Below are 288,358 nucleotides of genomic sequence, written 5' to 3'. Positions count from 1 at the left end.
AAATACGAAAGAGAAACTTGCATTGAGATGTTGGCATGGAATCAGAATTGCAGCTCACTCAGTATTGAGTTTAAATCAGACAGTTAAGGCCAAACACCCACCAGATATATATTGAACGACAGTCTGAAGAAAAGTCCATGATATTTATTGTTCTACTCCGAAATATTGCCTGCTTTTTTAGGGAAAAAAAAAAAAAATCTTTCAATAGGATTATAGTGGACTAGAACGTGGACTATCATAAAGAAAGTAAAAAAAAAAACAAACCCAAACAAAAAACCCCCCAAAAAACCAAAATCAAAAACAAAACAAACCCCACACCGATTTTCCTTTCGTTATTTAACATTTGTTGGCTCTGTAAAAAGAGGCAGGGGCAGAACTTCCCAGCAGGTGACACTATGGCACCACTTTATTCGAGAGCAGCCTCTAACAGCCAGCAAACACGTTGTGCAGACACCTGAGAAAGTACCAGAGGGCTCCCAAGAAAAAGAAAAGAAACGGAGACGTTCGTGTGAGCGACCCCTGAAGCCGCTCTGTGCTAATAGAGACCTCTGGGGGAAAGGAGGGAGCTGCTTGGCTCCTTTTATAGGACCTTCAGTTTGTGACTGTTGAATGAATGTCCAGGAATGCTCTCTAATGGGATGATGGAATCCTACGTGTTCACGAATCAGGGTCGTTTCATGTGGGATTATGAAATAATTAGTCCTTTACAAAAGCTGTTTTTTTCTGTTAGAAGTTGTTACACAACGTTCCAAGGACTTTATGAGTAGAAAGTCTTGGATAAATGGTATCATTTGGTCCGGTTTACTCATTAACTTAGAAATCAGAGCACATCTGTTTGAATACCTTAATTCCTAGACTTCATGACCTGTGTGGTTTTGGGTTATATTTTTTATAGTTTATCTTTTTTTGAATTTATTTTATTTATTTTTACTTTTTTATTCTTCCTACTATTGAATGCAGACAGTTTTGTATCAAGTACAGTTTTGAAGGTTTTATAAAAGTGCTGTAAATTGATAAATGTGATTACAGGCTGAATCCTAGTGAGATTTGAATGCAATATTTTTGAAATGTGCTGACATTTTTTTTACTTAATGCAGTTTTCAACTAACACACATAAGAATACTTATATGTGACTTAATTAGCTGAAGAAATGGGCTCATATCCTTCTATTAGTGTAACAGAAATTATGCAAATTGCAGAAGAAAATGTTGTTAGCTATTATATCAACCAATGAAATACATTATATATCCCCCAGACAAGTTTAAGAAATCACCTTTATGGTATGAAAAACCACTATTAGTAATTTTAATCACCTGTTTCAAAAGCAAATATTGAAAGTTCATAGAAAATATTTCATCCGTTACCGATAAACTAAAGAAGGTTTAGGTGCTCGCATGCAGCTCTGGTGACACTGCACTCGTGCACTTGAGGGCGCAATGTGCCAAAAACTGCCTCAGGATTCCCCACAAAGAATTGAGGTCTTATGGCTGCGTCCTCTTTAAGGTGCAGGACAAAAAGAGTTGGAAAAGATTGCAACAAGTAGTGTGAGAAATGCAGTTCCCGACTTTTCTGCTGCCTTTGATTTCTCATTTTCTGATTTCTCTATGAGTGACACTGCATACTAATTAGTAAGATATTTAGAGAGCTTAAACCGAAAGCAAAGTCAATAAATCTTTAGCTAGTGTTTTCTTTGTTTTAAATAGAAACAGTATCTTCTCTCTCTTTTTTCCCTTCCTTCCTCAAAGTGTTTTTCCTTGCAGAGCTGTAACTTAAATTTGGTATACCACACTAAGGGGTAATTCCCAGACCCTTTGATTCAATAGGAATTTTATAGGGTGAAAAAGAGAAGAAATTTTTTACAGATGTATAAAAGCACCTAAGTTATTGAGAGAATCAAAGGGAAACCTGAACTTTTGGTTAATGCAGGTGTTCAGCTCAGCTTCACTGTGTCTCTGTTATCAGGTCCCCTCATATTACAGCTTAGGTTAATTTCTTGGCAGGCCTTTCCATACTTGATGGAAGCTTGAATGGGCAGGTTAGATGTTAACAGCAAGATTGCTTAGTGATCTCTGACTAGAAATCCTTTGAAATATCTTCACTAATCCATCTGAGGGAATTAATAATATGTAAGCATGTCACCTTTGGAAACAGAATTGAAAAACCTAGGGCTCTAGTCACTCGAGTGGTTTAAACTAGTTTAAAGGGCCACTGGAGTGCTGCTGTTCTCCTTTTCCAGCAGCTGTGTTCTCATTTCCCTGCACAGCACTGCTCCCCATCTGACTCCTGACAAGCCAGTGGCAGGTGAAAGCAGCAGGAAATATCAGCTGGGGCTGCGTAGCACCCCAAAGCCATCTGACTGCTGGCTGCCTTCTTGTCACTCCTTGCCTCTGGCCAAACCCCCTCCTCAGCTCCCTTCACCATCGGCTTGCTGAGCCATTTCAGTGCACTGATGGCAGAAAACTAATGCAACAAAAGTGAATAGTTGTTCTACTGATCTAATGCACTGAAACAGCTCATATTTTCCAAATTGTGTATTGGAAGAATCACTTCCTGTATGGGTCCTGTCCAGTCCCCAGTTTTCTGCCCTGAGTCCTTCACAGACACTCCACATGGCAGATTATCAAAACAGATGACAGAGTTACTACTGGAGTGTTTTATCTTAAATATTCTTCTTCCCATCTTTTCTCAATCATAGGGACTCCTGGCACCATACCAGCATAGGGGGAAAAAAGGACCAGAAATAGAAAGACGAATCATTGCTCTGGTAAATCCCAAAAGCTTCTAGTAACCAGTGGATCAGAGAATGTGATTAGGAGTTTTATCTGAAGTAGCCGTCTTTAGATAAAGAGAATATAAAGAAAACAAGATGTGGGTATAGACTGAAGGCTCGTATGTGCAACAGCAGAACCTTCCCAGAAACCACCAAATTATTATTCTTTCAATTTTTTTTCTGTTTAGATCCTCAGTTTATACTGTTCCTGACTCACATATTAACCTTAAATGCTGATGATATTGTCATATAGGCAGATGTAACTTCCTTGCTCAAATACTGAGAAACAGAGCAACCAAGGAACCATGACAAAATATTCAGCTAGGGGGAAAAAAATAGAAGGGTCTAATAAAGCCAATTGCATTTAGTGTACTACAGGTGGCATTGTTAGAAGTGCTTACAATGGCTAATTTGTATTGACATCTCACCTGATATAATACAGATCTCTTTAAACTATCTCACATAATCAAGAGAATTCCTTTTTCTACAGCAGGCCTCCTTCTTAGGGATGAACCTTAAAAGCACACAAAGATGAAAGTTACAGAATTATGAAAGAGCCGTAATTTATAATAACTTGGGTGGCAATAAAGAAGTGTAATGATGGCTTCAATGGAATAAAGTGGAGATCGTTAATCTTTTTCAGTGAAACTTGTTTAAAATTTCTGGCACTGTTAAAGAAAGAGACCTCTAATTTAATTGCCACTTTGTGCAAGTGGGGAGGCAAAGACACATCTGGTAGATGGCTGTGTTTTGTTAACAGAGAGTGGTAATTGGCATCCCACTGTTAAGACACAGTGTCTTGCCATCTTTCCTTTTCCTCTTTGGTCTAATAATTTCAGAAGATTTTACACATTGCCCTGACTGCTGTTGGAAATTGTTTTAGTATTAGTAACTATTAGTATTAGAAATAGTGTTAGTAACTGTAACAAAAATTTCAGGACCTTTTTAAAAAGTAAAAAAAAATCCCCACACCCTCATCTGAAAATGGCTCTATTGACTGAAGTGAGGAAAGAAAAATGTGAAGCCCAAATGTCATAATAAAGGCTTAAGCTGAGGAGCTCTGTTGTTTTTCCAGTAAACATAAATCAAATATTTTTCGTTTTTAACTACAATAAGACCAATTTAAAAAAATAAATCCCATCATTCTCTGCCAGCTATCACTTCAGGCTGTGATCTTATCAGAATTCATAAGCTCCCAGGTCAGTATCCAGTACTGCCAGGATATGCTGCTGTTGATCTCCCCTGAGTCAATGCTTTATAATGGTTGAGGGCACAAGGCCACCCAAGGCACTGTGACATAGTGCTGAGGCTCTGCTTTGGTGTCTACCTGTGTCAGGATTCCCATATGCAGTCTGTAAACACAGAAGGAAAAGATCTTTTCTTTCCCTGTATTATATTGGTGGGTAACCACTGCTGTCTTGGAACTCTCACAACAGGCCGACATTTCAGGTCTATCTCCAGAAGTTCCAATTATGATGGTTCTTGCCACTCAGGCATCCCCTCCCAGGACTTCTGTGGTACTATTAGTGTTTTGCTTCTCAAAAATCCACCACCACTTTCAGATAAAGGAGAAAATCTGGAGATGCTGTGGAAGAAGATGAGCAAATGAGATTTAAAGGCAGTTCCATTCGTTGTATTCTATTTGCAACTTGAGAAGTCATTGGGGAGTTGCATGGTGTCAGAGAAATAGTTGGCCTCGATTTTTGAAGAAAATGTTATATTTATATGTAACAGAAAAACTGCTTGATTAAAAAACTTCACAGTTTACTATTAAGTGATAATGCCTTTTACTCATAAGGAGAAGTTTTATGGCTGAGACACTGCATGAAAATTTAGATATTTGTTTTATATCCAGATCTTGGGTAGTTTATTTATGTCGTGACACGTTGTTTATGAATCCAAACTTTGCCTTAGTATTCTTTTTACAGAATGGTCACTATCTTCCTTAATTTTTTCTATGCAGGCTGCAGGCTGTTTGGAGCAGAGACTTCTCACTGAATTACTAAATGCATGTATCATGCCTGGCACAATGAGAGCTAATGTGGTTTGGGTAAGTAGATATATATTTAATGCTACTGTTTTAAAAAAATTAATGTAAAGTGCTGCTGTTGAATTGGAGTGCTTCCAGTTAAAGTTACTTCTATGTCTGGTTGTAGAGAAAATGTTTCACAGTGAAAGCTATAAATTTTCATTAACCAAAACCAACTAAATTTGCCACAGGCTTCTAACTTCAGCTCATTATGTGTCTTTGAAAGTAAAGTATTTCTGCTATTTGTTGTTCATAGAGACTGAGCTGCAAAATCCATAGCTGCTTGAGAAATTATGTAGATTTGATGGATCCCAGAATAAGAAAGATGGAGGGAAGGAAAGAGCAAAATTTTGTCCTGAATAAACAGAATGTGAGAGAAGATTTTGAACTATTTTAAGACTGTAGGATAATAGAGGAAAGTTCTATTTTTTCCCTTCTATAATTGACTTATGATTTCTCACCATTGTGCTTATATTTTATAAAACCCAATTAAGGAAAAAAATCAGTTAATATAAGCATGGCCACTATTTTATCATAAATCCAGCTCTTTGTCAAGCTAACCTCCGGGTAGTGCAGATACAAAAAATAATGCAACTTTGGATCTAGGTGCAAGTTAATTTTTTCAAAATAATTTCTGATACATATCTATTTTCATTTGACTATGACATTCTGTAGAGATTCCTAATTAGCTGAACTTCTTTTTAAATTCAATTTGAGATCAGAATCAGAACAGTCAGTTGTTTGATTTCCCACTGGTGGGGAAATGAGAGAGCAGCTCCATGGTGCTTAGTTGCCAGCTGGGGTTGAACCATGACAACTCATTATGTAAAGTTTTACTTCTAGAACAGCTCTCAGATGCACTGAGCACAGAGTCCAAAGGGAAATATTTACTTTATGTTTTGTGATAGTTTGGAGGTAGTGCCTAGATCTGAACTTTGGGCCTTAATCCTCAATTCTGCCTTTTATATTTATCTTCCTCCTTTATGTTCCCTAAGTGGGCAGAGATGATGGTGTCATGATCACATTGCTGTCTTAACTAAAATTTATATTGCTTTATGAAAAGGAACTGTGCTGGCATTAATTAAAGATATGATCCCTGCTTGTTGAGAAGGAAAAAAAAAAAGCCAAGTGATTTTAGATCCTGCTAATCAAAATTTCAATCTCTGCAGTGAATAATTGACATGAGATCCAAATCTCTATAAAGTAACTTTAATTTATACTCATGAACAGGAAAGAAGCCACGGAAACTGGTAAGAATTTGCTTTGAGAAGTTTCCTCAGGGTAGGGGGCTTCTTTATGATAATAGTAGTCGTGAGGTTTATTGTTACTTTAATTTAATATTCCAGAAAACCTTTATATTTCAGGACAATCAAATGTAACATGCATTGTCCTTAGGGACCATAGGAAGAAGAGATTGAATTGGGGCTTATAACAAATTGTAAGAAACAAACAAACAAACCCTCAGGCGTTTTCCTACACATGTTAATAGATGTTCATCTTTGGTATTAAATCTTGTATTATGTCTGAGCCAGGGCAGGAGCTCATGTGTTGCAAAAGAATGTAACTTTTTACTTCTTTTTTCTGTTAGATTGTCACCAGCATGTTCCTTCCTTCATCTTCTTCCCTTGGCTCAGGAGCTTATCTGACACTTACCATGAGCTGATTCAGCTAAATCTGACTAAATGAGCACAAAACTACAGGCCTCTAAAAAAAACCCCTCCACAAAAAACCCCAACAAACCAACAAACCAACCAACCACAACAAACACTGCCCCCCTGCCAAACCCTCAGTATTTTTCTGCTTAGTTGGAGAGTTGAATGAACTCACTAAAAGTCAAGTGGCAGTGCAAGGATGAAAGCACATAATTGGAAGAGGGACTTATTTGGTCCATGGGAAATTATATCTCATTTCAGTTACAGAGAACTTCTGTTATTAAATTGAAAATCTAGGTGCAATCCTTTTTATTTTCTAGTAAGTCTCTCCCCCTCGCAATTTAAAAATTTTTAAAATGTTACAAGATGCATTTTCAAAAAAAATGTCAAATGTTAATTTGGAATGTTACTTTTTTTCTCTTTTTAGAAGACCATCACTACAAAAATTTAATCTTTGTGAATCATGCAAGCTGGCATGGACATCTTTGGTGTCTGCTGCAGTCTGAGAAATGTGTTCTATAGGTGGCACTTAACAATCTACTTTTCTTTAGCATATACCTAATTTTTCTGATTTGAGTGTTCTTGCTTATGAATAAAATAGTCAGAATTTGAGCCTTGTCAACACAAAAAAATTAGGCATCTCAAGAAAGGCCATGTTCCCTTTTTTTGATTAGTTGTCCTTCTACTGGTTTGACCTGTGTAATGACCAGTTATGGTCATAGACCAGTCTAATTTCCATATCACTGTCTGCACACACTTGACTTTTTCATTTGTGGTAGTTTCCTACCTGCTATACTGCAGTCTGATGAAAATTCAGCTGCTGTGAGAAACATGTGGCACCAACACTCTGTGATGACTCAAGAGCTGGCAGAGAGCCCTACAGTTTTGCTGAGTAAGTTGTTATTCCTGAGTTTGCAATTTAATGGCTTGTATTTTTGCTGGAAAAATTTATATTATGATGTGAGAGTTATTATGGCTTGTTTTTAACTTTTACATTCTCCTACCTATGACTTTTTCTGTTGTTTTATAGTATCAGTCTGAAATAAGAGTTTAAAAACAGTGGTCTCCTTTTCAGAACCAAGAATCTTTTACATACCCCTTTCTCTGAGTTATTTCTGACTAATTCATTGAATTGTAAAGCATGAAAGAAAGAACTTGATGTTATGGGTTTTTTTATGATGATAATAGAAAATATTATGAAATAAGAGCTATGCCTTGATATAAGTAGCAATTTTTGCTGGACTGAATTTCTGTCTCAAAATTCCCAGGCCTTTCAATCTTAAAAAAGGCAATTTTTTTGGTACTATTTGTGGAAACACTGCATTGTACAATAGGAAATAAAAACCAGATTTCACAAGGTTTTACATTTTTCTTTGCAGAGATACACTGAATTTTTATCTTAATCTTGAAATATTGTAACAACTCATGGGATTAACTTAAAAAGACTTCAGTGTGCTGCTACCTCCATTTGCAAATGAAACTTAGGAAACCCAACCTGGGAAAAATTTTTTTAATATAGTTCTGACTATACAGTTCATTACTGTCACTAAAACACTCAGATTTAGCTTGACTTAAATGTCAGAAAATATTATTCAGGTGTAGAAGACACCAAAGATCACATCTAACTGTTATATTGAATCTTAATTAGCAGGGGGACCATATAAAGCTCAGAAGCTTCTATGAACTAAGAAAACAACCCTGACATTCTCTGCTCAGTTCTGGATATTTGTTACTGACTTTGATCTCCAGTGATAATCTCCAAAGACCCAGGATTCTGGCTCACTTAAAAATTGGGTTTACTTTCAAACTTTGCTGTTCAGTCATTATTACCAAATAACTGTAGGGACTAGAACCTCATAAAAAGCATTTTATTTCCCATTACAAGAGTTAGAGTTCAGGCAACAACATTACATAAAGCAAAGCTTGTTTCTTCTCTGCATCTCAGTTTACTTAGTGTTAAATATATTCTGTGCATTGACACTGTGTCCTGTTTGGATTTTATAACAATCATCAGGTTTTGCCCAGGTTCCATTATTTTTAGAAAATATCACAATATTTTTAAAAGATGTAATAACCAAATAGCTGTGAAATGGCATCTAACGCATCTTTGCTTAAGATAAGGCCGCAGTCCACATCATGGTTAATGGACTCATCTGGCAAATATAGAAAAAAAATCTGTTTTTTCTTCTAGATTTTCTTCTTTGATATTTGTTCTTGGCAGGATTATTTCTAATTAGATTGTTCTTTTTCCCAGTCTCATAAGGGACACGTACAGTGAGTGAACAAGCAGACTTTGTAGCTCATGCATCTGAACTGCAGCTAATAAAGTGCACCGACACTGCAGCTAAATTTGCATTTTTAAGAAGTCAATTGTCAGGACTAATTACATAATTTCCCTTTGTTATGTGAGAATGGTATGGGAGCAATCTGTGAAAGGCTCTGGATCAAGCTTTAGATCATTTGGACTTTTATGATGGTTAAGTTTACGAATTTGCAGTGTGATCTTTAAAAATACTTCAGGTGCTCAGAAGCCTGAGGTGAGGTTTATTTGAGAGGGCCATGTTAAATATTCTCTCAAACACTGATTGTGTTAAATCTTACCTAGACTTACAGGTTATCAGTTTCTGTCTGGGCAAAACCTTCTGCAAAACCTGCTGAAAACTGCTGTCCCCAGTATTTCTGTTCCATTGTCAGGTGCAGCTCTTCAGTGACATGGATGTGTCTAGAAGCTCAAACTTAGGAGCTTACTTAGCTGAAAATGATTTTTTTAAAATAAAAAAAATTATTTTCTTAGTAATAAGAATAACTGATAAGAATAACATATTTTCCTTTATAAGTAGATAATGTGACTTATTTTAATGTTGGGAAATAGAAAAAAAATAATAAGAAGCTGGGTGTACTGACTTCTATGAAATTTGTGCTCTTAAGGCAATGATTCAAAGAACTTAAAATACTGTTACTTTTTTTAATCAATAAAAATAATTTAAATAGTTTTTACATATTTTTTTGTGGCGCTATGCAGTATAGACTTTAATTCCTCTGGCAGTCACTGTTAATGCAACTGTACATTAATTCAGCCATACTCCACAGGTGTTGATGAGAGCAGTGTTGTGTGCACGGTGATTTTCCCAATCCTGTTGGCACATCCACTCCCTGATCTGTTCCTCACCCTCTCACAGGGTGCCATAGGAGTAAATGTCTAGGAGATGTTGATGGATGTTCCTCAGTTGTCATGATGACCGTGGAGACAGACAATTATCTATGTTGTGGACTTCAGATTGCACCCATCACTGGTTACCACACTCAGGTGTTAGGGCTGAAGAGCCATAGTATTTGCCATCTAGTTGGGCTAGAATTTAAACATGGAAAATGTTTAGAGTCTTGAGGAACTTTTCAATGACTATTTTTAGTGGCAGGGTGGGTTTTCAATCAATTTGGGTTTTTTGAGACTGTTGATTATCTTCTGGTTCTCATTGATAAATACTAAGGGAAAGGAAATATTATTTGTTCATCTGGTGTGCTGGAAGTGTGGTTTGACACAACCAAGTGGCTTTTAGGTGGTAGATCCTTATACATAATTACAATGAAGTTACTTAATTTTACTTTATTTAAGAAAGAGTGCAAAATGTAGGAACTTAGTCAATTGGCTTCCAAGAAAGAGGAAATGTAGGACATATAAAAATCTGTTATATTTAGAAATCCATAGAAACATGACTTTTCATTGCATTCATTGTTTTCCTACTATTGCATATATTAATTTTTTATTTTCTAATTTCTACCTTTTACATTGCCTCTAGACAAAGTCACTCTCTTGTAGTCTGTTGCTGTCGAATCTTTCCTTCAAGAACAGATTATTCACCATTTTTTGAGTTTACTGTTTGTAAAGAAGCCATTTAAAATAATTTTAGTAGGGTTGGCTAAAGTCCATAAGTCTCATGCTATTTGAGCTTTTTATCTTATCGAATTCAGGAGCTGAAAGTGACATAGTAATGAAAAGTCAGAAGGGGGAGGAGTGGATCAATATATTGCTAAACTCTTATTGAAATTCTCATGCTTAGACTGTTCTGGGCGGTTTTATTTCTGCTTAACATTTGCTGAGTAAAAGTCATTGCCCTAGAGATGCAAGATTTATTGACACACAGAGATGAAAATGATTAGCTAAAAGGTTTCTGCACAAAGAGAATCCGAATCAGCTGAAGCACTACAGGGTGGCTCATATACACAAGGCTGAGCTATTTCAAATAAGTTATTAATGTTCAAAGCTGAAAGCCAAGGTTGTTAATATTAAACCAATTGCTTATTCTTTGCTTCCTTTGTAGGGGCCGTAAAATTCTGAAATGTTTCAGCTATATATATAGGTTATATATTCTATACACACAAGTTTTGCTTTTTAGAGTTCATGAAGGCTTTATTATATTTCCATAGATTTATTTTCTAATTAAGCACATTGTTGTTTATGTATAGATATCAGCTTTTGAAGAATTGACCTTATGGAATGTTTCTGCAGTCCTGACAAATGTAAAGCTCTATGACAATATATTCTGGTTCATTAGGAATCATGCACACTCATTTTTTATTTGATTTCATATGCCACATGCTCAGCATCTTGGTACACCCTATTTAGCTTTTCAAACATCTGAAAGATGTCAGCATGATTTGGCTTACAATGCATATGATCCTGCCAGGAACACAAGGCAGAACCTCTGCTCTTTGGCCTAATGAAGAGCAGGTTTTGCACTCAGATTTGACTTTCTCTTGACTTTGTACAGTCAGAGCATAGTAAAGTCTGGAAAGTTTAATTGTCAGACAGATCAAATTGAATTACAATGTGGTTCAGTGGTCTCAGAAGTCAAACACAGGGAAAAATTAATCTTCTAACTAGGTGGCATTCAAAAAAGTTTACTAATCTTACTTAAAATGGCAGTGTCACCACATTTGTAGTGATGATCTTGAGTGGGCCACGTTCTTCTTCCTTCATCTAGTAGCTGGATGGGCAGTTGCCCACAGGAAATTTGTGGTACTCTGTAAAAACCTGCTGTGTCCTGCCCTGGCTGCCAGCACAAGTGCTGGAGGGTGGTGCCTCCAGTCACAGGGGCTGGGGTAAACAGAGAAGATGCTGGAAGCTGTGCCCTGGTGCCCTGAGTCAGAGCTGGGGTTGAGGAAGCAGACATCTCACTGTTGAATCTTGACCAAAAGACAGGGCTTTATCTATCTTGATGTTTCTCCTTATTAAAGCTGGAATATTCTAAGCAAAAAGTGCTAAATAAAAAAGATTATATACAACTCCAATTCAGAGAAAATGAGATGAGAGATTACTGAACACCAGACAAACCTGGAAGTATTGAATAATTATATATACTGTTGCAGGCAATGTTGTATGAAATTTAATTCTAGGTTTCTCACAGGTTTTAAAGCTCTGAGCAGGTTTTATTTTGAAATAGAAATGATTAAATGTAATTTTTCAATAGTTTTATATGATTAATGTAACAGGCTGATTTTCCTTTGAGTACATCATAAATACCATTCACATTTGTGTGCTATATATGGAAAGTTTTATTGCTGCAGCACTTTATGAAATTATTCTTTGGGAAATTATAGATATCCAATGAATAATTCAAGGGAAAGAATAAAACAAAATCTAATAAACTCTGCGTATGACTGAACTTTGACATTATTACAGTAAATGTGCATACACAAGCCTTGCTATTATTGTGGAAAAATGGTCCAAGTACAGACTGACTTTTGTAAGAAGAGATATTTCCACACTTTAATTGCCATAGTAGAAAAGTGACAGTTATTAACTAATTGATAACCTGAACACCAATCACACTTTCTTCTCTTTCCAGAGAAGTGAAGAGTAAAGATATAAAACATATACAATTGAGGAAATACTAGAATTTTGCCTGGGATTCCAACCATTATAACATTTTCTGTAAGTCTAAAGTAAAGTCTAAATAAGTCTCTTGTAAATCAGAAAATTAAAAACCTTGCAGAAAGTCACATCTTAGAGGCTTATACCAAAATGTGCCTGTACCCTTTCCTCCCTTCACTACATTGGGGAGACCTCAGGGGTGAGGCAGAGGTGGTTACAACAGGTAGGGAATAGAAATGAGAAGAATGGTCTGATTTTGACTAAGCTGGGAAAAACTGGGGAGAGTAATGAGAGAGACTGAGCAGGTACCACCTTGGTGCTTTTTTTGTGTACAGCTGTAACCCTATTTCCTGCCCATACTTAATTACTGGGCTATGGAAAATAGTTCATAAGGTCTTTAATGCATGCTTTAGACAGGTATGAAATGTCCCAGCCATTAATATCTTGTTTAACTCCTTACAGGAGCCTTGAGTAACTAGAAAGTGTACAGAAGGATACACCCAAAAAGTTTCTCACATGTTTTTACAGTCTCACCATCCAAAAGGACAATGAAATAGGACAAGAGAGGGGCATTTCCTTCTCAAATCAGTTAAAGCTGATTTCACACCATACTCCTGCTCTTATCTGCCCTCAGGATTTTGTGCTCTCTCCCTCCTCACTTCACAGGTGTCCTGCAGAGCGTGACCTCCTGGCTTAGCATCAAGGGGCTATGAATGCCTGTGTTAGCTTCATGTTAGAAGCTACTGACTTTAGAGACAGTGTTAGACAACACCCCCCCCCAATAATTTCAATAGTCCTTGAGCCTGGGAAAAGGACAGAGCCAAAATCAAGCCCACCCTGTATTTCAAACAGATAGAGCAGTTTCAGACATTTGTTAAGAAAATGAAGTCCTGTAGCTCCACTCCCAGAAATTTCCTATAAATATGTCAAATTTTCCTATTTTATTTGGTATATAATGTGGCAGCACTTCTTTAGTGACTGTAAATCAAAGTAACACCGTGGATTTTAAGAGCAGTATATGAATTTATTCCAACTGGTGGGCTTGTGGGTAACTTCAGTGGTCCCAGGGAGATTTATGTAAACTGGAGGATTTAATCTACTGATTTCAGTGGACTTGTCCAGCTCACTCCAGGTGGAGAGCTGCCTACATCCTACCACTATTTCTTTCAAATTTGTTGAACTATAAAAAGTGATCACAAGACACAGAAAAAAAATAAATTATGAGCTTGGCATGTTGATGACTGTCATGGAGTTTCCTTGAGCTGAATGGATCTTCAGGTATGGAACTGAGTCTTGCTTTCTCCCTGCTGTAGATTCCCAGCTCTTCACTTTGTCCCTAACTTGAATCACAGGAACAATCTGACTGCAGCTGCACCAGACATATACCATGGGACTGTGATGCTGCTGAAGTCCCTCCACTGAAAACAGACAAAGTTCTCTTAAACTAACATAAATGAGAGTAGGATCAAGTCTTTTTTCTGGTAGTGTTTGTTTGCATTAGAAAAGGCAAAAAAAGAGCAAAAGGTGAAAAAGCAGTTAACAAATGTTCTCATTTGCCTGGAAAAGGCACTAGTGTTTTTTTGGAATTGCCTCCTGATTTGTTATGAAACTCTAAAATTTTTATTTTTAGTTCAGTTTCATGACTAATCACAGTTTGACAAATATGGAAATTTGTAAGTGTGGGGGAATTGATGTGCAGTTGTTTTTGTTCTTTCTCCTGTTCAGTTTGAGGATCTGCATGTTGATGTATTTATTTTGAATTAATGTTTATTTCAGTAAGCTGAGGGAATTGTTGTGATTATTATGAAAGGGCCTGGTATATATGTAAATGAACTGCAGAGAAGTAGGAGAGAGGGACTGTTTTTCCAATTTGCTGTTGGAATTTGAGGATAAGTTATCTTGGTCAAAGCTTCTAGATAAATATTAGTCCACATAGCAAACCTGTTTCTTCCTTCACTTAATGAATTCTTGTATTGTAAATTTGTGTAAGGGAAATTGATTTGGAACACCAACATTAGTTTAGCCAGTCAGTTTATATGTTACTGGAGTATTTTCAGTTACAAGCAGGGCAACCAACATATGTGCACCTTATTTTTAAGGAATTTAGTATACAGTATTCTTGTCAATGCGTGATGACTGGGTGAAGATCTAGTGCAACTAATTTTTATTTCAATTTATTTTGCTTGCAAGGATTTTACTTAGCCAAACTGCACAGAAATGTGGTTTTAGGAAACTTGGTTCTTTAGATATAATACAGGGAAAGTGCTTTTTTTTTGTTTGAAGAAAACTTGTTTTAATGTGAATTACTTTGATACTTGCAGTGTAAACAACACACAGTGGGATCAGTTATCAAAAAAGGTGACTTTCTAATGCAAGTTAAAGGCTGAAATGATGAATTTCACATCTGTTAAATAGACTAAATTTCTGGTGACATTATAAACTGAAAAGGGCAACAAGCTCCTTCTTCATCACACGCAGATCTCTCCAAACAGATAACAATTTAGAATGTGTTCAGAATTCAAGGTAAAACTGCTGAATGCTCTGAAGAATGTAAGTTACCCTGCTGGGGGAATATTTGCTGTCTTTTTAGGATTTTGGTGCATTTTCTTGACAGATATTGATGGATGCAGTTTTACAGTTGTGGAGATGGGCTCTTGGAGCAGATACTTGGTATCAGTAACTATCTACAGTAACTTTCATTATATGACACCCGGCAAGAGTCAGTCGTATGTTCTGATATGTTAATCCACTGTGTGGTCAAAGGATATGACCATGAAAAACATACATTAATCGTAATTTATGATTAATATGTCCTCTGAAAGACCTAGTCAAGTTTCTTACGTCAGGATGGGCTGTGGAATTATTGCCAGTGGACACTCTGAAGGAAGCATTGACAAGTTATAGCTGAATCTATTACATCTACACATCTGTGTCCAAGGTGCAAGAAAAAAACTGCAGAATCAAGTTTGTAATGCAGCTTTGCTGGGGATGCTGCACGATGAAATACCTGGAGGTTTGATGCATTCTGTAACACATACTTTGCAACAGGACTTCCTGGTGCTGTATGGTTTCTTTTCATGGTAATCTGCCCCATCTGTTTCACAAGTACATTTTTAGTCCATTTCCCTCCAAACCCCTTTCCCCGCTTCAAGGCAGTGGTCACAGATCTACTATTTGTACTTATCTGATGAATCTATTAGAGTATTCACCTAATCATTTCCCTTTCTTTTTATTGCTTGTGAATGATGAGATATATTCTAGCTTTCCAGCTAAAATTAATTTGAGATTGTTTTTATGGCTGATTATTTTTATATTCATTTCTGAACTATAATTAATGTGCTACTAGTTAAAATACTTCGTTATGGATACACTTCCAAGTCTTTAATTTAGTGATATTTTCAAAGATATTACAATTGTTCCAAAGCTTTCTAGCAGAAAAATTCACTTATGGAATAGGCCTAGGCCATTTGTTTATCTTATGGTTTTCATAATCTGTACCAGCATTTTCAGAGAAGTTTTTTCTCTTCCAAAAAGACACTGTCTAGCCAGCTCTAGACTCTGAACCACTGCAAATTAGCAAGGTGGCATATGTGGAACAACCACACATCCTCCTCAGTGCATTCGTCTCATCTCTTACCATTTCTCTGAACCTGAGGACACAGAGGTCAGGAAAAACATGGCTATAAAGGCACCACACCTTGACCCTTCCAGAACTGCATACCTGAGAAGCATAACAAGAATTTATAGAATAAATGTTCTTTGTAAAACATTTCTACTAAATAAAAATACACTGCAAAGTCAGAGCTAAGAAAAAGACAGAAAGAACTTTACTTACAGAGGCTGACTTGTTTTCCAGCATTATTTAGTAGTCCTTCCACTTCACCCTGAAAATTTTCTTCTGAGTTTGCACTCCCCATCCTCACAATTCCTTTTGTAAATACCATCACTGACTACCATTCAGAAAAGTGTGATTTCTTCTTGACTTTATGTACTAAAGGGCTCAATCATGGGCCTTGCTCTGATACAAAACTGGCTTCAAGTTGCTTTGAAGATTGCAGCACAATCCCAACACATTCCAACGTTTTGAAAACAAGGATTCAACAATATTCTAATATCACTTACAAGAGTCTATTATCACTTACAGTGCTGAGATCTCTGTACCTCTTGAGAGAGGGAATGTCAGCAATGGGAAAATGTGAGGGGTCAAATATTTAGCATGGTAATACGTTGATAATTTCTTCCTTCCTTTCTTTCCTCTTCTCCTGAGGTTATTAGTTCTGTCTTTTACCTTACACTTGTGCCCTGTACAATTTAATTAAAATCCTTTTCCCAGAAGAGAAGGGAAATGATAAGTATGAATTTTTAATGAAATGCTTATTTTTATGAAATATTTATACTTTTTCATTCTAGTAAACATTTTTCATTGTCATTTTGGGACAGCAGGTGCTTGAAGGGCTTTTGTTTTGTATTTTCAATGAAAGTTGGATATTATTTGATGTAAATATCTTCTGACAAGCTAAAGGTATGGCTGGGTCATAGCAAAGGTAGTCACCCAGAGGACAGATTCACTGAGGTGTGCTGTCAGACTCATTTTCCATGCAGCCAATCATTTAATAGGAAAGATGGTATCACTCCTGTTTAATAAAATGAGTTTTACATTGGAGAACCAACAAAGAACCTTTCAGAGTTTGACATTTACTGTTAGACAGAGAGAAGAGTGATGCAGTTGCTAATGACTGTGTTGTCACCAGGTGTCTAAGAATCAAACATTATAGCAACAGTTCTTTTTCTCAGTCCTAATGATTCTGTTTTAACAGAGAATCGATGAGGAAAACAGAAGCTAATGTCCTGTTAATGTGTACCTTTAGTCTTACAGAGCTTATTTCTGAGAAAATCTCAGTTTTCTGAGTAAGTTGATAAAATTTCAGCCAGTTAGGACTTTATAGCCCATTTTGAGTATCCACCTATATGCCTATGAGGAGCAAGAGGGTTTTAATGCAGAGTGCAATGTGGCAAATGATTACAGAGGGCCATCTGATGGGAAGACTGAGATCTGGTAGCCAGTCCCCCACCTTGAGTTCCATCCTCATGGTTTATGAGTAGAAGGACCTTCACACTGTTTGTCCTGTACATTACCATTAAAAAAAAAAAAAAAAAAAAAAGTTAAAATTGACCAAGGCAGAGAATATCTGCCCCCATTGTGCTGGATTCCAAGCAGTGTGTTTTGTGTTTTGAGTTGGTGATATGCATGGTGATGCACTGGAGTCTGTCACACATGGGGACTGCGGCATGTGTCTGTAGTAACAGACCTTCAGAGCTGCTGAGACAGAATCTGTTCTGTATAAGCAGCCCTGCTAGTGAGGTTTAGCACGTGGCTGCTCTCTCCTTTAGACAGGTCTGTCTATTCAGTTCCCTAAGCACTGTGTGATTCTATCATTTACTCCTTCCTGGCTCTTGGACCCTGCCATGGCTTCTACCACCTCAGCAGCCTCAGCCCTCCTTGCAGTTGTTTGCATTTGCACCCAACAGTAATAGAAGGGTTGGCTGAGTAAAGACAGATGGAAAATTAATCTTCTGTGGGATTTTTTATGTTCAGTAAGAAAGAAGACTATGGAACACTGAGCCAGTGTGGCTCCAAAATGGAAAGTCACAGAGTACTATGACCAAAAGAAGGGTTGCTACTCTGATCAGGAATAAACAAATAAATGGGGGAGATGCTTCTGTGGGACCAAAACAGAGATAAGACCTGTATCATCTAGGACATTTTCTCCTTGAAAGCATTGGATTTCTTCTGATCCAGGACAAAGTGTGAAGTTCTGGGTTCTTACTCAGTCCTCACTTTAGCAAATACTCATCCAAGCTAGTGCCAGAACTGAAGTCTTCAGCCATATGATACTCCCAAATTCTCATAAAATGTGTTGCTTTTTCTTCCTCATCATATCATGTCATATCATATCAAGACACTGCAAACATCAGTGCCATTTAATGAACTGTAATGACAGCTCATTGGTTCTAGGCAATAACTTTTTATTTAGCTATATTATGCAAAGATTAATATTAGAATGAAAACTTCATCTGATTATTATTTTTAAGCTGTCCCAATTTTATGGACATTGTATGATTAAATTGTATTTGTTCTTCTTCCCCTTGCAAGCACAGTTTCCCTAATATTAAATCTTCCAACATCCTGCATCCTTTCTATCAGGGTGTGCTGTTGCTGAGCAACACCAGATTTGCTCTTTAAAATTATCCAGGTTTCTTTAGCCAGCTTTGTGAGTTGGTGCAGCAGGGAAGCAGTAATATGTCTAAACGCTTTAAAAATATACATACTTTTAATTCAAACTATTTATTAATGTTTCTTGTCTTTGGGCCATCATACATGGCTATGTGTCTATACATTTAAAAAGAGTACAGTTTCACATAATTTTTAATTCTGCTATGAGGATTTTTGTAATTATATAACTGTACTTGCATAAAATACATTAACTCTTTATACATAGGTGTGAGAAGAGAAAAAATTAACACATACATATGCTTAGGAAACTTTTTATCAGAGAGTATTAATTGATTTTCCCCCGAAGGCATATATAGCTTAACTGTCTAGATGGTCATAAAAGTTGACAAAATGTTTCTTTTGACCTTATAATTGAGTGTTGGAGGAGTTATTTTCCTGTAGATTAAGTGGTATTAACTATTTCAACGCAGACCCTGAGGTAGGATCATGTATTTTCCAAATGTTTTATTCTTTACTGTCAATTTTTATTGAGAATAGCAAAAAACTTTCATTACTTATTTTGCTGGACTGTTTCTGTGAATATGACCATTACCAGCAAGGTTATAAAACATGTCTGTAATATTTGTACCTATGGGCAATGTCTGATTAATGGGGTCACAAAGCAGGAGAGAGGCTGAGGTCTTGCTTACCTGGTACAAGCTCAGACTCCTAAGAACCCTTGTGAAAACTGGAAACCTCAGCCTCAGCAGAGGATTTTCAGTTCTTTCCTGCTCCTGTGCCATAGCCCAGGAATACTTTGGGAAAGAGAAACCTTGAGCATCTGAGCTGTTTACCAGGAGCTGAGTCTGTTTGAAGCGTGTTCAGCAGAAAGTAATGTTAGCGTGAGTTCAGACTGTTAGAACAAGGCACTGAGAGAACAGACCAGTGGCAATAAGTTTGGAAACAGTTGCACTTTCAGGCACAGAAAGGAGGAGACCGGGCTGCAGCTTCACACCTGCTTTCAGTTGATTTTCAGATCCTCTTACTAAACACAACAATATCTTCAGTCCCTGCCCTTCATCCTCAGCAGCATATGTTCACTGTTCTCCAGAGCTGGTGCTTGTAGAGTTTTGCAATGAGTTATGTCAGGGAGCTTATTTGACTAAAAATGAATATTTGAGGGGGTCTTGCTGGTTTGGTTTGCAGCTGCATCAGTTTTTTTGTCAGACTTGATGTGCAGCCATGGGAGAGCTAAAGTCAGGGTTAGTGAGGGAATGAGAAGGAGTAGTTTCAAAGAGGGGAATTTAGAAGTCCCCCATTTCCCTGGCAGACTGGCTTTATGCTGGATTAAAGCAGCTGTGTAACCATGGCCACAGATCTCCTAGGATAGCTAAAGGGTTTTACAGGTGCACTCTGTGTTCTTCTGTGAAACTTGTAAATACCTGCTTTGCAGAGGAATAGTGCTGCAGGAACCTCATGTGTGAACACACAAAGGTTTATGGGACTTCTTTGCTGTTTGTGTGATATAAGAAGAGGAAGTTCTGGGAAGATACTTTTGCATAAACCAACAGTGTAACCATCAGCTGAATGTCTAAGTGAGAGAATCTTGCCTATTCTCCATCATAGCTTCCTTCTTATTGACTCTCTTCTCGTGTACTCAAGTCAGTTTAACGATTAGAGACCAATTTTAAATTAAAAGCAGAGAATATCCAACCCTTGGAAGATGGAAAGAAGGAGGCAGTTGAATAAACATGCAGAACACAGACAGCTAGAACAAATCCTTTGGCAGCCATTGCAGAGGAGGCAAGGAAGAAAAACACAGCAAATAATGATCTGAAAATGTTGATTACCACATTTTTAAAGATGTGAGAGCTCCTTGAAAATGTTGACCCAAGCAATGATTACACCTAAGAGAAACAAAAGGTAATTACTTAGGAGATAATAAATCCAAGAAGGAAGGCAAAAATAGTATCAGGGGAAAGTGTTAAAATGTTGTGCAAAGGATGAAAGGATATTTTAAGTCCAGATGTTCTTTTATGAATTTATGGGAAATGAGCCTGCATTTAAATAGTACTTTGAAAGCTCTCCAAGGAGGGAAAAAAAAAAAAAAAAAGGCATTTTTAAATTCTGTAATTTTAATACAGCTGGAGGAAGCCTTTTTATTAATCAGCTCTCAGAAGGATGTTCTCAGATACAACTTTGTATTTCTCTTTAAGAATTTCATTTTCAGCAATGTTTGTAAAAAGAATTGGCTGCACTTAAATTGTTGATGTACTTGCATCACAATTTATGACACTAACAGGCAATATCTGTATGTGCTTGTTTCATGTGCTCTCCATGTGGTTTCTCACCTGTCTCCTGTCTCTTTGCATGGATGATAAGCTCTCTCTGGACAGAGATAATTTTTGATTCTATGTTGCTGCACACATTGTGTGCTTGGGTCCCAGCCCTTGGCTACGAATCTTGCTTCATGTCACAACAAGGATAATACCATTCAAATACCACTAAACTTTGCCATGCTTCAAAGTCTTTTGGCCTCTAACCTGTGCCCATAACAGTGAATTTCTGCTGCCATTTCTGAAGTAACTTTGGCTGCAGTAACTCCTGACCCTCCCTGACCCAATTTATCAAACTGAGTGACAGTAATTCCATTAAGTTGAACAGCTAGTTGGAGAAGAGAAATAGACTAAGAAGCGAACCACATGGGCTCAAAAAGTATTGAAACAAAGAAAATAGCTCAATGTTTGTCACTAAAGAAAACCCCAAACCCTAAGATTTTTTAGTTAATTTCTTTTTGAGGTATTAAAAAAACAGATGCTATATGCTTTGCTGAATCATAGCAGCATGAAAGGAAAATAATAAAAAAAAGACGTAAATCAGTGCAGTGGACATGAGAAGTGATATTGAGCATGTTCCTCAGGATGAAAGACAAAGTTAAGTATGCTATCTAGGAAACTGAAATATACCTAAATTGAAACTAAATTGAATTTAGTTTCCTTCTTGGTAGAACATTGAAGATATTTGCATGTGGCCAAAGTCTCTGACAGCACCTTTCAAAAACTGACAATTTTCTTGCTGCCATTGGTTTACATTTTCACATTACCAGCATACAAAGTCTTGAAGAAGGACCATGGCCAGTTTATTAACTGGAAGAGTTAGCTGAAGGTGGAGGAAAAGTGGGTTTGATAAATGAAGCTGTTGTTGTTTACTCAGTAGCTGAAAGGATTAGAAGCTTCTGGCACCCTGACGCACATCCCTGTGCAGGTCAGAGAGCAGCTCACCAGTTTGGTGCAGTACTTCAGCTCTTATGAAATCAAATGATATCCACTCAGATCAGTGAATTTATGCTCAACTTAAATCATATTGCAAAGCGTTCAAGAAAACATTCTCTCTCAATTACAGGAAAATGAAGCTAGCAAAAGTCTTGAGAGATGAAGGATGTTTTAATGATATGCTTGATATTTCAAGATCTTTAATTTCAGTTTTTCAAAGTCACAAGTAGTCATGAATGCTGCACATCATTATCTAAAACAAACACTTCATGATTTCCCTAAGCACATCCTGGAAATAATGATCAGTTACCGCCCACAGAAGATAACAAACAACAAATACTGCACTGTAAAAAGAATGAAATTTTGCATTGAAGCACTTACCCTACGCCTCTTTAAATTTGCACATTATTCAGATGGTATCTAACAGAGTATTTATTTATACACCAAGAGTTAAACTCATTAAAAAGCGCCACCACACAGGCAACTCAAGATGTATATTTATTTTCCAAAATCTCATTAAACTCAGGTACTTCTTCTACATTTCCTTTCATAATAATGAAGCACATACAGCATTTCTGCTAACACTGAACAAGGAATTTTTTAAAACAAGGCGTACAATTCTTAGAGACAAATCTGTTAGGACAAATGTTTGTTTTCTGCCTCCCTTCCTACTTTTGACTTAGTGATCTGCCAAGGCCTTCCTTCAACACCCTGCCTGGTCCCCTTCTTCAGGTACCTTTTACTACTACTGCTTAACTTCAAGTACTCTAGCTATAATAAAACTGTATATTATTAGTAACTGGAAGGGAGCATGAGAAACAATAAGAAAGGCTTCCAAATAAAAAGTTTCCTCTCAATGTGGAGTATTTTGAGGGTTTATATAATTAAAATCTGCACTAGATCACAGAAAGGCAGTTTGGAATTTGTCAGTCAAATTATTACCTCAGCAACATCATCATTTTATTGCCCTGCCAGGAATGTGTGTGTTTGTCCACACATGTCAGTAACTCCTTGGCAGTAAACCTGTACTCGCTGGTATATTTGCAGAATATATAAATGTAGAAAAATAGATAACACTTAAAATAGATATATATGAATATATCTGTATTTATTATAGAAACATGAAAATATTTATATAAATACTAAAATATTAAAATATGAAAACCCCAGACACCCCTCTATCTATTAGTGATTGAAAAAAATGTATGAACTTTACATAACTGACTTATCTAAATGCTTTGGCCTATCCTCAAAAGTTTCTCATTTTTCAAAATTGTTTTCAACTGGAATGACATTTTGAATTCCTCCTAGTATGAGTAATTGGACTAAAGCCTAGCAAGTATTTGTTACATTGAAAAAATGATTAAAAAGAGGTGCAACTTTCAGTGTTTTTTTTCTTTTTTTCACCCCTCTTTTTCCTGAAAGGTTCTGTAATTTAATACAAAGAGCAACATCAAAAGAAAAAAGTTAAATCTATCTTCTCTCCTCATTTTTAGGGACTTGTTAATGTGACAGTGATATTTATTTTTGGCTTTTTGAATTCTCTGCAGATTTGCCTTATGTTCATTTATGAAATAGTCTTTTGAAGAAATGTTTAAAATTGAGATGTTTAATGGAAATATGTGATTAACACCCAAGCCTACTCAGATTGTCCTGGGAAAAAATCTATTGTCTGTACTGTGATTAAAGTATCTCTGTAAGTTCTATAGCCAAGTTTTCCAACTTCTTTATGGCTCAGTCTCCATTGCAGGGGATTAAGGAGTGGGAGTTACACTTCTTTATTTTCATTATTGTAATAAAAGATAAGTATTGTTTAATAAGTATGTGAGGATGAATTCAGCAGTAGGGCTTGAAGACTAATGAAAACATTAACTTTATAATCTTCCTAGAATTGCTATTTCCATAATCCAAGAATATTCCACTTAATCAGAACCATTATGGCAGTTCCTGATTTTCCCAGGGGAAGTAGACATCACTTCCTGAAAAGTCATGGAAAAAGTTGTCATTGTGTAACATGAACGTCCCTTCTCATGCCCAGCCCAGCATCTGTGCAGATGTGATGGAAGTGAATTATGCAGAACATGATGAGGCATCAGGATATTAACTGAGGAGGGGCCTGTTGCAGCCAGAGATGTCTCTGCTCCTTGAGATTTTTCTCTGTGCCAGAATAAGGGTGACTTAATTTTAAGAAGATCAGCCTGTGATAAGGGCTTGATGTGCAGTGCTTGTAACCTTTGTTTAAAACCTGATATTGAGTTTCTTTCTAGTGATGAAGTATTCACTGCTGAGAAACAATCCTGAGCATGATGATAAAACATTGCAGATGCCTAGCTGGGGATGTTCATCTGTAAAGGTGGTGTTTTTTACAGCTGAAATATGTTATGCTAAAATACTCCCAGTAGGCCTAATTAAAACTGGGAAGCAAGTGAATGCCATGTTTGCCATCTTTATGTTTTGATGCTCTTAACCTATAGTACATGCATTTATGCTTCAATAAAATTCATCAAGAACCACATAAATTAGAGATAAATGGCAGGAATTGTAATCATTGCATTATAAACCCATGACAGTATTTTACAGTAGTTATAGTGAATTTCAGAAAACTCCTTCCAGTAACTTCGGGTTTAATCCAAAGAGTATCATAAGGCAATGAATGGTCCTTTATATGAACAAATATTGAGTTTTCTTCATGTTGTTGTGCCAGTGAAGTACTGGCATACAAACCACGGTAACTAGAGAATCTTTTTCTCAAGGCATTAGGGTGAACTAAAAAAGAATTTCCAGAAGGGAAATGTTCTTGTCTCTCTGCCTTTAGTGTGAACGACTGAATGTAATCATTGCTCTCCTGTTTGGTTTGATATTGGCTTTCAGATTTCCAGTTTCACTTTAGATCTTACTGGACTGGGACATAAAACTTTAAGTCATCATCTTTTTTTTTGCTGTATCCTCTGTACTCACTTGAGGCACTGCATTCAGATTCAGATCTCTTGCTGAAAGTACATAATGATTAATAATTACTCAAGAGTTAGAACTCTATGTTAAAAAGAGAAGCATTTTAAAGACAGTATTCCTTTGGTTAAATAACTTTCTTAATTATTATAAGACCATCTCCTCAATACCTTATTGACCTTCAAGCACATATAATTATCATGTTCTAATAGAAAGTCTTTATTTTCTTAATTTTTTTTTTCAGTTTTCCACAAGACTTGTGTATCAACAAGCTCTTTTTAATGTTATTTAAATAGTAGCTTGTGTTTTCGGTGTTTATTATGCTTTCAAACGCCTCTCTCGTGTGTCCATGTGACCCGAAGCTAATGGCTGGGTCCTAGGCAGGACAGTGACCTCTAATGGTAAACGAGCAGCTCACACTGAATCGCAGCGACTTTTCTCACTGTACTCGGACTGAAACTGCCTTTTCTGTGCCTTTCTTCGGGGCCACAGGAGACACAGGCAGAGCAGTGGTCTCTCAAGGCAGCCAGAGAATCTGGGGTGGCAACCAAGAGCCCCGAGCCACGGCCAGAGCACCGGCAGGTTCTTGCTGCTGCCTCTGGAGAAGCCGGGATGTGTAACACGCTCACCGCAGGTGCTACAGCAGAAAGTCCTCTTTGCAAACCTGTCACCCCGTGTTACATCACCTCATCCCTTTGAACAGTGCCAGAAGAAGCCAAATTCTGCTCCCTTTCCGGAGCTCTGTCTGGTTTTCCCCTCTACTCCCCTTCCTGGGAAAGGTGTGCCTGGTCACTCCTAGCAGATCCCAGAGTAGTTTGGCTGTACTGCAGTGTTGAGAAACCCTGGGCCAGTTTTATTGCTCTTAAAAAGGCACTGGAAGCTTTTTATAGGAGAAAGTAAAGTCTAAATACAACAGAGGTCTGCTTGAACCCATAGAGTTGAGTTGGGAAGTAATGCAATAGTATCTCTTTTTTTTTTTTTTTTTTTTTTCCTGGTTAAATGTGGCAAAACTTCTACCATTCTGTATGCAAAAATCACGACTAACACAAACCCAGTGTATCTAATGCATAGAAATCATAGCTTTTTGATTTTTTTGAACCTTTTAATGGCATTTCCCTTTTGTCTTCATAACACTAGATCTCATTACAAAATTACCTATTTCTGCTGGAATTAGGATGATGCTGTGGTGGTAGGTCACGCACAGATGTGCTGCACATGGATCTTTTAGCACCAATCCCAAGCTGGAGCCAACAGTATCCAGCAGTGGCAGCACTAACACATTGCTTGCTTTGCACTGGTGGGTGTAATCATCAGGTCAAGATGAGAAACATTTGTCAACATCTGATCAAAGCAGATGAGCACATTTCTCCCCCGATGTAATCCTGAGCTTCCTGGGTTGCAGAGTTTGATTTGTTCACTTTTAGCTGTGTGGGAAACTGGAGATGGTTGAGGCAGGAAATGTCCCAGAACCTCGAACAGGAACTGCTTTGCAACTGCTTTGGCTGAACTTACCCTGCATCTCAGGAATGTCATCTTTTATTTTTTGCTGAAATTCACATCTTGATTTTTCTAGCAGTTGGCAGAGATTTTATTTTACCACGTGGTGTATTACACACATATAGGCTGCAGATATAGGCTGCAGTTCCCAGGAACTCAAGGTTTTTCCACACTTATTTCTAATATTTCTGTAATTTTGTGTGTTTCAGGTTTTGATATTCTTTTTTTCTCCTGACAGCATTATGATCTGGTTTGTTTTTAGCAGTTGTAACAACAATATCAGTGTTGACACCTTCTGGTTTCATCAGTGAGATTGTCAAAATTAAACCGAAATCTCAAATCTGTCCCTGACTGCTTCCGTGCTGAAATCAGAAGGGGTTTATTTTTCTAAATTTTTTTTGCAATACTTCATCTTGAATACTTCTAGCACTCTGGGTAAAAATTTTGTGAAAAAAATATGTGATTTGAGCCTTAATTTAAAAATGGATTTCAAAGAACAGACTGTTCCTGGACACATCAGATAGATACACCATTGAGAACATATCAAATTCTTGTACTAACATTTAAGGCTCCTATTTTAAATATAAATAAATAAATCGAGATTCATTGGGAACTGGTAATCAGTAGACTGAAGGACTTCTCCAAAATAGCCAAATTTCCATTTTTTTTTTCCTGAAATAAGAGTAATAATGTTGCAGACTTACTAAAACAGCCAAAGGAGAAGGTAACAGAGTTTGTAACTTTAAAAATCTATTCTTTGGTGAAGTCAGAAAGTATAATATTTTAAGACTTGTATGATGGCAGAAGGTAGATTAAAAGTGTGCAGAGAGATCATGAAAAATGCAAACTTCAGGTTAATGTTATAAACTGAGATTTAAGGAAGAACACGCAGTGCTATATGGGCCTTCCTCAGGCTCAGTATAAGCATATTAAACTACAGTGATTATCTTGCAGTTTTCTAATCTACACTAACTGGATCATTTGGGGATAGACTTAAAATTATTTGATATTATAATTAACTCTCCCAAATATATTTTTTCCTGAGAACTACTGGAAGATTTAATTTAACAAATAAATACTTTGTGACAATTCCTCATTTTTTATATATAAAAAGTCGAATTACTACTTCATAATCCTGTAAAAAATTGCAAGAGGTTAAGTAGTCAGGAAACTTTAGTGGCGTTTCAACTTTGATGTGAGCAGTTAAATTGAGTGCTCTTGTATAGTCAGTAAAAGAAGATACAAATATTTACTGGTGCTGAGTTGCTGTAAAGCAGCTATTTATAATTTACTATTTTTTTGCCTGCATGTTTCCATTTTTTTATATAGTATAGGTGTGTATTAGCTATAAGGATATAGAGGGTATAGGTAATACATGTATATCTGTGGTGCTGTTTCCACCAGTTCATATGTAATATTTCCTGCTTTCTAGTCTATATACCTGATGGACTTTAGAAGTGCTTTCTGGAATGAACTATTTATACTTTGCCTTTAAAATCCAGTGTGATACACAGTGATATGGAGAATAATAACTCAGTTTAATTTTAAAAATTTGATTCATAGTCTTTTGTAGATGTGACAAACATATATATATGTGTGTGTATATATATATATATATATATATTTTCCAGATTTGTGTATTCACGTCTGTGCAAATTAGGAGTGATTATGTTTTAACAAGGCACAAACAGCTAATAATATAATGACAACATATTTCATCTGTGTTCTGAAATGACAAATCAATGAACAATCTGAAGCTAATGACTGTGTGGTGTATTTGGAACTTCATAATGATTTGGGCTTCTCTGCAGTTTTTCTGGGGACACCTGTGTGTTCAGCAGTGGCAGAATGAAAACATAAAAGAGTGCTAAGGATTAAACTCTACAAACTGATAAACAGGAATAATAAAAATATTGTACGTGACCTGACCTTTGAGGTGTAATTACACACTAACTGTGGTGGATTATTAAAATTTCCTGTATGATTCTATCAATCCAGCTTAAAAATGGGCCCTGGAGAGAGCAACCAGAAAAACATTGCCATGCATGGAAGTAGGTACAGGTGCAGCAGTGTTTGAAAGGCACACAGAAATAGCTGCCTGTGGGGCCACAAGCCTTGTTCTGTGGGAGCTCAGAACCTGAAAAACAAAAACCTCACCCAGATAACAAAAAATACTTTTCCAAAGCCGTCTTCAGGAGCTGCCACCCATCACAGTGAGGTGGAAACAGAGTCTATGTGATAACTGCAGTGGCCCATCCAGGGATCCAGGTAAAACCCTGGTGCACTGCAGGACCCAGCTGAATCCCTGTCCCAGGTGTGAGGTGCTGTGTAGAATGCTGGAGCACAGCCTCAGTGTTAAGAATGTCTCCTGTATCTGTTCTCTAAATCCTACAAGAACATGTAACCCTGATTTTATGATAGTTTATGATCTCCTGTTAAGGTTTTATTGTGTGGAACTTGAATTTTCACAGAACGTGTCTTCCGAAAGAAAGCTTTAAAAATGACTAAGAAATGTTGTGACTTGAAAAGTGTGTGTGCAGTCATTGAATTATACAGCACCCAGAGACACAAATCAGTCACACAAGATTATTTAGGCAACATGACTTAAGTTTTTAAGTTCTTGGATTTTAAAGTCTATATCGCAAGCATGAATATGCACTATTTAAAAGAGAGGGAAAATCTGTGATAAAGTGTTTTTTGTGGCTTGTACCTTGAACCACAGATTTTGTGGAGAAAACATACTTTTTATATGAAACGAAACAGTTCAAATTTAGGACAACAACCACTTGGAGGCTTAAGGAGTCTAGATACAATGAAATTCTACAATTAACCTTAAAATCTTCCTCTGTAGAACTGCAGATTAATCGGTCTTATATCTCAATCAACCATGAACAAGCAATACAGTAGATTGAACAAAAGAATAGCAGATTTCAGCATAGCAATAAATTGGATTCTTAGTGTATCTGTAATAGGAAATTTAATCCTGTAATTCCTCTGTGTCACTAACTTGACTCTAGGTCATGGTAAATGATCCCCCAAAAATTCTTAATCTGTTCAAAACCTGTATCAGATAAGATGGATGTATGTGTCTTGTTTGACAAATGTCAAGAGACAGATTTTTAAGTTTGTTTTAATTTGTACACCTTTCAGAATTCCAGTTGGAACTTGAAAAAAAGCTTGATTTGCTGTATTGTGGGAACAGAACACCTAGTAATCCAAGTAGACTAAAACCTACAGTGACGAAACAGGGAAAAGATTTTTTTGAAAAGTAATTTCTAGGAAACTATTGAGGATGTGAAGTTTAAAATATATGTGGTCAACAACTGCATTTTTTTATAACATAGCTGTGAAATTTTATTGAGTTTGGATGGGACTCATTTAAGGGTTAACACTGTTCAGCACATGATGTCCACTGTGGCTCTGAAGTCAATCAAGTATGAATTTGTACATCTCATGCTGCAGGATAAGTGCGATGTGATGTGACGGGTTTTCTGCCTTTCTTCTTGAAGCAACCAGATTTATATGAAATGGGTGAGTTGTTGTTCTCAATCTGTTCACAGTAGCTCCCTTCCTATCTTCTTAGCTGCCATTAACATTAACTGCAGGTATGCACAGAGAGAGGAAATTAAATGTCTTAATTTTCTTGCATCTGGTAGTCAGCTGTACTTTAAAAGCACACCATAGACGAGAGTGGGGAGAGAACAGCACTTCCTTTTGTCTGCTGATCCCTGCTGTAATGAATACAGGGTAGGAAATGAAGTATTACAATATCCAACTACTGCTGAAGATTTTATAACTAAACCCCTGGACAGCATGCTTGAAAGGAATTAGCAAATTTCTGTTCAAAACTCACTTTTGACAAATTCAAATCGTACATGGCAGCTTGAGAACATCCCAGCCGTACAATTGGGACAGAATTAATGTGGGAAAAGATGTTATTTTTCCAGTCAGTGCATATTTATGGTGAATCTATGGCATTCCTATTTTTTTTTCTGAAAGTGAGACAGCAGCATCATTTTCCTCAACCACCTCTGTACCCAAGAATCTAAAATTAGCTCAGTGTTATTAAGCATTGTCTGTGACAGGATCAGACTCACAGCACCCGAGATCAGGGCTGCTGGCTCACAGAGAAAACCAGGTTAAGGAGAGAGCTGCTGATGGTACAAACTGTGACTGAGCTGCCCACAGCTGGCTCAGACACCATCTGTGTGTGTAGCCACACAAACACATGTTCAGTGACCAAACACAATACAATGAGTTGTCGGGACCCACTCAAGTTAGTGTTTACTGCTCTGTGGTGGGTGCAGTGTTTTACCTCGGATGCATTTTCGTGATCAGACTGGGGTGATTTATGATGAATGGCCACTGATCTCCTGTTCTACAGCCTGCCCAGGGCAGAAGGTGGGACAGCCCATTTTAGTGACAATGCAGTTTTAGATTGGATTAAACTGATTATGAAACCACATCCTTACACAGCAATGTCAGTGTAATAGGAATGTGGAAAACAATTGCATTGTCATATGAATGAGCAAATTATTTTCTTCAATAAAAATACTAAATTTTTTATCCTAACATGTGTCTTTCCATGTCCTGGAATTTGCCAGTCACCATAGTGCAACTGCAGCAATATTCCTAACATCCTGACATCCGTTATACATGGATGTATAGAAAAACTTGTCTTTTACCCAAAAGACCTGATCTGATCAGGGAAAAATAAGCTCTAACCTCAACTAATCCTTTTCTTTCATCCCCTCATTCAGATTAATATGTGCAAATTCCCTCACAGAATCCCTAATTGCTTCTAAATTTCTCCACCTGTGGATACAATTTTCTTTTATTTTTGTTTGCAGTGGAGAGCTTATCTTGATGTATGCATTTTCAGCACATCCAAACAATCATCTTAGTTTTTCAGTTTCTGTATAGTTTTGAAGAATTGCCAATTTACAAGTGGTCAGTCAGATAGTACTCACTGTGCTCTCCAGTAGACTGTGATAATTTTTTTTGCAAATTTTAGGATGTGAAGATTATTCTAAAAGGGAAAGTGGGCACTGACAATTCCTCAGAGTGGTATGTGGTTATTTTTGCTTTGGACTCAAATAGGCCGGTCCCTAGCCACAGTGGCAGATATATCATCCGAGTTATGTAATAAATTTGTCACTTTAAATTCTATTTGGGAAGATTTAAAGAATTTAGGGCTTTATGATTTGGGACTCAGTCAGTACATAGTGTTCTTTCTGCACCGAGGGAGGAATAAAAGGTCTTGTTTTATGACTTGGCTGGTCGTCCTGCCTGTGACAGTTTTCTCCAGTGTGCGTGTTTTCTTTTGGTAGAATTATGGATGACAAAAGAGAACCAGAAGTAGCAAATTGCCAAATGACAACTTGACTTTAAAGACCAGAACTGACCATGAATGAAGTGAAAACTCTTTCAAACAAGTGCAAACACATAATTCTTTTCTCACATGAGTGTCAATCAGAACAACTCCTGTGAGCCTGCAGTAATTCAGCTCAAAATAAAAGATGTGCAGCAGCACCATTGTCACTGTTTCCAATATGATGCTGTGTTTGATGGGACATGGTAAGTGATGTCAGAATTAAGACATTCAATGTAACAGCGGGGGGTAATCTCAAGAACTAAATTTAAACAGAAGTACAGCCCAGACATGTCTTGTTCCATTTGAAAGATGGGATTCTTAGTGCATTTAAGCTGGCTGTGCAAAATCCAATTACTATTAAATAAATGTTTAAGGTAACAATTTTGCTGAAGCCAGTTTGAGCATCCTTGAAGCAGATCTCAGCTAACTTCTCTCTCTTTCCCTTGTTTGCATTTTATTGTCCCATCTTGTGCTCTGCATAGCTTGAGAATCACAGTCAGCTGACAAAAATTCCTGCTATAAACAGAAAACCTTTTTTCACTCAGTTTCCAGACAGTATAGTGCTTCAGTGAAGCAAGGGAGACCTTCCCAAAGAACAGGGCACTGCAGAGATCAAGACTATAATTGCTTGGCTGCTGAGCACCTGAAAGTTTCTACAGGGCTTTTGAATGCCTTGGCATAAGGTGGGGTAAAACGTAGGTCATGTTTATAGGGTGTTATTATTCCTCTGTAATGATGCCAGTATGCCTCTGCTTTCCTGTGAGAATGCTCTGTTCCAGAACAATCCTTTAAATCCTTTATTTGAAAATAGAATGCCTATAGAAAGGAGAAACATGACAATACTTTGGGTCTGATAGGTGTTCATCTGCAGTTCTTCTGGGTCAATATAACCATGCAGGCAAGATTTTATCATAGTGTGGAAAAACCAGAAGGGTTTCTCTATTTTGAACTGATGTATCTGAATCTTATAAAGATTTCCTCCCTATGTTAGAGGATGTGATGTAGGCAATGCTCTTGTAAAAACATTCTCTCACATGCCTAATGTTATTTAAAAAAGAATCTTATTTACAAAACAAAGATAAACCATTACAGCTGCTGTCTTATCTCCTTTATATCTCTCAAAAATCCTTTTCAGCCTTGATGCATCTTCTGGGTATCCAGATCCAGCTGGTGAGCTTTGACTGTCCTATTCATTCTTTACCTTCTTTTACCTCATATGATCACCTAATTCTCAGTGACAGCTATTTGTAATCCACCCTTCAAAAGAAACAAAGCCTAACAGAACAAGAAGCATCTTCTAACAAAAGTATCCAACTTTTTCATGCTGTTCACTTGCCTGCATCTGATCACCTTGGACCTGTTTCTCTGTTCACACCTTGTTTGACACTAAAACCTTCTGAGGCAAGACTGGGTTTTATTCTGTGTTTGCATAGCAAAGGGGTGATTTTTCCTTGTGCTCCAACTACTGCTAACATATGTATTTTCACAATAGTAATGAAGAAAGGTTCTATTACTCTAGAGAACAAAGAAAGAAAAAAAATATAGTTAAAAGGAATGGTGGTAGAGATGCAGGATTCAGACAGAATGAAAGTAGAAAGATGGAAGAATATGCTGGACTTCTCAAAACTCCTCAGTTATATAATTTCATATAAATTTCAGAGAAGTGTGAATTTATGTCCATATCATTATCAGATCATTCTACTTTATTATTCATTTTTAATTAAAAAAAAAAAAAAAAGCTCCTGAAGAGTGTGTTTATCCCTGCAGAGTTCTTTCAATAAAATAAAATGAAAGGCAACAGCTAAGTCAGTATTCTGCATCTCTCAGGTCTACACAGGTAAGAAAAAAAAAAAAAAAAGAAAAAGGGGATGGAATAAAACTGTCTGATCTCATTTTACACTCAGACCTGATTAGGGTTTTACATAAGATGATCAGTAGCAGTAATCCTACACAAATATAATAAAGACTTTAAAAAGCATAATAAACTGAATTTTTAATTTATATTTGTCAAATAGCAACTCTCACTTACTAAAAACACTCCTCTGACTGAGATTCACTAAAACCAGATTAAAATCTGAAGTAAAGCAAGTAGAAACTAAAACAAAAATATTGATTATTGCAGTGGGTTGGGACAAAACACAGTTATTTGAAACAGATCAAAGCTGCTGTAAGGATGTGACTTGCTCTGGCCAAAAAGAGGTGAGCGATTTTAATTTTCGTTTGGCTTAACAAAACACATTGGGCAGATCATTTAAATCAGATGAATTCATCTGATCCCAGCACTCCTTGTTATCCCTTATGAAATCAGTGAAAGAAGTGAAAGAATAATGGACCGAAATCAAACATTTTCAGTACATTTGCCAGTGTGATTCACACCCTCTCCAGGAGGGAAGTGCCACAGAAATCAGGAAGCTCTTCTGCTGATCCCATCACTCTCGGGAAGCTGGAAGTAAAAGTCACTGGCCATGGTAGGCAAGATTCCCAGAAACTTCACTGAGTAATCAAAGGGATTTAGAAAGAAAAAAGAGGATAAAACTAATTCCATAAGAATTCTCCACCATTCACTAAACCAAGCAATTAACAGCAGTCTTTCAGTTGAATTTCATTAAATTTTGGATGTGGCCTTGATAAAACATGGTGCTTCACGGGGCCATCACAAAGCACTTAACTAGATCTGTCTTTGCGAGGGTGTTTATACTGCTTAAATACACTACTGACAGAAATACTGACTGAATTATAGCTGGCTTAAAGGAAAAAAATCTGCCTCATCTCTTTCCTTATGGAATAATTTTACAACCTTCAGTGAAAAGCTAATCTCTGTAAGATTTTTGAAACTTCTTATAAATTTTAGTGAGGAATTGTATCCCTATTGAATTCCATTGAGAATTTGAAAGGCCCATTACAAATGTGGAATTCTTTGGCAAAATCAGTACTTCTCCAAATGCGTTCTACAGAGTCCAATGATATTTCAATGAAAGCTTTTTTCATTTTACTTGGAAATCTTTGGTTACTCAATTAATGGAGCAAAAATATTTTTCAGCACTCATTGTCTCTCTCTGGTAGCTGCAGCCATGACAGAAACCACCAAGGCAGGAATAATGGCATGAAATTCCATTGAATTCTATGAAATTCTCTTGTGTTGGCTCTCCAACCACAGGCCTTGGGTAGCTGTGAAAGCCACTACGGCTCTTAAAGCTCTTTCTTGCATAGGTGCCAGGTCCTACTCCTGCCAAATCTAACTTAAGTTCTTTTACATGTTCCTCTGAAATATTTCACTGGACATTTCAGATCAGTTCTTCTGGATGCTAGGTTCTGAACCAGCTACTTAAATCCTTATATTTTTCTTATGTAAAATTTATTTCTTTTTATGTAACTTTCCATTGTTATGGCTGGAGATGTCAGCAGGGAAGTAGAATTTTGCAATAGTTCTTAAGATTTCACAGGTGTTGATTTGCCTAGAACTGAAGCAATGAAGAGCATCTGCAGAATCAGATGTCCTAGCTGAAAAGGAATACAATAGAACATAAAATATAGAAAGTTCATCTCTGTTACACTGCATCTTGGAAAAGCGGGCAGTAAAAACTATTCTAAGAGACATTTAGAAAAAGTGATTGTAAGTTATTTCGTTTATTTAATCTTCATCCAGAGACAAAATACAGTTATACCCAAGTGTGACTGCCTCTGCTGTGATACTTCCTGTAAAAATAGTCATGGATCAACTTGATCCCTGGTATAATTATATGGTATTAAACTGTCAAATATGCTTAGCACACACACACAAAGACAGGAGAGGTCATTTGTGGCAGCAAAGCTTTAGAACATGGAGTCTTCTGCAAGTGGTTGTTGTTTCATAAGTGATAGTTGTCACTTCAATAGCTCTTCTGTTGTCAAGACTTTTGGTTGAAGCAATGTGAAGCAATTCCTCGCTGGGCTCAGTGCTGTTATTGACTGGGGGATGGAGTGAACGTGCTGTTGCTGGGAAACTGAGAGGGAGAGGCAGAAGTAAAACATGGCAGGTGGAAGCAGCATGTGGAAATGTGGAAATGATGGTGTTCCCTTTCAGTCTGAACAAGATGTCCTTGGTTTTCTTTATTAACATGTACCTGTTGTAGGAGTTTATGCTGAGGTTGAAAAAGGAGGTGCTTGCCTGTCATTGGGAAGTTATGGTGTGGTCAAAGCACAATGAGGTGTGATTTCAAGTAAAATGTTACATTACTGGCAGAATGTCAGGGGAGAAAATGTTATACATGTTTCAAGAGCAGAAACTATCTAAATAGTGATTTTATATTTTCTCTGCTTATTTTTGGGTAAAGATGTACCCATTTAGTGGGCTGTGGGGTAGTAGAAGAACCAAAAATCCCCAAAAAGCCAAAATAGAGCAGAACAACTTGGGGTGAAGTATCTCAGTTTTTAATTAGAGGATTATCAAGAAAATACCATGGCTATCAGTCCAGACAGAGGTCTGCAGACACTACTAATGCATAAATAAAAAATAACGGAAAGATAAAGAAGAGGGACAGAAAATATAGTGGAAATTATCTATGTTTTCAAGAGCAGGGAATAGTGTTGGTGCATCATGCTTGTCCTGATGGAGCAAACATTTTTTAAAAGGAGATGGTAGGAGATAAAAATGACAAGGATTTTTACTTAGAATAAATGTGTACATGATGGCTTGCGTCTTGGTGTGAACTAAATCACGTTGTCCAGAATGAAAAAAATTTAGATAAATTTGCCTAAGAGACTAAAATACCCTGAGTGAGGTTGTAGGACTTATGTCCTCTACAAATTGGACACTAAGGGAAACTTTTAACCTGTATTCCTCAATGGCAGATCCCAACAGAATGACAAAACATTTTTGGATTAGAGCCAGCTGAGTTTTCCTCTCATGCCCCAACTAATGTAGGATCTACAGGGAGTATGTTAAACCTAGAAGTCAATAAATTTCTTACTTGATTTGGAATAAAACTGGCAGGGAACCGTAGGAAGTATGAACTTTAATTTTAGACATCCATTCCAAAGATAAAAAGGGTTTTTGTTTTCCAGGGGACAAACTGACCTAGGATGTTACAGAAATCTGGTTTTTTTTAGAACTCATATAATGGGAAATGAAAAGTTCCTTTTTTCAGTGGTGGAGATTACAGAAAAAGAGCTAAGAACCTTCGCATGGGAAGGAATATGTTAGAGCAATTTAAATATAGAATGACTTCCTTCATGTGCTGTCAAGGAGGCAGGCTGTTGTTTTTTGTCTTCTGAGAATGAAGAGGTAGTAGGGTGTAATCTGGCTGCTGTAGCTCATGGCTACAGTCAGATGATCTGAGACAGTGTGTATGCCAACATGTAAAAATATAGTAGTATACAAGGGCTATACATTGAACCACACAATTAATACTGGAAATCAAAGATGTGACACTGAAACTGCTGAAAAATAGTTTCCCAAATTATTATGTGCATCAGATAATGAAGAGTATACTTCTAGGTACAGTTTTAGGTAATATTGGAGGTACAATTGACTATATAATAAAGCAAGGATCATAGCCTAAATAGATTTGGGATTAAAACAAAAATGAAAGTGAGGAGAGTGCTGCCAAGAAGTTAAACATGGAAAAGGAGAAATGTGTTTGGAAACATGCTGTGTTTTATACTGCAGAGCTTTATTAGAAGGAAATATTTCATTAATCAAGTCCAGGGTAAAGAAATAGTGAAATATGCCAAAGATGACTATAGCATGTAAATAACACCCAGAGAATAAGGGCATAACCCTGCCTCACAGAAACCAAATGAGCTTTTTGCCTTTGATTGAGTAGAATCAACATCTTCCAAAAGAAGCCAGTGGGAAATCACTATGAGAAATGTCCAGATTAAATGCACTGAGGACATTTTCATTTGGATACCAAAACTTCTTAAAAAATTTAATTGTTAAACCTGACCCACTGAATATAAATTAAGAAAGGCATCACTGTCCCTCCCAAGTTTCTCAGTCCTCATTCTGCCAACCTTACTCTGAAGTAAAATCAATAGGACTCTTCAAAGGGCAAGGTGCTGCTCACTGTAATGCAGTGACTTGCTAAAATACATTAGAAACAATTTCTGGGGGCTCTTTAATTTGTGCAAATGTTGATGACAAATAACTTAGTGAATAAAGTGTTATTTTACATATGTTTACTTGAATTCATTCTAGTTTCCAAGCTTTGCTTGTGATGTAGATTTTCTATGATCCCTTGGCACATCACAACTCTGACTACAGCTCAGCCAGTGTAGGTACTCTCATTCCAACCTTCCATCCACTAAGAATAACTGCAAAACAAGTTAATGTCCAAAATTCATGAAAACTTTCAGGGTCATATGTATTTGGAGTGATGCCCGGCATATGTATTGCTTTCAGCATGTTGGAAATGCTAATACATTTTAAATATATTCCATCAGATTCAGCCAAGACATGCTTATGAGCACAGAGTGATGCAAAAGGAAGGATGTGCCAATTAAAGCTAGTAGCAAGTCACTTCAGTGTAGGCAGAGTGCTGCTTTCTTCCAGGTGAAAATCCAGCTGAATGACATATCCACAAGTCATCTGCTCGTTAGAGAGCGTGGCAGGAGGAAATCTGGCTTGGGTTACACTTTATTGGCAAAATGTCTGCAGAAAGTGGATCAAAGCAGGATAGGCAAGAATTAACGGAAAATTTTTGAGTTTGCTTTGCTTTGGTGTCTGGAACAGGCCAGCCTTGAGCCATGTCAAGGGAAGCACATCAGAAATTTTTGTGACACATGAGGGGACATAATGCTGTGGTACAACCTTTTGGTGCCATCCAGCACACCAAAAGGAGAAAGAAATTTAAGGAAATTCTTCCAGTAGGAGCTACAGTGCCAGGTTCATTGATGTGTTGTTCCCCCCTCCAGTACCCTGTGGTGCTGGACACAAATGTGGCTGGCAGATAAAGGACACATGGGAGCAGAGAGTAGGAGAGAGGCAGTAGAGCTGGAACCTGGAATTGCCCTAGCTAATGGAGAACTTAGGTGTGAGGCTCCCACTCAGGTTAGCTGGCAGGTCTTGAAGGATAAATTTTAATTTTAAGTTTAAATGGACAGGTATTAGAATTGCAGATATTGCCACTCTATTTTGGGGATTGAAAAAACTAGTATATAACTGCAACTAACTAAACTAACTAAACTAACTAAATAGCTAAACAATTAGTATATAACATTAGTATATGACTGGTTAGTGATGGCTGTTGTTCTTTTCAGATGGACAGAAAGCAGTTGTTAAGAACATTACACTATTCAGCTATAAGGAATCAGAAAAATTGTCCCCAGAACCCTCCAAAAAAAGGGTTAGAGAAATTCTTAATCTTTTAGAGAGTATCTGTAAGCAGTGAATTTTTTTTATTATGGTGCATAGTCTCTCTTACATTATCCTTTTAGCAGAGAATTCCACCTGGAAGCTGTTGTAGGTAGAAGGTGAAAGAGGAAATAACACTGTCTACATTTTGCAAATGGAAAATTAAGGAATAGTGCTCAATGGCTAGATTTGCAAAGTTTTTATTAAAAATCCCCTGGAGTCGGATGTCCAGATGCCCATAAAACCCTTGCTCTGAGCGACATGCCTAAGGTCACAGGGGAAGTCTGTGGCAGAACAGGAATTTAAATCAGCTCTCCTTACTCTCGTAAACAACATTGTATTTCCTTTGAATTAAGCCATGCTTTTCCAGCCACAGATTGCTGAGCTTTTCTGGTTTTATGAAGACCCCAATTCTACAGTAAAATCCACGTCTCCCTCAGCTTCCTTTATGGTGAAAGCAAGACACTAAAGTTAACATATACCATCCAAATTTAGATATTTAATTCAGCTGCCTGCAATAGGGCCTCTGAGTTTGCACATAATCAGGGAAATATACTGTTAACAGAGTTAAGTAGTGAGGATGCTCTGAATTGCTCTCTCCAGACTCCATTGACTGTATTGGGTGTCCATTCTACTACAGTTTAATGTTAGATACTTGTCTAAAATGAAGAGCCATTGGAAATAGGGGAGTTCTTACTTATCTCTAAAGGAAAGTGAGGCAGAAGGGAAAAGAGACAAAGTCCCTAAATAGTTTTTTACTTAATGTGTTTTGGAGCACCTGCCTTATCTGCCACACTCACTATTCAAACAGAAGAGAAAAGAGTGAATAATTTTTAAGGACTAAAAGTCACTTTGTGAAGTCAGTCTAAAAATTAATTAAACGTAAGAGCCTTGTTTATTAAATAGCTGTTCTTTTATACTGTTCTTAATACTGATCAGAGAATGGTTAATTTTGAAATAAATGCAATTACCATGGTTAATTAATGAATAGAAATGATGGGGAAAACCTCAGGGAACCCCCTTTAATACTACAAAGGTATTTATTTTAATATATAAATATATACATTTTGACAGATGAATCATTTTAGGAATTGAGCTCTATTCACCACCTTTATGTACAGTATGGTTTTTACACCATGTAATCTACTCTAATTAGGGTAGGTGATTCAGTTAAGTGATCAGTCAGATAATTTATTTATAAGGCTGTTATCCAAACTGTGAAAAAACAAAGACATGAACAATTAGACCTTTTTTAAAGCTATTCCTTAAATGCTCTATTTTTCAATGAGGACTCTGTCAAGGGAATGGTATAATTTCCTCTATTTTGTCATTGAAAGGGGCATTTTACACATAATTCTTAGTTTTTAATACACTGATCCTAAGCTTATTGTTATCAATACATTGACATCTTTGACAATTTACTCAGCCCATAATTACAATGTGAAGAAGGGAGTGGCCCTGAATGCTCATTGCAGGGCAGGAGGAGGGCAGGGCACAGGCTTGTCCCTCACAATTACATGTTCCCAAAAAAGTTTCTAACAGGAATTACTCCCAGCAAATTCCTACACTGAAGTTTGCTTTTTAGAAATCTGAAGTTCTACTACTGAAGAGACAGCAGAAGAAATTACAATCAATTAGAAAACGGATTCAATAACTCATATTTCTGTGGGATTAGCAAGAGACAGAAAAAGTAGCAAAATACCCCAAATGAACATTCTTTAAATAAAACAGATAAAAGTAAATTTTTGGGGAGATATTTGTCCATGGCAGTAGCATGGATTGCCACTGAAAAGACACATCTCTTCAGAGAGAACTAATGTCCCTGTTCTAAACTGTCTGACTTTCCTCAAGGGTAAGAAACATCCCTGCCCAGGTGGGCTGTGCTCGCAGCTGGTTAGATAAAGTACCCAGTTAGTCACACGTATCCAAAGCCAGTGCTCCCTGGAGGTAGCTGTCAGTATTATAATCACCCTGGGATCTGCCTTGGGAAATAATAAGACATGAGGAGAATAGTTAATTCTATGGAAAGTGTCGCAGAAGAACCGAACATCAAGCTCCTCCTAAAAATTTACCTAGTGAAAGGAATGTCTGTATTCAGTGTGAACAAAATCTCCCAAACTTTTAATCCTTGTGCTTCCATTTCAGAGTTAAATAATACTAGAATTCTTAATATCAGTACCAAACTTACAGGCTGTTCCATCATTTTTTAGTCTTAAATATCCCCAAATATATGTTTTAATGTCTACAGTGAAAAAAAACCAAAAAAACCCCAACCAAACAAACCAGTTATGCTTGAAATATGGCCATTGTCTTGTACTTAACTGCTCCCCACAGAGAAAGCAGTGGGAGGATGCAGAGGCACAACTCTGTTATGGGCATGTGCCAGTGCCTGGAAGATTCATTCCCTGGGTCATGAAGAGCCTTTGGATCCCCCATGCCCAGGTAAAACCACACTCAGCCAACAGCAGCCACTTGAGATAAAATGATGGCAACAGACTCTGTTGTTCTGAAGCAGCATTGTGCTCCCTGCATCTGCAGGCACATTGTCTTAGGCACCTGTTCCCAATGTTTCCTCTCTGCCCTGGGTAAATTTCCAGAAGTTTAAGACCCAATATTGCTTGGAGTTTCTCTGGGGCTTTGCTCTGCAGCTGCCCTGCTTTCTAATGGTACAATCATACCCTAAACTGACAGGTGTTGCAAGCGTAAGCGAGCAAGGAGAGATAATAAAAAGGGATCTAAAGAGCTCAGAAATATGTGCAGGAAGCAAAATGAGATTCAAGCTGGAGAACTGCAAGGTGATATATCTGCAGGAATTGATAAATTCAGTTCTGGCCAGTTCAATAGCAGAAATGTGCAAGGAATTTAAGAGACGACCAACAGAAATGATTAAGAGGCAGGACAGTGTAACTTCTGCAGATCATGAACAGCAGAAACTGGGCAGTCCCGAAGCCCTTACTCAGCACATGTAAGGTGACCATGGCCTTCCAGAATCCAGTCTTATTCTCAGCCCAATAGATGACAGAATTAATGTTCAGATGAAAGGTAATGAGGGCAAGCCAAAGGGAAAGAAGGACTGAGGGATAGGAACTGACCCAACTAAAGTGCAGGAAGCCACAGGAGACAAAATGTCTCCTGTAGGTCAAATCTGCATCAGCATCAGGACAGACTTGAAAGAAAACTGGAACATTTTATCTCTGATTTCATATTCCATAGGTTTTTGGGCTGCCTGTGTGCTTATTACCTAGATGTGACTTTGTTTCTAGTGGCTGCAGAAGATAAAGGATGATAAGTGCTCAAGTAAAAATGTGAGGGAAGTGTGGGGTTTTGAAACAGAAGCTAGAAGGTTATCTTGCACGTGTTTAAAATGGCATGTGTGTGTTTAGCTTTGATTCTAAAGTATTACTTGTCTGTGAAATGGTCAAAAGAGATTACAGTTGCACTTGATCTCAGATTAAAATTTACATCAACTAATTCCAATTTGTCATATTATAGTTACACTATATTTTAAAATAGTTTCATAAAACTGAGCACAATAGACAATTCTAAAATATTGTATAGTTAGTAATTCCCTATACTTAAAAATTTCATATGGGCAGTAAAAAAAGTTCAGCTGCCATAGTCATTGTGTAATTTAAAACAAAACCTTGGTGAATTGAAAGATAACATTTTCCAGGACACCTGAGCCTCACAAGGTATTGCACTTTGAAAATTCATTTATAGCTGGTATTTTCAGTGTATATTTTCGCATCAAGTGCATTTACTTCGGAATAATTTTTTTACTATTACTTTATCCTTTATTCTTGACATTTGTTTTTGTCCCTTATCATTAAAAACCTCATCAATTCAATATACTTTTCAACAATTCCTTTCCTAAGCACAGTAATACAGAAAACCCAAGTGCTGTCTTGTGTGCTGCGAACTATTTGAATACATCCATGATTCCACTGTATACAGACAATGTTTTAGACACAGGCAGCTCCATATAAATCATGCAGTCCTGGAGGATGATTTTAGGTGACTAGGAAGCTGAACATCTGTTCTGTAGGTGAACAGAATGGCAGCTAATCTCATATTGTCAGTGTGTTTATTCCCAGCCTTTTTTTTTTTTGTTTGATGCTTGGCTGTGCCTCAGCGTGGATGATGCAAATGGCATCTCTTGAGAAGTAAGAGCACACAAGTATTTGAAACACGGGCAGGGCTGATTTAAAATCTTTTGCCACAAGTTGATCATGCCAGCTGTTGGGAAGTGCTCACCAGCAACCATATGTTGTGAACGAGATAAGCAATTACTGTGCACCATCCAGGCTTTATCTTGAACATGGGAAGATTGTGCTTTTAAGGTAGAACTCCTTAGGAAAAGTACTCCCCCACTCCCTCTCTCTGTAACCACTTATTAGAGGGCATTGTTTTACTATACTACGTTTTGCTAATAAATACCAGCAGTAATACTTAGTGAGAGATCGCTGAGCCAAATCCTAAAGTCACTGCATACCCTTGGGTTACAATTCCATGTCTCTGCAGGAATAATTTACCCCAGCAAGAACTGGATGGGGCTGTGTTTGTGTTATTGTTACTTCTTCCTCACAATTGTTGTTCATTGTGTCTGAGCCCTCAACCATTTGTTAACAATTTGGGGTTTTGTCCGAGGTGTGGCAGACAATGTGAGTTGTTTCAGAAAAAAGCAGTTGGAAGAAGTTACTTTGACTACTCTATAGAGTTAAGATGAAAAAAAAAGCAGGAGTGCAGCTCCAGTCTGTCCCTACAACAGCGAGAGATAGGACCAGATAACATTTCTCCATGTTGTACCAGGGAGCTGGTGAGAGCTGTGTCCCCTCAGCTGTTGTTTCCCCAGCCTGCAGCAACACGGACTTGCTGAACAGCTTTCTCCTGCTCTTTATGGCCCCAAGCAGACACTTGCAGGTGAGAAAATATGAGAAAATTAATATTCTGTTTGCTTTTACTAAGGATTTGGGATCATAATGTGGGATGTTCTGTATTAGTGGATATCTAGCAACCTTCCCAGTATCATAATTTTTACAATAGCTTTCAACTATGTAGAGGCTCTATGAACCTTTTTTTCTGTTAATACTGCAGTAGGGCAAATACAGAGACTGAAGAACTAGCTCTCAGCTGAATGCCACTGCTAACAATTGCTGGTGACAGTGCCTTTTTCTATTCTTCACCCATGTTTTTGTCTCCCTTGAGCTACAGGAGAACTTTCTCTAGTTAATATGTAAAAGCAGATGCTCTACTGAGTTGCCTTTTATCTGTCTCATGCAAGGCCATGCATCCTGAAGAGGATCAGCGCAGCCATAGAGTGTCTTCAAAGAGCTGACTGACCATAGAACATAGTTTCAGATACTAAATTACTCTCAGAAAATGCATAGAAGGTCTTCTAATTTGTGTGCTTTCTGAAAAGAGATGTACAAAATTATCTTATATGGAATACTAGATATTGATGTGGCCTTGCAGCCCATAAAGAAAACTATGAAACCTCATCTCTTTTTATTTTCATAAGTGGAGAATTCTCCCTGCTCCAATAACTATTCTTTGCATTTGGTGTAAATTTGAGACTTGCTTGATAAACAGCTCACTGAGCTGTTGAATTTTGTACTTGGCATTCTTAGCATTTCTTCCTAATTTGGGGCTAATCACCTTAGATATTCAAATGGATTAGAGAGGAAATGGCTTTTCATACAATCAAATCCTTTGAATGGGTATTTTTACTGGAAGGGGTTGTTTTGGGGGCTGTAGTCAGACAGCAAAGCCTGGATTTGTTGTATTTTGGTGAGGAGGAATTAGGTTATGAAGCAGCTTGCCATTGCCTTGGAGAAGCTGAGAACACTGCAGCACTGGACTCTCAGGAAATGTGGCTTTACTCCTGAGACCCTGAAACAGGACCTGAGAGAAGCTGAAAATCAACCTCTCCATGTAGGTGCTGTGCACTCCTAGAAACCAGTGCCAAAAAAAGTCCCCAGGGAGGGACACATTCTAATGACATCACACTGAACCCTAGCCATGAGCAAATAATGTCCTTTTCAACTGTTATGTGCCATCCTGTGCTGCTCCATCTCATTACACTTTATTTTGAGGCTTCACTTACACAGATGCTGAACAGTTCAGAATAAGAAGCTAAAAAGGCTTGTATTAGGGGTAGCTCAAGAATTTTTTATATAGTTACAGAAGAAATTCCTCTCCCACCCTCCTGAAATGTGATCATTATAATAACATATATTCCTAAAGAAAGCATCTGTATCAACACCTCCTGACATAAATGAATGGAAATACTGACTTTGCCTATTATTATTATAAAGGTTGTTAGTTCTGCTAATAAAATGTTTCTTAAGCTCCACAGCTAGATGGGTTTCCTGTGGAATTGTCTAAACCCTTCCAATGCTAACTGCTTGCAATATTCAGAAAAGTATTTGCAGAACTGCTGTACCAGAATAAGGCCACCTTTCCCAGGAAATACAGCTCCAGTTACAGTTGTATTGAAAAGAGGCCAAAGAGGCCAGAGCATAGCACTTATAGACACATTTCCTCGTCATACATGGAATGCTGAATTATTGCTGCCCTGCAGTGCTTGGGTTTAGAACTGAATTAGCAAGGGGAAGCTGACTGCAGTAGGACCAAAGGGCATGGAGACAGTCCTGGACACTTTTACCACTCCAAACCTTTCTGTCCCACACATACAGTGCACTTTAACTGCTCGTGGGTTCTTGTCTCTTTTCCAAAGCCCACAGGCTGCCTCGCCCTTCATCTTCCTGAATTCTTTACCATTTTCTGGCAGCCATCTGCTGTGTCTCAGTCGGAAATGTCTGCTCCTCTGTCTTAATTTAAAAAAAAGAAAAAAAACCCAAAACCCCACAACATTTTCTTCCAGTTCTTTTGGAGAGCAGTGCACACCCTGGGCTGCTGCTCACAGTGAGCTATACCTTTGTCTCCTTAGCTGTAACTTTGCACAGAGAGAAAATGGGCAGATGTAAGATCAGCTTGCAGAGTAAAAAGTAGATGAGCCTCCAAACAATCTTGTATTCAAACCCAAATTGACTGCTGAACTTTCAGCTCAATTTTAATTTCCCTTGATGCCTTATTTTTAAAATAAATATGCAGGGCTTTTTTTCCATTGGTATTATCCAGCCTCCTATTGCAGCTGTTGCCAGGATGTTCCAAGCAGCCACACGGGGTGGATGAGAGGTCTCAATATCTGCAGATTGGTTACAATAACAATCTCTCTTGTCCCTCAGTTCAAACAATTTAAAATGTCATGTCAGGAGTGGAAGGATATTAATCACTGCACAGCTAGAGAGAGTTCCTAGGAAGAAGTCTGAAACTGGGGATTCAGAAGCTTGTTGAATGAGATGAGGAGAACCTTTGCCTCGGAAACTCGATTCAGCAGATGTGAGATCCTGTGGGTTCTGAGTGCAGGTCCATGGAGCTCAGCTTCTCTCCTGCTTCAGAGAAACACCATGTTATGTGCAGGAGCATTGGCACGTGAAGGGTAATATTTAGGTACTTAGAGATAATTGGAATGTAAAACGAAACAAAATAGTTTATTTTCGTTGTGACATAAGTAGCATTTTGTTTAAGCAGCATTTAATGATTATAACAGCAGAAACCAATGCTTTTCTTTCATAATTAGCCCTATTAGAGTGAAGACATGCACATGGTTGACCTTGAAACAAGAATCAATGTATTTTTTTTCTTTTGTGCATGTTTTCCCTTTTTCATTTCTTTAGTCATTTAATACACTCTTTGACCAATATCTAATGTGATGTAGTATCTAAGAAAGGACTGAATGCAGATGTTTAACATAAGTTGTGTGTTATTTCACTGTTCTGATATATCAAATTACCAAACCTTGTAAGAGTGAACAAATGTTTATCCAAGTGTAATGCAGATTCATTATGGTGATGTTAGATTATGTTCTGAGGTAATGATTACATGATCCATTGAGACATGTTCTTGATTTTTTTTAGCTGATCTCTTGTATGATTTTAGGCAAGTTATAAGCTTACTCCCTGCCAGTCATTTTCTCACCATGTTTATCCTGTCTTGTTTATGTAAATAGTAAGATATTTACAAAAGAGTGAGTCATTGACTGTATTTAATAGGATTTACCACAATATGTTCTGGTCTTGTTTGAATCTGCTTTGCATTAAATAATTGCTTATAATCATGGCTCTTAATCCACTGCAGTCACCAATGGCACATTTTCTTTAGGGAATCTGTACATTAATCCTCTCTTATACTGATATTGTTGTAATGATATTAAAGTTGTAAGTGGTTGAACTGCAAAATTCAAATCAAGTAATTTAATAGCCTCAGAGAGCTTTGAGAATTACTTGGTTTAGTAAAAATCAGAGTAATAGGAGTATCAGTTTGTGTAATAACACTGGTCACCAGTAGCTCAGGTTGTTCTTTGCTTCTCCCTTAAGTTTGAGGGTAGAAGTTTTAAGAACTTGCCAGATATTGCTCACTCTTTTGTTTCCATAAGACTGAAATTCTGCTTCGAAGATTATTTCCCTTTTGCTCTCCTGCTTGCAATATTCAGTTAAATATAGGAGAGCATCAGCTTCATGAGAAGCTTCAAGTTTTTATGATATCATAGGAAGGGCTGAGCTAAAATTGCAATTAAAGACTGAAGCCAGATGGAACACCATCAGTAAGATGGGGCTAAGATTGTAAAGAAACTCAGAAATGAATAAAACAACTCTTTGTCTTAGAAACTTGGATAACCTTGGAAAAACCCAGCATTTTAGAAATTCTTAGTCTGGTCACAAAAACATTTGCTCCTCTTTCTTCTCCCATGGAACATGACAGGTACTAGTTAAAATACAAGGCCAGCTGGAGGAAGAGTACAGCAGATTTCTTGAAGACACTTAAAAAACAACTGTTTTTCCCTTGTCCCTCAAAACCAGAATCTCTGATGTTTTGATACATACATATTCAGTAGCAAATAATGTTTGACTAACCACTTAGAGTGAAGGGGTGAAAAAGCTATGGAACTGGTATTTGAAACTCTATAGGAAGAGATTCCTTTTCCATGTGGACAAGGATTTTTCTAGATTTGTTTACCAATTGTGCTCCAGCTGCATTTCCCCTTTTACTCTTGATGTAACTTATTTCATAATTTGTGAGTCAGACCTATGTCATGGGAGATCCTACATACATTTTAGCATTCTATATGTGTATGAGAAACCCCATTATTACTATCATGATAAATTATTAATTTAACTACTGACATGATAAGCGTGACATTGCTATAGAATATTTCAAGCATATTTCTAAGAGATGATACAATTCAGAAGAAAATTTGGCTCTGGTTAAAATATTTAACTGGAGTCACTTTTAGAACCAAAGTAGTTGATGTCTGTTCCTTAGTTTGTGCATCTGTGTTTGTGTGTACACAGCCACAGGGAAGGCAGGTTTTACAAAGGGAAGAGATGAAAAACTGATTAGTTTTAAGAATCTTCCCCAGAATCATGCACATGGGTATATGCATATTGTACAGAACATGTACATCTTGCAAAACCTGCCAGGCACAGAATAAAATCCCTTTTATGAGGACAGCTGGAGAGTTATGCAACTTCAGGAGGATTATGCAGATGTGTATACGCCGTGAAGTTGCCTGATGGATTATGAGCCTGTGTAGGTTTGATTTAAAAAGAAAAACTACTTAATTCTCTTCTGTAGTGAATGGAATGTTTCCAGAGAGGGCCAGAAGCCTGGAATCTTCAGAACTGAGAGAGTCTGATGAATACACAGGCCTATTCTGGTGTATTCAGTTTGACCAGTGATGAGAATTGACCAAGTTTAGGCAGGACCTGTGTTAATCTGTACACCCTATAATGGAAATTATGTTCTCAGTCTCTATAGAACATGCCCGAAGCTCAGTGTAGACAGTCTAGTTGTAAATTGGCCCTATTGAAATATTTTTGTAATATGCCACCCAATGAAGATGGGTATTTTACACAGTCTCATTAAACTGTAAACATCAAGTAGACATGTTCTATCAAGAATTGCATCAGTCATAATTAGGAGGCAGATGTAATTTTACCTACTGATTCACTGGAAGAGTTTGATCCTGTTTGTACTCAGGCATTGCCCTGGCAGAACTGAGTGCCACCATCTTCAGCATTTGCAAACAGGAATGCTGGAAGCAAATATGCAAAGGGAAAGGCACAGCTATTTCTGGTGGCTGAGGGCTCTGTCCACTCAACCACAACATGCCTTCGAGCTGGAGAAAGCTGCAGGGAGTCCTGCAGGCCCATCATGCTGTTCCCACAAATGCTTTGGAGAAATGAAAGGCCTTGCACTCATCAACACAGATCAGAAACTGGAGCTGTTCCTGCTTTTGAAGAACTCATCTCTGACAAAGACAAGATACACTGACCACTTTTGAAGTTCAGCAATCCATATACAGCAGTGCCTAAAGAAGACAGAATCCAGAATTTATTTCAGGTGGAAAAAGTTGTCAGGGAATGCAAAGCACATGCACTTTGATCATTGATGCAGTATCCCTTATGTGGATGTGATGTAATCACATCATTATTGTAAGCATAAAAACAGATCAATAAAATAGTCCACTGCAGTTAGTTAACTGTTCTGAAACTCAAGCAGCCCCAAACCCCCTAAACTGCCCCATGATTCCTGAGGAAATAAATTGTAGGGTATCACATTTAGTAGATACACTTCATGTTTTTCACTTGCTTATGTGTTTAGGGATTCTTTCCTGTCTGAATATAAAATTCACCTTAAATAATTGCCCAAAACTACAAGTTAGAGGCAGGGATGCTGTAAGCACAGCAGGCTGAAATGATTCAAAACCACGTCGTCAGTAGGTGATCCTGATTGTATTAACATCCATTTCACATGAGGGTCACAGCTTTTAGTTCAGTGAATCTACTCTTCATTTATATGTCTATAAAGGACAGGAACAATCATAAGATACTCCCTGTGATACTCTGAAATCAATACAAAGGACCAAAGAACAAGGAAGGCTGCTAACAAGCTTTCAGGTCATGGACTGAGTGCTGCAGTCTATTTGTTAACCATTGGTTGAAAGTGGAGCAAAAAGCCAGTTATAAATTTGCTAAACATAAGATATCCATTTGAAAGTGATTTTATTACGTTTGTGAAATGAAGAAGGTCATTAGAAACATCAAGATTTTCTCTTTGTTGCTTTGGGGCTCTGAAATACCTAATGTGTGATTTGCACCTACTGCACCAAGCCAGCTTTCTGCAGCTTTGAATTTTCAGGTGAAAATTATTCCTTATTATGCTTTCTGAATGTGTTTCCTTAAATTTCCATTTCTGTGAGCTTGCTCTATTATTTCCACTAAACTAGACTTTCTGAAGCTGCAACAATTCTTTTTGTGTAACATAGAGCAGGCTTACCCAAGTTAAAGCTCCCATATTGGGCTCGACCCTGACATGTCATTCGAAGAATAAGCTGAAGAACAGCCAGAAACATTTGGTTGTTTTACTGCTTGTGTTTCAGTAATAGCCCTGGGCTTACTAGGGATTTTCCATGCTATTTTCCTTTGATGCTAGTGTGACACAATTTATAGCTCACTCTTAGGAGTACCAGCTCACACTCAAGTAAGTTCTGCTCAAGAATTAAATAGAAGACAGAGACGGGATTAAATTCCTGCATGATAAAGGTGAATAGAAATTATTCTATTCTTAGTCCTTGTCTCAAATTTTTCTTAGTGACAAATGATGCAAGTGGCTTGCTTTTAAATGTTCCCAAAGAATTCCTGCCCTCATTTCCTCATGTGAATGAGTGGAGGATTAGGTAGAGCTTCCACATCATTTGGCAGGCTTGGAGACTGGAGTTAAAGGAAGTGCAAAATTCACAATCTTAACATAACTCTCTTCTTGTAAGGTAGAAAATGCACACTCCCAAAAGCTTCCCATTTTCCAACAGCCTGAGAATTGTTTGCCTTTATCCTTCAGGCACTGTAATTGTGACCTTCCCCCTGAGTTGGCAGTTCTCACTGAGTCAAATTCCATGAACCTTCTGAGCTTGTTTGACTAGAGGCTGCAGATATTCCATATTGGATAAGATCCCAGTAATCTGCTGTGCTTTTCCTTCTGTGTTACTTACATACTGAAACACCAGCTACAGAAATTCTATCATTTCTGTGACTGATGAAAAAAACTTAAAATACAGGGTCCTGGGCACTTGTAAGTTTCCCTTACCCTAATTTGTAAGGCCTTCTCTGATGAAGTGTGGTGGAGCATATGAATTCAGTATTTCTGCTACTGCTTAAAGCTTAAAGTCATCTCTGAAGATGCAATTATTTACGGTTTTCTCCCTTTCAGCTTTATGGCTCCCAGCAAGCATGATTAAGGGGGAAAAAAATAAAAAAGGCTAAGTTGCAAACGCGCGGCATCTCTTGAGGAGATGGAGTAGGCGGTGAGAAGGGAATTAGCTTAAGACTTCTGTTGTTAAAGGATAAAATTATTCAGATAAACTGTTTGTAAATGTAAAGAATAAATACTATTTGAAAAGTGTGCCTACGAATAATAGATAGGGACTGCAGAGATGATTTTTTTTAAAATATTATCCAACCTGTTAGGATCTTGAGATGGAAATCCTTATTTTTGTATTTGTTTCACTAAACTGCTATATTGAATTTTGTACTTAGGGAGGTCACTTTCTTCACTGTCTTACTAACTCAATAGACCTCAGTCTCAACTGGGCCTTCTAGGCATTACTGCAATACAAATGTATAAAAATCCTTCTGAAACTGGAAAATCTCCTCGTCTATTTTAAATGGGTGTTTGTTTTTAGTGAAGATATCAATTACTAAGATGTCCTATTATCAGAGTTGCAGCTGTGAAGCAGGCAACAGGAAAGTAAAAATTTGTTTCATTTGAAGAGAAAACTGAATCTGAAGATCTTGATACATCTTAATTTTCAAAATTTCTCTGTTTTAGGAATAATCTTGCTTTTTGGTTGTACTTGGATTTACTAATACATATTTCAGAGGCATTTTGCTCCTAGTTATTAGGAATATTTTTGCTTTATTTCTTAACATATACTCTTTATGTGTATCTTTACTCACTAGAACAATGCTTAAACTGAACAAATGACTGATTAATATCAGCAGTAGGTGAATCAGTGAGAATGAGTGGTGTGGTTTTTCTGGAGAGAGAAGAAATCTACATGGCTGAAATGCTTCTGAAATGATTTCTTTCTAGCAGAAAAATTTATAAGTATGGTTGGTTGAAACTGCTCCACCGAAACTGTTTCTCAACAATAAGTTAGGAAGTTGACTAGAAACATGTTTTTCCTCCAGAAATGTTTCTTGTGGAAGATGATGATCCTTCTCCTTTTAAAAAGCCTTGGTGCACAAAGCCCAAGGCTTTTTAAATTTAAATATTTTACCCAAACTTGCTAAATGTTTTTCAGGGAAAATTATATATGGCTAGATTTGCACTGGGAAAAAATCCCAAACCCTTGTTTGGGATCTAAACTTTCTTTGTAGGTAAAGGTGACAGGGAAAGTAACAGATCTGTGGGCCATCAAACTTTCTTATATTTCCCAGATCTTGCACAAATCTGAACCTAGTGACTTGTCTCAATTTGTGGCATAATAAGATGTTAAATAAGGCCTGTCTTTCTGTGAGGTTGGAAGCATATTGATAGGCAGGATAAGAATGCTTTATTTTCACTGCCTGTGTACTTGATGTTTTTGTGATTTCTGACCTAGGAGAGTTATTTTGGCATCAGATTGACATGAACAATATGAAGAAGGGTAGAACAGTATAGAAAAAGTGTTTGGTTCATTCTGTGACCGTATTGTCTCCCCTCAAAACAGGTGTCTCTTATACTGGAAAGAAACTGGTTAGTAGCAAATGAGAATTCTTCAAGAGGGAAATCAAATGTCCCAGTACTAATTAGCTGAAATTAAGATCATTCAAATATTTATATAGAGAAGGCAAGTATTCCAGGAACATGCTGGGATAAATCACATGGCTGGAATATTAATAGTGAGGCAATAGATCTGAACAGAAAGAATCAAGGTGAAAACATAGGGGAGGGACTGTACTATTTATCAAAAGACAATTACACTAGCTGGTAAATACAGATGGTTAGTGGAAGAAGTGGTAACAATGAAATTTTGCATTTTCTCTGTCAGTGTAATGCATAAAGGGGAATTAGGATGGAACATCTACCATGGGCCACAAAATCAGGACAAAGTGACTGAACCAAATACTGAAGGTGTTGAAGGAAACTTGGATCCATCCCTGCAGTTCTATTACTTCCTTCCCTGGATCTGAGTGCAAACTTGTGTATGTGGACAGTTCAGGTGCAAATTCAGGTCCTGTGATCAGGCAGGAGTTCTGGGCTAGCTCAGAAGGAATTGGAAACTGTGTTATCAATGAGCACAGACCTGAGAAGGTACCCACAGCAGGCCCCTGTGTCAGCAGCATCTTACAGGTTAATCTCTTGGCCCGAGTGAATTGCAGGCAACATGACCTTTTTACTGTCCCAGGCTGCAGGTGTCCCAGCAGTGACACACAGAACAGGGCTGGGAAGAGTGGAGGCTGCTCTGTTCTGTCTTGGAAGAATGAACACTTGAATCTTCGACAATTAAAGTGAGAACTAAGTCCCATTGTCCAACAGTAGCAGGCTTCAAAATGTAAAACTGCCTAAGTTTTCCAAGTAAAGCCCCTGAGTTCTGGGGTGTGTCGCATGCTGCTCCTGGCTCAGCAGAATCTCCAGGTCTCCTGAGGAGCCTGGGGACACTGAGCATGACTGGGAAGGGCTTAGGAGCTGGTTCTCAGGATGAACAGGCAGAGGGGATGCCTTGCTTTTATCCCTTCAGTCACTAGTTTTCTGTTGAAGGCAGGATTTTATTAGCTAAATATGTTAATATATTTTGTAATATTACCTGATTTCTTATTCCAAGAATCTAAGGGATTGGCCTGGGTATTACTACTTTAATTTGGTTAATTTTTACTTCACTTATCTTAGAACATTTCTTTGGCACTTTCTTAAAAAAAGAAGTGGAAGTGAAATCATTAGCAAGAGCTGAATAATTTGATAATTTATTAATAGTTCCATTGGTCTATTTTTTGTGCAATGGACTGTTTTGTTACTCTGCTAAAATAAAAGAGAGGAAGATAGGACTGTTCTAATTTTAATTATTCCTCTTTAGCTTGTGCTGCTTCAAAATCAGCATTTAATACATGCTTTTTTTCCTAGGTAGTACATCATAGTGCCACATAATGGCAAAAGGGTTCAAACAATGTGAAGCCTGGAAATGTCAAGTGTGAAAGAAATGAACTGGCACACTGTTTTAATTTTTCTTCCTTTTTATTAAGCTTTATAATGTTGCATAGCCACAAAGTGTGCACGGCAGTCAAGGGTGAGAGCAAAGACAATCACTTACATGAGAAACACAGGCAAAATGCAATTCTTGTGCAGACAGGTACCATCTTCCCCATCAGGAGATAGGAATGAGAATCCCCAGAAGGGAAACTTCTCAGCTGAGAGCTTGGACTGCTTTGAGCCATAAGCAGACTCAAAAGTTCCCTGCTCAGGTGTTGGTATGCCCTTTGCAGAAGGCACAGTGCTGCAGTCACCATCTCTCCTCACAGCCCCACTAATAAAAGAGTGCTTTTTCCCTTGAAAACAGCAAGAGATCTTAGAAATTCCAGATACAGTAAATTTCTCATTGCAAGATGCAGTTATATGTGTTTAAAACACCTTCAGAGCAGTATTGGTGATTAAGCTTAGTATCTATTCATTTTCCTAAGCAAAATTAAATGTTGTGAGAACATCTCCAAGGGAAGGTCTGGCTGCAGTTTATGCAGATGTACCCTAGCCAGAACAGGAACAGATAGCACAAACTTGGTGTGGACTATAAAATCTGTAAATCCAATAAATACTCCACAGTCTGTGCTGAGCCCCGTATCAGTTCCGTTACAGGGCTGTTCATAACTCGGCTGGCTCGTTTAAAACTAATTCAGGTATTTCAGCTGCTAGAACACCTTTCCTTCAGTCTGGGCATTCATTCAGGACACAGAGAACATAATTTTCTCCTTTCTGTGTGCCTGTATCTAGTGAAGGCAAACATCTGTGTGACTAGTCATGGCTGGCAGCAGCACAGCCATACTTTCATATTGAACTATCCAAGCACAGTTGCAGTATCTCGTCCCTGTCTCTTCATTCCAGTGAAATAAATATGGTGTGACTTCATTCACACCAATTAATTTAGAGGGTTGTGGACTATAATTAATGCAGAAGTCCATACATTCCACACTGACTTTTTTTCTAGTTGATTCTAAAATGTATAGAAGCATCGTTCTACAGACAGCCATGGCAATGCCCCACTAAGGAAACCCAGCCCACAACCTCATCTGTCTGTGACAAGAATCACAGTTTAGGAAATGGAGAACTAGTTTTGAGGAGGATATTTCCCTGAATTTCTCTGATACAGTGGTGTAATAGCAGGGACATAAGTACTGTTCTTGAGTTTCACTCCTCTGGGCTCTGTGGTGGTTGGCATGTTTTGGACCACCTTCTCAGGGTGAAACATGCATCCATGTTTCCTGTGGAAGGATAACGGGCCCATTGCTGTGCCATAGGGAACATCCTCAGTTGGTCTAAATCCCACTGAGAATCTACTGCAGGAAGTCAATGGCAAAACTCTGACTGACTTCAGTGGGGATCAGGATTTATTCCAGTGAGTGCAGCGGAAGCACAGTTTTTACCAACTGCAGATCTGGCTCCATTGTTTGACACTGGCTCTCAGTTTGGTTTTGTTTAAAATTTTAAAGGAGGTTGTAAAACAGTCCCCCCAAGCCCTGGAGCCCATGGAGCTTTAGTCTCCATGTGATAAGGTAACAACATGTGCACATAGAACTTGGTTTCTGTATAGAAATAAACTGCATGAAGTCAGTTACTGGTTCTTTTTGTTTATATCATTACTCTGCAGTACAGCTGTTATCCATATTAAGGCATATTTTCTAACCTCCAGTTTTTTTAAGAGTAAAAATCCATCTTAATTAGTAGAACTAATGGCTGGGTTGTTTTGTATTTGTATAATCTACTCTGTCTCTTTTTTTTTTTTTTTTTTTTTATGAATCATAAACAAATAAGGACTTTGATTTCAAATGTAGAGGGCCAACCCCTCTCCCTTTCAAGTTTATGTGCAGAAGTTATTTCAATTTGAGCAGGATGGGATGGATGAAACATAAAAAAGCCACATCATCAGCTTAAAATACAAGTCCAATAAAAATGAAGTTGGAACTTTCCCAGCTGTGTACTGATGAAAGCATCTGAGATTTTAAGTAAGAGAAGCTGCTCAATATGGACCAAAACCCAAACCAAAACAACAACAAAAAAAATGAACCAACATAAAACCAAACCAAAAGGAAGAACTGGGAGAAGCCTGGTGCAGACAACAATTCCAATAGGGATCATTTGAAAAGATAAGAAAAGGGATGTTTGAATGCAATGTACAAGTTGATTTACCTCATCACTCAGAATAATCTTTCCCTTTTGATCCTTAACCTAAAAAATGGGAAAGCCAAACCAGAACATCAAACCAAGCAAGCAGAAATCATATACTGCCATAGCTGACCAGGGCTGGGGTCCATAAAACCTCATCATGGGCAGGGAGCAGGACTGGCTTGCTGTTATTTTTCTTCCATACCCTCCACTGTATCCATAAGACAGGGGTGGAAGGTAATAGCTGGACCCTTAGTCATAAAGGAGCAAGAATAGTCAAGGATACCCAGGAAAATTCCTTGGCAGAAGACCAGCTTCCTGCAGGAAGCCATTGCCTGCAGCTTTCCAGAGAGGTCTAACACATGCAGATACAGTGAGAATCTGCCTGGGGGGAGGTAGGGCTGTGGGCTGGCAGGGCCAGCAGGAGCACAAGAAGGGCTAATAGGATTCTGCAAGGTTAAAGAGTAAAGCGGTGAAAACAGCAGATGATCCCAGTAATGTAAAAGCTGAGTAAATATATACATTATTTGAAGGGAATAAGCAGTATGGCATTTATCCTGGCCATATGGAAACAAATATAACTTGTTTTTTACCATAAAGGCCACTTTTGATTATTTAATTATTTAAAAATCCTTCTTCTATATTGTATTTATAGTATTCCTAAAGACTTTCAGGATCTATCTCTCCAATTGCAGATATTTAATATAAGATTGCAGGAAGCACTTTCAGTCTTATTAGCAAATAGTCTAAAGAATTTTTTCCTGTGAAATGGCTGCTTAGAGTAATTTATTGGATCAGATGAAGATCTCTGACCGTGATTTGCCTCTGCTGGTGGCACTTTTTCCATTCGGGTCCCTGCTGTCAATTTGAAACCAAGACTGCCACACAACTCATGCCGAGGTGCCTTAAGCTTGCCAGCCTCGTCTGTCCCTGGTCGGTTCCATATGGATGCGCGGCCGGGACGGCGCAGCCCGCGGCTCTCGGTAGCGGGACGCTGCCCCAGCGCCGGGGGCTCCCGAGCCGGACTCGGGGCGTTTCTCTTCGCCTCCACACGCGTCCTGCCAACTCCCGTCCTGGCCGGCGGGCCGGTCCCGGAGCGGGGCGCGGCGCGGGGCGGGCGCTGCCGGCCGAGGCTGCCCGGGGCGCGGCGGGGGCGGCGCGGGGGCTGCCCGGCGGGGCGGGCGGTCCCGTCCCCGCTGCCCGCGGCCCGTCCCCGCTCCCCGCGGCCCGGCTGCGCCGTGTGGCAGCGCCTCTGTCAATCAGCCTGACTTCACTCCGCACGCCCTGTGCTTCCAGTACTATACCCCCGCCGCCTCCTGGTGTCTCTGCTTCGCTGCGAGCCGGGAGCGCGGCCGCCACTGCCGCTGCGGCTGCGGCTGGGCGAATGCGCGGGCGGCGGGGCGCGGGGCAGCGCTGAGCGGCGCGGAGCGGCGCGGAGCGGGGCTGCCGCCTGGCCCGCCCCGGCTGCGGGCAGCCCGGGCGCCGGCCCCCGCGTCTGGCCGGGGCCGCCGCGATGGACCCTCCCGCGGGCATCGCCTGCCTCCTGCTCTGCTGCGCGCTCGTCCTGCCGGCCGGCGCCCTGCGGCGCCCCGGGGACAGAGGTAGGTCTCCGCCGGGACGCCTTCGGGGCTGCTCGCCCTGCCCTCCGCCGGCGGCCGGTGCCCGCTGCCCGCCCGTCCCAAGCAGCGGCTCGTCGCCTCGCGGCTTTCGGCTCCCCTTGAACTTCTTCTGCGGCTACTTTTGCCGGGTTTCCAGTTGTTTCCTGCGAGCGGCAGGCGGGGACGGGGACCGGGCAGCCGCGCCGCCGGCGGGGAAGGGACTCGGGAGCGCCCGGCGGTGACAGCGCTGCGCCGCTGCCCGCAGCCCCGGCCGCCCGCTGCCTGCCCCGGCGGGCAGGGAGCGCTGCCTGGGGCTCTCCGTACGGGCTGAAACACATGGCAGCTCGTCTGCCTCCTCCTCCTGCCCGGGCCATCGGCTCCGTCCAAAACTCCCGGGCTCCCCACTCAGACAGCTCCCGATCGCCGCCCGCGGCGTCCCCATCACCGCTCGACTCAGACCCGCCGCACCGGGGGTAGTTTGAGGGACGTGCCTTTGCCTTGCAGGCTTACCACCTGCAAACCCAGCCCCTACCCCTGCCCCTGCGAGCGCTCCCAAAGTGAATCAACGCCCTGTCTTCAACGCTGGCCACCCGGGAAACCCCCAAAGTGCCCGAGGCGACCGGGTCACTGAGTGGGTGTGCGGGGTCCCGGCTGGGTGGGCAAAGGGAACGGGACCTCGCTGCACACGGCAAGAGTGCAGGGTCCTGGCAGGGTGGGGAGGCTCACCCTGCCGTCTGGTATTTTGGGGAAGAAAAGGCAAGTTTGAGTGAACTCTGCACACTTCATGCAGGTGAACCAAGTGCCTGCAAACAGTGCAGTGTCCATCTGCCTTATGTAAGTGTCTGCTGTGCTAATGAATAATGGAATAAAAATCCCGCGGCATCAGGATATGTTTAGTTCTAGTATCTCTGTCCTCTCTTGTTTTCTCCCTGTAAAGATTCAATCCTGAGGAATATAGAGGAGTACAGCCTTGTCATCCCCACAAGCACCGATTCAGAGGGCAGGTTCCTATCCCACTTGGTGTCTGGACCGCCAAAAGCGCGCTTCAGGAGAGCTGTGGAGGACTTGCAACATGAAGCAGCAAATGAGCAGATATTTTACAATGTCACTGTTTTTGGAAGAGAGTTTCACTTCAGGTTGCGGCCAAACTCCAGGCTCGTGGCCCCTGGAGCAACAGTTGAGTGGCAGGAGGACTTTGAGGAGACTCATATTGAACCTCTCTATGGGAATTGCCTCTATGTTGGGGATATCACTGATCTGCCAAATGCTTCAGTCGCTATCAGCAATTGCGATGGACTGGTAAGTTACTTTTGTTATTATATCAAAGATAATTATTTTAATTTCCTACAGTCTTTAAATATAAAATGTGTGGACTGTCAGAAACTCACACCTCATATGGTAACTGTGAATGCAAATTAACTAATGTTCCCTTGTGTGGGAATAGCTGCGCTGCACCAGGAGCTGCTTTACAGACAGTGGCACTAGAAGTTTGAGCACACACTCTGAGGTAGCTGCTCTGGAACAGAACAGCTGAAATCAGCGTTTATGTTGATTTGTGGTAAAGTTACTTAAGGTGGCTGATGCTCTAAACCAGAAGGTTGAGTGGCAAGTTCTCAGCATCATCTTCCACTTCTCACTTTCAGCCTGCAAGGACAAATGTTGGAAAGAGTTAATCCCAAATAATGGGCTGGACTACTCTGGAAACAAATTTGATAGGTAAAATATGGTTTTGTCCTGGAAAATTTTAATTTATTCAGAGTCTGTTTTCTTGGATATTTCACTTGGTGAGTTTCATTGCCTAATCAAGTGATTGATGAAAAGTTGCAGAAGACTTTAAGTTTTATGAGCAAAACAGCTCCCTGTGATACATTTGTCAAAGCTGTGTGTTTTAAAACTGGCTGCAGCTTTCTGTTCTGGAGTGCATGTTCAGCACTCAGATTATCACTGCTTGTCCCTGACATCCTAAACTCTCACACTGTCATTTGAGCAGTAATTACTGCACAGTGATTTGTTTAGTGAGAAAAGGGCTATATTTTTAATAATGACCAGTTTATCTAGCTTGTACTTCCTTGTTATAGCCTTTAGAGTTTGTAATTTTGAGATTGCTTAATTGTAATGCATTCTGCCTCTGCATAACGAGCCAGTAGGAGTCAGTTGTATTTCTATTTATTTAGTCATAGGAAGTTGTTCATTTGCTGTGCCAAGAAGATGACATGTATGGAGATAGTATGTTGGCTATCTAAGAATGGAAGGGAATCAAATACTTTTCCCCTTAGTCTTTCCTTTCCTGCGGTTTCTCCTAGCCATGTGCATTCCTGTTTTGAGAAGCAGGTTTTAATGTTGCAGTTGTTTGATGTGGACAGCTGGCTGAGGGTAAGGGAAGCACCAGGACTGAGCAAGAGGAGCCTCTCAGAGAGCAGAGTGTGAGCCTGCAGTTCTGCCTCGGGGGGGAAGCAAAAGTTCTGTGCTCTCCCTGTATCTAGCACAGATCGTTTTGTGTAAGGCACATTTACTTGCTCAAGATTTACTTGCTCTTTACTTTTAGAACTGGGGCAGAGCCAAAGCTCTTCTTCCTTGTTCATGTGTACTGAAAGATGGAGGAAGATCCTGTTGATGGCTACTCCTTGCCTTGTGCTCTTCTCCTCAGCACAGATGTTGCCTGTAAGGGCAGGGGGGGAGCTTCCTTCCAGTGTTTGAGTGTGGGCTCCTTATATTTAGAAAAAAGAGTTATGATAAAATAGGAGTTAAAGCCAAACTTTGGACAAGACTCTGAAAGTCCAAAGCCTCATGCTGCATGTACAAATGACAAATGGTTTATAAAATGCAGTGAAAATAAAAATGAAAAGACTTTATAAATTACCGCTCTTTTCACATTTGTAATTTCTCAAATGCAAAAGCGTGAAGCCAGGCCTCAATGCAATAATAAATGCGCTCATAAATGACTGGAATCCAGAAAGCTACCAAAGGAATTGTAGTTGTCAACCTGTATGCCCAGCCCACGTGCCTGCCTTTTTCAGTGTTCTTGTTTTCATTAGAAGAAGCTGGAAAGTTGATCTGGGCTGGGAGGTGCCGCATTCTAATCTGGATGATTTTCACATAGAATTACAGCTTCTGTGGTTCTGCTAATACATTTGGAAATGGATTACTGCTTCCTCCAGGGGGCATCTACATGGTAGATGTTGCAGGGCAGGGATGTATTTTTTTTGCCCAGGTCACTGAAGCCTTCCTAGAGGAAGCATTGCCTCAATACCTTTAGGCTGTAAAGATTTCGCTGAGATTGTGCAGTAAATCTGTTTTGGAACAACAAATTGAACTCCAGTCCCTTGGGTACCATGTTCCATCTCTACCCTTTCCCTCCATCTCAGTTTCTTTCTTTTTTGTGGGGTGAGTGTATAAAACAGATTATCAATAGAATTACACAAACTCAAAGGAACTATACCAATGTTTCTCCAAAAGGCACTGCTCTTTCTATTCTGTGGGCAGAAATAATAAGCAAGTAACCACAGAAGTTAATACTACTTGTAATTATCTCTCCCTTTACCTTTTATTTCTTGTTTTTTGCAAGGAGTATTGAAGAGTCCTTGGAGCAATGTGTTGCCAGCAAGACATACTTAGACACTACTGGGGGCTGTGCTCTCCTTGGGTTTATTGACATGTGGATGTGAATAAAGACGTGGATAAAGCTATTCTCAACTGTTTTTCTATGTCCATTCTTTACTTCACACCTAGTTTTCTTCAGTGGGCCCAAGTATTTCCACCACCTTTTCTAGGTTATTCTGGAGACAGGGATGATGTACCTCTCTTACAAGTGTCAAGTGTTAGAATTTTACATTATAAGCTTGATTAATTTAATTCCTATTTATTTTTGAAGTGTAGGTGATTTGACATCTGTCTATGCTTCTCATGGTCTTCTGTCTTTTGCATCAGCCATCAGTGCTGAAACAATACTGGACTTGAACTGTCCTACTTTCATGTTTTACATTTCAAACTTTTGTTAACTGAATCTGGTTTAATTCAGCAAATACATCTACCACCTTACCAACTTCTGATGTTATTTCCTTTGAACATCCCTTTTGGTTTGCACTGCGCTGCCAACTGTGTCTTATTTCCCAGTTCTTGTCTTATAGAGTCTGGCTGCTGGAGTTGGTATTGCCAAATGAGAAGTTGTTAGAAGGCATTTACATGAAAACAGTAGATCTGTGAAGGGACTTTTGAACTGTACTATAAATGATGAAGATCTGCTGCCCTGGCTGAGGAGATCCGCATTAGTTTGCGTACTCACGGTTTTCAGTATCAGAAGTCAACGAAAATTTATTGACCTAAAAATCAGATCTGAGGCAGATGGAGAGAACTTCTGAAGTATGCAATCTAGGTGTGTTGTCAGAGCTGGAGTGGGTCATTAAAAATTGTGGGTGAAGAATCAAAGTTAAAAGTAATCAATAGATTTTTAACATCTTTCTGAATTATAAATGTGATTTATACCATGTTTAAAAAAAAAAAAAGTACTGTCAAAGCTTTCCCACTTAAGATGGAAACACTCTGGACAACTTGTTAATCATCTTGGTTGGCTTGATAGCATTCAAACTAATTCTCCACTGAGTGGGCAGAACAAGCATGGTCAGCTCTTGATGGCCTGCACACTGTGGTGGAAAGTGTTGTGCTTTGAGTATGTTCTTGGTCCTTGGCCAAATTCTTACTTGGGGATACAGTTGGAGGATGAGGGAGCTGACTGTCCTCTCCAAGGGTTGTGGAGAAGTGGTTGGAGGCTGAAAAAATTACTATAAAACAACAAAAAAAGTTAGGATTATGTTAATCCTTTCAGATTATTGCCTAACTGTGGAAACTTTCTTCACTTCAGCAGATGGACCTGCCATTGTAGAAGAAATCTTTACACGTCTAGATTTTTGATAAATACTTCTGCAGTGCTCGAGGATGTTATGCCAAAAATGTCTTCTTCAGGTTGACAGGATGGCACTATTTGGTTGAGGAAATTCAGAAGCATGAACTCCCTCCCTGTCTCCTCCTGACATTTGTAGTTTGTGAGCTAGAATGTGTACTTAGACAGGAAAAACACAGTATCAACACCACATCTGAAGTGGATAACGAACACATGATTAACTTAGGCTGCAGTGCAGAGTCAGATATACTGACAGGACTGAGAAGACTGAGGATCACTACTCCGTGATGAACAGTCAATGTGATTCGAAGCAAAAGAAGGAATATCAATTTCAGTAACATATCATGATGTCCTAGTTTGGCTCCATTAGTAAAATTCTCTTCCTTTTTTAAAGCTAAAAGATCAGCTCTCCAAAAAGTTCATAGTATTTTCATTTAAATGAAAAGTTATTAGAAGAAGATATGTAGAAACTGAGCTTTTCAAGCCATGTCTGATTGATTGTTTTGTAAATGAGCTGTAAGCATTATGTGGCTGAGGGTACCAAGACAGACACTTTACTAATGCAGTGGACTTGTTTCTTCTTGAGATGAACCAGGCAGGGTTTGCTCTACAACATTTCAGTCTTTCCTGTGCTCTGTGCTAACCCTCCCAAACTGTTTGCTCGCAGCCTGCTGGCTGGCTGGCTGCTTGCCCAGACTCTGTTTCTTCTAGAAATGCTTGGGACACTGGCAGTGCTTTTTCAGCTCATGCCCAATGCTACAGTATCTGCAGCCCTGGGCTCACCTGGGTGGGTTTGTGGTGATCCATTTCCCTTTCCTAACCAGTCATGGATCCCCAGGAACTGGCTGGTGCTTTGGCTGCTGTCAATACAAATGTACATCTGTCAGGTGTCCCAAGGTGCTGTTAGGTATTATTTATATTACGAGTATTTTCTTCCTGTTTTAAATCAGAGAACAAAACTCTTTTTCCTCAGTTTTTTATTTTACAGGCCTGTATTCATATTATCTAATTTCTAAAGTGTAGATGTAGAATCTCATGTTCAGATCCAGTCAATGGTTTTTCCTAAGAGCAATTCCGGCTACCCATGTGAAATGCTCACCTTTCTCCCCTTTCTCCTGCCACCTTCCCTGTATTCCTAAAGGTGTTTAGACACCTTGTGAAGTCTAGCCTTGTTTAGTACAGTTCTTCTTCACTTTGAGCATGAGCTTGATCTCTTTCAAGTCAGTAAATTTTAAGGTTATATTGTTATATACTCTTCTGACAGAGGTGTTTTCTTGGAACTGCCCCCAGAGTTGAAGGTGAATCTAGCTCACCTTAGGTGGAACTTGTAACTTACCTGGATAAGAGGGTGAAGGAACTGCTCCCAATGAATATACCAGGAGAAGGCAGACATGCTTATGTAACCATGTTGTTTTTCCTTTTAGACATCCATCTCCTGCTTTCATATGGATTTACAATTTAGTCGTGTTTCTTTTTGATCTGGTTTTTGGATTACACTGGTTTGTGGTGTAGAAAAAAAGCAGAACTCAAGGTAGCAAAATATTATCTTCAAAGTCTGGTCAGGTCAGTGCCTGACAGTTAAAACAGATGCCTGCTACAAGTAATTCCAGTAATTCCTTTTCTGTATGTTAAATTCTTAGCATTTACATTATGATGTTGCATTCATTTTAAGGAGATCAAAATTTGGCATATATAATCTTTTCATTTGGGAGCATTTTCTCATTAAATTAAACCAAAGTCAAACCAAAGTTGCCATCTGTGTTTTTTTTCTTTTCTTCATTTTTTTAATGTAATGGCAAAATTCACTGTGAGCCTTTTTGCTAAGTAGAACTGTAATAGAGTGGCAGAAGAAGTGCAAATAATTTCTGTGACGCAGTATAGAGCAAAATGTAAAAGCCATTGTCATTAAGGAAACAGCAGCCCTTCCTCTGCAGACGATCAGTGGGATCACCATTAACCCTTTTTCAGGGGCATTTTCAATTCAGTTGGGGTTTCCACGTGGGTAAGCCAAGCACATATGTGAATTGTAGAACAGTCAGAGCCTGACTGCACATCCCCATCTACACGCATCATTTAAAAGACCTGTGTTGCCTGGCAAAGCAATGGAGCTCTTTTGATGCCTAACACTCCAGCATGTCCCTGTTTTCACAGGATAGAGACTTTGCTTTGGAACCCATTCTCTGGGTTTCTGCTGTTCATTTCCCTGGCCAATATGAGCCTGGTTGGATGGTCCCTTCTGCTTTATAAATTGCAGAGGCTTTCCCTTTTAAAAGTTATGGTGTAATACACAAAGAGTGTAAACACTATGATTCAGCCTCCGACTGGAGTAAATTATCCTCTGCTGTCCTTAAAAGAGACTCTGTCATCAGTAAATACTATTTTTTTTCCTTTGCATCTTCTGTGCATGGATCATCTACCTACATTTTATCTGAGAGCAGAGCAAGTAATTTCCTACATCATACAGGTGGACACCATCTGGACAGAGTATCCTCAGGCAGTCAAAACTGGCATCTTTTGGTATGTTGTAGGCCTTTGGATAAAATGTAAGTATTTTTTTATGTCCTATTTGACTTTTTGCTGCACTGTCCTCATTGTAGTAGTGTCTCAGCTGTACTATACTGTTTGACCACACAAAAACTAATTTTCCAGCCAGAATATTAAACTCTCTACACCCAAGGAAAGGTGCCTAGTGTCTCCTGCTTGCCATCTTGAAAGACCCAGATATAGGAACTAATTTTGAAAAGGTCATAATTAATTTCTGGGGTAAGCAGAACATCTATTTTGAGAAGTCTGTCCCTCCTCAGCTTCCAAAGGTGTGTCCCTCAAAAAGTGCTCACTTACCTGCCAGCTCGCTGCTTCCTCCTGGTGTGGAGAGGGTGTTCCCTGAGAATTCAAGACTCCTGCAAATTGCAAGGCATTGCCACATTTCAGGTTAGTTACATGTTTGCTTTTTCCCTACAGAAAGTCAAAAGATATTTTTTTGGATCAACCAGAATTCCAGCTGTTGGATGGACCTTTTCTCCAGAGATCAGTTTTATTCGACCTACTTCTGAGTACTTTTTATTTATGGTGACTGTTGCTTTGTAAGCAGGTCATGCCATTACTTAATGGCACACTAGGACATTTCTCATACTGGGTCTGATTAAAACTGGACCAGGGAGCAGGTCTTGAGTGTCTTGCAGGGGGTTGCACAACCTTGCTCTGATGTGCACACCCTCCTTTTCGGATCACCTTGTCCCTTTATTGCCTTCTTTCTTCCAAAGTTTCAGTAAGTTCTCTAACACATCACATCTGGTTCCTTTAGCCCCTTTATCTGAGTGTGTTTTAAATTCATCTTTGTTTGCAGAGTCTTGACACAGCGGGTTCCCAGTTTTAATAGTCTGCAAATGAAAGGCCCACATTTCACACGCTATTTTCAGCACTGTTCTATTAAACTGTAACATTGAAAAGAAGAGTGTCCTCTTCAAGTGCAGAAGAGCACGTTGCTTCCTCATATCTAAATCACAGCTTCTCTTATAGATCTTCTCAGTTATTCCCAGGTCTCAAAACGTCTGGTACTTTCTTTAGATCTGGAGTTCTTGGAGTTGTAAGTGTGAATCTCAGCATTAATGTTACTGCTTTTTCTTCTAAGTAACTGTTTTTTGTTTAAAGAAAGAATTTTAAAGTAAGTGTTTCCCTCAAGGAAAAGACAGAGATGCCAGTTCTCTTTCTTGAAGTCTCAAAAATCACCGGGCCAGTGAAAATCATCCCAAGTATGTTGTTTTGAAGGTGTCATTTTACAGTACAGATGAGTTTCTCTTTACACCTTGTGCATTTTTTCTTGTGTGTGGTTCTGTGAGACTTTGTGCACTGGTGTGGGTTCCGTGGGCTGGCTGCCCCCCAAGTAGGGGAGGTTCATTTACTGAACATGGTAACTTCAGTATAATTTCATTCTCTCTAGTGCCACAGAGAGAACTTGCCCTCACCACTAATTTATATACTCGCTTTTCCCCCTCCCCTTCATGCCCCTTGTAGGACTGCATCTACTGATCTGTTTGTTTTCCAAATCTTTGCCTTGCTGAAATGGAAATCCCATTTGTACAACTTGCTGTTGCTTTTTGGTCTTGGCATCCCACGTGCGGCCAAGTTTTTCAGCGTTAGTCATCAAGTTTATAGATTCTTTAATTCCATTTAAATTTGTTTATGTAGAGTTTGGTATTTTTCACCTTGACTGCTTCATTTGTGACCCTTATCTTCAAAATAAAGACACTATTAATTCTTCACTTATGCAGCTCTCTGTGGAGAATTCAGTGGTTGGAGTTGCCCAGCGTCCCTCATACTTTCTGACTCTTCCACCTGCAAAGTACAGTGTTACCAGTTTTCTTTTGATGTGGTGAGCTATAAATACAGCTACTTTAACTTCTTTCCTGCTGTCATTCCCTTAAACTTTTCCTGTAGTTGCCACCTCTGCGTTTGAATTTCATTATATGGTCAGACTGCTTTTTCCCAGCATTTAACCTCTAGCCTGGTGGACCTCAGGGGACAAATTACAATCTATTTTCCACTGAAATTAAGTGTGAAGCCTACTAATCCTGTAATGAGAAAGTCAGTGGACTTCACTGGTATCTGTGGATAAGAGGAGCTCCTTCTACCTGTAAATAGATACAGCTAATTTATGCATGTAAGTTATTTCTCTTCACTAAGTCTGTGGAGTACAGGTTGCTGTTATTGTCCTATAATGAAGGCAAATGATTTTTAGTTTTCTGAGGCAAGAAAACTGGAAGGAAATACCTGGCATATGGTGAACATTTAAGCTGTGTTTTGAAAAACGTGAAATCAAAATATCTACCTGAGATTTAGGGTGGCACAGAGCCACACCTTGAGTCTTTAAGCCTTTATTAGTGTGTTTTCTGATTTACTGTCACTGTAAGAATAATGAAGTGTGGAGAAGAACCTGCATGGCTAATGAGCAGGCTGGCTAATGAGCAGGCTGGCCAGCAGCTCTTTTCCTGTGCTGCATCACTTACAATCCTGACAAGAAGCAGTCCATGAAATGGCAGGGAGCATTGAATTTTTGTGAATGATACAGCAAATTTCTACAGGAGCCCTGAGTGCAGCTCTCTCAGGCTGCTGCTTCCCAAGGTTGTGGGCAGTCCCTCTTTCACCTCTGCCCCCTCCCTCTGTGCCCTGGGGGCTGCTGGGCTGCAGAAGCAGCTTCCAGCATGTCCAGTGGAGCTCTGGACGTGCATCAGCCCCCTCAGGCAAACCCATCCAAAGGCACCTTCACACCACACACCCAGGAGGGGCACTGCAGACTCAGGGCTACTCTTGCACAATTTGGTCCGTGGGAGGGATTTCTCTTTTAAGTTTTGTTTCTGAACATGTGCTTTTTTGGCATGATTTAATGAGTATTGTAGATTATGGAACGGAGAAAATCAAAATAATACTTCGAGTCCAACAGGAAAGAAAGGCTTACTTTCTTGGGAGTAAAACTATTTCAAGAGCTAAGCATAGTAGTGCACCATTTACATTTTAATTCAACTACAGTAAAATGATAGAATTTAGAAAGGAGGAGGGGAAAGCACAGATTTTACTCCAAGCACTTGCTGAATTTTTTAATTAGATGTTAAGAAAAGCTTCTTTGCCAAAATGGCTGTCAAACTTTGGAAGAGGCTGCTCAGGGAAATACAGATGTGGCACCTGGGGCCGTGGTTTAGTGTGGACTTGACAGTCCTATGTTAATGGTTGGACTTAAAGATCTTCCAAGTCTCTTCCAACCTAAATGAGTCTGTGGTTCTGTGATTCTCATTTCTGTGCTCTTTCCCCCATATGCAAAAGGCAGAACTAACATCCAGTACCTGCCCTAAGCAGCTGCACCTTGCATTTCTCCCGTGGTGAAGTGTGTGACTCCCAAGGCTTGTGCAAGGGCTGGTGCCCATGACCACCACATCATCTGCAGGGAATTCCCATTCCCAGGACAGAGCCTATGCTTTGGAAAAAGAGCCTACAGAAAACAGAGATTAACCAAGGGTAGGTGGCAGCACAGGCTGTGGTTACTGTTTTAGTGGTGGGTTTATTTGTTTTAAATCATGCCTTTTGGGTAAATCATGTTCTTCCAACTCATATGCAGAAGAATATACTTCTTCATTTTTTAGAGTGCTAAAATTGTGAGGCTTTTCTTTCTCCTGGGAGAGAAGCTGTTGAAGGAATGTGAGAGATGCTGCTCAGAAAGCATTCTGCTAACCAGAATGTATTTAAGAAACAGTCTTTGAGAAATAAATCTCTACCTGATGATGAAGACAGCTGAGCTGGGCCAAGGGTCTTCCACGTGCCAACACTCTCACGTGACAGGAGTTATATCGGAAGATGACGGGCTTTGAAGCTTGCAAGACTGAAAATGTCAAAAAAATTTTATATACCTAAAGTAATGTCTGGATAAAATGGTGTCTTTCAGACTTCAAAATGCTCTCTGTAGAGCACCGTGAACGTACATAAGGTCACAATCTTTTACCTGTTATGAACAACAAAACAAACCCCACCCCAGAACCCAGAAGCAGAAATTTTACACCACTTCTGTTCAATACCACTAAGGACGTCAGAGATAGGGAAGTTTTAGAGATGAATTTGGATTGATTTCAGATTTATAACCAAGCTTGAAATCGGAGTTTTCTAATAGTTTTAGGTTTCATTGTAAAAATGGCAAATCCACCATTCATCAGTAAACCAAAATATTTAATTCCCAAATAAGTGCTAAGAGGTGTCTGTCAATATTAAATTTGTTTGCAAAGTTACAGCACATTAAGGCTGACATAAGCAGCAAGTGTAAAAATGGGATTAATCAAAGGACGATTTAGTACTCTGAAAGAAGAATATGAAATTCAGTCTGGATAAGTAATAGACAAGCAAAGAAAGACAAGACCATTTACAAGATGTTTTGAATTAATTTAAACTCCTCAGTAGGAGAGTGTAATGAATTTCTGTGAAAATAAAGTGCTTAGTTCACTGCCAGCAAATTAAGCCCAACAATAATCATACGCATCTTATAAAATAGAATAAAAATGCTGAACCTGTGAAAATACAGTGTAATCTTCAATTTATCTAAACAGAAAATCACACAGAAAAAAAACCAGATCTCTGTCAATGTTTGTGTCATGATCCAGCATCATTTTACATAAGGGCCAGGGAGGTCTCACGGCAAGTAGCTGATTTTTGGGTCTGTTCCAATGCTGCTGAAGTGAATGTGTTTAGTTTCACTGGCTCCATTTGGCTTTGTGTGGACAGGCTGATTAGCAGAGTATTTGGGACAAAAAGCAGGCCACGGAGTATTCCACATCACAACCTTGTCTTTCACCTTGTTCTCTGTCCCCTGATGCAGTGGTGGTGGGGAGGGAGGTGAGTATGAGAAGCTCAAGTGCAGCTTTTCCCATGGCTGTTTATATCCCGTGTGCTGGATGGAACAGGACAGAACTGTGTGCCTCTAAACCTGAAATAGCTCTGCTAAACCTTCTTCCCTTTCTGCCTCACACCACATCCCCACCACAGAAGAGGTGATGCATTAAGTAAGGGGGAGGGATCAGGAGAAACCCTCCAGCCCATGCCAGGAGGATGAGGCAATTCCAGCTGCCTTGAATTTGCAGGCTCATTCTGACAGCTTTTCTGTCTCCATCTTCCTATGAAGAGAAAGGAGAAAGATTTTCCTGCTGAGACTGCCGCTCTTTGCTTCTGCACTGCTGGAGGCGTGGTGGTGGGAAAAGCTTTTTCTGCCTAACATGTTAGCTTTGACCTCAATAAAACTAGCATCACTTGCAGAAAACCCCACCCAAACGCCAAATACAATCCCCCAACAAAAAAAGCCAACCCAAGTCGCAAGAGAGAACAACATGAGAAAAACTCTAATTGCACATCTGTTCAACAGACTTTTGTGATAACTCAGCAACAGCTAATTGAAACTCCTGGATCATAAATATGCTTTCAGCCAAACTGGAGTTTACTTTCCCTGATGCTATCTCCTTTCAACTCCCCACTGCACTCTGAGGTTCTGGTGGTCAGGATTCCAACAATCTGTCACTAGATGGGAAAATTAGAAGTTGGGTCCATTCAATTATAATCAGCCAAACCTCTGTTAATCTGCATCATCGTGTCTCCACAGATTTCTGGGAGCTCTGTCACTTTGCATTAGCTGAGGACCTGGCCTTATGTAATTAGATGTTTTCACACTCGTGTGGAGATATGCCCTCCTCCAGCAGTCTGGGTTACAGGCTCCCATGGTTTGAAAAGAGACACACTCCTTGGGAGGCAGCGGGACACACAAGATCTGTGAATGTGTATATGTTTTCATGAGATTTCACTAAGTAACATATTTAGGGTTTGCTTTTTGGAAATGGCAAAGTGGCACTGAAATGGCGCTGAAAAGGGAGACTGGGAATCCCAGGATCTTTGAAGGGTCCTTGGTCTCGAATGGGCAGGCTGGTTAAAGACACAGCTCCAGGCACTGCTGTTTGTCATACAAAGCTCACTGAGGGCCTCGTGGCTCCCTGCCTCTGGATTTCCATTCTCACGTAATTTTTGTGACATTTTCATGTTATTATGCAAGCCTGTAGAAATCATGACAAGACTAGGAAAACTGTGGAATAAATGCGATGCTGGTAACGTGAAATTCATCCGTGATAGATATACTTAGGTCTTTGAAGGATTTAGCTGCTTCTGGCAATTTTGTGCTCCTTTTGGGTGATTTGAAGAGGTGTTTGCTTTGACTTGTGGGTTTAAGAAATATTTGTACTTAGGTAACGCTTTTATAGTGCACTTCCAGAATGAACTCCATGCAATCTTTAATCCAAGGATATAATTTTTGGACCACTGAATCACTGCTTGCAAGTTCTGCAATAGATTCTAGCTATCCCACTGTGGGAAAGCATTGGTTTTTTTTTCTCTTTTCATTTTATATTTGTTTATATTAAGACCACTTTTCACTGACGTCAGAGACCTATCAGGTCAGATCTAATCCTCTATATCTCATGGTGCGCTGGCTAGATTAGCCCTAATACTTGTGTTTTCTAGTCTGTGTGGAGGCAGCTTTCACCTTGGAATGATGTCCTCCCTGGAGCTGGTTCTAGGGGATGATTGAGCCTGTAGGTTCTCACTCCTCACCTTCACAGAGCCAGGGACCTTGTCAGCATCCCTCCTTTGCCGAGGAATGTGGAGCAAATGGCCATCTTTGAAATTGTTGCCAAGAGCTGGTGAACTTGCTCCACCACAGCAAATGGATTTGAATTCCAAAGCTGCACAGATTGTTTGGAAATCTACCTCCCTCCCCTCTGGCTGCTGCTGGGCTGCTGGGCAGTTCTGTTCTCCTTCTCATGAGCTGGAAAGTCTGCCTTCACTGGGGAAAAATGCACTGTGGTTCCTGTGGAGAAGTGTAGTGCTCAGAGCAGTGAGATGACTGTCTCTGTTTGGGATTTGGGGGAGAGAAAGGGATGTGTCAGAATGAAGGCCAAAAGAAAGAGCAGTTGGGGACCTCAGTGTCAGCAGGGCAAGATGCTGAGCACTGGCACTGGAGTGCTGAGGTGGTGAGAATATCTTAGGAGTGGCCCATGCAGCAGGAAGGAGCAGAAAACACTGTGTTTCCTGGCAATTCACAACAGAATCCTTGCTTAGTGAATGTTCTCCTTTAATGAGTAGCTCCAGAAGGGAGAATGAAGCAAGAAGTGATGCTCCCAATTATTCTCAGTGCAAGTTTGCAGGGAAAGGCTGGAATCTGACTCTGTGGGAGAGCAAACAGAGGTTTCTGCACCTCCCAACCCAGTGCACGTGTCAGTACAAGGTGAGTCAGGGCTGCCCAGAGGCACTGGGCAGATGGGAGCAGGGAGCTGGAGACACGTGCCCACATCACCAACATGTCCTGGTGTGCTGCAGGACAGGCCCCTCCAGAGCTGCTGTGATGGATTCCATGGGAAGGGTCACAGCTACAGCCCAGAAGGCAAGCATCTCTAAAGCACCTCTAAACCTTGCCCTGAATTCTCTTCTTTCTCTATTAACATTCTGTCAAAGTTGTTTTCAAGGAAATTTGTCCCCCAGCCTACTGTGCTGCCAGGCTGGAGTAGTGGGAAATGAAAAAAAACCCCACATTGAAAGCAACACCACAAATCTGGGTTTTTTGTTTGGGCTTTTGAGAATTTAAAAAAAGAATCCTGTGCCGCTGCTGCTGAGTCAGCACTGGTTAGATGTGATTTCTGAACGTGATTTCTGTGGTCAAACTTTACACAGAACTTTGATGTTTAATGTGCCAGTCAATTAAACCATGCTGCTATGCTAGAAATGATGTGGTGGCTTTGTGTGGCTTGCTTGGTATTGCCAAAATGGGTCAAAAGTATCAGGAGGAGGTTTAATCTCCCTGTTTACATAGTGTCATTTTGCTTGCTTTGTGGTTCATTGCTTTCTGCAGCGGCTGGGGTATAGTCTAAGAGCAGGAAGCCTCTCTCTTCCGTGTGACAAAAATAGCCGGTGCTCTCTCCTGCTGGTTTGATTAAAGTCTTTCTGGAGGTTCAGCTGTGCTGTACTAGGGCTGACTGCTCTGCTGAACAGAGCTCTCCTCAGCCAGGCCCTGGCTGTCCTGGTGCCACCTGGTCAGGTGTGGGTGTCTCTGGCCAAACAGCCTTAGTGGCTGAGTGACATTGGTGAAGTTTTCTGCAGAGCAGCCCAACAGACCCAGAGTTGGCACAACTGTGGTGGTGCCAGACAAAGAAAAAGGACCTTTTAAACAGTTCTGTTGCCAGGTCTGTCCTCTCAGGGTGAACCCTCCTGTCCTTGCACAGCAGAGGAGCCCCAGGAAAAGCTTCAGGAAGGTGTCACCCTCTGCCGTGGGAAGGTTTCTCACAGCGAAGCTCTGCACACATTTAGATGCCTTCTGACACTTTAATCGGACTGGCAAAAAAAGAGCTGTCCAGCTGTTTTTGTGAGATGTTCAATAATGAGATTTACTTTAAAGTGGGTAAAAACCTTAGGAAGGTTTTAAGATTGTACTTTAAAGTGTAAGCTTGGTATATCTGTTCTTTTCCTAGGGGTGTTTTATTTGATTCTGGTATTAAACCAGGAGTTGGTCCAAAACCCGTTAACATAAATGAAAAGAGTTTTATTGACTTTGATGGGATTTGGATCATGCTGCACTAATTAAATAGTAAAGTATCCATTAGTAGTGAAGAAAACAGAAGAGAGGAGAGCCAAATTCTGTTGTGATGAACCCTGTGAAGCTGAGTGAAGTGCAGCCAAAGTCTCAGCATCTTTACAGATGAGCTTTCCCATATTTCTCTGCCTCAGTCCTTCTGACACAGATACATGATGGATTTTTGAGCGAACTGAATTTATAAAAAATCCTTACATTTATCCTGCCTATTTACAAGTTTTCACAGACACATTTAGTCAATAAGTATTACCTTATTCAAGGAAATAATAAGAAAAAAGTGGAAAGTGAGATGTGACAGAAGAAAAAGTTATGCTTTAAACAGCATTGAAATCAGGTACTAATAATTTGCACTTACTTTGCCTAAGTATTCTTGTAACATTCTTAAGGAACACAGATCTAATAGATTCCAAAGGAAAGAGAAACAGCTTTTCACTGTTACTGATGTAGTTAGTAGAAGGTAAAGTAAAAGTTAATATCTTATGTGTCTGGAAGATCTGCATAAAAAGTGGGTTTTATTTAAAAAATAAAATTTAAAAAAGGCTGTTCTGGAACTGGCCAAAACCCAACTATGTACAGACAGCTTAAAAATACAGTAATAAATTAATTTATATGGGCTGCTGGCTGGATGTTAAAAGGATCTGACATTAAAAACTCAGAAATGCTGTTCCTCATTCCTCTTTCTGTGACCCACTTTGCCTGGGTGGCAGCAGTGGCCCTTGAATTCAGTAGCCTACAGCCCTGCTGAGACAGGAGATCTACACTCCCAAAAGGCATTTATGGGAATTTCCCTAAGACAGTGGGATGGTTGGAAAACACGTCTCATTTGAAACAAGTTGGATGTGTTGGGATTCGACTGTAACCATGTAAGCTGAGGTTTGGAGGACATGAGGAGCCCATCTGTGTTTGGCTGTCAGCTCTCTTTAGGCGCCTTTGACAACACAACCCCAAATGAGATGTTTTCTGAAAACAACTTGCTGCCATTGTTTGCCTGCTGTGCATTTGCTGAAGGACAGTGCTCTCAAGCCAGTTCACAAGGTTTTTCCCATTTCAGATATTTGTCATCAGGTTTCCTAGCACCCTCTCAAACTTAGCAAAAAAGAGGTTTCCCCACCTTCACTGCTCAGGTATTAATGAAGAAATGTTGTCTGCAATTTGGTTTAGGTTTTAACTAAAGTTATCAGACAAAGATGTTAATCATGCCACGGTGATCCCATGACCCCATCTTCTGTGTTTACAAGTGTATCTTGGCCTTCTACTTGCAAAAATCATGAGGTCTTGTCAGCTGCAACTGCAGATTGGAGAGTAATTATTTAAGTTGAATTGTAGATTAGTACATTTTTCAATTCTGTGATGGCCCAAATTTCCTCCCTCAAAATATATCTATATCTATATCTATATCTATATCTATATCTATATCTATATCTATATCTATATCTTATCTATATTCTAGTAGACTGAAATTTTCTAGAATACTCAAAATAAGAAAAGATGAAAGGAAAGAACCAGTCTGAGGCCCAGCAGCTCAAATTCGCTTCTGTACTTCCAAAAATAAAGTGTCAGAAGCAGAACCCTGTGTCCTCTTTTTATAAATCATCTCTTTTAAATCCGGTGGATAACTAATAGAAAGTTTTCAGAAGAAAAAACAAAAGGCTTTATGCTTTATATAAGAAAGATTAAGTGCTGAGTTTTTTTTTTTCCTTGAATACATGGGTGTGTAGGAATTGTGTTTTAGAATCAGGCTTTTCATGAGGCCTGCTGAGTAAAACTGTTGTTTGAGGAGGTCAGAATTGTTCTTGTGCTTGTTGGGAGGGCAGAGAATGAAGCAGAAGAGATTGGCATTGAGAGATGCCACTGCAAAGCAACACCCCAGAAGGGCAGGTGTCACCTTGCAATGGTGACAGGTTGCAAACAGGGTTATAAAACAGGGCTTAGGATGCAACTGAGAACTGCCAGACTGCACAAGGATGCAATTCTGCTGTTTTCTGATCAGCTCTACTCCTACATTTGTTCTGTTGGCCAATGTGGGTTCACAGGGAAGTAAGGTTATATAAAAGTTAAAGGTTTAACCCTTCAAAGAGCATAACTATTCACTAAAGTAATTTTATTAATTATAAAAAGAAAATTAGAAGGAGACTCCAGCACAGGGGAATATAGAGATGGATTTGCTTCAAAAGAAACTCTTTCAATATAAAATTACTTTTTGCTCTGAGACAAGGAAAATAATCCAATATATAATGCAAATGCTCTCATTACATTTAGCTTTGTTGTTCCTAAACAGAAACATTTCTGTCTGAGAACAAATAACAAACCAATTTTTCCCCATCCTAAACCTAATTTGGCAACCAACTAATTTGTTGGCCCAATGTTGGTTTTTTAAGAAATTCCCAACATAAAATGTTGCCTTATGTTCCAGGCAATATTGCATATGTTTCCATAGCAACCTCTTCTCATGTCTTGAACTTGTCAGCATCAACATATGACATTTTAAACTATAAAGCATTTGCATGTACTGCTGCCTCTTTGGACATGAATGAGATTTGCCAAAAACTGGGGTTTTTTTGAGACAGTTGAAGTTAGGTAAAGGTGATGGACTCAGATATTCTTTGTACCTCCTGCTTTTTTACAAAGAATAAGGAAGTTCTTTGATTTCTCACTGAACTCAGGCAATGGGACACAGATTCCTGCTCCAGCTCCAAGGTCAACAATGAACTCGAAGTCTGTTTTTTTTCCCTTAGGACTGTTTGTCAGTGGGTTCTGTGTCTGATTCTCTGCACTGTGTGTTTTTGGGCTGTCTGACTTTTCTCAGGTGCACCTGCTCCTCTGTTCTGTGTTCAGCAGAGTTGTTCTTGACCCTGGACATGCAGGCTTTGGACAGTGATGTACACCAGATCTCTCTCTGTTCATCTGATGCTTTTAATTTTAAACGCAGAGAATGGTGAACCCTTTTCAGTTTAAGTGCAGCCTAATCCAAGAGAGAGTGTATTTGCAAAACATTTGTGAAATAAAAGAACTGAAGAAGGGGAACAGAAAAGTCCTAGTCAACTTGGAGGAAATAGAAGAGATGGTGTTCCAGTGAGCAGTAAAGAGAAATTGGTGTGACTAGACAGACATAACTGTAAAACATTCTCTAGGAGGGAGCACTAATATAATTGTATGATATGTGCTTTTACTGTCTTCCTTTTTCTGTCTGTACCATGGGTTGGCTGCTGATTTGATCTTCTAAAATATATATTTGCTGATATGGACAAGCTGCCAAAAATGTGACTAGTACAAAAATGCCCATTGATCTCTTTTTAAGGCCTGTATTAACACTGCTCTCTGGAAGACAATAATCACTTCTCGGTCTTTGTAGTATTTATACAGACACCTTCCTAAAGGATAGCTCTACTTTTCCAAACAGAGAGGAACATTTTTATCAGGTTTGTGAGGCCAAGTTTTGACATTCTGTGTGTGGAGTGGCTTCTGGGGGCAGCTGCTGAAATTTCCCCCCATGTCCACCAGTGCCAGTGGCTCCAGAAGGGACTCGCTGCTGGCCAAGGCTGTGATGGTGGTAGTGGCCCTGGGATAGCATGTTTTAAAAGAAGGGGAAAGAACTCGCAGCTTTGGTCAGAGGAGTGAGAATATTTGAGAGCAGCAGCTCTGCAGACCCCGAGGTGGAGGTGCTGCAGGTGCTGGAGCAGAAATTCCCTGAGATGAGGCCAGATGTCCCCATGCAGCCCATGGAGGAACACGGGAGAGCAGAGATCCACCTGCAGCCCAAGGAGTGGAACTGGGCAAGAGTGTGAGGAGTCCTCCCCCTGAGGAGGAAGGAGCAGCACAGACAGTGTGTGAGGAGCTGACTACAGCCCCCATTCCCCATCCCACTGCACCATTGTGGGGAAGGAGGCAGAGAATTCAGCAGTGAATTTGAGCTTGGGGAGAACAGAGAGATGAGGTGGAAGGTGTTTTTAGGGTTTGGTTTTATTTCTCATTACTGTACTGTCATTTGATTGGTAATAAATTAAATTAATTTTCCCAAAGTCAAGTTTTGCCTGTGGCAGTCATTGGTGAGTGATCTCTCCCTGTCCTTATGTCAAACTAGAGTATTTTGTTGTATTTTATCTCCTCTGTCCATCTGAAGAGGATGGCTTTGGTGGGCATCTGGCACCCAGCCAGTGGCCCCCTACTACAATACCACTCTCCTGTTTTGGCTGTCAGTGTGTATTTGGATTTATCCTTCATACCATTACGTGTGAGAGAGCTGATTTATGCAGCAGGACTTGTCATGGCCTTAAACCCTTACTGCAGTGGTGTATTTCCACATAAGAATAAAAACAGGTCAATGGCTTGTTTTGCCTTGATTTATGAGTTTATGGCTTGGAGCAGGAGACTCCTTTTATTGATGACTCTGTGCATTCAGAAGATGTGGGTGTAGATTCTTTTCTCTGTCTTCACTGAAAATAGATATCACAGTGGTGTTTAACTCTTAGGAACCATGCTGAAGTGTCCCCCATGCACTGCTCCTTACAAGGTGTCCCTGTGCCAGTCACTGGCCCCACAGGCACTCACAACTCCTGGGGGAGCTGCGGCCCTCTGGTCATTCATCTGAGGGGAAGGTTTTTCCAGGTAGGGAATAAACTTTTCTCTGTGAGACCTGGCAAGAGAAGTGATAGTGGAATGAACTTCAGTGATTTGTCTAGGACTGGGCATGAACTCTGCTCTCAAAGCAGAGCAGATACTGTTTGTGCTAAAGCAATAACTGCAACAAAAAAGTTATAAAATCTGGGCATGTATCTGTGACTATGGGCATGAAGAGCCCATGTTTATATTCTGGGGTAATATTTATCAGGAGATAAACTTTATCAGGAGAGATGAGGAGCAGATGCTCGAATTTCTTGTGGACTTTCTTCCTAACTAGCCTGGTACAGTATGTTCTTGGGCCAGTGCATTGATCTAGCTGGAATATAGCCAAGGAGAAAACAATTTCATAATTTTAGTTTGCTAATCAGGAAATGAGATAATTCATATTAAAGAAAATCTCTTTTTGGAAAAAAACCTGAAGCCTTCTGGTCACTTTGCAGGCATTAATTTTCAGATAAAGAATTTTTATTTTGCTTCTGAACCAGCCAAATCTTTAATACAAATAGCATAAAGCTTGGTGTTTTCTGTGTTCCTTAAATCCAGCTTCAGAAAAGAAAGTGGCCTTTCCTTCCTTTCAAAATACAGCTGCTCCTTTTGAAATTCTAGCTGTGTAAATACACTTGTTGCTCTCTTCTGTTAGTTTTCTGCATCTTTTGCTCACTGGAGTGTAAAACAATAAGTGTCATCTTCAAACCCTCTTTGGAAGACTGGGAAGGTTCTGTTGTTGCAGAGGGAATTACTGAGTTTCAGTACTGGCTTTTTTTTGCCCCTGCTTTCTAAGGAATGCTACCATTTTCCAGAGTTGTTCTTACACGAACAGTTCTAAAGTGCTTGTCTCTTTCTTTATATTTCCTCTGATTTCATTCTCTTCTGCATGTTGAGGCCCTAACTGAATGCAGCATCACCCTCTGCTTCTGAGAAAAGGAAATTGGGGACTTCAGTGTCCCAGCATTTGTGTCTGTTGCCCTTCTCTCCTGCTGGAACTGTCACCCTCTGAGCTGATGAGCTGCAGTCCCCTGGGTTCCTTCTGCCTGGCAGCTCCTTGGAGGGTGCTGGTTCATCTCCCCACAAAAGGGGGTAAATTTGGGGGTGGTTGGAGAAACAATTTTTGGATCATAAAGAGAAAGTGGACCAAAAGTGTCATATGAAGCCTCCTGCCTCTGTGGCTCTTTGACCTCCCTCTTTTAATCTCCCCCAGGCCACAGACATGAGCCATGTGAGGAAGTGCTCACTCACTAAAGTGAGTAAAGCATCCCTCTTTTTCCCGTTTGTTTGAAATCAGTGGAAGTAGCAATGCTGTGGTGGCTTGAGAGAGGTCAGCTCAGCTGAGTTCAGCAAAAAGTGACTGTAATATTACTTTACTTTCATACTGAAGTGGTCGCACCAATTTTGAAATTGAGAATTATTTAATTATTTGAGGCAGCACAATTAAAAGCCAACAGATGAAAGTTGATTTAACAATAATTTTCTTTTTATCAGGCTTCAGGGTCATGATTTTCTTTTTATATAACCTTTATTTTAATCTTCTGCGTAGACTTTACCAAGTACATATTGCTCTTTCCTTTAGAAAAAAAATCTTTTCAGTTTCTGGGTTAAGATTTATGGAAAATACTGGAAAAGGAAGGTTTCTTGGAGTACTCTGTGTATATCATTATATTTCAGTGTGCTTGAAACATTATATTGTATATTGGTCCAAATACCACCTTCTAGAAAAGACAATTGACTCTTTTTGTGGAACAGAAGAGTCACAGAAAACGAACATAAAACATTAATGAAATAAAAATTGGGCTGAATAATTTAGAGTACTGTACATTCAAAATCCCTTAAATACTTATAAAATGGAATAAATCACCAAATAATGCTAGTGCACCTCTAGAACATATGGGAAAAATGGGTAAAATAAGTAAATCTCTGCTACTTTCAGTACTTACAGGGAGCATAATGTCATTAAGAAAGGAAAATGCAAAACATGTGATAGCAGATGCCAGACAAACCACAGTGCTCTAGCTCTCACAAGAAGCCCCCTTTTCATGCTGTACGTGGCCCTGGCCAAAGCATTCTTTTTGGGCTGAGTTTTTCCTTCCTGGTTTTAGGCCAAAGGTAAATTCTCCTCTGTGTGGAAACTTTGAATAAAACCAATTCAATCATTTTTTGGGTTCTCTCTCATCAGGGTTCCTGTCCTTTTCCCATTGCTGTGCCAGAGCTGCAGCAGCTGTGGGGGCCCTGCCTTAAGCTTCTTTTGGAGTGCTTTTGCACATGTTCACAAAACTATTGCTATGATCCTTTGCCTTTTATATCTAATATCACAAAGAATGTTTGTGGTGCTGCTGATAGATCTCTTGGACAACGCAAACCACAAAATCACCTGAAGTTGTGCTGCAGCCAGCCTAAGAAAGTACCTGAGGCCCAAATTAACTCTCTCAGAAAAGCAGGAGTTTGAAACTTCCACTAGTAAAGGTTATGGTGGATTTTGAGTTTTTGTAGAGTTATATTGGGAACTGAGAAAGATACGTGGTACCTAGTGACACTTCCACTTTCACCTGAGCTGTGGTCTTAATTCTTCTGACCTCAAGGGGTTTAAGCATCTAACTCACTGGGGCTGGGGCTTTGCAGATCCCACCTGCCTCTTTGGTGGGTGAAACACCTTTGGATATGTAACCCCACACATCTGAGTTTCTGAACTGTTGGCTTTTGTAAGATCTCCTTCATAGGCTCCAGAGGAAATGAAGTGTGCTGGGCTTCATTGTCTTCTGAATTTGGCACCAACTCCTTTTGAAATGATTTGTTTTGGGTTTGTTTTTAATGCTTTTTAAAAAAAGAAATATATATAAATAGATATGTTTAAATTATCTGTTATCTGTCCTCTGCAATAGCAGAGGTGAGCATCACTGTACTTAACAAAGAAAGAAAAGTGGAACCGAGGAGTTTGAAATTGCTAGAGCTCTTGGAAGATGCAACGTGAACATGTCAGGCAAGAGAAAGAGGAGCAAAAGCACATTTCTACTGTTACTTGAAGGTAATTTTCAGTTTCCTTTGGTCTGGCTGGTGGAAAGACATTCACTCATGAGCTTGCTTGATTTTAGAGATTTCAGAGCTCTTTTCATTTGAGGGACTTCATACCTTGGTGTTGTCATTCTCTTATATGGACCCTCCTCTGCTTGCTTCTGGCTTTGTGCACCTGGATTTTTCTAATCAGGCAAGAATGGTGGATGCAGAATGGGTCAGTTTGGGATCCCTGACAGGCTTAAGTGTGTATGAAGCTGAATCTAAATAGCCAATTACTTGCTGTGGCTTATTTAATTTTACTCATTTTTTTTCCCCGTGATTGTTTATAGAGTATTCATACCACGTTTTCCCTAATTGACTTAAGTTAGCTCTTCCTTTTCCCAAAGGAGATATGCCAAACAAAAAGCTTTCAAATGAAGACTGTGGCCACGTTGTCATTTTTTCGTCATCTTGACTACAATATTTAGTAGTGGAAAAAAGTTCTGATAAAATTATATGGTAAAGTGCTATCACACATTTAAGGAAGACAAAAGCCAAATGGAACTAACTGTCAGGAGACAAATCTGGCCACTATAGCAGTTATATCTCATGCAAGTCTCAGCTCTAATCTGGGTTTCCATTCATTGAATAGCAGATAAGGAATAATTTCTTCTTAATGTAATAGTGTGGGCATTTGTGTCTTTTTGAGAATGAAGATTCATGTTCTGAAGAAACAAATGCTTTATTTCAATTTGGCTGGATATTCCGAAGCTTTTAATTAAGAAAAAAAGAGAGCCTTTTAATCTAAAGAAATAAGTGTTGAGTTTCTACTTGAATGCAGAGAAACTTTTACTTTGTTTGTTTAGTTTAAGTTTTTTGGTTTTGTTTTTTTTTTTTTTTTTAAGTGCTTGTGCGTCGAAGGCTGTAATTGGCTCTGGAGAAGGCCTTTTACTTGTGTTTCCCAGTCATGGATGTCTGCACTTATCTCATTCTTGGCATCCTCCCATTTCAAAGTAAGACGTGGCAGTAAAGTATTCTGAGGCAGTGCCAGAGAGCAGATTGTTGTAGGGAAAAAATTTGTTCCTTATATCTTGTGCTGAACTCTTAAAGCTTTTAAGGAATTGAACTTTCCTATTTTCCCTATAACATTACAGGAGAGGTTAGTTGCCAGCCAGATAACAAGCTGCTCATGGGTGGTTTTGTGCACAGCTCATATATTTGGGTGAGGATTAACGCTGGTCTGTGTCCCTTTACCTGTTCCAGTCCTGAGCACGGTTCAGCAGAGCTGGAAGCTGCAGGATGCAGGGAGGTGTCAGGCATCACCCATATGTGGGCTGCTCTGCTCAGACTCCGAGGCAGCTGCTGGGGTGAGGAAGGTGGTCATGATGTAAGGAACCCCGTGCAAGTCAGATTTGCTGTGTTTTTATTAATCTGATGTTTTTGGGGGGGTTTTGGAAGTGATTTTTATGAGTGAAATGAAGAGAAAATGAATGAGAGTTAATGAAGAAGGAAAAGCTGCTGATTTTAAACATGTGGTAAGTGTAGATCAGCCTTCCTTATAGCAGGGTTTTGCAGAAAATAAATCTTCTGCTGGTTCCCTGTGGGATGGATGAAGCCATTAATTACTGATTTTGGATATAACTCCATTCAAATGTAGTTCCTGTAGCTGAGAATACGGAATGTGGTTACAGAAAGGGATGAACTTCTCATGCTAAACCTGCTATGTGTTGATTTGTGAATCCATGTGTATTAATGTGTGGGAATCCACTTTGGAAATGGAAGGGATCACACCCTATTTTGGTGAAGTGATAAATCTGGGTTGGAACAGGAGAAAGTGGTGGAAAGTCTGTAGCTGGGAAGAGGAGATTGCTTTGCTTCAGTGTCACGAGGACCATCAGCAGTGCTGGGTGAAATGGTGCAAGAGGGCAAAGTGGGACTGTCTACAAAGAATTAAAACAGGAGATGAAGGAGAACAGTATTTTTAATTATGCTTCATCTGAGGCACATGTTCATTGTCTCAAGACAGATTTTGAGATTTTGTCCATATTTGAACTGGAACAAGAGAACCGTTTTTCTCCAGTCCTGCATCTGACTTGCATCCAAAGCAGATTTGGATGGGTGCCCCACCTGAATTGTTAAGGACTTGGAAGAATCTTTTAGTCTTGGCCTATTTCTGGTTAAAATACATTCTTCTGCAATGGAGCAAAAGTATTTTTTTTTTAGTAAATGAAACAGACGGGAGGCGGATATAATCTCAAAAGATGAGGTTAAGATTTCAAACATCTTTTAAACTGATGTATTTTTGATAGGCAGATTACTAAGACTTTACTGTTGGGCAGGTTTATTTAAACTTTCACTGGTGTGTGGGTATTGAGAAAACTGCACCATCAATGCAGGGAAATTTGAGTTTGGGCGCAGCATTTGCCTTATTTACTTGAAAAATCTCACAGTGCACCCACTACACAAAACTGTTCTCCTGCTGATTATGTGTTTCCTGTTCTGTTAATTAGGATGTCACTGCTCTTCCATATCTCATTTCTTACAGTAATTTCTTAATGAGTCATTTGAAGTTTTTTGGGCATGGGAAATCTGGTGAACTGGCTAACGTTTTCCTCTGATATCTGTTTTGATATCAATTATGCTTCAGCTTCCAATTAAGCAGGTCAGGGTACATTAGCAAGTCTCCAGTTCATGGCAAAATACTGCAGAGAGATGGCATAAGACTAAATTCAAGATTATCCAAAGTAATTGGGACAGAAAATTATTTAGTTTGCCTTGTTGGAATTAGTCTGACTTATTGTTGAAATGCTGCCCGCCTTAGTTCAGTTCTCTCTGTATTTCCAGGCAGAAGAAAGCCATTTGCAGCAGACTGTAATCTTTAATAAGGTTGTATTATGCAACTAAGTAAACCGGGGTGAGGAAAGACTGGAGCTGAACTCCCTGGAAAAGTATGGACTGAAAGTGCAAAAGAGATGAACTTGCAATTAAAAGGCAAAAATTACACATGATCTGTTGGACGATAGGGTCTGATATTAAAGAAAGGTGACTGAGAGTATAATTTGGAAGAAGAAAAATAGACAAGTCCTATACCACTGAGTTATTCATGTCCATGTTTTGTACCTTATTTTCTAAATATTTCTAATAGCATCATAGGCAACATTCATCCTTTTCATATTGGCTTGCAGGACAAGTGAAAATGATATCTGCTAAGCTTTATTAGAATATGTTAATTTGGCCAGGCTGTGTAGGATGTGCTTGGAATGTAGCAATTTGTACACCAAGGAAAACGAGAATTTTTTCAAATTACGTGATAAAATTTGGCAGCATTTCTTAACACAAAATGTATGTTGAGTTGTAACTGGAATGAAAACATGACTTTTAATTTGAGTAAATTGCTTTGCGCTTATCAGAGATTCTTCATACATCTGGTCATGATCAGAAATGATCAGGGAAAAAAGTCTGAAAAGCAGTATTTACCTTATACTGTAAAGTTCCAGAGTCTCCACTGGGTTTTTTTGGGTTTGGTTTTTTTGTTTTGTTTTGGTTATTTTTTGTGATTACTAGAATTCTACAGGATCAATCAAGTGCACTAGTATAACTCTTAATAACAGTGTATATCTTTGGCTCAGGTTCTTCCAAAGTGAGAGAGCTCCTTCCCTTCCTCCCATATGAGAAATGAAATTTAATCTGTGTATATGAAAAATTGCTCTATGCAGAGTTCCTGTTCTTCTCTCACTATAGTGCAGCTCTTCAGACCTTGATCACTGATGTGGAGTGAGGCATTCCACAGTTGTCTCTGGGCTATGGACTGGATCCAAGAACAAGACAGTGAATTTTTTAACTGCTAAAAAAGAAGTTTTATATGTATTAATATCTTTTTTTGTGCACTTTTGAAACCTGCCTTTTAAAACCTTGTTTTGCCTTATTATGCCCTAGGAAATCACGGGATGCTGTTCTACCAGATGTGCGTGCATCAATTTCTCCTCTTTAGGATTCTGCCTTCCGTCACATCTGACAAAAAAAATCTCTGGATCACAGCTGTCATTTAGCACTTTGAAATCAAACTGTCTTTCATTACAGTTGGTATTTCTGACCTTCAAGACTGAAATTCTGAACGTGCCCCCTTGTTGGCATTGGGTTTTATGCTGTGCTCTAGGCAGTAATTTGCTGAACCACTCCTGTGCCTTCCAAAAGCCATGTTGTAATTAAAAAAGTGTTCAACAGAGATAGCTGCAAGGAAAGTAGAGTATATAGCAGACTCCTAAGGCTTCTGGCTTTTTTTTCTGTATCAGGGAAAGGTTTTGGAAAAACTTTGATTCTAAAGGCTTAAACAAGAGCAGTAAAAAGTGAGATAAAATTTGATGAAAAACTGATATAACTCCTGAGAGCTGAGGCGTTATCCTCCATAAAGGGAACACTTCCTATAGATAGCACAACTTGACACTGTGTAAAGTTCTGGTTACATTACATACATATCGAAGTGCTGCTCAATTTTCTTAAATGATGATGGGATAGACTCTTCCCAATGTTCCTATTTAGCAGATAGACTCATGTAGGGCATTCTGATAACTGGTTTTGCTTGGTGTATCCTTTCTGTGTAAATCAGGATGGTGTTATTTTACTCAGGGATAAAGTACCTAAGGTGTTCTTAACACCTTCTTTAATTGTCTTTGTGTTAGAAGTGCTGCTTCAGATGTGATATCATTGCTGTAGTTTCCTTGGGTTGATGATACAGGCAGCTGCAGTCAATATTATGGCTAGTCCAGCTCTGCAATTTAAATGGAATGAAAAGAAGTGTTTAGTTAGGGATTTGAAGAGCCAAACTTACACACAGAGCTCAGTGTTCCAGTTTTAGTTTAACTAGTGGTGATAGTGTTTGTTTTGTTTTGTTTTCCTCACAAGATGCAAGAGGATTTAAAACCATTGCTACTTTTGTGAAGAGAGGAGAAAGGGGTGCTCAGGACACAGCATGCAGGCAGAAAAGAGAGCAGGGATGTGTACAAGAGTAAAAGTTGTTATTTTCTCTAAGGATGAGCCATTCTGAACTTAAAAAGCTTCTTTTCATTTTTTAAGGCAAATCTTTGCTCAGATGGCAATGTTAAATTTCTTGTGCTAATCTAAATCTTCTATGTGGTTTCTTTTCCCTGGACTTTTTATGGCCCTCTAACTAAAAGGAGAAATTAAAAAGCATCTACTTGTTTACTCTGGTCCTGTCAGCTGAAATAAATGTCCCAATTTATCCCAAGCCCTGCTTACACTAAGGAAGTCCAGTTAGCTGATGGTAAATGAACCTGGGTCATCGTTCATTAGTCTCTGTAGCTGGACAGGGTTTTGTTTTCTTTGCTACCATTTTCCCCTCCTCATACTTTTACATTTAAATGCTCTTGTTCAGGGTGGGTGTACTTCCTCTGTCCCCTGAGGCACTTTATGAAAATGAGATGATGCATCTCAGCCTATTCTGTTGAGCAAAGCTGTGAATAAAACACAGATCCATGTCTGACTGCCATGGTGGGGGCCACAGGTCCCTCAGGACTCACATGCTCCTTTACCTTCTCTTCTGATCTTGATGAAACAGATGAAAACTTCCTTTTATTTTTAATTATCTATCCCTTACTCTGCCATAATCTGAAAGGAGATATTAAAAAGACCACCATGAAGCACTGCCAAATCCCTGTGTCCCTCCCCTTGCCAGGGGCCACATGGAGCATCTGTGCCAGTGGAGAAGGAGCTGGACAGTCCCAGCTCAGAGACCTGCACGAGGGCTCCAGCAGCAGAGCATTGCTGCAGATCGGTGCTGGAATTTCTTCTCCTCTCTCCTCTTGGCATATTTTGCTCTTTGGCTCCCAGAGGCAAGGTCTACATCTTCTGTGATGATGATGCTTTACATTATGTTAAGACTAATTTATGGTCAGGCCAGGGAGTTCTGGTAGCAGGCTTAGGCAGTGGGTTTGCTGTCCCAGCTAATGCATTTGTGCCTAGAGCTGTTTTGATATATTCCCTTGCTTCCATCATGATTACAAATGCCCCATCTCTTTTTCACCGCCCCCAGCCTACAATTTAAGAGAAATTCTGCCTGAAACTTAGGAGAAGATGATGAAAGAGGGAGGGATTAGTTTCTTTCCAGTTATCCATTTGTTACTTGGCTTTGTGTGAGTTTTTTCTTCTTTCTTTCCTGTTGTACTGAGATTTGCAGGCAGTTTCTCATCCTGGTCATCCTCCTTTGATCCTCCTCCAAAACAAAAAATAATAACCCCCCTTCCCCTCAAAGACATGCTTTTGTAAATGCATATTTGTAATCCAGTCATAAGAACTTGATCTATTTGTAAGATTCACGAACTGAGATTTCACAACCTATTTTATTTATCTATTTTATTGTACCTGCCAAGATTTTCATCTCAAGATGTTTTCCTTTGCTCCTGAATTTTGAAATAACTGCTGTCATGGCCAAATCACATATCCCAGTGCTGACATCCACTCTGTCCAGATTACCTGCCCTGCACAGAGTGTACTCTTGTGTTTGGTGTCATCCTCAGGCGTGACATTGCTCTTTGCAATGGAAGTTTCCTTGTAAACTGCAACAGCTTCTGCAATTGAATTGATCAAAACTGAAGATGAGCCTGGATTTTATAGGAGAGCACCTGAAGCATAATATTTACTACTTTTTTTGATTTGTAACTTCTCTGTGTAGCTCAGCTTACTGTGATGGAGCTTCAGTGGATGCTACTGCTGTTGGGGAGGGCTTGTGAACAGGCTGGAAGTTGTGTCTGGACTAATGGTAGACTGCAGATATGGACAGATCCATCTTGGATTTGGGGTTCGATTTATTTTTAGAACTTAAGTTACAGTTTCTTTTGTATGCCTACACTTTTCCACTGCAGTGGGATACATCTTTTATTCGTCTGCTTTGAACAAGGTAATTCTGGATAAAGTTAGAATAGTAAAAATGTTGGTCAGATTATATTCCAAGTATTTCCAAAAATTATTTCCTCCCCCTTTACACCCCATAGGGAACTGATGCAAAGTGCCCTATGAAAAGAATCTCCATTATCTAAAGACCTCAAAGAACTTTATGTAAATGATGAATTTTTAAGAGCATGGAGTGGGAGAAACCTCCTGAGCTGCCGTGTGCCTTCTGCCGCTGGTGCGGGTGCCGCACGCGTGCGGGGTTGTCCCTTCCTCATCTCCATTTCACAAACCAGCAATCTGTGACAATTACACAGATGGGTCAGTGGCAGGGCTAGGACAAAGCCAGGGTTTTGTCTTGCAGTTACACTAGGCTGCCCTCTAAACAGAATATTCACCAAGTGTTGAAGTCTCCATAGCAGTTCTGCCAGTTTCTATGATCACTGTGTGTTATGACCGTGAAGATTACAAATAGCGTGGGAAAATGCCAATAATTTTTTTTACTGTAGATTTCTGAAGCAAATGGAATAATTCAACTGGAATTAATTTTGTGATACATATATTAAACAATTTTATTCTGAAAACGGTCTTCGGTGTTTTATGATGGAGATATTGGAAGGTACAACTCTTGCTGTGCGCTGATGGGAACAGGCACTAACTCTTGTGATCAATGAAATTCTTACATGAACAAAAAGGAGCTTAAGGGCCCGTTTTACAGTCTGGTGTCTGTTTAGGAAGCTGGTTGAGCTAGAGGATAGAGTTCTGTCTCATGGATGTGTAGCCACAAGTCATTATGAGCTTCCTTGCTAATTCAGAAACTGCAGAAACTGAATTGCGCTGCTCCCAGTGCTGTGTTGATTTTGCAGCCACTGTGCATTGCAGGAGTCTACGAGGAAGAGAGGTTTCCCTACATGTTAGGGAAATAGCAAGGAATAGCAATATCCAAAGGCAAAGAAATCTTTGACAAACATAATGGAAAGTTGCAGATGATGGAAGTGAAGATGCAGTAGTAGTTACTGGCTGGTGGCCTTTGCAGCCAAGAGTGTACTTAGTTAGGAGGCTGCCTCATGGGCTGGGGATAATTAGTAAGTTTAAATGCAAAAGAAGGAAGACATGAGAATCTGTTGTTCATTACTAGAGTTTCTAGAAAACAGCTGAAAATATTAAAAATTTTTTGCAAAGCATTTTGTAAGTAATTTTTCTGATTAACTTCTTTTTTGCACCTAGTTTATCAGCAAACACTATTTTAACAGCAATCCAAACTATTAGCATTCCTGAAGGGTTCTCACCCTAATTTGTGGCTTCAAGTGGATTGCTAACCTCTCAGCACAACACTTGAATAGCATGGATCAGGCCACAGGAATTTCCTTAGTCTCCAAAGGTATGAATGTTGACATTGGATCTGATTTTAGGAAGCGTGAAACACCCCAAAATCCCAAAGATCATAATAGAAAATATATGGAACAAAATTCCTTTTTTGTTAGAGGTGTGTGGAGCTGATTGGCAAAGGGGCTGGGAAGCAGAGGGCAGGATTTTCAGTTCAGATCTTAAAATACCTTTGAATAAGATGGAAATGGTACTGAGGAATGAAAATGTTTGGTGTAGTCAGCATGTAGAAAGATTTGAGGAGAATTAAAAACTCTGCAGGGTGTCTGCCCTTTACTTTGTGGAAGGGTTATGCAGCTAATTTTACAGAGTGGTTTGAAACTGTAGTGGTTTCATTCATGAGTTCTAGAGATGATGTGGGGAAAAGGAGTCAAAATTGTTGGCCCATAGAAACACAGGAAAAACTGTCTTCTCAATATAAAGATGTTTATTGATTTAAAGTGTTTGTGAAGTGCATGTGTCAGAATCATGATGTGTAGTGTAACTGCTAATGCATACATATCAATACTAGAGTGAGCAAATGGCATTATAAATTCTAGGGCACATAACAATGAATTATCCCAGTGACCTAAATAATTTTCTGTCAGAATGTTTTTTTCTCTTTTACATTTTCAAATTGTCTGTACTAAGTCTTCCATGTGTTTCACTGAGATTTATTCTTAAATCCTCGTGCTATTTACCCCTTAAGGTTGAAAGCTTGAATTTAAGATAAGCAGCCGTGGAAAAAGGCATGTTTCCCTTCCAGACAAACTACTACTAGCACTTACCTGACTTTACAGAGAAGGATGTGGGAGACATGAGGCTTTGCCATTTAGGCTCCATTGAACATATACATTTAGTGCTATAAACCAGATATTTAATGTTGTTCTCACTGCTTGCAGTTGTTGTGATTTGGCAGGTGTATTTGATGGAGTCCTTGGAGCTGCAGCCTTGTCACCAAGCATGTGTGAAAAATAACTCACTGGAATTGCAATATAAACGGGGGTTGTGAAATAAATGAATTGTGGTATGCTGGAATTACTGGCCTATAATTAAATATTCTATTAAAATATGCTCTTTACATGGGGTAGCAGGGGTCACAGACAGGTACAAATATCATGTGCATAAAATATTCCATTACTTGAGCAAAGCTTATAGGAATAAGAACTGTTATTAGACAGTCATTATTTGGTTGCAAAACAAAGGAGAATATTAAGATTTATCTGCTTTTCTGGCAAGCGTGAAATTCACTAATCCCTTTGAAGAACTCAAAAACCTGCCGTATTGCTGCCTTGTGAACACAGTTTATAGATATCATTACTGCTAGCAGTGATTTTGCAGAGAATTTGGGAAGAACTTGCTCTGGGAGAGGTCCTGTGTGTCAAAGTACAAATGCTTATGTGGCTTTATGATTTCTTCTGTAACCTTTGATCCAGACAGCTCCTGGGCTGAACACCAAGGCTTCTGCTCTCATTTTCTGGGTTTAAATCCTCCTGGGGATGTGTTGCAGTAAAGCTAATTTAAAGCATTCTGGCTCAATTCTGCTGTTCCACCCCCAAGTACAGAATAATGTAAAAAAAAAAAAAAAATTTTTTTTTAGTTTTTCACATTTTCTTTTTGTCTCTTGATGCTGAGCATACGTTTTTGGATGTACTATGGTTTTGTTTACAAGTTATGATTGCTTTTTTTATTTACTTTTGTTTCTAAAAGCACACTATATGAATATGAACATATAAGTTTAAAGACAGGAACTGAAACTTGATCATGTGGAGCTTTGGATAAAACCAGGAGAGTGAATTTACAGTTGCTTACAATTAAAAAGGCAACAGATCTCAAAAACGTCAATAATTGATTTTAAGTCTGGGAGTCTATTAGATACCTTCTGTACCACATCCTGGACCCCCTGGGAGCTGGAGGAGCAAGCACTCTGGTTGATCCTCAGTTCCTCAAAGTGCTGCTGTAATTTGAATAATCAGTAAGGGCTGTAGAAGTCCTTCAGTGTGATCTCCAGTGTCTGCTCCCACCACGGCTCTGTGCTCGACCCTGCAGGCAGAGTCCTTCCAGTGGGAGTTTCTCCCTAACACAGCAATGGGTCAAAAGTCTCAGAGCTCTGCTTTTTTAAGAGCCCATCGATGGACAGTGGCACTTCTCAGTTGCCAGCAAATATTTAGAATGTGTCATGATTTTCCCCTGAGTTCTCATTTGCTTGCTGTGGATGGACAAGGCACAAAACATCGCACCATAATATGTGATTTAAATATTTAATGAGGTAGAGAAAACCATCTGTCTTTGAGTAAGGGTTTCAGTTCTCATTGTGAGCTCAAGGTGACAATCCAGTCTGACAGAGTTTTGGTTGCTTTCAGAATCTGGAGTTTGGGGGTTTGTGATTCTAATCTGTCCTGTTTTAAGCCTAAGATTTCCTTGTTAAATTTTGAGAAATAGTGGTGTGTTAACCAGCAAAATCTAACTTAAGAGTGAAAAAGTGGAATGGCTTTCTGCTTGGATATATCCCACAAAAGACTACTAAGCTCTGTGTCTAGGATTGTGTGGTTTGGTGAATGCACTGGAAGTGTCTTTTTCTCTCTGCTGTCCATCATCCATTAGGATCTGTGATATGTTTTGAAGAGGGTCACAATAGCATTAAACCCACCAAACCTATAGAAAGATAATTTCTGCCTTATCTGATGCCCTGCTTCCCTGGAAATTTTTAGGTGTATGCATTGGTAAATATATTGATAATAATGGTAAAGCAAAAATTAATAACCACCTCAGCTTTCAACAAAATACTAAAATAAGTATTCTGTGCTTTCCACAGTCTTTGCTCATTGGAATTGATTTTCTGCTGGAGTGTGCCTGCTGTGCAGCACTGGAATGAATTCCTGTAGTTTTACAAATTGGCTAGATTAGAAGGTCCGCCTTTACATGTCAGGAGTGGTTGTCAGATTCTCCAGATAAATGGGGTACTGCTTGTCTCAGGGTTTTGGCTGGCTCTTAAGGCATGAGTGTATGGGGTTTTGGAGCTTTTTTCTTTCTTTTACTTTCAGACTTCCATGGAAATGACTAGAAACTGTCAGGGATCACAGGTGGTAGCTGGACACTCAGAGGCTGGGACTGCTTTGGCTGCAGCTTGTGCAGCTACTGAGAGTTTCCAGGTGATGGGATGTTGAGACTTAAATCAAAGCAGAAACTTGCAGGAATGTCAGTGCTGACTTTTCTCCAAGATGTGTGGGAGAATTCTTCCTCTTGTACCCACAGAAGGGCACATCACAAGGTCCTCATGGAACAGCATTCCCATCCTTATCCTCTCCTACCTGGTAACCATGAATATGACATTCTCCTTCAGAAGGACCAGACAAGCTTAAAAGTGGTAAAAATGTAGAGTAGACCTCCTTTTCCAAATACCAATTTCCCTTTGGCATCCCATGGAAGCTCTTCCATGTGAACTCTGGGCTCTTGGAATAGATGGAGAGACATGCTTGAAGCCTGTGGTTCCCTCATAGATTTCTGGAGTCTGAGCTGCCTGGTCATTGAGAGGGCACAGATGTGTTTTCAAACACACAATGTTTAAAGTGAGGGGGGAAAAAAAGCACCTTTGTGTTTAGAGGAACATCTGGAATATAAAAGCCTGGTGTGAGAATAGGAGCTGGGTGGAGTTGTCTTCTGCCAATTCGGTGAAGCTACAAAAGGGAGACAACTAAAATAAGCAATGTGGGAGCAACTTAATGTGGTCTATATTAAAAAATAGAAAGGGGAAAATAGAAAACAAGTAATTTGCAGTCTCACAGCTGGAATATTTCCTCAGAGAGTTACCTGGAACCTTCTGAGAGTATTTCCCAGTAGTGTCTGGGGATGTGTTCAGACATTGTTGGAAACCAGAGGCTTGAGTGTTGGGCCAAGGGAAGCACATCAGTGCTCTTGGAAGTACAGACAGGCTCAGAGTTGACCAAGGCCACAAACAAATTTAAAGGGGATGGGAAGGATCAGGTCCCAGAGCTGGACACAAAATGCAGCTAGTGAACCTCCACTGATCATGCCTAGAACAATTGTAGAACAGTTTTATAATGTTCAGTGTTTGAAGCGCTCTATCTTCAAACTCCCCATTTTTCTCATTTGCTGTAAATAAGCTTTGTACATGCCGAGACTGTCAGATAAATGCCTGCTTGTTTCAGCCAAACATGTATTTAGCTGACTTCTAAGCAATTTTGTTCAAATGAGGGCACATTCATGGAATGAATCATAGAATGGTTTGGGTTGGAAGGGACTTTAGAGATCATCTAGTGCCATGGCAAGGACAATTGCCATTTATATTTATACTTATAAACATTGCCATTTATATTCTCAAATTGAGAAGATGATTGTGAAATCTGACTCCAGTTTAACTCAGTCCATTATTAAGTTTTCAGGAGAGAGAATGTTCTTCATATTATGTGTAAAATGATCTGTATGTTTTCAGTGTCATATAAAAGCTGCTTATAATAATTCAGAGAAGCTTTTGAAAAAAAATTCTGAATCAAGTGTAAACAAACTGTAAGTGAGTACCGATTTCCTGGAGCAGCTTTTACCATTTTTAGGTTCCCATGTTATGTAAAGACTTAAAATATGCAATGATTTCATATAAACAGACATAAATACATGGAAGTTGGATACAAACTGTAACATGAATTTGGAGTATGTGAGTATTATTTTGTAACTTAGTGTGTTGTGCAGAATGAAAAAGATGTTTCAGTTGTACTCCGAACTGTGGAAAGCAGCAGAGTGAAGCTATGAGCTGCTAAATCCAACTTGGAGTCCTTCTGAACTCAATTTAGGCCTGTGGCTCTCGGGTCAAAGGTGTGATTGCAGCTCGTGTAGACCACATGCAGTTGCTGAGACACCAAGAGCTTGAAGGCGAGGCTACAACCCCTCCAAAACAACCCATAACTGCAGCCTCCCTCATCCCAAAGAGACTGATGAGCCTGAGCTGAACTTCACGGTGAAATGAATACCCAAGGAACCTGTTTTGAACTTGCATGAGCTGCAGGCATGGCATTAGAAACCAGATGGATAATCCACAGAGTGTAGAGGGAGTTTCATACACCAAATCAAATTGCTCAGAAAATGAGATTTGGTGAAAAATCCTCAGATTTGTTGTTTAATTTCTCATCATGTTTGGGTTTATATCTGCTGTCTCCCCTGAGCTTTTAAGATTGTGTTAAAGTTCAAATGTTTCTTTGCAACCACAACAGCTTGAGCTGTTTTGTTTTAAATGCAGGGAGAGAATTGAAGGGAGTTATGCTCTTGCCAGAGCAGGCTTTAAAAGAAACCCCTGCTGGTATCATAACAACAGTGATAAAATTGTGAAATGAGTTCTTTCCTCTAAGCATGAATTGCTTGAACTTTACAGTGGTAGAAAACAGACTTCACTGGGATAGCAGAAGCTGTGGTTGTGTAAGGATAAACCACTAATTTTGCTGTCTGTTGCTTTTCATCAACAATAGTGTTCTGTTACCTTGAATTATAACTTACAAATCTTACAGTCAGATTGGAGCTTAACCTTGAATTGAGACTAAACCTTTAGATGGGACCTGTGTGACAAGTTTGCAGGAGGTATGATGTGTAATTCCAAAATAATATAAAACAAAGCTATGGAATATGGTACTATTACAGAATTGAGGATGTAGAGAAGAACAGTCAGTGAATTGGAGTGATAATATTTAGCATTTCCATAAAACTCTTCCTCGCCTGAGTCTCTGGAAGACTAGATTGTTTGTATGGCAGTGTGGGAAACAAACAAAACTGGGCCCTGAGAGTAGGACAGGGACTGTGATGGACCTGTCTCCAAGGGCAGTTTAGAGAGTGTTGCAAAGGACAGAAGAATTCCAGAGGAGGGGAGATGGAAAATGATACTGAGCTATCAAGATCTATGAAATCATGAGTGATCAGGAGAAGGTCCTATGTCTCTTCATATATAAGAACTGAGAGACATCAAGTAAAACTCAGGGAAAGCAGTTTCAGATAAGCACAAGGAAGGCATCTCAGCAAAATAAAGCCATGGAACTATTTGCTGAGTGATACCATGGATGGCAAAGTGCTGCAAGAGTTCAAAAAATCATCAGAGATTCACAGAAGGAAAATTGATTAAGGGCTGGGGAGTATCCATTGAACAGCACTGCTGCAGGAAATCCCAGACTAGCACTTTGCTGGAAGAAGGAGGTATATTCTGGAGAACATCACTGCTCACTTGCAAGTTTGCAGGAAGTATGATGTTTAATACCACTTAGTCGTACATGGTTTCTTAGGAAGGAGTTACAGGACGCCTTTGGAAACAGGATATTGAACTTCTATTTGGGAGTCCCAAAGTACTGAGAATATTTGTTCTTATTGCAACTGCGCACCCTTGGGGCTTCACAGGCAATCAGTAAGCTCACAAACACTGCTGTCATACCTTTCTCTATCATCCTCTATTGAGACAGAAAAGCTCTGTGTCGGTCTTGGCCCAGTGAGGGCCATTTGCCAAGAGCCATTTGCTCTTATGCATCATATATTATGAAAAAACCCTCATATTTCTCCACAATCCCATCAGCACATCTTATTATTGCAGTTAGGAGTGGCTTGCAGCTTTGCTGTTAATGCAGTTCTTGTAGTTTTCCTGTATTTTATTGTCCAAATATCGCATCACTCTCCATGTATTAAATTCTCAGTTTCTTATTATGATACTTCTCCCATCTTCTGTTAGTTGGCATCAAAGCTTTTCAGACACTGGAGAAAATGTTTTCTTTTTCTAACTCATCATTTGCTTTAGCAGTATGGGGTTTGTGTTCGTTGTGATATTTTAAAGATATTTTCTTGGCATAATGACTGATTTGCAAGAAGTTGAGAAGATTCAAAAAAGCCCAAGATGGGAAATTAAATTTGATTTAATTTCTTGGCAATGTGAAAATTCATTTGCCCAGTTTTTCCACTTAACAGGGCAAAATTTCAGCCTATTCCCAAGCTATCAACATTCTTGGGTCTTTCAGTGGCTGCAAATCCATTTCTCACAATCCATGTTATCGGGGCAGGGCGAGAAGTGACCATGGAGGCTGCTCCATCCCATGCTTTTTTTTGCTGCTCTGACTAATGGGTGTTCAGACACCCCTTGCTAATGGGATGTTTTGCTTATTCATAAAATTTCATCAATGCCAATTTCTGAAGAAATGTCTTGGTCTACGTGCAGCATTGAACCCAGAGGCAGGAATTTGGCAGGCCTCATAATAAGTCTGAGTATTGAGAATTGTTATGTCTTCCTCACCAATATGTCTAAATAATGGTTCATAATTAACTCTGGCAATCTCTCTTGTCCAAAAAAAAATTCATCATTTTGTAATTCTCTGGGGCTTTTGCCAGTTTTCCCGCGAGGAGTGTTTGGACTGTGTGTGAAGAGGTTGCAAGGCCAGCTGAAACAGGCAGCAGATGATTCTTCCAATTAGTGTGGAGTGAGTGTGATGCCCATCCTTGCTGGGATCGTGCCTTTCCCACTGTGGCTGTGGGGCAATCATCAGCCCCTCTTTGTAGTAGATAGCATTTGGCCTCAGTGGAAAATGAAGCCGTCAGGCTTTTCAGAGCTTACTGGTTTATTATGGCACACATGAACCTTGAAAGTGCTGTGGAGGTGGATTTCAGTATTTCCCTTGAGGAAGACAGATGGTAATTCCCAACATGGTAAGAATTTGCTTTCCATCTTTCTTACCGTCTTGTGGTCACCATGTAGATTATTTGACATCTGTAGAGGACTTTTATTCTAGCCCTTATGTTGGGAATGAGGTGGGTAAGATCACTCACCATTCTGCAGGAGAAATACCAGGACATTGGCCTCAGCCTGAGAAGATAGTGCATGTTTCTTTGGATGCCTCCCAATAGCCATGTATGTCCATCTGGTCTGCATTTTTACCAGGCTTGCTCCTGCAAAACAAAGTTACCACATGTTTTTAGAAAGATGGACCGAGAAAAAGATCTTAAAGTTCCTATCTCCATTCCCAGAAATCACCATTGCTGGAGTCAAGTGCTGACTTGGGATGGAAAATCCCGTGTGTGCTTGGGCCATATGCAAAGGATTTGTGAGTCACATGGAATTTACACGTCACTTGCTGAACTCAAGGCTTGGAAAAGACTAATCTTCTATTAATTTATGTAAACAGGAAGCTGTGTTTGGCCATTCAGATGTTCTTAAGCTGCACACTTTATCCTTTTAAAATGTTATATTTCCCTAGAGAATAGCAATGTCCTGTCAGCATGCCAGTCCTGCTTTGTATTTCATACCTGTACTTTGACTCTGCCTGCATGCCTAATTCCCCTGCCAAGGTTTGCATTATTTTATCTTTCAATTGGAAAACTATGTACATCTGTAAAAACAGAGTGTAATATATGGCAGTGGTCTGCTACTGTATTCATTTGAATTAATGTCCCTTGAAGTGCAAAGGCTGCAGAATTCATGCATTGTGGGATGGCAGAGCACTGTGCGTTTAAAGACAACAAATCCTGTTTTTATAAAGCCAATTTATAACTTCTTCCAGGTTCATTTAACTTTGGTGGTACAACAAGAGAAAAAGTGGTGGCAAAAACTTAGATTATCAGTCTGAATTCACAGACTGTACAATCTTGGTTTTGTTGCCTCCCCACTAATAGGAATTATCCATGTTCACATTCTTGATCCTTTTCTTCTTCCTCGAGGAAACAGTGATGTGGAGAAGGAGCCATGGTTGTATTGGCATTCTGAGGAGGGCAGGGGGAACTGGGTTGCACTGGATGCAAATGTGATTGTGTTGTTTCTGCCTTTCAGGAATAAGTGCTTTATCATATCAGTTTTCCCATTAATCAAGTTTTTCTGCCTTGAAAGTGGCCAAAGCCAAAGGCTTCAGCCACAGGTACATGAAGATTAATAGCTGATGTAAAGTCATCCCACTCTGAAGCTTTTTTTCCCCCTGAAATATGATGACTTATTTATTTGGTGTAATAGCCTTCAGATTTCTTTAACAATGCTCGAGGATGGTTTATTTGAGGAACATTAAAATTCGGTCAAAACTCCCTAAAATTCTGAACTTACTGGGACTTAGCTCGAGCATCTCAAGCCTCTGCCAGAACGGTCACGTCTGGCAGTGAAGTGAGTGTAGTTGCTGAATGTTCGTCTGGGTAAGACTAAGTTATGACAAACAAATTCCTCTTTCAGATGAGCATAATCCCCAGCACTTAGTGAGCTTTAATTTATGTGCATCAACTTTGTGGAATTGGTTGATTCATTTGCCTCTGCTTTTTCTGCTCGTCTTTCTGGCTTTGGAGTGTGATGCCTCTTTATATAGTAGGAAGCCTGCAAAGCTAGGATTTCTTTCCAAACTGCTTCAAGCACCTTAAACACGTCTCAAATGCAGATTTCATCATCAACATTTTCCCCTTTCATATATTTTGAGATCTGCTTTCCTGGTTGGTGCCCACAATCCTTTTATCCTTTCAGTTGCAGAAACATCTACATGGGGGAGTGGAGTGTCCTCTTTCTAAATAATCTGGTTAGCAAAAAATGGTTACACAGATACGGCTGATTGCTGAGAATGGGGTCAGCTCAGCCCCTCACCTCTCTCCTTCTGGATCACAAGTGAGAGTCTCCTTTGGGTTCAAAGCCTTCCCCACCTGCTCTTTCCGGTAGTGCAAAACTCATTGCCAGAGAGGAGATCAGAACTTTGATCTGTGAAGCTCCCCATGGAAACTCATTTTCTAATGATGATGTAAGCTGACTGCTCCTTAGAGGAGCAGTAGAGGTCTTTACCTCTACACAAACAAAAATAAGCCACAGAGTGTGTTAATGCCCAGAGTAGGTGTGTGTTAGAGAGGGAACAGTGATAGTGGAGAGTATTGACCTGAAATTGTGAGTTACAGGGCTGATACACACCATGAGCAGAGGTATGTGATATACATATGGGACCCAGTATGTGGTTTCCATTTACATGGTAATTTTCTTCTTTTTAGATCTGTGTTTTTCTCCCCTCCTTTTGCTTTCTATCACTAACTTTTAAAGTTCTTGGAAGAAGGGACAAACCATTTTCTTTGGAGCCAACAGCAACACCATGGGGTTTTTCTTTTGGTTTTGGCAGTCTGCTAGCACTTTGAATTTCGATTTCCTTTGCCTACTAGATATGTTTAAATATGTAGATATTAAAATAGCACAAAATGTATTTTGTCTGTTTCTGTTCATCTTTAGAGCAATGTGCAGCTGTTGAACTGCACATGAGTGTTCCCTTGCTGTGGGTCATTCTTGATGGATATGATGTATTGCTGTGCCAGGCAGTGATCTCTGACAACAGTGAGATGGGCTTGGTTCTGCCTCCTTTAAAGAGATAAGATTAGTAAGAAATAATTCCAGGTATGGATGTAGTGAGAAAGAAACTTTGAATTGTGTTCTTGGCATGATCAGTTTTCGTCACCTTATATTTCCTGTGATATAAATTTCTTGTTTCTAAAAATTCACTGGTGGCACCTCCTTAACAAAGCACTTGTGATATTTCAGTTGAAGCCCTGTTCTCCTCCTTGCCACTCCATCCTTTTCTCTTGGACCTTTATGCCATTTACTGCAGGTTCTGCTTTCTCTCCCATTCTGCCTTTGCCATATCTTTCTCTTTTCTTTCTTCCCTTTGGTGTTTTAAGTTGTGGGTCATCCCATTCCATCTTCCTGCTCACGGCAGAGGATTTATCTTAAGTGTTTTTAATCTGCAAGTCATCTGACACTCCAAGGAAAATGTTTTCTGGGGTTTTAGGCTGGCTCAGAGTAGACATGAAAGGTCACTGTCCAGCATTTTCAGTTATCAGATTACTCCCCCAGCATGTTAGTCATATTTCTTGGATGAAAAGTAGAGGCTGTGGCTGCATAGGGTCAGGGTGGTGATGTAGCAGAGGGAACACATCTGTAGATCCATTAGAGTTAGTTGGAAGTTTTTAGTCCATTTCCCCTCTGAAAAGAACACTTTCCCCTCACCCTCCCAAGCCCTAGATTTGCTCAGAAATATTTATGTAAGATTTAGATTTTCCTTCAAAAATGAGAAGCAGCAACTTCATTGTAACCTACAGTGATTTGTAGAGAACTCAGACACTGCAAATGAGAAGAGAAGATTTGAGAACAGAGTTAGTTTATTTAATGCTGACGTATTTCTCAGAAAGGGAATGGGGATGCCCTTTATAGCCTTTCAAAGAACCACTCTGCCTCTGCTGTCCTGTTTCTCCATCCCCTGTGCACAGCAGCACCAAGCACAGCAATGCCACAAGACCCTGCTCAGCGAGCACAGGCTTCCCCCTCTGTCACAGCAACCTGGAGGGACAGAAGTTGCTCTGAGGTGCATCACTACCTGTCCTGGCTGCTCTTGTTTATTGCCCTGTAATGCGGAATTGTGTTTCTTTTCCTGCTTTTGCATTCTTCCATATTCACTTGAGCTGCCAACAAACCATTGGCAATCTGGCTAAGATTATGGGAAAGACTGTAAATATTAGATTTGCATTGTGAATCTCCTTCCTTCAGTGCTGCCTGGCATTTGGGATCCCCATGTGCCCAGAGCAACATGTGCTCAACTTCCCAGCAGAGCAGAGGCCTCTCTGTTGACGTGTGGTCCTGACCTCTGGTGTGGTGCTGCATTTTGTTCTCAGGGCTGGGACTACAGCAGTGCTCTGTAATGTGCTGATTTGCAATTCCCTGACATATGCTGGTTACAATGATATATCAGGTTTCGGGAAAACAGCCCTCCTAATATACATGAGAGATAACACACCAGATGACTGTTATGAGGGAGATCTGAGACATCTTATTTAACGTAATAGCAAACCAAATGGAGAAACCTTGCAGCAATGACTGCCAGATTATCCTCTGTGGACCACAGCCTGGCTATTTGGCTGGTGATAAAACTGCATATTTTTGTATTTACTAATACGGGAGAAGTGAACTCTCCATGGTGAGTAACACGGACAGCAGCAGCTCCAGTTCCTCTTCATTCATCACTACACTGCATTCCCCAACAAAGGTCAATGAGTGTGTTTAATTTGTGTGCCTCTGTTGTAGGATTTAAGGTCATGAGTCAACTAAAGGGTCTGTGATTGCATCCTGGCAGTGCGGACCAAGACAGCTGCTGTTTCAGGAGCCTCTACCCCTCTAGTGCTCTTGGACAGACCCAAGTGATGATTTAGTGCAAGGGGAAGGTCAGGATGTGGAAAGTTTACTCTCTTAGCCCGTGACTCATGTTACCTTAAGCATGTTCTTTCATATGGCAAAGGAACACGTCTGTGATTGTGGCCTCATCCTGAGTTTTATGACATCCACCCACTATTAGGAGAGAGGCAACATCGTCTAAGTCTGCCTGTGATTGTCTAGGAAGTAGGTCAGTAGGTCATGCCCAGAGATCTTTAGTTTCTTTTTAAGGATAGCACTTGTAATCCACATGTTGATGTGTCTTTTAAACTGCAGGTAAGAGAACATATTCTGCATTTGTGTAAAACAGGATTTTCAGATGCAGAGCAGTTGGTTGTAATGACCAATCCGTGTGTGCTTTGCTTCAGGGTTCAGTTAAGTTTGTTTTAATGAATATGGTATTGAGCTTTTCACAGTAGGGTTTAGTGAACAGATTGAAAAGTCTGAAAAAGATATTAGAACTGGGTGAATAATTCATAAAGAGTAATTTATTTTATGAATGTCACCTCTTTCTATTTTGAATTCCTGGGAAAAAAGCATGGCTTACTTGAATTTAGTTGTTAATTAAAATTACATACCAAATAATTTCTGTCAGTAATCCTTTCTTTGTAACTAATTTACAATGTGAGCTGTTGATATTTTGAAGCTCATGTGTTGCACTAGACACAGAAATTCCAGGATTAATTTTTCTATTTTTTATTTGATTATGATAACTTGCTAAGTTTTGCTTTGTTGAAATAATTGACTAAAATTCCAGAGTATTCCGATTCATAAGTTTATGGAAATATATTGTAATATTTGCCAGAATTTCATGTTGCAGCCAGCTGTTCTGCCAAAAAATTATTTCATTATAAGATAGATGAAGCCATTGCATTATTAAAAATAGACTGTTCCATTTCTTTCTGTCTTCTACATACTTTGAAACTGAACTTGTGATTTTTGGGGTAACCAATACAAAGGCTATCTCCATCACGGCAATATTATCACATTCTAGTGTTGACTTTTTCAGGGCTAAACCTGAAGAATAAAGAAGAACTGACTTTTTGTGTGTTATTCTGCTCCTAATAATGTGTCAGAACAAGTCCATGTCAGGCTCAGAGAGTATAAAATTGTCTATAAGTAGATTGGTTTATGGGTTGTTTTTACTTTTTTTTTAAGTTCTTATTCTTATTTTTATTTGTTTTGAAAACATGGACTCATTTGCATAATAGCAAGAATTAGTTCCCTTCAAGTATCTTCCCCATAATTTTTAGAAATCATGTCAGCTAACGAAAACTATGGATCTTTACACTTTTTCTAAACTGGGAGCTAATGTAACACTGATGTGCAGAAATTGCTCCGAACTTTATTGTGCCCATTATGACAGACTTTATTGATGCACCAGATTCCAATATACAAAATTAAAGGCATTAGACATGTACACTGCTGCTTATTTGACAAGGTGCTGTATATTCCCTGTGCCAGGTTTGCTGGCTGCAGTGGCTCAGGCTGCACTTTATTACATTGTGCTGGGCTGGGAAGCAAAGCTGACCTTGTCAAACACCCTGTTTTGCTGCCTCTTTCTAGTCTGTCTTGGTGATCCAGTTGTCATTATAACTGCAATTTTAAATCCTCTAAGAACTTGAAGAAATGTGTGTAATTTTTCCCAACTGTCTGTAGTTGGAAGAGTCCTGAACGTGCAACTTCAGGAAAGCACAGGCTGGCTGCCCACGCTCCTGGAGTCAGCTGCTCCCCTGCCAGGTAGACACTTCTTGAAATAGTATTATTGCCCACAGGGATCGTTTGTCCCATTTGAATTGATAACTCCGGCAATCTGCTGTAACCTGTGTTGCTTTTTCATCATTTCTTGCATGGTTTTATGCCCTCAGCCTGACATGTGCCTCCCATATGGAGTCAGCCCCTGAGGCTGTGTGCTTTGGATCCTGTGTTTCATGGTTGAACTCGATGATCTTCAAGGTATTTTCCAACCTAGATGATTCTGTGATTTCATGTGCAAACAGCAGCACTGCACTTGGCTTGGGCACACCCAGGCTCTCCAGCTGCTGTGTATTGGCAGATCGTAATTCCTTCTGATTACCTGGTGTTTGCCCCTCTCCTGGTTTGTTTTTTGTATCTAATCCTTGTGTGCAGGACTGTAGTTTGATCATCAGCAATTTGTGGGTTGTATATTTACACAATGCCTCTTTACTCCTGAGCAACTTCAGAATACTGCATGTTCAATATTTGTTCTCCCTTTTCCAGAGAGTCAGAGCAATATAATAGGATCTATTTAGCTTTTGTTCATTTGCTCTACAGAATTCTTCCTTCTTTTTCTCTGGTTCTGTAGGTGTCTACTATTGCTTTTAGCTGTAGATTGTACTGTGTAGGTTTTCACAGAGTAAACATATACTGAAATCTGTACAGAAGATTCTTGGTTAATAATAGATGAGAAGAACATAACCTGTTTAGATTTGACATTATAGATCCCTAAAAGGGGTGTATAATGTAGGGGAGGCACAACATGCTGTTTGAAATGCACACAGAGAATATATATATTTTATTTTTTCCAGTGTGCAGTTCCTTATACTTGGGTCAAAAGAGGGAGAAAAACCAAATTCCCATGAACCTATGTGAATTATTAAGGGGTATTAACTCACTCAATAGGACATAGGGCTTAACTAAAAAGATGCAGAACAGACAAGTGGAGAACAAATGGAAAAAAAATCAGCCCATGAACTCACCCATTGTCTTCTCTAGAGCAGTAGAATGAGACCAGATCCCCATAGGAATGCAATGCATGGGGGGATTTGCTTTTTTAAGCTCAGTGTCCGAGGTCTTTGCTAAAGCAATGGATATTGATATAAAGAGTGGCAACCATTCCAGGTTAGGCATTTGCAGTGAGAATTTAGGATGTGGTTAGTCCTTTCCTTGCTGAGAAGAGTTGCAGGCTTAGCCTGACTTTTGAGTGAGACAGCGCTTACAGGAGGGAAAGGTGACAGATAGAGGAGCTTCTTTCAAGACTTCTCAATCCACATATTTTCCATATGAATCCAATGCATTTGAAGAATGTTGTAGTCACATTAGATAATACAATCACGTGGCTTGTGCTGTACTTACATTCTTAAGTAATGATTTTTTTCCCCCATAAAATTCACAGGGGCCTTCCAGTATCAGGCCCTGGCTACTGTTTTAGACATACATACCAGGTACCTGGCTGGAGCTTGCCTGTGTGCTTCACTGAGGAAAGATTAGGTTCAGGTTTGAAAAGTAAGTTGATTGTTTGTGCATACAAATATTCAATTACATTTCAGCTCTTTTAAAGTAGTATTAGTAAGTAGTTAAGAATACCTGTCTGTTAATTTTAGCCCTCTATAAAATTTGTACAAGTGTACTGATCTATAAAGAAATCTATAAATGCCCAAGTTTGCCTTTGCAGAGAGCAAAAGGGAATTTGCAAGTAAGTAAGTCTTTCAGCATTTTCTCCCCTATGAATCACTTGTAAAATAGGAAACCCCCTCTGTCTGCCCACATCTTTCCCGTGTGCTAAGTGTCTTGGTTCCTGCAGAGCAATGTGCAATTCTTGGAGAGGAACAGAGTTCCAAAGCCCAGTTTCTGCTACCTGAATTTTGTAGTTTTTGATTTTATAGCCCCAGGAGCTGAGCACAGAGAGCTCTGGCCATAGTGAGTGACATTGCTTTTTGAAAGCAGATGTTAAGGAGAATTTTTAAGGTGTGATTTAGTTTACCCCATGAGATAGAAGCAATAAAAATGGTGCAAGAAGTTGTATTAATGCTTGGTTTTTAATTGATTCCTTTCCAAGGAAGTTAAAAAGGAAGGAAATTTGAATAGCTGCTGAAAGGAGAGCTCTGTTATCTACTTCTGCAACTCAAACTTTCCAAGGTTTGGCCACTATTTATACATCTCTCTGCTGAGCTGTATTTTTGGCACCAAAATATTGGTTGTGGTTTGCATAATCATGTGTTACACTAGTTGCCTGCAAGAAAGCTGAAGTTATTCTTCTTTCAAAAATGCAATTAATTTTAAAGAATTATGCTAATTTAAAAAAAAATCTATACAAGATGTGGAAAAAAGCAAACTTTTGTTCTCGCTTAAGGGATACATAAAGAGGCTTGGAGAGAGTCAAATAAAAAATAAGTAGTTTTCAGTTCCTCTGAGACTGAACTAAAATTACTTTTTTCTTTCCTTCCAATAAACTATAAAAAAAAATCAGCATAAACTCTATAGGAGAAACCTTAAAATCTTGTGGAAAAAATGTTGGCCTTTAAAAGTCTCATTTCTACCTCCTCTTTGCCCAAGGTAGGAAGTCGATCCCAAAGACTGTTTCTGTCAGTTATTGTTAAGTGTCACTGCCTTTAGTGACCAGTTACAAATACAACACAGTAGTGAATGAATGCAGGAGTTGGTGAGTGGATGAAAAAGTTGGTTCATGCTAAAATCACTTGGTTCCCATGAACATAGTGATGTGTTTATAACTAAGGATGTGTTAATACATTTGAAGATTTGTCTGTATTAATGCTGGCTGATAAAGCAAAGACATCCCAAATGTAATGCTTTGAGGATCACAAGTCCAATGTAAATCCAGGAGGAGTCTGAGCTCTGGGAACACACAGGTGTTTTATTAATCTCTTTCTTCTACACAGGTTTTTTCCCAAAGCAAGACCTCAGAGCTCATTACTTCCTTATGCTTCCTCTCTTCCTCCTCTAGGATTATCTCCATGGCTTGAAAAATGACATCTCTCTCTCCATGGTAATTTGTCATGTTTCTAATGGGTATTAGCCCAAATGGAAACCAAAAATGCGTATCTGAAAATTCCTTACTGAGTTGAAGTGGCCTGAAATATTTCCCACTGGTCACTCTGAAATAGGATGATGAGTCTGTGGAGGAGGAGGAAAGACTCCTTCAAACACACCTGTGCTTGCTGGTGGGATCAGTTGGAAGTGTGAATTAATCATCTTCTTTCTTTTGAGGCAGTTGTGCCCAGAAGAAATCTGGAATTGCCACTGTGGGCCCTTTGTGCACATGAGAGCCCACCTGAGGAAGGAGTGGGTGCTGTCTGAAAGCACGATGTGAGCTGGCCACAGCAGGGTATTCAAAGATTGTTTCATCCATCACCAGGCACAACTTTCAGGTGGGGCTTGCTCGATGTGTCTGCCAACGTGGCAGAGCTCCTGGCAGGCCAGGGGTTAATTGTCACTGCTTGGCTCTGTTCAGAAGCTGTGTCTGCTGTCATGAGGCTATGTGGCCTCTGGCTTTCCAAGATGGAACAGGTTCCTTCCACAAACTGTAATTCTGACTGATGGGAGGCTGCTTAAGAAGTTGAAATATGGTTAAAAATGACAGTACTTATCCTCAGGCTCTTCTGGGAGAGTCAGCATATCTTGTTCTTTTGTTCTTCTAGTTCTCCCTACCTCCCCTTGCACTTTAATGCTTTCCCAAGGTTTGTTTTCTTGAGGAGCTGGGAGGAAGGTGCCTATTGGTGTTTGATCCCTGTGCTGCCAGCTGGGAGATGCCATGTCTGTGCCATCCGCGCTGCCCACAGGCCAGTTTGGATCCAGGGGATCTGGAGAGTGCCTGGTCCTGCCCACTGCAGGCTGATGGCCACAGCATCCTGTCCTTGGCTTGCAGAGGTGCAGCTCACCAAGCAGCTGGGAGCAGAGCAGAACAAAGCAATTGCATTTGCCCAGTTCCTAAAGCAAATCTGAGTGTTGTGCCATCTGTTCTGCAGAGACACAAAACCCAGTGAGCTCCTAGGAAAAGGCAGAGGATATGTTCAGGATCTGTGGAAAAGATGGATGTGAAAATAAGATGCTGAGAATTGAGAGGAGCCTGGATAACACCGAAACAGACGAAATACAACAGACCAAACGTTTGAAGAAGCAAACACAAGAAAGAAGACTGTCTTCAAGTGCAGGAAAACACAACACTGATTGGATTTTTTTGTCTTGTATCTTCCCCACTGCCTTTCATACATGTGGTATTTTTTCCCCAGCGATTCTGCTCAGGAGAGCAGATCCAGAGGGAATTTCACAGCTCAGAAATGCTGTGACAGTGCAGGAGCCTCACCCTGCCATGCCACTGAGGGGGGCTGGTCCCTCCTGGCCGATGAGAAGCCCCAGGTAGCTCAGGGTGACACTGGCTACCCCAGCCTAGCACTGGGCCTCCTCTGCCTGCTGCCAGAAGTCACAGCTGTGATCCAAAGCACAGCTGTGTGTCATTTTTCAAAAGCCAGGAAGGAGAATTGCAGACTGTGTGAAAAATGATAAAGTCTGGAAAACTTTTTAAAACAACCTTTATAGTTTTGTGGAATTCCTGCTTCCGCAGAGTTCAGATGAATCCCATGAAAGTCTGGTTGTGTGAAGCTCCTTGTTGCAGTGCCATGGGCAGAGTGGGCTGCTGGCCATGCTGGTGGCTGTGCTGGTGGTGAACACTTGGCAGGGAGGGTCATTTGTTGACCAACTCCTTGCAGCAGAGTAGAACAGGAACAGCAGGTAATGAGATATCCCACTCCTCTCCTGCTTTTTAAATGAGAGTCATGGTCTGGTTGGAAATGACTCTGATGCTGAGAGCTGCCTGGAGTGAGAGATTTTGCTGGTAGGAGTGAAGAAGACATCTTGTGGATCATGCTCTGAACTTGGGCTTCAGGACATTTGGTTTCCCATCTCTGCCACGGAGTTCCTACATGTCCTTGGGTAAGTCATCCAGTTTACCCTCCTCTCTTTTCCCCAGTGAGGAATGGGGGATGGCTTTCCTCCAGCACGGTGCTGTGAGGCTCCATGGAGTTGACAGTTACCATAGAGATGAGGGACCTAAATAGAATTTGAAACCTGTTGAAGGAGAGCTGGAAACCTGACAGTTACCAAAAGAGCAGCTAGGCTTTGGCCGTGTTGTGTGGGGCAGCTACAGCAGGTTGTAAAACTGTCACAGGAGGTGTAAGTCCTGTGAAACCTGGGTCATCTGGAACACTGACTTGTAAAAACAAAAAGCTACAGCACAAACTCTGCCCATAAATATAAAGCAATATCACTTGTTAAACAAATAAACTAGAAGAGATTTTCTCTTTAGGATCCTCTGGGCATTTTCATTTAATAAAGTCTTTTGATCTGGCACAAGTCCAAAACCAAGAAGTCCAGACCTGCTTCTGTTCTTTCTGGGGCACCCGGGAGCTTCTGAGGCTCCTCACTGTTTGTATTAAAGGTCTTTAATTTGCTATAAAATGTCAGCTGGAGAATAAAAACTGTAGAGTTACTCTATGATTTGTTTTAGGCAGAAGGAGGCAGGGGAAAGAATATTTAATCTAATTGATACTCTCTTTATTGTGAAATGAAGAGATGACTTTCAGGTAGTCCTTATTACACCATTAATTGTGTTTTCTGTCCTTCTCATTCACGTTAAAACAAATATTTAATGTTTTCAGCCTCCTTGCTGAAATAAAGATAGGTGTGAGATCCTGGTCATTTGCATTCAAATTTTTTGGAAACACTTCTGTTTGGTTGCATTTTCAGGCATCCTGCATCCAGTGTTTGCAATGCAGCTATAGGACTGACTTGTGTAAGAAAAAAAAACAATGCCATCTGTCTTGTCTTTTTTGTATCCCATATTTAACTTTTTTTTTTTTTTTTTTTTTTTTTTTTTTCTGTTTTGATGCTGATTGGGTTTGTAGAGTGAAGTAAAAGGAAATATTTATTGAACTTGTTGCAATAGTTGTCTGTCCCTCACCTGAGCTGGAAGTAGCTAATTTAGGACTTGCTATGATGCATAGGCTGGTTAAATGTTTCTAACAAAACATTTTAGTTTTTTGTCAGTGTTATCTTCCATTTGACAGGTTCCTGCGCATTCATTCCTTGATCTTCTTGAGTTCTGTCTCTTGGGCTCCTGATACTGCTATCTCTAAATTGTGTATCTAGCAGCAAATTCAAAGTGGAACTGCAAGGATTATGTTGACCTCCTTTGTAGTTTTTCAAAAACATTTGGAAATGTTTTGTGAAGCTCAGTGGCTCACTGATCACGTGGCCACAACTCACCACCAGTGTGTAAGTTCACCTTTCTGGTCTGGGATAAGCATGAGTCTGCTGGAATTTCTGCTTTCTGGATGAGGGATGTTTCCTGTCAGGCCCTGGATGCCCCCATGTCACTGCTGGGGACCCTCAGTGGCACCCTTGGTGCCCTCAGCTGTGTTTGCCTGTGCTGGATATTTGGTCCTCCTGTAGACAGGACTCAGAGACACAATTGCAATAATTGACTTTAGAGTGAGTGGAGGAGTAGATACAGATCATCTGTTAATTTCTTTTGAAAACTAATGGTTTTGGGTTTATAGAGGTAGAAAACTGGCACTCATTTCCTCTGACCCCTATTCTCAGCTTGTAGTTCTTGTAACTTACTTGGACAACTGACTTTAAGAAGTCTTTAAGCATTGTTGCTGTCTCAAGAACTACAAATGTTTGGCTTTTTTTCTCTCTGCCTAGTAATCTAAATTAATAATGTCTGTTTCATTATAAAACAATCCCATGAGATTTTAAAAGCAACTTTAAGTAAGAAAGCCACATCATTTTATAGTAGACTTGTAAATTATGGAAACCACCCCACCTCTTGAAGAACTTGCTTAATATCTTCTGTAGTAATAGTATTGTCCAAATAAACACACACACAGTTGTAAACTTACCAGAATGTGTGGTGGTGCTAACCCAGCTCTACTGGTGTGAATACATTAGCCCACTGACATATGGTGTGTAATTTGATTTCTAGTAGTTCTGAAAGATTTACGGGCTGACTTATGCTTCTTGCTTTGCCTTTATTTTCCATACTCTCTTATGTTCCTTTACAGGCTCCGTTTGACTCAATGTATGTTGTGTCCAACTTCCAACTACCTGAGTGCTGCTGGATATTAATTTCTGTTTATTTTGGGAAAATAGACACTATTCTTTTAACTTTTGCCTAAGAGTATAGGTGCGTTTCCAAAATAAAACATTACTACCAGTTTACCTTCTACTGCAACACTTGCTATTTTTTCAGCTTTCTACCATTATTATCTAACTGTGGTTTTGTCCTTTAGAGTTTTGTGTGTGATATTTAAGTCCTTTTGTTTTTCCTGGAGTATGGTGAAAAGTTTATGGTTACTGAAACCATAGTCTAATCAACAGGGGGAACATTTTTATCCTTCCATTCGCACAACATTAAATTGTTTTATTAGTAGCTCCAGCCTTGAAGGGAGGAGAGGAGAAGGATATCTGGAAAAGCACAAACAGCAAAAACCATGAAAAATGGAGGTGATCAAAAAAAGGGGAAGAGAATCACATGAGTCACACTGTGTTTGACCAGATGTCCATGTGAGGCCTTGTCTTGTCTTCAAAACCAGCCAGTAGCTGGTGATTGTCTTTGGTGTCTGAACCTAGCTCATGTTTGATTTTGCTTTTTGAAGGATGTAGATCACCAGCTACTGCTGAGCTCCCTGGACTAAGCTGATGTTTATTTTTTCCTCTGCAGAAGTCTGCTAAAATGTCTTTGTTATTGTGTGATGCCTAAACCTTGGTCCTTGAACTGTAGGTACTAGTGCAGTGTAAACAATAAGGTTTTTAAGATTTCTAAGGAAAAGTTTTGAGCTGGTTTTGCATAAGACTGCCTATAATATTGCAGGCTGAAGTTTCTTGTCAGAGTTTTTTTTTTCTTTGTTTTCTGGTATGTCCAAGCTTTTCTCATCAGCAGTTCTTATTCTTTCTATCCTCTCAGATCTTGGAGAGTTATCATATGCCTCCCTTCGTCTTTGTCATACAGACAAATACTGCACATTAATTCTTTGATTTAATCCTTCTTAATAAGCCTGTTCCTCCAGGGATTAATTATTTTAGTTTTTGTACTGTAGCTTGCACTTTGTTGACATCTTGTACTGGGAGCTTACAACTGAGTGCAGTATAAAATTGAAAGCTCATCTCTCATTAGGTTTTCATGCTCTCATTTGAAAAACTGCTTTCCAGGTTCATTTCTCCAATACAGGGTAGGAGAAAGAAGGTTAAAATAAGCCTGGCTATAGGATGTGAAAAGAAAAACAAGCATCAGCTGCAGCAACCTTTTGTTATTTTTGTTTTCCTGCACCCTTATAGGCATCCTGTTAGAGTAAAGCTGGCATTTAGCAGAGAAGGACTCTGATTTCCAAGCCACAAATCCAGACCTGTGGCTGGCTTTCAGCTGTTGCATGGAGCAGTAAGGAATGTGTGTGAGATAAGATACTCTCTCCCAGGTGGGAGTTTTTGCCTGCTGGGGGTCTTGCTTTCCCTGTGGTAGCAAATGTCAGAGGCTGCAGACCAGGGGCACAGTGTCCTGGGGTGGGGATTTTGGGATGAGCTCCCTGAACCTGCCCATGGTGTGGCTGTGAGGGCACTGGGGCTGTGCCACAAGGGCTGGGGTGGCACTGGGAGCAGCAGGAGATGGGAATTGCCTAGACCAGGGCTGGCTCCTGCTGCCCTGCAGCTTGTGCTCTGTCGCTTGCATGCTCCTCTGGAATGTGAAATGCTGCTGCAGAACATCTTCCTGAGGGAAGAGTCAGGGCTTTTATAAGATAATTTGAAATTACTTTAAATGCTGAGTTTCCACTCAGATGAACTTTAATATATTAAACTTTTTTTTTTCCTTTAATATAGTAAACCTTTTTCTGCAGTTTTCTGTGGTCTGGATCTTTTAATCTTGTTTTCCATAGCAAAGACCTGGACTCTGTTTCCTTCCCATTAATGGATCTGTTCCAGCCCTCCTGCAGATAGCTTTTGGGAGGCTGCACTGGTGCTTTGGTAAAAAGTCTTTGGCCTGTCTTATATAGAATATCAGACTAAACTGCTTTAATATTTACAAATCCATTTATAAATCCTGGTCTTGAGATTTATGAATGTGACACCCGTTGACTTAAGTGGGTGGTGATTTGTGCCTTGAGCAAATATATTTTTGAAAAGAAACTTGTGTAACAATTGTCCCATTTTGTGAGGGTTTGAGCTGAAGAGTCCAACAGAACAGTTGGACTTGTTTTGTTTTCTTGCAGAATGTCAATTAAGTTTTATTGCTGAGGGTCGGACTCAACTATGTGTTTTGTCAAAGTGTCCTCAGAAATGCTTTATTTCAAATGGTTCTGCGTGTCAAAATTGGGAAAGTTAATCTTTTTGGATCTTGCTGTTAGCAAATTCATGGACTTTATATTCATGCTTTTCATCCCTGAAAGATTAAGGTTGAGAAACTCTGTTTCAGGGCACTGCAATTATTATTCCCTGCTTGCAACAACAGCAATCAAGTTTACAATCCCCTGAGTCTGCAAGATCTGCCACATTTATCATTTTCATTCTTAACAGCTATTTAATAACTCACCTCTTTCCCACTTGGAATTACACATACCTGTGGGCATCAAGCCTAGAGAATTTCCAAAATTTTCTTGCTTATGTATTATTTTAGCTAAGAGAGCTGCTTGCCCCTGAAAAGTTACACAGTGATAACAGTTTGGCAGCTGGGCTCCTTGGGGATGACGTTCCTGCTGGTGATGGTGGAGGTACCCAAAGGTGGAAGCCAACCTGGCCAAGGTGCCAGGCTATTCCCTGTACAGCAGCTGCAGGGAGATCTGCTCTGAATTATCCTGCTTCAGAGCCTCTCGGTACCTTTGTGGGCTGTGCTCTGCAAAAGGAGTATCTGTGGCAAATACGGAAAGTTCTGGGTTTGTATATTACCTAAACTTGTTGAAAATGAGATTTATCTCTTGGGGTCTCTGAGGATTCATAGGTGAGTGGCTGCTGGGACAGGGCAGGTCGTGGGGGACAGAGGCAGGAGATTTACTGGAGGGAAGTGCTTGGAGCTGTGCCCTGGTCTGCTGCTGCTGCTGGCCCTGGGCAGGCGCTGAGTGACAGAGGTGAGAATTTGGTAATTTTCTTGTAAAGGCAGAGAAGTTGAAAGAAATGTTTTTAGCATTGCTCACTGGTGAAAGCCAGGCCCTTTGGCCAGGACCCTTGCCTTGAAATCTGCTGGCATTGCTTTGTGAAATCACTTATTTTGTCTCTGTTTTCTCAATGGTTCACTGAGAATGAGACACAGTCTGTCTCACTATTGTGTCTCTTAAAAACCACAGAAAACCCTTTTGAGTTTCTAAAATGAATTATACCATGAAACTGCAAGATTTGGGTCCAGGTTCCCATCTGCTATAAACTAATGCAGCTCTCTTAACTTCAGGTTATATTGGCTCAGACTTTTCCCCCTGCTGTTATCAATCACACCTGCAATTGTGTAGTCACTAAGCTGGGCTCTGGGGACAGAATTTTATTTTTGGTAGCAGTGGAAGTCTGTAGATGCATGAATGGATGGATACCCATCCTCCCTTGAGCAACAAGGACTGTAGAAAGCAGCCTGTAATGAAAGAGCTCTTAGTAGCAATAATTCCTGTATGGTGCTATTCATTAGTAGATCTCAAAGTGCAGCAGAAATGTGACCTTACCCCCATGCAGAGGATAAATGAAGCCCCTGAGGGACACACAGCTTCCATAGGGTGACCCAGAAGGCTCTGCCTCTCTGTCAGTCTGGCCATGTAATTCTTATCTGTATCCATAATTATTCACCCCCTTAATTTTTTTTTTTGAGGATATGTGAAAATAACATGATTTAACTGCAAACCAACCTGAAAAAAAAGCTGGAAAATATGAACAGTAAAAAAAAAAAAAACTATATATATGATCAGTTGGAAACCTTCTTCCCCATCTAGTCTGAGCCTGAAAAGATCACTGTAGATTGAGGGCAGCAGCAGCAAGCAGCACAGTAAGTGCCAGTATGTTCCAAATATTTGCCCAATTCCTTCAGTACCTCCTTTCACTGTTAAGGAAGATCAATTTGCAGCACTGCAAAATTCTTCCTCTGCAATGTTTCAGTAGTTGGAGGCATGTTCTCAAACAATGAAATGCAAATATGACATCAGAAGTTGTTGTTTTTTTTTTTTGTTTTTTTTTTTTTTTTTTTTCTTTTGCATTGTTATCTACATTAATTAAGCTGAATGGAAGTAAAATTCCAAACTCATATGTTCCTGAATCAATCTACTGTGTGATTGGGAGGGATTGCACGAGGGAAAATACTGAGAGATCCCACCTGGGCAGGAATTTGTTTGGAAGGTCTGTGTCATGTCCATAGCTCTGCCACAGACTTCCTGGGTGAACTTGCTGCAGTCACTGGAGCTCCTGGTGCACCAGGTACATTCCATTGTAACTGAGCAAAGAGTATTGCTGTATTTGGCATTTGTGTTGGGAGGACTCATCTGTTGTCTGGAAATAGCATGTTCCTGTGGCTCTAAGACCTAGTGAAGGATTGTGAAGGTAATGTGTAGGATTTACTTGTAAATTCTCTGCTCTGCTACTGCCACTTTGGTCAAATGAGGAGCAGTTGTGTATTTGAATAAAAGCACATTGATATAAATGTGGAATAAGACTTTGTCCAATATCTTGTCCTGAAAATAGAAATATTTTCCCTTTCAAGTAATCTAGAGATTATTTTTGGTTACTCCATGTTCAGATGCAAGTTTTTCTCAGATTCTCTGTGAAGTGATTGTTGGGAGAATCCCATATTGTCACTTCCCATCTGGAGTGGTCACCGGCATTGCAGGGAGTGCAAGCTCATAACCCAAGCACTGAGGGTAAATATCAGATAGTTTGTATGTCAATTTTGTCTCAAGAAAATAGCCTGTATTTCAAGTCTGTATTTAGGATTTGTTCATGCACAGGTATGTAATTTTGCTAGCTACCTCTTTCAGAATCAAATACTCAAAAAAAAAAAAATAGATCTTTCTCTATTTATACAAGTGTTATTTCTAAGAGTTTCTGAAACACTGTTTTTCTAGGTTACTGATTTTAGTAGTTAACCAGTTACTTGGATTTTTAAAAAATATTAATTTCAGGTTTGTTCACATTTAATTTTATCTTCCTATCTGCATCATGTGTTCAGAGATTGGGATGTAAATCTGCCTCTATATGGCCATAAGAAACTTTGTAAATCTGTACTAATGAGGAAGAAAATGAACATTAATTAAACTTGTGGCTGCAGGATGGGCTGAGGCTCTGGAGTCCTGAAGCAGCCGCTGGATGGGTTACTTCATTACAGCCCAGAACAAGGAGCTGTGATGTGAATGCAATGAGGAGACAATTAAGTCGCTCACCAAGTGCAGAGCCAGGGAGAAATTTAATTATCCACAGGAGCTAACGCTCCAAAACCTGGAGTTTTCTGTAGATCTAAATATGCCAGGCAGTTTTTCTGTCAAATCAGGCTTCTGAAGAATGTCTTTAGAAATGCAGGAGGGGCTGGGGATGTTGAGATGGGAGAAGAAACCTGATGTTCACCTGGGCTCTGTGGTGTGGTGGCAAAGCTCTGGCAGGTCTCTTGGGCTGGAGAGGAGAGCTCCATCATGTGGGATGGGATTAGTGTCACTAAGCTGGGCAGAAAGCCCATGTGGCTGTGGCCATTGCCAGTATATGTAGGTCCTGTGGTCCTTGAAAGCCTTGGGAGGAGTGTCCAGGGATGCACAGGAGCCCTGTTACCCTCAAAAGAGATTAGTGCAGCTCTAGATCCCAATTCTGTGTGATCCACAAATAGACTCATTTGTGGCTTATCAATGTAATTCGTGTCGTAATTAGATGGGACATTCACTCTCAGTATTTCTTGGGAATTTTTTTCTCTGTGGGTTTCACTTCTAGATAACTGCCTTGCTAACCTTAGCAGAGGTTTTGATTCTCTGAACTGCTGTTTCCTTTTGATTAAGTGTTTTCTGCTCTAGTCTTTAATGCATATTAATGAGTGCCAAGCAGTGCTTGACTTGAGTAATTTGCAGCTGGGATCTAAAAGCCCTTGGAAGGAAGGTCTGGGGATGTCCCACTTTGGGAAAAAGTGGGATATTGTAGACTCTTTGCTACAAATTGGTGCATTTCAAAGGCAACCACTTTTTCTATTAATTTATATTTTGATTAGTCACAAAACACAATCACAGCTGCCATCATCAGTATTCCCATATTCAGCTTAGTTTCAAGTTAAAAGTCCCAGAAGAGGAGAGGAAGAGGTAAGAGCTTAGCATTTTTTTCCAAAAGTGGACTTCCTTTCCATGGAGATGCACAATTCTATGCCTGGTTATGGATTGCACAGAGTGTCTGTGGCTGCAGGGTGGTAGTGCAGGGTGATCCCTGCTAACCCATAATACCTGGAAGTACAACATTCCTGGGATGGGTGGTGGGCAGTATAGGATAGAAGAACGTTATGGATAGCAGGTACCTTTAAGCTCTTAGTTTGTGAAAGCACTTGCTGTGATTCTGCTCAGAACTTTTGCGGGAACAAGTAATTGAAAAGCTTGAATGTGTTTTCACACCTTGTGGAGTAAACGTCCAGATGATGATGGTCCAAGGATTTCCTGAAGCCCTTCCACTTAAAGGGAAGGCACAGGTGTGCTCAAACAATGCAGCATTTCTGTTTTAGTCATCCACAGGCATTCCCCAGGAAATTAAGGAGCTTTAATGGTCTTTCTTGTCATCACAAACTTGGTGGTTGTCTGGCAGTGGTCTTGGTATGATGGGCTGGCACAGGGGTGATGGGAGCTGTGGATAAGAACAGGACTGATGAAGGGTGAAGGTGGAGGAGTTGGGCAAACCCCTGCTGCCTTGTTTGCTGCCCTGTTGCTTGCACAACACTGGTGTTGAGTTGATGACTAAAAGCAATCTCCCTTTCATGGTGGCTTTTTGAGGGTGTTCTGAGTAGTATCAGAAAAAATGCATTAGGCGAATCATCTTAAGCTTTTCAAATTCGAAGCATTTGACCAAAAAAGCCCCACAAATCAGGCCTGGTAATTATCCTGCAAGACTGTTGTTGTGCTGGTTCAGAGGTGGAGAAATGGAAGTAAAGAGGTAAAATGTCTTGCTCAAAGCAGTAAGGAAATGTGTGGTGGAGACTTTCAGGAGCCCCACATATTTCTTAATGAATCATTTATAGCTGTGGTTATATTATTAGGCAGATGACTTGAACTGTGGATTGTTGTAGGAACTCTGCCTTGCCATCTAAATGAATTTTCTTCTTAAAGTCTGAAATAACCATTCTTTCTTATTTTATTTTATTTCATGACAATATGTTGGCTAAATCAAAGACTGTGTAGGACATGCAATATATAAAATTCTTTTACAGTTCAAACACACATTCTTTCCTAATGTTTCTGATCAAAAATAATTGATGTGTTTCTCAGCAGTAAAAGAAAAGAGAAATTCCAGTGTAGTCCAAGATGGAAATGAGAAAAAGAATATTCAGCCATGGAAGGCCAGAAGTTGGGCTTTGATGGTCCTTGGAGGCTCTTCCAACTCAGGAGATTCTATGGTTCTATTTTTGAAGGTTAAATTCCTTCCTTTCTACAGCCCTGCAGAAGCAGGGGGTCTGTGGGGATGTACAGAGTGGTGTCATGTCCGTCCAAGAAGCAGAGTGTGGAATGAGAGCATCTGATGTTGTCCTGCTCTTTGGCAGCTTCCAGTGCCACATGAATCACCCTGCACAAAAGAGGGCCAGTACCAGGCACAATGATCTGCAGGAAATGTCAGTGTTTAAGCACTGTTTTATGTTGAGGGATCCAGCATTCAAATATGTCTTCCTGTTTAGTCTTACAGCCTGTCCCAGGGTGTCACCTTCATCCTCTCAGAGAGGAGAATTTGCTCTGACCAGCTGTTTTCATTTCCAAAAGGCCACCATACCCTGGAAGCTAAAGTTCACCTATAACAGTTGTTCCTCTGTCCAGTCAGTTCAACTACTGATTGCAGAAGTTGCTTCTCTGTTAATTTTCTTAGAAGACCTAAATTCCTCCAAACTTCCATCAGTACTCCCTGCTGCACACAGTGTACAGCAGCATTTCCCCCTGTATCCTGAATTATGGTCTACATTCCAAACTAAGGTCTGGCATTAGCTGCTTAGTTAATATTAGGCTTAATGTATCCAAAAATCCATAGGGACATGTGCACAACCATGAGGCTTTTTTCACTTGCGAAAACCAAAATCACATATTTTTCACATGACAGTCAAGCTCTCAGTGTATTTCTCCTGGGTGTATGTACGGCGTGTGATCATACCCTGTGCTGTTGAACTTGCAAATGCTTGTTCCTTCTTGATGTTTAGTTGTGCATTTATCATAAAAAGATTTCCAAATTTCTGAGTATACTATTTAATATCCAGGAAAAGTGCATGTGTAATGCAATTAGGATAAAAGGAGAGTAACACCAAGTCTGAATTTTTCATGTATTCCACTTTACAGTAAAAGATCAGTTTCTGTCTCTGGGGTCAGCACTTATTTTCTTGGTTGTCTTGGCTTCCTTGAGCTGCTGAGCCTGTCTCACCTTTTCTTTGTCTGATGTAGAATCTAAATTAGTTAAGGAGAAACAGGACATGATTTCAAATTCAGTTTCCTCTATACAGGCAGGATGGCATCAGCTTAAATTGCTTTGATATAATTTTGCTTCTTTAATCCTTCCTTTCCAATCTGTTTTTGTATATATTTTATATATGAATTCTGGGACTGGAAATCTTGCCTAATGTAAGTTACGACATGACAAATGAACCTGACATTTTTCCAAGGAGGGAACCAGTGAACATACTGTATTTATAGCAGTAGGAATGTCGTTTGCTGCTTGTAGAAGAAAAATATGTGCTGTATGAGAATTTTCGTGCTGGAATATGAGAAGTGCGTTTAGATGTATGTGTTTCAAGTGAGGGTACTGGGTTCAAAGGAGCCAAACTGGTTCCCCTGGAAGCTGGAGGTAAGGCTTCACTGAACAGGGGATTTAGACTCCCAGAAGCTCAGATAGCAAGTTGGAGAGTGTCACAGTGCAAGTTTGACACTGCAGTGTCTGCAGGATCGTCTCTGGGGCAAGTGGGAAAGAATGTGATGAGGGAACTTCTTAAGGTTAGGTCTAGAGCAATTTCATTTGTGTTAATAGTAAGACTTTGTCATCAAGCTGAGAATTCACTAGCTGAAGTTCTCAATCACAGATGTGCAAACATGCAGAAAAAATTGATTCAAGCCAACCATCTCTACAAGCAGCTCTTGGCTGCTGTAGTTGGGCAGGACTGCAAGAGAAGACAAGTCCAGGTGATCCAGGTGCCCAAGTTGTTTCACCTGCACATAGATCATGAATAGTCCTTTTCTTTTTAAAGTTTGAAGTCTTTATGAGGGTTTTCCCCTGAACACAATGAGAATTGCTTGGATGATGTTCCCTTGAGGTGCTTTGTAGAAGTGCAAATTTCTATTTTCGTACCAGGGTATCAGGTCCAGTCTGAAAAGTTGGGGGTTTTTTAAACAATGCCCCACTGGCACTCAAACTAGTTGTGGCTAATTCTTGAAAAATTATTTTGTTGGCTGAACCCTTTGTGTCACAGGGGAAATAATCACAAATTTTTGCTGCCTGAATGTAAGATATAGTGTTTTTCTATCTTGCTTCTAAACAGAAAGGCTGACTCTACAACTTTTGACTGTTGAACTGCATAGCTTATGGCACTGAACTGATCCTTTATTTAGCAGAAAAAAGTAAACACTGAAGTGGTCTGGGCCTGATGGATAGCTAAGAGTAATTTTGATTGTAGCTGGTTTTTAACGGAGAGGATGATTTCTTAGACAGATTCTCAGACCTGTACTTGGCTCATGTGGCTCAAGGAGAAGTCCTTTTTGTTCAGAGTCGTATCTTTTGTCCTTTCTTGTCAAGTTGGGAAAACGATGCTTTGTTTTGCTCTAATAAAGAATTCACCTGGTTTCCTCTCTGCATCCTAATTGCTCTCCAGAGAGCACTAAAGTGTGCTTAAGCATATTCTAAGTGTTTACTCGCAGCGCCTGCAGTATGTGCAGTAATGCAAAGTGTTCCATCTCTGCCCTGTGCTGCAGGCTGGCATGATTCGCACGGACAAGGACGAGTTCTTCATCGAGCCTCTGGAGAAGGGGGCCCAGGAGGAGGAGGAGGGAGGAGGCAGAACACACGTGGTCTATCGCAGAGCAGCTGCCAGGAAGCAGCTTCCTATCGAGAACGTGGACACTGTGTACAAAGGTAAGGCTGTGGCACAAAGTGCAGCTCAAGGCAGGTAGCCAATGTGATCTGCCACCTCTGGCTTTTTTGCCCTTCAAAGTGGAAATGTGTTCACCCTCCAAGGAGGGAAAAGAGTTGAACACTTTGGATGGGCTAAGCAAACATCACAGCAGCCCAAACCGTCTCGGGGATACCGGAGCTGGCTTTGCCTTGAGGAGTTTCCTTGGCTCCAGAGGTGGCCGACATAAAGTTGTGTGTCCCCTCGAGGCCTGGGCCAGAGCAGAGGGAGGGGACGGTGGGTGACACAGCAGTGCAGAGGTGGCTCTGCCTGCTGGGACAGGTGGCAGTGCTGCTTTGGAAAGGCTGTGTTGGAAGGCTGCAAACCAGGACACCGAGGCTGAGGTGATACATGGGCTTCATTCACAGCATCTTCATTGGGCTGCTTTAGTCCCAAAAGGAAAATAACAGTATCTCCAGTATGCACACAAACTTTCTTGATTTATTTATGTTTTGCCGAGCGTGGAATATAATGTACTAAGTATGTGATAGACAGTGATGGAATAACAAGAATTAAACATAAACACCCAGTTTGTGTAGTGTCTTCTGTTTCTCTGATAACTGCTTGGTTATTGCACCTTTTTTTTCTGAATAAATAAGGGATGCAAATCTGCTAAGTGGATGTTTTGACAGCTGATGTTAACACTGAAATTAACTGGGTCATTTGAGTGGAAACAACAAAATAGCTACATTTTTGTTCCAAATGTGTGTACCAAACTGCAGAGTTATTTGTCACTCATACCCTAGTATTATCTTATTTAGGTATAATGGGGTATCAAGTGTAGGAAGGAGGGAACAAAGAGCCACAAGGACGAGGCACTGAAATTAGGGCTGTGTGAACAATATAAATTTCTCACTGTTCAGGTTGGAACAAGGATTAAAATGAAAACAAGCAATAGCATTCAACCTACTTTTTTTTTCCACTTTGGAAATGACCTGTGAATTTTGTGACTGACACAGTGCTTTGCTGATTTCTTCTTGTTTGTACTCACTGTGGAGCAGACCTGGATAATGCAGGAGTCTGAGTCCCACAGTCCCAGAAGGACTGGATGGTAGGTGCAGTGAAAGTTGCTCTATTAGTGAATGTTTATGAAATTATTCCATGTTGGAAAACACCAGCCGCTCACTGTGTTTCCTCTTAAACAAAAGAGACTTGATGTTATTCACACCTTATGGCAGTATTTTTGGTTTCAGATGGTAAATATTCCTCAGGAGTAGGAGTCTGGTACACAGAAAAGCACAAACTGTAGATCAGCTCCAGTCCCTGGCACCTGGTACCTGCTCGAGGAGGCTCTGACAGCAGTGGCTGAGATGCAGCCTGTACCTGGCAGCAGAGCCACACGCTGTGTCTGATGCCACCAGACTTGGTGTCTGTCACCTCACCTGTGTCAGGGCTGGAGTCTGTAACTGTGGTAAAAAGGCACAAAGTAATCACAGCCACCAGCCAGCACTGTGGGATTGAAAAGCAAAAGGGAGGCTGAACTCAGGCTGGGCTGAGAAGTAGCAGTGACCTTGTCTGGAACAGCAGGTGTTGGGGACAGGCAGGAATAGTTGTGATATTTTGAATTTTTAAACTAGGGAACAAATATGAAGGATAGTAATCTTTGCTTTTACCCCATCATCTTTTGATTTGTAAACATGATTAAAGATTAGTTTTTTATTTTGGGAAAAAAAAAAAAACAACACTGTTGCCAAAAACCAGTAAATATAAAAAGTGTACTGTAAAGGGGATTTTTTTCCCATGAAATTGTCTTTTCCTTTAACAAAAAAAAGTGAGCAACCACTTAAAAATGGTTTGTTCTCCAGTTTTTATTAAACCTGGCTTCCCACCTCTGATTGCTCTAGGCAAAAGGCTTGGATGGGATGTGGTTTCAGAAATTGTGATTTTATTTTCCACTTGGTCTTTTTCCAGAATACATTGAGTTTTGGTTAACAGATACCAAAATATTTAGTGATTGGACATTGATAAGCACACTCTGCTGTGTGTTTCCATAGTGCTCTAAACTGATTGATGGGCTGATTTAGGAAATATTTAGTAGGGCACTTTCAGCATGCTATATCTATTAAAAAAAAAAAAAAAAAAAAAAAAAAAAAAAAGGTTAACCAAGAGCACTCTCCTTCTTTCCAACATCCCTGGAGACAGCTGCATTGTTGCCAAATCCCATAAATTTACATGTGATGAATTGTAACACTTGGACTATTTTTAAAGGTCCAGCCTCCAGGAATCTTATGAATATGTGATGATTTTTTTTCCCTAGGTAAGCTTCTGGTTCTTTTAACTGTTGATAAAAATTTTTAGTTTCTGGCTGTGTAAATATTTTTAAGGTAATGCGTGACAAACAAAGTTTATGTATTCCATAATTTTTAAAACGGCATCTTTTAAAATCCCATGATATGTTAATTTAATCCCATGATTTGGGAGGGGATTGTGAGTCATGATTTTTGAATGTTTTGGTTTGGATAGATAGATACAAATTCCTTATAAATATTCCTATCTTTGGCACTCCTTTCACAAAGAAATAGGACAAGCTGTTCTCTCCTCAGTGAAACAGGAGGTGAAAACGCCATGAACTTGGGGTTGAGAGGGTCAGTCAGCATTTCAGGGTCCTGGGGCTGCAGTGAGCAGCGGCCACGCTGGACATCTCAAGGCACAAGGGTTTGGGATTTACTGCTAAATACAGTTACTTTGGAGGGGGGTTTGTTGAAGAGCTCAGTGCTCAGTGTGCATCCCCCACAGCTGCCCAGGCAGAGGGCTCCAACACGGGGCTGCAAGGCACTGGGACAATGGTCCCTGAGGCTGGGGACACCTGAACTCTCCAAAACGCAGCCAGGACTAGTGAAAGGTCCATTGGCTGCTTGGGAGTGTGGATAAAAAAAAACCAAAAACCCAACAAAAAACCAAAAAAACCCCAACCAACCAACCAACCCAAAATACTAAAAAAACCAAACAAAAACCCTCACAAAACAAACAAACAAACAAAAAAAAACCCCCAACCAACACAACCACAAAAAACGCCAAAAAAACCCTAAAATAGAAATTACATTTTCCACACCATGGAAATAAATTCCAAATTATGCCAGCACATGTGGTGAGATGGCCCTGACAGGGTTTTTCTAGCATTTTCCATGCACCGTTATCTATCTTACATATTATAATAAGAAAAATCGAGATTTTATTCCACCTGTCTAAAAATGGTAAACAAGCAAAGCCCAACAACCTCCTGAGCCCTGCAGAGATCAAGGTGTGCATCTTGTGTTATGAAGGCTCTGCTGATGTGCTGGGTTTTGAAAAGTGGAATGTGCTGGGAGGGATCTGCCCTGCCCTCATTCCAGACGGGTTCTGCATTTATGTAAAACCTTATCAGAAGATTGGGAAATGTAACTACTTGTTTTGGCAACCTGAATCATTTGTTTTGACTGGTGTGGGATTATCTGGGGTTTGGGAGAATCACAGAGTATGGGGTGTAATATTTCTGCCTGGTCTCACCCTCTCAAACAATGCTATTTGTTAATGTACTGGAAAAATGTAAGCATCATATATTAGGCAAGTAATAATCTTCAGCAGGATAGTACTGTGAAAGTCTGGGCAAGTTCACTACAAATTAGGTTAATTGTTTCAAAAAGAGAAATATTTTCATGTAGTGGCTGAAATATTGCAGGTGTAGTGAGAATAAATCCTATTTTCTCTGGCAACTGCTTTTAGTGCTTGCATACATATAATAATTTATCTTCCTCTAGATAAAAATAAGCAGTGTGTTGAACATATTTTAATATTTCCAGTTGAATTCCTTCTTACAAAATATGAAAAATGTTCCTTGATAGCAGTAAAACTACCTACATAATGGAACTGGAATTAAATAGATAAGCTAGAGTGGGTTGTTTTTTTCTTCAAACTGCTGGGTTTTTTAAATGTTCTTTGCATGTGAACTGAAGAGATGGTAAGTATTTAATTAATGGTTATGATGAGTCCTGGAAAGCCAGCTTGATTTTTGCTTCTAAAGGCAATCTGATTATCAGGCTTGTAAGCTTTAATATCACATTTCTCCAGCTAAATTACTGTCTGTTATGTTGATCAGCTGAGAGGAAATGATTATACTAAAACTTCCTTAAGGTTTGCCTTTTCTCTAAAAATCGTTGTTTAAGTACTGTGCTCTGAGTTTTATTGTATTACTTGATTGATGAGAAACAGCGACTCAGCTTTACTGACAGTTTTATTTACTGTGCAGATGAAAGATGACCTTAGCCAAGAACAGTTTATTACTGACGAAGACAGTAAGGTAACTCCCCAAATGTGCTTAAACCAGAAAGTTGTTGTTCCTGTAAGTGCCAGTTAAACCCCTCGGAATGGCCAAACACAGTCTGACACAAGTCCCATCACGAATAGCTCTGGGCTGACAGGGTGGACAAACCCACAGCCTCTGCTGGAGGCTTGTGACCCCTTCCCATGGCAATACTTGGGATTGCTGGAGGTCAGACCTGCAGAGGGGTTGTGCCTTGGTGCTGAATGATGTGATCATTTAATGTGACCCTGTGATGTACTTCCTGGGGAAAACCCCATAAATTTTTTTACTACTTTTTTTTTTTTTTTTTTTTTTTTTAAACATAAAAAGACAGAAGTAATTTGCTGCTTCTACTCATTAGTGATAGCCAACTTCTTCTGACAGACCCAAACCTCACCAGAGCAGAGCTCATCCTTAGTCCTCTCATTGGCATCTCCTGGCCCTCCACCATGCAAAAGAACAGCACTCTGACATTTAGGAACCCTGAAAAGTTAGGGGCCATTTCAGCAGAAGAGAAATCCATTTAAATTTAAGCTGAAAAAAACCCACTCTAGAAGTTTCTTGAAAAGATGAAAGTTAAAAATATAATAAAGTTGTAACAACTCAGTTGCCAGAGCTTTGCAGGTTTTGGAGATGATATTTCAGACAGAGGAAGACTCCTCCATCATGGTCCATAAAACTGTCAATGCCATTGATTTACTAATGTATTTAAATTACTCTTTAGAAACCAACGTGCATCTGGTGTATATTTTTCTGGATTGCCTGAAATGGCTCAGACTGGCTGCTGGCTGGCCAGTTGCCATTCTAATTTACACAAACTTTCCTGGTTACCTTTGCAGGGGAACAGTTTCTTCAGGAAACTGAAGTTTCTCCAAATCCAATCAATATTTCCTCTCAGCCTGCACCCTTGCTGATTAATTACTGCTCCCTTGTTTTGCAGTCAGTAAGATTCTGATGACAATATTTTTTGTCTCCTTCCTGCATCATCTGTGCATGATAAATACATCTGTCTTTCTCTCCTGTCTTGGGTTTTCTCTGAATTCCACATCGCAGATTCCTGGGGATTTCTGGGAAGAGGAAGATTGAGAATTCAATTGCAAATCAGCTTTTGATTCAGAAGCAAGGTTATGCACTCATGGAAAATACAAGTCTCCAGAGAAGGTGGTCTTAGGCCATGGGATGTCACCCTTCCCAGCCATCTGCATGAGGCACATCATTCCCACTGCTGATCAGGCAGTTCTTGGCTAGCACAGGCAAATGAGATCCTTGCAGTAATTTGGGGGAAAAAATCTAAAGGTTTCTACTTTTACAGTAGTGCAGTAAATCATGTGGGATGATCAGGTGAAGGCTAATGAACAATGCTCTTAAAGGTACTTGATGGCAAATGCAAGCAATAGCCTCTTTTTCTCCAGAGCTGATGGAATTTTCTGCCATGGACTTCCTCAGTGGGTGGCCTTATCTGGGCCACAGAATGGTGTCAGGTAAAAAGTCAGCCCTCCCAGTGCTTCTGGGGTAGTCAGCTTCATTTTGCCTGGAAATAAAATTACTACAAAATGAATTGAACTTCTTTTTTCTTAATATCAGTAATTTTGCTCTGTTTTTTCGATGGGATGTGCTCATGTAACTAATGATGTGTGGTGAGGCATATATGCATATCAGGACCGCAGCAAAGCTGTGTGGGCTACCTTTGCAGTGTGTGTTTTTGAATTTTGGAGTGCTTTGGGAAGTATATTGCATCTTCAAAGGATTTTTCTTTTAATTAAATATCTTCTTTTTCCAGGTGCTCTAAATAGTTTCGAGAATTATTGAACATTCATGAAATAGTTTCTCATTATCATTTCTCCATGATATCAAATCTGTAGTTGGTGCAGCACCCTTTTGTTTCACCAGGAACACAAATCCTTTTGTACAGAGGTAATAATTGATGGGGTGGCCTGGAGCTGGAGCAAAGCTGCCACTTCACCAGCTCCACTACAGGTTGCTGGCACTGAGCTGTCATCTCCCTCTCCCACAGACCCCACCAAAGTGTAATGAACTGTTGCTAAACTATTATTATCTTCCTGGAATACAGGAACATAATAATTGTATGTGAAGAAGCTCAGTGTCTGTATTTGTCCCTGCCTTTCTCATTAGGCAGCTTGGGATCCTTGTGGACTTTGAGGAAACACTTCAGTGCAGCCTCAGCTTTGAGCAGGTACTTAAATTAAATTGATTTCAGTGGGACTCAGGTACATACCTTAGGCTAAATGTTTTTTTTTTTTTATTCTGAATGAATTTCTGTTGTGGTTATGAGGCAAGTTACTGGAGCAAGTTACTTCTATTCAGACATGCATTTATTAAGGGTGAAGGACTTAATTATTTGTACTTGTTTAAATATCACTGATTTGCCAGTATTGACAGCTAATATAAAAATAAAATGAATTTAATTCTCAACTGATGAGTTCATTTTAGCTTCTCTGCTAAATTCAAGCTCTATAAGGCTCTCCAAAATGATTGCTCTGAATAGTTTACAGCTGGAGTTTAATATTACCAAATGTTGCTAAATATAAAAAAATTATAATAAAACTGATATTGGTCTATAAAACAAGTTTCCAGTTCTCATATGAATACTCTTGTAAAAGTTTTGTGATTAGCTCTGATGTAATTATTGAGAAAGTGCTCATTTTACTTTTCACATCCTTCTATCAATTAATTCAGCTTTGGGGGTGTGTGAAACCGAGGTTGATTAATCACTTGTTTGTATTTACGTTTAGTCAACACTTGCTTATAAAGACAAAACATTTTCAGCAGATTTCATTAAAACTCATTTTTATTCTTCCTTCTAATATCCATTGATCTCACCATCCTTAATGGATTTAGCCTCTCAGTCTCACGGGAGGAAAGAGAGAACAAAATATTTGCCTTTTGAACGAGGGTAACATAAACCTTGTTTTCACTGCCAGCTGCCCCTGTGTCTTGCTGGTAAGAGCCTGTGGAAGGGCTCAGTTCACTGGAGCAGCAGTTGGGAAGTGAGGCTTTGCCTCCAGAGCCCCAGCCAGAGCTCTCATGTGTGAGGGTGTGCAGCCGCCCACAGGCGTGTGGGGAGCTTTGCCTTATGAAAATGTATGTGCACACCCACGAGGTTTTTGCAATTTCACATTTACTGGTGTGTTTTTCTGTGAAGTGTCATCCTGTTGGGGTTTGTTTATTTACAAGCTGTGTTCGTGTTGTCCAACCTGCTGAGAAAAACAGAGGATGGCAAGGATCCAGCGGGTCCTGCCAGGCTCAAAGAGGGAGAAACTTGTTCGCAGAAAGACCTTAATATTCTGTCCTGACAAACTGGAAGTGTTCTGCAATCCGTATCTCTGTTTAGGAAATGGATTCTGAAAGTGAGAATTCAAAAATATGGGTAGAATGTAGTGTTTGCTGTTTTGTACCATAGGATTCAAACTCTGTGTTTAATAACAATACACAAAACAGCATCTGGTAGGCACCACTAAAATGAGCTCTAGAATAAAATGCTGATAAGTGTTTTCAGTTTAAAATGTTTTCTGACAAAATGTGGCATAACTTTTGTCTGCTGTCCATGATGATGATGCAGTGGTTTGATGAGGCCGAAAGACATCATCAAGTGAAAGTGATGGGCAAGCCCAGAGCTTCAAGAGAGATGCATATCCTTCAAACATCTACATTTCTATTATTTCTTGCAACAGGAGAGCCACATGTGAGGCCTTGTGGAGTGATCTGAGGATTAAAATTGTATTCCAGCTGCTCTGACTGTTCTCAGCTGTGTGAGATGTGCTCCTCTTGGGCCAGCCAGAGCAGCAGAGCTGTGTGGTGCTGTTACTCTGGTGCTTGCGGGAGGGGCACTAGAATTGTCTCTGCATTTGTGGTGGTGTGAGCCCAGCTGGAGAATGAGAAACAAATGGCTTGGTCTTTCTCTACACTGATTTTCATGGTTGCCACCAAACACTTCCCTACACTCCTGTGTTGCTCATGAGCTTAATGCTGGTTTAAAGGAGAACCTTCAGTGCCCCAGAGCTGGTGCTGCAGTCAGTCATCACTGGGCACCTTCAAAGCAAAAGCCACTTCCTGAGCTAAGGGCTGTTTCTTTAGCTGACTCTGCATGTGGTGAGTTCTGCATCATATAATGTATTTAATCAGTGCATTATGCACTGTTCCCTTTAAAAGCTGTTCTTCCCCCTGTCCTAAAGCCAGAGCCAGGACTCCTGCTTGTCCTGCCTCCGCCTTGCAGCCACAGATCCTGTGTGGGTCAGTGAGACACAGCAGTGCTGGGGGAGCCGAGCAGGGCAGGCAGTGCTGCTGTGCTGGGTGAGCTGGCAGGATGGAGGAGACAGAGCATTTCTCCTTCCTTTTGTAGACAGGGTGAGAGGAGACTGCAGCTTTCTGGACCAGATTCTGCCCCTGGTGTGTGCCAGTGCAGGGATGAGCAGGGAAGCTCGTGCTTATGGATGTTTATGCTTTAGCCAAGCATGTGTTACAGTCTGCAGGAGGTGGGCAGAGCACCTGTGGTCACCCGGTGGTTGGTATGAGTGAGGTGCCTGCTCTGCCCAGCCTTATAGCTAAAGCCTGTGTTGGGTAATAACTTTCCATGATCATTTTGTCACTCTTCCTTATTTTTCTTGGTGCTTTTTGTGTTTTGACTTCGCTAAGCAATGCTTGGGGCTGCTTGGACTTTTTAAGTAAAAATAACTTTCATTTGAAGAACAAGCAACAGCAGTGTTAACTTTCCTTTCAGCTAGCTTCTTTCCCCCTGTGCTTTCCTGAAATTCTAAAAGGCAAAAATGTCTTAGCCCATGAGGAAAACAACAAAGTTTTTGATTATACTTGCTTTGAATCTGCAGTTTGGTAACAGTAGTGAATGAATTTCTTCCTGAAAATTTGTTCTTTTCCATAGAGCAGAAACACTGTTTTGAAGCAGTGAGTAAGTGGGGTAAAGCAGTAACAGGAACTGTTACTGCAAACTAAGAATGCAAACTCTGCTTTTTCTAAATGATTGTATTACAAATAATTTAAAATTAATTTTCTAACTATTTTATCCCAAACTATGTAGTTCATAAAGTCCCACCTACATGCCTGCTGGTAATAGTTTGAATTTAAATGTCTTTGCTCATTTGAATATAAACCTTGGGAGTTGTTTTACTTAATATTTGCATATTAGATTACAAATGGTCTGTCAGCAGGACTGGCTTAGACCATGATGTATTCTCAAGCCAAACAATGGCTATTGTTGATACAGAGGTGTTTTCTTGATCCCTGCAACTCTGCCTGCACACATTTGCATCCTGATAGTCCATTACTGAAACTTTACTATTGTATAATGTAATAAGAGCAAAGGCATGGTCTGCTAATTGGTTTAGAGCAGTGTAACACCATCCTAATGACAGACCAATCCCCTCCCACTGGCCACAGTCTCTTGCCAGCTGTTGCTGTCTGAGCCTCGTTGCTGGAAGGGATGCAGCCACCAACTGGAAGCTGTTGGATGTTCCAACAGAGCCAATGCAGCAGTTGAATCCCTGCATTGCTTTCCTCAATGCCCATGGAGACCCTGTGCTCCACTGCCTGCATTTCTTGAAAGAGACCCTCAGGGAGTGGCACCTGGTTCTGGTGTCCACTCGTCCCATCCCCGTGCAAAAGGGGAAGTTTCTTGCAGACCAACGGGTTCTTAATTTTCTGTATGATATTGTTGCTCAGCTCGTGGAACTGCAATGCTTGCTAACGGGTTAAATACCGTGTATCTCATTTGTCAGCAGGTTCTTTGATTAAAAGCCTGAGATCCATCTTTGCTCTCCCTTTTATCTCTGAGTTTTTGAGCAGTCTCTTCCTTGTTGCAGCTCTGTGTGTGAGCTCGGACCATCTGGCACGGCTCGGCCGCCCGTCACCGTGTGCTGCTTTCAAGGGGGAAATTATTAATCACAATCTGGATGGTGAGGGGGCAAGGGATGGGGTTTGTTTCCACTTCAGAGCTGACAGTTCCACAGGTGGGCAGTCCTTCAGGGAGAGTTTCTCCTCAGCCTTTAGCAGCGTTGCCTGACGTGTGTGTGAGGAAGGGTGGCAGGAATCCCGCAGGAGCAGGCGCATGGAGGAGCTGGGAGCAGTGGTCCTTGGCGGCTCAGCCCCACAGTCATTCACTGCTGTCCTGCTGCAGGAGCATCCCAGGGGTGAGGATCACCTTCTTCAGCACTGCTGGGCTCCAGACAGTTGTCCTTGGATCAAAATTAATTTCCCTGGGCTCTGCTTCACTTTGCAGGGTTTGCTCATTACAGGCTGTCAATTTTCAGAGACATGGGTTGTTGTTGTTTTTTTTTATCCTGGTAACACTAATATTTTAGCATTGCTTCAACAATCACAGCTTTGTAAATATTGGAGTGATTATTTACAGAACATTTGAGGAAGGATTCTTTTACCCAAAGAGTGAGTTGCACGTAAGACATGCTCAGTCTAAAAGTAACCTGAAAAGAAAACTGAAAAGAAAAGCCTAATGGTGGTTTCCATGAACTGCCACCTGTGGGAATTTTTTAAACTTGTAATCTCGTCAGGTATCTGTGCACTTTGTGACCATGTCTGTTTGCCTGTCAAGGAGATCTTTTTTTCCTGTGGTATATGCGAAGGCATATGGCAGTTGTTGAAGGTGTTTGCAGATTCTGAATGGTGAGAGACACTAAAAAATGTTTTGTGCCTGAAGCAGCTGCCTCCAAAAACGCCCATCCCTGCACCTCCTTCAAAAACCACCTTGCATGCTTAGCAGGGAAAGTTTACCTTGCTGCTGCAGGGTTGGTTTTTTTTTTTTTTACTTTTAAAGAATTATGAACCATTTTTTTCTTTTCTCTCGCTCTCCTTTTTTTTTTTTTTTTTTTTTAAGTATTTTAGGAATAAAATGAATGGTGTGGTTTTAAGTGATGCAGGGCTTTGAATGGGTCTTTGGATGTGGGGAGTCAGGGAGTCATGACATTTTGGAAACACCATTCTTCCACAGACCAGGAAACCCAGGTCCCTTCAGGAGAAAGCATCTGGTGTGGCTGGTAGCAACAGTATCTAAATAGTGACATGAGAAGCTGCCCTTGTCTGACTATTCAAATATATGAATTAGCAAGCACTGACAATTATCTTTTGTGAGCTATGTTTTGTTGTTGCTGAGTGGGCAGCAATCCTGTTTGTCTAACTGATCTTTGCTAGATCATAGTGTTCAGAGTTCATTCATCATACTGAGTTTCTTTCTTTCTAGGCTTTTCCATTTTTAGAGAGACCCTGTTATATATAGCAATGAACACATTGCAGTCGTGCATGCCTTTTTCACTGTGGAGCAGGGCAGAAGTGTGGATCTCATTTTACAGAGCTCTCGTTTACATTTTATTCACAATGAAACTGGGGATGCCAAACCCTAGATATTTGGAGCTTGTATCTATTTGTTATGTGGCTTTTAAAACCGATTTTTTTTCTTCAATACATCAAAAAATGTATTTCTTGAGGTTGGGAAATCAGATCTTTCAGGGGACTGAGCTTAAAATGATATATTGTCTAAAGCCATAGATTAAATATCTGCTTGAGTCTTTGTTCATAGACATGCTGGCTGTTCTTTTTGCAAGTTCAATGTAGCCTTTTCCCAGCCCTTCCAAAGAAAGCGTTGACTAAAGAGCAGGCTGAAAATCATACATGTTAACTTCATATTCTACTTGCAGGCTGAAGTATTTTTTGCTTTGTTTTTCTTTAAGCAGAGTCTCTGGAGACTTGTTAAACTATGAAATGGTTACAAAAAAGCAGCCCAAAGGCTCCAGCTAAAGGTATTAAATGTCCTAGGAAGTCCAAAAATGCTGCCCCAACTTCAATGGAGTAAAATGTAAGAAAAGGGGAAAATCTGATTTTGAGTCACTATAAGATGACTTGAATATAATTACTAAATTTCCAGGTATTTTTCTAGGATATCCCAATTAAATGTGTGCAGAGAAATGGATGGTATTGACATTTCCATGGCAACCCATTGTAGCATTTCAGATATTAACCTGCAGGTCATATATTACTGAAGCAGAATATTTTTGGAAGACTGGCAAAATCTATCAGTCTACTGCAAAATATGCAGGCAATAGCATAGCAACAAAATGCAGATGAGAAAACACAGGCTTTGGAATAAAATCTGAGCTTAAAAGTTAAGTGGAAGTTTTGTTTAAGACTCCACTGGTGGTGAGTAATATCACATTCCGGCCCCAAGGGGTTAATTGCTGCCATTTTTTGGCTGTGGGTCTGGTTTGTATTTGTGGCTGCATGTGGAATAGAGGTGGGATGATTGCAAAAATATTGTAGTAACTCTTATTATCCTTAAATTCCAGGTGTTGACTGAGTTTGGGGGTGCCTGAGGTGGCCCTTCGTGCTCCTGTTCCACTGGTCATTGGTGATGGTAGTGGGATATGGGTGGGGAGAGCACTTGGCCAGAATTAGTTAAGCCTTACATCTCTGTGGAGGTGTTTACTGGTCCATAATGATGGATTGCCTGCTGCTTCTCGTGGGAGCCTCTTACCAGACGTCCTGAAGAGAATTAGATGTTCTTTTGTGCTGCTGAAACCCTGGAGGAAAGCGCTGGCAAAGGGCAGAGCGTTCCTTGTGAGGAAACTGGTGTGTCTCTGGTATCTGGAGATTTGCAGCAGATCAGATTGATTGCACTGATAGGATTTACAGACCTTGTGGGTCTCAGGTCAGACAGCTGGAAAGCCTGCTTGTCTCTGAAGTGACGGCAGAGGCATTTCCAAGAGTCTTTGGAAGAAAGAATCCCCTTTGGTAGAAGGCCATATTTCTTCCTTAAGATTATTTCAGATTTGTAAAGTTTTTTAAAGGAGAACTTGGAATCTTTGCAATGTGAGATGGAACTGTACTCCCACCAAATAAATTACAGTATCTCTTTCAAAATCCTGTGTGCAAGGCGTGCTATGTGTTGCTAATTCTCACAGACCTTATACGTCTGCATTTTCTGGGAACAGCCTTTGTAATAATAAATTACTGGTTGGCAAATGGATAGGGTTCAGCCAAGCCATGCACTTGATCCTGTTCACACTGATTTTAATGGAAGAATTCCCAGTGAGTTTAGTGGGGGCAGACCCAGTGCAAGGCTGTGGGAAACTGGATGTCTGAATTTCCCTGAATTGCAAAGTGTCTTTGCTTCTGTTTAGATTAATTTTGTACCTTCTGGTTTCATGATCTACTTTGAGATTTTGTAACTTGAAGTTATGTTAAGAACTGAGCAATGAAAACATGACCTGTGTATTGCTAATTGAGTGTTGTATGGACATGATGGAATGGACCCAGGCATTCCTAATGAAGCTACACTGCACAGGTGCTTGCTCTTTAACATTCCTTTTATGTCTGTTGAGAGACAGTAGCATCCTGCATGGTTCATGAAAAATTATCAGAGCCCTTTTGAAAAGATATTTATTTTTCCTTGGTTTCTCACTGTACAGCTTGCAGAGGTTTTGTGCTTTGTGTTGCTTTCCAGTTGCAGCAGATGTACTTTCACCATTTAGGACATAGACAAAGACTTGGGACAGTTCATACACATTCATCTCATTTGCTCAGAATTCAGGTGGTCTTTTCCTGGGTTTAAGATCTTGGCCACCAGGAGATGTGTTTTTTCCTCCTCACTTATGCTTTGTCGATACACTCCCTTATATCAAGGAACACATCATTAGTTTCAACCAGTTCAGCCAATTTGTCATTAATGAACCAGATAAGAAGCTTCCAGATCATAAGTGACCAGGTTATTTGTCGTGGGATTTCAGTGCCGCTCTTTTTTGTTTTAATGAGCACTGTTTTTCTTCTCTCACCTTGTCAGGTGGACCTTCCTCCAGCCTTTGTTAGATGCATTCAGAGGTGGGGTCTAATTTTGTTAAACTCTGTCAATAACAATTGCACCTCCATTCCTCCTTGTGCTTTCCAATTAAATAATTTTCTGAATTTTCTTTGTACAGCTCTCTCTTTGGATATGCACTTCACTGTGCTCAATCTCATTATTCCACTTATACTTGGTTTTAAATCCAGTTTTCAAGAAATACATAGTGCCTTCTTTTCCTGTAGTATTTTCCAAAAATCACTGCTTTTTGTGCATGTAAAAGTATCTTTTCATCCCTCTGCTGCAATTTTCTGAAAACTTCTCAACTGATTGATTTCAATAATTGATTGAATTTACAATGGGCTGTGTTTCTGTATGTTTCTTCAATTCACCAAAATTATTTCAGCTCTACAGTGTAGCTGCAAGAGGTCTAAAATTTTGAACTCATCAACTTTGTTGTTACTGGTTGTCCTTCCACTTCCTATCTTTTAGTCTCATCCAGGTGAGCCACTTTTTTTTTTTTTTTTTTTTAAATAGTTGGTCTAATTTAGGTCTCCAGGCGGTGTCTTGGTGATTCCCATGTTTCCCATGATATCCTAGTATCTTTCAGGCTTCTCATTCACATTTTCCAAGAAACCCATCATGCCCTCCCAGTATTTTGACCACTTTATGCCAAGATGTCATGTTGCATGAGGCCTTCTACTGCACTCATTTTTCATTCTTCCAATTTATAGTGAAATTGTTGGAAGAATTTGATAATGTGTTAGCATTCAGAAGAATTTCTCATTCATGGGCAAATTTGGCTTGAAACACAAAACCTTGCTCCCCAAATCCCAAAATGTCCATTAAATCCAAGCAAAACACCTCTTAATTATGATATAGCTAAAAAGGATAGAAACACACTTCCTGGGCACTAACACAAAAAACATCCTGCAATATTGGTCTCTCCACATTCTTCCAGAGGTCATTGTCATGTGCAAATACTTTCCTCGCTGCCTTCATAATAAAGGTAAATAGTTCAAGTTTTTAAAATAAGCTTCAAATTCTTCAGATACCCAGGAGAAATCACTGACTTCAGCCTTTATAGAAAGGATCTCAAGAAGATAATTTCATTGGTTTCAGGATCTGAACGGAGAATCAATAAGGCACCTACAGACTTTGAAGTTCCTGGTCTGACCTCTGTATTCCCATTAGCCACTCTCCTCTTGTTTCTCCCTCTCACAGTCACCTTAATGACAGAGTAAACCCTTGGACTTCATTTAATTTCATGTTTTGCTCTTAAAAAACACCCACAAAATGCTTAACAGGATGTTTCAGAAACACTGCCAAGAGCTTGGGGTGAATTTCCTTCCCTTGGAAGTGCTGACCTCAAGCTGGAAGAGGATGCTGCTGTGGAAATCCAGCTGGGATCTGCTCTCCCTTTGCAGAGGGGTCCAAAGACACTCCACAGCTGCAGGTGCTTCCTTTGCTCCAGGCTGTTGCCCTTTGCAAGGAGAAAACCCTTGTGGCTAGAGCGTGGCCATGTGGTGCCCTGGCCCTGCCAGCCGAGGTACTCCGTTGGCTCCTGTGCAGGCTGAAGGAGGACAATGCACAACTCCCCTGATCCCTGGGGAAGTGCAGCTCTGGTGCATGCCCTGTGCAATGCTTCCCTGCCAGCACGGCGGGCAGGCAAGGTGGAATGGCACGGAGAGGAGTGAGGAAGCAAGGCAGGAGTGCCATTTAGTGTCTGCTTGTACAGAGAGCTGTATGCTTGCAATATGTTTTACCTTCTGCCGGCAGTTCTGGTGTGAAAAGCAGCATAGCTTAATTAGGCAGTGTCAAGATACTCAAATCTTCCAATCTGCCTTCCAATCTGAAGTGTTGTTCTTTGCTGATTTAGCTGTATCTTGCAAGAAGTCTATATGCTTATGGCTAAATGAGCGAGTTGCACGAAAAATTTCAGTGTCACCTGATTTTTGATGGATTTTTTAATAGGACTTGGACAAATCTGTCAGGCTCTGTGGATCATCATTCTGTCAGGATTTTCCAAAAAGGGATCTGTGTGTGCTTTGACCAGAGTGAATCTGCAGTATCCAAGCTGTGTGGGATTTAATATGCAGGGCTGGGACTTGGTGTGCTGCATGTCCTGCAGCACAGGTCCATCTACCTGCTGTAATCCCAGTACATACCAGTTACATCCTGCTTGCTTCATGTGCTCAGGAGATTTCAGAGCAGGCTCTTAACATGTGAGACAATGCTGAAAGATATCCCAAATTTACTGAGTACGTGTGTGGCACACATGTTCCAGTACCTTGCAGCTGTACCAGATTTACTGGGTTTCTGGAGCAAGTTACCTTGTGGCCAGTGCTTTTCCTTGGGGGAGTGGTTCAAAACACCAGTAGCTTGGTCAGGCATCTGGACATTTAGAAACATGAAGCAAACAGCCAGTGCTCTCTAATTCCACCTGGGCAAAATTTCTGGGAAGATAAAGAGCAGGAGAAAACCTGGATGAACAAAATGATGTCAAAACCTTGGTCCCAAGGATGTACTGTTCACAAGGGCTTTGTTAGCATTGTGCTTGATAAGAATCAAGTTTCAGTGGGTTTTGGATTGTTTTGTTGAACGAGATGAAGATTTCTTTGCTAAACTTAGAATGAAGAAGACAAAAGGAAGTTGTTATTTGGTACAGAATTTTTTTCCTTACTAGAACCATCTTTCCGTGAAATATGAAAGATCCTTTCCAAATGCAAAAGTTATGCAAACATGTCTGAATATAGAAGTGAAACTGGAAAGAAGTGGGTTTCTTCTGCCAGTTTTGCAGGAGGCCACCCACAAAGGTATATCTCATTTTTTTCTCTTTCTGGTTTTGTTTTTTTCCCTTCTGGAAAAATACAGAAAAATTTTGGCCAAAATGAGAGCCTGTTTTGATTTTATAGCCTTTCTTATCAAAGCAGGATTGAAATGTAGCTTGAATTTTCCAAGTAGGATATAATTAGCTGAAGGAAAAAAGATTAAAAAACAAGGTTGAAGATTTGGTGCAAGTGGTTTATTACCAAGGCTCTAAGTTCTTGCTTAGACAAATTCATACATATTAGCCTTTGTCTACATGAAATGGAGAAGCATTTAGTCAGACTGTTTGGTGTAAACCATTTGCCTTGCTATTAGTTGGTGCTGACTGTATTCTTGTCCTCGCTTTGAGTGTTTGATAATGGTTTGCTGTATTAAAATCAAAGTCCTATTTTGATTTGATATTTCCAATCTGTTTCTTGACAGCGGTATTCTCAAATTTCACTCGTTTTTAAGAGGCTGTTACTTTTTATTCTGCATATCCACTCCCTCTGGCCAAATGGGCAGGAAATGAACTTAATTTTGGTGTAACCCACAGAAATGCAGGATTCCCTATGGAGGGACACTGCAGTGCTTACAACCCACCCTGCTCTCCTCACATCTGTCTCTCCCTGTGCCTCTCTGCCTTCCATTGATGGACGATTTCTCAGCCCAAGCAGAGCTGTAGAAATGCAGTTAGAATGTGAGTTGTTTATCTTTCATTTAGATTCAGAAGCCAGATATTCCAGATCTCTGCAGTCACTTGTGTAGCAGTGTCAGTGTCCTCCGTCTGCTACGGAAATGATCTCCTTGGTCCTTTGGTGAGCCCTGAGCCCCTGTCCCACCACTCCCTCCTGTGCATTGTTCAAACTCATTTAGCAGAATTCCAGAGGAAGAAATTCAACAATTTGCACTTGGAGCCTACATTGTAGTCTAAATGATCTCACTGCTTAAAAATGTTTTCTTGGGTCTAAGTTTAATAATTTTTTTCACAATCTATCCTTTGTAGCTAACCCTCCCCCACTTTCTTCTTAAAAAATATTCCTTCCCTTCCATGTGCCAGTGTTTTGTAGACATATAAGCTGTTATCAGGTTGTCTCAGCCATCTTTCAATCAAGATGTACTTTTTAGTTCCTGTAGATCATTATTTTTTTTCTTCATCTTTATGTAAATACAGAAACCGTACTAATGTAACCTCCTGTACTTAAAATGATGCAACCCCACTGGTGTCGTTGTGTAACGTAGTTCTGTGGGAAGACAAACTGCTTGGGATAAGGCACCTTTATCCCAGTACCCACACTGGTGCTTGTACTGATAATGATCACCCAGAAGGTAAGTGATCAAGGACAATAAGCCAGAAGGATGCCTTCAAATGAACAAAGATTTCCACACCCTTAAAACAAGAAAAATATAGCAATGGGTAGGCAGCTTGGCAGCAGAGTCCTCAGCTGAGTAAAAGTGTGTCCTTGAGCAGAGTTCATGTTCTGCTGTGGTTTGGTGGTGTTGGATGGAGGAATGACTCTTATTCATACATTTGTATTCCCAAATAAGTCTCAGTGATTAAAACATCCTGACTGAGCAGAGTTGTTTTTTATGGATTCAAAACTGGGACAAAGTAATGTCCAAATGTGGAGGCCGCTGTTAATCCTGCAGTGCTGTTTTGACACTGGGTGTAGTTATTTTCTGTAAGGGATGCTTTTCCAGCAGTGTTGTGCCTGTGTGGTGTTGGAACGGCATCACATCCTGACTTTGAATTAAAAAAAGGTTTCAGAGTTAATCAAATGTAATGACGACCTAAACCCTTAATAACGTGAGGGTTGGATTCCTAGGTCTGTGTCGTATGAAAGCTTTTTAAGAGTTGGAGTCATTAACTTCTTTCAATTACAGTGGTGAGGGTCCAGAACTCTTCAAGGACATTGAGTTTATTGAGATTGCACTAAATATCTGCCAGCACAACTGAGAGTTGACTCTAGTCCCCCCTTTTTCTTTTCCATGTGCTAGATCATCTCAAAAAATGGGGAGAATATGGTTCTCTGCAAAGAGAAAAGTAGCTCATTGAATGTCTGTGCTGTGGTATATACTAACTAAAACAGGAACTAGTGCCAGAAGAAACCTATTTCTTTAAATGGTTTGCTCATCAGTTCACTGCAGTGTTTGATTTATTGAATTATGATTTAATAAATCATTAATGTCAATAAGCTTTTAAGGATAGGTATTATCTAAGAAATGTTTCATCCAAAATAATAAATCCTTTCTTGTTTCTGGAAATGGAGCCGTAAAAATCTGTGTTCAATGCTAATCATGTATTTAAGTATTAGGTGTTTAGATATGAGATTCTGGTTTATCTGTGATTACCCTGTAAGTGGCTCTGTTGCAGTGACACTGAGGACAAGATATCACTCCATAGAGTATGGCCTCAATCCTTCTGAGGGTACTTCCCAGTCTGAATGTATTTTGTTATTATCAGTAATAAAAAAGATGCATATGCAGTAGTTCTGTTGGCATTACATCTGCATTGACTCCTCTTTAAATATTTGCCCTAACAAGTTTTTGCCCAAGGGCAGGGCAGGCTGGCCAGTACAGGCCCAGTGGCACTGACTTGGGCAGCTGCCATCCGTGTAATCCTGGAGAAATCTACCTAAATCCTCCAAATCAGAATTTCATGCTCCCTCTATGAGGCTGGGTGTGAAATTTTAATTTGCACTTGTCAGTCTGAAGTAAGGGGAAAAGGGAAAGCAAAAAATAAAAGGCATATGATAAATTTCACACTTTCCCCCGAACAAAGCAGCGCGGTTCTTTCCTGCGGGCGCCTCAATGAATCTCCGTGTGGGCAGCTGGAAGCTGGCGGTTTATCTGGAGAGATGGCAGAGTTGTAAGCAGAGTGGGTAGTGTCAGCTATTGCTGACTTTACATGATGCTTCCTATTATTGAACTCGCATTTAATTTTGTTAAAAATTTTGCCAAACCTTCCTGGTTCGGGCTGAAGGTTTTTGTGTCAGGTGTCTGCCAGGGCTGAGTTATGCTGGAGGCTTGGGCCAGAGTGGCTTTTGGCAATGCTGTTCAGGCCATACTTGATGAATGGAGTAAAAAAGGCTCTCCTGGGAGAAGCTACTTTGGGTTTTGTTTTCTGTTTGCTCCCCAGGGTTTCCCTTCATCCCTGCTCCGATGACTGAACTTTCTCCAGGGTTTTTCTCTGATGCTCTAAGTAGATGTTTCACAGTCACTGATGCATTTGTTTTTATAGCCCTCCACAAGAAGAGAGTGTATTTTCCACATCTTAGAGGAGAGATCCAAGCAACCAGTGGTTGGAGCTGGAACTTCCCTTGTGTTCTGACTGGCCCACTTGAGGCACCTTTTTTTGAGTGATTTAGAGTCAGAACACACTGAGCGACTCTAATGCCCAGCTGCAGATTGTGAAACGTGATGCTTTTGAAGATCCAAGGCTGATGTTTCAAGCCAGATGGCTATGGCACATAGTGGTACCTGCACAGGAAAATCTCTGTGGTGCATGTGACAGAGATGAGCTTGCTTCTCCAGCACATCACTTTGTGTCCCTTCCTTAGACACTTTCCAACACGCTTCTTGTCTTTTTCAACATGTGATAAAAGATATTCCATGGAAAATTATTTCCTGTCCTCTCCTGAATCATGTCTATGCGTGTTTATTGCTTGCATGGTCAAAGTTTCAATAGAAAGAGAATATCTGATGATCTAGAAATCTGCATCATATTACATAAGGGCTTGGGTTCAGGGCTAGGGTCACATGAGCATTATGAAAGCATTTTCAGTGAGCAAACTTTGTAGCTGACAAAACCTTTGACATTGATGCTTTAGAGAACTTATTTAAACATGGGATTTCTATTTTTTGGTATTAGAGAGCTGAAAGGATCATCTGTAATTTTTGTTTCCCATTGCTATGATTCAAAGTGTTTTCTGATGGATTGCTGTGCAGTGATTGATTCCTGAAGTACTTCCAGTGGGAGTTCATCCACAGCTCAATGAAATCATTGGTCTTCTCTAGCACCAGACTGTTGGAGAAGGCCTAAATAATCTATAGTTATGCTATGGATAAGTGGTATTGCAAATGTCACATTATAAGCATCTGGGCTTCTTTGACTGATTTTCCTCATTTCAAAAACTGTTGCTCTTCAAAACGCAGTATCAAAGGATGTGCATTAAAATATTTAGTCACAGAGTTTTTCCTTTGCCCTGATAATTTTCTGGAAATTTGGATGACAACCGCTGTTCTCCTCTGGAAAAGGACTCGGAGCATTTTGTTGGTGTCTTTTTCTGAATCACTGTCAGGAGATGCCTTTTTATCTTTGCTGACTGTTTAGAGAATCTCAGGTGAGCAGATTCCTGAACAGCCAGCTGCATCAGATGCTCCAGCTGGGCACGATGACTCACTCCATGGATAGTGACCTAGTTTGAGTTGTCTGCAGGGGAAGGTGCTTGAGAGATTCAGGGGTGTTGTAAGGATAACAACAGCCACGGAGCTGGGTGTGTCAGGGAAATTCCACTGCATCTGTGTAGTGTTTTTATAGGACAGGCCTCTGGTACAGCAGATTCCAGGATGGAAAGGAGCTCATGAGGAGCTAAGCTGTCCTAAACTGTACACAACTGACTCGGTCTTCCTGCTGACTGTACTGAGTGGATGGTTCTTAAGGATGTGCAACAAATACACAAACATGGAAATATATGAAAGGTTTCTCACTGGGGTGGGTGCATAAAGTTTGTGGAGAATTTCAACTCATAGGCAGTTTCCTGGAGTTAATGAGCAGAGGCTGCACATGTAGCAAAAAAGACAGAGAAATCAAGTAGAAATGATTCCTCTCCTGAAAAGAAGAAGGGCAAACCACCCCATCTCATTTGCCAAGTTAAAAAGTTTCAGCTTCTTTCTTGATTCACAGAGCTAATACTGAGGAATTCTTAGAGCTCATATGGGCAAGGAGGTACCTTTCCAAATGTTTCTTGTATTTACCTGTGAGGATGCCAGTGGTAGAAGGATGTTTGGCAGGATGGGAGGGCAGTACAGCTATGCTTCATGTGGATATGGGAAAACAAAATTTAATAAATAGCATTTTTTGTTCATTGCTAGAAATTCTATTTTATTTTAAAATCTAGTCTATATTCCATCATATAAATTTACCAACCTGCTCTCATGGTCGTTTTTCTAAAGTTAACCTAGATTTTTCAGTTAAAAAATATTTTCAAGTAAAGCAACATATGTCTAAGAAATGAAAAGACAGTTAAATTGCCTCTATATTCCTCAGTTTAATTAGTGAAAATAGTGTATGTTTTATGCAGAGCAAAGAGATATGTTGGCTTTTGTGACTCTTAGTGGGATGCAAGATTTGACAGCTTGAATGTAGGTTACAGAGATTCAGTTCATTAGTGATACTAAGAAAGCAATTACAGTTTCTGGGAGACAGGTAAAGTCTCCAGTGACAGATTTTTAGTTTGTTGGCATTTATTGCTCTGGGTGTGTGAAAGACCCTTTCCTGTCTGTCTATCTGTCTATCTATCAATCAATCATCTTCAGGGAGAGCTAAATGCACAGAGTGATGACCAGAAGTAGTAAATAACTGCTTTGATTCTCTTCATTATGGTCACTCATGACTGCTAAATTTGTAGTGTGACAGTTGCTATTCAAGGACTAAATCTGAATCCTAATTTTTCTCCACCTTCCCCACTACAGAGTACAGCTAAGATTATTTTTTCCCTGTTCTATGTTACTTTTTAATGTGTTTGATGAGAATCAAAACTTTCTTATACCTCGATAGAAAAAGAGGTTTCCTAGGTGACCTTTTAGGCCCTGATGAGAGGCAGGACTTCTTTTTCACAAACATGGTTTCCCTTTTTTTCTCCCCTCAGCCCCTGAAATCCTGCTGAAAGCCCCTTCACAGCACTTCCCATGAAGGGCTCTGCTCTAGATGTATTTGTGGTAGAGTCCAGCTGCTCTTAGCACATCATCTCTCCACATAGAAGCAACACCACATCTGAGCATCTCTTACACAAACAGTTGACTTTGGCAGTTTATAGAAAGGAAATCAAATCTCACAGCCAGTTTAGGTAGCTTGAAGAGAGCAAGCATCCTGATTATTTTTCCACTGAGTTTAACAGGTGACCTACATTTTTGAAGGTACCTGCTAAATTACAACTTTTATATTTTTGTAAAGGCCTTGTTTTCAAAAATTGCTGATCCATGCTTGCTTGAGAAGTCAGGCTTACTGAAGACGTTTTAGGCACCAAAAAGCATTCCTAGCCTGAGAACACGCCAATTATTGAGATTGTGTTTGGATTTTGATAGATGAAACTACTTCACCAGACAGTGTAAAACACTAGCAATGCTTTAAAAAGATAATTGGTTTAAGACTAAATTCTAACATAATTATGAAATCAACTGTCTTTTATTACAAAAATATGAATTTTCATTTCTGTTGCAAACCATACTGAAATCAATCTTGGGTCACTGAAAGGTCATTAGGTTTCCATTTAGATGTTGCCTTAATGAGTTTTAAAGTACTGCAACTTTATACTATTCTTAACTCTCTGAATTAAAAGAAGGCATAAATCAAGCCTGAATGGGCCCTAAATACACACTAAAAATAGTCTGGGATGCGTCTGACCTTTACACAGTGGGTGGAAATCTGCCTGCTGCCAGCTGTTTATTTAAGCCAGTGATACTGGTTTTCTAGCAAAAGCTACCAGTGGTGGTAGGAAGGGAGAGCTGGCAGGAGTTCAGCCCTAAAGTATTAAACTGCCGTGTGAGAGGACACAGAAAAATAAATAGCAGCATCTTTCAGTGATGAAAATTTTGATCCCTGAAGAAAATGACAATGTTTTCACTTGCTTTCAGCTCAGGTGCTTGTACCAAATCTGGGTTATGTTGCAAAAGCCACTGGGTGAGCCCTTCCCCTCACACTGAACTGAGTTATCCAGAGCCAAGTGGGAGAAAACTCCTGTCCCTCCACTCACTATTTGTAGGAGAGCTGGGATGTGATGATTTTAGGCCTTTCAATAGTATAACCTATTCTACATTTGCAGGAAATCTCATTGTTTTGGCCTATATTTGAAGGCCTGACCTATTTCTCAGTGGAATCAATGGAATTTTCTGTGGGCTTTAGTAAAAGCCAGATTGATTTTTAAAATGTAATAAATAAATATGCTGTTTTATTAACTGAGTGCTCCATTTTAAAAACAGAAGGGATATTTTCCCCCCTTGTATAGCAAACAGTAACATTAAATGATGTTGATGAAATGATGAGGGTAAAAACTTAGATGAAAATGAGATGAACTGCCTTTGACATTTTCCACAGTGCCTTGCAGTTCTGAAATTCTATTTGCTCATGAATAATGACATCCGAGCCTCTGACTGTATAAACTTTTAAATATAAAAGCATCATAGCAAGTTTCCTGGAACTCCATATGTGCCTGCAGATAAGGATGTTAGCGAGCACTGTGTAGCTTGAAAGCATAATACAGGAAGAAATCCATTTTAGGATTAAACTTCTCCCATGGAGCAAGTTCTGTGCTTCACAGAGCCTCACTTTAGCCTTTTTGAAGTCTTTGATAGGGCTCAGTGTGGGTAGTTCCCATCACAAACAATATTGCACATACTGTATGTTGGATATTGTATCCATTACAGAAAAATATGCAGACACAGGAGATATCAGCCCTGTTGTAATCAGGAGAATCTGTACAACTATCCATGGAAGAACTCTGCAACTTCAACAAATGTGCTGATGTAACGAGCATTAAAATGATACGGTTTATCACCACTCAGGTTTATATGAGCAAACTGAAATTGCTGAAATGAAGAATTAAGAATCAAGCTGACTTCAGTTTGCTGGAAATGGGGCTGATCCGTTGCTGTGTTTGCTGAAGTTGAGTAAATACTTTGTGTCTTAGAATTGACTTCAGAGTAAACAAAATGTTTGTTCCTTCTGGAAAACTTTGTTGGCCTAAGGTATGTTTCACCTTATTTCAACTCCAGCTCAAAATAATCTTGCATGCCTGTTGTTGTTCTTGGAAGCTAATAGGGAGGAACATATGCTAAGCATTGGTAATGTCAGTTAAGCCCTTAATTAGTGATGAACGAACCTCAGTTTTTCCCTGTGGTTCAATTCGGATGCTGCTCAAAAGCTGAGCAGTTCTCCAGGTTTTAGCCAAGTTTTTTTTTCACATCTCAAGTTGTTCAAATCTGGTTTTGTTACTCTGGTAAAGTTAAGACTTCTCTGGCGTTTTTAGATTGGGAACAAGCTGTAACATCCTCAGCCCTTTCCTGGCAGTTTTTTGGCACTTTGAGATGAGGATGGGGAAGGTATAAACAGGTGTTCAATGTTTGGATCAGGGATGACATTGTGTCTGCTCCACACACCCTTCTCGATGCAGAAAAATCTTAAATTTAGAGAGTCCTCCAGCAAAGCTTTGGGGGCAAGTAGACAAGGGTTTGGCTGAGCTTTTGTGGCCTCCAAGAAGAAGATTTGAGCTGCAAGACCTGCCCTGGGAGCACCTGGGCAGGTTGCACCTGCTCTGGAGCAAAGCGGTAATGATGAGATTTCCAATGAGAAGACATCTGCTCATTACTTGTCTTCTTAGTAAGCCCAGAGTAGTCATTCAGGGCAGGGTACAGTGGATATCCAGATGTCTCCAGAAGGGGAACAAAGGCCCATTTGTCATTTTTGTCTCTGCTCTGTCACCTAATTAAACACGATGCCACAAATGGCACTTATGGGCGGTGGAATTGCCTCATCTCCATGTCTGAAGAGGAGTGAAAATGCAGCTTTGCAGACCCAGGATGTCCAAAGAGTTTCAAAACTGTAGTTATAGACTTGGTTTAATAAATACCCCCAAAGTATTTCAGCTTTGTTTCAGAGCTTCTCTGTGCTGTGTTTTTAGCAGAACGCTTTTAAAGTGGGACAAAAGCCATAGGTTTGGACCGAGATGAGCATGACTAGGCCCCTTTCCATGTTACCTTGGCTGGCCTTTGCTGCAATGTTTTCTTGACATCCTCTTATAGGCACAGAATTAAAGGTTATTTCCATTCCTGCTTCTTATCACTTTGATCTTTTGCCAGCTCTTAACATCTCCAGCAGATTTGCTCTGGATCTGTAATTCCCATACCTACCCTCTGTCTGCGACATTCTCTGACATTTCCATTTCTGCACCACCCTTTAGTTTCTTTCTCTCCCCATTTTTTATTCAGGATTTTTTTTTTATTTTTCTCTCAGTGGAATGGCTATATGGAATTACTGATATTTGCATGCAGTTGCTACCAAATTCATAAATCTCACCCAACGAATCCCAAAGCCATCAGACTGCTCAACATGTTTTGCAATTTCTGGCTGCTTAGAAGAAAAAAAAATCTATCTGTCTATCTGTCTATCTGTCTGTCTATCTATCTGTTTAATTCTTTCTGCAATACATCATCCAGGTTTCTTTCTGCTGTGGTTTAACTGTTTATTAGCTCCGGGATCTCTTCTGAAATTAGAAGGAGTCAGACCAAGGAATGGCAAAGATTAAGGGCAATCATGATGTTTTTTTCAGTCTCTATCTGGGGGAAATAAAAGCCAAAAACAACAAAAAAGGATGTTTGGGGTGAGAGAGGAGGAGAAATAAGCAAAGGAATGAATGAAAGAGAAAAATTTAAAAATAAGGCAGAAAAGAGGAAGTTTCACTGTTATTTTTAATTACTTCAGATCTGTTTCTCAGATAAAGCTATTTTCCGTGGATTAAATGAAAGAATGGAGTGTGTCTAACCTGTTATAGCATAAAACACATCTTTGTCTAATGACCTGCAGCCATGACCAGGAGGGAGAAGTCCCCCACTATTCATTATCCCGCTGCCCCATCCTGCGTGTTCTCAGGCCAGTCATTAATGGCATTTATCACTCTTCCTCCCCTGCATAATATTCCTCCCAGTGAGCTGAGTCTGATAGATTATATTTGAAGAACACAGCACCCAAAGTGAATCAGTTTACAGCTTTTACCCTCTGGTGTTCAAAATACAACCCAGTGTTGTAGCTGAGTCTTTGAAGGAAATCCAGACAGACATTGGAATCAGGAATTAGTGAAAGGAGTTTTATATTCTTTTCTGTGGGGAAAAACAGACGCTAAACTTCTGATGATGTTGAATTTTCTTACGCCTGCGGTCAGAATATACCTGAAAACAACAAGAGTTGGAAGATCCGCTGTTATTATAGGTGCAGAATAGCTGATGGGCACCCCCAGAGAGCAAAGGGGTGCAGGTGGGATGTTGTGGTGGCACTGGGCTGGGATGTCTGCTCTCCATCAGTCATCTCCCTTCCCAGAGCTGTGTTTTCCCTCTCTGTATCACGGTGTAACAATAAAAGTCTCTTTTGTAAGTGTTTTGAGAGCTGTAGATTAAAAATTTGGCTGCTGCTCCTGCTCCCAGTGCTGCTGCTGCAGATGTGGTTGTTAAATCCACCCAGAAGCTCAGGCAGAGCATTTCTGATTCCTTAAAAGCCACCCTGATTCAGTACCATTCACACAGAGCACCTCTGTGCAGGGTGGGATGGGCTGTCCCCTGCTCTCAGGCCCTCAGAGCTCACCTTTCTAATTTTGGGGACTGCTCCTCACCAAGACTTTTCTCTCACCAGCATGACAACACGGCAGGGACAGCTGAGCTGCAGCACAGTTGATTTAGGAGTGAGATTCAAGACTGGCTGTCCAGACTTTCTCTGCAGTGGATTTTCAGCTTCAGACTTAATGTTCCTTTTTTCCAAAGTCATTCAAACCGACTGACCTCTGGGGTCTGCTGAAAGAAAAGTAATCTATCATTTCGAGATGTTGTAGTGATATTTCTTTTGTGCATTTGTAATAAGTGGCTTTAGCCTTCTCTTGTGTCTTGTTTATTCTTATGTCAACTTATTTTCTTAAATTTATGCTATCTCCTACTATAAAGGCAGTATTAAAGATGTTTTTGAATATTATGATGAATATAAAATCCAGTTGCTTTTGGAATGCTCTAACTGCTACATGAGTATTCGGGTTTTAGAAGAATTTATCCCCTGCTTGTATAGCAAACTAAAGAAAAGTTTGTGGGCACATAGGTTTGGATTCAGGTATCTGGCTTGGGAAATGGCGCAGAACATGAATTGCAGTTGGTCTTTGGGTAAATGCAAGTTTTGTTGAAATGCTCATTAAACAGAGACTGAGGTCTTCTATGGCTCTGCCTGCTGACGGGTCTCACTGCCTGGGTTTGGCAGAATGAACCTGTGGCTTTATGAAACATGTTTTAATGGAAATGTCCCATAGCAGAGATTAACAAACTTTCTTGCAGACAGTTTTGCTTTATGGTGCTGGCTCTGTGTGTGTGCCTCTCCCAGGGCTCATTTCCCTCTCTGCAGAATACAATCTCTGTTACTGCACTTAACTGGGGGCCATTCCTACACCAAATAAAACAAAATGCTTAAACACTGGGCCAATTTTTAGTTAATATATGGGTTTGGGATAGCACAGGATATATTCCTGGTTTTAAATAGTGTCTGATTAGCCATGTAGACAGCATCTCTCTGCATTATAAGTTTGATAAGTTTAACCTTTGTTTTCCTTAACACCAATTTATCTGCCTTCAGGTACTCCTAATCTTGATAGGAAAGAATCAGAGTAATTTTTGATTGGTAATAGCATATTGCCAAAAATGGCTATATATATTAAAATGACAATTGGGAGTAATCTAAAAAGATGACACATTTTAGATGATGAAGTTATCCCTAAATTAGGAGTAACAAAAATTAGGTATATCCAACCTTGAGATTACAGCCAGAGAAATCCTAGCAAGTAAAATATGAAGGAAGAATTATGATATTTTTTAACTTAAAATTTTCGGTTAAAAAATAGATTTGCATCTATGTTCTCAGAGCAGGATGCTATTCTTAGGGATTAAGTTGTATAGTTTCAGGCAGGACATACTGTATCCTTCACAAGAAGATGGCTGAAGCTACCTGAAACATCCCCCAGACTGAACACACAAAGCAATCCCCAATACAACTAACTTCATTCTCCCTTTGCCAAGCCTGGGAAAGTGTCTTGCCATTTGGTTGTGCTGAGCATAAAGCATCCATACTGTCTGGGTTTAAGAATTTTTCTGAAAATTTCCTTGGAATGGGTTAAAGGAGAAACGAACTTCACTTGTTCAATTTACTGACTTGCATTCCAGGATTCTGAATGTTCCTCCAGCTTCCAGCGATTAAATAGCAGTGCTGGTGTCTGGACAGGCCCAGGGGACCTGGCTGTGCTTTTATGGGCACAGACTTCTCTCCTACAATGTGCTCTGATAAATAGCCATTGTGTTCCCTGCTCTTTTCCCATTACCAGGAGTTCCACAAGAGCATCACTCTGCAATGAGCTGGGATCAAGCTTTGAAATAATCTGCTCAGAGAGATTTGAAATGGTATTTAAAAAACAGTGGGACAATGATTGTGAGCTTTCTGCTTCTTCCTGGCAAATTAGAAGCAAAAACTGTAGTTGGGGTTTTGGGCTGACTTCTCTTTTGATTTTGAGACCAGTGAGGCTGCATGTTGGTTGAGCTAATGATATCTCCAAGTGTACTAACAAAACACTGCTCTGGTGGTCTTGGAAAGCAAAAATACAGGATAAACACCTCGCAGCGACAGGATTATCTCTGGCACAGATGATGTCTGCTTAGTAACACTTAGGTTTTTAGTTGCATTTTGGTTATCTTGCAAAGATTAGGATGAAACTGTGGCTCTCTTAGTTAGTGGGAAAGTCTCTCATTATTATCTGGAGTTGAAAATGTGCTTTCACATTTTGGAGGCGAGGTTTGAACTGGCACTAAACTGTGCTGCAAGATGGGACCTTGATAAGGGGAAGGAAGAAAAATACGAAATGCCTTACAGGAAAGACTGAGCAGGCCAATAGCATCTGTGGTGTTGCTCCTAAATGCTTTTCTACTTCAGAAAATGTATTTAATATATGGCAGCACAAACATAATCTGTTTGCACCTTTCTTTTTCTCTGTTGTGCCATTTTATCCTGCACATTAAGTGTCTCACCAGAATCTCAGTCTGTTTGATGTTCAGGGTATTAGAAGATGACATAGACTTCTACATTAAGGATACCCAGCTGTTCCTGTCTGCAAAAATTTTGAGTTATATCTTTATTAGCTAGTAAAATAAAAGGCTGGATAGCAGAATTGGGGAGATTTTCCACCAATGCACAGGTTCCAGTGTGCCTGCAGCTCACACTGCATGATAGTTGAAATGGCTTTGGCATGTTTTTCTGTCTCTCTTGCTCAGCTGAGCACATACCCACTTCTCAGAACTATTGACAAGGTTACTTCAATTCACCCACATATTTGGATTAGTTTTTCACTGGTCTCCATGGTAAATAACAGAACTAAGGGCCTTGGCTGAATGGAAGCTGGAAGAACAATGCATGAACATCTGTGCTGCTTGCACACGTTATTTGAAAATCTCTTCTGTCTACGTATCAAAAATCTGTGACAGCTGTGAAGGTCCTACAATTCCTTCAGTGCAAGTGAAAGATGAAAAACCTAAAAAAGTCTGGAATTGTATTTAAAGCAGTCACATCCAAGAGACTTTCTGAAGGCAGCTGCTGGGGAATGAATTTAAATGCTTTTTATGATATCTGATGGAAAAGAAGTAGAAAAAAGTTAGGCTGGGGTTTAGAGAAATTAAATCCTGCTCTTGCTTTTCATGGGTTGTCATCCCAACATTGGCCTGTCCCTGGAAAGATGCTTGAAACACTGTGCTGGGAAGAGGAGCCAGCAAGATAGAGGAGGGCACAAATCCACAAGGGTGTGTGGAAGCCACTGTGGGATATTGCAGTCACCCCAGAAGTTTGGAGAATCACATCTGTATCCTGAAGGGTCAGAAATACCATGGAGAACAGCTGCTGAACCCTGTGCCTGTTGCCAGCTGGACAGATCCCCTCTCATGGGGTGAGGCAGGGCAGGCTCTGTTGGGGACAGGTGATCCCTCCAGGGAGGCACAAAGATCTGTTTGCTCTGTGCTGTCTTTGGGTGGAAGAGCCTCAGGAGGGTCCCTGGGCTGGGTTTGGGAGGTGTCAGGGTCATTGGACAGCATCTTGCTAAAGCTGATCACCTGAATCATGCCTTGGGCACTTTCCTTGTTTCTAGTGTGGAAACCAGGTGGGAAAAACACCTATGGAATGTGACTACTTCAGTCTGCCACTGCACCTTATCTGTTTGCAGTGGTGTATGAATGTGCCATAGACAAAAATATGCAATAAAGCCTGTAATTTTTATTTATTTTTTTTAATATGGGTAATAAACTCACTGGAAAATGTGGTTTAGATTACCAGTAATACCCATTAATGGAGGGAGCAGGATGAGAAAGGTAATCCTCAAGTTTGTCTGAAGGTTGAATGAGGCAGTGGGGGCTCCTGAGATGTGCTTGGAAGGTGCTAAGTATCCTGCCTAATTTATTGCTGCCCTAAATCTGAGCAAGGGAAAGGCTGAGGACACATCCACAGGGCCTGTGGGAGGTCTGGAAAGGCTGGTTCTTCTCTTTTGGGTGCCCCGTGTTGCTCTCTCAGGGTAGAAGACTCTTCTGACCCAGCCTTGGAGGCACAAAAGCTCTTAGGTGGGATCATCTCCTCCTGCTCCCATCTCCCTGTTCTGCTGAAAGGCCAGCTGATTATCGTGAAATTTGCTGTTATTTGATACACAGCATTTTCTAACAAAATCCAAAGAAAGATGTGATGAAAGGTTTATATGTAAGTAATTATTATGCTGCAGTATTCAGTGCAGGCAGAAATTAATATATGAGGTGAAAATGTCAAAATAAAAGGTCAGGAAACTGAGTTACAGAGAAAGTTGAGCATTAGCTAAGAGGCAGTGTTTGTTGGCAGAAGCTCCCTCCAGTATAAAAAAGGTTAGGAAGGAGGCTTATGAAGACTGAATATTTCACACACAATTAAAATTCTGTATCGGTTATCTTGAAGAGTCATGTAGCATAGTTAAACTAGGACAATTAATATAATGAAAAATTCATGCTTATAGCTTCTGGCTTTTGCCTGGGGATGCTTCATAAACCAAAAGTGACCCTTTCCCTTAGAGGTGATTCCAAGAGCTTGACACGACATAGGTGGGACAAGTGAAATACAGTCAAAGAAAACAGATTTAAAAAATAATACCCACTAATTATAAACACAAATGAAAAACATTTAATAGCAATTCTTTTCATAATAAGCTGAGCTATCCCTTTATATAAGCAGGGCAACCATGCAGCATTAAACTATGATTTACTAGGGCTGCGAGTGGTGGAATCACCGTTTTTATTTTAGCAATAATAATAAATTTTTTAGGAGGATGCTACAAAAAAAAGTGTTGGAGGAAATGCACAATGATCGATTTCTCAGAATTAAACTGCACAGACATATTGAATCAATGAGCTCTTTGTTCTTAAAGCTTCACCTACTCTGGCTGCTGAAATTGGAGATTTATGTTGTCAAAAAAATTGTAATAACTATAAATTGCTACGCTGATGTCTGTTAAAGTTAATCCACTTGCTTCCAATATGAAACTGTTTGTTTTTTGGTTTCCCTAAATTGCCTTGAGATTTAGTCATCTGAATAGCTGGTTTTCCTTCCAGCAGAGATTTGCTATTAAAGCTGTTGTCCTACTGAATGTAGATTTCAAGGATTATTCATTCATTTACTTAATGTATTGTCCCAAATTACTCATGCAAAGTAATGCAATTTAATGGTGGAGTTATTGATTAATTTTGCTTTTTTAAATGTACTTTAAGAGGACAGATTAAGTGAATCTTAACAAAATCTCCAGTTAAGTACTAAAAGGATCTCTACTTTGTCAAGTTTCTGTAGGCAGGGTTCTCTAGACCTTGCATAACCTGGCACAGATCGATGGCATCTGGTGATGTGCTGACTCCTGGGGATGCTGCACTAGCAAAGTGTGTGTGGTGTTCTTCCTGCAAGCCTGAAAGTGACTCTTCTCCTCAGCTGCACAGAGGCCTCCTGCACACAGCATTCACTTTTGTCCATCTTTATTGATAGCTGTACCCGGGTCCTCATTAATATTTAACACAGATGCGCTGTATGCAATGCAAGAAAATGATGTCCCCCATGTTGCCAGACAATCCCATCAGGTCTGCTGGCTGCAGTGAGTCTGCATCCTGCCCCTGTACTGGAAGCACAGCCCACAAACCACGGGTGTCAATAGCAAGGCTTGTCTGTGGTTTCACACCAGTTGCACATACAAGGTCCAAATCTGAAATGGATGTACCCGTATTTCCTGTGGTATAAGTCATTTATCTCATACAGAGTTTCCTGTTCTCTAGAGCACTGTGAATGACTGTAACTATCCTCCTCTTATTGCTCCATATCCCCTGTTTTTTTCATCTATTTTAGGGAGGCAGGGTTTGCTGATGTGTGTAACTTTCCTTCTCCCATTTTTCCATCTTTTGCTTCATCTCCTTTCCCAACATCCTCACCCTCTACCTCATAGCAGTGTCCTCAGCCAATTGACCATCAGCTGCAGGTGCAGGAGGTAGTTTCTTGAGTTATTAAAACATTGGATTTAATTAAAAGATTGTTGGGAGTTTTTTTTGTTTGGGATTTTTAATATTCAGCTCCTGCTGTAAAATCCCAGCTGTGTTTTTATGTGCCTGACATAACCTGGTCTAGGTTGCAGTGGAGGAATTTTTGGTGGCATGGTGCAGCTGTGGGTGTACTTCTCTTCTGAAAGATGACTTTGCAGAGATGACATTGTGGACTTCCATATGCATTGCTGTGAAATGCTGCCAGATTTCATTGTACTGTTGGAAACAGAGCATTTCTTTGAGTGCTGACCTATGTGAAGTGAAGCTTGGGGCACAAAATCAAGGTGATTTCTCTCCTCCTCCACTCATCAGCAACAACAGCCTTGTACTCAGAATTTGTGTAACCTTGTTACGTCAGTCCAAATGCAACCCAGGTCATTTTTCCCTATGTATCTTGATTCTGGAGTAAAATAAAACCCCAATTAATTATGAAGATAAATGGGTCAGCTACAAAATACATCTAGAAACAAATGCATGATACCTTAAAATATCTTTTTAAATCAGGCTTGGGATAAGTGTAAATCCTAAATCTCCTTAAACTGATTTTTTTCTCGACAGGATTAGTAAACCTGTGCCTTACATTACCTTACTCACCTTCTCTGGATGTCAAATACTGTCACAGGCTCCTGGGGCCCAGGATGCTGCTCCTGTTGTGTTACAACCCCACTGATGTGACTGTCAGCTGGAGGTTTGGAGAGTGTGGTTCATTCTCTGTCCTTTGGCTGTTCCCAGTGTTGTGAAATCTCCATTTCCAGAGCAGTTCACCCTGAAGAGAAGGTGTTTTATTGGAGTGCCAAGGCTGGCTGTGCTGAGCCCTGCCTGCCCTTTGCTCTATTGCAGAGCTGTTTGCAGTTGGTGGCCTCAGGATGCTCCAGCAGATCTAACATTGATTTAAGAGGAGGAGGCAGGTTTGGGAAAGCAGTGGATTTACTGAGGGTTGGGATTTTTAAAGCTTTTAATGGAATCTGTAACATCTGCATTTGGAACTGCAGCATAAAAAATTAATTATCAAATGATAATGCCTTTGATATGAATCTCTTGGTTAAGAAAGCTGAAGATGATTCCATGTAAATCCTTCTCCTATTTGTATGATAAGAAAAATCAGTATTTCTGGTCTTTCTTCTCTTTTAGCAACTTAGATTATCCTTCTTATGATAAGACCTGATCTGAACCTGTACATGGATTTTACTCCATGTTCACCACCATGAGGTTTGAAAACTTTATTCTTCAGTAGCTGTGGGGAAGTGCTCAGCATCTCAAGGATCTGTGTTTGGGAGAGGCACAGTGACCCGTCTAACAATTGATTTCTAGTTAGTTATTTTTGGTGCATTATCTTTCTGCAGGTACAAAACTATTCTTGCCTTTTTCATTTTGCTTATCATTATTGCTGTTTAATGATAGATGATTCAAGGGAATACACAAAATGAGGAAATCTTGGAAACCTCCCTTAGGGTGATGTGGAGAGTGTATGTGGGAACACACTGTTTAATTAAGACTACCTGGCAGACATTCAGGCAAGGGAAGTCATGTTAAAGTAATCTACTGGAGTTGTTTGAGGATATAACTGCCACAAGAGATAAGGGCAAGTCAGTGCTTGTGGTATATTTAAATTTTGAAGGTGGTTCCTGCATCCAGAATGAGTGTCCATGCTGTGGCCTGGCAGGAAAGGCTCATGACTGGTAGGACACTGAATCCAGGACCAGATCCATTGGGAAGTGGCATAGGAATAACAATGTTCCTGATAATCTTCAGTGCTAAATGCCACCTGTGTGCACTGGAGAAGATGTTGTGTTGGAAGTGATCCAACATGGAGTGGGACAGCTGAGGACGTGGAGAGTGTCCATGGATATCTGTGGGAGAAGAGGGTGCCAGTGGAAGCCACATTTGAGGGAGTCTGGGGACAAGGGGACCAAGGGACCGTGGCACTCTGCCTGCCTCACTCCTGGTGTCTCCTGCCTGTCCCTGCCAGGAGCTGGGTGTTTGTGCCTCCTCCTGGCCCTGCCTGTGGCTGCCAGGGTGCCCTGGGGAGGAGACCTGCTGGGATGTTTGTCCTGGGAGAGCAGAGCCTTTCTAAGCCTCTGCCTGTGGCTGAACAGGGAAGGATGGATGTGTGTGGGAATTCTCACTGCTGTAGGTGGAGATCCTGGCTGTGCATTGTTGGTCTGCTCTGACCTGCATCGTGTAGGTGGCTGTACAGGAGCACCCCTGGGTTCCTGGGGTGAGGCCAGTGCTCATTCCCAGTGACCAATTTCCATGTGTCTAATGCAGCCAGCCAGGAAAATTCCCTGTCCCCTGCAAAACAAGGAATAATGCAAATGAACAGAGCAGACACACTGTGGTATATATAAACTTTTATCTAGGTGTTTGTGTTATATATATATATATATATATATATATATATATATATATATGAAGTAGGTTTAATCACACATAACAGGGAATTGTGTAAGAACTGTGCAGGAAGATTAACTTTGATTTAATGGGAACAATTTTTTTATTGCTTTTAAACAAATTGACAGGTAAATGCTGGCTCCTTAGACATGACAGTTCTCATGCTAAGTCTGAATGACAGAAGATTTGAGAGGTTTCAGCATCCAGAGAAGCTTTTCACAGCCTTGGACCCAGTTGATGTGATGCTAAGAAGCCCCCACTTTCCCAAATCTCAGAAGGGCTGGGAAGTTAAGCATGGTGTTCCTCAGCTTAGAGTTTAAACTTTTAAATCCCAACCTGCCAGGCAGTCAGAATGGGCCTCTTGTGCTACTGAATTACATTTAGCATACGGTTTTATTAGATGAGACTTTTCTCAGCCATGTCAGGCATGAAAGACTGAGTACAGATAATGTGTTTAAAAGCTGCATAGAACTGCTGCCTGTAAAACAATGTGTTGCTCTGAAATTGCCAATTAAGTCTCCTGTTTGTTTTGTTGTGGTAGAAAGACATGCTCTGACAGTACATACTTTTTTTTCTCTTGTTCAGATTAGGAAATAGAAAATCCTGGTCTTTTCTCACATTTCCAATTGACATTCTGAAGAGGCATATTCAGTACAGAGATGTGCATGAGTTACTGAGTTTTATTGGGTTTTAGTTATGGCTAATAAAACCCATTTTCTGCACAGTTATTTAATTTGCATCTGTAATTGCTGCAGTTGTACATAAATTAGACATGCAATCGGAAGCCTAATCCAGCTTGTCTACTCCTTCTGCTACATCCATAATTATGGACCTGTGGTAGCTTCACGTTTAGAGATTTACAGAAGTTTTGGAAAGCATTTGGCTCCAGGGAGAAAATGGCCTGTTGCTATCAGCTGCTCTAGTGATGGTTATAGAGAATGCCCAGCCTGGGCTGGAAATACCAGCACTGATGAGGGGCACTCCCTGCCCTGCAGGATTTCCAGTGGGAGCAGATCTGGCAGGAGCTGTAGCAGCAGCCAGGGGCTGTGGTGCCAGTGCAGCTGTTCAGAGCCTGGTGCAAATGCCTGCCCTGTGTTACCTGCCCTGGTACACGTTCAGTCCCTGGATGTGCCTTGCCAGCCTCTTTCCCTTTCCTCGCAAGGTGCCAAGGGGAAGAACGCGGGAGTTCCTGGAGTGTCTACTCTTGTCTTGGCCTCTTGCTTTCCCGTGCATCCGTCAATCTGGGGAAACTTCAAAAGCTCAGAGTTGGTGTTATTTACATGGGCATTATTCCAGGCTAACGTGTGTCAGGAAGGCAGGGGTAGGAAGAAGTCTGTGCTGGTGCCAGCTGAGCTGTGGTGGTCCCATGTACATGAAATGACTCAGTTTGGCCCTTTCAGCCTTGCTCCTTGTAGTTCTTCACCAGTGTTTCCATCAGTGGTCCAGCACTTGAAAGCACATTAAAATGCCTCTTCCCAAAACCCTCTGGCTCCATGGTTATACTCTACAGGTGTCTGCCAAACAAAGCAATCTTCTTTCCAAACCTAAACAACCCTTCTTCCCTCTCACACATGCTTTTTGGCATGAACCTTTCCTTGCTCAGATAGTTATCTACAGAACCTGCTGGGGTTTTGCCATGACTTGTCTTTGGAAGGGGGTTTGTCTTCTGGAGATTATTCTGAGTTGCAAGGAGAGAGAAGTTGGAGACATGTCCCTGTTGAAATCAAGGTGCTCATACCAGTGGGGCAGGATGTTGCTCACAGGCCCCTGGGCATGTTTTGGCCTTGCTGAAGTTGATAGCTGGAAGTGATGTCTGGGTTGAGCTAGATCCAGGGAAACAAAGAGACAAGAGCTGCTTTTGCAGCTGGATGAGAAAGTACTTTTTTTTTACTGTCTGTTTTCCCTGACTAATGGCAACTGAGGGGTTCTGCAAGAGGAATTGGTTTCCCTGGGTGAATTTGGGACATATAGGCAAGACCACATGCTGTACTCTATAGGGTTTGGGTTTTTAAAAATCTCTTCACAAAGAAGTTCAATCAGTTGCTTTAGTTTCTCTGTTGTGAGACTTCAAATGGATCTGAAATTTGTGACGTTAAGATATAATCCTGGCAGGTTAATGCTTCAGACAATTTGTTCTTTGCTGACTTTCCTTGTACTTTAGGTGATCCAAATACTGGTGTTCTCTTTTGTCTCCCACAGCATTGCTTGGCTTTCCAGATTATTTTTTAAATCATGATTTCAGTGGAATTGTTCAAGAATATTTATCTCCCCAAAATATAAAGCCCTCACTGCAGAGCTGACCTTTGGTCAGAAGAGGCAACTAAAACCCATGCAATGGGCAGTGGTTGCTGCACTAATTTCATCCCACAGTTTGACACTCACTTGGTGAGGAAAAAAAATTAAAAACTTTAAAAAGGTTTTTCCCTTCACAAGCCACTTTGTTTCCCTTCTTTTTGTATTTTAATTTTTTTCCTTGCAGTTGGGTTGGTTTGGTGTGGGTTTGCCTGCTCTCCCCTCCCTCCACAAGCTGGTTGCTCAGAATTGGTATTTTCTGATTTTTAGCCAGGCTAAGATCCATTGCTAAAGTCAGAGAACAATCTCCCATTCAAATGGTCAAGAAGTCAAGGTCAAGACTAAAAGCTCAAAGTTTAAAGTGAGGCACTCTCTACAAAAAGTAATCCAGCTCTCACTGGGAGGCTTGAGGATCTCCCTCATATTCCTGGCTGAATTCCCAAAGGCTCCAGTCCTTTGGCAAGGTTCTTTGCCTCTTTCTTTGAACCAACTCCTCTAATTCACATTACACCTTCAAGACCTAAGGCATGGACTAACTTTGCCGTGCTTGGAGCCTCACAGGGCAGAGCTGGCTCTTGTCACTGGAAGAGGAACACTCCTGTGTTGGCAAGGTTGAGTGTCCCAGAGAAGTGGCAGATGCCCCATCCTGGGCATCAACTCAAGGTCAGTCTGGATGATTTTCTGAGAGGATCCTAAATGGTGATGTTTCTGCCCACCGCAGGGGAGGTGGCATTTAAAAGTTCTTTGAATCCAAAACTATTCTATGATTCTGTGTCCTCCTCTCTGCTGTAGCCTGAGCTGGTTGGGTGCTTTCATATTGTGGAATATATGTTCACTAAAATGAAATGTGAGTCCTTACCCCATTATTTATTTGTTTTTAATCCCTAAACCCTCCTGTGATTTGATTTGAAAATAATTTCAAAACAAGCACAACTTTGTTTTTGGTGAACCAGTTATTCAGCAAAATGTAAGAGTTGCCCAGCTGCACTGCAGTATTTGAAACCAAGGCACCTTGGACTAAAACCAGAATGTAAGAAACCTTTCCGAACGCTTCAAAAATTTTAGAGAAGATTAGCCAAAAATAGATTCGAAAGAGAGGAAAAAAGTAATGCGCTGAAATTCTGTGATCCTAGGAGAAATGCAGGAAAGGTCGAATGGAAAGCTTTGCACTGAAAGGCAGCCTGGAGCTCACTGGGGGAGAGACTGGAGAACCAGGCAATGGGAGCAGCTGGATGCCATCAACCCTCGGCTTTTTTCTGAGGCTGGCCGGGACAGTAGCAGCTGTTGATATCATTTTTCTAATAAAGTTGAAACCAGTGAAAAAGTGATGGGTATTGATTAGTGTCAGCTTCAATAAATACATGTCCAGCTCCCCCACTGCACAGGATCATTCAGAGTCCTGCAAGTCCAAAGTAATTGTTGAGGACTCATGGGGGCTTCCAGGGCACAACAGCAAAGAGGAGTCTTTATTGACTGTGGTATTTCATGTCTTATTTCATAACTGAGTAGCACTGTTGTTGGACAAGTAAATGCTGTTTTGTATGACTTTCAAAAACATTCTTTTTCAGCACTGATTTATGGTCTCAGATCTGGTTGAGCAGGTACAATAGGTGAACTGAAGGAGGCTGTGTTTGTGGGACTTGTGTTGCTGAGGAGACAGGTAGGAAGTTGCTCTTGGGGAACAATAATCTGGTGAAGAGACAGACCCTGACACCTAACATGTGCCTTCTTCAGCTGCCAAAAAAGATTACTTTTCCCTCCAGCCTTGCTCCCTCTTTGCTACAAATGTCACTTTATTCCTTTAAAGTGAGTTCAGTTAATGTTACCGTGGCTGTTTATCTTTGTAGACTTTTCTTTTTGGAGTAATGGGAAAGAATAAAGAATTTCTGTGTTGAAACAATTTCTGTGTTGAAGAAATAATATTCTCTTGCTCACCAAGAACTGAAAGTGGATGTAGTCTATTCTGACTTCAAATGAGGGAACCACGTTATTACTTCTGTTAGTACAATATGCATTTTAATTAATATTGTTGGAGTTTGTATGATCTATTACCTAAACATTTAGGTTTTTGGAAGAATAAAGAAGATGAATATACTCATGGACATCTTTTTACCTCTTGATTCCCAAAATGGAACATAAACTGTGCTGTTGCAGCTGATGATTTGTGGAAGGTTTTTGTATTTCTTTTTTTTCCCTGTCCTTGTTGTTCACCTGATCACAGGTATTTTTACAATCAGGTAAACTAGGAGTGGCTTGGTTAGCCAGTTCTTTACCAGGTGGAAACAAGTGATAGAGTTCAACTAATCCAGTCCAGTATATTTGGATAAAACCCATAATTCATTGCAGGAACTCAGATCCGGAGTGACTCTGTTTTTACCAGTTTTAGAAAGGATGTGTTAATTGCTAGAAGCCTTTACCATGTATGTCAGCATTGCTTTCAGTTAACTTCTTGGTTATTTTAGCAACTGTTTTTTAAGGCATTTTAAAAGGAGGGTTTTTTTGGCATTGGCTTTAACATTTCTGTTTGTTACTATGCAAAAGTAACAGGCTAGAGGCTAAATGGTCTTTAAATACTGTTCCAGTTCCAGAGGCAGAAACTTCTTGGAGCTTTGGAACAGCCATCTACTTTTATCCTTAACAGCATCCACTGTTTCTCTAACATCCATTGACTTGTCTAGTCCTCTTAGCTTCCAGTTGGGTTAAAACCATTTAAAGATAATTTAATTGAGTTAAAAAACCCCTTAGTATCTCAATTTTCTGTTGTTTCTGATAGTTTTCTAATGTTTGACATAATTTAAAAATGTTGTAATAGAAATGTTAGCTACCAAGAGAGCTGGTAATCCATCAACCCTCCACCCATCATTGTACCTTGTTACAATACACCATTCTCTTATTTTAGCATTATTACATGTAAGTATATCTGTACATGTGTAAATACATATGTAAGTAAGAGGCTTCCCAGCCCTTCTTACTTGACATTGTGCATTTGCTTTTCAAAGTCTGATTTCATTCTCTGTAGTAAGAGCAGAGCAGTCATTACTATTAAAGCAATTTTATAGCACTCTGCAAAGGGGAATACAAATGCAGTTTCTGACCACTTTAAGCCTTATTTGCATGAAGATGATATCTTTAATTCAGGAGATAAATTCCTTGTTACCTAATCCTTGAAAGGCTTTTATTTTGAGGTGGGTCTGATTTGTCCCTATAGAAGGATTGTCTGCTGCCTGCCAAGGAGCATTACATCCTACCAACTACATCTCATTTAGTAGAAAAATGACCTGAGTTTTGTTGAGCTAAAAGCCAATTTGAAGGACAAGCCAGTCAGTGCTGAGTACAGCTTGTTTATCACCAATACATGAATAACCCAACCAGAATACAGAGGTTCTGAAATGATGATTGTTCCTTTGGAGGAAGGGGGTAGGTGGTAGAAGGAGGAAATGGAAACTCCTTTTAGTCTTGGCACAGTTGAGTTGGGTGAGTTGGGTGAAATTTTTTATTGGTGATAAAGTCCTGAATTTTTCACTGAACTTCACATCGATAAAGAAGGAAAAATCCTGAAAATGTGGAGGGGTTTCATGACAGTGCATTCCAAACAAACCATCTCCCTTCTTTCCCTTGAGATGTCTTATAATTTTAAATGATTCTCTGCACTGAGACTTGAAGTTCTTGATTTCATATCAAATGAGTAAAACTTGATGTCAGATGAACTGTTTTGTTTGTTTGTTCACTTTAAAAAGAGTTCAGTTTTCAAGTCCATTTGACCTGAAAGGAATTAAAAATACTTTGGAGCTGCCAGAAAACTAAATAAATGCACGTTGACCTGTTCTAATCCCTCTAAAGCTCCCAAATATTAATGCTAAATTTATCTTGAGAAAGGAACATTAAAGCCCTGCCTGCACGTGCTGGGGAGGTGGTTTGCCTGGCAAACCCTGGCATTTGTCCCTGTGTTCCCTGAAGTTCAGGGGCTGTTCCTAGGACACAGCTTTCAGGGCTGGGGAGTGGGATGTAGCAGGAAGCCCTGGCTTTGCTTTCCTAGGGCCAGTGGGGAACTGCAGCAAGAAAAACAACAGTAGTTTCTTTTCACTTTCTTCTTTTGTATTTGTGTCCTCACAACTTCTGCCTCTAAATTTTCCTTTTCCCCAGAGAGTTTTGTTGCCCTCACACCCATTAATCTTCTTTTCTTCCTCTCTATCTTCCTCTCCCCAGCCCCAGTCTGTGCTCATGAAGGGGACTGCCCATTTAAAGCATCTCTTCTCTGTGTCATTGCCAGGATCCATCTCCCACCCACCCACCCCAACGGAAGGGCAGCATTTCACAGTTTGCCTTTTGTAGGGCTTGACAAATTCAGAGCTCTTGCACAAGTAAAAGGAGAAGCCTTTGCCCTTGGTTTTGAAATGCCTTGGGAGTAAACCTCATGCGCTTTCACTGGAGCAGAGACTGATGCTCTCTTTCAGGGTTTTTTACTGTCATTTTGAAGTTTAAGAAATTCCTGCATCCTCCAAGTAAGTTTTGTCTTTCCTGCAGTGTCTAATCAATTGCAGCTGCATTTGTTGGTGCAGAAGGTTTCAAGCAGTTTTAGCAACAAGGGTATTTTCAAAACATAGGTAAAATTATAACTCCTTCTCACTCAGTTTTAAATCCTGCCAGCAGAAGTAGCCAAGGCACTGGGTATTGCCCGGCCTTTGTCAGCCTGTCTAGATGAGGTTTCCTTCTTGTAAGACTCAATTTAACCTCTTTTTTTGGTCTGTCTGACTGCTGATTTATGGCAATTTTTTTTTTTTTTTGAGATGTACAAAAAGTCTTTGAACTCACTGATACTGCAAAATGGCAAAATGGAGACATTTTTACCTTAGAATTTGGGAAGATTTCTTCCTATGCTTTTCTTCACAAGGTGAAATGAGCAGACTGTTTACTTTGTCTAATTAAAAGATCATTATGATTATATAGGAAACAGGAGCTGTTTGCATTGTCATTTTTGCTGTACGTTATTTACACTGATGAGTTTTCTATTCTACTTGACATTGAGAACATTCAATTGTATAATTTACAACTTTGTGGGACTTTATAACTGAGAAAAGTGCTGCCCTTTTAAAAGGATGGAATAATTCTACTTTGAACTGTTACCAAAAGACGAGACTTGAGGTTGTGGCAAAAAAGTATAGGAAAGATACATATTTGCTTCAGTCATTGTTTTTCAGTAATATTTCCAATAATGTATGGTTATTTTATGTATTTCTTTGCCTTTTCTCCCTCATCTCACCTTCCTGCCCTGGCTAGGAATTCAACTTTTGTTACCTGTGCATTTTTTAATGTTATTTCCTTGAACTGTAATTAAACTTCATTTCCCTTTCTTGCAGAATACTTGCCTTATGGAAAGACAACTGCCATCCCATATAATCTGTTGTTATTCAGGTCCTGTACCATGGCTTGGCATTTCATTCTGTTAAAAATGCAAGTGGGATTGTTAGACATGTCACCTACAAAGCCAGGGGGTCAGCTTGGCAGCTTACTTAATGTGCTAATTTGCTGTAATTTAATCATGCTTGGAATATGGATTGGACATCTGAGTATCTTAGTGGCAGACTTGGACTCCAAGAGCCCATAAACACTTCTTTAAAGCCTGCTGGGGAAAAGTGAGCTGTGGGCAGCTCCTGATCCTTTTGCCTTTGGGACTTCAGGTGGGGCCTCTGGGGCTCCTAGAACTCTGTGGAGCTGTGGCTCCGTGCCCAGTGCCCGTGAACTCTGCGGTTTAATTAATTATGCATTAGCTGCAAATGAGATGGAATGTGTGAAGCTCCCTTTGCAGCTCTCGCTGGGCGATGCGGAGCAAAGCCTTTGCCCAGGCACAGGGAGCACCCCAGGGCTTGGGAGGGATGCAGCCTTGACCCAGGCCAGATGTGGGCTCTCAGAGTGGGTGGGAGGTGGTAAATCAGGCACCTTGTTTTGCAAGTCACAGGCTCTGCAATACAGGCCAGCTTGCAATGACTTGCCAAAATATTTGCCAGATAGCACTTTTCAGATGCAATCAATTAAGTCAGTGAAACTTTCAAGTTGGCCTCTAAATTAATTTTCTAGAGTAGCTTTCTTTGCCCCTTTTTGAGCTTACTTTTAAGCACTGAGTTTGGACATCTTGCTCATGGATTATTTGGTGCTAAATTGTGAAACCTGTGTTTGTATTAGTAAGGCTGATAGCTGAAAAGTTTCCAAAGGATATGTTTCACTTTTGGAAAAGTTTTGTGTTCAGTTCTCAGAGAGCTGCATTTCAACCAGGTCACACAGGCTGGTTTCCTGACTGGTTTGCCATTTCTTTCATTTCCCCTTTTTGACTATTATGTTGTAAGATAAAAATTAAAAATTTAACACACCATGTTTCACCATTAAAAAAAAAAGAAATTTTAGCCTGGGGTATTCTATTACTTTGCGCTCACTTAATCTTCTGACAGTGCAATTATCTCTCATCTTTATGTTATTCTTTGTGTGACTCTGGCCCTGATGAGATCAATTTAGTTTTCAACTTCTCTTTTTAGTATTGTGATATCTTTTCTCTTTGTTGTGATATGCCAGAAAAGATCTCCCTGGCAACACCTAGCTATGGTTATTGTTAGTGCCTCTGGCCTGGCCACTTGCTAATGTGTGCACTAATTGGTTTATCCTTTGGGAAGACCTTTTTTAAATTATTTTTTTTAGGTTCTCTATTTTTCAACTTTGGTAGGTTCATCTTTGTTTTTTCTTTATAACCCTGATTCTCTGATCTAGGTTTAGATTGCATATTAAGAAAAAACTCTTCCCTGTGAGGGTGGAGAGACCCTGGCACAGGTTTCCCAGAGAAGCTGTGGCTGCCCCATCCCTGGAAGTGTCCAAGACCAGGCTGGACAGGGCTTGGAGCAACCTGGGATAGTGAAAGGTGTCCCTGCCCATAGCAGGGAGATGGAATGGGATGAGTTTTAAGGCCCCTTCCAACCCAAACCATTTTGTGATTTTATGATTCAGGCAGGCATTTGAGGATGTCCCAAGTTTCAAAGTCACTGTGCTATTGCAAAGGTGATGAGAAAAAAAGGAACATTGTTTGTGCCTGTGTGTTTGCAGGAATGTGCATTCACTCTGCAAGTGGGGGACAATAGTTCTGCCCAAGGAGTTTACATTAATTGCTCTGTATATGAAATACTGTTAAATACTTTGAACTCCCAATTTCAAGTACCAGGACCAGATCATTCCAGCAGGAATTCAGCTGTTCTATCTGCTGGCCTTTATGCAGCTGGAGTCTGAGACCTGTTTTTGGAGAGCCCAGCCCAACTTACCCCAACAGCCATGGCAACCCCCCCTGGCCAGATGAAAGGTGGAGCAGGATCTGTGTTAAAATGGGATTTGACCAGAAACAGCATTACCATAACTCAGGGGCAAGGAGCTTGATCATATGGTCAGCAAGGCACACAGCCTAAACCCTTCCTTTTAAATGGCTGCTTCTTTGCACATCAGGGCAGGACAACGATTTGTAAAGTTGGAGAGGATGCCTGGTGCATACCAAGTTTTTAGTTTACTAGTGTGGTCTTACTTTTGGTTTATGTAAAAATGTGTGAGAGGAGGAATTTGATCCCACTCCTCAAGAGAATTCTGCTGGAGTGATTGCCCTTGGTTAAGGATTTTCAAAGTAGCAGCCATTGTTAACCTATGATTCAAGAAATCACAAGAATCCCATGAAAATTGAGCTCCAAGTTAAAATTATGTTGAGGCAGTGTCCTCCTGGAGATGCCTTTTAAACAGGGCTGGCTTGGTATCATGTAACCAGTGCATTCTGTGGATTTCCTCTTGTTTAGGCTGTTTTCAATTTGCTTTCACCTCACAGAAACTCTCTCCCATTTTAATTCCCTGCTGGCTTTACCCAGTTTTCTTATGAGTGATCTATAGCAGAAGGGTCCAAATTCAGACTGTAGTATGGGAAAGGGATTTATAAATTATGGAACACCAATGTAGCTGAGCAGGATGGTTAGGGGGGAGAAGAAAGACAAGTAGAGGACATTTGGGAAACAAAGCAGGGAGCAGAGGAAGGTGAGTATGGCTGTAAAGCCAGCAGAAATAATTTTAAAAAGAAATTATAAATCAGAGAAACTATTAATTAAGAAATGAACATAACACAACATAGTTGTGTGCAACTATTGAAAAACAAAATTCCAAATGGAGGAACTTAAAAATGGGAGAGTAAATCACTAGGGTATACAATCCAAAGTTTGATGACTGTTCATTGTTGACTTCAACCTCCATGGGTTGGGCTTCAATTTATCACGGAAGACAAATGAGGATTTTGGTAAAATGCGTGAGCAGGCAAATTGGAGGCTAATTAGAGAGTCAGTTGATTGCAGAGGACTGACACAAGAGAAGCCCACGGGATCCAAGTGGCAGGGAGCGCTGCTGAAAGATGGCTCATGATTTAAGGTGCAATTCCCAAAAGAGCAGTTCTCTGTCAATCTGTCAGCAGGGTTTGGTGCTGTTCCAGAGGTGCAGATGTACTTGAGCAATGGGAAGCTGAGAGCTAAAGCAAGTCCACCCTGCCTGCTTTCAGCCTGTTCCTCCTGCACTTGCAGCACTGAGGGATGGACGGGCTGATGCCTGTCCTGGGATTGCAGTCCCAGGAGTGGCACTGCCACCAGCTGTGGCACAGCTGGGCAGGGCTGGGTGCCCAGGCTCCTGTGCTGTCACAGATCTATCTGCCACCACGGCAGAGCGGGCTCCAGCCGTGCTTCACGGTGCTCAGGCTGAGTCACCGGGGTGAAAAACAACAACACCACCACCACAAAAGCTGGTGGTTTGCAGCAAGGGATGGGAAGCTGGGAGTTCCTTCAGCGGCGTGTCCCAGGAATGGTGATGAGTGGCAAGGCAGCAGATCAGAAGTGCTGATCCTTGTGTGGCTGCAGAGAAGATGCTCAGCAGTCGGCTCAGGCCTTCGTCTGCTCCCCTGCTGACAGATGAAGTGTCCACACAAGCAGACCAGCTGCATTTCAATGGTGCCTGGCTGGTCTGAATGCTGCACACTCGGGTTTGAAATGAAATTCCAGCTCGTTGCTGTGCTGACAAGCCGCAGATGATGGCTGTGAACATGACACACAGTTCAGTCTCCCAGCTGCTCATCCTGGTCTCTGCTCTGGGCTTGCCAGAAAGTTGCCTTCTCCCTATCAGAAAGAGGAGATAAAATATTAGAAACTGCTCTGTTAGGACAGTATTGCTGCTGTGAAATTGAGGAGCTTTAAGGCTGGTACTGTTACAGTCCAGCTGTTTCATAAGGACTGTAGGTGCAGCTGTATTTTCCTGAGCCTTTTTGAAAGGGGCCATGGAAAGACCAAAACAAGATCATGAGCCAGCAACTGTGGATTTGGTGGATGTCCTAAAGGGAGTGACAGAAAACACAGGGAAAGGATGTTCTTATGGCAGGCAATGTGTTCATGCTTCAGTAATTCAGAGCATCTGTTTGAGCTTTGCCTGCCATGATGGGCGAGGCAGAATCAGGAGATGTCATGTAATTTGGTTTCCATAAAGAACATGATATCAAACATTCATGAGCAAGGCAAAAATTCCCAGAAAATAAGGTGGTGTCATCCCAAACTGTTGCAGATGGAGAATTCTTTTGAAGATGTGCAAAGCAACACTATTTGACAACTTGAGCACTTTTTATTCCTTCTATGGAAGATGGTCTGCAGTGTTAGGAGAAAATTACTGAAATATCACTGAGTTGTTAGCTGGCTTTAGAAAAAAAGAGGGGGGTTGAGGGATTTTTGGTTGAACTGTTGGAGTGCTGCTGTCATTTGATTTATTCTGAATGAGCAGCAAAAGAGAGAAATAAAAGCTTGTCTGTGGCTGGGTAATTTTCACAAATGTGAATTTTTCCTAGCAGGAGCAAGAGAGTTTCAACACAGGCTGTTGTGAGGCTCTGGAAATGACAAGTGTCTGCTCTTGGGAGATGAAGAACAAAGTTGGCACCAATGATTAGTGGCTGATTTGGCAAAAGTTGCTGAAAATTGACATCTGAGGGAGAGGTCTTGGGTTGATTTAGTAAAACAGGGCAGTTTGGAATTACTTATATGATGTTACTGTGCAAAGTGCAGGGCTGATCAGAGGGAATGTAATGCGGAAAATGCGAAGGAGGAATTTGGTGTCTTATTCAGGTCTTCGTGCTTTCTCTTGAGCTTTTCTATCATATTGTTAGCAGTACAATGATACAGCAAAGTTACTGATGTTCACTAAGGAAAGCTGAGATGCCAAAACACCACAAATTTCTCATTTACTACATGTGGAACTTTGTTTCTCTTCCTCTTTGCTAAGATATGGGTATTAATTTCGCTTGGATGTAACGGTCATTTAGGAGCAAATCCAACATGGGAATGACATTGCATGGTCCAGCAAATCCAGCAATTCATCATCCACGGGCCTGAGAGGCAGAGCAGCACTGGAGGAGGGCTCTGTGGGGTTTGTGGTCAGGCGTGTGTGGAGGCATCCCTGCCTGTGCAGGGACAGCCTCTGGGAAAGAGCACTGGGTGGGAAGTTGGGGTATGAGGCAGAAATATCACAGTTACTGTTGGAAATGTTTTGAGCTATGTTTTTGGTCTTGGATGACTCCAGCACCAGCTGGAGCCAGTGTGGCTTTCTCTCTGCTGGGAAGCACATGGGTTGGTGCCTCAGAGGTACCAGTGCCCAACTCTGGGCTGTTGTCCTGAGGAGAGCAGTTGAAGGGTGAAGGTAATTGTGTATGTGTGGGATTTTTGTGCTCCTAAGAAAATTTGAAGTGGTTGGTTGGCACCTACTGGCAGTAAGGTGACTTCCAGGGAACCTCCTGATAACTTTTGTCAGGAGTTGGCAGGACTGTAGGGACTACAGTGTGACAGTGATGAAGTGAGCAGCAAAGAGGGAGGACAGGCAGTTTTCACTGCAGGATGGTAGGATCACATTTTGCCTCTGGCTGATTTACTCGCAGCAGGAATAAAGGTAGCATGCCAGGAGTTAGTTTGACACATAAGGGAGAGAAATGAAAGCACAAGAGCTCAAGATACCTTGACAGCCAATCACCCACCCAAATAACACCCCCCCAGCCATCAGAGCTTTCTGTCTGCAACCTCAGTACACGGCTCAGGCTGTCCCCCTGCCCAGCACTGCTGTTCTGCAGTAGCAGCTCTGATAAATTTGCCTTGCTGCTGATTGCTTTAGCTTTTTATGCACAACAGAGGGAAGACATGACCTGCAGCCCCTGCCAGCCTAGGCTTACTTTTCTACAGAGCTTTTAAGATTTATGGCCATATTTTATAGCAACTGTGATTTGTCTTATAGATCATGAATATATGATTGCCCCATGATCCCGTAGTGAGTCTCCACTGTGATGGCTTGGTCATTACTTCTGAGCTTACTAGAAAGGAAATTTTAACACTGAAGTTTTCCTGGTGGAGTAAACCATAGGGCTGGGCTGGAGCTGGCTGTTTGGCAGGTCTGGAGCCTGACAAAGAGCTGCCTCCAGTGCTGCCAGGCCAGGCTCATTTGCCCTCTGTGGTACACCTGGGAGTGACAGCTGGGCTCTGCGTGGGGAATGAATTCTCATGCTGAATCATGGATTCTGACCAGACTAATTTTAAAGGCTTGTGGCCCCAGGAGCAGAAGCTGCTCGGAGCCCTGAGGCTGGCAACGAGAATGTGGTGGTTATGTTTGTTAGCTGCATTAAGTGCTGTTGTTTGGGGAGAAGGACACTGGGGTTCCTTGGGGGTGTTGAACCACTACTGGGACCTTCACTGAGAGAGGGAAGCCCTGCCAGTGCCATGCAGAGGAGATCCCTGCAGCTGTGGATCTCAGGACAAGCTTGCCCTTGTAGGTGGCTGGAAACTGGCAGGATGCTGGGTCTTTCAGGGGCTGTACTTTTCCTGGGGGTCTCTTCAAGGAGAGCAGAGATCAGCTTCTCACCACACGAGGCACAGCCTGGGGCCCAGAGCAGTAAGGATTGCTCCATGGGATTGGGGATGCCTGGAGTGTGTCCCTCCTGGCAGCTGGAGGCTGTGCAGGTTGGTGTGTTGTTGTCACCTCAGTGGGGAGCTGAGGGGACTCTGCTCAGGCTGCACATTGCCCAGGACCTGCTGACACAGCAGCCTGAGGCAGTGAAGTTCAGGCAAGAGCACAGATGTTCTTGTAATGAGCCCAGTGATCTGGTGACTCATTCCTTTCCCAAGCAGCCACTTTTGATGTGAAAACTTCAATAAATGGAAATGGAGAATCCACTTTTGTAACATTTCCAAGAGCTGTTTCTCGTTTCTGGTTTGAAGGTGGTGTCTTGGGCTTCTTCCCTTTGGTTCCCCTTATATTTCTGTGAATGAAGCATTGGGACCTTTACTCAACCCACAGCCCTCTCTGCAGCTTTGCTGACCTCTCTAAGTGAATCTTTCCTGACATTTGCTAAAATCAAGAGGTTCTCAGTGGTGATTCTAGTCTCTTGTAATGCAAATGGTAATAATGATATGAATCCTAATCACTGTTATTCTTCAGGATGAAATGTCAAAATTCCATATTTTTATGTTAATTTTTAGTAGGCAAGTGCCACATCAAGCAAGTTCATCCTGTCAGGGAACATGCTTTTCATATCACAGGAACTGTTAGAAATCATAAGTAATGAAAGAGACAACTGTTGTGCCTGGTGGGTTGCTCCTTGACATGCAGTAATGCAAAGTGACATGGAAAATTTGGAATGAAGGTTGAAAAGCTGTTAAAAAAATTGTGGACGTAGCGATAAATTAATTAATCTCATATCTAAAATGTGGTGCTGAGCTGTAATGATAAATAGGATCCATGTCACTACTGTTGGATTGCATGTGTATAACTACGAAAGGAACTAAAGGGTTGAGGCCAGGGGACTGGTTTGGTTGTACCTGCATGGATAACAAAAGGCTGTACTGGCAGCTGCACTTACCTTGAAATAGGAGTAAGATCAGATTTGGGCAGTAAGATCAGATTTTGAACTACGTGTTTATCTTTAACTGTTCTAAATAGAGGCTACTTTGGGTAGCACAAGATCCCTGGACAGTGTATTTCTGTTAGAAGTACTTTTAAGCAACAAGTATTTTACTGCAAACAGCTCCATTCTTCTTATCAAGACATTGGTATGACTTGCTGCTCTTTTAGGTCAGTATTACTTTGTAGAAACTATTGCTTTTACTTTGCAGGATAAAAACGTTTTGGGTCATATTTCTCTCTCATTTTAGTAGTTTTTAATTGACATTTCGTGAAACTAACGCTGTTATATAACACTCAGAACGTAACAAATGCTGCTACTTCAAATTTATCTGAGCTGAAAGCTGAACCTCTTCTGGCTGGTAACTGGTTTGTCTGTTTGGTTTCAGGCTCCAACCTGACTGGTTTGGACAATCTGGGCAGGGCACTGGGCCTGGTTGAGGAGCAGGTGCAGAGATCGAGGCAGCGCCGTCGAAGGCACGCGACAGAGGATGATTACAACATCGAAGTGCTCCTGGGGGTTGATGACTCAGTTGTTCAGTTCCACGGGAAAGAACATGTTCAGAAGTACCTGCTGACCTTGATGAATATTGTGAGTACAGCTCTTCTAGCTGCCCTGTGGGGAGGCTCTGAAAGGGCTGGGAATGTAGGTTGGGTAAGCCATTTGAATAAGACGTAACAGATTTTTTTCTCGTGGCAGGAGATAAAATAACTCTAGAAGGGAAATCCAGGCCACTTTCAGAAAATCCAATAGGGGAGAAGCAAAAAAGAAAACAAAAAAAAAGAAAAAGGAGTCAAGACAGAAGCTGAGTGTGGGACTGTTAAAATGTTCAAAGTCCTGCTTATGTGCTTTGGTGGATGGGGACACAAGGTCAGGGACTCAAGTTTTTGGAAGTCATTATGTTTAACTGTATATTCCCTTAACCTAAGCTTCCTGCTGAGGAACATGGTTTGGAGAACTGTCTTCAAATAAGGTTCTAACAGAAATTACAATTGGCTTTTACATTTTTAAAACTACTCTGCTAAATTCTTTGATTTCTCAACAGCCACTTTAGGTCCCAGGCCACCTCCCTGCTCCTTCTTCACACTGCAGTAAAATGTTATGCAGCATAACACTGAGCTTTCTTAGATGGATTTACTATTTACTCCATGACTGATATCTTTAGGTTTCCTTAGTTAAATATTTAATCTTTAGAACCATAGTCTGTGCAACAGACTATATAGTGTAGGAGTGATGAAAGGAGACATTAGGGAATATTATGTTTTAAAGAATCACTTTTTATTTCTAAATATCAATGCAGCAGCCCTCTAGTACCCCAGACAGTAAGCAAGGATACTCTCCTTTGGAAAAGAATGAAGACTTGAAAAATCATCCTTAGCACAGATCAAAATCAAAATATATTTTATTTTTTCGCTGAAGAAACAGAAGTGGTGGCCCCCCTCATAGGCAACTCATTTGGGTATGACTTTCTTCTTTCTCCTTCTTGTCTGGAAAAGGAGTCTTTCCTCAATAAAACACATTTCTGGAAAAGCTTTGGCCTCAGCAAATGTGTGTTCTTAGTAAAAAATGTGTAGAGTAAAAAATTCTAGGTCTGCTCTGTTTTTGACAAATGGAGTCTGACTTCTGAAGTTTGCAGTTGTGTCAAGAGGATGAGCCTGTAGATGACTTCTTTCACTTTGCAAACCACAGAGGCAGCTATCCAGGCTATTAGGTGGATTTGTCTGGGATGTAGTTTTTCCAAGATATATTTTTTTAATTATGAAGCTTGTTTTTTTTCTTTCTTTATTACGTTATTTTAGCAATGTGCAGAATATCACTGTTTTTCATTTTAAATGAGAGGTGGAATACAATTTAAGAAAATCCCTTGTGTGATATAAATTCAGTTATGACTTTTTATAACAACATTGTAAATAGTTAAAACCCTGCCCTGACATTAGAGTTATGGGGTACTTGGTGTCTGCTCTGATGGCTGTAAATGCATATATTCTAACAGAAATGACATAGTGAATTTCATTTATTTGTGTGGTTTGTTTCCTCTGAGGCTTAAAACAAAGTCCACAGTGAAACAGATGGTTTTATGCATCTCTAAATTAACAAGTCAAACAGGCCAAACCAGGAATGTGGCAAACAGGCCAAAATAGATTAAGCAGGAGTCTTTACTTATCATGTCACTTAAATCTATTTTTAAGAATTAAAATATACAGTAATGGTAAAGAAGCCATAAATGTTTCAGCTCTGGAATATACTTTTCCCTAATTTTAGTAAACCATCCAAGACACAAATTGCAAGAAATAACAACTCTTCAGCAGCCTGTCTCTGCAAGTGGTTTAGAAAGTGCAGCCTGTGTAACCATCCCCACAGGGCACGGCAGCCCTTGGCACAGGCAGCAATTGTTCTGTTGAGAGCTCTGAGGTAGAAACGTGTCTTTTGGGGACTGAGGATGTGTCCCATGCCTTGTGCCCAAATTCAAGGGGCTGTTTGAAATCCCCAAGGCTCTGGATAGTCACTGGCAGTCATCAGTGTTGTCCTGTTCTTCCCTTCACAACTCAGCTGGATTCTAGAGTCTGTATTTTAGCAGGGGGGTGGGTGATGGTAACCATTCCTGTTTCCAGCTCCAGCAGAAAGAGGCAAGAGGGGTTTGTTACTGCAGAGAGTGGTGCTGGGGACCTGCATTGTGCCAAGGACAGCAGAATGCAAACCTCTCCTTCTCCTCAGCGGGGCAACTCCAGCTCTTGCCCTCATTGCTGGAGGGGTGCAAGGTGCAATTCTGTGTAGAACATGGCTTTGGTCTCCTTTCCTGATGTTCACAGTGACTCCCCCACTGCCCTCTCTTCTACCTCTTTGAATAATTGGGGGTTTTCTTTTGGAAAATGAGCCCACTATAAAAGGCCTTGGGGTCCTTGGCTGTTAGGGGTCACATGTAAACAGAGATGTGTAGGTCACTGAAAAAGAAAAGACAGCTACAAACAATTCCAGCTGTATTTTTAAATCTAATTAGAGATCCTCTCATAACCATCAGATTGTATGTACTCTGCTGGGTTTAGGATGTAATAATCAATTAGCTTCCTGTAGCAACAAGGCATAGAATCAATTAGCTTTGTATGGTAACAAGGTGGCAAGCATAAAATCAAGAATTAATGGTAACAAAATAAAATAATAGTGACGGTATTTACTGGAGATAAAACAGGTGATCAAATAGCTGAATTTCTGAGGTTCCAAAAATGAAATAAATCTTAGGTGAACTGTCCCTCCTAGGACAAGACATTACTTTCCCAGAAGCAACTCCCAGCATGGCTGCTTCTCCTGCTGTGCTTGATCTCCTTGTGTGTGATGGCGTGAGCAGTTGTCCTCAACTAACTTTTCCCAGGGTTCTTGGGTGGAACCCTACCACCAACCCAATCAAAACAATATTTTTTTTTTCAAGCCCAGTGCAATGACTGTAAATTCAGTAAAATCTGTTTTGTGCAGCTTAAGTGATGTGTTACAGTCCACACCTAAAAGCCATGAAGTGAGAAAAAACAGCGGCTGAGTGTCCTGGCTATCTTGAATAGCTGTGCTAATATTTATCCCAAAGTTTGGAAATGAAGTCACTCCCAAACAAATGGTGATAGATGCCAGAGGATTTTTAACACGTTGGGCTGCAGCCACGTATCGTCTGACTGTGCGCCAGCCGTTCCACTGCAGTGAGCTCGGCCTCATGCCTCACCGTTTTCATCCTCCAGTCATTTCCTCCACAAAACTCTGGTTTCTCTTGACCTCCTCTCTTTTCTCTGCTCAGCACCATCAGGACATTCAGTCACTTTTGGAAAACATGCCATTGTTTTTGCTTTAGAGACCCTCAGCTGCCTCTCGCTCGCACCATTTTCATTTGTACGTCATGCTGTGCTTTTTCCTGGGAAGGATATTGGCCTGCACAGTTCTGTGCATTTCCAAGTGTGAGCCCACACATTGCACAAATTAACTTTGTATTTATAGCATGCAGGAGCATTTCCATTGAGGAGAGAGATTTGGGTGGAATCTTGTACTTCTGTGGTTACTCAAGAACATAGAAGGTAATTGAATTTCAGCAAGAAAGCATCTCAAACTCCCAGTAATTGTTTCTGCTTGTACAGTTGTTTGGAAAATACTAGAAAAGTGCAAGGCTAGAAGTGGCATTGGAGAGTTACCTCGGTGCTTGGGAAAGAAAAGGTTTTCACTCAGGATGCTGTGGGAGGAGGAGAAGGATGCTGAGTGGATGTCATTGGGCTGACTGGCTTGGATGTGTGCACTGATCACAGGATAAAAAAACTGGCTGTGTGGTCAAGTCAAGAGGGTGCTGGTGAATGTAAGCAAATCCAGTTGGGGCCAGTCCAAAGTGGTATTCCCCAGGTCCAGCAATGGACCAATATCAGTGATCTGGATTAGGGAATTGAGTGAATCCTCAGTGCAGGTGACACCAGAGTAGATGGGAGTGGTGATCTGCTGGAGGGCTGGAGGGCTCTTCAGTGGGATCTGGACATGGCCTCAAGTTTCTCCAGGAGATATTTAGATTGACTATTTGGAAAAATCTCTTCATGGTTCTCAAGCACTGGAACAGGCTGCCCAGGGAAGTGATGGAGTCACCATCCCTGGAGATGTTTGGAAGATGTTTGGATGTGGCACTTGGGGGTGTGGTTTAGTGTTTTTGGCAGTGCTGTGGTTGAAGGTTGGACTTAATGATCTTAAGGAGCTTTTCCAACCTAAAGGGTTCATTGATTCTGAAATGGATGTTATTGGTACCCAGTCCTGGTGCTGAAATTCTCTGTTTCATGACACTCTTAGAAGTAGTTTCCAGGATTAAGAAATTTTCAGGGGTGAAATTGCTTTTCTGTTCCTTTACTGTAAAAGGGCTGATATTAAAATATTTATATATATTCATGTAATGGATATATGGCCAAAATATCTGTGATACTAAAGCCCATCTCCTCAAAGTAGTTAAGTGCCTAATTGCTGTTATTTCAAAGGGAGAGAGACCCTAAATAAGAATTATGCCTCACTCTGGGCTAGATTTATCTGAGTATTAAGTCATTTACGTGCCTTTGAAATCAGCGAGAATCAGTATTAAAAATTAGCTCATGGGATTATGTATCCCCCAGCCTTCAGGTGAAACTTCAATTCCAGAACAAATACATTAAACAACTTTTCATTTGAATAACTGAAATCAATGAGAACTGTGCAGCTGGGGGCTTTGGAAAGTCCCTGGAGTCTTTCACCTGCATCTTTCAGCACTACACATGTCTTTGAAATTGTGGCCCTGAGGCGCTGCTGAATGTGTTATCTGTCCTCTTTAATAGGATGTACATGATACTACTATTATAGATGAGATTTCTGCTCTTGTATCTCTGGCTGATGAGGGATGAAGATTTGCAGGTACAGAACAGCAAGTCCCTAATGAGAGGAAAGGGCAGAAATGCCATCGGTTTCTAACTGACAGTTGGATAAAAACCTGAAAGCATGTCTAATTCAAGCTGCTAAAAAGAAAGTGATGATTGAATACATTGAAATAATGGTGCTCCCTGTCTTCAGAATCATGCTTTTTAAACTAAAAAGCATTTCTTTTAGACAGCAAGGATAGTTCAATAATGTAGAATTTGACTGGATTTTTGAAAATTAAATAATTCATAAGCTCCATTGCTCATTATTTAAAATCAGTTTATTTTAATATGGGCACTTTAAATTTGAACTAACTCTAAGAAGTTCCACAAATAACAAATGTAAGTCCAGCTCTATTCATCAGAGGAACTTCAGCTGTCTGTGGCTGAATTACAGCTTGTTTGAAAGTTTAAATATATGTATGTGAGTTAACTCCACATTTTGACTGTTCATTATAAAACAGTAGCTGTGACTGGTGTGAACAGTGTCTGAAGAGGCTTCCACGAGGTTATTTTTGTTCATTATCTTGATTGCCTCCCTACAGTGGAAGCCGTAGTTGTGCTTGGGCATTCAGGGGCTCCTGCAAGAAAGACCCTCTCGGAACTCTTACAGGTTGTGCTCATTTTCACAGGGATATTATTCCCAGTGTCAATTAAGTGAGCATTTCTCATTATTGGTACCTGCAATGTGCCTTTCTACCCTATCACACAGGTTTTGGTGCTGTTCTCAAGGCAGAGGGTAGGTACTGTTAAAAGATAAACTTTGTCCTTTACTCCAAATACCAACATGAGCTTTAGCCACAAAGGTTTCAGCCAGGGACTTCTGAGCTGTGACAGTGTGGTTTGTGTGATGGAGTGTGGATAATTAGGATCAGCTTTCAAATTCTGGATGCTTTTCTTAACCAAACCACTTAGATTTGAAGAGGTCACCATATTTATTACTTTGACACTACGCCCTTATCCCTTGCAGTGAAGTGATAAATCAGTCTGCTTAATTATTTTATGATACTGTAGTTGATTTTATTAACATGATCTCGAGACAGTAATTCAGAAAAAATACTGAGTCTGTTGGTGCAAAGGTAATTTACAGTGTTTAGAGAAACTTCTCACAGCAGTGGTTCATAAGCAGGAATGAGAAGTTCCAAGAGCCTGCGGGAAGAACTAAGAAAAATAAATTAGTCATGAAGTCAGAAAACAAAGTCTATGACCTTTCTAAAGCCAATGTTACAGTCGAAGATGAGATAGAGACCTGTAACATGAAGCTACCTTGTGCCTTGCCAACACATCTGCTGGGGAATGTTTTTCATTTTGATCAGAAGCAGCTAACTTGGACTTGGTAACACCTACTGACTCTGACACTAGGGAAGGTAAATCAGGACTCAGACTCATATTTGCATAGAAAATGGGAGATTCTTATCTCTGTTTTGCAATGTACATTGCCAAGCTCTTCTAAAACAGCCTGGTTTTGAGTAGAATGATAGATGCTTTCCAAATGTGAGATCACAGTTTGACCTTTAAGTTTCATGTGTGTTGTGTGCTTTCATTCTTCTTTTTTCCTTGTGATGCTCAACAAAGATTTCAGGAAAAAAAAGAGAGTTCCTCTCTGAGGAAATGAGGAAATGCCTTGTAAGGACTAGAAAGGGAGACTAGGAGCCCTTGATTTTGCCTTATGACTTTCTGTGTGACCATAGTGCATCCACCAGAGGAATTGATGTAATATTATTCCTGTGGGATTAAGATAAAGCTTTGGGAATGTCAAAAATGCTCATTTGGGGTCTACAAAAGCATTAAAAAGGTGATGAAAATCGAAGAGCACAGTGGTGTTTGAAGTGGGACCACAGAAAAATAAAGTGAGAGGAGAATGCTTTTGGGAGGCTCAGATTACAGAAGTTTGTGCTCAGTATCCACCATGACATTTCTGGTTCCTATCCTGTAATTCAAACCAGACATTTCTTACAGAAATAGACAATCACTGGATGCCCACCAGGCACCGAGGCTTTGCTGCAGATAATTATGATCTGATGAATGAGCTGCATCTCAGGCTGGGCTCTAACAATGGCTTGCCAGGAGCTCTGCCATCCCACAGGGAAGGAGCTGATGCTCTCCAGCCTCTCCAGTACCGCTCTGGCAGAGATCCACACATGGTCCCAGCTCTGCCCAGGAGCACGTACCATCAGTAGTTCCTGCAGGAGCAGTTGTGTAAGAATGCTGGGTGATCAAAGAGTGGGCTAATCAGCTCAGATGGGTCAGCAATTTGTGGTGGCTGCAAAACCAGATGACTCTTGGTTTGTGCCCTCTCCAAATGGTCAGATGTGCCCTCTGATGGCTGCTGTTGCTGGGTTGGAGCCGTTTGATGCTGATGTAGCCTGAGGTTGAAGCTGTGAAATGTCCAGCAGGGGCGTGTGCTCAGGAGCTTGGGGCAGCAGCACTCAGCCAGGCGTGAGGAGCAATCCATGGAGCTGCCTCAGGACAAACCCCATGGTTTATGGTTCAGGAGCCATCGTGATGAAATGATCTGCCTTTTGCATAGCAGATACTAACAAACTCTGCAAGGCTGGGAACTCCTTCAAACTGCATGAGTGAGTTTGCTGATGATCTGCCGAAATACGCAGATTATTCTCCTATGCGGCATTGGTTTAATTAGGGATCCAGGGAACCACTTGACTTTGCCTAAAAGTCTTGCCAGCTCTATCAGCAGGTAACCCACCCTGCACCAAGACTAGCAGAACTGCAGGCTGTTGATTACTATTTGTGGTACAGGAGCTTTCAAAATTCCGTTTTAGGATCGGGCTGTGCTTTGCTCAGTAATCAAAACTTTCCAGTTCTTCTTTTACAAAGCATGAGGCACCTCACAGGCACTTGGCTTGCCTTTAGCTTTTTGATGTATTCTATGTGCCTACTGTACTGACTTGAAACTTACTCAAGGCAGAAGAATTATAAAATTAGCAGAGAGGGACAGATGAAAAAAGTAAATAAAGTCTTTGTTTTTCTTATGTAGCACCAATCTGTGCCAGCCTGATTTCTACACAGAGACTTTAAATAGAAATGCATGCTTTCCTTTGAAATATCCCGGAAAAAGAAACCAAAGATATCCCAAAATAGTTAGCGAACTAGAATAGCTTGATGAAAATCTCTTTACAGTGTTTCACTGTGCTTTGAATTCTTTGAGATTTACCCAGCCTTCTTCATCACCCTCTATAAATGCTGAATCACTGTAGGACATCTATCAAGATTTAATTCATTCACTGCCTTCAGTTCAGGAGCTGTGATTATGGGATGGTCTCTGTGTACTTTTTTTTCTCCTATGCAGCAACTTAATTTTAGACTTACTGATCTAAGAACAACAGGGGATTGACTCTGGCTTTTCTTCTGTTGGTACAAAGCAGGATGTCCTGCTGAAGCACATGGAGATGCAGTGCTGGAAAAGTACTTGCAGTCTTTTCCACAGCTGTGTGTATTTATTGCACAGACATCTGAACATGTATCTCCATTGTCTGGTTATCTCTGCTTTCAAACAGTGAGTTTCAAAGTTGTGAGTTGTTCTTAAGCCTGGAGCTTTCTGATTGCACAGGCTGCTTGGTCATTTTCTGCCATATACATTGAGCTGCATTATCCTGACTCTGCTTTACTGTTGAATTAAGAGGAATGTGGAGAATCCAAGCTAGGGATTGTGGTGGCCCTTTCAACATGTGCATTTTCTTGAACCTCTGAGAGCACAACATTTGCTTGGATCTTGAATTACTAGCAGCTTCCTGAAACAAATAGGTATGGTTTAGACTGTGCTGAAAAAAAAGAAAAAGCATCTATTTCAGCATATTATTCATGTGCAGTGAGACACGCCCAGCAAACCACAGTTTAGCTCAGAGGAAGATGCTGTGTGGAGAGGGCTTGGACTCATCTTTGTTAATGAAACCAAGACCCAGAGCTTTGAATTGGCCCACTGTCTTGCAGAAAATCCGGGATCCCAAGAGAACCAAACAGCTTTTTACAGTGCTTGTGCTTTTCAGTTCATTCACAGTTTGTTTGTTAGATGTCATTTGCATGAATAGTCAAACAGTGTTTTAATTCTGTTCCATCAGTTTTTTCAAGCCAAGTTTCCCTTTGGCACACAACAGCGATACAGTTGTTCGGTTACTCAACGATTGTCAAAAGAGGCTTAGGTTAAATTCTGGAAGTTAATGAGAGAGTGGAGTGCACCAATTTGGATTATGCTTTATGAACTAATTAAATACTTATTTACATGCTGTGTTTACTGTCCTCTATGCACGGCGGTTTTTGTTTAATAATCATTTCATGTACAGGTAATTTACAACTTATTTCAACCTCATACTCTTGATTTGGGTGCTCTGTTCCCCCCACATAAAGAGGGAGACAAATTAATATCCCTGCCTCCCTTAACAACGTTCAAAGGTCTTTTTTCTGGGTGAAAGAATTTTTGTAAAGCAAAATGTTTTTATGTCTTACCTCTTTATAATCTGTGTTGAGCAATGGTCCTCAAAGTGAAAATATGAGAGATTCTTAAATTTCATAATATAAAGTCAGTCTTATTTAAACATGCAAAGAGATGATCTGATTTCTAGAGGGATTGTTTACAAAGCAGATTTGAACGTAATCAGCTCCTTCTGCCCTGCAATGAAAACAGAAGCCCCTGAAGTCACTCATAGCCACGAGCTCCTCATCCCCCATCTTAATGCAAGGATCTGCTTGCTCATCAACCAGTAACGAGCCTGCATCCCAGGCATCCCCCAGAATGTTCCCCAGGTGCCCTGGAGGGTGTGAGCCTCCTCCTGGAGCTGCCATTCAGCAGGACACTCAGGACCGTTGAAAACTTGGATGCCTACCAGGCATAAAATAAGGCTCTTCTGTCAAAAAATACTGATGAAACGAATTAAAATTCACTTTAAAATGTCAGTGGGGATTGCTTAGCAAAACCTACACTGATGTATTTAATTTTAATGGTTTTCGAAGAGATAAAATACAGGCCATTAAAACTGGGGCTGATTGAAGTAGCAGGACATTATTTACCATGTTTCAAATGAAATGTTCCCTGAAAGTTATTTATTAGCTTGAAGTAATGAATCTAGTTTGCAGGAATAAATGAAATCTAGGTCCAGACAGAAAAAACAGTTCAGTTTGGAGCAACCTTTATGAAGGGAAGGAGGTTTTAGGGAAGGAACTTGCCTCGCAGGGATCTCATCTGCCTCTTCTAATTTGTAAAGCTAAACCCCTGCCATTTGGCCAAGTCCCATGCACTCTTCATCACTGAATACTTAAATCAGCCTCGTTAACAGTTAATATTTACCCAGCTTGCTTGTAGCAGTGTTTCCTAAGTAATTGTTATTCATCCACATTTCATTCTCTACTCTAAATATTTACAGTTTTCTTTTCAGTGTTCCTGGGGTGATTTCCCCATGTGTGTGTTCAGTTATGTAGCTCTGGTATAAAAAAAAAAGAAGACAATTTTAATTTGCTGGCATTTTGTAGCTTTTGTTCTACTTGCACAGTTTAACACTGATGAGTTTTGACACACAATAAAGGCAGCCCATGTGCCTGACCAGCGTTTTGGGGGAGGCACATCCTCTTGGCAGAGTGTGATGTGATGGGTCCCAGATGGAAGAGTTACAAGGGTGCAGCTGAACTGATCTGGTGAATGGCTCTTGGGAGAGAGGTCCTGTCTCTCTGCTCACTCATCCCCTTCCCTATGCATGGTCCTGCTCAGCAGAGAGATATTTGGGATTTTGCCTGGATTGCCAGGCTCCAGTGGGCACACATGGGTCTACTCAGCTGAATTGTTGGGTGCACCATGATCCCTCCAAGTTCAATTAGGTTGGCACTTATATACCTGTTAATCTGAAGTCTCTGAGTATATATTTCTTTTAAATGAGGCCCTAAATTATGGCCTGTTGGGAGAGTAGAGCAGAGTTTGGAAAAAAACCCCATTCCCTCTCTCATTAGTGGAATTTTTCATGTTTTAAATATGATCACAAAGTGGTGTCTGGCCTAATGACAGAGCATAAAAGGTACCGGCTGTATCACTGCCTTCGTAGTTACCATTGTTAAAGCACTGAACTCTTTTGCAGGTTAATGAAATTTATCATGATGAGTCCCTGGGTGCTCACATTAACGTTGTCTTGGTGAGGATAATCCTGCTGAGCTACGGCAAGGTAAGGAAAGGTTAATTTAAATGGAGAATATCAATATCTATAGACTTCATTCTTTTATGAACAGTGAAGTTACTGGGGACATGTATTTGTTTTGTATTTTAATCCATATATATTATCCTTACTAGTCTGTGAATATAAAGAACTTCCATATATATATATATGTTTATCATTTAAACTTTGCATTTAAAATAATTTCAGTTTCCTCTGGGTTTTCCCTGTGTCATTTGAAGTTACTGCTTAGCTCTGGCAGTCTGTCTTTTCAGATTTGTTTGGAAGAGTCCATGAAACATAGAGAACATTTTAGTTCCTAAAGAAAACACAATGTGTTTTGGTTCAACTGTATGTAAGTAACAGTAAACACAAGGTCAGTTCTGCAAGATGCTGAGGGCTACAGCCTCTTTATAAGAACTCATTTATACTTGTTCTTATTATCAGTGGAACTACACATGTGCTGAAAGTTGAATGCGTGTTCTATGGAATAGGGGCCAGAAGGCAAGAGCTCTGCAGATCAGATCCGTAATTAAAAATACCAAGTGTTCTTTCTCTCAGTTTCTGTGGAAGAGGTTGGTCCACAGACAAAACCTGGGTAAAGAGGAACAAAATGTTAACTGGGTTTCAAAAGTATTGATCTGTTCAGTACCTGTGTCTTCATTGCCAAGTCAACATCAGATTCCATGGAAACAGGAACAGGACATTCCAAGTATACTGATAACTGCTTTGGTTAAGGACATGGGATTTTACTGCTCTCCAATGCAGCATCAGGCCCAGCTGCTCAGAGCAGAGTGTTAACATCTGATGCATGTTCCTGTGACTGGAGTTGCTGGGATTTCCATGTTCATGAAGTAAACCTGGATTGTGGAAGACTTTGTGTCTGTTCATGGAAGTTGCTGGAATGCTGTGAGCAAAGAGCCAGTGCAGATGGTGAAGCTCCACTGGCATTCACCAGCTTACCCTGCTCAATACCAGCTGAGAATGTTCCTCCCTGCTGCAAATGAGGGAGCTCTCAGGTTTAGGCTGGACTCTGCAGGAGATTGATTACCTGGATGCAGGTTAATTTTTTCTGTTGGAGCTTCTCCATCTGAGAACTAAACAAACCAATCCATCTCTGCTCTTCCTGCAGTGATGATGATGATGATGTAGTTATGCACTTTTGATGAGTTTGGTCAGATTATGTCCTAAAGTAAAAGGTCAAAAAGGTCATATTTGCCATTTTGTGATTGAAAGTTCATGGAGTGTGTAGATAACATTGAACTACAAAATGATTGAAATATCCTTGTGATTGCTGTAATGGCAAAAAATTTGATTGCAAATTGACTTACGAATCTCATACAAATCTGATGCTGCAATAGTGGTGGAAGTCAGCAGAATTAGTACCTGGGCTAGTCACTCCTTTGCAGTCCTTAGTTTATGGGTATTTCATAATTGTTATGTGTTTATTATTATTCATCTTTAGCCCTATAGATCTACCTCAGTGTGAGCTCTGGGTGTTTCTGCCAGTTTCCAGATGGCAGACAGTGGCTACAGCAGTCATCATTCCATCTTAAGGATCTGTTTTCTTGTGAAGAGCAAAGCCTTGTCCACTTATAATTTGAAAGTTATCAGTTTTGTATTATTTAGAAAGGAGAGTTGTGGTGGAGGACAGAAGTCATCATTTCTTGGCGGGTCTTTGGCACATGACAGAAGTAGCATTTGCAGGTCTGTGTAATCTGCTTGTGGATATTCTGCTTCTGGATTCTACATCCACAATCTGCAGTGGAGAGTGCTTTAGCTTCTGAGCTGTCCTGATGGTTTCAGTGGAATAATTTTGCTATCAAAACCTTGCCCCAAAGATGATTTTTCTTGCATTTCTATATCTGATTCTTGTTTATATGAAAGACAATCTATGGCTTTCTAAAAATAGTAAAAAGTATATATAAAAGATATAATTCCAGAGCTCCTCTACTTTATTATGTGGGAACCTGCATGCCATGGCTGTTACAAGAATACATAATTTTCTGTTCACATTTTTTAAAGTTCCTGATCAGAGAACTAGTCCCAGAGAGTAGAAGGTGAGGAGGTTTTTCTTTAAAGGTTTGGGATCGCTTAGCAGTGGAAAAGCAGAAGAAGTGTATGGTTCTTATTTTCTGAACCTGTTCTGAGGAATTAGAACAAAGCCTTGAATATTTTACTATCCCACATGCCAGCACTAACAATTTTTAGGAAAATATATATTCAAAATACATGGCATTAAGTAGGGTATGTGTACAAGTTAAGGCAGTGCATGAATGAAGCAGTGTGATTGGCTCCACAGCAAGAAAATGCTATCCCAGTCTTGTTTGAATAAGCATTTCTTTTGAAAGCATGGAGCTAATATTTTCAGATTCATTTGCTTCACTGCAGGCAATTTATATATATTATCAAGGGTGCCATTTAAATAATTATAATAATTACATTATGGTTCTGTAATTGATGAAGTATGTACCATCAATGTCAGGTTTATGACAGCACTCTCAGCTATTGCCAATTCTCCACCCCTGAGCAGCCTTTTACTGTATTGTGGGGGATTTTTTGACTATTATATTATTTTATACAATATGTCATCTGTTGATAAGAATAATATGGACAATACTTGAGTTGCATAGCAACCAACCTTTCACTGGTTCTTGCTTGAAGGTACTCAACTCTTTCAAATGTACTTATTTTTTAATATTCTCAAACACACGCAATTGTACATTCAGAAGTTTCAGTAATTTCAGGAATAGCATTAATTGCCTTGGAAAGATGAAAAAACCAGAAGATATTCCTTGGTGATCAGATGCTGAAATTACTTCAGGGATGAATTCAAAAGATCTGACATGGTTTTATTGAATTAGCACTTTGTGTGAGTTATCACCTCAGGACTTTGAGCGGGTGGCAGGTTGATCCCTGCCAAGAGCACCAGGCTTGGGCTCTGGCTGGGTGGTGTGTCTGGGGAGCAGGCAGAGAGTGGCTGGGTTGGAGCTGGGGTAACTTTGCAGGACTTTGCAGGAGCTGTTGCCCTTCCCTGACTCCCCACTATTCTCTTAGTACTTCCAACAAATGATGTACCACAGACTGATGTGAAGGCTTCAGCTGTGCTGTGCTGCTGCCCAGTCATTTATCAATTCCATCACTGGGATAGAAAAATGTGTTCTGCAAAGGCTGTTCCATATCTCTGTTGGCTTCAGAAGCCACAATGCATTTCTCTGCATTTCCTTGACATTGACTTCCAAAGTCACTGGCTCTTTTGATATGATGGGATACTGCAAATAAGTAAACAGGGTACATGCAGTGCATTTTTCCTCAAATGGGAAAAAGATGAGCTGGCTCTCTTCTGCCTTTTTGACTTCAGTAGTAGGAAGATTGGTTCCAAATTTTGGCAACTGAGGATACATTTGAGATTAATATAATTCAATGTTTGTCTGAATTATTCCACTTAGACCTATTTTGGTTGTAACAGCTCTGTAATCCAGCTAGCTCTAGAACACTAAGGGAAATAAGCAAAGCAACCATGAACACCAAGTGCAGAGGAGGTTGCAAGAGATGAGCTGGGCATGCATTTAAAAACCCTGACTGGTTATTCTAAAATTTGTTTGGAAACATTTAAATACTGAGCACTGCATAAAATCCTCTCATCGCCTCTTTGAGGTGAATGAATAAAGATTATTATTCCCATTTTACAGCTAAAAAAACAAAGATGTTAAGTGTTATTTTCCAAGGCCACACGGAAGGCCACTGGCAGGCTGGGGATAAGACCTCATAAATTCCTGGCTCCAGCCCCATGCTCTGTCCACTGACAATGGTGACCCTGTGTGCAGATGAGCTGCCCTTGCACAGTGCAGAGGAAAGCACAAGTTATCTGGGATGGATGTAATTAATACAGTGATTAATGAAAGAGTTTTGCAGGACTGCAAGGGTTTCAATAAATGCAGCCACCTGAGGATTTGTGAGGGTTATTTCTTGGGAAGTGTGAATGTGGCTGCGCAGGACATCCCTGAGCTCTCCTTTAGCACCCTGCACAGCCCAAGTAGCCTGTATTCAGCCTGGAGCAGGGTGGGATGGGCTGAGGGGTGCTGGCTCTGCTCAGTGGCATCTGGAAATGAAACCACATAAGCTGAAAAAAAAACAACCTGGTGTTGGCACCATAACAAGTGGTTGGACTGTGACCACTGTTAACTTGGTCAGAGTAAAAGAGGAACATGACTACCACTGCAGAGAGCCTCTCAAACAGCTTAGAGGATAGAAGGAAACCCAAACGACTTTAGGTGGCAGATCAGGAAGAAGGTACTATGGGGTGGATGCCTGCAACCTCACAGGACAGGACTGTTCAGCTGAGAAGGACTTTTCAATTTTGTATGTCTGAGATATTAGCAGAGCTCCTGCTGCCTTCATTTGGGACAGGACTTTACCTTCGCTCTTTTCATAAAATGATGCTCTCTTTATCTCTGCCATCTGACCTTTTCTAAGGTCTAAGCTTGATGCAAGGAGGAGAGATGTTCTTGGTTCAGCCAGTGCTGGTTCAGTCTGAGTCAGGTTCTTCTTTCTCTCTGTTTCTCAGAGGGCAACCTTGGAAGCACAAATCAGGTTTATTCCTTAAATCTGGTGTTTGTCCTTACTGTTTTGCTGTTGACCCTGCTGTTTCCTTGGAGGAAAAGGGATGAGCACCTCCACTTACCTCTGCCTCTCCCAGAAAGTTGCAGACTCTGGCTGAGAGCACCTGTGCCTGGCAATGCAAGGAGGTCATTAGCTGCACATAAGGGTCATGGAACAGCTGTGCTTGGAATGGACCTCTGGAAATCATCTAGTCCAACTGCCCTGCTCAGAGCAAGGTCACCTGGAGCAGGTTGTTCAGGAGTTTGTCCAGATTGGTGTCTAGTATTTCCAGAGACTCAATAACCTCTCTGGACAACCCTTTCCAATGTTTGGCCACTGTCATGGTAAAACTACAGTAACACTCCTAAAGGCTTCTTTTCTTGCCCGTTGCCTCTTTTCCTTTCTCTGGATACCACTGAGAAGACTGTCTCAGTTGTCTTAATTCCCTGCCCAATAGGTATTTATCTATATTGGGATCTTCCTGAGCCTCCTCCAGCTTCTCCTTGTACCAGGTCACAAATATGAGCATCTTATTTTTCCACTGACATTGGTAGATGCAGAGGACCTCAAAGAATCAGCAGGAATCAAGCCCTGACTTTACAAATGTGCCTGAAGACAGAGTTGTTGACCCCAGCATTTGGCTGTATGTGGTAACCAGCTCTGCACAGGCTGAGTTGCAAGGCCAGGACCTACATATGATGTAGCATTTTGGCAGCTGTTCATATTTTTGCACTGTTTCCATATGTTTCATACGGGGATAAAGAGAAGAGATATTGCCCCTCCTGTTTTTTTATCTGAGTGAATTGTTGAATTCCCTTATTTATACATTAGACTTACAGCTTAAAATTTCCCAGTGTGTTTTGTTGGGACCTTGAAGTATGTGGAGCTGGCTGATAGCATAAACAGTGCTTTGTATTCCTGATCTGCTTACATTTATACAGAATTAGAAACTGAAAAATGTTTACAAACTGCTGCCATAAGAAAGCTTTACAAACCCTTTGAATGCAAAATGACGGTTTACTGAATGAGCTATTTTTGTTAGTTTGGTTACCATGGACATTCAATAATTGTATTTATTTATCTTTTGTTTGTCTTGTTCAGTATGAGAGAAGAATACAGAAGTTCTAATCCGATATCCAATGAACAATAGAAGTGCCAAGTAGAAGCAATGTAAACAGTGTGTTTTGCAGAAGTTTTACACATTCAGGAAGGAAAAGTCATATGTTAAATTGTTTCCTGAATGTGTGCATTGCTGTGGTCCAACTTTTCCTACTATAGTTTGAAGCCTGTCATGTTAAGAATATTTCTGCTCCTCCTGGAGCTACTAAAGAGTTGCAAAGCCTTCCCCGTTGGTTCTCTTGGAGCACCACCTAATGGATGAGTTAGGAAAGCTTCTGACCAGCCTAAATTTCTTATGTTCTTATCATCAAGTACCTGCTCATCCTCACTTTTGCAAAGTTGTACCCAGTGATGCCAAATACCAGGTAAATAAAACAGCTGTTCAAGGGGAGCTGCCATTCTGGGCATGACACCAGTGTGTCTTTCACATGAGCAGGCAGCTTGAACATTCTTGAAAGGTGTGCGTAGAATATAGACTAAATTTGCAGTTTTCTTCTAAGGTAACTTTGACATTGTTAAAGAAAAAGAAAATGACGTATGTCTTCCTTGCCCCACAATCTCCACAGGTATTCCTGTCAGCTCCGTGAGTGACTTGTTCTTCAGTGTGTTCATATGAGAGAACTGATAACTTCCCAAAGGATAAGACAGATAGCAAAGAAGGTTCAATGACCTCTCTGGCTTTCAACCATTCCTTACTGCCCTGCTTTGCCTCTTTGTACGAATGGTAGTTGCAACTCAATTGTCTTCTATTTTTATTTAGTTTTGGAGTTTTTTGCTGTTTCCATCTAAGAAAGAAGGTAGTGGAGAAGAAATGAAGGCAAAATCAAACGAAGGAAGGACAATGTGCAACATTGGTAGATGTTGAGTTTCCCAGAGAAAAGGCCTCGGCTGGTTCTGTAGGGCAGACTGTCCTCGTCCTCCTCTGTGGTGTCCCCTCGCCTGGGGGATGTTTTTCCAGCTGAGCCCTTTCCACTTCTTGGCCAACATCTCCATCTGTTTCCATCAGCAGTTCACAGATTTTTTGCTTTTCTTGCTGTGAGAAGGAAAGTTTCTCTTTCCACTGGCAGTTTTCCTGCTGATCAGCTGAGTAATGCTCTCCACAGGCCTGCTGTCCTGCTTGGAAAGAGGTCCTTCCCAGCCAGGTCAGGGCTCCCAGCCAGCTGCAGGACCTGCGAGTTCCTGGCAGTGTGGGACCTTTGCTGGCCAAGAGTAACACCTACCTACACCTCTTCTCCATGTGCAGCCTGCTGGCCCCCAAAGGTCTCCTGTTTGCAGTGTGACAAAGAGGGATTTTACCTTTCAGCCCTTATTGCTGCACACAGCTCATCTCTTTTTCTCATTTGCTTTATCCATTTAATAACGAGTTGGGCTCTGATGAAAGCCCACATTGACTTCCAAAAGAAAATATTATTAAGTGTTATCTGATATCTCTACAAGAGTAATTTTGGACAGCATCCTTCTAAAGCATATGACATCTGCCCTGTCTACTAACAAGCCCTGCCTGGTCCCATGATCTCCTAAGCTATTTTTTCAGCACAGCAGCATTTATCTGTAAAGGCAAGGCAGCTGGGATCTTGGATATAATTCTGTCTAAAGGCATGCCTGGCTTAGGAAGTCTTTGATCCAAAGACCACTGGAGCCTTGGAGGTTCTTTGGAGGAAAACACTACCTCTAATTCCTTTCCCTGGCCATACCATTGCCTACTGTGAGGAGAGGACCGTGGCATTCGTGTTCTTTGGTCTCAGCCAGTGCAGTTGCACAGCACAGTGAGCTTGACTCACTGTCAGACTGATGGCTCCCTGGCCATGCCATATTTGCTGTTAGTACTGTTGAAGCCTTTCTGATCTGAAAGTCTTTGGCAAATTGCAGTAAGTGGGCTTTCAGGTGAAAATTTGCTAGGAATCAAGTGGGTTTCTCTTTTCAGGCTCCTGCATTACAGTGAGGAAAGATGAGGGATTAGTAACCAGATTATCGGACTGCTCAGTGGACTTCTAGTACTCAGCAGGCAGACCGAGCTTTTCCTCTCACTCTTTGAAGTCCTCCTCACTTACAGGACCTTGATTTCCTATTTACATTCATAGCAGATGGACACTCAAAATAATTGACTTTCTACTGGATGTCTTGTTTCCCAACTTAAAGAGCAGTAAGGCTCAATTTTATGATATTAAAATTGTGTAATTGGCAAAAAACTGGGTCAGCTGAAACATGTTTTATAGGACTTGTGTGTTCTCAGTTTCCCCTTTTATGTAAAAGGGTTTTTTTTTTTTCTCTCTCCCTATTGTGTTGGATGCAAAAACCCCACAATGTTCCACATTAACCAGTTGGTCCAACTTCCTTTGCTTGAAGACAAACTCTAAAGTCAGTGTTTTGATAAGTAAGCGTTGAGGTTCTCTTGGACTGGGCCTGTGGTTTTGCTGTTGGAATGAACTTCAATATACAGGGAAGAGTTGTTGACTCATGGCAGATGCCAGTGCAGTGCTGCACCACGGGAGCTGCTGGTTTGCTGTGCCAGACTGGTCTGGCCTCTGGCAGACTCGATGTTAATCAGAGGAGAGCTGGAACCTGCTCTTTTAGTTCATTCAGACACAAATATTTTGCTTTTGTGATGGACTCCACCGACAAGGGTTTGGTTTAGCGGGCAGGGAAGACATGACAGAGGAAAGCTATAAAGCAGTGGTTATTAGGAAATAATTGATGTTTCATTTTCCATGCTTTTTTGCTGATCGTGCAAATTCAAGACATCTTTGCAAATAATTGGATACCCTTAAACAAAGCATATGTTGATAGCGTATGTGTTTTCATTGTTTTCTGATCAATGTGTCTTAAATGATGTGATTTTTCATTTGGTAGGATGTACACAAGGAGGTCATTATGAAATATGGAAGTATTAGCAAACATCAGAAAAGATTAGAAAACTAGAGGCATCTCAACTTCATTTTACAGTATTCTTTGCTTTTGGGTCTTGCAGTCAGATTTTTTAATTGAGCTCCTTGAAGGAATTGATCTTTTTTGTGCAATTTAGGAGAAATAAGAGTGAAGGTGATGTAGATAAGTTTTGTGTTTGTTTGGTTGGGTTTTTTTACCACTGATTGATGTTATTAAAGACCTCAGCAAGAGTCAAACCCTGTTTCACTGACTAGGATTTTTGCTTGAAGAGCCAGGGTTTTTCTTTGTATTAGTAACTCAAAGTTTGTTTAAGTATGTTCTTATAAATATACAAAGATTCAATAAAGGCACCACAACTGTCCCACCATTTAAAATACAGTTATTAGTTCAATTTCCAAGGGAATTATGGCTGGAAGCAGTATGGTCCAGCACAGGATTATATTACAACTTTTTCATTCCACAGTGGTATCAGAATCCAAGCTGTGCCTCTATTTGGTTTATAAATTTGTTTTTCTGAACATTTGCAGAATTGTAATATCTTAGTTTTGCCAAAATCAGACCTCAGTTTGGCTGACACTTGTTTTATCAATTCCAGTTGTTCTTCCACAACCCTTTGAGGATTTCTTTTTCATGTAGTCAATACTCTATGTACTCCATCATGCATTCAATTAGAGGACACGTCAAATACATCTGTATTTAAACATGAATTGTATTGCTTCTCTCTTATTTTTGGCCTAGGCTAAGTTTTGCTCTACATTAAATATTTTGGAATGACAAATGCTTGCAGTACAGTATAGCATCTAAACTGCAGTGGTTTTTGTTATGATTACAGTGTTGCCATGGTAATATAATTTTTGCAAATGAAAAGCCAGGATTCGCATCTGTAGTTTTTAAAAATCCTGGAAGGCCTGGGACAGGTCGGTTAGTCATACATTTTACAGTATCCCACTTTCTGAAGTCTTAGCAGTGCACAGTATCAAGCAGAATTAGCTGGGAACTCTTCAGAAAGTACTTCTGCAAAAAACCAAACCAAAACAAAAACAACAACAACAAAAAACCAACGAGGCAAACATAATAGTTGGATTTTAAAGTACCTTTCTCTTCCTTGCTCAAGAGACCTTTGCACCTCACCTAACATGTCAGCTCACTGGAGCCAGCCAAACCATGTCAATTCACCACCCATGTAACGTGGTTTACATGGAGAACAGCATCCCACAGTGGGAAGGTGTGTTCTACCTTCTAAATGATCTTCAGATGAGTAATAGGATAAAGAAAATGCAATTTAAAGGACAGCCACTGAGAAAGTTCATTTCTGGAAGCAATGATTCAAGTACAGCTGAAAAAGTACACTTAGTTTTACACCAACAGAGCATCCAGGAGTGTGCCAAGGCTGACAGAGCAGCCTGAACAGCTACATTTCATGACAAAAGCAGCTGATGAACAGGACAGGGTTCTGGCTCTCTGCAGTTGTTGTGATAGGTTTTGCTTGGCCATTAGGCATTGATCTTCCCCATACTGGGTCAGTCTCTCCTGGTTGACACTTGTGATTCCAAAATGGACCTGGGCTCCCATCAGAAACTGATGATAGTGATGGATGTGATGGTGAAGAGATGATAAAGGGATCTAAACTGATGCCAGTGTGGCTTAGAAATAATAAGCATGCACAACCCAGTATCAGTTTTGAGATTAAAATACCCATCTTTTTATTTCTCATCTATTTTTTACTTCTGTTGTATCTTGCATCTCATTAAATGCAGAAATCACAACCTACCATGAACTTGAGCTATTTTCTTGCTTTCTTGGTCCAGTAAAATGTGTTTCTGAAGTGTAAGTATCTCTTTATTAAGAGCAAACTTGTAACGGAAATGAGATGTTTATTCAAGTGCCTGAAAAAGGAGGGAAAAAAAATTGCCCACACTTTTAATAAATAACTCTTGATGTCTTTTTTTTCCCCCTGTGTGAGTGCAGTCCATGAGTCTGATAGAGATTGGGAATCCCTCCCAAAGTCTGGAGAACGTGTGTCGCTGGGCTTACCTGCAGCAGAAACCTGACACTGGGCACGCGGAGTACCATGACCATGCCATCTTCCTCACCAGGCAGGATTTTGGTCCATCAGGCATGCAAGGTGTGTGCAAAAAGGATTTGCTTTGCATTTGCATTTATCACCAAGCCATGCTAGTCATGTAAAGTTTAATTGTGTATTTTTTGCTGAGCTGTGCTCAGTGTTTTCTTTCCCCAAGAGCTCTGCATTGGGCCGTTTTCAGTTGTAACTGCTTCACTTATTATTTTATAATTTATCCTTTCTTACTGATTACCCGTTGGATTCTTTCTGTGTTCTTACAGAAGCCAGGAAAATGGGATCCATATGTAAACAGTCCTGAAAATTCCCAAAGATTAAAGAATAGATTTCGTGTTTACAAAGTTCCAAAGCTGTTGCTGTGTTACAGCCAAATTGAAAGAAATGTTGTTATGGAGAGGTCTGGAACAGCAGGGCCAAATGCTGTCCACCTTTTCCTTTTCCAGAACTCTGCCTCCTGTGAGATCAGATTTTTCTCCAGAGGGGAGAAATCTCAGAGGTTTCCCATTCATTTTGTGCGGCCCAGAACTGCTGTCAATACAGGGCTGGGGCTTTGCTCCCTGAGGGCTGGTATTGGGCTCTCCCACACAGCAGCATGTGGTGTCCTTTGCCTCTGTTGTCTTATGCACCTAGAAAAGACAATTGTGGGGCAGTCCAAGAGGTGACCAGAATTTTCTTGGTGAGCCAGGAAGTTTTAACTTGTTCAACAGGCTGGTTTCATGGGTTTCATAGATGAAGGAACACATTGTTAAATGTTTGGGGCAGAGGTCTTGAGAGGACCACTTCAACTAAAGTTGTGTCACAACAAAGCATAGATGCTCATCCTAGAGCTTTCCACCGTGTTGATTTTTCTGTACTTGTCCATTTTCTGAAACACTTGGTGTTTCTCACAGGCTATGCTCCTGTCACGGGGATGTGCCATCCTGTCCGAAGCTGCACTCTCAACCATGAAGATGGTTTTTCATCTGCATTTGTGGTGGCTCATGAAACTGGACATGTGTGAGTACAACTGGACTTGTGTGTGGTACCTTAAGTGGTTTTTGGTACAGACAAATGCTGATGACATTGGAGAGGTGCAATCGATGTTAAGAAACAATATCTAGGGTTAGCTCTGGTTTCAGGTCTCAGCTCTCACAAAGCTTTCTTTATGATCTTAAGTAGACTTTATATTTTGGGATTTTCAAACGGCAGAAAAGAACTAATACCAAAATATCTTCCAGGGCTGCTAGGGGACTAGATTGAATGATGTACTGTAGTCCCCTGGTGGAAATGTAAAGTACCCATAATAAAGAAATATGAATTCACTGAGTCAGTGGAACACAGTATTCTTGCAAGCAATCCATACTAAATAAGCACATAATCTGTATGTGTTACTGTTGATAAAGGAAACAATACTGTATAGAAGCGAGGTGCCAAGCACTGTGGTTACAACTGTTCCACATATCTCATATAAAAAATGCAATCATTTTACCTATTGATGTGATTTGAACCAATGCCTGGGCAGCAGTTGTCAGAGCTTTGGTTTCTCCCAAATCTCTTTAGTTTCCCTGTTTTCCCTGCAGAAAACTCCCACTGATTTCCCATTTTCTCTTTGGTAGAATAACAGTTACCAGAAGGCTTTTTCTGAACAGTTTCCATCTATTCTGTTTTCCCTAAGAAAGCCTGCAGGCCCTTTCTCTTTTTTTAAACAATAAAGTGCCAAAATTTATTTAAATCACTATAAACATATCTAAGTTAGACTAGGACATCTATTTGAGACTCAGATCATATTTGATTCCAGAATTTTTGAATCAGGAATAAAAAGAACACAGCATGAGCTTTAAAAAAGACACCACTGCAGAAAGTTTGTAATCCCTCAAATCACATTCAGCCCCAGTTTGTTAATTTGGTTTAACTGTGGACAGATATTGCCCACGTTTGTCCAGTAGTGCATATTAAAAATGTAGAATAATATCCTAACAAAGGAAAGGAGCAAATAGATTCATAATAAAGCCAAAAAGAAACTTTAAAATATCTGTAACTTGGGGCAATTTTCTAGAAAGCATCCACCACTTTCCAGGCTGTTTCACATTTAAACAATGTGGGATTGCTCCTGGGCAGCAGCAGCAGCTTGTCTGAACTAGCTTTCTGTCTGATGCCTTTCTTTTCTTCCATGCAAAGGACTTGTCTGCAGTTGCAAAATACTTTGAATTAAACCAAGGTGTGATTTTTTTAGAAGTTATATAAAGTCCTGAATTGCTCCAGATTAGAGCCTGGATACATTTCTTTTAGTATTCCCGGAGGGACAGCCAGCTCAGTAATTCAGAAATGGATTCACGTTTAGCTGTAGTAATTCACAAATGTGCATGTGCACAGAAGTCCAAAAAATGCATTTTTAGGTTTTTCGAAAGTGGATTAGGCTAATGACATGAAAATGCTCTCAAGGGTCAATCCATGTTGGAGTTACTCCAGACCAGCTCTTTAGCTTCAGCCTCACCCGATCTTATTCCTCATGACTTTGCTCATGTGGATGAGGGCCGTAGGATTTCAGAACCTTGGTGGCACCAATCCCTGGTGACACTGGGGAGGGGACAGCGCTGGGGAGGGGACAGCACTGGGGCACTGGGGAGGGAGGGGACAGCACTGGGGCACTGGGAAGGGGACAGTGCTGGGAAGGGCCAGCACTAGGGAGGGGACAGCACTGGGGCACTGGGGAGGGAGGGGACAGCACTGGGGCACTGGGAAGGGGACAGCACTGGGAAGGGGACAGTGCTGGGGCACTGGGGAGGGGCCAGCACTGGGGCACTGGGAAGGGGACAGCACTGGGAAGGGGACAGTGCTGGGGCACTGGGGAGGGGCCAGCACTGGGGCACTGGGAAGGGGACAGCACTGGGAAGGGGACAGCGCTGGGGCACTGGGAAGGGGACAGCACTGGGGAGGGGACAGTGCTGGGGCACTGGAGAGGGAGGGGATGGCACTGGGAGCCCCCCCGCGAGGTCACGGCTGTGTCTGTGTGTGTTGGGGCAGTTTAGGAATGGAGCACGATGGCCAAGGGAACCGCTGTGGGGACGAGGTCCGGCTGGGCAGCATCATGGCCCCGCTGGTGCAGGCTGCCTTCCACCGCTTCCACTGGTCCCGCTGCAGCCAGCAGGAGCTGAACCGCTACCTGCAGTGAGTACTGCTCTGCCCTGCACCCCTGCCCTGCCAGGGGCAGCACCGTTCTGCATCTCGCCTTTGCTTTGGTGTCAGTGCCTTCTAACTTATTTCATTTACGTCTGTTCGTTTTGTGGACACTAAGGGTGTATTTGCTGTCCTCTCGGGGATGATGGAAGGCACTGTTACGAATCTCATTACTAAACTTGCTCCCTCCCTACTCTAACCTGTAGCTGAGTAGGTTGTGAGCTGTAGCTGTATCCCTCCCTTGGCTCAGGGATGCTCCTAGCAGCATCGTGTCTGTCTTGCCGTTTGTTGCTTATGACACCTCTCCGTGACAAGATGGTGCTGCCTAGAGAGGAAAATCTGCCCTTTAAGTGCTCAGGGCTTTTCTTGGCTTTAGTAGATAACTAAAGAGCACACGTTGTTCTAGAATTAGTTCTTCAGTTGTTAATTTTTCTTTCAGTACCTTAAATGCAAAAGCTGTTTAAACAGCTTAATCCATGCCCCTTGCCTTCCTTTTTGGACCTGACTCTTCAGACATTAGACCCGTGCAGGAGTTCCCTGAAAAAGTCTGTTTATTGCCTGTCTTTTGCTCCCTACAGAAAAAATTCCTTCCCATGATGTGTTCAAGTTGTGTGAAAAAATATGAGGAAGCTACTGCCATAACCAGCAAAAGCTGAAAATGAGTAGGAAAAAAGTGCAGCAAAATACTTGAAGTAAACATGAGTCAGTCTTTTTGTTAGTATTTTTATTATCGTAGATATCTTAGGCATGGCAATAAGGAATAAAAACATTGTGAGGAAAATGTGATTGTTTCAATTAGCAAGATCCTCCAGAGTTTTAGCTATTAAATAAAAATCATCTGGCCTAGAGGGCTGCTTTACTTTCTTTTAAATACAACTATTTTTAAAATGTCTTATAACAAAGCACAACGATGGTTTGCTTTGAAGTAAATCTAACCTCAAAATTCTGCTTTCAGCTATTGGTAACTTCAAGGCAACCTTAATGATTGCCAGGATAGGCTCATGTATGGTGTCCTCATGTCTGTTAAATAACTGGGAGACATTTCAGAGATCCTGTGGACTGTGCTGGTGTTGTGAATCAACCAATACTTACACTGTGTTAACCATTTGGTGGTACTAGCTTCAGTCCTTTGTGCTGGCATGACAAGGTCAGATGTAATTCTACAGGCTGTCCTCACGCCTTAGGAGCAGAGGAGAAACTTTCACACTCATCACACAGAAAGGAAACTTAGTTTAAGCTATGGATGGAGTTGGGAGCAATCAGGAGAAGCAGAGAGAGGGAGCAAACCTGAGTGAAGTCTGTCAATGAGTCACTGCTTCTCAGGGAGGATGCAGGGAAACTGTAAGTTCAGTGCTATTCTGGGCTGGTTACCGGGGCCTCTGCTTTTGAAACCTCACCTGAAAGACAGCTGCAGGCAGCAAGAAATTCCACAAGTGGAAAATTAATTAAACTTTCTTTTCTTCTTGGTCTCATGTGGATTCTTCCTTTGATTCCTTTCACATAAGGAGCCTAGAGACTGATAGGAATTTACCTGCAAGCTAAATGGAAATTACAATGGAAGGGCTTCAAAAAGGAGATGTGTAGAATCCATTGAAGGTGGATACGACATGCTAAAGTGAATGTGAGCATAATTGCAATATTAGCTGCTCTTCAGGACCAGCATCTGAGAAATTGTAGGCTCTATTTTGTTTGGAACAAAAAGGCAACGAAACCACAAACACTGTGCAAGCCTCAGAGCCCCATCTGTTCCTGTAATTTTTGCCTGTTGCAGTTCCTACGATTGTCTGCGGGATGATCCCTTCGAACACGACTGGCCTTCCCTCCCACAGCTGCCAGGGATTCACTACTCCATGAATGAGCAGTGCCGATTTGACTTCGGGCTGGGATACATGATGTGCACAGCTGTGAGTACTTAACTTCAGCTTCTGCTGTTTCTCATCCAGGAGTGGTCTAAAGTGTCCCTGAAATGTCCTTAGTAGGGACAGCATAGTGAAGCCCACAAGGAATGATGCTGTGGCCTCTTAGTAAGCAAGGATTCACAACTGAATGTTGACATAAATGTTATTCTAAATATCTCTTGGATTTTTTGTTTTTTTTTAAACTGGAGCTACAGAAGTGATTACTGTGTAGTTTCAGAAATATCTGTAATTGTCAAGCAAAGAAACTTGCTGTGTTATTGAGCCTCCTCTTGCTGAGAGCTGGTTATTTTGCTACAAAACTCCCACCCAGATGTGAAGGAGATGGATTTGCTGCCACAGCTCGTAGTGTTAGCACAGGGCAGCATGCTTTTATGATCCAATTTTATGGAAAGTGTGATGCATTTTGATACCTTGAAAGAGAAAATAGGCATGACAGCGAGTAAAGCAACTTGTAAGGTCTCTTGATGACATGGTTGGCTTTCGTGTATGAGGAAAACAAGAGGCAAAGTCTAAATTTAAAGCAAGGCAAGATTAGTGCAATTCTCAGTGGACTGGCCTCAGAAAATAGAATCTTCTGCAGCAGGGCTGTGCCTCCCACCTCCAGCTCCTCAAGTAGAACAAAATATTAAATGGAAAGAGATGTTTTCAGCTGCTGGCAGCTGCTGACACGTAACATTTCTGCTTTCATTCCCATCTGCAGGAATATATGTGCTGAGCAGTGCCCCCAGATAATGGATGAGAATCTTTAGAGCATGAGCTGTAGTATTGTGTCTTGACACAATTCCCTCTGATGCTGCCTTGGAAGAATGTCCCAGGCAGAGAATCTTTTCTTACAGCCATCCTCCAGAGCCTGGGAGATGGAGGCTTTCTATTCTTCTTTGTTCAGAATAGCCAAAAGCATGTCCAGACATCATGATTTAGTATGTTTTGTGATGGGTGGTTCCCATCATCTCCTATAGAAGCCTTTACATTGTAGGTAAAATGCTGATTTATCCATTGCATTGGGGACCTGATCTCAAATTTCCCCTAAGAAGGGGATTACAACAGCTGAGCTAAAGTCTGAGCAGCTCATTTCCATCTCCCATGGGTGCACAGTTGTTTTTTGCTTTGTTTGCCAAATGAAGAAGCCCCGTTTGAAGAAGCAGTAAGAAAGGCAGCGTGTGTCTCACTGCCTGAGGAAACTGGTTGGTCACTTGTATAAAACTATTTTTGCCTGACTTTATTCCACTGCATACAGATGGGATCTCACCTCAGAGCCATGATTCTGTATGCTCAAATATTCAAACCACAGACATCATGGTGCTCCTCAGGAATCAGCACTAACAGCTGGCATTTTATACCTAGGAAAGGGACCCCCCATCTGTAGCTTCTGTTGCTGCTTCCAGTGGGATCTCTCTCAAAGCATCACCCACTCTGATTTTTTTTCCTGTGTTCCAGTTCCGTACATTTGATCCCTGCAAGCAGCTGTGGTGCAGTCACCCTGAGAACCCCTATTTCTGCAAAACCAAGAAGGGGCCTCCACTGGACGGGACCATGTGTGCCCCAGGGAAGGTGAGAGCTGGTGTCCTGTGCACCCTGTGCCTGTGTGTGTTCACGTGTGTTTGTGGGAACTTGGGGATGTTCCCCTCAACATCAAGAGGAACAAGAGGACAGACTGTCTGGAGGACCTGGGGTTTGCTAAGATGTGGGGCAAACTGCTGAGTGCAAGTGAGGCGCTGAGCATTAACTCAGCTGGTTAGAGCCTGGTGCTAATAGCATATGGCTTTGGTCCCTGTAGGGGCCATTCGCTCAAGAGCTGGACTTGTGGGTCCCATCCAACTCAGAATATTCTGTGACTCTGAGCAGTGTGAGGGGAGGACATGGGGTGAGGGCTGGCGTGTCCTGCATGGCCACTCTGGGACCATCAAACCCCGTCCTCAGGCAGGTCATGGCAGTGTCTGCCAAGCCTCTGTGGCAAAGCCAAAAACGGGGAAATTTCCGCTCTGCTGTGACTCTTTTGAGGTCAGGGTGTTGTGCTTGGATCAGCAATGTTGCCGTGGTGCTGCCTGGCCTCCCCTGTGTGGGGGTGCAGGGAGCAGGGGACACAGCCAAGCCACGGCCCCTGGAGCTTCCCAGAGGGAAAGGATGGACGTGGGAGTTGAGTGCCAGCTGGGGAGAGCCCACATGACAGCACAGAGGGACTGTGAGCAGAGAAGGGCAGGTCTGTGGAGGTGGATTTGCTGGTTTGAGAGCCCAGGGAGGCACGAGGAGCAGTGGAGGGACAGTGTGAGGTGGCAAATGCTCAGAGAGCTGCGGTTCCACCAGCTGGAGCTGCTCCCAGCCCCAGCCATCCTCCGTGGAGATCACACTCTGCTCACAGTGGGCCTGAACTCCAAGTCCTTTGAAGTCTGATGAAAAAAATCTGGCTTCCCTGGGCTTTGGATGCAGTGACTGAGGGGGAGAGGAAGATGTCGCTACTTGGAAAGGTTTTTTTACAACCCAATGTATGACATCATTTATGCAATAAATGAACCATATTAGCAGCTGCTGTTATGGTTTGAAAAGTCTTTTTTATGAAAATGTTATGTTAAATCAATTCCCCAGCAAGTCATGCTCTGTGCAAACCACTCCCTTCTGGTTTCTCTCTTCTTTAAATTATTCCTGTTATAAAAGCTTTGTTTCTTATTAAAAATAAAATAGATTCTAAAAAATTAGGTTACAGTCCAAAATTTTAGACTATTTATTTGGATACACTTTTCTTTATCTTGATTTTTATATTAAAAATATTCATGACCCCCAACTGAAAAATACAGTTATATTCCATTTTGTTGCATCACCCTCTTTCCTGAGCTATTCATTCATATTAGTATTTGAACAGAAATGAGGAGAAAAAAGGAATTTGTAACCCTGCAGTTAAGGATCTGTCAGTGCTTCCATTATAAACAGTTTGTCAGGATATTATGCAACTCAGCTGTAAAAATTTTCTTTGGACTGGAACTTGGGATCCAAGGCTTCAGCAATCTGTGCAGACACCCAGGCTTTTGAGCTCAGCAGAGATGCAAGAGAGTATGTGCACATTCTGAAGTTTCAGTAGATGATAGGACTCTGACTGTTTTATTCTCAAGAGAGCTGTCCCAGTTTTTTGATAAATAAACTTGCTGCCACCTTCCAGAAGAACCTGAGAAAATGATGTAAAATGAAAACCATTTTATTAGATAAGGCTCAGCGGTCTGAACTTAATGTTTTGGGTTTTTTAAAATAGTGTGAGTTCTGAAGGTTATACAGCTGACTTTATATACCTGAGCTCAGCGTTTCACCAGTGTATTTATTAGATGTTGGTGTTTTTAATACAGGTACATCAGATCAATGCTTGTACATCTGTTCCTTTCCTTTTCATCCCTGCCCTTGATTTTGCCTTCCCCTGTTCACTCTCTTCACCAATTGGGGCAATACCAGAGGCTCTTGCCTGAATGCACAGGGCTGTAAATGCATTTATTGCCCAAAGTTGGGACTCACTTGCTGTTGGGCAGCTTCCTTTCAGTACATCTCCCAGGATACCTCATCAGCACTTGAGAAAAAGGAAAATAATTTCAAACACGATCTTCTATTTTCTTTGGAATCATGCCAGAAAAGAGAAGTACAGGAACATAAGCAATTAAAGATGTTGATTGAGAAAGATTCATTTGTTTCCCACTTCAGAGACTTGCAGTTTTCATGATTTCATACCACTAATTCCCAGGGCCTATTTTAAGCTCAAACCAATCCCAACACTGCTGATGTGTCACAGAAACATCCTGGCTGTGCTGCAGCTGAGGGGACTGATGCCAGAAACGAAAGTGGCACTGGGGAGGCGAACGCGGCGTGTGGTGCGTGGATGTTCTCACCTAGGGCTGGTGTTCACATAACTGATAACTGATCCCAAATTTAGCAAGATGCCATTGAGGAGGGTGCAGTGCAGCTGCCTCCTTCCTAACTGATGGCCAAGGGGCAAGAGCAGCCATGTGGGAGACATGGAATCTGGAGCAAATTTTTGGCAGGCAGGATGGTAAAGGGCATGTGTCTGCACACCCAGGCTTTGTCTTGAACCCAGGTGTGACTCTTTGAAAGGGAAGGTGAACCTTTCTGTTGCTGTCTAGACCTGTGTGGGTGTATGTGTACAGATAAGTGTATATTTATGTAAATGTTTGTAAGCTCTTCTGTGCCTGTGGTTATTTGAACTAAGTCGCCAAAAGAGTGAGGTTCTGCCATTTTGAAAACTTCTTAGTAAGTCTTCTTGTGTGAATGGAGATACTGAGCAACCATTGTTGATTGGCAGCAAATTATTAATTTGCTGAGTTTACAGGTAAAAAAAATAACATTCTCCTGGAGCTTCCCAGTCAGAAAAAAAGCTACTTTTTTGACAGAATCCTAAAGGAAATAGAATAATTTATATCTCTCTCAGCTTGATTTTTTTTAAACCAGATTAAGTTTTCAGTAGCAAGAAGGAAGTTTCTATGAGTTTTGTGAAGCTTTGATGATGCAGCCACTTGCAATGGTCACATTACCTTCTGTGAAATAACTTGTGTGTAAAGTTAAGCACATGGAGGTTCAGAGTCTTGTTGTGGAGTCAAAGACATTCCATAAATTGCTATAGTAAACCATTCAGACAAGACATAACCACAAAGCTTAACTCTGCCCGGCATTCTCTAGATGGAAAGAAAATATATGCTGTCAGCTGATAATTTATTTACTTGTATACGATTCTGTCAGCTCTACCATTAGCCTCAGGCTTCTGAATCCAGGCAAACTTCAGAAATCTATCATCAGTTTTTGTTCTTCCATTTTTTAAAAATATTACTCTTCTGGGGAGACATTAATGTCGGCTGAAGTAGCTAACTGCTCTCCACAGCATAGAAATAAAACCCAGAGTCAGTAACGCAGGGAGATCACATGCTTGAGTCCATCTGCTTGCTGCAGTGACTAACATCAAGGTTTGCACCACCTGAGCCTCCTTTTTTTTCTTTTCTTGGAGAGAGGTAAGAGCCTGGTAGCTGCCTCTGCCAACCAAGCTGATGTTGTTCTTGGATTTGGCTTCTGTGCCAAGGACCCAGGACAAACCTACCAGGTCTTCTCTTTGCTTGCACTGTGCTAATGAGATGATCTGAGTAAAACTTGGAATGTTTTTTTACTCTGTCAGGAAAGGAAGGGAATGATTAAATATTGAAATAAATAGATACTTTTGAGAAGAAAAATGGACCGAGAAGAAAAATGGACCTAGAAGAAAGGTTTCTGAAAACACTAATGTGTACTCAAAGCAATCCAGTTAATTTCCCACTGAGAAAGCTGACCTCAGCTCCTCTTGGAGACAGATGGGTGAGTGTGTGCTGTGTTAGTCACCACAGAAACTGGGAGAATACTTGATTCTCCCCTGAAGAAACTTTTACTGCCTCGGAGTACTCCTCAGTGTTGGAACTTTCAGTTCAACCCTTGCAACTAATTATCTCAAACAGATGGAGCAGAGCAGGCCAGCCTGCGTGTGATGGGGACTACAAATAAGTAAGTAACCTCCTCCTGATGGGACTCAGGAGGGTGAGGAGAACTGAGCACCCCCAGCCGTGGTGCAGTATGAGGGGTTATTTGGTGTAGATACTGCAGCATCAAGTGAGGAGATCAGAGAGGTGCTCATTGCTGCCCAGGATAAAATAGTTACAGATACCCACAGAAGATCTTCAAGTGTTTTCTTGGAAAATTGACTTGCAGATGTGTTAAGCCCACAGGAACACACTGGCTCTTTTTTTGGCATCCACAGCAGTTGTTTCAAAGAACTGCTGAAAACAGCAGTGGAATGTTTTACTGCAAGAAATTTAAGCTCCCTGTCCTGGAAATTGCACTTGTTTTGGACTGCCCTGTTTGCCAGAAAAATAGGCGAGACTGCAAGAAGTCATCTTGTCTTCAACTAAAAAATAATTTGCATTTACCCATTTTTTTCTCATCTAAAAAAAAATGCTTTAATATGCTTCATTCTTTAATGAAACCCCCTGTTTATGAAGGGAATAGTGCTTGAAATTGGCACTTTTCCACCTCATTACATAGTTAATGTAGTAGCACTAGGAAGGGTTGGCTTTGACTTCCTTTATTCCACTGGAGATTGCTCTGTCTATGGTTTTACCTTCTCATGCATTTTCTTGCACGGATCTGCACAGAGTAAGATTCATTAGTGAATCATTTTGTTTTCTATAGGCTCCTTTCTTTTAACCCACAAAAAAAAAAAAAAAAAAAAAAAAAAAAAAAAAAAAAGGCAGAGCTGGGGATGACTCATTTTACACAAATGCTTCTCTCCTAATAGCTCTGCCTCAGCTTCCCCAACAATTAGAATCTGAGCAGCTTCTTTACTAAAAATCAGTGCTGCTCTTCCCTTTACACAGCAAAGTCAATAACACTTTTCTGTGTTTGCCTTCCGGTTCAGGGATCAGTCTCAATGTCAGAGAGAGGGTTTATTGGAGGTTGTTGCAAATCTGCATCGTGCTATTCCTGATTAAAACAGAGAAAAGAGGCTGGAAAACACAGTGCTCATCACATGTCTCTCCCTCTCCTCCATGGGTCCGAGCACTGGATTCTGGGTCATCACATAATCAACACAGGCTGAACAGCTCCTGAAATGGATTTGGTCACTGCTGTGGAACTTACACCTGAGAGATGCAGCAGCCTGATAAAAGGATGTGTGAGCAAGAACAGATCAGGAGCTGTCAGTTCACATCTGCTTCCAAGCCCAGCTGAAATGTCTATTGACAAGCTGAAGCACTGCCAGCTTCCCCCGCACTGCTGAATGGTCCCCTGGCTGTGCAGGGCCCCACGACTCAAACTGTTTGTTCAAACAAACCTCTCTAAAGCCATAAGTAAACAGTCCCTGAAGGGTACAGCCCTGAGCTTCTAAACCAAAAAAAAGCAAAAGACATATTAGCATTTTGCATTTCTTTCATGCTTTGCTGAATTATCTCTTGTTCTGTCAAACATCTAAGAAAAATCTGCCCATAACAGCTCTGGAGCAGGATTAGTATAATTGGCTATGTGGTAACTCATCTATTTCATAGGTTTTTGACTTCTAATATCTGAAGTCATGGGAAAGAAAAAATAGTTGAAACCTAATTTCTACTCCTTGTCCAACCAAATCAGCCCCAAAATAAATTGCATGAATAAGGAGCCAGTCACTGAGCAGATTAGTGAATCAGTAAGCTGTGCCTTGTCACCATCTACCAATGATTCTCTCTTTAAATTCAGCATTGTTAATGATTATCCTTCACTTTTAGATTTGCCTCCCAGATCACTAATCGCTCTATGCTCAAGAACACTCTCCTGTTATGTATCTTCTGATTTTGTTTTTGCTGGCAGCATGCATTTAGCCATATGCTTGTCTTGTGCAGCCTGCCAAATTCCTGCGTTCCAGGGCTTGTTAAGCTGTGTAAAATGTTGTTGTTGACTTGAATGTTAAGGAAAGTAAGTGACTGATTTCACTTGTTGTTGCAGCCATCTGTGCTCCTGAGCCAGAGCTCTCATCCCAGCAGTAACCGTTAACGCAGACAAACTGTGACAGTCTCATGCAAAGTCGTTTGTTTGCTGGAATATATTTTCCAGCACCCACACTTCATCAGTAGACTTTTATGAAAGCAGAAATAGTACTGAAGGGGGCCAGAATCTTGTGATCCTTGAGAAGAATTCTTTTTGACTTCAGCTGAGAAAAAATTCCTTGATTAAGGACTGGAGAAATTGGTGGAAAGACATTGACAGGCTTCTTTAACAGGACATGGCAGTAGAGATGATCAGTACCGGAGCTGTGAAGGAACTTAAAGAAATAAAATAACCTCCTTAATGATTTGGGGAGTGTAGCAAATTCTGTATTTCAACTGCTGTAGAATGACTGTATTGAAAACCATGTAGAAGAAAGGAGAAAGTGTGGTAGGGCATGATTTACTGTGCAGTTGTAGGACTGTCCTGGGCTGTCCCTAAGGAATGCCTTCTAGTTTTTTGGTCAGATTTACCATGAGATCTCCAGGGAGACAGTGCAAAAGTTTTTATTTAATGCCATTAATGTCTTTGCTGTGAGCTTGCTTTAAGTCCATGACACTTTGCTGATTGCATTTATTGTAGGAATATGTGTGTGGATTTGGGAGTGGCTGGGCAGGATGGTGCTGTGGCCAGAGCTCCTGCCAGTGCTGCCTGGAGAGGCTGCAGGCCATAGTGGAGGCAGGATGCTACTGTTGGCCTCCAAGATTTGGGATTCTGCCATTTCCCTTAAATGATATTTCTGCTGCAAACAGGTGATGAGGAAATGTAACCCTGGGAACAGTTTAACGAACTTGCTAGGCTTGAAACCTGCATGCACACATGTGCATAATGAACATGTAAGTTTATAAAATCTGAGTGAGTTTGGGATCATGAGCGCAATCTGACAGCAAGTCCCTCTACTTTCTACTGGAGAGGTGAAAACAATCCAGAAACCGTGCAAAAAATTGTAATGTGTGCTACAACAGCTTCTCGTCTGTTGTAAGTTAATCATCTAATCATTCTGACATCTGATTTTCTCTTTCAGCACTGCTTTAAAGGTCACTGCATCTGGCTCACACCAGACATCCTGAAGCAGGATGGGCACTGGGGGGCATGGAGCAAGTTTGGCTCTTGCTCCCGCACGTGTGGCACCGGGGTGAAGTACAGGACCCGGCAGTGTGACAACCCACAGTAAGTGACAGCCACGGGCCCCACTGGTGTGCAGAGGATCCTCAGTGCATGACAGTGCAGCAGTGCAGTAAAGGATGCTGAGTGGTGCTTGTTAAATCTGACCTATATCATAAGTTGCCAGAATTTCTACTTTTGGCCCTTAGCAAGTCATGAATCATCTTTATTTCTCAGTCCATCCATCCATTGAGCTGGTTATGCAGTTACAAGGATCTGGAAAGTGCTAAAGCAGTGCTGTGTAAAGCATAAGTAAAAGTTTAAGGTCCTATATATCTCGTTTTAAAATGTGAGTATGAAATAGTAGCAGTGAATTACTGGGGTTTTTTTAAACCTTTTTAAAAGTTTTCTTTAATCCACCTTTTAGGATATTTCAACAAGCTCTTAAAATATTTTCAAAGTGTTTTCATTCCAAGTTGGAACAAAGCTCCTGAGATCAGAACCTTCCCCAAAGTTAGTTTTAGGAATTTTGAATTGTCTTGCTTTAATAACTTACATATGGGTCATCTAAATAATGTAGAATGATTCCATTCCAGTAACAGTGGAAGTAAAGTATAGTTAATACAAATTATATTAATGTGTAATTATTACTGTCTTAGTGTGGTATTGTAAAATGTCAAGATCCTAACAGCAAAAATGAAAACAATTATCAGAATTAAATGATTTTAACAGAGAGAATATTTTTAACGTTGAATTTCTTGGTTTGTTGATAAAGCAATTGGACTTGACTAGTGTTGAAAATCATCTTAGCATTGATTTTTTTAATTGAGTTTTATGAAGCAGCATCTTCCAATGGAAATTGTTCTGTTAAGGAAAAACAAAGCCTTTTTTTTTTTCAACCTTTATTACTTTGGCAACAGGGAGGTGACCTTTATAATTGTGGGCACATTTTTAGTTGTAAAATCCATTTGCATGTAGGAAAAGGCTAATGTATTATTGAAAACATTTTCTGTGTTTCCTGGAAGAGGATGGAAACCCAGCTACAGGTCCTGAGCTCTGCATTGCCAGATCTGCCAGGGATCTGGTGCACATCTGCCTGGGGGCACAGCACTGAGCTGGGCTGTTCTGCCTTTGCTGCTGCATTAGGGCTGAATGTGAATGAGTTCTCCTGTGCTTTCCTTTCCTGCCTACCCCAAGAAAATGGCTTTTCTTGCCTTTAGGAAGTATTTTGAACCTCTACTTGCGGAAGCTGCTTTTTAACAGCTAAACAGTGCCAGTGGGTTTTGAAAGGAAATATGTATTTTACATATCAGAAATACTGCCCTGGCTTCATCAAGTGCCTACTGACATCACTGGGAAACAAGTCGCTCCTCAAAAGATTTGATAGACACTTGGTTAGTGAAATAAAGGCAAAACCAACCGTGGGTTTCTCTCCCTGTCACAGCCCTGCCAACGGAGGCCGCACGTGTGTGGGGCCCAGCTACGAGTTCCAGCTGTGCAACACCCAGGACTGCCCCAAGGACTTGGAGGATTTCAGAGAGGAGCAGTGCCGGCAGTGGGACCCTTACTTCGAGTACCAGAACACCAAACACCACTGGCTCCCCTATGAACATGTTGATGGTGAGCAGCCCCTCTCCTGTGAAAACTAAAATCAGTTGCAAATATGAATAAAAATTATGTTAGGAAGGGTAAAATTTCTTCCTGGGAAATCATGCCTCCTAAATCTGTTAGGAGTTGTTTGGAGGGATCAGTGAGTATCAGTGTACGAGTGATTCAATTTATACAGTGCACTTGGATTTTCAAAACACTCTGGGCACTGTTCCCCAATGACAGCTGTTAAATGGATTGACCATGGGATAAAAGGGAATGGTTTTGCATGGGAGGATGGCCCACTCTGAGATCTGCAGGATCTTGTGACAACTAAGTGGCAGAAGAAGGCAAAGGAAATTTGGTGTTAATGAATGCCAGTAATGGAAAAACTGGTGTGTGTGTATGGTGGGCTCTGAAGAGAAAGGCTGGGAATAGCTTTAGGAAAAGATCAGTTCGGTGACTGTGAAGGGAGAGATGGAGAACACTGACCTGCCCCCATGTACCTGCACGTTGTGTCTGCTCTTTAAATACCCACCCAATGCAGCTCAGGATGTGCCCAGCTCACTGCTGCCCACGCTGCTAAAAAACCCACAGCTGAACTCAGGCCAGAATAAAGTGAACATAAAGAATGACTTCTGGATGGGGAGAGTTTGGATAAACCAGGACTTTTCACCCTGGAAAAGCAAGGATGTAGATTAAAAAGATAAGAGTTACAGAGTTGTGAGTGGCCCAGAGAGACTGAAAGTGGAATGGTTATTGAGTTTCTCATAACGTAAGCCTGGGAACATCAAATAAAATTATTTGGTGGCAGTTAAAACAAATAAGAGGAAAGACTTAGTACAAAGCATCAAATTATCTTGAAATTCCCTGCCACAGAAAATTGCAGATGCCAGAAAATTTTAGAAATTATTTTGAAAAATTCTTGACAGTTCTACAGTCCATTATGAGCCATTAAACACCAAGTTCCAGCCATGATTTTGGAAGTCCCCAAGCTGCAGTGTAGGAGGAACTGGGAGAATATCATGAGAAAAGTTTCCAGTTTGTTCCTGTGTCTTCCTGCTGGCACTATTGGAGGCAGCTGCTGGGTTGGGTGAGTTCTGGCTCACAACCAGCAAGGTCAGGCTGATGGCCTCCTGACAGACATCACCTCCTAGAACAAAAATGTTCCTGTTCCTGTTAATGCCTCGGCTTAACTGTCAATGCAAGAGCAGCTGGCTGCTTTGGGCCATGTCAGCTCTTGCCAGAAAACACACTGCCATGTTTTACCAAACAAAAAGGCAGAGGGCATGAGTCTCAACTTTGTTGAATGAGCAGTGTGAGCTGCTCGCTGGTTTTGAGCCCTGTCGCTTCAGTTGAATGACAAATTCTTGAGGGCAGAGTTTGCCTGGCAAGGGGCACATCCTGGGCACCCACCCCATCCTCAGCCCAGCTCCCATCACTGGAAGGGGAAGGGTCACTTTGGGTGAACCATTTTGCATTCCAGTGACAGAATACTCTGCCAGAAATTAATAGCAAATTCCTTATAACTTAATTTGCCTGACTTTCTTCCTAAAGAGTTCTCAGAGTTCCCTCATTCTTTTCATGCCATCTTGGTCAGTCTGGGATTTTCAAAGGCACAGACACAGCCTCACAGCTTAATTTCATAAAATAGCTTTGCTGGCATAGGGTGAAGGAATGAAGGCTGTGGCCTGCAGGACCTTTGCTTATGCTTCAGCCTTTGGAGCACTTTGCTGCAAAGACCAGTGAAACAAATCAGATTTTTTTTCAATTACATTCAGTGGCTTTTGGGTCAGAAACCAACTCATTGATGTCTGAGCACTGATCCTTGGGCACTGCTGGTTTCCAATATAACTGTGGTATAACTGCAGACACCTTGAGAGTTACATTTACCTGTGCAGGGTTATTAGACAGAACAGCTTTTGTGTGAAAAGAAGGCCAGAGACAAGCTTATGCTTCAACTTCAATCTATTCAAAACTCCCTTTTGTAAGGATAAGGCATATCAGTGACATACTTGTGAGGATAATGCAGCTGTGGCTCAGAAGTGACATAAATCCATACACTTCACAGGCAGCTCAGCTGGACGTGTCTGACACATTGTGCAGGGCATAAGAACAGAGAGGAGTGTGCAGAGAAAAGCCACTGAGCTGGGGTACACCCCAGTGTGTCCTTGAGCATCCCATGCCCCGTTGTGCCATGGTCTGTCTCCTGTTCCAGACCCTCTGAGCCCTCCCCATCTTCACCCCCACCATACTCACAGACCCCTACATTGTGCATCTGCCAGGGCAGCAGGGAGAGACTCTGGCTATGAGCTCCCAGCCTCAGTTAAATGAGGACTCAGAGAGCAGGGAATGGACAGGCAAACCATCACATCCATGCTCCTACATCTTCACTGTGTCCAGCACCAGTGAATAGGACGAAGATTATTCTTTGCAATAACAGAGTCTAATTTAACAGGACTTGCACATTTACCGTTCCCATGGAGCAGGGGGAGCAGAACCACCTCTAAAATAAAGCCCTTGTTGCAGAGCTGCTGGCACCCAGTCAGACCTGCTGGTATTTTCATTTAATCACATGCAGTGAATGTGTGGTATGTGTGGGGTGGGTGCATACCCAGGGGTGCTGTGTACACATCTATCTTGTGCACAGCTTAATGTTTCTACTGTATACAGTAGGTCTGTTGTTGGATCTTAATAGCCTCCTATTAAGAATTTTCACCAAAAAAAAGTACCTGTTTTAATAGACTAGACCCTGGATTTTTAGCATGACTTCTCTGCATGGTTTGGGAGCAGTAACAAAGGTCTCTGATGTACCAATACCCAGTGGCCTTGAGGACATCAACAGCAATAACAAGGGCTTTATAAAAAGAGGGCAGAGGCCATGGAACTGTACAGGGGAAGAACGCAAAGGGCCTGTGAAGATTTCAGTTGAACTGCTATAATGGAAATGTCTTTATTGTTTTAAATGGTGGGAAAAGCATTCCAACTTCTAATCATGTTAAAATAGCAGAATCTCTATTTGTTTCATCTAGCAGAAAGCCCACCTGCTTTTAAGTGCCAAGGAAAGCGTAGTGAATCCTATTATGATGCTGAGGACAGCAAGAGTCATGGATAAAATGAGATACACTGGTGGAATACAACTTTATTCAGCTACTGACTAGTCATTTTCAGCTTTATTCTTTGTTCTTAGCTCTTTGGAACAGATGAGAGAAAATATCACTTGTCTGGCTGTTTGTGCATGTGTTAGCAGTAAAAAAAAAAAAAAAAAAAAGGGTTTTGTTTGAATCTTTTTGACATCTCATCTTGTTTAATGGTTTAAACTATCATAAATACAAGTACAACCATGAGGGAAAATTAACTTTGTGGTTAGGATGAAATGCTATGGCCCAGCTGTCTCTGAAGAAATTTTGGATGCCAGGTTCACTCAGTGTCAAACAGCTGTGTTTAATGGGAAAATTACTTTGGCTTTGTTTCATTTAAGTACAGCGCAGGAGAAACCAGCATCTCTCACAGGTAGTGGTGTAGTGGTGCAACTGAGGAGAGCTCTGCCAGATTGCATCATCTGCAAAGGATTAAAGAGATCCCTCCCTCAAAGTCAATGATCTGTTATTTTTAAGCCTGTCTCCTAATGGTGACACATGGATGCTTTATGATTCAACATTTTCCAAGAGATCACAGAATTTTTCAAAGGGGACATGCATCAATGATTTATGGGGACCACGTTGGGCTCTGTGATGTGTGCCAAGGAAGAAGGGAAAGCCAACACTACTGACAGTGCTGCTCACAAACGTCAGCAACTAAACTGTGAGAGCTGAACATGCACAATTTTTTTATTTTTCAGCTAAGGAGAGATGCCACCTGTACTGTGAATCGAAGGAGACAGGGGATGTGGTGTACATGAAGAGGATGGTCCACGACGGGACCCGCTGCTCCTACAAGGATGCTTACAGCATCTGTGTGAGGGGAGAGTGCCTGGTAAGTGTCTGGGGGCTTCCTCAGAGCCCAGTGTTGTGAAAACAATTCAAATTGTACCTTGGGTGTTTCTCTCCGAGGATGACTAAGTATCACAACACTTTGGGCAATAAGGAGATTTCATTAGGATTATTGTCACAATATTATGTGTGATATTCACAGTTGCCATGCGTGTGACTCGATTCCAGAAGCACCTACCTACACAAGTAATATCTCATGCAGTATTTTGAGATGAACTATTACAATTAGCTTTCAAGGAAAGCTCTCCCTGCTGAGGTTTGGTGTGGGTGGAATGTACAATGAAATGGTAATGCACAGCAGCTTTCAAGGAAAGTGGTGTTAGGATATGGCTGATGTGCATTCTCTTGGTATTTAATCATGCTATTTTTAAAAAATCAATGACAGTTCCTCTAAGTTGGGTTATGCTGCAGGTCATCTTTCAAAGGAATTAGTCTGTGACTAGCAAAACACTGGTGGAGGTGCTTATCCCCATATAGATGCCCAGATTTTCCTGGAATTTAAGTATATGTCTTAAGATAAGCTGAGGCTTAAGAGTTTTCCTTAACCATGCTGCTTTCCTTCAGTAAAAGAACCACTGTGAACCATAATACAAAAATATAACCACCCAGTTGACAGCTATTATAGGAACTGGAGGTATTAAAATCTGTTTAGGTGTTGATCTTCCAGGAGAATACTAGGAGGTGTGCTGCTTTGCTGAAGCAGAATCTGGGGGTTGACATGTAAAGTGAAGGCTCATTTGAATTGAAGAGCGGATAAATTAGAATGACTCTTTCTCTATTTTGTGCACAGAAAGTTGGGTGTGACAGGGTCATAGGCTCCACGAAGCAGGAAGATAAGTGTGGTGTCTGTGGAGGAGATAATTCCCACTGCAAAGTGGTGAAAAGAACATTTTCAAGAATACCAAAAAAGCAAGGTCAGTACATCCAGTGTGGTTTGCCCTGGGAAATTCAGGGTATTTTTTCTTGATCTCTTATGTTTCATGGAAAGTACCAGGACAATTACAAATCATTTGCAGCATCATTAATTCCAATAAGCAATCTGGACTTACTTCCAAATGTGTTTATAATTTGAAAATAAGTGAGCAGTTGAAGCTGCTGATACCTGATGTACAGGCCCTGTACATACATAGGAGAGGGCTTCCCTGCTCCTTGTTGGAGAGCTTTTGGTGCTGATGTCACCCAGCTGCTCTGTCACTCCAGTGCTGCCATAATCTGTCATCATCAGGCACTGTCAGGCAGGAGGTTGTCTGGTCTCTGTGGGTGCATATAGCTCTCAAAGCACATTTCAGTCTGAAGCAAAAACTGTTGGTGATACTTCAAGCATCTTTCTCCTGACCCAAAGCCCTTTGTCCCTGTTACATTCCATCACCTGGCACGGAAATGGGAACAATGCTGGATTCGGTTCATCTTGTTTAATAATTTATTTAAAAACCTAAGAAAAAGCCTCCCTTTGTGGCATATTAATCCATAACTATCTTTTCAAATACCTCAATACAGGGTATGTTAAGATGTTTGAAATTCCTGCTGGTGCAAGACATTTACTTATACAGGAAACAGATGCCACCGCTCATAATCTCGGTAAGTAACAAGTAGGAAAATTTTCAGTCAGAATAATTTTTTCTGTTGTTTATTTTTGTCTCTGGAGGCTGACAATGTGTTTATACATTTGTTTACCCATTACCCTCCCACACTATGTACTTTTTTAAAGTATGTTAAATTAGGAAACTTGTTTGGCAATTTGAGTTCCCTGTGCTGTGTATCAGGGTGTCCCAGCCAGATCTCTGTGTTGGTATGTGCATGTGTGAAAGCTGCTGGAAGAGGCAATGAGTTACTTTATGGGGTGCACCGTCTTTGGGGGTTGGAAGTAGATGATCTTCAAAGTCCCTTTCAACCCAAACCATTCTATGGTCTTTGTGTGCATCATTCATGCTTCCCACCGTCAGTAATTTCCCAGCTATGTCCAGATCTATTGCAGATTCTGCCCTGCTGCAAATAGTACTGACACGAGGCTGCCAAATCAATCCAGCAGTTTAGGAGGCAATGGAAATCCACTCCTCCCGGGGCCCTGTAATCAATGGGAAGCAGTGACTAGTAGGCTGTTGTTAATTGGAAGTAGATTCACAGCGAATGGTCTGCTAATTACAGTGTGAGTCATCCCAGCTTCTCCCCAGTGGATGCTTCCCCCGCTGCTCAGGGCAGCCTGGCCCTGTGGCTCAGGGAGCAGTCCTCCTTCAGGCAAGGTTCTGGCAGGGTGGGGTGAGTGCTGTGCACATGGACAGCTGGCTCGCTGTCGAGGCCACTGCTGAGGGAGCAGGATGCTCAGGTAGAGAGAGAATGGAGTCAAAATCTGGTGTTACATCAATGCTCCCTGCTTCTTCTAAAGAGGAGGGCAAATTTTCCACCTCAGGTGAAAACTTGTCCTCATCCAAAGGTGGCTGAAGTCTCTCCAGGTGAAGGATGGAGCACTGGTGAGAGCTGAAGAGAGGAATCAGGCTCTATGTACAGTGGCAGGTGCCTGCAGAGCAGCAGGAGCTTAACAGGGCTGTGTTGGTGTCAGGACTGGATCTGAGCAGGAGAATTAATGCTGTTTCTAGAGTCTCCCTCTCACTGTGGGGACCTGCTGGGGGCTAGCTCAGTAGCCTTTCTCTGATGGAGCAGTAACAGCCTCCTGAGCTGCCTTACAACGTATGAAGGAGCTGAACAGCACTGGGACCCCCACTGGCTCTCAAATTGGCTCGGATTTGGCCAGTGGGTTCAGAAGTTGTTATGTGGGAGCAGCAGCTGGACCCCTGTGGTGCAGCTGCATTGGCCTCATTTCTCTGGCAAGGCAGGCTATGGAAAAGGAAAAAAAAAGGCCAACTGATGTTCTTGGAGCTGAGCAGAAAAACATTGACAGTTCAGTGAAACACCTGAAAAAGTCTTTCCAAACCTGTGAGGGAACAGAGGGAAAATGCACACTGGCCTTTTCAGCTCCGTCCACTGGGACATGAGCAGAACAAAACTGGAGATGAGAAACAAACCTCTCATATTCACTTTTCTTGTGTTCTTCCCAGCTATTAAAAATCGTGAATCGGGGAAATTCATTCTAAGTGAAGACAACTATGTGCCAGACTCCAAAGTATTTATTGACATGGGCGTGGAGTGGGAATATCGGAATGACGACGATAGAGAAACGGTGCAGACCATGGGGCCGCTGCGTAATGGGATAGTTATTCTGGTAAGTCGAATGAAAACCACCTTCCACAGAGCCATAATGGGCTAGCATATCATTCAGATTCCTCTTGTGAGTTACAAGAAGACATCTGCTTCAATTATAAGACAATAGAAGAGGTATTTTAATTCCTTTCTCCCGATTCATTGCTCTGTATGAGAGCTGTTATAATTCAGGGTTATGTGTTGAGCAACCAGCTGTCCTGATTATTTCCTGTGGATGGCATAGCAATCAGCCACTGAGTAAAGACTGCAGCTTGCTTCTATCTGACATGTGAGCACCAATCAAAAAAAGAAAGAGTGGTTGGTATCATCTAGATCTAATAGATCCTTCTTGCATCTGTGTTTTGAAAATGTATCCTGCAAAGGCAGTGGCTGGGTTCCTGCGCTTCTTGGCTTCCCTTTTCAGGGCAAAACCAGTTCAGTTCCCCAGACTACCCAAATATATTCTTTTTTCATTGCAAACTAGCAAACAATAGACTTCAATTAGCAGGGGTAAGTTGATTTAGAATCCCTCTGAAAACAACTGTAATGTGTTGATCTACACCAGCTGAACTTCAAAGAAAGAGTAAATATTATGGACCAATATTTTGCACTTTGTTCACATTGAGTTCCATTTTCTTGAATTTGTCTTAGTGAAGTGTGATAACAAAACCTCTTTCTAAACAGTTTATATTTCTGTCAAGATTAAGTAAAAAGCTTTGCAGAATTCCAGGATTATCATAAGAATATTTGTGTTTTATCAGAAATATAAGCAATTTTCTTTGTTGCTTTCATTTATTTTTGCAGTTGAATTTGCTTTGTCTTTTAGTGGAACTATCCATTATCATTTCAGTACAAAATTTCCTTCCTTTGTGATGGGATATGGAAAAAATTTAGTATCATTATGTCAGTCCAATGCTGGCAAGGAAAATAAGTCTGAATCAACAACAGTCTTACTTAATATGCAATTTAGAAACTGTGTCATAAGGATGTGGATAGTTTTTCATCAGGGAAAAAATGTGTTGAGTGCGGCTAAAAGGTTGAAATCCCTCTGGGGATGTTTTTATATGTGAGCCACGATCAGTATTTTCACGTCATCTCACAGAGCTCCTGATATCAGTCTTTCATATCTTTTCCCCTTACATCTGCTTTGCTTCTTAGGTGATTCCTCATGGTGGTGCCAAGATATCTTTGACTTACAAGTACATGATCCATGAAGATTCCTTGAATGTAGATAACAATAATGTTGTGGAAGATTCGTATGAATGGGCTTTGAAGAAATGGTCTCAGTGTTCAAAACCTTGTGGAGGAGGTAAAAAAAACCCTGCTTACTCCTCCTTTGGTGACATATCCCTCTGCAGTTCCTACTGCAGCCCTTGACAGAATTCGTGCAGTTCATCTGAAACTGTGTGAGAGATGCCAGTTGTGAGAGTAAGAGCAGTGTCTTTCCCCAGGGTTCCAGTTCACCAAGTACGGCTGCCGCAGGAAGGCGGACCACAAGATGGTTCATCGGAGCTACTGCGAGCTGATCCAGAAGCCCAAACCCATCCGCAGGGTGTGCAACCTCCAGGAGTGCTCCCAGCCCATGTAAGCATCCCTGTCCCCAGCACTGCTCCCTGGAGGTGCAGGGGACATCACACCCAGCCAGCGTTGTCACCTCAAGGAAGGTGGCTTTAGCGTCACCTTCATGGCTGTTACAGAGACCCAGGACTGTGAGGATGTCATGCTCTGTTCTGCCCAAAGAAATATTCTTTCTGTGGTTGCTGGTTCCTTATGGACTTATGAAGTAAGTTGGATTAGAAGAGAAGTGTTGTCCTGATCCAGACTTTTGTGTTCAGGCCATCTTGAGGTGATACAAAATAGACATAAATTCAATTTATACCAGCGGATTTTACACAGTGTGAGTTAACCATGTCACAACAAATGTACAGAGTGCTACAGAAGACAACCAATGTCATCCAGTCTCTCAAATCCAAATCTTCATAAAGTTCACAGCATATTTTTGGACATTTAAACACAGGGAAAATATCTGACCTGTTAGACTTCTCTGGCTGCCCTTGTACAGCACAAAATGCCTGTCGTATTTTCATTTCTGCTCTACATAGTTAAGTGTCATAAATATTTTAATTCACATTTTACAGGTTTTTTTTTTTCTTCCCTTTTTTTTTTTGACTGTCAGCAGGTTATTCCTGCCACATGTAGGACTAATATATTCTTTGTGCTACTACTTCAACAAGAAAGGAGTATGTTGATCCCAGCTTTTATCTCTGGGGACTAAGTATAGGTTCCAGGAATCACAGCAAATAAATAGAACATACCACACTATTTCCTAACTTCCTTTCAAAAAAAAAAAAAAATTGAAAGAGAGAAAAGGCAAGAAACTGTGCTCCATAAACTCTGCATGGGTCAGGGTTGAATGTTTATTGGAAAACTGAAGTAATGACCTAACCTATCTCAGGCTCTCTGGATAGGACTGTATCCTCCTTTCAGCTGCAAATATAATTGGGCCCAGGTACCACAAAGACTCAATAGGATCCTAAATTGTACTTGGAACCCTGAAGTTTCAGTTAGCTCTGTTTCCATAGAATGTCATCCAAGCATTTTGCTCTTGTACACAGGAGAGGCAATTATTAAGGGGTTTTACAAAGCTCTGGGACATCCACTGCACTAATATGCTGCTTCTTCACTTCTGGGAACGACGCAGCTTTGTCCCAGAAGTTTTCTCAGGATTCATGGCTCCACAGCTCTTGCCTTTCTTCACAGCTGTGTGATTTCTGTAAGTTATAAAGAGAAAGTTGGGAGAAATTGTTACTTTCTATTTAACTGGAATGTGTAGTGCAGTGCCTTGTACTTTTTTTTTTTTTGACCGTTTCCAAACCCAGGATTTTATGAGTACTTTAGGACGAATCCTTCAAGCTCAGGGTGTTTCTCCAGACTACATGTATTTTTTGGTTAAGTTTATCCCATGAATACTGTTTACATGGAACAATATTTCCATCTTGTAGATCTCTGCTCTCTGTAAATATTTATAGACTGCTGTATGTCTTCAATTATAACCAAGCTTTCAGTAGTCTAGGTAAATTTCCTCTGTTGCTGTCTGTCCCTGTTTTTCTCTAAAGTCTTTACATTTTGTAGCTGTAAGTCATAAACTGGTTTGGGTGATCAATGAGAGTTTCAACTACATCACGTTACAAGCTGTAGATTTCATTTCTCAGTAGCCAAACTAATTTAGAAATTATGAACTGAAACTTTCTGGTTTTCAGTGGAGTGTTGCCTTCCCTGAAACCAAACATTTATGATGATGAGGACCCTGATCTGCCCAAGCTCAGCACTCAGCACTTGGTTTGCCAGTGATGCAGCAGATTGAGTCTAACATGGCCAGGGATATGGTCCATGGAGTGCCCAGATGTGGGCCAGGCAGGAGCTGCATGTCTAGCCCAGATGTTTTGGCTTCACTCGTATGGGAACCAGCTGGTTCATGCTGCATTATGAGACAAGGCACATCTCATGCACCCAGACCTGGGAAGCTCAGCAGCACCCTTGGGTGGCTGCTTTTGACATAAAAACAACCGTATTTTTATATGCAGTCTTGGAAAGGGCAGCTTAAAATCAAAGCAAATACAGCAAAGTAAGAATAATGCTTATTTTGGAGATAGTGAGGAAGAGTAATATTGAAGATCTGGGTCTTATTCATGATATTTTAGGGGTAGTCAAATAACCCTCACAATAACTGCTATTTTTTTTTTCATATCTTCTCTTTTTTTTTCCATATTAGAACATGTTAACATCATGTTAAACCTGTGTTTAAGAGTTACAGACCAACAGTTTGAGTTTTACTCTGCTCACTCTGTTTTCACCACCGCAGCTGGGTTACAGGAGAATGGGAGCCCTGCAGCAAATCCTGCGGGAAGACAGGGTACCAGGTGCGGTCTGTGCGCTGCATCCAGCCCCTGCACGACAACACAAACCGCTCTGTGCACACCAAGTACTGCAACAACGACCGCCCCGAGGGCAGGAGGCCCTGCAACAGGGAGCTGTGCCCAGCTCAGTGGAGAATAGGACCCTGGTCACAGGTCAGTCTCCTTCTGCAGGTCTCAAACAACTGATTCCTGACTGGGTGGAAGGAGCATGACAAGTAATGCCACCCCTGTGTTCGTGAATAGATGGTCTGTGAATAGATGGCTCACATGTACAGTTGTTTATTGCTCAGTCTTGGAGTATTTCACAGTTACTGGTGTGCCACAAGAAGCAGTGAGTGGCTCTCCCTCCTGCTTCGTTACTGTAGGTACTGCCGTGACCCAAATAATGTACCAGGTGAGCTCAAATCAAGGGCAGTGTAAAACTGAGAAGCTGATTTCTAGCCCGTTGTTTCCAGAGGGTGGCTGGGGGTAACTGCTCTGTCCTTTCAGTGCTCTGTCAGCTGTGGCAATGGCACCCAGGATCGGCCGGTCCTGTGCCGGACCAGGGACAACGCCCTCGGCCTGTGTAAGGAGAATAAACCAGAGACTGTCAGGATCTGCAGACTACCTCCATGTCCCAGTAAGGGCTTCTCTTCAATAGCTTCTATTACTTGTTGAAAAAAAAAAATTTGTTTATTTATTTATCTATTTATTTGCAATGCCTTCATTGGATTGATACTTGTGTGCTACATCTGCCTGGGGGCACTTCTCCACGGTCCCTGTTTCGAGTAGAATTTGTGGAGCTGCCAATGGGCTCCTTGGGCACTCTTCTCCTGCTGGAGAGCACTGCTTGGCCCAGGACAGCCTGAGAGTTTGGGGCAGATCTCAGCACAGTGCTGATGGCTGGATGTGGCCAGCAGCCAACAGCTGCCCTGGGAGAGGAGCAGTGCCTGAGTCCAGCCCTGCACCCCTGAGACCTGTGGGGCTTGGCAAGGGTCTGCTGGGCTGTGGTTAACCGAGGATGCCTCTGCTTTCCCTGCCTCCACCAACAGTTCCAGGCTTCTTTTTCATTCTGTCAAACACAAGTTATCTGCAGGAGTTATCTAACTCAGTTTTTAGAAGCTGTAATTAATTTGTTCCTGCTTAATCCAGGGCAATAAGGCCTTTATTCTTGTTAGCTTTTCAGCTGTTTGCAAATGATACTTGTGAGATCATTTCACATATTCCTATTAGTAAGTAATTCATATTTGTCTTTTTTTTTTTTTTCTGATGTGTTTCTCAGATACCAGTTTTGATTTCTAATTAATTAGAAGCAAGCTGTCAATTATAGTCTCCAATACAAAGATTTTAATGAGGCAGTGTAACTAAGCTAGACTGCATGTCTCTGGGGGTGTGTGACACTACCATGAGAAGTGCTGCTGGAGAACTGGCCCTTGGGCTGTCTTCAGTGTTGGCTGTGAAGTGCTGGACATGAGTTGTAACAACCTCCCTAAACAGCACCTTTTGCCCAAAATCACACAGCTTGGTTGTAATCCTTCCCTGGGCTCCTTCACAACTGGAGCCCACCCACTCTCTGAGCTTGTCGTCTTCTGACAGGGCAACAGTATAATGCTGCCTAACATATGTTGTGTTGCATCTTTTTTTTTTTTTTTCCTCTATTCAAGGAAACGTTTCTGATCCTTCAAAGAAAACCTACATGATACAATGGCTGTCAAGACCTGATCCAGACTACCCCATCCAGAAAATATCTTCAAGTAAAAGACCCATTTATAACTCTGCCTTTGCCCTTAAATGCATGCCACATCGAATGTGGACTTTGCCTTTTGCTCTCTTCTTCTCTCTATGCGGAAAGTTCCCCTGACTTTGCCAAGTTTAAATCTTGGGCTGAATCTGTTTTTTCACACCAGGCACTCGGTGCTCGGTGTCTTTCTTCTCTGGAGCTTGCGTAGCACTGGTGGTGGAGGTCTTGAAGTGTTGGATGTGTGAAGTTGGATCTCCACAGTATGTTGCAGTCCTCTGAAAGGGAGCTGGGATCGGTTTGCTTGTTGCTTGGTGGTGGTGAAAAAAGGCTCTTACTGGTTCCTGATGTTCAGTTTGATAGCAAAACTGAGAACTTATTGTGAATGTGATCACATCACAATAATGACACCTTGTAGTGCTAAAGTTCTCCTTTATCTAAAAACCCGAAATCTCGTAACTCTCTGGTTTCAGTTCGCTGACAGGGTAGTTTGATGAGTGGAAGAATTTTTTCATTCCATTTTCCTTTGTGGTGCTGTCGCTTTCCTCACCCTTACTGCTCATTTTTTATTCCTAACCCTCACCTTTACATTTGTGGCCCGGGGAGGGCTCACTGGGGAGCAGAAGCTGAGTTTCTGTCAGTACTTTCCATGCTGCTCTGACGCCGTTGCTCTCGCCAGGCTCCCGGTGGTCGTTTGGTGGATTTTTCCTTGAGAAAAGCCGCGCTCGTTTTTCCCATCGCACAATTTTTTGCCAGTTTTGCGTATTTTCGCTTTAGAACCAAACCCAAAGCAGAACAGGCATGGTCCGTGGTGAAGGTTGGCGTGGTGGTGTTTTTTCTGAGCGTGGCGGAGGCAATATGATGTTTTCATTGACTACGATGTCTCCAGCTGCTCAGCATGGAGCTGTTTATACTCATCACATCTCTGGTCTTTTTTCACCATGTGCATGTCTGACTAGACTGGTATGGTTGTGTGTGTGTGTGTGTGCGTGTGTGCTCTTAGATGTGTCAACTGGCAAACATAACAGTGTGAACTACTACAGAATTACCTCAATTTTTATTGGTTTTTTTTTTTGCTTAGGAGATGAATTTTAGAAAAATGCCTTAATGTTGAAATGTGAATGGCATTAATTTACCAGATCCAGCTTTAAATATGAACAGTACACTGGTACCTTGAGTTAATCTTCATATGGAGTGTTTTCACTTGAACGATAACTATTGCAAGGCAGTAAGTTTAATTGGAGGTTGATTTGCACAGTGCATATCCATATCTTCATCGAGATAGGATTATGGCCTGACTTACTGAAATTTAACTGGCATTCGTGCTTCTCCTTCCGTGTTTGTGTTGAAGATTTGGAATTCAGAAGTCATAAACTTCTTTGTGACAGTCAGTACCAATAGCAGAAATGTAAAACTGCAGTCTTGGAGCAAATTACTACCTTATTGCTTTGATCATATTTTTTGGAAAAGTGGCATTTTTGAATCTTTGGGTCGTCAACAGTGTAGCACTTCAAACTTGTCATTATCATGTGATCACATATTTAAATTTTGCTGTTAATATTTCCTGAAACATGTTAACAATTTACATGACAAGGTGAAAAAGCAAAGACACGTATCTGGCACTGAATACTGTTATGTAAAATAATCGGTGTTTAACTGTATAAATATATTCATGACTGTTACCTTTAAATAGACAATGTTTAGTGATGTTTCAAGAGATGGGTGGCTATAGAGAATGGTGCAATAAGGTATCTGGGCATTGTGCACTATGTCTATATGCACTTTGGTTTATCAGGGATATTTTATTAGTGTTTTGTATGTATTTAACATAATATTAAAGATGTGCCAATTCAGTTTGCTTTTCAATATTTTTTTATGAGACTAATGTGTACCAAAGTGACTGTGAAACTGATTTATTTTTTTCTTACTGATGTTTTGAATATATACTTCCAGTCTGTCATGCATACTGCAAGTAAAAATAAATAAAAGTTCAGCAAATCTGGATATTTTGGTTTGGATAGAGGATCAAAATTCATTCTGGCATTGAGAAGTTGAAAAGTTTATTTATATAACTTATCAGATGTCACTAAACTCATTACATAATGCAGTTTTATTTCCATGTATTGTTAAGCTTGAATTCCATATTTTTGTTAGGAAAAAAGGCATTTTTCTAAAGGTGCTGTTATTGATTCTTACAAAGCCAAGAACAGGCCTGACTTGTTAAAACCACATTTAACTATTATAATTGTTGGCTTTTATTATGGAAGCCATTTGGAGGAACGTGCATAAGGGTCATGCATCACAAGGCAAAATGTTCAAAAGGGACTCTTATTGGGTATGTAAAAATATATGTAAATTGTATAGGCACATGCAGGCTTTTGCATGGAGCTGTGCATGCAGGTATGAACAGTTCCAGCTCTTAAAGGCTGGTTTGAAAATCTCTCCAAAACCAAGGTACTATTCTTAGGTTCCTAAGGAAGGAGTCATTCCTAATCTCCAGCAGTATTGCAGTTTAGCATTTGAAAAAATATGAAAATTACCTGACACATCCTAAAGGAGGAACCAGAATTTTGCTTTCCTGCAACAAAAGCAACAATCAGGGCATAGATACAACGTACAGGAGGTGTTTTCACCTGCCTCAGCCAGCACTAGCATTTTAAAGCACCAGTTATTAGTTTATTTTAGACTGATATGTTTGCCAATGAAACACCCACGATGCCCTGTTTTGCTAACTGAGGATGAGTGAGGAGGTGGCACCTACGCTTTCCAAATCCCCTTGGTATCTCTGAACCTGCTCTGCTTCTCTCCTTTGCTGCGAGGGTGCTGACACAAGCCAGTGCTCATAGCAGGAGGGTGAAATGTGAGCTCCAGGTGGGGCTCAGAGCTCTGTCTGCCATCGAGTGCACTCTAAATAAAGGCGAGTAATTAGAGTTACTCACCCTTTACTGTAAGAGGAGGTGGAAATGTAGTAAGAGCAGGGGGAGAGAGGCAAGTGATTTCATCTCTGTCTCAGCACTCTGGTCACAGAGATGTTTTGTTATTGATGATGCCAGATGTTGGTCAGTCTGCTTTTCTCCTCAGCCCTCTGCTCTCCTACAAAGCCTCTGACTCCTCTCTCAGCTTGGGCTGCATGTTGGGATTTTTCCTTCACTGCAGTGCCTGGCTCCATTACTTCATCCTGGAGGCACAGGAGCTGAGGGGTGTCTGTGTAGGACAGACGACAGGCAAATTTCTCTCCAAGCAGGCTGCTAGACCCTCACTACCCATTTGCCACCAATTCATACAGTTCTCTGCCTCCCCTGAGCAGAAATCACAAGGGCTTGGGGAATCTCTGTGTAGGCTTCTGTTTATGTTTCTCAGGCAGGAACACTCTGACCACTTCACCTTTAATGCCTCAGCCTACAATTTACCACCTGCATTTCAGCAAGATCAGGATCTGCCATAACACCTCTATTATCGTGCAGATTGTTTTAACAGCTAATGACAGCTTAAAGCTTATCGATTCTCAGTCTTTCTCTTTTATTACAGTCATTGACACAAAAATCAGGACTTTTACTGAGTCTTCCAGTCCTTAATGGACTGGCTTGGCTGCACTGCACTGGGGTTTGTTGTTCCAAAAATATCAGCTCCCTTCTAGGAGGAGTAGAAAAGCCTCATGGTAAATGCACCACTTTTCTCTCAAACAAGAGACATGCTGAGAAAATGCTGCTGTTTTTAGAGTAGAGGTATCTGGCAACAATATCACTCCAATTAGTGGAGATGGATTATTTCTGAGAGTTACATGGTACACATCAAAATAGGACCTGACTTTCCTGAGATAATCCAGATAAATATGTTACCCCTGACCGTGGTTAGTCAATGGTTGCAGAAAAGCATTAAAAGGAGCAATGAGGGGAAAAAAATAGATTTCTTAATATAAAACTTCATGACTTTGTGGGAGTTCAATGTAGTTTTAGCAACAACACAGCACAATCTGTGTGTTTCGAAGTTTAAACCAAGAGAGTAACACAGTTCATTGTGGCTTCATGGTCTTCAGGGTAGTGTTTCCAGGATGTGAAGGCAAAAATTCGAGTGTGATGGTCTAGAGTTTGGATGGGGCTGGTACAAACAGTTCAGATCAGCTTTTGCAGCTCTTGAAGCAAGTTGACTTTTAGGTTGAATATAAGCTTGCTTCTGCTTATAGAAGGCTCATTTGCCAGTTTCCCCTCCCACTTTAAATATCAAACCCTCTGCCCACTGCCAAAGCTTCAGCTGTGTTTCTTTTTCTGATTAATGTGAAGATGCTCTTTATTTATCTGTTCCCTTTCTCTCTTTCAGAAGATCATTGTCAAGGAGACAAGTCAATGTTTTGTCGCATGGAAGTCCTCTCCCGTTACTGCTCCATTCCTGGGTATAATAAACTGTGTTGCAAGTCCTGCAACACGTACAGCAACCTAACAGAGGACAGCAATGTAACCAATGCCAATGTAAATAAGAATAATATCATTGAGGACGAGCTCCTGACAACTCTCAGCCCTCCCGTGGGAGTGTCCACCACACAGTCTGCCACCAGCCCTCCTCTGCTCTCCAAAACACCTGCACCCCCTTCCAATGCAACTGAGGAGCACCCAGAAATAAATGCAGTGGATGTTCCCTATAAAGTTGATGGGCTGGATAACGAAGTACCACAGCACAACATCATTACACGGAGGAGGCCTTATGAAAGGACAAGGAATCAAAGAATCCAGGAGCTGATCGCTGAGAAAATGAAAAGAGAGACTCTTAGGAAAATAAACTAAAATGGAAATATGGCACAAGCAACACTTTTCTCTTATAGAGATGTTACCAACATCATAGTATTGGCCATTGTAGAGACTTAAAATTGGGGAAAATCGAAGTGGTGCTATGGCAGAGATATAATTCTCAAGCCTACTATAAATGGAAAAGACAGATTGTTTCGTAAGCGCTGATCTGAACACTTTGATGGCTAGGTTAGGTGTACAGGGTACAGCAGAGGATTAGTGCAATATCCCTACAGTGTGCCACTGAATCCAAACAAACCACATTACTTAGGTCAGGTTAGCAGCTTTCTCAGTTACAAGCTCTTTAAATTCTTCTATGCCTGTGTAAAACTGCTTGGGAATAGCAACGGGAGTCACACTTAGTATGGAAGAGAGCAGTCCCAAGACATAATAAATCCCTTTAACTCTGACAAGCGGGGGGTCAGCACTCCTGTGATGCTTGCACAAACCCTGGCACTAGCACAGCCCACTTCAGGAAGGTTCTTAGGACATTCCAGGCTTGGTTTGGCTGACCCTGGCAGAGATGTCTCTGTGGTCACAGCTCGGCGTGTGCTCTCATAGCTTCCTGAACCAGGACTGTGTAAAAAAAAAAAAAGCAGAGAAAATTCTGTAGCCGTATATTTATGTGTAAATTAAAAACTGACAAACAGTAGTTTACATACTTCCATAAACAATTTCAAAGGATTTTCCTAAACTTTTGGATACATGCAAGACATTTAGTAGGGTAGATCTGGCCAACTTGGACTGACAACATCCTAGTCTTTCTGTTTACAATTATCCATATTTTTTATAGTCTTTGAGTTCCTGTAATGCAACAGCCTCAGTGACCCTTATTGGTTGGTGCTTTTTTTATTGGTCTGATTTTTTTCTACCCACATTCTGTTTAACTTAAAGATGACTGGATTCTTGTTGTCTTTTCTTTGGTGCTTTGTTAAGACAAACTTTTTTTTCCCCCCACATAGGATACAGTTATTTTTGAGCAATCAATTTTGTATTATCTTCCTTTCCTTAGGACAGCTTTATTGGTGCAGAAGTGAACAGCTGTTTGCTATGCCCTTACATGAACAAACACACACACACGTATTCACAGCACCAGGTCTGCTAGAAAACTTTAAGATGTGTAACCTGACAACCCTTTGAGTACTTTTTTTTCCCCTCAGGGTCATCATGGTTTTCATAGGTCATTTTGCATTCCTGGTTGGAGAACAGAAGATGAACTCAGCTTGGCTCTAACACTGCCGAGACAGGGAGCATGGAGTGGTTCCTGCTGTGGGTGGCATCTGAGCAGTTTTTTTCCTGGCTTGGATTCTTCCATTTGTTTCTTCTTTGCTGGTAAATCTCCTGCAGAGCCTGGGGCTTCCCTGAAATCCTCTCTTTACTGTTAGGTCTGGTGGCTCCAAGTTCAGATTTTCCAGTTAGAGGGGAAGATCTCACCCTCCAGCCTGAGCTGGTCCTGGTTTGAAGAGGCACCAGCAGTATGCCCGTATATGGAGTCACAAAATTATTTGGAGTGTGCTGCATTCTCAGCAATGTGTGAGCTCTTCTCTGGCCCAGCTGCTGGCAAAGAGCTCCACAGGTATTGCAAGGTAAAGCACATGTGACTTCCTGTGACTCTACCTTCTGCCCTTGACCACCACGACTGAATGAACTGCCCAGTCTCCTCTTCCAAATGAGCCATTCTTCCTGGAAAAGAGGAGGGAACCTGCAGGAACCTCAGGCTTTACAGCACCTACATGTGGGACTGTTTTGGCCTGAACTGTGGTCAGAAATTTTTGAAGCACAGAACCTGGTCTAACAAAAATTCTTCATGGAGATACTAACCCAAGCAGAGAAGGAATATTTTCAGCTGGTGTTGTGGCATCAAGTGGCCCTTCTTACACAGGATGAAGGGATTACATGTGGAGCAGCTCAGATATCACAGGGATGAGACATACATTGAAGACCATGAAAACTGGAAAGCCCAACAGGCCTGCTGAGAGTCCAGACCACTAGGAAACATCTCCTGGGCCAAGCAGACGTGTCTGCAGATGTGGAGGCGGCAGCCAGCACAAGCAAAAATCTGTTCTGGTTTGGAGAAGTAAAACTCTGCAGTTTGGCAGCAGAGCAGGAAGAGTTCCACTGCAGGCTTTCACTCCTGGGACACGGAGTGTCCAAGTTAAAGGTGCTTGTCCTTGGTGCCCTGTCCCAGCCCTGCTCCATGACCTGCCAGCCATCACACGGCCACAGTGCCTGGAAAAGCCCCGGGGTCCTGGTGCCAAGGGACTTGTGGTTGCCTAAGACAGGACAAATTTTAATAACAGAGTAGCTTCAGGTCACGCCTGTGCACAACAGCAATGTAGTAATGAGCACTGAAGGGAAAAAATCCCCACCATTCTATTTACAAGCAAGGAAGACGTGTCTAAATCAACATCATTCCAGCTGCTGTGCCATGGGAGACACAAGCTGTAGCCGGGCTCTCAGCCTGTAGTCATAGTATTTCTTGCCTTCCACGTTTCCTTTACACAGATGTGGTTAGTATAAAACTCATCTTTTCCCCTTTAATATCCTTTTAGCTCTGCAGACAATAAATATAAACCACAACCCCCTGCTTTTTCATAGACTAGAAGCTCATCCAAGCATATGAAACTTAGGAAAAACCCTTACAAGCCCAAAGATAGAAAGGGTTGGAGCTGGATTTATGCAGATGGGGAGGTAAAAGTTTGCTGCCTGGAGGGTACCAGACTTACCCTCTGGGACTTTTTTGAGACCCATTGCTCCAATCCCCCGAGGTAACTCATCTAATAGATTCTGTTCTGTCCTAGCTTCTGGAATAGGCTTAGTCAACCAGGCAGTGTGAAGAAATACCACAGAAGGCAGTGCCCACAGCTCAAAAAAGCATTTTTCCAGATAAAGTGGAAAGTTCTGCTGCCACAGGGAGCAGGAACAGCCTCCTAGAAGGCTGGTCTGGTGCTATGTTAGGTCCAGTGTTCATTATGAGCCCCATGAAATGCCTGGTGGCATCTGCATTTGGGAAGGGCTTGTTCCTTTCTCAGTCTCACCTTCTGGGAGATTTAGTTTGGTTTGTTTCTCAATGGTTTAAATTCCCCTGAATATTTCTCTAGCTGTTTTTTGGTGGGGGGGACACAACTAGTTGAAGCAGAAGCTTCAGTCTGCATTGCTCAAGACATGGAGAGGCTGATGGACCATATGTTTGAGGATCAGGAGCCACCAGCTGCCTTCACACTCTTCCTGTATGAGAAGGGGAGAAGTTAAATCTCTTCAGACCAGCAAAGATGCCTTCTTTACAAGCTGCAGTGGGTTCTTCAGAAGTTCCCCAAGAACATGTACATCACTTCTACTGGAAAACACAACACAGGGCTCTATTGATAAAGAAAAAGCAGCCCCAGACAAAAGGTGGGGGTTTGCTCTCCTGAGCTGATTCTCACTTCTGTGTCATGCAGTGGAAAATTTGATCTTGTTTTGTTTTGTTTTGTTTGGTTGAACTTTGATAACTGTTTCATCTTCTCTACAATGCTGTAATTGGGCAAAAGCATCATCCCAGTGGATCTTCTGTAACCAGTTTGCTGTTGCCCAGGTGCTGCATTTTCAGACATAACAAGCAGAAAGAGATACTTTAATGTAACCTAATCCCCAGAAACTAAAGCAGGTTTATAAACAAACATATTCCTGCAGAGACTATCTCGGAGATCTGAGAGATAAAGTAATGTGCTCCCAGAAAGCAACGTATTTATGATCTAACCATGCAAGTACAGTTTTCTCAATTGTCATTTTTCAGGCTGTCTAAACTTAAAATCCAAGTGACAGCCTCTCTTGAAAAAAAAAATCCCAAGCAAATTCTGGTTTCTTTGGCTTCAGTCATCTGCCAGTTTTTTTCACCATCATTTCTTTAAAAATTTCTGTTATCTATTATGAATGCATCACTTTTTATATTCATATATCCATTCAATATTTAGAGTCTCACAACACCTCCATAGAATGCTTTCAGATATTTTGAGAATTCTAGAAATGGTGCTTTACCAGTACTCAAAGGGTTTTATGTTTTATTTTATTACATAATGCATTTAATGTTTTATTTACTCACCTACAATGCACAGTATTAGCTATGTTCCTCTGAATATCTATATGCAACTTCCATTCACTTACATATGCCTTCACAGAAATTGCAATAAATAGCCATTTCTTGTATATTAAAAATGTATATATAAATTAGAATCTTTAATTTTATAATTTATTAAATTCAAATGTCTGTGTCCTTTTGCAAAAAAAAAAAAAAAAAAAAAGTGTTTGGCTTTTCCCTGTGCTTTTTTCATTGAGTTGATGTTATGCAGAGATACTGGAGGACAAAGAACCAGCATCTTCAGATTCAAAACCAATTCAATTTCTACAACTTAATGAAGTGGGATTGGGATACACTTGCTGCCAAAGTCCTACATCCTTGTTAAAACATTCATTATCCAAGGCTAAATATCAAGAAGTCACTGGACCAAAACCCCGAGTTGATAACTGCACAGAAATTAATCAAACTCACTTAAACCTGCTTGAGGCCCAAATCCATCTCTTTAAAAGGCTCAGTTATCTGGGCTTCTATTCTGGACTGATGAGTGAATTCTGCTTTGCACATCCTATTGATTAAGCAATTGCTCCTTTCCATGAAATTCTTTTGCACACATTCTCCTGCCGTGTCCTGCACACACACAGCCAGGTTTACTTTAAAGCATAATTGAATCTTTCCCATCTGGTTGAAGTTTGTTGCTTGAGGATTTGAAAGATCCCTTCTTACTGTGATTATTCAGTGAGCACCATGCAGTGTATCCAAGTCCAGCATTCTTTAGTCAGGTAATGAGCCACCTCAACCCTTTCCATCTGCAAAAGTAATTTACATACTTTAATTCCCCAATAAAACAGCGGACAAGCCCAAACCTGGGGTTCATTGACTGTGATAATTCATGCAGCATTTACAGCTGTGACAAGGGTGATATTTAATTGCCTTTTGCTTTCAAAGATTTTGAGATTTTTAGAGTGGCCATGGCAGACATGAGGGACACCCAAGGTGGGGTCAGTCATGTCCAACGCCTCTCCTTCCCCTGGTCTTGCTTTCTCTCTCTCAAATGCCAAAAGATGACACCCACAGGAGGCATTATCTTCCTCTCCTGACCTATGTCAGATTTTTAGCCCTTTTCACCACCATCTGCCTCTGAGGAAAAATTATTTTTAAAAGGCAGCTCAAGGAGCTACAATTCCTGGTCAGAAAAGCAGTTTTCAGGTTATTCTTAATTACAGCAGGCAGAAGGCAGCTCCTCCAAAGTGCTGTGCAAATCTGACTGTCCCCCAGCGAGGGGGGCACGGGATGATTTCCAGCCTCCCCCAGGGAGTTCTGGCTCAGCACTTGGATTTGCTCACAGGGATCAGAAATGCTGCTGAGCCTTCCTGGGAGATAAACGCCTGGAAACCCCACTAGGGCAGTGTGTGTGCATGGGGCTATGTGCGTTTGTGTGTGTGTCCTCTCACCTTTGCTCTCCCCATCACCTTTCCCAGTCCCGCCTCCTTGAGCCACCTCCCGGAGCTGAGCAGGGCCCGCAGCGATGGAGCCACAGAAACGCATCGAGCACAAGCAGCGCTTCTAAAATCTGGTCACAGGAAGGAGCAGAGCAGGATGACACATGTGGGAGAAGCCTGATCCGGTTAACCTGCCGGGTTTTGTGCTCCATCAGCCGAGTGCTGCCAGCAGCATCCCCGCAGAGATGGAGCTGAGCCGAGCAGCCCCGGGCTCCCGGCAGCAGGGGATGCCTCTCCTCGCTGGAGATCACCGCTAGATGGTGGCACGGCACAAAAAGTACGAACGAGTATGGAACGGCCGCTGGACTGTGATCCCTATCTGAAAATCCCTGGGTCTGCCGAGATGCGCTCAGGAATCAATCAGACGGAATCAAACCCACTCGGCTCCCCGTCACAGTGTGGGTGTAATAGAAGGTGCTGCTGTGCTGCTCTCTGTGCCCTGACTGTGGCTGGCGGGGCGGAGAAGGAATCCTGCAGGAGAGAAACACAGACAGCACCTGCAGTGGAGAAATGGAGACATCATCAATCCCACCACTCAAATCACTGGAAATACCTCAAGAATAAGATGTTTTCTGGGTTTGTTGTTTCTCAGGGCATCTAAAGACATCTCAGCTCCTCCAGAAGAAAGTTTAGAGGCCGGTAACATGACAGGAGGTTCCACTGATGAATGTAATTCAATTTTTAAAAATCTTTTATTGAAGAAACACAACAGCTGTGGAAGGACAAACCTGTTTTAGGTGACTCGGGCTGCTGGCAGGACAGGAGGTTTCATGTGACCCCAGGCAGGAGAAGGTTTTCAAGTGATGGCAGTGCTGCCCTCACTGAGATCTGCAACATGCAAAATGCTCAGCTCTGCAGCCTCTCTGTGTGGTGTGTCCAGAAGGGACCAACCCACACCAATATTCAGGCACTTTGGGACATGTGATGCATGATGCATGATGAAAAATGTATCCATGCAAAGATACTATTTAATCAGAGGCAGATCAGTGACATCAGAAATAAAAATGTTTACATCATTTTAAATAAATAGCCTGGGATGAATTCCCAGAGGAGGTAGCCAGCAAGTTGTCATCATGGTTTGGAATTCTGAGACTTCAAAGTATATTTGAGGAAAGTCTGTACTGGGACAGAACTCTCCCTATCTATGCTGGCCCTGAGTGACCACTGCCAGTGAAGCCAGGACCATGTCATAGCCTAGAAACTCCCAGCAAAGGCTCCCAGGAATCATTTCCCAGTTTAATTAAACTCCCAATGAAACCTAAATCCCTCTAAGCTTTTGCAAAGGCTCCCAGCAGGACTCCACCCATGTTCCCAGGTGGATGGAGAGCTCAGGTCCTGCAAGCAAGCCTTGTGCCCCAGGACGATGTGCTACAGCTGCCCTCACAGCAGCTGGTTCCTCACCTGAAAAGGGCAAGACAGAGCCAGGAGCTCACAGAAAATCTGTGTGCATCAGTAACAGTGTTGGCACACCTAGCCACCTCCAGTTGCTGTGTGAGCTGCAGTCAAGACAACTGCTGTGGGTGTAACTATTCCAACCCAACTGTCAAGTTAATACAAAACCAGCTCATTAATATTTCATGGCATTATCTTCACTGGTATGGTAGTGGCTGCTTGCTGTAATGCATAGGAGGTTAATGGGCTGGGGGATGTAATTAGAGAACACAAATCATCTGGAATCTGGCACAAATCAGGTCAAAACATTTTCCTTTCCTAAGCTTTTAGTGACAAACATGGAAACACAGAATGGTTTGGAATGGAAGGGACCTTAGAGATCATCTTGTTTCACCCCCCTGCCATGGGCAGAGACATCCTCCACTAAACCAGGTTGCTCCAAGCCCTGTCCAACCTGGCCTTGAACACTTCTAGGAACCCACAACCTCTCTGGGCAACCTGTGCCTCAGCACACTCACGATAAAGCATTTCTTCATAATCTAAATCTCTCCTCTTAATTTAAAACTGCTCCTCCTTGTCCCATTCAATATCTGCCCTGTAAAAAGTCACTCTCCCACACGCAAGAGAGGAGCAGTTCTTCCAGGTTGTTGATGCACCTTCAAGGAGGACCTGCAGTGAGGTGTGGAGATGCTCAGTGCCAGGTTAACTGTATCCCCCAGCCCTGGCAAGAGCCAACAAGCTTCAAAAATGCCCAGAGGAGCATCACCTGTTACACTTACCCAACTCTGCTAAACTGCACAGATTTCCCAAAAACTGGAAGCATTCCAAAAAGACCAAAACTAACAAACATAAAACCAAACCACGAAATAACTGTTAGCATTTATATCTCAGACACTCAACCAAGCCGTGCAGAACTAACAACTGATGTTTTCCTCTGCAGCTCAGGCACTGCTGCTGTTGCTGTTCTCTTTTGCCATTAATCCCATTTGGTGACAGTTTTCATGCACCCAGGAATGCTGATTCACTGCACCCTTGGGGAGTATAAATACAGGAAACTGGGATGATTTATCTGGAACCATCCTCACAAGTGCTTGGGAGAAACCAATGGCATTGTTTCAACAAGCATTCAAAGTTGCACCTTGTTTCTTTTAAATTAAAATTTTTCGAAGACACAGCTGATGAAAGAAGAAACCAAATGCCTGTGGTTGAGGTGAAAAAAAGGATGTATATTATACTTGTCCCTCTCATCTGGTATGTTCTATTCAGTCCATCAAACCTTTGAGAAGAAGGCAACTCCAGCAGGGAGGAGGGACTTATCAGGGCAGAGGAACCATCTTGAAGACTCTTTTTAAAGATAATGTATTCATGCACATCTGCACATGTGGAGTTTATTTCCAGATCAGTGATCTCCCTCACAAGATGTTTTTCCCAAGCTCCGTACTGCAGCTGCTTGGCATAGTTGGTGTCTGAGGGTTTTTTCCTTTTGATGGTAATCATGTTTCCTACAAGCAAGAAGGAAAAAATGAAGCTCTGAGCTACTTCAGCATGATCCCAGCTGATCATTGCTGTTGGGAATTTAATGCATGAAGGTTGTGGGTCATTTCAGCTAAATTCAGCTGTTTGGCACCAGACGTCCAGACAAACAGCTTAAGCTTACATACCTGTTATAGTGAAATGCTAAGCAATGGCTATTTCCAGGAAAAAAAATAATCTGCTTGGAACCATATCCTGAAGGGATGCACAAGTCTGTTTAGCTGCTTATTTCTTTTTACTGGAGATAAAGGAAAAACCTGAATAATGAGTGTGGGCTTGGGTGACTAAATCAGCTGTTACAGCCAATTCCAGCCTGAATGCTGGTAACACAGAATATTTGCATTAAAAAGAAAGCAGTCATTTTAAATCCAGGATTTCTGCCTTTCTCTTCATCCCTCCAGCAGGTCAGGAAAGGCGTTGTGGGGAGCAGCAAGGCTCAGAAATGCAGTCATACTCCCTGGGCACACAGGAATGCTGTGTGGGATGGCTATTCCCCAGGAAAGAGCAGCAGCTGTTGGGGCTGCCTCTGAGGACAGCGTTGGGAAATAAATACAGAAGGAAGATTCTGCTGCAACATAACAATTCATCTCCCCACACAACGTGATGCTGCAAGAGAGGCTGTGAGAGGGACGCTGGGGCTACTCCAGAATTGCAATCCGTTGGCAGCAGGTTAATAAAGCAGGAAACTAAGGCAAGTCTCCCCTGCCCAGGGACCCACAAGGCTGGATGCTGCCAGCTTTCCTGGTAAACCAATTTGCTGTGATGCCCTTGTGTGGTCTGAGAGAAACACGAAGAGGGATGAAACTGGGAGCAGCGGGAGAGGGGCTTGGTGGAGCAGAGCCCTGGGAGGCACCATGAGGGCTGGCTGCTGCTGTGCCTCCATAGCAACATGGATGTACAGCCCAGCCCAGGGATGTTCAACTCAATCCTGGCAGGTACAGCTCGGCCCAGGGATGTAGAGCTCAGCCCAGGAGGATACAGTTCAGCCTAGGGATGTACAGCTTGGCCTAGGATGTAGGGCCTAATCCAGGGATGTACAGGCTCGGCCCAGGGTGTACAGCTCAATCCCGGGGTGTACAGCTCAATCTGGGATGTACAGCTCAATCCCGGGGTGTACAGCTCAATCTGGGATGTACAGCTCAGTCCCGGGAATGTACAGCTCAATCCTGGATGTACAGCTCAATCCCGGGATGAACAGCTCAATCCTGGATGTACAGCTCAGCCCAGGGATGCTCAGCTCAGAGCAGAATGGGAGCATGGACAGAGGAGAGAAGAGAGCAGCACTAACGAAGCTGCAAACCCCCACTGCCTCTTGGGCAAACCAGCACAAATTTGTTCACAAAATAAGGCAGAGAAGGAAGAAAAACAGCCGCAAACCCTAAGGATTCCCCTTCCAGCAGTAAAGCCTGAAGGAACTAGGGCTCCCCTTTGCCCACGGCAGCCCGGAGCACAGGCAGCCCTTCCCCTGCCGCAGCACGGCCCCGGCGCCCGGTGCCCTCCGCCCGGGGATTGCCGGCAGCCACGGCCGGGCCGCAGGGATGTGGGATGGCCGGGGCCGGGCCGGCCGGTGCCCGCGGGCTGCCCCGGTGCCTCGGCGCCCGCCGGCTGCGGCTCGGGCAGGGCAGGCAGCCAGGGGATATATTTAGCAACAGCAACAAAACAGGCAGTGGGATCAGCTGACTGAGGCAGGGAGCTGGCGCATGGGTTAGCGTGAGCACATCTCCCGTGCTGGGAGCAGGGAGCGGGGAGCGGGGCAGAGCCGTGCCGCCAGCGGAGCCCACAGCCGCCCGTGGCCGCAGCCCGCAGGTAAGGGGAGAGGGCGTGGGCAGGGGCTGTGTGCTGGGGGGCCCCAGGAATACCTCTGAGGGGGGCTGGCAGCCGGCGTGCTCAAGGCGTGGCGGAAGGGAAGCCGCAGGGCAGCGGGCGCTGCTCCTCGGGGCCGCAGGTGACGGGGAGGTGACCCCAGCGCCGAGCCCAGGGCCCGGGGGACCGCATCCCGCCGGGACCTGACCCATCCCATCATCGGAGGAGTTTTACTGCGAATGGGTAATTTAATTTCCTTCCGGGGGAAGGGCGCGTTGGCAGGACTTGGTTACTGCTTAGCGCTATCGTGATTTAACACGATGTGCCCGCGCCCCTCGCCGGGAGCATCGGCCGCTCTCATTGCGGGGCCTGGGGTGACACTGCCGAGCTCAGGCCAGGGCTGGCACGGAGGGAAGGGAGGAACAAGCCTTTTCTTTAAGGCTTGAAGACGTGAGAGAAACAGAGCAGGCGGGGAAAAGGCTAATAAAAAGGCCCTAAGGTTTAAAACAAGCGTCTCCTGCTGTCAGGTCAGCACATCCCAGTTTGGCTGGCTTTACCAGTAGCACCCGAGAAGAACCAGTGAGGGCCAGCAGCAGCCTGGGGAGGGATGGGCACCCAGAGAGCTCTGCCCTGGGCTGGAGCTGCTCATTTGTGCTCCGTGTGCGAGCTGCGGCTTTGCAGGGAGGTTCAACAAAGCCAGAATGACAAGCAAGGCATTAAAATAGCTAGCAAGGCACTTTTGTGTTTAATCACACAACAAAGCTATATTGTGTCTGCAGATTAGTCACATACAAATTTCACTGGGGGAAGCAGTAAAAAAAAAAAAAAAAGGAAAAAAAAAATCCAGGCTATGTGGTCATTTCTTCCAGAAGGAGAGATAAGCAAAGCACAGTGGGGAGTGTTTGGAGAGGAAAAAAAAAAATCTGTACAGTTAGAAAACACTGCAGCACAAAATATACTGAAATACTTGTAATTCAATATATTTAACTGAGTAACGGGAGCAGTTTGATGGAAATTCATCACAAAAAAGGAATTGAGGATGACTATTTGAACATAAAGGACATGAATTAAATCCCTTTGACCCTATGTAAGCACTCAGGGGAGGACCTGCCTCTCTATAGCTACATTTACAAGCTGTGGACAAAAGTGACCCTGTACAGTCTCACCTACACCTTCTAGTAGAGACCACTGTAATGTTGCTTTATTTGGGTGGTGCTCCCCACAGGGGAAGGGCAGCTCCTCTCCTGTTGGGTTCAGCTCCTTCCTGCTTGGACTAAGGGTGAAGCCAGAGCCCTGTCACAGTGAACAGGCATGGAGCATTAAACAAGGAGAGCAGTTTGTGCCTTGCTGCTCCAGCAAGGGCAGTGAGACCAGCTCACGCCCTTGCCCTACACTTCCCCAGCTATGCTCCCTTGCATTGCTTCAGGAGGGAGCATCATTGCTGATCTCCTTAATGAACCTTCTATTTACTGCCACATTTAATGACTTGGCTTCTTTGGTACATTTATGAAGCTCTTTATGAAGCCATGGATATAAAAGTACTGCGAGCAAACTTATAAAATGCAGTTTTTGTTAACAGCCATGTTTACCACAAGAAGACATCAGGTGGCTCAGGTAGAAACAAGCCCAGGATTTCTTTGCCACGGCGAGTTTCCACACACTGATCATGTCTGCTCTGTTCTTTGCAGCCATGGCACCCCGGGTCAGACTGAGCCTTTCAAAGCCTCTCCCAACCATACGGGAAACCCACGAGGAGGCGATGGAGGATCCAAGCAGCAACCCAAAACGTGCTGGAAGTGCTGCAGCCAGCCCAGACGCGTACTCCAGTGATGACTACATCCAATCTATCTGCCATCTCGCCAGACCCACCTTCCCAGCCCTTCTGGAAAGCAGACGTAAGGGCCAGGACAGAATGACCCTAAAGACCCTTGAAGATGTGTCAGGTTCTCCACCGCTTGTGGGGACCCAGCAGGAAAGGTCAAAATATAAATTGACCAACTTCATCTCGAATGTGGTGCCACTGGGAAAAGTCTCACCTGCAGAAATCGACTTTTGGTCCAGAGAGGACCCCCTAGAGCAAATTTACACCAACGCAGGAAATCTTTGCTCCTCCAAGGCTTCTTCCTATGGTGAAAGTGCCAGCACTGGTTACTCACAGTGCAACTCTTCTGCCCCAAATGATGACCTTCATCCCACAAACCTGGAAGAAAAAAACACAGGGAAAACCAGTTTTCCACGAGTGTTCAGTTTTCCAAGGCTTCCCTCCCCAAGACCAGTTCAGAAAGAAGCTGTATGCTCAGAGCTGAGGTATCTCAGAAAGGAAGAGGGAACAGTTTTAGGGAATAGCCACAGTCAGAAAGAAAATGGCCCTATGATCATTAACACTGAAGGGCTGTTGGCACCTCCAGCCAGAGGGAAGGTTGTAGGAAACCCAGCCCTGCCCTGCTCTGCAAGAAGGCAAAATTTGTTCAATATAGCAGATATAAATGAAAAAGCAGGAAGAGAAACTTCTCAGTGTGACAAAAATGTCATGGGTGATGTTCCCACTAAGCAGAGATACTTCGAGTCTTTCCAGGTACCTAAAAAAGCCACCATCCATAACTGGATTTCAGAGCACAGATGCATCTGGAAAGAAGCAAAGATAAAAGCTTGTTTGCTCCCAGCCATTGCTGAAGTGTGAAGAAGTAGCTGCTTAGAATAATTTTATTCACAAGATATAACCACCCTGTGCTCTAGCAGCTCTCCCTGGAGACCTCACACAGAAAACATGGCTTGAACATGCATGCGAGTCAGGCAGACTCTTGTGATCCATCATATCCCTCATCCGTGGGCAAAGGGACAATTCAGAGTCTCATCTGCTAAGGAAACAGCAATCAGTTCTCATTTTGGAAAGGCAACAGTTCATAAAGCATCTCCTCCCACCTACAGCCTAGAACTGCCCTGAGCACGAAGAAAAGCTGGAGAGAGCTGGAGAGAACATAAATCCCATCTGTGCTGGAGAAGAAGTGGGAACACTGAAATACCAGTGCTTTCCAGCCAATGCCAAGCAGCCAGATGTTGCTGACACTTGGGAACAGTTATTCGAAAAGGAGCCCTTTGCCCAAGGCTTGGACAGTACGAAATGCACTCTCTCTGTCACACCATTTACTGGAAGACCCATCATAGATCCCTGCCTCTGCACCAGGATCCCACTGGAGAGGTCATCCATTAGAGCAGTAGCATAAAGAAATATTCCTTAAAAATCATAAGGAGCCCTTTATGAGGATTTGCTGGAGGGTAACGTGGAGAATATTACAACTCCTTGGGTGGGGATTTCCCTGGTGCTTAGCCTGGCACAACTCCTGTTCCCTTTACTCCTGGACTTACCCCTGGCAGGAGGAGAGCTGGGAGCCCTGGTATTGCCATGGCAGTGCTGTGGCTGTTGTGGAGCCAGCTGAAAAGAAACAGGCCTCATGTTGGACTCTGCACTGTCAGAGCCAGGCTGCACACCACGGGCACCCATGGGATTTGCTGCTCAGGTGCAGGAGCCCCATGAGCCCACACAGAGCTCTGCAGGCTCAGAAGAGCAGCCTTGGCTCAGGGGCAGCCTAGGGATGCTGAGCTGCTGCTCATAGAACCTGAATGTAAAATAGTAACTCGTGTTTCCCTTCTTACCTGTGCTTCTGTATTCTCACCTACCTGACCACGCTGATGATGTTGACTGAGCTTCACTTTGTGCTGCGAGACTGAAACATGGAAAAAGCAAATGTGCATGTTCCAACCATCCTGCACACAGCGTATACAAACAATTCATGTTGCTGGTATTGCTACATGGGATGTCTGTAGGACAAGAAGCATCCCCACAAGGCTGGGAGGTCCTGGCATGGGTAGTGGACACAATGTCCCTCACTGCCACACAAAGGCTTCTCCATCAGAGAAGCTGCCATTGGCACCTTCTCCTGCAGTCAGAGCAACCTCACATACCCGTGTCTGGTGCCACACTCTCCTCACCCACCTGTGTCTGGTGCCACACTCTGTAGCCAGTCAGGAGATGTAGCTGGGAAAGCTGCAAAGCAATACCAGCCTAATTATTGCTACTACTAGGAATAAATGTTTTGGCACAGCAGAGAGCAGAGGGACCAGGCTGTTTGCTCAACAGCAGCTAAGATGAGAAACAGCATTGGAAAGCTGCAATTATAAAAATGCTCACCAGTGATTTCCAAACCACCCTCAAGCAGATTAAATGAAAAAGCAACTTCTCAGTACCAACATGCGTGTAAATATGCTCAAAGGATCAAAAGGTGAGAGTGTTTGAGCTTCTCATCCTCACATCTCTTACCTCAGATTTTTTTCTTCTGTTGAAACTCATTAGTGTTATGGAGCCGAGCTGCTTCTCAGCTCTGTTTTTGAAATTACCACACAGCAAGTACAGAAGTGAAGGTGGCTCCAGCATTCATTAAAGCTGATGGAGAAAGTTGAGTCCAGGAGGTCCCAGCCTGCTCTTCCTCCTCCACACCTGTCCCTCCCTTCTCAGGAAAATGCTGGGGTTCAAGTGATGCTTGTCCTCACTGCTCTGCTGTAATTTAAATTTCTCTCCATGTGACTATTTATGATTCTAATGCCTAACAAGTCTTGTGCCAACTGCATGTATCACTGCTTTTGACAGAGGAAACAAATAAAATCCTTCCATCCAGTTGTTGTTTCCATTCTGCATTCCACAGGGGATTTTTAGTGCTGGGCTTATCCACAGCACATGGGCTGTGACTTGCCATTCAAACACCTTCTCACTCTACCAGGTCACCAAAGGCCTTCACACCTCACCCCTTCAGCAGCTGCTGCCCAGGACTGTGATTCCTTCTCAGCTGCCACATAATCCTGCAGGTCTCTACATCCCTGAAACCCATCACCTTTTCTCTCCAGAGCAGAGGCACAGCAGCAGATGAGAGCCACAACCCAGGGCACACTGGGGAAAGCCTCCAACTCCTCCAATGTAGGGCTGGGGGCAGGTTGTGGGGGCTGGGGTGGTGGCAGGGTTGGGCTCAGAGCTGGGGACATTTAAAAACACAGTGTCAGTTCCAGGTTTGCTCAGCAGCAGCTGTTATGTGCCCATGGAGCACCAGGAGATTGGAGTTGGGTTTGGAGCAAAGAAACTTTGGAGCAAACTGCCTCTTTCTGCAGAATACTTTTTCTTTAGTGAAAGCTGAGATTCTACTCAAGCAACTGGGTTTGGCAAGAGGAGCCAAAGCTGCTAAGATGCAGCAAAGATGGGGCCAAAGAGACATGAGCAAATTGAGGTCATAGAAGTGGCAAGGCAGGGGAGGGAGGAGGGAAATTTAGGGTTTGTGGTGCCAGTGAGAGAGCAGGACAGCTCCCAGCAGGAAAGGGATGCTGGGTGGCAGGGCCAGGAGCCCCAGGCTGAGGAATTCCAGCTGTGCAGTAGAAGCTCTGACAGGTAAAAGAAGAAATGCTGGTTTAATGCTGCAAGATGGAGGCAGCAGATAGGGAAGGTTGTTTCTATTCAGGTTCACTTAAATCCCGTTTTGAAAAGCACAGTCCTCACCTTCTCCACCATCAGTTCTGTTGGAAATGACCATGTTGGTCCTTGTGAAATCACTGCAGAATTAAATATGCACCAGTTCCCTGGATGAGGCACTTCTGCAGCTACACAACATCACCCACCACCTGCAGATGTGCTTTGGGCTGGTTCAGGGAGGGAATGGGGATCACTCCCCTGTCACAACCTCTCTGCCCCCCAGCTGCTGAGGGAGCCTGCAGTCCTACTAAAGGAAAAAAAAATTGGATGCTGTTGGGTGGGATAATGTGGTCTGTAGTTACACAGCACTTCTCTCCCCGTCCACCCCATGGATGCACACTGGGGCCATCAGAAAATGCTCTCCCTCTCTCCCTCTCTGCAGAACAGCCCCTGAGGAATCACTGGTCAGGGTAAGCCTGTAGAAGTTGCTGCCTGTTCAGAAGTGCTACCAGACAAGAAAGAAAACCTTATTGAGGAATGTAGGTCACAGAGAGAGATAAAAGCTGTGCTGCTTCCATGGCCAATCTCATGGCAGGCTCTGCATTTGAAGTCACCAGCAGAAAAATCTCATTTATTGAGATCATCAGAACTGCCAAAGGGATTTGGATTAATTTGAATGGGGAATTGGTATCCAAATCCCACCGGCAGCTTTCAGTCTCAGACTTTACACCCAGCTCACAAGCAAACTGTGAGCTAACATGGCAATTTTGCTTGCATGATCATGCAGCCTCTTCCTGCTGCAAACAGTAAATGCATTTGGACACAGAGAATCATGACCAGAATTTACAAACCAGAGATGGCAAGGCAGAAAGAAAACTGTCCCACTCTTTGCTCAGATTCTTGTCTTTTAGATGACAGACATACCCATCAGCTGAAACCAAAGATGAGGGAGCAGCAGCTCCACGAGCCTGTCTCTGGTGATCAGACCTGTGCAGTGCAGGAGCTGGTCAGAAGCTCCTCCAGCACAGGGAGCCTCACCCACCCAGGAGGGGCCTTTCTGTGCCCACACAGACATCTCTTGAGAGATGCTGATAAACAACCCAAAATCTGAGCCAGTGCAGACAAGGATATGACATGAATGGGGCTCTATCAACCAGGGATTGTCATGTGAGAGACAAGGGGAACAGATCGAGGGGAGATGCTGGAGGGGTGTGAGCAAGGTTAGCAAAATCAGTTTCTAAAAAGGTCTTTAACTTTGAAGTTAGGACTGAAGCAGCTATTTTTGATTTCAGAAAAAAATCCAACTCTTAAAGCTCCAAGGAAACCTTAAAGCTCACACCTTTTAAGGAGATCAGACCGGAGCCCAGGGCAAAACCAGGATGCCTCAGCTGACAGCAGGGGCTCTGTGGGTGGTGCTTCAGGCTTTCCTCCTGCCCTTAAGTGCCTGCATTTGGACCTAATTCCTCATTGAGGGCATATTTTAATTAACTTTCAGACTTCCTAAGTGCAGACTAACTTCATTTATCATGGTGCAGAATGAAGTTAAACTGCATTTAGTGATAAGCAGGAATCCCTTAGCTTTGAATGAAACCTTGACTGAACCATCAGCACTGTGATTAATGGCAAAGTGTTTTGTGTTTTCCATTTGCAGCTGTAACCATGGGCAGAAGAAAGCTCTGAAATGATGTCTGAAAGCTTTGCTGCTTGTGTTTAAAGAGTCAGAATGTACAGGCACAGCTCTCTGCTTTGCTCACCAGGACCCACACGTGGTTTTGTGGCTGGCATCACTTATGTGGGGCACAGTTGACAGCAGGGATGACCCCTGAAGTACCACATCACGGGCCTGTGGCCTTTCCCCATGCTCAGGGATTGTCAAGTATAATCTAATTTGCTTGACACGAGCTAGAGCTGATGCAAAATACATGTTGTGTAAATAGAGAGATATTTTTCCTGGTAATTGCAGCCTTCCTGGAATTAATGGTCCTGGAGGCAATGCTTCCTAGGACTGTTGCAAAGAGCTGTAGGAAAACTGGGCATTTTTAGAATACCAGCTTGTTGCTCCATAAAGTTTGACCAAATGCCATTTAAATCAAAGGGAGCCTTTAAGTGCTTTGAAATGGGCTTGTAATGGGAATAATTTTCTGCTGCATTTAAAGCATAGATTTCTAATAGCAGCTGATGAGGAAAATCAAATTATTAGTTTATTTATTTGCGTGTATTAGCATTGTATCAACCGTTTCTCATCTTTGCTTTTAAATCAACCTAGCTGCAAGCCCATCAGCCTGCAGTGAGCTTAGCAAAACCCGTGTGCAAACCACAAGGCTTTATCTGCCTGTGCCTCACACACCTGCAGTGGCTTTGTCCCTCAGGATCAGCAAATCCCTGCTCTGCAGAGCGGGTGGTCACGCGTGGTGAGAGCAGGAGGAGCCAGCAGGGACACTGCCACATCTCATCTGGCAGCACAATGTCACATTTGCAAGTCATCTGTGCTCAGCTGAACGTTTTGTTGTTTTTTCCTGGACGGCGAGAATGTGGGAGAGAAAATGGTTTGTGCCAGAGGGCTGCTCTCTAAAACTCTCTGAAAGGAGGCTGTGGCCAGGTGGGTGTTGGTCTCTTCTCCCAGGTAACAAGTGGCAGGACCAGAGGAAATGGCCTCAAGTTGTGCTAGGAGAGGTTTACATTAAGTACTGGGAAAAATTTCTGGATGGGTTGTCAAGCCCTGGAATGGGCTGCCAGGGGGAATGGTGGAATGAATCACTGTCCCTGGAAGTGTTAAAAGAACACATAGGTGTGGCACTTGGGAACGTGGTTTAGCAGTGGGTTTGGCAGTGCTGTGCTGAAGTCAGTGATCTTAGAGGGCTTTTCCAACCTTAATTATTTTATTTTATGTTTTTATGTTCTTCCAACTCACTCAGTGAGCACTGGCTGAGCTCCACTAGCTCAGCTTCAGAGCAGGCAGATGCCACATCTCAAGTGTCCAGGCCCCAGAACAATTACACAAGAAATACCAAATTTGCTCCAGATGTTCTTCACATTCCCCCTCAGGTCATGCTACAGAAGCATCAAAAACTGCTCAGAATAAATTGTTTTGGCTGACAAATGCCCTTCATGGTTGTACAGCAGTGCCAGCCTCCCACCAGGCCCTGCTGAGCTGTGTAAATGCCCAGAGTGGCCATCCCTGGCTGGCTGAGCCTACAAGCCACTGCAGCCTCATGGTGGGATGAGCTGGGAGCTTCACATTGAGGCTGATTTGCACAAAGGCCAAAGGAACTGAGCAGCGTCTTTTCTCACAGAGCCAGCTGTGGAGAACTGTTTTTTAGGGGATGCAAATACAAGCACAGACCTGATCATGCCCAGTTTTGAATTCAAAACCAACCAAATCCTACTCCAGACTCCAGTTTAGGACAGATGGGTGTCTAACAACTGGCGCTGTCTGCTGGTGAGAAGGGTTTGGTGGTACAAATGTTGCAGGTGAGTTCCTGCTCCTGCCCAGAAGAGCTGATAGGGATGGGTCAGAGTGGCTGCAGCTTGGACTCTGCTGCTGCTCCCAGCCTGGTTCAGTCCCAGCCCTCTCCAAAACATCACTACACGTGCTCCTTCAGGCACTACAAGGTGACAAAGCTCAGGCAGGCTGTGGTGACATTTGAGCTGCTCAGTCAATGCTCAGCTGGGGTGTGAGGCATCCCCAGCCCTCCAGGGATGGTGACATCCCTGCCTCAGATGCCAAATTCTGTGTTGACCCTCCGTGCTGCCTCTGCTCAAACCTGGCTTGCTGGAACAAGGGAACACAGACAGAAAACAACACAGCCTTTTTTGCTGTGCAGGGTCAGCTCCTGGAATTAATTGCTGAGGATGTCAACAAGATAAAATTCAGCAGGATTCAAGAGAGGATTAGACAGTCCTGTGATCAGGAACGTTTGTGCAATGCTAAGTGGGTCAAAGAAACACAAGAGAAATTAAGTGGTGTGCTTCCCTGAAGGGCTGAGCTGGTACCAGCTGGGTTTAGAACAGATTCCTCCCCACCTCCCCTTCCCAGTCTTTTTATAGCAACAAGCAAATAGCAGGATCTATTGCAAAGTGTCTTCTCTTCCCTTGGAATAATAAAGCACTGCCTGCTTAGGAAGTCCTCGAGACCAAAGTGACAACTGATCCATGCTACAGCACCCAGCAAAACCAGCCCCTTGTCAGTCTAGAGGCAGAAAAGGAAAGTTTTCTTCCTCTGCTGTCTCTAAGCTTCAGATCAAGAAGGGAACGAACTGCACAATAAACTGGCTGCAGATGAGCTGCTTGTGTCTCCACCCTGAAACTTACTAAGTGTAATTAACCAAATTAATTATATAACTACAACAGTGCTAACCAGAAAAACATGTGGGGTAAATAGCTGGATGCAGAAGCCAGCAGTGGTATTATAGGGAAGTGTCAGGAGGATAATGGGAGTGATGGTTTCCACCACCAAAGAGAGAAGAAGAGACTGGGTCTTGCAACAAGGAAAAAGAGGAGCAAAATCCTCAGGATTTGAGAACAGACTTCACTCTCCAGGTTGGCAGATTCTGCACCAGGTGCTCCAAGGTGGGACTTGCCATGGAGGTAGAAGGTGGAGGCTGGGGCACCCAGTATAACCTTTTACTAGATTTTATTTTTCAGTAGAAAGATGCTGACAAACATCCATAATCTCTGCACATTTTTCTGACACATAAAAGTGCTCCTGGCACAATTGGCCAGCAGGCACAAGGCACTGCATGTGACAGCAAGGGCAGTGCAGCTGCTCTGAGCACATCAGTTCACTTCCTTACACTTCACTCTCTTCAACAACAGGATTCTGAGAGAAAAGCCTTGCTGAGGCTATTGCTGGCAACAGAAAATTACCTGGGTATCTCAGACAGGCAGCAGAAATCTTTGGATTCTGCACCCAAAGATGAAGCCTCCTTCCTACAGTCCATTGCAAATGATACAGGCTAGAATGGAAAACATGCCAGCATTTAAACATCACCTCATTAGGCTTGGCAAAGTTTGTGATGTCCCTTGTATTCAAAATTTTCATAGTATCATAGAATGGTTTGGACCTTAAAGATCATTTTATTCCAACCCCTTGCCATGCCACCTTGCACTAGACCAGGTTTCTCCAAGCCCCATCCAGCCTGACCTTGAATATTTCCAGGGATGGAGCAGCCACAGCTTCTCTGGGAATCTTTGCCAGGGCCTCACAGGGAAGAATTTCTTCCTAATATCCAATATAACCCTGCCCTCTGTCAGTTCAAAGCCACTCACTTTTGTATTTGCTGCCAAAATTGACAAAGAAACAAACTCTTCCCAACCCCCTCTACCACATTTATTTGCATCTAATACTAATTCTAGCAATTTAATTTCAAAAGGAAATTCAAAATGCTTTTATTCTTTCCCTTTTCCCTGTTCTTCCAGAAGCAGCAATGGCTAATATGTCCTGTCCCACTTTGTCAGACTCTGAAATCTGTGGGGGCTGTGAGCACCTGGCTATCAAACCAAACATTGTAATTAGCCTTTATTAGAATCCTTCCTTCCTCATCAGAAGGCATCAAGCACCACATTTACACCGTAGTTTGTCACACGTTTGGTTTTTTTTAGGGAAGTGTTTTTTGATTGGATCACAATAAAACAGTTGGACTCCTGGATTTTACTGCTCCTGGTACAAGACTCACACCCTGACCCACACATGGCCCCAAGGTCTCTCAGCTCCTTTGTACTTCAACAAACACAGACTTACAAATCAGAACCTTTGCAGATGTCTTTAAGAAGTCACTGCTCTCAGAACCTCGTACAGAGTGTTCCAGACCAGCAGCACAGCGCTTCTAAAACCCCTGTGAAAACAAAGCACTGCACCACACGCACTCCTCCTCCTGGGGACAGGAGGCCACCAACCCACCCGACAGACTGAGGGCACATTGCTCATCCTGCTGTGGAGAGGAGCTCCTGGCAGGACAAGGCCATGGCTCTGAATCCCCCTCAGAGCATTTGATCTGCCTGAATGCAGAGCAGTTTTACCCTTGCTAAAGTCCCTCAGCTCATGGGATGGGATTCTCACCTGCAGGACAAGAGGGAGTAGAACCAATCCCAGAGTCCAAGTTGGACACTGCAGGTGTGACCTGCTCCACCACCCAGACACCCAGGGCCTTCAGCTAGCTACTGGCTTTTGGAATTATTCCTGCTTTCTGTAGAATGGGAATTCATTCCTACAGAGGGGATGAAGATTCATAGGATTAGCCAAACATAAGAAAAACAGTAATAATAATAAATATATATATATAAACACCCACATGTTCCAGATCAAGCAAAGAATCACAGAGGTAAAAGAGGAACATGTGTTGCAGTGCCAGGTGGTTCTTTCTCTTTATTCATTTCACCAGTTCCTGCAGGACATGAGTAATACACAGACAAATGTAAGGGAAAGGCTGACTGACTCCTGAGGATGATGTAACAAGTTGAAACTGCAGTTTTCACACCGTCAAATTGAAAGCTTAATTAAATTGTACAGTCACGCCAGAGACTTGGCACTGGACCCAGCAAAAACGCAAACTCTGTTCAGTGGAGAGTGAATCCTGTGTTGGGTGCCACAGGTCAGACATCTGCCTGCAGGGCCCTGGGGGTTAGGACAGGTCCCAGGGAACAAAGGCTGTTCCCCGTGGTACCTTTATTTTTCTGTACTCCTGTTCGCCCAGTGAAAGCCCAGCGGACTCAATGGAATATTTCCTGTTGGCTGTTTTGGGCCAAGACCCAAACTCCTACCTTTTGTTCATTTCCCTCCTCATTGATCTGTGGATAAATGATTCCTGAGGGAGAAAATGTTACACAGGTCTGTCCCAATCCTTCCTGTAGTCTATTACCTCAACTTACAGCACAAATACTCCTAGTTTACTACCTTCAAGCATCAGCAGGCATAGCCCCACTTACACAGGGGTACAGCCTCTCAGAGAACAGCTAAGGCACTAACAATTTTCAGCTGCCTCACACACCAACTTAAAACACTGCAAAGGACATGAAAATAATAAATTGGTGAAGTCAGAAACTGAAAATCAAAGAGCAGTTGAAGGAAAAGCATGTTTGATTTGGGCAATGCATGTAGAGCTTTATTTAGTATAGTTTATCTTATTCACTGGAAAACTGCCCAGCCTTTAACCCAGCACTGCCCAGCCCACCACATCCCCGGGTACCACAGCTAAACAGCTTTTAAATCCCTGCAGGGATGGCCACTGCACCAGTTCTCTGGGAAGCCTATTCCAATGCTTAACAACCCTTTCCATGGAGAAGTTTTCTAGGGAAATCTACTATCCAATCTAAACTTTTCCTGACAGACCATTTCCTCTTGTCCCGTTGCTGCTTACCTGGGAGAAGAGAACAACCCCCAGCTGACTGCTTCCAGAGAGCTGAACCGTGGGATGAGGTTTCCCCAGTTTTCAGAGTTATTAACCAAGGTAAATATTCACCATCTCCATTTGGAGTCCTTTGCACAGTAACCTGTAATTCATCTTCCTGAGCCTGTTCAGCCTTTCAGCAGCTGTTCCACGGCTGGCAGCACATGACCCCCATGATGCACATGAGGACACAAGTGTGGCAAGGACTCGGTTCCCAGCATCCCACCACGCTGCCCATGGAGCATTCTCACAAGCCACTGGAGCCTGGCATGTTCCCAGGGACCAGCAAACTGCAGAGAAAACTTAAACTAGAAACCAACCAACCAACCAACCAACAGTGTAGCCTCATCAAGTGACCGATGTGTTACTTAAATCTCTGTGGTCACTAAAACCCAAAAGAAGGGTATGTATGTTTTTATTTTCTGTCATGTGTGCTTTTTTACAGTAAACATCTAGCATTTTTAAATAAATCAGTACTGTCCACTGATACACTAGGGAGATTTAACCAAAATGTACCGTCTTACCTTTTAAAAAACTGATAATCTGCGAGAACACTAGGCTTATTTTGGAATAAGAATATACTCAAGTGTACCGAAGATCTCTAGAAATAGTTTAATTAAATTTACTGCTTTCCATACAGAGTAAGGGAACATTTAGAGAGTAAACCATTACTGCCTTTGGGTTAGGAAGGGAGGATGAAAGGCAAGAAAAGAAGCAGAGCACTCACCATTAGTGAAGTAAGGCTTCTCCCAAGAGGTCACTTCATCTACCTGGCATAGTCTTGTCTTTTCCACTTACCTTTTTCTCTTTGGGCTCAATTCCACAGGTTTTAAGGTTCCTCTGCTTCACCAGTGCCAGTAGAAAAGACAAGCTACACTGTCAACTGCTTTGATTTGGGAGATTCTTACCCCAGAAGGCCCAAATCCAACTTTTTCTATCACTGAAGAGCCAGTGGACACGGGGTATGAAGGACCAGTAACCAGAGCCTGTCCAGAGAGATTGTGTAGTCAATTCTATTAAACCCAGTTATTTTACTGCAAGTTAAGCAAAGACAAGATTTCTTTGACCTGGCTGAGGACGACAGGACAGAGACTTAGCTCAGTCCTTTGCCTTTGAGGGAGATATTCTATTTTCTCTCTGACAAGAACACTGGCCTTTGTTAATTTTGGCAGTTTCCCTACAAAACGCTCTCCCCAAACTTGCATGTCAGGTTTGCAGGTACTATTTAAGAGCTTGTCAGCTCCAATCTGGAACCATGTAACAACATGCACTTAGCTGAAAACATAACGTTAAGTAGGTTAATGCAGCAAGGGAAGGCTCTACTGAATGATTCTGTCACTGAGGACCATGTCGGTCCTTCTCATTCCCATCAAGACAGCTAGATTTATAAAACCAGTATTAATTGGCACGGATGTTACCAAACCAACTGCTGCCACGAGAAAATGTTTATCCCTGGGCCTGAATTCCCACAAATACTCTTCAGAATAATTCTACAAGCCACGCTTTGTGCACGGCACTGAAATAGGTTCAGGCTGTGTGCAGCTGAAGTCTGTGTTTCCCACTCCATCTAGTGGCAATCCTGCAAATGTCTTAACATGGGAATTAACATCTCACCCAAGGGACAAAAGTAAAGAGAAATCATAGCTAGGCCTGCAAGGGACCCATCACACTGCTGGGGACTTACAGCTGCTTCAAGAGAGCACGTTTTAAACCTACAAACAAGCTGAACATCCTGGGGCCTGTGGCATTTATGGGAACACCATAGTTCATTTATTTCATAGCAAAGCAGCACCAACATACAGAACATGGGCTCTGAGAGGTATTGGGTGCTTCAGTGCTCCACACTCACACAGGTGTGCTCAGGTGTCTGATGTTTCCTGCTGCCAGTGGTGGGAACACCACACCAATGTGGTGAGGCTGCACCATTACAGACCCTGAGACAGAGGCACCCGCAGAGAAAGAACAAGGTATGAAAATACACCAGTGACAAGAGTTTACTGAATCTCATTTCTGAAAAGGAAGTTGAAAAAATCTTCACTTTGTTTCCCTCCCATAGTTAATTGAGTATTTGAATCTCGTCCTGCTGTCAGACCCCAAGTCTACTTTGTGCTTCCGGAGCAGTAAGAGGAAGGAAGGAATGGGGTCTATGACTTGAGACAAAACCTCCACTGCACAATTGACCTTACAGACTGACCTGGAAGGTCAGAGGATGGCCAGTTATGAAGACAAGGGGTTGAGCTCTGAGTAGGTTTGGACAGGGCTCTCCACAAACACTGGAGGCATTTCTGATCATGCCTTGACTTTGCAATCCAAACCCAACTGACTGGAGGAGATTTCTGGTGCACAGATCTCAAAAACAACAGGAAGAACAGCAAGGTCTTTCTGGGATTAACAATTTCCTTATGCTTCCATTATACTCTTCATATACTTCACTCACTTTAGCCATAACTCTTGAGGAAGAGCTTTACAAATCAAGTTAAAATATGAATTAGACTTCAAGAATGTTTGAAACAGATACTGGATTTATTGGTCAGCTATGAGTAGGAAAATACATTGGTAAAGAAAAAGAAGACCCTGTATATAAATATAATACTAACTAGTTAAAATTTGACCAAGAAGAAAGTTCCACTGAAGAGAACAGTAAAAGCCCTTGTTTACCATCAGACCATATTCAGTTTCCCATTTATCTTATTGAAGAGCTGCCTATAGACAAATGCAACATTCTTTGAGCTTAGTGCAGATAATGTGCTGGTTTTTGTTACATGAATGGTAAACAAGAGTTAGTCCAGTGCATTACACATTATACAGAAGTACTGTGAATAAAGACTAAGATATTCTATTTTAGACACTACTTAAACATACCAAGACACTTAAGAGTTACAAATTTATGCAACCAAAAGAAAAGAATAGCAGTTAACATACTAAAAAATACTGTGTCCGGCTGGATGAGAAAGGCTTTGCTACTGAAGCGGTTAACTGAACTTTTCAAAGGTTTACAGTGTAATTAGTTTTCTTTTTCCCCCTCCCCCACAACGGTGTTGCAATTATTTTGTCTTTCATACAGGTTTTGCATGGTTGAAAAAGCAAAGCATAAGCTATTTTCTAAGCCTGCTATTAAAAAAAAAAACAACCAAAAAACAAACCTTGAGATATTTGCTGAAGTTACACCAAAGATGCATACAATGTTCTTAAAATCAGTTCAGTCAAATGCTAGCCAAATTTACCTTTAATTTAAAGCTGCTAAAAGGACAAAATAATTACAACACACACCAATTTATATGCTCTTCCCTCCCTACTTGTGTTATGTTAAAAGCAGTAACTCATGGTATTAGTCTTGTACTCTAAACAATTGTTTTAGTTAAAGGTGTAGTTCAATTTACACTTTGACACCCAGAATTCTTGGTAAATGTAAATAAAACTAGACAAGATATGGCAGAGTGTACTTTAAGTGGAAAAAAGCCTGGTCTTACCTAAATAAATCCTTACAATCCCAAGGATGTTCTGTGACTTTTGCTATATGTGCTTTTACAACAAGAACACTGAAGGTACATTATGGCAACACCCAAAACCACCTCGAATAAAAATATTGCAAATAACCACTTCATGTTAAAAACTATGAAGCAAACATTTTGATTTTGTGAAGACACGGTTTATTGCCTTATTCTATGTTATAGCTGGAAATTGAGACTTTTGAGTTAGATTTGTTTGACACAAGAATGTATTTTCTTTGAAAGATTGTTTGACAAAGTTTTCTCAGCTTTGTTTTGGTGCCATCTGGTCTTTTCCTATTTTCAAAACATTTCTCCTTCCTTCCTTCAGCCCCCGAGTCACAGCTGCAGTCCAGTTAAAACCCAGTGAAGTCAAAGGAGTGTCTTCAATGGATTCAGAGGGTTTTCAATCAGGACCTGATGGACTACTATAAAAGCTGGAGGAAATGGTTATTCAAATGGACCCTTAGACCATAAGGTGACTAAGCAGGAACAGTTGTGTCTCCAAAAGCACAAGGGGCCATATTTTCACATGCTGTCATAAATTCAAATATTTTTTAAGACTAAGCAATAGAGGAGAACACATACTGGATAAAGCTCAAACCTTTAGAATCTAACAAGTGCACTCAAGCTCCAGCATCTATTAAAGTAAATTATCCCCCTCTAAAAAAATACAAAATGAGTAAGTGCTTCCCTTCCCCTTCCGTAAAGCTTTCTGGACTCCTTACACAATCCAGATATCAGAAAACAAAAATAGTTTGCTTAGTCTGACAAGCTAAATTGGCTCATCATTTCTGGAAATTGTCATGATGTACATTACCAAGACATCATTAAGGAAACATGAGTAAAACACCTTTTATTCACACTTTACAAAAAAACCCCAAAAAACAAACAGAAAAAAAATAACACTACGCATTAAATCTACTACAGCAATACTACCAGCATTTCAATGTACTGATTATAAACTGGACATGTTTGGTGTTTTTACAACTAAAACCAAAACAAGATAACCCCAAGAGATCAGGTCCCAGACAAGGATTCAAGATCAAAATTTCTCATATTGAAATTTTAAAATGTACATTTTACACACCCGAACTGTTTGCAATTTTTACTTTCAGCTTAAAACAGAACGGTTTGAGCACACTTGTGTGCTGACTACTTTTCAATAAAATTTTGAATCATTATTACCAATTCATTCTCTAATATATAAAAAATTCATAATATTTAGAAAGTTTTCTCTTAATGCTCAGTGTCCTTTTGCTTCCCTGCCCGCAGCTGAAACAAAAGCTGTTTAAGACCAAGCTCTATCTCCATTATTAATTTTTTTTTTGTATTTATTTTTCAAGTTGTATTAGTCTAAGGAGATGATGAATTCTCCCTTTTAGGATACAAATAGACAAGTTAAATTCATAAGCTGTTACATACTTGGCTTCATGACACAAATGGCACTGAGGGTACACTACAACTTCGGTCTTGCTTGACACTTTAAAATAAGACTTGGTCACTTTAAAATATGATCTGAAGAATTGTCTTTGGGACCTTCACTGAAGATGCATTTATTTTACACTGCTTCATTAATAGAAAATGTAGGGCTAGGTTTTTATCTTCAAGGAATTATACTTTCAGAAACTGAGGAACACACAAACGAAAGAGAATCCACATGATAGTAACTCTTAGTGGGAACAACGGCACTGTGCAATGACACTGAAAGAAGCAGTGCATGGGCATTAGAAGCTAGAAACTGTGTACCCATAACCTGAACATGTTCCAAAGTGTGATATTCAATGCTTCACAAAGGAAAAAAAGATGCCACAGCTTATACAAAAGTATCTTCATAAAATTTTCACAAGTGTTAACATTATTTAAAAAAATAAAAGAGGATGCACAGGATCTCTCTGCATGCACAGGCAGTGCTAGTTGAGAACAAATTTAAGCAGGCACAGTGGAGATAGGACAAATATTTAAAACAGAAATGAAGAAGCTGTACACAAGTATCCCTAGATTTTACTTCAAAAGTTAGAGATGAGAAAAATGTCTGAGTGTGAACACATCAGCAATAACTTTCAATCCATACAGGTCTACTTATATTCACTGCTCAGCTTATCTGTTCTGCAAGAACTCTATGCCTCTCTCTTTTTTTTTTTTTTATCAGAAATAGAATGTACTTCGTTAACTCCGTAAGATACTAAGATTTTATACGTTTGGATTTTGAAAGCAACGTTCTCAATTGAACATAAAAAGTAGTATAAAAGGGCTAACAAAACCCTAACAGTGCAAATCATTAGCAGAGAAAACCTGTGACAACCTCTTTTACACGCTGGCCTTTATAACACATGAAAACAGATAAAAATTTAGCCTTAGTTTACAATACAATCATTTTCCAAATCTGATTTTTCTTTTTTTTTTTAAAGTACAAAATCTCATAAATCAGGTTTTCTGTTGTTCATATACAATCAATAAAGGCTAAATTCAAATTCTATATTTTACAAACAAGTCTGAAAAAGGAGGGAGTGAAGTACGGAGAATGTTCTGTGGATGTTCCTACTGGCCTCAAAAAAGTAGTGCTACAGATAACTGTGCAAAGAGAATACACTGTATAACAATTCCCTATTTCAAGGCATGAAAATGTCAGGTTGGAGAAAAGAAACAGGAAGGTTAACTGTAACGTATTAAAGAAAGGTGCAAATGCACCAATCGCTGTGGAACAGTATACAAAGTATATTGGGCTCAGAATTGTGTCTGTTGATAGCACCTGGCTTTTACTATGTCTTTAGCAAATAATTAGATTTAAGATTAAGATTATTAAGAAAAAAAATCCCTGTTGGCCATACCTCACTCCTCTATATTCAGATTTTACAATTGTACAAGTTAGATTGAGGTTGCCCTCTAAAATGTATTTGACTACCTCCTGCCAGGGAGATGGATTCCATTTACAGGAGGCAGGAAAGGCAGCAAAAGCTCCAGTTGTGCAAAAAGTGAGAAGTGGTCAGAAGGGATGAGTGGATGTGGACAACCACTTATATTGTTCTCTATTAACCAATGATGATCCAAAGGTCCAAGAATGCCAAGTATGTTTAGCTGAGGTTTGGAGTAGAAGATGTAATCAATAATACCCTAAAACAAAAGGGAGAAAAAAGATTATTGTTAGTATTTGTTCTTGTCTCAAGTTATTATTCCAAACAAGAGGTGAGCTCAGTGTTACAAGTAATGAAATATCCCATTCCTTCCCTATAGCACTTCATAATTGAGGAGATTTCTTCTTCCTATATCCAGTGGGATACTCAATATAGATTAGGAAAACAAAAGAAAAGGCCACCCTTTATCACTTCTGCTATGCTTTTGTGGGTTTCAATTTCCAGCCTCCTACAGAGCTTCAGATCACATTTTGCTGATTTTGAAGAGGAAAGAAAAATCTTCGTTTTCCCTGGGCAACAGAGAACTGAGAATTTTCCAGAGCAACATGGATTATTTCCTTGCACTTGACAGCTTAAGTGCCCCTGTCATTTAGCTTGGAGTATCAAAATACAAACTCTCGCTGTTTACAGGGAAGGTTAAGAGCATCCAACTCTTGTAAAGCTATTGCAAGTTATTAAGAAGAATGAGATAGCTTCTAGGAGACTGAAGTGATGGGAATTCTAATTTGCTATGTTTAAAGTATAAACATTGTGAACTTAGCTACTTATATAACAACTTTATAGAACAAATCACATTCGTTACACTTGAAAATGGAAAACTTCTCCAAAACATAAGCAAGTCCTTACCTTGAAGTCAAATGTGTAATTTGTATAAGGCATTAGACCATTCTCATAGGCACTCTTCAACTTGAAACCATGTGTAATTCTTCCATTTGTTGTCCCATTTTTTCCATTGCAGCTGAAGTTAGTAAGACTTTCATTGTATCTCAGTTCCTTAAAATCTTTGTGGTTTGTTTCCACTCCACCAGTGCTCAAGTACTCAACAACACCTGTGAGGAGACACAATACAAACACGAAGGGATAAGCAAACACTCAGCAAATAAGTGTGTGTAGGTACTTGAAGTCAGACACACAACTTTAGGCTTTATATAACCAAAATCTTAACAATACACAGTACAATCAACAGTAGTTCTTTTAAAATACTGCAGGGCAATGTGTGTCAAGAGCAAATGTCACCTAGAACAAAGAGACATGTTTTGACTAGAAAAAATAATAAGGGATACATTGGAAAGGGGAAGATGAAACATATCAGAAGTAAATTTCTATCAGTGCTAGTTACTGGCTGCCTCTTCCTCCTTTTATGCTCAGGTCCTGCTATGTTCTTCAATGTTCTTCAGCTAAAGTGTTGCAAAAAAGCCGACTTCTGAAACCATACTTCAAAAGAAGTTAGGGACTGCAAAGCCAAATTGATTAGATTTGTGTCAGAGAAAATTGATTGTGCCTCTATTTCAGAATAGCTGTGTTAAAGTTCTAGAAGGTAAAAGAAGCTGTTAAGTTGTTCTGAAGACACAACCAGACACATGAACTGGTCACTGCAATCACCACTAGTGATACCAGCCTCTGGGATCAAAAAGAATCCCATTTCCATTACTGCTGAGCAATAACTGCTCCTTAAAACCCAAACAGATGTGGAGAGCTGCCAAGATGAAGCCAGAAGTAAGGGGACCAGGAATGGAGATGATTAATTTGAACAACCAGCAGTAAGAAGGAAGGTCAGCTTTTGAGTACAGCACTTCAGCTGGGTACCTGAGCAAGCAAAGTGCAGTCACAGAATGTGTTCTTTTCTTGCACTTTATAAAGGTGCCACCAAGTCAAGAAACAAAGTTTCATGTTAGTTAACAGCTCTGGAAAGTCCCCTTCTGAAGGGGATGTACTGAATTTTAAAAGTTTTAAAACATGGCAGAAAATAGTTCTATGGTAGCAAATTTAAAGCTAAAAAATGATCTTTAAACACTTAAAATTAAGAAAACCAAATTATCAGCAACACAATCATGTTTCCAGTTATTTTTGGAAGGCATTTTAAACTACAGCAACGAAGTGTGAACCAAATCGGAAATGCTTCTGAAAGACCAGACACAGCTCTACTACAGCACAGGCAATAAGGTCACTCACAAAGGGAACAATTCTCTCTCCTCCTCCTCTCTCCTACCTTCTCTCCCCTCCTCTTCCCTTAGCATGTCTAGAGCTTATATTATCAAACAATGCATTCTCTAAATTGAAAAACTTAAAATTGTTACACACTTGAAAGAGTCTAAAGAATAAGAAATAGAACTCTTACCAGAGTCTGGTAGAGAATTGAGATCTGCACACAGTACAAGTGGAATGGTTCCAAGTTCTCCCGAAACACCAGGTTTGAGACTACGAGAAGCTTTATCAATAATGTTCTTTACCTCGGACAGGAACATCATAGTCTGAACCAGCTTCACATCAGAATAATCTGGGTCCCAATGCATATGTGCATTAGCTACAAGAACTAGCTGCTTTTCCATCCCAAGATGTGGCTTTCCAGCTAAAATTTAAAATCAGTTATTTATTTAAAATCAGTCAGCGACAGAAAACACTATTAGAGAAATTTAAACAAAATGCTTAAGGGAACAAAAAATTAAAATCCCAGTATGACTTCAAGAGCATTAACATAATTTGAAGGAAGAGGGTCAGATAACTCCTCTTACATTTAACAAGTGTTTTAGTTGATACAAAGCATTAGGAATGATATTTCACATTCAAGACCACTAACAGACTATCTTGTTACACGTAATGCTTTTGTATTCACTTAAAATTAACATAAATAACAGATAATCCTAATTACAGGCAAATAATGTTTTTCTAAAAAATTACAGCAGCTTTCCCTGGGCTATGATAGCACACATATCTTACTAGGCAGCAAGCTCTGAATTCTAAGTTATCCACAATTTAAGTTACCCCTCTTCCTGGAAGTGTTTCTTAAAAGGCTTGTTTGCTACAATCTGAATTAATAAAATATCATTTAAATGAACATAACACAGGCTGAGTAGCTTCCCACTGTGATACTTATAAAGCCAATTTACATTCCCTAAATTAAGAATGACAGGGCAGAACAAACAGGTTGTATAAGCATGACAGTGAAGAAAATAAAGTTAAAATTATGGAGATACACGATCTAGAAACACAGCTAACATCACCTGATTCTTTGGTACTTGCATATGATTTAAAAAGAAATCCCCAAAAACCAACCAACAAAATCACTCAAACTCAAATTTTTATATCTTTTTTTCCTTAAAAATACAAGTGGGGGAAAAAAACAACCTCATCATTTAAAGCAATATGACTTTCCCCCAGAATCCTCTTTAGAAATAAATTTTTCTGAACATACGATCTGCAAAGCCAAATTCACCTGCAGAACTTAGTGTCTCTTGTTTATTACAACAAGAGTAATTTGTTTTTATTTACAAAATACCATCTATTTAAAAAAGAAATGAGAAGGGACTTACATGACATTTCTATCAATTCCTTTCGCAGTTCTAACAGAACAGCGACTCCAATGTTATCTTTTGTCATAACTCTGTTCAGCATTGCCTCTGAACCTTCTGAATTTGCCATTGCCAGTTGATTGAACTCAACAGTATGCTTTTGAACCAAAGTAAATCTGAAAGAAAAACATACGCAATTTTTTTCAGCGGCCAGATACAGTCGGAAATGTTATCAATAATTCTCCTTCTAATTAAAGCTCAAACACATTGATGATGTGAAAACCTCAGCCAGTCACATCATCTCATAAAACCCTAAATTGAAATCAAGTGACAGAGTTTTCCTAACTATTTTCATGTAGTATATAGTACCTTAGTTACAATTAAAAGATTTTGTTCAGAAACAGAGAGGTATTTTAAAAAGGTCATGCTTGTTTCTAACTCTGCATCTGTTCCTAGTTCAAATATTGAGACTTAACAGAGAGGGACTAAATAATTTTCCAAGCCACTAGGTAGCAAACCTGGCACCTACACTGACTTGTGGATACACAGGAATGGAAGCAGGAAGGGACATTATTACCATGACATCCAAAGTTGCACAAGAGCAATATGACACAACCCCCAAGTGCTGAAGCTCTTAAATGATTTGGGTTTATTTTACTGAAGTGTGCAGTGATACCTTCTCATCTGCTTTACCAAAGTCTAATGTATCAAAAAGTCAATGTCATCTGAGGCCTTATTTCAGCAGTTTGGGGGATTATAAATTCCTTTACTCAAAAAGCCAAAAGGCAAGAAAATCTGCCTCATTTTTCATTATTTCCTTCATTTTCTATTATTATCACCTAATGGCTGGGACACCCACACTCAACAAGTGAAGGATAATTTAGTGAACTCCCAACCAGCACTGCTCAAACAGAACAAAATCTCATTCAACTCAATATTTCAAGGTTACATTTTTTATTGCTAGTTCCACACAGAATGATCTCTCTCATATAAACCAGTCTTTCCAGGGATAGGAATGCTCAGTATGAAACCCTGCCTGGCTACAAAAGGACAGTTAAAGGCCAACTGTTTGAACTATAGACCAACCTGAGAAATTATGTAAAAGACATATTTTACATTAAAAATGTAAATGTAAAATTATGTGAGGGCAACAGAAGGCACATCAAACCACACTACTCACTTTTCTGTTTTGAAAAATATTGCACAACCATCAACATGTTTTCTTTCCTGTTCTGACATTGTCCTAGCTCTAGATTTTGGACTGAAGAATCCATTATAGCCACGTTCTTTCAATTCTACCAGGAAAAAACTGTAGTACTGCTCTGTTTCAACCTCCTGTAAAGTTAAGAAAGCACAGCATGAACATTCTATTAGCAAAATATAGAAGACAGATACTATTTAGACTCTTCAGAAGTGTAAATCACTTTCAAATTAGATTTAAGGGGAAAAAAATCTAAGAATTAAGTACATCAGAGAATGCAAATTCAAGAGCAATATCCCTATTTTAAGAAAATAGAAATGAATTTCTGTAATCCCTGGAGTTATGATTATCTCAAGCCTCTTATTTGAAAATGTGTCAATTACAGCCCCACATACACACACAGGCACAAAGACACCCCCATGAACATTGCTTTGATCAGGGGCTGCTGGTTCCCATTCCAACTGCGGGGGCTGAGAGCCTTCTTTTGATGTCAACCAACAAATAATGTTCTAAACATCACTTCTTTTTCTTTTGTTTGCAAAAGAAGGTTTTGAAAACAGACCGTTTACTATAAATACACTTAATGTGAAGAAACCAGTACATGGGAAGAGGGAAGGAGAAGAAATAACGTATTTATTTTTTACCTGCAGACTTATGATGTCAGCATTGCAGCTCAGTATTTCCTGCATAATGGCTTTTTTTCTGTATTCCCAGTTCAAGGCCCAGGATGGACAATAGCCATACAGCTGCCGTGTGGCGTATTTGTCACAGAGGACGTTGTAGCACATGACAGAGAACAAGGCTGCAGAACAATAATTTTACTTACACACTGATAGATTAAAAAAAAATACAATTATCTTCCTGACTTTTGTCTTCTGCGAATTTATCAATTCACGCTTCATTTGTTTCAACCAAAACACAGCATGTGTTAAAAAATGCTAAAAAAATTGCTAGCTCTTCTAGGAAGACAAATTACATGTTTGGACTTATGGCAGCTGTCTTCTAGCATTTAATTAGGAAACAAACACCCCCCTTTATATGGTTAACACAGTGAAGAGCAGAAAAACGTGGTTTATACGAAGTACTGTAAAAAACCCCAAACAAAGTACGCTTATTTGAACACTTGCATTTGCCAGCTACACAAAGGTCTGCAGCCTACAATTAGGTTCTTTTAAATCTACCTTAATTATGGCCATCACAAACCGTAACAGATCCACAGGCAGGCTGAGGATCCTTTCCCACAAAGAAAAAGTGTAGGATAATTAACCCCTCAAATATTTCCACCTCAAAAAGGCATTCAGGCATAGGACAAGAAGTATCCCTTCTCTGTATTAATTTGAAAGAGGAGGAATAACAAGACAGGATGAGGCAACTTGACAGGTAATCCAGCAGCACGGATTTGGGGGGCTCTTTTGTTGGGTTTTTAGGTTTGTTTGTTTTCAAAAAGCACTTAAAGAATTTGTAGTACAACACTGAGATACTTGGAAGCTCCTCTCAAATGCAGGAAAAAGAAACGAGACCGTTGTTTGAAGATACAGAGAACTGAGGAAAAGAATCTTGGGCTGACTGGTGTCAAAGTCTAGCATTTTGAAAACAAATAGACAGGTGACAGTAAAACAGAAGCCGCATTAACACCACGATCTTTGAAACAGTCACCTTAATAATGGGAGAATTATCACTCCTGAAAGAGAGGACACCGCAATAATTGAGAAATACACCAAGATTTTTGGTGTGCGGGTAAATACAAAAAATAGCTTTTTAAACAATTCATGCAGGAAAAAAAAAAAGTAAAGAATTAATTTAGACCTGAATCCTAACAGCAAGAAAAATGCTGGATCAAGGATGATACCCTGCTTACTTCAAACAATTCTAGATTTTTCAGAAATCATGCTCAAATACTTCCATTTTTCTATTCTTCAACAAATACTAAATGAAGCCTGTTATAATTCTGCCATTTAACTAATTGTGGACAACAGTTTCAATTCCTGTGAGGGGGACATTAATTAAAAATAAATTACTTTAGAGTAAAAGATAGTTAAATCTGGAACAGGTGTTCCAATTGAGATAGAATGACTTCAGCTGGCTGGTCAGCACTGCAGAGATGATTGATTAATTTAAGCATTAACTTCTTTTCCAGTAAAGATCAACAGCTTTTATTAAAAGGAAAATAAAAGAAATGAGAAATCCTTGAAGTGTTACAATACCTGTTGGTCTTGTACGGTCTGGTTCTTGCAACATAATCCAGGATCTTGGAGGTGGCTGTTCTGTTGAAACTATGGGAACATTTTAAAATAGAGATAGAACAAGTGATAATCACATTTATTTTACACAGCAGAAATGAATGTTTTAAGAATGATCACTTACTTCTTTTTGCAGTACCTGCCAAATTATCAAGCAAATAGTTCAGTAGCCGTCGTGTCCCATCTGGTTCCTGATACAGGTTCAGAATATCCTGTGTAAGTGGGTTTCCTACAAACCAATTCACAGGAATATTGAATAAAATACACAGAACTATTGCAGACTTGCATATCACTGTTGAAAGCTGACATCTTGGAGACAAGATCTCCTGTGAACTACTATGGGGTCACAGATTTCAGGTCTTCAAACCCACAAAACTGGATGTGTGGACAGCCCTAGTGAAGCTTAACAACATTCCCTGCTGATTCTGCTGTGGGACTGAGCATCCCAAAGGTGGTCCTTGGACTAAGAGCAGCAAAGAACTTGTGTGGTACAACAGGCAGAGCTGATGAACACGAACACAGGATCCACCTCTGCTCAGTGTGAAACATCCACCAGCAGTTGATCTGACAGTCAGATCTCAGCAGAGATTCTGCCATCTGCCAAACGTAAGCAGATTGCAGAAGTTGTTGTCATGGACAACACACACTGCAAGTGCCCAGTTTCAAGGGGGAGATAAACAGACTTTTGAGACTTAACAGTGTTTAGAGTATTATATCTCTCAGTGCTTCTGATTTTGTGACTCAAAATTCCCCAAGGTCAGCAATTCTGTAGGCTAGAATCCATAGAGTTCAGAGGGAAAAAAAAAAGAAAACAAAACACTTAAATTGCTGCTTGCATGAACAGCACAGAACCCTGCAGCTGTACAAAGGATGCTCCCTTTCTGGCTGGAGATGTACCACAGTTAACCACAGACTATTTCTTAGTTAAAGCAGAACTGCATTCAACCCCCATGCAAGCAACAGAAAGCTTCTGCACACTCTGCAAAAACAAAAGGAAATCTCTTTCTATGGGCACTGCTCTGCTAAACCTGTTATTTTTCTAAATAATCCATAAGTAACAGTATTTATAAATGTAGAGTGAGCAGCTACATCTGGGATTGCTAATCAGTAACATTTTATGAACCAGCAGACTACAGCCATTACAGCTCAGCAGCAGTATCACTAAACAAGAAGATACCAAGAAAAAAACAGCAATACCTTTCAGACCCAAAGTCTGCAACTGGAACAGTTTTCCCAGCTCAAAAGGTAAAACTCGTAACAGGTTGTTATTTAAATGTAGTTCCCTGTAGACAGAGCAAGAATCATATGGGTCTGAAAACAGAGCAACGTTTATCTGCAGCAGTACGAGAATTGAACTGTAAGAGAATCAATACAGTAGCAAACCACAATATTGAAAAGTTCAGAGACTAAACAGCAGTGATTAGGGAAATCCTGCTGTACTCAGAAACACACAGCCAGACAAAACACATTACTTTGAAGTACAAAGGAAAGGAGCTGTTTGGAGAGTTTATCTTAAACAGTCAGACATTTTGTGAACATTAGCAATAATGAAACACTTTAATATCTACAAGTGATGATGCAGTAACAGCTCAGACAAACCAGGCCATCAAACAGGTCAGCCGTGATTAAGAAATAAAGAGACATTATATCCCTGAAACCAAATTAAAAAATCCAGGATCATGGCAGTATGATTACAGCTATGGCATTACCACACAGTAGTCAATTACAGCAGTAATTTTCTGTTGGTTTGAGTGGTTTTCTTTTCATAATTTCAGTGGTAAGACAAAATATGTGCTTTGTAACTCACAAAACCAATATACAGACAGGAACAGAATTCATGTCCTGAATTCTGATATCTCAACAAATCAGGCAGAGAAAATAGACTTTTCACTTTCCCAAATGAATTCCCACTAAACAGTGAAGACTCTCACAGAATCAATCAGTCTAAAGTTGCTGCTTCAAAGTGTTTAGAACTTGGTGCCTAGACACTTGATAAGTATTTCTGGAAAAAAAGGAAAAAAAAAAAAAAGGAAACAAGGAGGGCAAGAGTTAATTTAACTGTTGTTGATTTCTACAGAACAGCATTTGAGGGTTCCATTGTCTTTCCGTCATAAGCAGCCCAGAACTGACCCCAGGATTTGAAGTGTGGCATCAGCAACACCCAGCACAGGGGGACAGTCACTGCCCTGGTCCTGCTGCCACATTACTGCTGCTCCAGGCCAGGTGCCATCAGCGTTCCCAGCCATCTGGGCACACCTGGCTCATGTTCAGCTGCTGCTGACCACCTCCAGGTCCTTTCCCACCAGGCAGCTTCCCCCAAAGTGGAGCACTGCTGGGCTGTGACCCAAGTGCAGGGCTGTGACTTCACCTGACTGAACCTCACAGCACTGGCCCTGGCCCATGATCCAGCCTGTCCAAATCCCTCTGTGGAGCCTTCCTGCCCTCCAGCAGATCAATCCTTCCACCCAGCTCTGTGTCATCTGCAAATGCACTGGGGGTGCACTCAAGCTCTTTCAAGCATATCAAGAGAATCTGTTTTACAGCTGAGCTTTCCAAGACAACATGTTACACTGTTTATTTTTTTCTCCTTTTTTGCTAAGATCAGAAATCCTACTGCTCTGACATCTCTTTTCTCAACTACTTGCAGTAAAAAGGGAGATGAAAGGAGTCTTGGGTGAGCTCTACAGTACACACCAAACCCAGAGCTCCAGATGTGGGAGCTGGGAGAGCTGTTACCAGTTCTCAGTGTTGAGAGCACAAATGTTTTCTGTGGCTCGGGATATCAGCAATGCCCAGGGTTGAATTACCATTAGTTTGAATGACTTCCCAGAATCCAGGGGAAGTGTCTGCAGCAAGAAAGAGCCAGCCTGGAACACAAAACCCCAGCCCAGCTGGGACCTGCAATGTGCTCTCACATAGGATGTGTTTATGGGTTTTTCTTCCCTTTCACTACAGTGAAAAAACCCATGGAGCAGCTGCAATTACTGAGGAGCACAGTGGGTTCATGCACAGCTTTTCACATCTACAGATGTGGGTTCAAGTGCTGTGTTTTGGTCATAAACAGAAAGCTTATGTGATCCTAGACCTTAGCTACACATTTCACATTTACAAGATTTACCCTTGTCTGCCCAGAAGAAACTTAGGACTCACAAGAGCTGAAGCTTCAAAGAATCAGCCAGAATAAATCAGAAGTGCTGAGAGGAAGGCATAATGACATTACTGATAACTCTGCACTGCTATCCCCATGTCACAAGTGTTGCATTTACAAAAATGTTTTAAAAAGAAAAAGACTGGAAGGAGGCTAATGAAGTACAAAGATGAATTTGAGACTATTCCAGTAAACTTAGGGTTGCTAGCTCAAAATATCCAAAGAGCTGGATAAAGAAAGGAAGAAACCTGTTACTAATAACTCCTTTAATTGAAATACTAATGCAAAAAAGAACTAGTGCTTAGAACAGACTCCTCTCCAGTTGAAAGCAACTATACAACACGCTACAAAACAGAGCTGCCAATTATGCTTCAAAAAGCAAGGTCTCTTTGCTCACCCTCCAAGGTTGAGACTTGAACTGCTCTGGAATTTGAGCTTTTAGCACCAATTTAATCAGCTAGTTTAATCCTCTCCAACAGAGAGGACTTTTCTAAAGGGGAGGAAAATGCAATGACAGAAATTTCTATGTACAAACTTGCTTTGCTTCCAGTTTCATGAAAGCTGTGCTGGCACAGTCCATTTCTCTATCATTGTCTTTACTTCTAATAACATTCTTGTTACTTTCAGACTCTCTATTTGCTGGATTTGAGAAAGCTGTTCAGAAATAACTTCAAAACTAATAGCAATGAAAGCAATTACTGGCAACTGTCTAATAAACCTAAGATAAGGCTCTTCCTTTGGGTCAAGGGCAAAAGACTGTTGCCTGTAAATATTTACTCTTATATAAATAATTTATATATTTATGTAACAATGTTTTTAAAAAGTAAAATGCTGCAGCCTTAAGGATAATCTAAATAGGCATCGTTATTCATATTTCACTTCCAAAAGGAGCTTTCATTCCATGTTAACTTTGTACATCTTGGCATTACAAAACTGAAGGAAAAAAAACCCTCAAAAAGCTGTGATTAGAACATTTTTTTCTCCTTCCCAGTTTGCACAGGAATGCAGTTGCATCATAGCAAAGGTGAGGGGGGAGATGATACTAGACACGTTGCAATTGTTATACAATAAACAGAACGAGAACTATTGCTAAATATAATTACTAAATATGAATAAAGAGGAAAACATTGTAATTAACATGATTATAAATGTTTGATCTGATCTTTTTCCTACCCTACTATGAGTTAAAAGCAGTTTTTTTGGTGCTTCACTTACTCTTTGAGACAAACACCACATAAAAGACTTGTAAAAGAATCTGGAGAGAGATGCCTGAGAGGAACCCTGACTTGGAAAAATGTAAAACGGGTGATTGCCATCAACCAAGCATTTCTGAGGCTCATTCTGCACTGTCACACATCAGATCAGTAGATCACAGAAAAGCCAGTACTGCTATAGCTGCACAGCCCACAGCAAGCATTCAGGGAGACACATCAGAAGAGAGGAAAGGGGAACTTGTGCTGAAATTTGAACTGTTGCTACAAAGATAACAAAAGAACATTTTTAACTCCTGTTAGGATTTACATACCTGAGCGACACCATGTTTCCGAGCTCTGCTGGTAAACTGCGGATTTTATTAGAGGACAAGTCCAGATATACCAGATTGTGAAGCTTGGCAATGTCTGAAGGAATACGGGATAAGGAATTGTCACTGAGGTGCAAAGCTGTCAAATGGGTCAGTGTCCACAATGATGAGCTTAAGCTTCTCACTTTCCCTGTGGAAGAAAGGTACAAGAGAAGACAGAACATTTAAAATACATAGTAAGAGCACATTTTTCAAGGGGAATTTGAGGGGAAGTTCCGCTTGTGGGTTTTATTATTATTTTATTCAATATAAATTCCATTAATCACTGATTCTATAGATGAAAAATCTGTCACTGTGTGAGAAAAGGCAAGATATTGCCAAGGATGCTTGAGGCTGTTTTTCCCAATCCACACTTCAAGCTTAAACATCTGTCTTCATCTAGTTCCATGCAAGACAAAACATATTAACTAGCTGACCATGAATTTATCATTAACAGAGGTGCAAGAAACAGATTTTTTTCAACCATAGTTTACGTCTGAGATGAAAGACGGTGCTTTGGTTCATCCTTTATTTCCGCACATCTCTCAAACCAAAAATCTTTACTCTATGGCATTAATCCAGCCAAGAACAGATAGAAACACTATATTTAGGGTGACTAAGATGCTTAGTTGAGAACATGGATTTCCATCTGGCATTCAACTAAAAGCTGTATCAACTATTGCCAGATATTTTAAAAAAGGTATGATTTTTTTGTATAAACTGAAGGGTGGAAATATGGATTTGGGTGAGAGAATCAAGAGTTTTACACTGCCACATGCAGTGAATATGAGATATCATCAGAAGGTCTCAAAATATTTCTTCTCCCCAAGACTTTTTTTTCCTTCAGGGGTAAATGCTTCATTTACATAAATCATCTCACTGTACCAAAAGCATTACGAGTACCAACAATGCTTTTTTTTTTTTCTCTAAAGCAAAAAGCTGGTTGGAACAACTTTAAAATCCCCACTGTGACTCATCAAGGTTAACAACAGTTTGGTTAATATTATACCAACACACACATTTTAATATTATACCAACACAAACATAATTCTTTTCCTTAAATTATTTTCTCCAAAATAAGAATTCATATTCAGTGCCCAGGGAAGGTTACACTGAGACATCTGGGACTCAGGCCCTGGGAGCAAAATGTTTAATACTGGTATAATTTCCAGTGAGCTATAACAAAACAAGGAGCATAAAAAACCTTGTCGTGAAAAAACATGATTTAAATGAGATCAGTTAAAACATCTGTGGCTTTTTGTATTATGTGACCAAGTATTTTACAAGTAAAGGACAGTGTGAACATTAATGAAACAAAAACACTGCACATTTTGCAAGGCAAATGCATACAGTTCTTAAGGGATTGATACTCCTCTAATGCTTGTCAAGAAATCTTTTGAAAGGTTTTAAACACAGATCAATCGTCCTTTGCATTTCTAAAACTGAATGAACACCTCCTCCCCACCCCCAATGCAAACAGGTGACTGTGATCACAGAAAGCCCTGCAGCTGAAAGGATTTCCAATCACCATCCCTGATCCAGGCTCTCCACTCCAGCACCTCCCTTGGCGGGAATCAGTCTGTAGTGAGATTACCAGGCATGAAAGGAAAGAGCCATCACTTAATGCACTCCCTATGCAGAGCAGCAGATGTCCAAGAGGATTCCAAGCCTAATGCTGATATATAATGCTGATTCCTGAAGCAGCGTTTAACTGGGTTTCTGCATCTGTAACCTTCAGTAAAGAATGCTATTCACATGGTGAGGCACGTGGTGGTACTGGAAGCAAGGCACAGATTCACTGAACTGGATGGAAAGATTCTTCATGATTTGAAGAACTGTTTGTTTAGTCCTTCTCCCATAAATCTCTCTAGTGAACAGTCATTTATAAATACCACATGGCAATTTTTGCAGTTGCTTAAGAACCTACACATTCACACAAAAGTGCAGCCTAGGTTTAAAATGTCACAAAATTATTTTTTACTTCTTAAAATAATTGCTTTAATTTCCTTGTAAACACACTTTTTGTACAAACTCAGGATTCACGCTACAAATCAAGAGTGGTTGACCAGTTGAAATACGTGCTTATGAATTCTGAGCATTATCTTATTCTTCAGAAAAGATTCAAGAGTCCAACAGTATCTCAAAGCTTGGACAGACTGTGGAGGTTTTGGTGTTTGTTCTTCATCTTAAGAACAAAGCAACATTTCCAACTGTTTTTAAACAGAAAACTTTTGCTTCATGGACTAATATCTCATCGTTACATTACCTACAGTAAGAACATACCACTATAGATCAACCCCAGCTTCACCCTCTTCTCTCTGATAAATTACATCTTAAATTCATGCTCTCATTCACTTCATCTTCCTAAAACACACAGAGCTCACATCCTCACTTTGACAAGTCTCCTATAGACGGAGATTTCCTACTTGCCCCACCTTACCCCTGCATAACTCCAAGCCCACAGTACTAGCACTGAGTTTATAATTCAGGACCATGCCTCAGTTTCTTACCACTTATTTCCAACTCTGCCCAGTGTGATTTCTTTCCATTGGCTGCTTCCTCTGAGGACATAATTGTGTACATCCTCCGTGGATCAGGTGGATCGTACTTTTCCTTGGGCATTCCTATTGAAACAAAAAGTCAAGGGATTAACTGAGATATTACATATTGAGAATTTTTTAGAAGGTAATTCCCATTTCAGTTAAATTTCATATTAGACTTTTGTACCAAATACTTTCCAAAGCTACAGATAATGTGTCCATTTACAAATGTTGCTGAATGGGAAACATTGCTATAAAACAAAAAAAGCCCAGAGATTTCTAATGCTCCTAGAATGGCAGACAACAGCCTAGGCCCCCTCAGTAATCTGCAAAGCAGTTTAAAAACTGTGTCCCACCACCTTCCATGGCTATGTTGTCTGCCCCTCAAAACTGACACATCCCACTGCAGGCACTTGTTTCAACAACGAAACTCCAAAAGGGATCATCACCACCACTGGGATCTCTCATTCTCCTAGAGAACACATTTGCTAATAACTCAGATTACCAGTCAGTTCCAGGTTTACTGCAGTTCTCAACTTTTCACACAAATCAGCATCAAGAAAAGAATTAAAGTTTCAAAAAGATCCTGAATTCTTTAAATCTGCAAAGTGGTAGGTTTCAATCCAACACTCACCCTACTCTCTGCAGTCTAAAAATATTGCACCCAAGGTAGGTATTTCTATCGCTTTCTTCAGCTAGGTATTTAATACTGAAATTTAACTTCATTTTTCTCATTCTTTTTCACATCATTCCTGGCAACTTTGTAAGAATAATTTTTCTAGGTTCTTTTTACCATACTCAATCATGCACCATGACAGAGAAGCAAACATTCATCTTCAACAACCAAGTAGCTATAAATCTATTTATATGAAATAGAAAAATTCAACAATGCTGGCTCAAATCACATTACAAAAAATCAAAAACACATTACAAGCAATATTATGCAATTATTCAGCAAAATACATTATGGCAACATTATAATGCTACCCAAACCCACTCAATAAGCAAGCAGCTTTACTGGTCAAATTTCTAAGCACATCTTCCAATTAAGTCTTTTAAGGCTTTCTCATTTTTTCATTTCCTGGGACAAACTGAAAAATGTTGTCATTATATAAAATAATCAAAGAATAACGCCTAGCAAAAAAGACTATCAACCAAACTTATAATCTGATTTCACTGAAAAATGTTTACTCCGCATGTTAAACAAAACAACAGAAATCCACCAAAAGCTTTCTGAAAACTATGCATTTTAATTAATATGAAGGTTTTATATATCATGTCCATACTTTAACATAAGAGCTCTTTTACTAAGTCACACTCCTCCTTCCCTTTCCTACTCCCACTACTGGTCAAAACCAGATCTCTGCAGTGAAGAGAAATTCCCCTTTAAGAAGTGAATTGTGGGTAAAAGGATCAGATTATAAATAGCAGCTGGGTGAGGCTCCTTCCAAAGTGAAGCCATTTGAGTACCCAGGGTGTGGGAATCACCAAGTGTAACACTTTTTTCATCAAACTTCACTAATTAAACGAGAGGAGAGTGGATTATAATCTCCAGAAAGGTAAAAGCCTAACTTCTCCCTGCAGTAATTATGCAGCTGGTGCAAAAAATATATATCAGAGTAATGTAGAGAGCATCTTGTCTGAAAATTCTATGTATAATTATATATAATTCACAAAGACCTTGCAGGAATGCTCCAGCTTGTCAGGAAACATTTACCTTCCTCAGACATTTACTGCCTTCTCTTCCTGCCGCTCCCTGAATTAATAAATATGTTCCAATTTTTCGAGAAGCAGGTATTGCAAAGACAGAAATCTCATTCAGTACAGAAACACCAACGCTCCCCAGAGCACACTCAATCACATGCACTAATTAACAGCTTTGCTGGTACCAGCAGTGTATCACTGCTAGAAGAGGATGACACACTTTTCCAGTGGGTTTTGTTAATGTACACTAAAACCAGTAGAGATTTAAGATTTTGAGGGTTTAACACTGGATCCTGGTGATCCTGCACTCCCAGTTCCTCATGGTACCACCCTCCCTCTCAATAAAGCTCCTGATCTCGATGGTTTTCCCTCTCTCACTGCTGCATTTCTCAGAGCACGAGTTCCTGCTGTTTAGAATTACCAGGTGCCAAAAAAGCAGCAAATGCTTGAGAGCCTCCTGGCTGAAGGAGCTGCTGCTGCCTGAGAGCATCACTGCCACCAGCCACATCTACAACACTGTCACACCAGGCATCAGCACATCTTTATCTATCACCCAGAACTCAAAATTTCTCAGAAACTGACAGGAAGGCTAAATTTGGGTTGTATCTCACAGTACAGCACAAAATACAAGCACAACACCTTGAACTGCATTTCAAAACTTCACAGCATGGAGTAGTTAATGAAAATCAGTCTCTTTTACTGTCTCCTTTCTCCACCTCCCCAAATCCAAATTTAGCACCTGCTGAGCTGCTACAGTAAAACATAAAAGGTGAGGAAAACATCAGATTAAGTGATAGAGTTTTGTTAGACTAAAGCAATTTTTAGTAAAACCCATAAAATAGTGTTGAACATCCTTAGAACCATTGCTACCTGCAGCTCTTAACAATCATCATGGTAATTTTCAAAATGGCTTATACCACCTGTAGTTTTCACTTGCACCAACACAGATGGTGGAAGCACCATTAATGTTAGGCTGTTATCACAGGCAATAAATCAGTTTGTAAAGCAGAAAATCTTTGTAACAAAGATATGACACGGATGCCTGGAACACACTCCAGACTACATAAATTTAATGAAAAGGACATTAAAATACGTTTGAATGCAAATGAAGTTGCTTACTATCTTGTACCAAGTTATTAAAATTGTCATTTCAATAGCTGTAAAAACAGAAGAGTTTGAGAGTTGTACTGAGTGTGGGTCACTCAGTCCCCACACAGAATTAATACCCCTTGCCCCAAAGAAACTGAGCCAAGCAAGGCCAGTGAGGTCAGCAGTGCTCAGGGTCTGACACAGGGAATTAGAGCTCAAGCCTCCAGCGCAGACACTGCTTTAAGCCCTTGTTTGGACACAGGGCGCTGAAAGACAGGCACTGGGACAGGGTGAGAGGCAGCAGCGACCTACAGCCCCTTCAGAGAAGGATGACAGAGACCAGAAAGAGAAGGAATAGACCTGAAGGTTGTTATGTCAAGGGAGGGCAACTTGCTGGAAGAGAGGTGACAAAGCTGGCTGCTCCAGCAGGTGGGTGATGGAGCTCTGGCTCCAGAACACACCACTGGAGACAAACCAGCCGTTCCCAGGTTGAGCTGCACCTGCCCCCAGATTACAGCATGAGAGCAGCCAGGCCGTGCAGAGCCAGGCTGGGCTTGGCTCTGGGGTTGTCCTGGACAATGACAGTGTCATCAGCAGCACCATGAGCTCCTGGGGCACCATGTCAGCAGGAGCTGGTGGCCTAGAAGAGGACTTCCTGGAGGCCAAGCAGGTTTAGATACACTGCTCAGTGTAGAAGAACGAAGAAACTTCAGCTCATTGCCTGACAAGACCTTTGGGATGGTAAATGTCCTTAGCTATGGACATGTGCAAAGTGGAAGCTGTACTATGAGGTAGTTAATGCTCCAGGTGACTATGGAAACTACCAATAAATAATGTCTTCAGAATGGAGAAATGAGTCTGCTCTGAGTGACAGGGCAGGAAAAATGATGACTTTTTCCTGTTCTAACCTTCTGCCATTTTTGTGAAATTGGAAGATGGCAAGGAGGAAGATTTAAACAAAATAAGTAGGTGAGCATATACTTTGAGATTAAGGTTTTGGGGTGTTTTTAAGCACCCCAGTATTAAAGCAATCCTTCATTTTCTGAAATGCTTTCTGCAGTATCATGATAAATTAACTCGATTTCAAAACTAAATGTATTGGACAACTCCTGTAGACCAAGCACAATCTTTTATACTATTACTACAGTTGTAGATATCAAGTTCGTCCCTAAAACATCTTCCTTAAATTAGGAAGACTTGAATTCTAAAACTGTGTGGAAAATGATGAACAAGTAAGAGCAACACAGTGTTCAGACATAATTTCAACTGATCCAATCAGCTATCCCCAAATAACTATTTCCATACTTACTATGAATTATCTATAAAACCTATTTACAAATCTGGGAGTACCTTTAGAAATACTTTAAGATCACAATGTTGAAGCAATACAGCTCTGCTTCTGAAACTTCCTATCACATGTCAGTGACTTCTTCTGGCATCCCCTCCTTCCTCTTTACTTGCTTTTACTTGTCACTAACACACTAATGCAGATCAGGAGATAGCCAGGAGGAGAAAGTAAATAAAGCAGCACCACACCTGATCAAGAATTACTCAAACTTTTTGCTACTTTAATTAAAAACAGTGAACAAATGATGCAAATCTAGATCTAATAAAGTAAGAAGTAACAAGACAATTGGACAATATTTTCCATTTGTTGGTGCAGTGCAGCATTACTTGCCAAATAAATTACTTCTCAGCTGCTGAAAAGTAGCAGGATAGAAAGCACTCTATTAAGTTGCTCAAAGATTTCATAACAAAACAATAGCACATACGAGAGACTTTTTTTCCTTTTCTCTCTCCAAACCCTCAACTGGAAGCTCACCCCAGATCATTCTTTTGTAACCTTGTGCCTTTAACCCTGAAGCTCTTTTCCATGCAATCCGAAGTTTAAAAATGGGTTCCAATGACCTTCCCCACAAATATAAATGTTTCTTAAATTGGCTGGTCTGTTTTGAATTCAAAGTTAATTTAGGATCCTCCACACCCTCTGCCACTTGCACTGCGGTTTGACAATGCATGAAGCAGAATTAAGCTGGTCCTGCTGCAGCTCCTCATCCCCAGGACCCTGCATTCCCACTTCACTCTTGCATCAGCACCGACTTTCATCTGATAACAAAGGAGTTGGTGAAGAGAACTGAACTGGCTAAGGGGGGAAGAGGAAAAATATATATATATATGAGGGAGACTAGCTTCCTGTGCTATTATTCCTGTACAGCAGGAATGTATGTGCGGATTTGCAGCTGTTGAAATCAGGACACCACCACAGAGGCACTTCTGGCCACACCGACACAAAATCTCTTCTCCCACAGCAGGAAGCAAACTCTTGCTTCCAGCTACCCTCACCCAGTTAAACAGTAACACTGAACAAAGTCTGAAATCCTAACTGAAGGCAAAGTACATTGCTTTTCAGATAACTTAAGGCCGTAGCAGGTCTAGCAATGTGTGGGCTAATCAGATGTGCTAGCCTGTATTGAAAGGGTTAATTTCTACTGTTAAGCTTTATTAGAATTAACAGGAATTTCTGCTTTCAACTCCTACCAGTGACCTTCTTCAAAAGGAACAGAAGTACCTCTAAAAGATAACTACTGTACTTTGGAAAAAAATCTTTAAGATAATTTCATAGTGCTGCATTTCAGTTTTACTATAAAACTGCAATTTGCCCCTGTCCTACTCAAAGACTCACTACCCCTTCTTTAAAAAGTGCTTTTCCAACATGAATCAAGCTTGCTGCTTTCCCTGTCCTGTCACTGGTGGCGCTTCACTCAGCAAGTCATGAATTTCTATGGGAACTTAATTACATTTCAGCTTGAAGTACAGGCAAATAAGCAACAACACTGTCCCTGGCCAGGATGACAAGGTGCAACATCTGGCACCTCCTCACAGAAAAGTCACAGCAGCTTGAACAGGGTTTATGGTAAAGGTCAGTCCCTGCCGAATTTACACACTTGACTTGATGGGTTGAGTCAATGACTGAATTTATCCTCAGCCTGTTCCCAGCCTGGGCAACAAACTCCAGAGTGATGTCAATACTGAAAACTGATGGAAAAATATTCACGGGCAAGATGCCATGATGAGGAAAGGAAACAAATACCCAATGCATCCCAGCTAAACCTCAAGTGCCCTGTGAAGCACATTTAATGTATTTCAGCTAAATTCTTATTTTAAATGATTTGGCATCACCCCACCCACCTAAGAGCATAAAGCAAGAGAATTTAATACTTTTTCTGTATCCTGGTACTGCTCCTACAGAGCCTTCAAAATCTCATGTTATCTTATTTCTATAAATGTCTTATTCAAAACATACTAAATTGAAGCTTTGCTTTTTTAAAAATAAAACTTAATATATGCCTGTAGTTTTGGATTTCCCAACTACTAGAAGGAAACGCCATAATATAGTGCTTGCATCCTGCTGTGAAACATGACTTGCTACATAATGTATATTTTGTTGCAATATAGTAACAACATATATTTATGTTACATGTAATTTACACATGTATTTTAGACAAAATGAAATTTTGTTACAATGTATCGTAAAAATGCAACATATCAGCAAAATATATTTTGCTACAATACACAAGCAGATAAACCAAAGCCCAGGGAAGCAGGTGTGAGCCATCGCCGGAAAGAAAAAAAAATCTGAAATAATTGAATCTGCCTCAAAACTGAGAAATCCATACCACAGAACTAAAATCACAAATATTCTGAGGCTGAATAAACAGAAACTTAAGGACTTACTTATCTATTGAAATACAACCTTACATTTAACTTTGTAGGCATGAACCAGATCCCTCTATTGAAATATATACAAAGAAAACACCAGTGTTGCAAGAAACCACATATTTATTTTTTCCCTACTAGTATGCTACTTCAAGGCAAATATCAAGTCTGTTGTGTAAACACCTATTATTTGTGGACTAGTACAAACACTCTTGGCATTTTATTTGAAAAAAGCTGTTCAAGTAATTTTTTTTTTTTTTTACAGTAAGTATCTGGTATTGGAAAAACAAGGCTAGGAAAAATCCAATTGGGAAATCAGCTAAAGGGCAACACCTGAATTTTTCAGAACACATGGTGAAAGTTAAAAATTTCCCCTTGCCTAGTGTGGGGAGGGATGGCATGTACTGCCTGCGGGCACAGGCAGAACTGCAGCAGCACAAGGACAACTCCTGAAACATTCCCCCTCCCAAGAGACCCAACTATAACATGTGGGAAAGTGTCAAGATGCCTTTAACCCAATTTATAGCTTAATGTTGGAATAATCTAAATTAAAATTATAAAAATAGCTGTTGAGTCAACACGAAGTCAATTGATTCATTCCAAGTACTTTTTCACTTGCTAAGATCATATTTTAGTGGCTGTTAACGTATTAAGATTTAATGGCTTCATGAGGGATGTAATGCTTCTCCATCCTATTTTGAGGACTTCTAAAACTGTAATTTTACACAAGTGCAAAAAACCCCCACGAGTTACCCTTCCTCTTTTTCAGACTTAAGATAATGCTTTGGGATGTGAACATGCATGTGAACACGTGTAATAATAAATACAAGACACTGATTAAGTCAATAACAATTAATTCATGTAAGTGTATCTGGAATATTACTAACCAGATGAGTTATATGAATTTGCATGTATAAATTCTTCTAGAGAAAACTCAGAAGCTGACAAATGTTTCAATATTCTTCCAAAAATCTATAAAGCTGGTAAAGTTCAGCAAACCCCTTAATCTAGCCAAAGCTGACTAAAATGAAACATAACCCTCCTGAAACTCAAGCAAAGCATCCCGGTTCAGACAAACTGGGCCATAAATGTCAAAGGATTTACTTGCTGTCTTCAAATCAGGAAGGGTCCATTAGACTAGAGAGCACTGACTAGAACAGGCTTTAAATTTTGTTAAGTTCAAAACTCAGTCATTTCATATTTTTAAGAAGAGCATATTAAATTTTGACCTGCAGGTATTTCAAATTTAATTAAAGTTTCTTTGTCCTTCATAACTGCTTGTTTATGGAAAGGCAAACTGGCTGGTTCCAGCTGGCAGTGGCAGACACGGGGAGGATGTCGTTTTCCCAACTTCTACTTTTTCCACCCAACCCCTGCCTATTACAATTTCCCACAGATGAGCAACGTGCAGCCCTGTATTTTAATGGTGAACGTGTAAACCTCTAAACCTTGCACAGCGTGAAAAACACAAGGCAAAGAGGCAACTGCCACGTCCATGTTCAGCCGCTATAAAAACTGGTTTAGGTTCAGAAGAGAACTCTAAAATGATCAGAGTACATAAGGCACAGAGGCCTTTGACTGCTCCATCTTCTAGACAGACCTGTTTTATCAGACTCATGATAAAACCCCCTCCAATTCCCACCCCTTACCCTGCACAACATATAATCATTACAAATACGATCTCCAAATGTTCTCAGTGTTGCAAACATGGTCCAGATGATTAGAATAGTTCTTAATTATCAGAAATTGTATCTAATTATGACTATAGTAAAAGGCTGCTGTATACAAAACAAACACTAACACAAAACCAAATTGCAAAGCAAAGACTGACCTTAACCGGTACCCCTGGAAGCACATTGGCTAGTTAATGAGTACTACACAGCACTCAGCTTTTTGCACATTCTGTTAGTGTATTCTGAAATGCCAATACATTAAAGAGATATCAGATTCACTAATTACTTTAAGAATTTAAATAAATTGCATTGCATTACAGAATTGCATACTGTATGAGTCAGATGGAAATAAAAGACCAGCTTTAAAAAGGAAGAGTTGTGTTGTAAAACATATAGGTTCAGGTTTTATGAATGTAGGCAGGAAGACCAAGGCTTAAAAGCTTCACCTACACTTATCTTTAGAAAGTTGAGAATAGTCTAACACTCCAAAACATTAATATAATACTAACTCCCACTCTACTGGTTGCATCCAATCATATTTGACAATTTAGTTATTTAGATTCTTCACAATACATGGAACATTGATTCTTGTTTAGGGAACCTGGTGTGAAATGTCTTATCTTGGTCCAACTCAGTAAGCTATTCTAAATACTGGCACATGCACCAACATGTTCCTCACCACATTTTCCTTTATGTGTCTGCAGAACGCTTACCACATTTCTGTTGTTTCATAGGGGAAAACCAAAAGACACCACACAAAACACTATTTCTTACTCTTACAACAGAACTAAAGAGTAAAAGAGAAGTCAGCTACTTTAAATGAAGTTTGGACATGAGTTTATTTTCAGCATTCCTGCTGTAGAACTGAACTAGAGCTAGACAAGGGATGTCAGTACCTAAATCTGAAAATCTCTGCCTTTCCAGAACACAATTTCTAGATACTTAAATGCTTGTTAGTATTAGTGTTGCTAAACTAACTGAAGGTCAGGATGTTACACAACTCATCACACAGTTGATGCTCTACCCATCTAGCCACATCCTGACAGCAAGCAAATTATTCACAGATTGGTTTTACTTCAAATTTAACCAACAACCCTGAAAATGTTTTTCCACAACCACACTCTTGCGCAGCAAAGCCAGCTCAAGACTTCTTTCCTGTCCCCATGTTCCACTGCATCACCTCTTTCAGTCGTGTTGATGCAGCTGTTTGTGAGACAATACTGAAAACCAACAATGATACTCAGGTAACAAAGTGGGGTTTAGAGGTTGTGGGGATTGGGGTTTTTAAATAATGAAGTATCACTGCTCAGCCACATCACTGACTGCTTTTGAGCACTACTCTGACAACAGCTGTACTGACACAGATGATGTGGATTTAATGTGCAACCAAAGCAGCAGCTTTCCAAATTCTGCCACTGGAGAGAAGTGCTGACCTACTAAATCAGAAGAAATCATGAGGTGATCTCATCTGCTGCTCCCTATACAGAAAGCACCTATGCCATGACTGGCCATTGCAAATCTACAGAGGTGGATCTTTCATCATGTTCCTCATCAAAACATCTTACTAGCTTTCATTATTTTTCACACTTACTACTTGTTCCTTAAGGGTCTCATTCCTGAAAGTACTCTGCAGATGAATTCTGATTAATGCTGCACTGAAATCCTTAATCCACAGGACCTTTGCTTTGTCAAAGTTCCTCTGTAGGGTGAGCAACTGTTAAAACTTCTTTAAAACAGTATTTAAAAGTATTAATGGTCAGAGTATGGCATAAAATTTCTCAATACTTTTTATATTCAGGCATTATGTTGCCATTTCTTTGCTGTGACAGGTAATACACATGGTGCACAGCCAACCCTGGTGGTGTTTTAGTTTAGTTTCAAGCCTTCTGTCTTTGTAGGTGTTGGTTAAACGTGGCCTTTGTTGCAAAAATCACGTGAAAGATCTCTTCTCTGAAGCAAGTTTTTTCTGCTCCCTGACTTTGCAAACTGATCTATGCAGAGAGATACTTTTGTGGAGCAGCATTAAAGTCAGATCAATGTGCAGGATCTACATCTCACCCATCAATACACTATATCCAAAACAGCTCAAGCAATAAAGCTGCATATTATTTGTAACATGCAGGATTATGACATTATTGTATATTCCTGGCCTCCTAACCACGAAAGGATCCATCATTCAAGTTGCTTCAGCATGTTCTGGAAAACCCCAGTCTTCTGAAATTGCTGCCTTGCTAAGGAAAGGGAGAAGCTCCAAGGATGCTTTTGAGATACTGGTATTATAAAACAGAACAAAAACTTCAGGAAAGTCCTCAGGTAGGGAGCCCCTTCACTTGCAGAATAAAGGCTACATACCAGGAACATGAACTAAGATGCACAAGAGAGCCATCCAAATATCCAGGCTGCGTTCACAATGTCGAGCTGGCAGCCTCCACAGAACAACTAACAGCATTCCTAGTCTAAAAAAATCTAAAGTCAAATCAATCTCTTCCTGCAGATCTCCATTGTAGCATAAATTGGAATCCTAACAGCAAGTATTTCAGTTCTAAAATAAACAACTGTGTGTGTTTACTGCTCCTAGTCCCTCCTTGATTCATACACTAGAAAAAAGGCCTCCAAGGCATTAACGAAAGGATTCATGGTGCAGTCTTACAAAAGGAAAAATTGAGCTGATGCCAATCTTTTTTTTTTTTTAAACAAGCACCATCTTGGAAGTGCAATTAGCAGCTAAAAGTACATGTTAAGCATTTAAACAGCTTTTTCTTTGGGACCTGCCTAAGCATTTGTAAACTCTTCAAGATGTCAGCTGCAGAAATTGCTCCATGTAGAAACTGTGAGTGCAGGTTCCCAAGCTTATGCCACAACTCTCTTGTTGAGTGGACTTGTACAATTCAAATTCAATGCAAGAACATAAATTATGTCACTAACACAATGCTAATAATCTTCCAGGGTATTGTACAATAATCACACTTCCAAGGGTGAAGCACCAACACTTTAGAAGGAACAAAACAGATTAAACCCTGCAGTGACTCAGTTTGAGCAATTTATGCACAAAGCTTTTAAAATTACACCATGGAGGAGGCTAAATTTAGACTGGAATGAGTAATGTCAGTTTTCTGACATGGGAAGTAGTGTAAAACCTCAATATATGGATTGAAAACCCCAGATACTTTGTATGCAACTGGACATGGGTCAACCTCTGCCTCATACAACCAAAACTAAAATCTGGTGCTTGGGTCTATTGAGAATATTCTTGTGGTGTTTTAAAGTCACCAGAAGCTTTTTAAAACCCAGCATAAACAACTGTAATCTTTCAATACTACATATACTTCCTGAAAATAAAACCCCTATAGAAGTAAGTGTCAGTTCTTGTACATCCTTTCAATTCTGAACACTGAAAGGCATCCTCATTCCTAAAGATTCTGTGTAGACTCTTTGCCTAACATGGACCTGTTTGAGACTGGGATATAATGGTCAGACTGCACGTACACAAGTGTACAGCCAAAAGGACACGACAAAAACAGACAATAACAATTTAAAACTCAACAGTCTGTTAGCAAACAGAACCAGGGCCTCTGCAACAGGGACTGCACAAGTGGATGGAAGAATTCTGGTTCACCACATGGACTCCTGGCGTGGTGGTGAGCCAAACAAATGGCATGGTGCACTACAAACACTAATACTTAAGTTTTCAGGTAAAAGATTAACAGAACCATTTTTGTTTATGACAGCCATATTTTCGAATATAGATTCTTTTGTTCATACGTTGGGAAAGAATTTTTAGTTTGCTCAGTCTTGGAACCATTTTGAAGACAGTGGTTTCCATCACAAACATTGCACTTGGTTATAAGAATGTCTTCCTAATATCTAGTATAGCCCTATCCTGAAAAGGTACCATGCTCATTCAGTTTGGGACCCTTCAGAACATGTTTTCAAGTCTTCATGTATAAAATGTCAAATGTATTTACCTGCCCATGCAGTATTACAGTTTCATCTATCTTTATATTTCAGTTCTTCCTCTAAAATTCAAGCACAAGAAACAGCCTGAACATGAGACTGTATTCAGAGTTCAACTTCAGAATGCAAAAAGAAAAGAGATGCATGGTAGGATCCTTTTTAAACATGGGCTGATCCAAGCGATTCAGGTGAAAAGTGAACAAAGAGTTAATCCAAATGCGAAGGGCTCCATTTCAGTAATAGCATGAATAAACCCCCACAGAAGGCTCCATTGCTAGCAGCAAACTCCACAGAGTCCAGATGAACCAGCAGGAAGAACAGAGGGCGGATAATCCTGTAAAATTACCCCAGTGGAAATGTTGATAAATTCCCAATTACGAGACCTGCTCTAGAATGAAAAAAAATGCAAGATACAATACAATTACCAGTCAACACTTGCACATCTTTGTATTTAAGCCAGACAAATACCAGAGGTATTTCTTAATCCCTTGGATTTTGAATTAGTTACCCACTGTGGCAAAATCTAGATTATGAAAATAAGCCCCAGAAATCAAATGAAAAAACAGGCAATCTGCAACTCTAGTTATAATGCAAATACCCATCCGTGAAGTTCCATTTTCAGTGATACAATTTTCTATGCGTTTGTGGAAATACAGATGGCTGTATTAAAAAACAAACAAACAAAACCCACCAAAACAAAAATAAACCAAAACAAAAAAAAACCCAACAAAACCTTTAGCTTAGTGCATTTGTTTTGAATATATTCCTTATATTACACGAAGCAAAGCAGCACAGAATCAGCTTGGAGAAGACCTCTAAGATCATCGAGTCCAACCCAGGACTACAACCTAGTTGGTTTCATATGAATTTTTAATGTTCGTGGAAAAATTGCTGATAAAATACGTGTTCACCACAGATACCACGAGAGAGACAGGTGCATTAGATATCTCCTTTCCTAAAGCCTTGTCTGATCCCAGGCTTATCGCTCTCCATAAAATTCTGGAGGAGGAAAGGCTGTCCTGCGAGCCCCAACACGCACCGGGGGTGCGGGAGCTGCCCACCGCCCGCTCCCCCTGCGCGATGCGGTTCCGCAGGCAGCCCAGGCGCTCCTTCGCCGTGCTCAGCGAGGCAGTGACCCCGCTCCAGCCCCGCCCGGACACGGAACGACGGCGGGGCCCCGCGATCCCAACCCCGCGATCCCGATCCCAGCCCCGCGATCCCAGCCCCCGCCCCAATTCCCTCTGTTTATCCCTGCATGCGCCTGTCCCGCGGCCTCCCGCGCCCGCCCCCCGCGCCTCCCCGTTGGCCGCCGCCGCTGTCACTCACGGCCCCCGCGGCCTCGCATTGGCCGCCGCCGCTGTCACTCAGGGTCTCCGCCCGCCCCGCCGCTCCCTCCGCCGGAACGAGCGAGCGGCGCTCCGGCCCCGGCGCCAGCGCGGCCGCGGCTCCCGCTGCCGGCGGGGCGGGGAGGGACGGGAGGGCGGGCGGCTGCCGCGGCTCCTTCCGGAGCAGGCGAAGCGCTCCGCTGACAGGCAGCGCTGCCGCCCCTCGGTGCGCGCCCAGCCAGGCGGATCGGCCTCCGGGGAGGCAGCGGCGCGGGGCGCCGTGCGTGGAGGGTGGACGGGCAGTTTCCCCGATTGATGTCATTTCCCTCGGCCTTTTGTTTAATTATTTTAAACTCAATTGCACGGTGAAGGGAAAAAAAAAAAAAAACCAAAAAACCCCAAACCAAAAAAACCCCCAACAAAACCTACCAGCACCAATAATAACAACAACAACAACAACAAAACAACTTCAGGCTTTCAGATGCCATTATACTAATTTCTGTTGATTGCCTCCGCGATGCAAACAGAGCCGGGCTCCTGCGCGGCGCCGCCCGGCCCAGCTCGCTCCCGGCCTCCCTGCCCGCCTCCCGCTCGCCGGTGGGCGCTCACGGGGCCCGGCCCGGAGCCCCCTCCCCGCCGCCCCCGCTCCCAAAGCCGCCCTTCCCTCCCCGGCCGCCGAGCCTCCCCCGCGGCAGGACCGCCCAGGCCCGGCGCACCCCCCGGAGCCCCCCACCCCCGGAGCGGCCTCGGCCCCCCCTGACACCCCCAAACGTCGCGGCGCGGAGGTTTCTCCCCGCCGAGCGCGGGGTCCCCCCCGGCCGCGCCGCCGCCGGTTCCCCCGGTCAGCGCGCTCCCCCCGCGGCGCTGCCCCCCCCGGGCACAGCCCCCCGCTCCGGGCCGGGCGCCGGGGCCGCCCCTACCTGTGGCTGCAGCATCCCCGTCCCCCCGCCGCCCTCGCTCCGCCGCCTGCCTGGCTCTTTGTTTCCTGCCGCGGGCCGGACGGGAGAGCGGCTCCCCCCCGCCTCCTCCTCACACTCATTGAAAGCAAACAAGCATCATGGCGGCGCTGGCGGTGGCGGCGGCTGCGGGCGGGCCGGCCCCCCTCCTCCGCCTCCTCCTCCTCCTCCTCCTCCTCCTCCTCCTTCTTCCTCTCCTCCTCCTCCTTCCTCTCCCCCTCTCCGCTCCGCTCCGCTCCGCTCTCCGCCCCACCTGCCCAGGCCGCCCGCACTGCGCTCCGCGGCCGCGGAGGGAGGCCGGGGGGATGCGGAGGGAGGAGTTTGCAGCGGGTTTTCGGGGCTACGGCCGCAGCAGCGCGGAGGGCGGAAAAGTGGGTGAAAGTGACGAGCGGGCTGCGCCGTGAGGCTCGACAGCCGTGCAAATGGTGTACGGCAGGGAAGGGTTCCTAGCAGGAGCCCAAGGAAGGCGAATGGGGATGAATAGTCGCTTGTTTGGAAAAGAACTTTTAAGTTCTCTTGCAAAAAGCCCAAGTAGGGAGCTCAGCCTTGAAGTGGTTGAGTTCAAATACGGTGCAGGTGATAGGCCGGACGCCTTTTTGGAAAAAGAACATTTATTCTGTGTTTGTGTCTTTAATGGTTAGCCGGTGCCTCGGATCCTTCGCTGTGACATACTCACAAACAATGTTTACTGTCAAATGTCCCCCAGAATCCCCAGCAGCACCTTTCTGAAATTCTGAAACATCATTTTCTTCATGAACTGATCATTGAATTCAAACCAAGATATTTCAAAAAATTAAGTACATTCTCATTAAGTGTTATTATTACTGTCCCTGCACAGGAGTTTCTGATGAGAGATGCCAAGTGAAAAGATGGTGGGTAAGTGCCATCCGTGGTGTAATATTAGCAAAACTCCTAAATAATGACTTCCAAATTAAGGGTCTTGTCAGTTTTTGTCAGAGAGTTAAAATGCAGGAGCATTGATGATGCTGCAGCAAATGAGCACTTGGTACACACCACTTCATCCAAACGAATAGTGAAGACAAAGACACTGTCCCAAATACAGAACCCTGTTTCTGATCTGGGAAAGCTGAATAGGAATTGAGGCCTCCATTTAGGTATAACTGGATATGTCACTGGAATAAATGGCACTCACCCTGTTGTGCAGCGAGGCATTCTCTTTTAACATAATGTGAAAGAGGACGTTACCAGGTCCAGTTTCTGAGGAGCACCACCCCCATCCATCGAGGCCAGTGCTTTGGAAAACATGACCCTGGCATGCTGCAGACCAAACCTGCCCACAGAACGTCCTCCACGGAAAGGTTGACACTTGGTTGGAAATAATCCTGCTACACTTCAGATTTCTGTTCAGCCTTATCCTATCATATATCTGAAATGCTCTGGGATGATAAACTATCTCCTCTCTGCATGGTGCAGTCCTGTGCTAAGACACCCGAGCCTGCTCCATTACGGATGCGCAGGGGCTCCGGCAGAATGCCGTATCTGCTTCCCCGTGCTGGCTGGCCCTGGAGAGCTGACAGTCATTCACAACTAACTCGAGTAGCTCTACATGTCATTCTCCTGCACTGCGTGTCTTTTCTTTCCGATAAGCAGCTGTCCTGCACATTCTTCAGTTAATACTTTCTGGGTCAGATATGGCCTCAATAGACTATATCATTTTGCCCAGAGCTAATTCTCCAAAAGCAGGAGGAAAGTCTTTGAATACGTTGCAGGATTTTCCAGGAATTTCTGCACAGCAAAGAAAATTCAGTTGATCATAAGTCTCTTGAAAAATGCTTGCAGGGAACCTTCATTCCTCCTGGGTGGATGCTGGGGTAATATTGCATTAATTGTGGAAAGGTCTCCTGACAAAGGCCTTCAATGCTTCAAGTGGAGAACAAATGGGAGAAAATACTGTAATTCTCAAATAACTGAAATAACCAAATGAGAATATTAGAGAAAATATTTTAAAAGCAATTAGAAATAATTCTGTATTATTGCCCATTATATAGATTAACAGGGGATCATAGCAATTTAGCAGGTTTCAAGTTAGCGAACTTTATTACAATTTTACAGGTTATTTATAAAACAACAATGATATTTTAAAGGTCTAAAGTAACAGCCTTTTATGTCAACAATTTTTTTAACTGCCAGCTTGTGTGGTTTGAAAGAGCAAAATGAAATAAAAACAGGTATGTGGGTTTTTTTTTTTTAGAAACTGTTATGTTCCACTGAATTTCCTGTGCAGAAGTGCTGTTGCTCATCTGTACGTCTGATTAACTTTTGCTCCCTGAAAGTATTATCAGACCTGTAACCAGGCAAACAGCAGAGCAGATGGCCAGTGCCAGTATCAGTGTTTCTGGTCTGGGTGCTTAATGAGATCTGAGAGTGTAACACGAGCTTCTTTCATTTTGTCTGTCTCACATGGCAGATATACTTGGTGCAAGTGCTCTAGTTGCTCAAGGTCACAGATTCATCAATCAAAAGAGAGCCCTTCCCGTTAATCTTTTACCTGCCCATGACAGTTCCATACATCTCAGGAACTGCCATGTCACACTGAGTGCTGTTGTCCCGAGTTTGGGATAGTAGTGCTGTGAAAGAAAACCAGGTTAAGCAGGAAATTTGCCACTATTTAAAACACAACGTTAGATCTACTGTATTCTGAGTGTAAGTTTTTATTCGTTAACTCTAAACCAAAAATGCCTTTTTGTGCTGTGGAATAAGCCTTAAGCTGGGCCAAACATCCCA

At 41.2% G+C, this 288,358-nt stretch overlaps 5 protein-coding genes and 1 long non-coding RNA gene across 9 annotated transcripts; 5 read left to right on the top strand and 1 right to left on the bottom strand.

The window, feature by feature from the left end:
• The first annotated feature begins 58,368 nt into the window (after nucleotides 1–58,368).
• Nucleotides 58,369–197,734, top strand: LOC136367763 (A disintegrin and metalloproteinase with thrombospondin motifs 2-like). The gene is made up of 9 exons (XM_066329560.1): nucleotides 58,369–58,505; nucleotides 58,537–58,589; nucleotides 58,970–59,331; nucleotides 121,020–121,179; nucleotides 172,743–172,945; nucleotides 183,825–183,908; nucleotides 194,472–194,628; nucleotides 195,474–195,579; nucleotides 197,587–197,734. The coding sequence occupies exons 1-9, from the start codon at nucleotides 58,369–58,371 to the stop codon at nucleotides 197,732–197,734; spliced, it is 1,410 nt and encodes a 469-aa protein (XP_066185657.1).
• A 1,782-nt stretch (nucleotides 197,735–199,516) lies between these two features.
• LOC136367476 (uncharacterized) lies at nucleotides 199,517–208,343 on the top strand. The gene is made up of 3 exons (XR_010744696.1): nucleotides 199,517–199,643; nucleotides 201,096–201,209; nucleotides 208,204–208,343. It is a non-coding gene; the product is annotated as an uncharacterized lncRNA (long non-coding RNA).
• Nucleotides 208,344–209,578: 1,235 nt separating this feature from the next.
• LOC136367762 (A disintegrin and metalloproteinase with thrombospondin motifs 2-like) lies at nucleotides 209,579–231,243 on the top strand. Its single transcript, XM_066329558.1, has 11 exons — nucleotides 209,579–209,903; nucleotides 213,712–213,845; nucleotides 214,653–214,776; nucleotides 215,360–215,440; nucleotides 216,916–217,079; nucleotides 218,216–218,366; nucleotides 218,509–218,641; nucleotides 220,920–221,127; nucleotides 221,464–221,593; nucleotides 222,618–222,707; nucleotides 227,009–231,243. Exons 1-11 carry the CDS (start codon nucleotides 209,579–209,581, stop codon nucleotides 227,467–227,469), a joined length of 2,001 nt encoding a protein of 666 aa, XP_066185655.1. The 3' UTR covers nucleotides 227,470–231,243.
• Nucleotides 231,244–237,676: 6,433 nt separating this feature from the next.
• On the top strand, nucleotides 237,677–241,617 carry LOC136367469 (uncharacterized). Its single transcript, XM_066329111.1, has 2 exons — nucleotides 237,677–237,759; nucleotides 239,445–241,617. The coding sequence occupies exon 2, from the start codon at nucleotides 239,447–239,449 to the stop codon at nucleotides 240,434–240,436; it is 990 nt and encodes a 329-aa protein (XP_066185208.1). The 5' UTR covers nucleotides 237,677–237,759; nucleotides 239,445–239,446; the 3' UTR covers nucleotides 240,437–241,617.
• An 11,480-nt stretch (nucleotides 241,618–253,097) lies between these two features.
• CNOT6 (CCR4-NOT transcription complex subunit 6) lies at nucleotides 253,098–285,761 on the bottom strand. 4 transcript variants are annotated; one of them, XM_066329109.1, is made up of 13 exons: nucleotides 285,578–285,760; nucleotides 283,344–283,666; nucleotides 271,166–271,279; nucleotides 268,620–268,806; nucleotides 265,144–265,229; nucleotides 264,071–264,175; nucleotides 263,911–263,979; nucleotides 262,351–262,508; nucleotides 261,686–261,840; nucleotides 260,527–260,681; nucleotides 259,335–259,565; nucleotides 257,843–258,045; nucleotides 253,098–257,195 (listed from the first exon to the last, which is right to left on the bottom strand). In XM_066329109.1, the coding sequence occupies exons 3-13, from the start codon at nucleotides 271,275–271,277 to the stop codon at nucleotides 256,983–256,985; spliced, it is 1,674 nt and encodes a 557-aa protein (XP_066185206.1). In that variant the 5' UTR covers nucleotides 271,278–271,279; nucleotides 283,344–283,666; nucleotides 285,578–285,760; the 3' UTR covers nucleotides 253,098–256,982. The 4 variants fall into 4 exon arrangements, with proteins under 4 accessions (XP_066185206.1, XP_066185207.1, XP_066185204.1 ...); XM_066329110.1 differs by lacking the exon at nucleotides 283,344–283,666 and having other exon boundaries at nucleotides 264,086–264,175; nucleotides 285,578–285,761; XM_066329107.1 differs by lacking the exon at nucleotides 283,344–283,666.
• LOC136367761 (WAS/WASL-interacting protein family member 3-like) lies at nucleotides 284,413–285,992 on the top strand. Its single transcript, XM_066329557.1, has 2 exons — nucleotides 284,413–284,948; nucleotides 285,185–285,992. Exons 1-2 carry the CDS (start codon nucleotides 284,413–284,415, stop codon nucleotides 285,990–285,992), a joined length of 1,344 nt encoding a protein of 447 aa, XP_066185654.1.
• The last annotated feature ends 2,366 nt before the right edge of the window (nucleotides 285,993–288,358 follow it).

Source organism: Sylvia atricapilla, chromosome 14 (assembly GCF_009819655.1).
Source record: "Sylvia atricapilla isolate bSylAtr1 chromosome 14, bSylAtr1.pri, whole genome shotgun sequence".
NCBI classification, from domain to species: domain Eukaryota; kingdom Metazoa; phylum Chordata; class Aves; order Passeriformes; family Sylviidae; genus Sylvia; species Sylvia atricapilla.
Note: the sequence above shows the minus strand (reverse complement) of the source record. Positions and strands in the feature narration are given on the sequence as shown.

Bases quoted from the DNA above. Each gene is read 5' to 3' on its own strand.
- LOC136367763 (XM_066329560.1), top strand. From the start codon at position 58,369: ATGGCAGCTCGTCTGCCTCCTCCTCCTGCCCGGGCCATCGGCTCCGTC. The intron at 58,590-58,969 runs GTGAATCAACGC...CTCCCTGTAAAG, and splicing joins CCCCTGCGAGCGCTCCCAAA to ATTCAATCCTGAGGAATATA. The intron at 195,580-197,586 runs GTGAGTACAACT...GTGTTGGGGCAG, and splicing joins GCTCATGAAACTGGACATGT to TTTAGGAATGGAGCACGATG.
- LOC136367762 (XM_066329558.1), top strand. From the start codon at position 209,579: ATGTATTTTACATATCAGAAATACTGCCCTGGCTTCATCAAGTGCCTA. The intron at 217,080-218,215 runs GTAAGTCGAATG...TTTGCTTCTTAG, and splicing joins GTAATGGGATAGTTATTCTG to GTGATTCCTCATGGTGGTGC. The intron at 222,708-227,008 runs GTAAAAGACCCA...TCTCTCTTTCAG, and splicing joins CATCCAGAAAATATCTTCAA to AAGATCATTGTCAAGGAGAC.
- LOC136367469 (XM_066329111.1), top strand. From the start codon at position 239,447: ATGGCACCCCGGGTCAGACTGAGCCTTTCAAAGCCTCTCCCAACCATA.
- CNOT6 (XM_066329109.1), bottom strand. From the start codon at position 271,277: ATGCCCAAGGAAAAGTACGATCCACCTGATCCACGGAGGATGTACACA. The intron at 265,230-268,619 runs GTATGTAAATCC...CTCTGTCTACAG, and splicing joins GGAAACATGGTGTCGCTCAG to GGAACTACATTTAAATAACA. The intron at 260,682-261,685 runs GTGAGTAGTGTG...TTTTTCTTTCAG, and splicing joins ATATTTTTCAAAACAGAAAA to ATTTACTTTGGTTCAAAAGC.
- LOC136367761 (XM_066329557.1), top strand. From the start codon at position 284,413: ATGCGGTTCCGCAGGCAGCCCAGGCGCTCCTTCGCCGTGCTCAGCGAG. The intron at 284,949-285,184 runs GTGGACGGGCAG...CGATGCAAACAG, and splicing joins CGGGGCGCCGTGCGTGGAGG to AGCCGGGCTCCTGCGCGGCG.